At 41.1% G+C, this 288358-nt stretch overlaps 1 protein-coding gene and 1 long non-coding RNA gene across 12 annotated transcripts; one reads left to right on the plus strand and one right to left on the minus strand.

Moving 5' to 3' along the window:
- The first annotated feature begins 13813 nt into the window (after positions 1-13813).
- Positions 13814-215448, plus strand: GLI3 (GLI family zinc finger 3). 3 transcript variants are annotated; one of them, XM_077179092.1, is made up of 16 exons: positions 13814-13910; positions 14115-14239; positions 28654-28816; positions 80408-80650; positions 125779-125884; positions 148491-148696; positions 153579-153725; positions 161418-161619; positions 176564-176780; positions 178227-178343; positions 179601-179741; positions 204323-204472; positions 205062-205226; positions 208015-208305; positions 211524-211851; positions 213023-215448. In XM_077179092.1, exons 3-16 carry the CDS (start codon positions 28693-28695, stop codon positions 215311-215313), a joined length of 4728 nt encoding a protein of 1575 aa, XP_077035207.1. In that variant the 5' UTR covers positions 13814-13910; positions 14115-14239; positions 28654-28692; the 3' UTR covers positions 215314-215448. The 3 variants fall into 3 exon arrangements, with proteins under 3 accessions (XP_077035207.1, XP_054499967.2, XP_077035213.1); XM_054643992.2 differs by having other exon boundaries at positions 178230-178343; XM_077179098.1 differs by lacking the exons at positions 13814-13910; positions 14115-14239; positions 28654-28816 and adding an exon at positions 76247-76353.
- LOC143694166 (uncharacterized) lies at positions 88471-223805 on the minus strand. Of its 9 annotated transcripts, none has more exons than XR_013182496.1 (7): positions 223679-223805; positions 223427-223507; positions 221970-222013; positions 213166-214191; positions 125790-125912; positions 121502-121661; positions 110369-115791 (listed from the first exon to the last, which is right to left on the minus strand). It is a non-coding gene; the product is annotated as an uncharacterized LOC143694166 (long non-coding RNA). The 9 variants fall into 9 exon arrangements; XR_013182474.1 differs by lacking the exons at positions 221970-222013; positions 223679-223805 and adding exons at positions 128320-128381; positions 161415-161603 and having other exon boundaries at positions 213166-213936; positions 223427-223580; XR_013182479.1 differs by lacking the exons at positions 221970-222013; positions 223679-223805 and adding an exon at positions 88471-100223 and having other exon boundaries at positions 112912-115791; positions 213166-213936; positions 223427-223577.
- Positions 223806-288358: the final 64553 nt, after the last annotated feature.

The raw sequence follows: 288358 nt of genomic DNA on the forward strand, positions 1-288358 counted from the left end.
TATACAGTGAACTTGTTTATGGTGAGGACTGACAAAGATCAGTTGCCTAATGGAAGTGGGTTCCCTGTAAACACTGAATAAATTTCTACTCAGTTTCCTGTGTATTTTTGGCAGAATTACATTCTAGCTATTAAAACATTCATAGATAAGCAAAATTAATTTCAAGATACATCTTTTAAAGATGTAGAAAAAGTGACTTCAACAATCCAAGGAACTCCCTGACTCCTGTGGGATTTGCAGATACACAGCATTGAGGATCATTAGACGAAAAATATTAGGTGTGTGGTAGCGAAGAAGCAGAAATGCAAATAGAATTTCCTGGACCTGAAAAAATAATAATATGATAAGTTGCTCTCAAGAATGCTAGCCAGAGTTTTTAAAGTTTTTATTTGTATTTATTATTGTGCAGTCTAAGGGGGGAATTAAACATCTGGGTAATGATGTGTTTACAGTTTAAAAAACATCCTAATGGTCATACTCCTTCCTCTGTAGAAACACTTGCACACTTCTAAACAAGATACTTGTTTGTCTGTGTTGTTTATTGATCTACTGTCTGGCTAATACACCACTTGAGAAGATTCTGATTAAAACATATCTCTAATGTAAGCAAATGCAATGACTTTGACATTGGTTCCAAGTCTTGCCCTCTGAGTTTTCTCATGAAAGACATTAACTTGGCAATGACTGGTCAAAAATACCTATTTGTTTTAGTTCAAGCCTGCTTCATTGAAACCAGATTTACACTGAGATAAGTTCAGTGAGATGAGCAGAATTGCTCTGAATGTGCTCTAGGATGATGAAAAATAAGCATACTTGTTTTTAAAGAATACTTCCCAGTGTCAACTCTTAAGAGAATTAAAAATGTTGTTCTTTCAATATGTCACTCACATTGGAAAGCTAAATGAGAGCAACCTATTTACATGAGAAGAACCAGGTTCTCATGGATTTTATGCAATAACACTTATAACAAGGAGAAGTTTTGAGCACTATGAAGGAAATTTTAGCCTTTTTCAGTTGGAAGAGAAAAGAAATCTAGAAACTTATTCACTAAGAGATTAAGACTGGCATTCCCAAAGCCAGCTTGGGAATTTAGATAAACTTTTAGATAAACCTTGCACTAAAATTAACAAGATTTTTTGTCTAAAACTCTTTAAGTACTTCCCCCCCCCCCCATCAGATTTGGACTCTGCAAATGTATATGGAACCTTCCCAGGATTAGCCTAGAAATACTGTTACTGTCTGTGCACATATGTGAGTCCATACACAGTTGCACATTTGAATCTTCTGTAAAAGATGTAACATTTCTGTATGATAAGAAAAACTTAGCAAATGATGTAGGAAGGTGGGTGTCAATTTGGTGATTTACTCTACCTGTGTTTCAGAGGCAATCCATTTGAGATATGATGAAAGGTGGACCATGTCCAGCCTGACATTGTTTGGAAAACTTGTCTATAGGACATCTTTATATAGCATGAGGGAGATGACACTTTCAAAGCAATCCCTGTCTCACAGGTCATGGTGGGGAAGGATAACACTGTTTCAGAAAAAGAAGTATTTATTTTACTTTTCTTGGCAGCCCATTAGTTGTCATCAGGGTTGCCTCAACGGAATTTTTTTTTTTTTTAAGTTATGAGAAATATTGTGAAGTCTTCAGCTTTTTGAAAAGTAAGGCAAAGTAAGATTGGCATTGAAATAGGGTAAATGGTAAATGGCTTAATGAGTATTGTGACTAACACAGTGGTACTTTGGTCTCAGTTGAAAACTAAAGAAAAAAGAAGTAACAGCGTTCGAGATTTTGTATGAAAACCACAATTCTATATTCTTTATCAGGAAAACAATGCTGTTTAATATATTTTATTCAGAATTATGAAAATCCCTCTGGTTCTCTTGTATAAGCCCAGATTTGGTCAGGCACCTTGATGTTTGGAAAGGGGAGGGGAAAGGGGAGGGGAAGGGAAAGGGAAAAAAGAAGAAAAAATAAAGGCCTTATCCTCTTTAGAAAGGAGAGGTTTATCAGCTCATGAAGTGGAGTCTAAGTAGTAGCTGCTTCACAACAGACCTGGGAATAAGTGCAAGAGAAACTTGGGACCCTGAGGTTCTCTATGTCTGACCCTAAATTCAAGAGGGGCAGGTAGTGAGAATACAGACATGTGGGTGTCTGTGTGTTGTTGGTTTTCCAGATAAAGTGCAGTGCTAGTTTTGTCTTTACTGGTTTGTTTGGAAGAGTTGGTTGTGTCCCCTGACACACATGGCTGGGACACTGGGATGGGCCAGCTGATGGCCGTGCCATTCAGATTAGACTGTGTTGCTGTTGATAATGTGGGGAAAACAATCAGGAGCTATGGTAGGGATAATATCTGCCCCCTTGGGAGAGTGTGTACCTGCTACGTATTACTCGTTCCCAGTTCTGGTTAGCTTTCTGCATAACTGGAATCCAAGACTAATTGAGAAGGACATTTTTCTTCACATTCATCTCTGGTTACCTTTTCTCTAAAGCAAACCTCGTTCCTGTGATTTATGCCTTTATCACGTACAGACTCACCACTGCCTCACTGATCCCCACCAAGGCCCCATCTCAGGCATACCTGGAGATGCTTCCAGCTGGGCTGCCTTGCTCTGAGCACACCTTGCTGGCATTGGTTTGATTTCTTAAGCTTCATGCCATCCTGAAGCCGGCCTACCTGCAAGGATGGCTCTTGCCCTCTGCCAAGTGTCTTCACATCAGCAGCCTCCCTCTGCCTCCAGCACAGCCCTGGGGAGAAAGGCATCTCAGTAAGTCCCTAAGCTTCTTCCAGCCTTAGGGCATCATGTTTGCTGCTAACAGGCCCTGTAGCAGAGTTCATCTCTTTTTCGTGCTTGGGAAGAGGCAAGGAGTTCTCGTCCTTCTCTGCAGAATAGGCTTGTTTTGGTTTTTTTGCTATTCAGTGTCTTGAGAAGCTACAGCCTTATTTTGTTACCACAAGTCTCAACAGATTTTTCAAAAGATAGCAGACCAAACAGGACTAGTTTTTGAAGTTTTTATTCAGCTGTTCTCGCTGATGTCAGCCAGACTCAGGCAGTAAAAAACAACGAAGAAGCAACTGGATAAGGACTGCAGAGTATGACCCACTGACCTGCACCCAGGTCAAAAGAGCAGAGCACACAAATCAATCACCAGGTTTGATACCTGGGCTTATACTACTGGAAGAGTATGTGTAAGTGTATAATACATCTGTGACTCTGAAGCCAACACATTGTCTCCCTGCTCCATAAAAATTGCCTGATTTAGACCATAAAGTTATGCTGCTCTTTGTGTGGTGAATATGAAAAAATTTATGTGTGATCCAAGAGTTTTTTAATAAAGTCCATGTTCTTTGGACCTTGCTATTCTTTCTGGACAGATATAGAGAGTGATATAATTCCACTGAAGATCATAGAGCACAGCAAATTGCTGACTGTCTGTAGCCTCCTCAAGTAGGCAGGGCTCTGGATAAAGGAACTTTTAATGGTTTGATACAGTCTGTGATATTAGACTGCTCATATATTAGCACTCAGCACATCCTCTTACACAACCCAATGTGGTAGAACAAATTAATCACACTTTGGCCTGCTAAATGGGATTTGGAGGGCATAGCTATAAATTAAGTTTTCCTCAACTCCACCTCAGAATATTCTGTCCTCCATATTGCTCATGAGTCATACCTTCTCCAATCTCTGCAGAGCTGAGTAAACCCTGTTCATTGTCTTCCTGCACACAAATGTTGAAGGTCTGCCTTGACAGTTGGAGGTTTTCTGTTTGTTTTTAGTTGTTTGTACTTCTCTTCCCTGTATGGAGATGGCAGGTAGAAGCTCGCAGCTTTGTGGTTGGAACAGAAGACAGTAAAGATTTTTCCTCACTGTTGCCTTAGCCCAGTTTCTTATACAAACAAGATTCTCTCTGGTAGGCTCCAGTGTGTCTGAGGAATGATGTTATTATGTGGTTATCACCTCAAAGCATTAGGCATATTTTTTAGATACAGTAACATGAGGAATCTCATCTTCTTTGGGATTCTTTGGGAAACCAGTATAGAAGACAAAGGACAGGCTTGATTTGCTTGATGGTCTGTGCTACTGAGGAAGCTTCACGTGTAGGGTTTTTTTTTTTTTCATGTTTTAATAGCAGAAGTATTGTATGGGATACTTCTATCAGGCAAAGGTGAAGAAGGCAAAGGCAGAAGTCAGAGTTGAAGTCACTGGCTGCCAGGAGGAAACCACAGATGGAAGGAAGCACTGCTGAGGGAGCTGGCAGGTCAGAGTCCAGGTGGGATTTGTCTCACCAGACAGTGCTGGGGCAGCCAGATGCTTACCTCCTCCCATGATTTCCTCACAGTCAGCAAGATTAATTGGCCCTGGATTTCCAAAGACTGATTCATCCTGTCTTAGTCACCTGTTTTAGAAGAGATGAATTGCAACACACGGGCTGTCAAGGGCATCCAGATGAGAAGTTCAACTGGACAATGAGCTTTTAGGGCATTAAAGTACAGTTGATATGATGTCTGCTCACAGCTATGAGTGAAGATTAGTCTTTTTTGAACAGTGGAATGCACTGCCCAAATGCTTTTATATGCTTTTATCTATTTAGGTGGACACAGTATCACAGCTACAAGTTCTCCTTAAAGCTCTTATTGCTCACCAACATAATTTTTATCTTGCTACTTTGCTTTTTTGTTTTCCACCCATTAGCTGATTTTAATCTATATCTGGGTCATAGTATGAGTAGTCACAAAGTTGTAAATGGTGAAGGATAAGTAGAGCTCTCTGTCATCTTTTGATCATATTACCATCTTCTGCTTATGAGTTTCCTTTGGTTTACCTATTTGGGAAAATAAAAAGCCTTCCTTCTTTTTCTTTCAGCCTTATAAAACTTCTCCTTGTGCAGTGTCCTCAGATTTCCAATTCTTAACTCAGGTATTGCATGATGTCATGGGGGGCTTTGCAAGTGCTTATTTCTCTTCGTTTAAACTCCAGATTCCAGAATCCTGTGAGCATCAGCTATCATAGTGCTTTATACTGTGTATTCCCTGCCTTCACGGGTGCAAAGCAAAATTCTGTGTAGTGCAGTTTCAATTTCTACAGCATTCTTTTCACGATCTGAGTAACCAGAAGGATCTGAGAACTTTCAGTGGCATTTTAGTTGAATTTTCATCTTTTTAAAACACATCTCATGATGTATGAGAGTCAAATTCATAGGTTTAGAACACTTTGATGTCTCTATTTTTTATTATGTACTGTGTGGTATCATGTTCATCATTCACCAAATACATTCAGAAAGCTACATAAAAATAGAAGTGGTTTGGTCCTGTTTGTGTTCCTAGTAACTAATATTTTGAAAGGTAGGAAGAATCTGATTTCTAAGTCTACTTTAATAGTTCAATAAAGTAAACAAATAAACACAAGGGCCAAATAAAATGGAGAGCGTAAAATAATAGATCAAGCAAAAGGGTAAGAACTCATCCATCTACCATAGATACACTTTTTGAAAGGGAAAAATTGAAAACTTACAATGAACATAGGATAGATGCACATTTATGGTATTTGGTAGTCTTCTTTTGGATTGTGTTTCCCCTAAATGCATGTAAAATTTTTGTCTCACTTTTAATAGCATAATTTTTGACTTTGAGATATTCTGCAAGCTTGCTTTTTCTTATACTGTTTGTGGGGGTTACTTGAACGGATGATGCTAATCATAAAACCATGGTTGGTCTGCATTGCAAAATATTCTACTGCCTTTGATGGAGCACGGTCTTACTGTGCTGGGTACAGACTGTGAAGAGATATTTCCTGCCTAAAAACTGTGGTGATTTTTTTCTAAACTTGTGTTTGGCTTTGTCTTACTGGATCAAAACTCAGGACTATATATTATAGCATGTGTCACATTGTTTTCCTTGTCTGCTGTTTTCTTAGTTGGCCAATTACTGGTCTGTTTCAGCACCAATGACAAGTTAGCACTGGCCTGCAATGTTTATTCAAGTAAAATTCACAGACTTTTTGTTTGCCTGAGCACTACAGGAGAGAAACCTTTTAGGTTCAAGCAAAATAGCATATAGCTCTTCAAATTTGTCTCATATACTTTAGATATTCTTGCCAACTGTTGACAAATTTGAGGCATGTTGACAAAGTATCTTAATTTCCTAAGGAAAATGCTTTTCTATCCCTTATTTTCCAAATAGTTTACTTAGGATGAGATCCTGTAAACATACAGAAGATTACCATTTACTTTCAGCATGTGGATAACTCTAGCAAAATTCAGAATTTACTGTTGAAATTACATCCCTCATGCCCACTAAAGCCTATGGCAAAAATTGCATCCACCTCAATGAAACCTGGGAGCCTTGATACTGGATTGGAAGGCACGATTAATATTTGACATGATCGATGAAAATGTGACATCTGCTTTCACTTAAGGCTTGCATATCCTTGGATGCCCTGGCTTGCTAAAGAGCCCTGAAAAGAGCCAGAAAGTTCAGTTACTGTTAGCTACCACTCCAGATCACTGGTGGTGAGCATTACAGCCAGACCAGTGCCAAGGATGGCTGGTTTTGATCCATAGGGCTGCTCTCCAAACTTCCAATTTGTATAACTAGCACAGTGTACTTTTGAGATCTACTTAGTCTTTCAGTCCAAAACCTCAAATCTGGACAGAAAGAGCTCAAGTTTACTGTATGTTATCTTTTTCATTTTTGTGACTGAGAAATTGAAAAAGTAGTATCAAAGAACTAAATATGATAATAGTTTCAAGAAAGGGGGGCATATTTTAGGATGTGTTGTTATCCTGGGATCCTATGTTTGGTTGACTTGTCTTGCTAAATGTGTATAGGCAAGGGCGTCTCATTAAGCCCTGGTAAAAGGGAAATGTTTTATGGCATATCAGTGTAGGTATTTTTTTCTGCTTCCAAAGTAGCAGGGCCTTGCTTCCCTTTGAACAAGACTGTGTGACCCTAAGCTCAGATTCCTTCTTGTCTCCAACTGAGGTGTTACCCAGACATCCAGTTTGGGGTACAGGGAGGAGGTATAATTTGTATTACTCTCTTGTGAAATAGTGCAAATGTCCCGTTAATCGGTTCTTCCCAGGCTTTTGTGTATGTTCTTCATTACAGAAGTGGGAACGAGAGAACTCAAATAGTCTGACATAAATGAGATGCAAGGAAAAATAACTGCAGGGAAAATGAAAGGCTCTGACAACATTTTTGTATGTGTATGTGCACATAGAACTGATGTCCTCTGCCATTAATGAGAGCTGTGCATGCTGCTGGGTCACACCAGCAATAACTTTATCTTCTGTAAGTTCCTGATCACCTTTCTGCCAAATTAACCAGAGCTTGTGTGTTTTTTTAATGCTGACTGCAGAGGAATAGAAAATATCTCTGGTATAAATCCTGACTGTACTTCTTGATGTCCTGACTTTCTGTCTACAGAACAGCTTTATATTGAATTGGCATGGCATTTTTTATCCAGTACTAGAGGTTTAGTGTCTATCTGAACTGTAGCCTGGCATGGAGCATGATGACAGGAGTAAGGGTGGGAACACAGTCACCAACAGTCCCTTCAAAATATTGTCGGATGCAGTGTATGCATTTTATTTGATCCATTTGGTGGGTGCACAGTTTAATGTCCCAGTCAGAATGAGACTAAGTCAGCAACTGGTATAGACAGATAGATGTGAAACAGATTGAGAGAGGCAGATATAGATAGATACATAATATGATGTCTTGATGGATGAGAAATGCATGCTTTAGATTCGTTAATCTCAGATGTCTCCTGTCTAGATATCATCAAATACGTTGCAGTGTATCTTTCTGTTGGGACAAATGCCCACTGAGGACAGATTAAGGCCAGCACATTGGCTGGATTCCTGACTAGATTGGAATCTGCACCCAGGTGGTGAAGAGGATAAACTAGCAGTTCTCAGGGGCCCCTTAATGCCCATGGGATGATGCTTGATTTACAAACGCTATTGTCACACCTTACCTGGGACAGCTCTAACTGGGGACAATCTGCTAGAAGTGTAGTAGTAGTGCATTAACATATCATGAAAAAGACATTTGTAAATGCCCACTAAGCAGTGTATCTATAGATATACAAGGCCAGGATGAAATAGAAGCAATTAATCTATTTTTTTCTATTGCCATTAAAAAGAAGGCAAACAAAGACACTGTATGTGCATTTGGACTAGAACAATGAGCATCCACCAGCTACTGAAATAATTATTTAAGAGGCTCACAAAAAGTCTGAAGAGTACAAGCCTTCCATGGTATTTGAGCATGCTTTAAAATGTTGGCTAGTAGATTTAAGACTTAGGGGAAAACCTAGTCATTTCCTAGGGGAGTGTCTGAATTCAACTCAGAATGTGTCTGTCCAATTCACTGCATCAACAGCCAACAAAAAAAGGCATTTTGATGGATCCTTTATAAATCTGTGATACCCTTCCCATCCCCCATCCCAACTGACACAACTATATTAGGAAATGTTAACATAGGGTTGGATATGCTAGAAAAAACTGTCTTTTTTTTTTTCTGATAAAGGTATTTCATTCAAGGAATTGCTTTAAATTCTGCCAGGACAGTCTATATAAACCACATCTCCCAGAGAATGGCTTCTGACTATACCCTACAAAATGCTGCTAAATCCTTTCACGTGTAGCTCAATGACTCAGTTGGGAGAAAAGCTGAGACAACTCCCTAGAGAGAGGTTGAAAGTATCCCAGATCATTTAAAGGGGATGTTAATGATGATCTAGCTAATTATATCACCACCATTAGCAAATTCATTTCTTAAGATAGCATGGAAGAAAGGAGATAAACAGATTATTTATTTATTTATTTATTTATTTATGCCAATTCTGTGTGAAATGTTATGATTTTTGTGTCTTTATTGGATGTAATGTGTTAGAGACACTCTGCTCTTCTCCCATATGCTACCTGCCTGATAATTAACATGTACAGGGTGCTTTTAAAAGCAAACAAAGGAAACTCCCTTTGCTAGTTTGTTTGGTGTGTTTATGGTCATATATCAAAATATCTCAGGCAGAACAACATCATTTTAATTTCCTGTAAGAAGAAAATATTCTTCTGAAGATTGGTCATAGTAATGAAGAGTTTTAATGCAAACATACATCTAAAGTCAAGGAGGATAAAAGTATTTTTAAAAAATAATTTTAATAAGTTAGTATTTAAGAGATGGAGAGCTCAGACTTCGTGTAGACAGCCCAAAAGTACAGAATTTTCTGCATAAAATTCTCCTTTTTGTCTGTGCGTAAAATTCAGCTCTTAGCTTTAATTTTCCTTCAGTAATCAAAACAGAATTTGAAAAAGAAATATGCAATTTTACATATTTACAAGATTGAAGAGGCTAAAAAATTACTGCTTTGTGATCTGTTTTATTTTATTATATGGCATTCAAAAAAACTAGTGATGAATATGTGCTATAAATAGCTAGGTTAGTTAGATTAGACATTCAGAGAAATAGGATGTTCTACAAAAGATGATCTGTTAGAGTAGAAAAATAAATTTGATCACTAGGGTTCAGTCCTTTTTCCACTGAAATCTAGCAATATCCCCAGTGCTAGCAGAAGAAGGAGAAAGATATAGAGGTTCCTTGCTATGGACTGCCAGAAGGAATGACGTATATCAAGTCTGTGAAAGGCTGCAATAAGCATCTTTAGAAAACTCAGACTCCTGAATGAGGGTTGCTACTTTAAGACATCTGGATATTTGCTGATAAATTTCCTTTTTTTTTTTCAATGGCAATAATTAAAATAAAATATCCAAATAATGAAAGAATCCAAAGTTACTAATTTACACTAGTGTGTAGTGGTACATCAGTTTATAATTTCTTTCAAAACCAAGTGATTACAAACAATTAGTTCTTTCCCTACTCAGATCCCACATAATTTGCCTTTTCTAGACCAATTCCCTGATAGTAACTGCAGACAAGGTTTTTGCCCTGACCTTTATATCCTTCCCAAATGTGGTTGCCTCCACACACCAGTTCTACGTTCCACCTTGGGCCATGAACCTTTCCTTGTGCCCCCAGCAGCAACTTCTGCAGACTTTGAGGATTCTAACATGGTACCAGCTCATACTCCTCTTTTCCTTCCACTAGGTACCTCTTGAGACCTCATTGCTGTAAGAGGCAACCATGCAACAAGGGAGATGCATTGGTGGGGGAAAGATGCACTGGTCAAGTCCTCTTGTGATTGATATTGCATAAATGACCAGAAATCAGTGCCACTGCTCCATATTCCAGTGCTTTACCTGAGGTTGCCCCTGTGAAAGCACAGCAGACCTGTCTATTTCATAGAATGCATTGTAAGGTATTTGCCCACTGGCAAGAAAGGGATTGTTTTAAAAGCTTTGTCTTCTAGTGGATGTCATCTGGATAAACAGCAACAGTTAAGGTCCTTGAATGTGTCCTGTAGAGCATTCACTGGGATTGGAGAGAAAGTGGAGGGTGGTGCAACTGGGAGTGGTGAGGAGACTGGCTCTTGGTGTCACTGAATATCAGGTCTTTTGCATACAGCTTATGTGAGCAGTCTCTACTCCTTCTGATTGTGCTTTCCTGTAACAACAGGTGCAGCAAAAAGGGAAGACAAGCACACATCCTGGAGGCCTGAAATTTTCAAGCCAGAGGCTGAGAAGAAGTGGGGAGACAAGGTAGGCTGAAGAAATGCAAACATATTATGCATGATAAAACTTACAGCAGAAATGCCCTGTGGTTGTGGCATATGGAGTCAGAGAAATGAGTTTTGGCACGGGTCAACAGGTCTTCTGCAGGAGCCAATTCCTACTTGCAGGGAAACATCACAGACAAATCTTAGAGGTCAGTTTCTCTTGGAGGGGCAATCCAGACATGTGGAAAAATCATTATATTTTATTAATGTGTAGTTTTTGTCTTCCCATTGCATCTTTCAAGTATGATTCCTCTGAATCATACATGAAAGATTATAAGAAAGGCACCTCCCTGAACAGAGCTGCCCATTTTCATTTTGTTAAGCTGAAGGGTCTTCGATGTTCTAAGCTTCTTTTGCACTCTTCATTGTCAAGGTGTTGAAACATTTACAACACATTTCAAATGGCAGATGTCACCCACTCACCATCAGTTTTTATTTTCTGCTTGGCCTGAGCAGACAGAGGCACAGGCAGAAACTTCAGTTATTGTTTCTGTGTTTCCCTTCTCTCAAGACTTTCACTGCTCAGAAATGCATCAGAAAGCTATTTTTCATAAGCAAATCTTAAAGCATTCTATCACCTCTTTATAATTTTTTGTGTCATAATGTGAGTTGAGTGTAGAGAAATGTTTCGGGTTATTTATCTCAAATTAGAAATATGTGTCTTGAGCAGAGTTGGTGTGAATAATATTAAAAACAAACAAACAAAAAACCCCAAAAACTCAAAAAATGAGTTGTTTTATGATGTAACAAGATGTCCAAACTCTGAGGAAATAACTTCTTAATTAAAAATTCTAAGATGAATACTGATTTGAAGGCCTAGTCTCAACTTAAAACCATGCCCCAGTTTGAATGTCTTTTAAGCTATTATTAAAAGCAGTATCTTAACATCAGCAACACTGAATTATAAATGGTTAGTCAAACAGGATTTTCCACATTAATTTGTTTCTTTTACAAAGTATCATTTTGGATGCTGGTTAATTTCCCCAGTTACTTTTAAGTGTTTCCATTATACAAAGAGAAAAAAAAAAGAGTTTAAGAAAATTGATTGCATAAAATAGAAAGGAATATGCAATAGGCAGAAAATGAGAGAAGAGTACAATGGGCTGAAGGAATCATATCGCTCTTAAACAGATCTGTAAAGGGACCTGAGGTTTGCCTAATCATTCTGTGCTCCAGCACTCCCCCAGCACATATATATGTATCGGGGTGGTACGCATGTTACATAAAGCACATACATATGGAGGTGTATATAGTACATGTAGCTAAAACAAAACATCCGCGGTACTACACCACTATTATCACAGATCATGAAACAGCTAACATTTTCCTGGGAACATGAGACTGGAAAAGGAAGTCATATAAGATAAAAAAGTTGGAAGAATATCAGCTCTTCATATTGGTATTCAGATCCTGGTGTTGCACATGCCTCTTCCCTGTGCAGCACTATGCATGTCAGCAGTATCACTTGGGCAACCCAGGGCTGCTCCTTCTGAGCAGGGGCAGATTTGTCTCTGGGTGCACTGTGAAATCCCTGCCTACGGAGGCATGGCACCAGAGCACAGGCTCTCATCCAGTCCCCAATGCCCACCTCCAACAGTGCATGTGTGTGCATGGCAGCTTGAACAATGTGCATCTCTCAGTCAGTGTGAAAGCATCAGACTACCGTGTCTATCTTGAAAGTCAGGGTGTGCTGACCTGGTGCTGTAAAACCTGCACAAAAAAGGCATCCCTGGGACTGCCAGAGCAATTAGTCTGACTGTAGCAGAGACATCCATGCATTATAGGCATCTTGCTAAAGCTACTTCTTGCACCCAGAAAAGATTTCCAGGTGAAAAACAACTCCAAGCCAATTAGCCTGAGGAAATTAGGGTTGAAGTGGCCCTTTGAGTCAGGTAAGATTGCTTTCTCTTTGTTTCTAAAAAACTCGTGGACCAAGTCACCTCAAACCACAAATACCTGCAGCTTTGTTTTGTAATAAAATCAACATTTTCAATAGTGAGACTAAGAGAAGCTTTATGAAATGCTCAGCATCAAAAGCCAGTCTTTCATTTCCATCAGTAAACATACCTTTTTTGTCAAGAACCACTAATTTTTTGGGGACTTTCCAAATGCAGCCTGAGCTCGGGTACCTTGCTAAATCGCAGGTATCAGTAAGAAATTTTTACTTGGCTGTGTGTTGTGAGCCAGGTTATGAACAAAAGTGCATATGAAGTATCTGACATTGTGATGGCAACAATACATACACACACACACACACACACACACACACACATATACTTTTTCTGAGAGCCAGTCCCACCTTGTGACTTGATGGAAAATGATTGTGGTAATGTTAACTTACAGTTTCTCAGATTTTTTTGATATCAGGGAAGCAATCTGTAGAACTTTAAAAAGGCAAGGTGTCTTGTCAGGACACATCATTTCCTGAAGGATGGAGATACTGGAACCAATGGCACCCTAGTTCCTGCTATTTCTGAACCGCAGCATGCTGCTGTGGGAAACCTGCTCGCAAGGAGCCCGGGGGAAGAACGGAGATGAGGGCCAAAGAGGGAGGCAGTGGAGAGCCCTCCCTGTTTCATAGGGTGAAGGCCAGGGGAGCCTGGCAGGGTGCTGGGGAGGCAGGCAGGTGGGCTGGGTAAGAAGGAGCAGGCGCAGGCATCACCGCCACTCTTCCCCTCGCCCAAGCATTTGTATTTTTTCACCAAAAGAGCTATTTTTCGGTGTCACATGGCTTAGGTGAAACTTTCCTTAAGTCCTTCAGTCAAGTCAGCCTGCGGCGCCAGAGCAAACGCGAGCCCAGAGCCGCAGCATACAGAGAAAACCCAGGCGAAGGGCACATTTTCCCCCGCAAAAGCCCTGAATTTTTGGCGGGCGGGAAAAAGGGGTGTCCGAGGCATCGGTGCGCGGGAAACGGGGCTGCAGATGCAGACTGAGCTGAAGGATGGAGCGGGAGAGGAGGGAGAGGGAGGAAGCGCGACCCGAGGCGGAGGGGCCGCTCCGGGGGGGCCCGCCGTCGCCCCGCGCTGCCTCCTGGCTGTGGGCGGGGTGTCGCCGCCCTTGGGCCGCCGCCGGGGCGGGCCGGGCCGGGCCGGGGGGATGGCGGGGGAGGAGGAGGAGGAGGAGGAAGGGGGGAGCGGGGGTGTCATGCCGAGAGCTCGCGTCGCAGCCCGGCAGGCCGCGGCCCGACCCGCACCCCGGGGCGCAGCCCGCCGCCGCTCCCCCAGGCAAGCGGCCCCGCTCCCCGCCGGGCCCGAGGCACCCGCGCCCCGGCAGCAGCCAGCCGCGTCCCGAACGGGCGGAGGGAAGGGGGGAACGAGAGAGGAGCCCTCTCCGCCGCTCAGAGGAAGGGGAGGGAATGGGGAAAGTTTAGTGGAGGGTGTTTGAATCGGGAGTTATCCCTAAAGAGCCTTTCCCCTGATCTGATCCAGAGGGCAGCGCTGGGAGGAGGGGGCGGCGACGACGAGCAGCCCTGCAACATCTGTAAAACTTGAAGGAGGCAGCGGAGAGGAGCGCGCGAGCCGGAGAAAAGCGAGAGGGACAACTTTTCCGACACGTGAGTACCTCGGCGCGATGTGTTTGTTCCCCTCCTTCGCTGGCTGCGCCGAGCCAAAACAATGCGGGGCGGTGGCGGGGCTGGAGGGGACGGGCAGCACGGGACGGGACGGAGGGGTTCCCCCTTCCCTACAAAAACTGTTTGGAACCAGGCGGTGGATTTGGGGATACTTTTTGGTTTTTTTTTCCTTTTGCTCCCTCTCTTCTTTTTCTTCTTTTTCTCCTCCCCCCCGTTCTTTTTGTTGAACCAAATCAGAAATGTCAGTCAGTGCGAGTGAGTCAGAAGGGATCAGATTACAAGATCACTGAAACTGATGTCGGACCCGCGCACACACACCCCCACACGGAGGCAGAGGCGCGGGCTGCTCCCCGCGGGAGGCGGGCAGGGATAAAATAACCACCACCAACACCCGCCGGCCCTCCTCTGCCGCCCCCGTCCCGCCTGTGTCCCGTCCCGTCCCCCTGCCCCGCGGGATGCCCGCCGGCCGCGGCGGGGGCCGGCCCCGCTAGCCGCGGCGGCGGGGGAGCGGCGCGGGGACGAGCCGGCGGCCCCGGCCCTCGCCCATGGGCAGCGCGGGGGCTCGGCGGCAGCGGCGGCAGGTACGTACCCACTTGGGCGAGAAGTTCTTTGTTCCCCGGCTCTACTCCGGGCCACTTTCTTGGCGTCTGCCAGCGCTCCGGCCCCGCTCCCGGCCCCCTTCCCGCTTCCCTAACTTGGAGGCGGGGGTCAGGGGGGACCGAGGTGTCTAACCCCCAAAATGGCTGTCACGGAGCGCGGGAGCCGAGGGCGCGGGGTGCGGGGCGAGGCGGGGGCAGTCCCCGCTCCGGGCCGGGCTCGGCCGGGCACGTCCCGCGGCAGAGCTGCCGATGTGCGGGCGACAGCTGCTGTTTTATTTCCACCCCCTTCTTTCTCCTCGCCCCTACTCCCCGAGCGACTCCCGGGGCTTTTCACGCCCGTGCGGCGGGAGGCCGGCACAAACTTCGCAGGGCGAAAGGCGAGAGGAGCGGGGGAGAATCCGCTGTCACATCTGGCGGGGCGGAGGGGCGCCCGGGGGTCATCGTTCGCTGCCGGCTGCTCCCGGCGAGGAAGGGGACGGTCGGGTCGCGGGAGGGGGGCGCGGGGGTGCCGGCCGTGTCTGCTCCGAGCAGAGCGGCGCTGGGCCCGCTCCGCGCCGCCGCTGGCACGGCGTCAGGCGGGGGAGCGGGGCGGCGGGACGGGCCCGGGCGGGCGGAGCGGGGCGGCTGCCCCGCGGGAGCTCCTCGGAGCCGCCCCGGGCCGGCACCGCGGCCCGGCCGTGCACCGCCCAACTTTGGAGGGTGGGAGCAGAGCGTGCCCGCCGCGGTTCCGATTGTCCCGTGAAGCCGGTGGGGTGTTGGCACAATTCCCGCGCCTTCGGACGGGCCCGCCGGCTCGCAGCTGCTAGCGCCCGCTCCCCAACCCGCGCACCACGTGAAGAGAAAAGGTAAAAGGAAACACACGCCCCTCGCTCCCCATCTCACTCCCCAATTTTGTTTTTAACCCTCTGGTGCGTAGTTTTTATCCGGTCCTGCGGGTACGGTGTCCGTGGCCTTCTGCCAGTTTGTATGTAGATATATTTATGTAAAACATTTTCTCCCAGCTCCTTGCCAGCTGTTCCACATTTTCCAGCTGCCACTTCAGTTTGAAATGATGGACTGTACGGATCTCAAAGAGCCTTTTAGTCAGAGGTACGGATAGCTGTCTGTTTGATACACAGTGTCACGTTTTAGAGGCTACTTCACTAAAGGAGCATTAAGTAGCAACCCACGGCAAAACGCTCCTCTTCGTCGCGCCCCTGCTACTTCCCGCTTCATTTCCAAGCCTCAATAAACATGATTTTTTAAGCTTCGGCGTGCAGACTTCGTTTCTTTTGTGTGCGTGCTACAGAAAAACTTGGAAGCTAAATTTTCCAGAGGCCTTGAGACATGTGGCTGATTAAACCAACAAACATTTTTAGGAGGGCACGGTTGCCTCTCTGTCTCTCTGTGCTATAGGTATCTGTTTTGAAATCGTTTAAATCACTGGAATAGTGAGAAATCACTATGTTTTGCTGTGTTCCAAAATTGTTTTTGGTGTGGTGTTCAACGAGATTATGGATTGAAATGTACCAGAACTGGCCTTAAGTAGTTTGAATATTTGTGCAATTGCATTGTAATTTGGGAGGGTGCCTCACTGATTGATTCCTATAATTATTTCATTTAGGTCCTTTATTAAAAATTGATAATGATCTGACAGTTTCTTAATTATATATGTCATGATTATTTTGAAGGAAGACAAATGCAGCGTTTTAAAAGTATTGTAACATTAAAATGTAAAAATTGCCATCTTCACAGCACTGTATTTCAGTTCGTGGAAATATATATTAAAAGTAATGGTGAATGAGTTTAGCAATGTAAACTGTAGGCAGCCTCTTGAGAGTTTGTTTATATAAGGAAGGTTTGGGTATAACTAGCTAGTATGTAAATACTTTCAGTTTTGTGTATAGCCCAATTCTAAAAGCATAAATAATAGTAACTATGAGAGCAGGCTATTTTAAGGACGGGGGAATTATTTCTTTAAAAGCAGGATTATTTAATTTGAATGAGTAGGAAGAATGAGTAAGAAAAGGACTCTCTCAGTGTATGTGTATTCTTTTAAGCAGCAGTGGAAGCAAAACCGTGGCTTAAGGTGCCAAAATGAATGCACTCTTGCATTCTGGTAACAGCATATGGTTTTCAGCAGGATATGATGTTTTCCAAAGCTTTTCTGTAGAAGTACTGCAAAACAAAGACATCACCTGCATTTTCCTGCGTAAGTGGAGTAACATTTTTTGGCTTGAGAAGGTGTGCAGTGGCCAAGAAAGAGTCATTACTGCTATACGTAATCATCAGTTGTGAAAGATTGTTCGTTTTCAAACACAAAAACAGTTTGTAGCTAAGAAATTAAAGTATCAATGGCTAGAAATGATTTTTTTTTTTTCTGAATAGTGTTGGAAAAACCAAAATACTCAAGTTTGGAGACGTCATTATAATTTGTTCATCTTGCAGATTACTCGAATTTTTAACAAGATTAATGTATGCACTGATATTGACCCATGAAAGTTTCAGTTACACTTCCTGCCTCGTTTTGGGGAAAGCTATTCAATTACCTGCACTCCTGTAGTGTGTTTGAATTCTAGTCTGCATATTAGAGGAAGGAATGGCATATTTTTTTGTTGCAGAGTGTTAGTGAAAAGTTAGTCATCTTTGCCTGATAAATAAGGAATTTGAGGGCTATTAAAGCAGGGTTTATTTCAAGTTATGGAAGGAGGCATTTAAATGATCAGTGTTGCATGTGTTCCACTATATGGAGACAGAAATGTACAAAGAAAAAGCAAACTTGAAGGAAAAGTGAATCAACGAGTCATGAAATCCTCAGGAAAACCTTAGTAATGGAATGTTAATGCTTTTAGTCTATAGTAGATTACCTTAAAAGTCAGGCTTTTCTTCTTTATGCAATTGTTGTAAATCCCTAGTTAAAGAATACTTTGAAGAAAGCTTTAGTTTTTCTGGCACTCATATTCTGTAGTAATTCTGGTTGTTTTGGAATATTCAAGATATTTTCTGCCAACTTGCTGTTAGGCAATTAAAATGCTAAAATGGCTACAGAGGAAGCTTTTTATTCAACAAAAGGTTCAGCTGTAATAATGATTTCAAGTTGTCTTTTAACCACAGGTTTTATAGACATCCTCCCTTTAGACTCTGTCATTTTTATAAGGGAATTGATTTGTTATACTTTAAAATCAAATAAAATGAGACAGAATAAACAAAAATAGGCCATGGGTGCTGCTGCAAACTTTTCAAGTTCTTTCAGTGCATTTTTCATCTTCACTTTTATTTGATAGGTCTGTGAAATAGAGCTGTAGACTGGCAGACTTTAAATGAAATTTCACACTTTGATGATTTTTTTTAAACTTTGATATATTGACAGCAAAAGGAGCTGCAAAGCTTTTATATAACTTGAGCAGTAACGCCAAGCAGCAGTCAAACGTCTCTATGCATTTGTGTTTAACTGCAGAAGAAAAACATGTCCATGGGCAGTAGAGGGTTCTTATCAACTCCCTAATCCCAGATCCCAGCAAACCTTGAGGGCATGCCTCAGATCTTGCTGAAATCATTGTAGACTCTCACAGTTTGCAGATTAAATATGCTATGTGTTCCTGGCTCCAACAACAGTTTTATGAGCTCACTAAGCTTCCTGTTTTAAGATCCTTTTCTGAAGTTTTTAGGAGCTGCTAAGGGCGATGCTGTCTATGGCAAGTGGTAGTTGTTAATTTAGGGACACTTTAGGTATTTCATTCTGTCTGTAAAAAGAGCCAAAATTGCTATTTTCAAATTAGAAGTCGAGTTGCGCCGAAAAAAAGGAACTCCTTTAAAAAGGGATTCTGTTGTTTTAATGTGTTTGTCAGTACACAAGGTGACAAAGTTTATAAGAGGCTTGATTTGGTTTATGGGGCTCTTTAAAACGAGACTTTTTCAGTTGTAATTCTAAGCACAATGCAGCTTTTAGTACATAATTTCTGAGCCTCTTTTAACCAATTGTGCTTGTAGCAGCTCATTAAACATACCTTTGAAGTTCTTGTTCTCCTTTACGTCTCAAAGAAGGGAAAATATATTCTGCCAAGAATGAATTTCAGTGAATCAGGTGGTTAACCCTAGGATTTGTTGACCCTTCTGATCGTATGGTTTCCCCCTCACATTCAGAGTCTGGTCTTTTCTAGGTGCCAAATAGTTAAAACTCTTATATTTTATTCACTGTAATCATGTTTATGTATTCGGTGTAATAGTTTTAATTAAAAAGGAAAATACTTATTGTCCAACAACATGTGTCATATTATTCCCGAGAGAACTTGAGCCAATTTTGTGCTTAAAGGTTATTCAGTGAATGAAATTTTGAAAGCCCATTTGTCAAGGTACGGCACGGTTTCTGTTAGTTTTCAACCCCCAAATTCATTGTCCGCATGGCCCAGTCATTAGTCAGCAGTGTATTAGTGCTGCCTTCAGGCAATGCTGCCCAGCACTTCTTCACACCATTATAGCTCTAAAAGTGTACTCTGCCGACTGCTAGAATTACTGCTCTGATTTCCGCTTGGCTGGGTTTGAGGTAAGTCCCCTCCCTACCTTCCAGCTCACTCTAATCCCTGCTTTCTTTTAAGGCTGCTTTCTTCAGAGATTTAGGGGAAAACTTTCTTAAAGATTGTGCTGGCATCATACTGTGGTTTTGTTGTGGTATACTCTGTAGATGTAAATTGTACCTGCCTTACCTTGAAAGTGTATTAAATTGGCTGCTGATCTGAAGAGTTGGTTTCTCTCTCTTTAGGAACAAAATAAGAAACGAGACAATACACTGATGTTAAAAACCCCTGCAAGGTTATTTAGATTACAACAAGGGACAAAGAAACTGGGATAGAATGTGTTTGTCTCTAAATAGTTGCTGGCTGTCAGAACTGATAATATCAGAATCCACTACAAGGAGATCTGATTGAATAATTTTCCTAGCTGAAGTTGCCACTCAAATGTCAAGTTATTTTTTACACTGATCATCAAGATGATTAGGCCTTAAAATATTTTTTTTAATTTTTATTGATACTCAGAACGTTGTTGTATTTTTTTGGTATCTGATATTTAGTTCAGGGTAAAGTACCCAATAGACCTTTTTTTTGGTGGTTTAGAGCTGAACTTTCCCCAGTAGTGTTTGCTGCTTTATATGAGACATTGTTTTCTTTGCATACAAATCTGTTAGTGTCAAGAAAATCAACTGCGTGTAAAGAATACATCATCCAGCTGCCCAGAGAATGAAGACTTCATTAGATAAGATATATGAATACCTGAAACTGAAGAGTCAGAAACACAGATCAAGTTAGTGTCAGTTCAGTACGCTGTTCTGAGCCGTGTATATTAAAATGAAATCCTAGCACTACTGATTCTTTACTGTCAGGATGTAGTTGGTGGGGTTTTGCTTGGCTCTTCAATTTACTATTTCTAGGAAAATAATACAACTATATAATTCTGTGATTACACTGTTTTAACAAGGATAGTGAATTGTGAAGTGGATTGTGCATTTGTAATGCAGCAATTCAGAGTGGTGCCGTTGCGTTTTGTCAAGTTACAAAAACATGAAATCATGGTGCAGTTTTCCTGCTGTTATGAGACAGGTGTAAAACCTAAAGTAAACTTTAAAAGCTGAAGATAAAGTTTTATAAAGTACCTTTCACACTTGAAGTTCTTCCTGGATATATGGAGATTTCCTCACTCTTTTACATGTTAAAACATCTGTGTTGGGTTAGAACATGAAATCCTGGATGAAGGCATCTCTTAACCTGAGAGTGTGCTGAGGACATAAACAGGATTCCAGGAATGGGACTGGGATCAAAACATGGCACTTTCAAAAAACATTCTACTTGATTCCTTTGATCTTGTTTTAAAATGCTAATTGTAAAATATGGAATACAGTCTTTTCTACTTTCATTTGCATATCATAAGTTGGGAACAGAAGGCACATCTTTGCAATAGATGTACATTAAATACATTCTTCCTTGAGCTCAGTTCCTGTATAGATTGACATTGATATATAGATCTAGTTTTGTTTCTAAGGAATCTTTCATCTGTTGGAATTGATGAGATAAAACAAAAAGTGTGAAGAAAGTGGTCATTTCACTGGAATGTTGAGTTCCAGTACTTGAAATTAGAGTATTTCTGCATTTTTCTGTTGAAGTTGTAGTGACTACTTACTTGACTGTGGTGCAAAGCACATCCATTACAGATGTTTGTAATTTGCTTTACCAAACTAAAACTTTACCAAGGCAAAGACAAGAAGGCAAAGGAAAAAAACAGCCTGTATTGTCACCATAAGTATCCTAGGAACAGTCTCAGCAGAGAAAGTCATAGAGTTATGTTATCCACACAGCAAATCTTGCTGTTGTCTCCCTCCCTGTTCTCTAAGAATATGCCTGGCCTTTCAGATCTTGAGCATATGAATGAAGCAAAATTCCAGGTTGCATAAAACAAATGTGTTTCCAAAGGAAGTCACTGCACTGTTACTTAAGTTTGTTTTGGATTTAGTGCTGCTGAATTCCTGAGGAAAGACGGGCAAAAACAGAGTGTGGGCTTGGTAGGGAAGTTTGAAGTGTCGCCCCTCATTGTAACCTATTGCTACAAACAGTACAGTCCACAGGAGATTTTTTTTCCTTCTCCCTGTGCTAATTCTTTTGCAGCTAATCTTTCTTTGACATAATTATTAGAGTTTTTTCTGCTGCAGAATTTGAAGCACAAGAATAAGTGGGATTGCAAAACAAGCAGTACCACAGCTTATTCTGAATTTCTGAGGAATATTAGGTAGTTTAATTAGAAGGAGTTCTGATCCTCCATGGTAAGTGCATTACTAGTTTTAGACACACCCCACTCCCCAAATATATTGAAATATTTGGAGATTTGAAAGATATGTAGCACTTTCTATTTTGCAAGAAATAAACTTTGTTCTTTCCATTGTATTTAGACAATTTGTAAGAGAATCAAAAAAGGAATAAAGGAAACCCAAGACCATATGATTAAAATAACAAATGCTTAAATGCAGAGTTAATGACCTGATTTGTTTTGTTTTTGTTGTGGGGTTTGTTAGTTTATTTTTCTTAAAGTTTAGTTCCTTATTGTAAAGACTCTCAGACAGTGAATTGATTATAAAATTTTACCTCAGAGGATATATCATATCTGAATTGTAAAACCACTAAGTCAGGGCTCTGTCTCCCTCAGCTTTGTGTTGCATGTTCCCGATCAGCAGCTTCTGTGAGAGATAGACTAGTTGGAGATGGACAGTTCGACCTGAATTCTTCAGTTGTTATCCAAGTTAAGTTCTGTTTGCTGAGTGTGAAAATGAATCATCTCTTTCCTGGCAGAAATCTGTTTTCTTTAGATACAGAGTTTAATCTGTTGAAGTAATAGTTTTAATTGGGGTTATACTTATCAGCTTTTTAAATCCAAGAAACAAAAGTAGATGTAATCTACTTGTAAGGCTGTGTGGTTGATGTGTATTTAAAGCAACTGAGCTGGTGCCTCAGTAGAAAGTGCCACTTATTGATACTATTGTATGTGTATGTTAAATAATTTCAGAACTTTTAGGTAGCTGAGTTTATCTGTAGCTGAAATACATAAGCAAATATAATACCCCTGGAGCTGAGAGACTCTTGCAATCAATCAGTAGTTCAGTGTACAGCATAGAATATTTTCTCACTTAGGATCTTAATCACAGGGATGCTAATAGCACTGGTTTGCCTAGCTGATTGTCTATGTGTTTGTGATCCTCCGTTATTGATGCCACAAGCTATTTAACCTATCAGGAGCAGATCAGATCGTCATTAACCAGCCTTTAGGTCTAGTTGTTTTTCATTCTTTATGGGGGGAAAAAAATCAAAGGGAAGGAACAAGGAAAAGACAGCAGAGAGTAATGAATTTGGAAAGACTGTATTCATAAATGTTGTATCTCTTAACTTAGGATATTTTTCATTCTGTCAAGCAATTATTTTCCTTTCTTTCTTTCTTTCTTTCTTTCTTTCTTTCTTTCTTTCTTTCTTTCTTTCTTTCTTTCTTTCTTTCTTTCTTTCTTTCTTTCTTTCTTTCTTTCTTTCTTTTCTTTCATTAATGCGTTTATAGATCATGCATGTAACTGAAATGGAGATAGGTATTGTGAAATAGAACATACCTCCCCCCCCAGCTGATTGTTTGTTGTAGTTTTATAATATGGATATAAGACTCTTTGTGCTGTTTATATTAGTCTTACTGTGAGTAGTTGTCTCAACAGGGAGGAACCTAAATAAAGTTTACCCTGGAGTAGTTAATGAAGGTTGCAGAATTCTGGTTTAGCTTACAAGGAATTAGGAAAGGATAAACTATACTAAAAATATACAGGTTAGTTTCTATAGCTATTACAAAAGTGGTGAGATATAGCAAGAGGTTAATGTTACATTTGGGAGATATTTCTTAAAATGTCTGAGTGCTTGAACATTTTTCATCAGGTTCTGTCAGTGGTAACATTGTCAGTGCAGCTTTGCCAGCAGGTTTGATGGAAAGCAATACTGAAATCTAGGTGGGTTTTGGAAGTTAAATGTACCTGAATCAAGCCTGTATAAATCAGTGTGAAATAGCTCCCGTATAACAGCTTAAGATTGTCTCATATAAATTTTGCATTTGAATGTAGCTGAACAAGATGCATTTTTTTATCCTTAAATAATCCCAAGGAACGGTGCAACCCTTGTTGATAAAATTGATAAGGGGTCCTTTATGGTTGAGAGAGACTGTAATTTCCTGATTGTTCTTCATGCCTCCCCTTGTGTTTTTCACTTTCATACAGTTGTGCTGTTCAAGATGTATTGTATCCCCAAAGACTGCTTCCAGTAGTGTGGATCAAAGTAGTACCTATGAACACCCTAACTACCCAGAGTCATTTCTGAAAAATTAAACATGCTATGTTTGCTTGCACGCTGATTGGGGCACTCTGGTTGCTGATAGCAATCAGTATGAACTTCCCTACTGCTGATGTAATGATGATGAATGCTGTGACACTGCTATTTCAGACAGCTCTTCTCAGCGGATGCAAACCACTTGTTAATGAATTGAATACAACTATAGCAGCATCAAGTAAAACAGGGAAAGGTTTTATTTGTTTCTTTTTTATTTTTTTAATTCAACGTGTTAAAAGATACCCCTCAAAAAATTAAAATAAAGCAAAGAAAGGCAGAAGGTTTAAGTTCGCAAGAAACATAAACCAGTCTTAACATGAAAATTGAGAATTTTAAATGCTTACACTTCAGCACTTTGACCAAAGCAAGCAATCTTGTTGAAGTCAGTGAGCCTATTACTAGCAATAAATATCTGCATGGTCTGGTCTTTAAAATTAATGTATGCAGTATAAATAAAATGATTTGAAAAGTAGTTCAGAGAAGAGAAGTGATACAGAATGAAGATTTCTTGGAAAATTGAAATGTCTGTTCAGAAAGAATCAAGTTTCTTGTTCTTCCAAGCACAGGGCTGCTCCACCGGTTTTGGTTAGTTTGGACTGTGAGTAAATGAACAAAGAGATGTGAGTTTTTTTTCTCCCCAGTATATGAATATGATCATTTTTACTACTATAAAGGACGGTTTTATAACCAACATACATAAGAACCAGAAATTACATAATATTAAGTTACTTGAAAGAATTTTTTTGTTCGAAATAAGTTTCCAACATATTGTGATTTATTGACACTCCTTTTAAAAGAGACAGTTTTCCTCATTTAACTAGTTCATTCCAGCAGCATGTTCCTAAAGTTCCTCCAGTATAATATGCAATTGGGGAAGGTTTGCATTTATATTTTAAAAAGAGGAGACACACCTGCAGGCAGGTTACTGTTTTGAGAGGGATTAGGTTTAAAATGGGGATCTGGAATTAATTGCGGAGTGGGTTCAGGCTTCAGGGAAATGACAAAAGGTTCAAGCATGGTTGAATGGGAAAAAGCCACAAATGTTTGCTTTTGGGAAGGAATGTTTATCCCTCTATTTACCTAAGGAAGTTCAGGTTTTTGCCCATATACTGTTATAGCATTTTCTTGCCTTTCATATGCACATGGAAATGCTGGATAGCCAATGAAACTCACTCTCAGGTTTTTTGAAAGTAGGACTCCTTGCTGCATATAGATACAGATTGTCTCAGGCCTGGAGGCTGGAACAGGAAAGTCACTGACCCACACGCTGGAGAGAGACACACACATACACCCTAATATAAACCACTTTGTGTTTTAGTGTGGAGACGATGTCAGGCTGTCTGATTTTTAGAATGCTTTTTGAAAGGGGTTAACAAACAGTGGAAAGAAATCTTTACATAACCTTGGACTTCTTTTTTGGTGAACTGCAGCTGCCATATTTTGGAATAGTTTCTCAGAGAAAATAAAAATTAGCCAAATTTAAGGAGAATGATTTTAGAAGATGTGTGTCTGGCTTGTATTTTCATCTTAGTCTTAAGGAAGTCTTCAGGAAAAAAAAAAGATTTTTGGGGCACCACATTGATCTCCCGATGCCTGCTTCCCTGAGGGGTATGCTTGGCAAAACATAACAAGCCACATCCCTCTAATTATTAGTCCTGCCATCTCTTCTGGCCTTCCATGCCTTCCCAACCATGGGCACCACCGTTGATGCACCACTGGGGCTTTGCTGGAGAGGCAGGAATTCTTGCAGGTGTCTGTGCCTGCACATGTGTGTGCGTGTGCAGGTTGGGAGCAGAGGAAAGAAGGCACAGGAGGAAAGGCCTGCAGCACTGGGGCCATTGGCTCGTGGTACAGGGTGCAGCGCTGAGTAAGAAAGTTTACTCTTGTGGTGTTCCCTCTTTCATTCTGACATGAATAAAAGCAGCCTTCTGAATGTAAACTGAGTGAACATGAACCAGAACAGATGAACCAAGAGCAGATGTTCATATTAGTTCTTGGCCAGTTCTGCAATTTTCTGTCCAAAAATTTAAGTGCTGCTTTAGGCCTCTGTTCTGTACTGCAGTCCACACCAGGTAGCATAAAACAGAGAAGTGATAGAGACTGATGAGGAATGTGGAATTCTGTCTGCTATTCTTTCTTCCAGTAAAGAAGATGACCCCAAAGCGCCAGAAAAATCTCATTGGCAGGCTGTTGGGGAAAGAAATAAAGTAGCCAAGAGAATGGATGATGTCAGTCTGACCAGCCACATTTTGCTCTTGAATTGCAGATTCTCCAAAGATGCTTTTTATGAGATTAAGGACATGGTAACTCCTTAAAGTACCTGCATTACCTTCCTTTTCTGTGAAGTGGTAGGATCGGTTTGTAATGGAGGTATTGCTGTGATGGAGAGGGGAAGGAGGTGGAGATAAGCGAAGGCTCCTTGCACATACCTGCATAGACATCTGTGTGGCAGGAGGCAGTGGAACCACTTTAGATACCTGTCATAATTTTTGTGATCTCTTCCCAAATGTTTCATGCCACTCTGCTGGCCTTGTGGAGTCAGAGTATGTGGCTTCTTCCTTTCTAGTTGAATAGGGAGTATAATTGCTTCCTTTCATGATTTTAAGTCAAAATCAACATGCTTGTGAACCAAGAACCAAACAAGAAGAGGGATGAGTTCTGCAGCTTTATCTTGTAAGTTTTCAAAGTCATACTCATTGGTGTAAGTGAAGATGCTGCCTCAATAGCAGTCTTGGCCCTTAGAAGGCAATGGAAGAAAAATAACCACAACTGAAGATGTATAGCATTTTAGTTTCTTCAGAGATGCATAGAAGATAATTAGTTTGAGAGAATGTTAAATTACTCAAAGGTGGTTAGTCAGAAGATAGGAGGGTACATTGAGGGACTCACTCATGCAGTAGTTGGAAGCTGTGTAGAGGCAGATTTTGGTATTTATGTGGCCAGGGCTGTATAGAGAAAACAAACATCTTTTTCTCAGTATGGGGTGAGCAATTTGGCAGCAGTGTCAGCCTTCCCTCTCTCTACTAATGCAAGAGACTAAAAAGCTAGATATTTTAGCTAAATGACTAAACTGGGGATGCCCTTGCATGAGGTGTGCAAAGGGAAAGAGGAAGAAGTCATATGAAAAGTTTGGAAAGGTGCTGTTTACAAAGCTCATGTGAGATCTCTCTTCAAGGTGCCTTGTGCATTGCTGGGTAGAAGTCAGGGCTGTTGAAAGTTGAGTATTGCTAGATCTCTCCTACTCTCTGCTTGAAGACACCTGACATTCCCCTTAGTGTTTTGGTAGGAAGTTGTTTCACAGATCACAATAATATTTATAGCACTTTCACAGATAGATCTTGAGAGTAGTCTTACAAATCCTCTTCTGTGGCAGGCAGAGCTTTGTTATTCCTCTTTTTAGCAAGCAAGAAACTGAAGGGAAGAAAAATGCCTTGTGAAAGCTTAGACAGTAGGTCAGTGGCAGAGAGACTGCGGTATCTAGCACAGTTCCTTGGCTGTGCTGCCTGGCTAAATAATGATTCATTTAGTGATTGGGCTCTGCTTTGATCCCTACTGTATAACAATGAGGCTTTGGAGTGTTTTATTGTACTATTAAAAAGAACTCCTACTAGGAAGGTGGGAAGGGGAAGGTTTATTAGACAGCTGTGTTTGTGATGAATTGGCTTTGTAGCCTTTTTTTTTTTTGATTTGGTGTTGTTTCTTCTTTTTTTTTTTTTTTGACTGTCAGAATTTGGGAAACAGGTTGCTAATATATTTACACTTCATTATACTTTGTGGCTTTTTGAAGCCTTTTGAAAATTTTATTTAAATTATGTCCTAGAAGAGTGTGACTTCCTTCCATTTTAGACCCATTTGACTACCAAGCAGTGTTGCCCAGAGCAGAAAACTAATTATTATTTTTGTTGTTGCATAGATTCATATTCAAACTACAAAAGTACCAAGCTATTTGGTTCTAAGCATGGTGTGTGCTGAATATTGATGATTTGCATAAAGCTAACTTGGACAGACAGGTGTGCATCAAGTTAAGCTGCAGACTGGTTCTTAATGTTTGCATCCTTCACAGCCTAAGATCCCTGCAGTCTTGGGGCCTGGTGTGCCTGCACTGCTGCACAAGCAGAGATACCCTTTTGCAAGTTTTTGGGCTTCTCGTATTTCCATCAGGAATGTAAAATATCTGAGAAGAGAGAGAAATTATTTGCGGGGTATTAAATGAATGTATCACTGGAGATGACACTGAGAACATCCAGGAAAGGCAAAATAACCAGATACACACCTCTACAGAGCTTTCTATTTCCAGCGTTTTCATGCAAAAGAAAGTGATCTTATTATCTGCCACCAGCAATAATGTTTGTCTTCCCCTGTGGTTTTCGGGGTGTTTTGCCAATACAATTTTGTTTGAGTTAGATTTCTGAACAAACAAAGTGAGAGATGTTTACATGAGTAACAAGGTGTAGAGATAGACAGGATAATTCCTGAGGCAGTGTGTTCCAACACTCTGGATGTTGAAATTTAAATATTTGGCTTCTAGAGTCAACATGAAGGTCTGTCTTGATTTTCTTGATTTTTTTTTTCTTTTTTGCCTTCTTCCAAAATGCTCTGGGCACAAGAGAAAAATACTGTCCTTTTTTCCCTTTGGATCCATTAAAACCCCACAAAATTGAAAAAAATGGACCTACCTATGCTGTTTGAACAGCATAGTGGTTAGTGATGCTGATTCTCTTTAAAGGCAAACATGCCTAAGTTTTGGTGTTAGTATTTCTTTAAATTCCTTAGGAATTCATGCATGCAAACATGATTTGATGAGCTTACAGAACTGTGAACTGCTAATTCAGTTGTGCTCCAGGCTCTTCTTCAGGTGAGAGGGGTGAGAAGACTTGGGCTAAGCTTTCAAACAGTCTTTAGAGTTTATGACTCTTGTTTCATTCAGGTATTAGTGCAAGGAGAGCTGAAGTAATGAGAAGTCATCATGGAGGCGCAGTCCCATAGCTCTGCCACAACTGAGAAGAAAAAAGTGGAGAATTCCATCGTGAAATGCTCCAGTCGAACAGATGTCAGTGAGAAAGCTGTTGCCTCCAGCACAACTTCCAATGGTGAGTAACAGCAGGGATTTACTAGCAGCCAAACCTACAGTAATTTTATGTTCTCTGCATTCCTTGTGAATTGAGCATTTGCACCTGGATCAGTGTTTGTTCTACAGAAAGGCTAAAGAAAATGAACAGAGGAGGGGTGGTGGTGGTGTGGAAAGTGGTAGGATACAATAAGGCCTGTTTTGGCATCAGGCATAGTCTCTTTCTTCCAGATGTTCTAATTTGAGATGTAAATGTGCTAAGTTATTTATTATAGGAAGTTCCTGGTTTTGGCGTTTTGGAAATTGTCTTGATTAGCCTGGCAGGGCCTGCAAGTGCTTTGCATTTGGCCATTGAAATCTCTTAACACTAGTTAGGTAATTAGTTATTACTATAGAGACAGAAGTAGGTCTGTCAAAATTAATGGCAAAGAGTTTTTTTTTTCTTTCTTTTACAAATAAACTTCCTTCTCAGAAAGGGCTGTCCCACCCAACCAAAGCCCCTTAATGCCCAGAACAAAACATCAAGCTAAGTATGTATTCTCTGGTGGATTAATTTCAAAGTTGTGAATGTACAGCTTGTAGATTTGCAAAACTGGAGTAGTTTGCTCAATTCTCCCCAGAGAATATATCTCAGTTGACAATTTTACATATTCCCTGCCTCTCAGAAGAGTGAGCCAACCCAGCCCTAGACATTTTCATTGTTTGGTGTAAGAGGGCTGAGCATATTGGTTCCTACTAATGCAAAATTCCTGTTGCATTAGAAAAGAAAATTGCTTGAAATGGTGTGGGCAGACCTATGGATTTTGGATAGTTGTGGAGTAACTGCTAAAACTGCTATTTTTTTACAAATCGGTCTAGTTATGGTGAGAAGTAGAAAATGCCTTTCTATATATTTTGTGGTCCTGGTGTATTTCTGGCAAAACATTTTCAGTTCACACTTTCTGTTTCCATCATGATCACTTATCTGGGCTTGTGGTCCTCCAGGTCAGGTTCTCACTTTGATATCTTGAGTAGAGGGTTTCTGCTTTCTCAAAGAAACAGGTTATGTCCCACTAGACTACAGGAGAAAATACATGAATCCTACAGCCATACTAAAGGAGAATGTCCATAGGTCATTAAAAATTAGATGGCACATGTCCCAGTATCCTCCTGTGTGACTGGACTTCAGATTCAAAGCAGACTCAACACCTGCTGACCTACTAGATGGAGTTGATCCCCATGAGAGTATAAAAACCCTTGAGTTGCAATGGGGAAGGTTGCATCAGTTTTCTAAGGCATATGAAATTAGATCCTCAGCTGGTGTAAGTCAGCACAGATCCGTTGCTGTCAATAGAATTACAGTGGTTCACATTAACTGAAGAGGCCTCCATTGTATTTTTTTTAATCGATAATAGGATTTTCCACATTTGCCCAACTTTTCAAGCAGATGCACAGTTAAACACATATGCATATTCTTTGATGTGTCAGGGGTTTGTACTCAAACATTCATCTCTGACTGTTTGGGCTAGCTTGAATGTTTTTGGTAAACATTTAGATTTAGAGGGCTAAAATGGAGGCCTTCAAGATGTTTTTGCCTAATTCTGACACTAATATACCGTTGTCAAGTACTTTTCTTGCTTTAATGGTAGTTTTAGTTCTTAACTACATGCTTCACCTATGGGGAGTGTTACTGCATAGCAGGGTCATCAAACTCCTAAGAGTTGGAAAGACTTCAAGTCTAATGAATGACTGTGTCACTGAATTATCTCCTACTAATGGAAGGAGATGCTAATGTAGTACACATCCTGGGGCCCGAGGCTTCCTTTTCTTAAGTCAATGACAGTTAACTTTGTTTTCAGTGGGTAAGTGTTGGCATTGTTAGTCTTTGTATTTAAGGAAGTCACCAGGATCTCCAAGGTTTGGGTTTCTAATCTACCTGCATGCATAACAGAGACACAACGGCTTTCCAGAGATGCAGAGCTGGCCTTCAAAGGGATAAAATATTCGATTCTTTCTTTGATATGAAAAATTTCCTCTTAGTCTAAGGACTTCGTGGAGCATGTACCAAAACAAATACTAATACTAAAACTTTAGGGACTTAAATGTAAGTTTTACTCTTGCAGTGTTTTAAAAGTTTTGCTTCTTGCAGATGTGATTGTCATGATAATGAATTTTGGTTACAGGGACAATTTGCATGAAAGCTGGAGCTTTCATCGCATTTGCATCTTTTGTTCTTTAATGCTGGAATGAGTATTACTACAGGAACATCATCAGTTGCTATAAGACACCACTCCTACAAAACATGCAGCTTTTATTGATTCAGTGCCTCTTTTTTTTTTGCAAAGGGCTGTGGTAATGTTAAATGTTGTGATTTGCATTTGAATGCTCTGTTAAACAAGGTAAGGTACCCTTAAAAATAACAAAAGGACAGAATGATCCCTGCTATTCTTCTCAGAAGACTGATGTCATTGCAGAGCAACATCTGCCTATCATACCAATGTCACCTCATAATCATGTCTAATATCAGTGCTTCTATACTTCTGGACAACTCATGAATTGACAAAGTTTGCACGGTAAAGTTTTATTGATACCGGTCTGAGGAGTGATGTACAGACAAGTGTTTTCTCAGTATCTCTGCTCTCTTCTGAAGGTCTCAGAACTTGGATCATAAACAGATGGAAAGCTGCTAGTTATAGCTTTTATGCAAAGTATACAGTCGTGAAGAAACAAAGAAAATGCCATTATTTCAGCAGCTCCCAGAAATAAGTGACACACCCAGGAACAGGATCTATGTTAATATGGCTATTGAGTGTGGAAAAACTTAAATCATATGTTGTGCAGACTGTGTTGAAGAGCCTGGTGTAAATCTAGATGCAAGGGAAAGATAGTGGGAAAGGTGACCTGGAAGGGGAGCTCATTGTTCAGTGGTAACCTGAACAATGCAGTAGAAGTTCTGAGGGCCACACTAAGGGTGTCCTTTGGAAGGTACCAGCTGCTCTGTAGTCTCAAGCACGGAGCAGGCATGGGCCACAGTTTACAAGTTAGCCACTTCTGCTGAGTTCCTGTCATTACTTAATGCCATAAAGATTTCTGCTGCACTCACCTGACTACAAGCACTGTATTGCCAAGATGCTTGCAATGTGTTAGATATGGACCTGCCAGCATTTCCATTATAAACTTCTAAATTTCAGGATTTATAGCTAAGCCATTAAAATTTGCTCCAGGACAAATTTGCTCCAGGACAAATACATGTACTGGAGCAAATTAAAACTTCTTTTAAAATACATGTGATCAAAAATTTAAAAAAAATCATAATTTGTAATGACTACAATGTAAAAGGAAATGTAATAAGAAAAATCTTTGGTGCACATTAATTCCCAGTGGAACCACTCTTACTTTGTTTTAAATTCATTTCTGCAAGCTTTTGGTTTTTTACTTGTGTTTCATTTTGTGTGTCTCAAACAAACTGTGTGCAGTTTTACTAGGATTGTTCCTTTTCATACTTTGTTTGACTGCTATATTTACTGCTAGACTAATATCCATGGGTACAAAAACTGCTAAAGAAATCTGCTAATGGAGATGTTAATTCACAAAAGGCTGTATGAATGAAAAAGTTTATGCTAGTGCATAAAGTAAGCTTAGTTTTGTGTTTGGTGGGATTTGATAACCTCAGGCTAATCTGCTTTGGCAAGGTAATAACAACAACAAATAAATCATGTTTATGTCATGGCTGTGCCACTCATATTACACTGGAGTAGAGGCCAGTGCCCTGGACCACCTGGCTAACGGGGCTGTGTTGTCGGGTCTTGTCTTATTTGTGGCACATTTGTGCCACTTCTCTGGGAACAAAGCACTCTTCTCCTTACCAAGTCATAGCATGGATCTAGGTCGTTCTGAAGGTTTCTGCATGCACACTCAGGTTTCTATCAAGTTATGCAAAGAATGGCTTTCTTAAGGGTGGTATCCATTGATAAACTCATTGCCATTAGTTCTGTGCTCCCATTGGAGAGCCTTTGTCTGGTGTTGCAGTTCACAAAACCTGCCTTGCTAGACCCTGGTGGATCATCCTGTAATTTCAAGTAATTCCAGGGTTAGAAAGAAATCATCAGGTGAATGCTGGAAATGTTGCAGGAGTCTGCCCAGTGCCTTGTCTTGCTGCATTGTGATGAATGCCTGTGTGAAGGCTCGTTCTCGACTGCTCCTCCCCCATGCTGCTCTTGGCCCCTGTGCCTCGCAGCCTGACGGACGAGCTGTCTGAGACCATGGCACACCAAGTCCATATGTCAGGCTGAGTGCTGCAGTGCTGGAGCAGAAAACTGCCTGCTGCCATGCCCTGCCTGTGCAGCTGTGCTGCTTGCACTGGTGCAGTGCCCTCCTGCTGCCCCGGCACCAGGAGTTGCCAGCCTTCCCGAGCATTGCAGTAAAGTCATGAACTCCAGTCTGGTGAACTTAAGCAAATGACTTGCTTTAGCCATGGGACTAGTTCTGTTTGCCCTAATAATGTGGGTATTTGCATGCTTACAATTAGGCAGTGGCTTTAGTGCAGGCTGGCTGCTTTGACTCTGCCTTCTGTTTTGCAGGTGAATTGGATTTTTTCTTAGGGTGCTTCCTTAAAGGCATTGTTTAAAAAAACCCATACTAACTTCACATAGCCCACAGCTCAATGCCGCTTGTTTTTTTCACTTAATCTGTACCATAGATATAATTAATTTTTTTGCCTTAATTTCAGAAAAGTAGAGGGAATTTCTGTAAGGACTGAACTGATACTTGTACAAGGCAAGACTGCACTTCACAGTATTGCTTGGAGAACATTAGGAAATTGTGATGCTGTATTCAAACCTGATTTATTTACTGTTTGGCTTGTGAATTTTGTTGGTGACTTGAATGCTTTCCTCTTTTGGACATTTTGGCTCAAAACTGATGTTTTTAATGTTTCATTAAAACAATGCAGTTATTGTATAGGAGCTCTTTCAGTGTCTGACAACCAAGCACTTATTTTCAGTTTGATATGTTTTGTCTAGTTTTTGACCCATGAGCTTGTTCCAGTGTAATCTGATATTTCTTATTAACCTATTACTCTGCCTTAAAAAAAAAGCTAATTATAAACATATGTAGGTTGTGGACTTGACTACCTTTATCAGAATCAGATAGCTATTGAGAACATACTTTAAAGTGATAGAAAGCAGAAATTATTATCTTAATGATGATGTAACTTAAAACCAAGCTTGATAGATGAATAAATGAGAGGAAGTTCATGTGTCCACTTTGATTCTTTCAGAAGAAGAGCCAGCTTCATCTAGGTCTCTTTTTTTTTCCTTCTTCATAGTACTTTGAGGGTTGATTGAAGGAAGTATTCAGCAGTCTGCAACCCCATAAGAATCACATTTCCTGTTTAAACTTTCAGTTGGTGCTTGTCCTGCTGCTTGCTTTCAAGCCTCACCATAAAATAGGTGTTAATCATAATACCCATTCTTGGCCCCCTTGTTGGACTCATGTGCTCAGGGTCCTGTTGAGAGGTCAGGGTTCAAAAGAGGTTGTTAGGTATCAAGAAACATTGCCTGTACTATTTTAGTGACTTGTAAATTGAGCCCTGAATTGATTATATGAGACCTGATTCTACAAAGTCATTAGGAGATGCCATCCTCTTCCCCTGAAATCAAAGGGGATGGAGGGGCCCCCTTCACTTTCATTTTCAGGTCAAGGAGGAAGCAACATCCTATAGTTTTAGATGCTGGAAATGATAACTTCTGTGTACATATTTTTCTGACAAATTTCTTTTTCAGCAAGACAAATACTGCACGTAATCCCTATCTACAAGTGGTGTAGAGCAGCATGAAAGTTAAGGGTAGACTGGCCACATGTGGTAGCCCAGAAAAATAAGGGCTAAGACCTGAACTTGTAAGATTTTTTTGCACTCTTCTGTTCTAATATTTGTGGCCAGGTCGTAAGAGGATAAACTTAAAAGAAGGTACTTTTCCTAGGGGAGAATAGGCTACCCTGATGCTTGGAAGTATTGGAAATGAAAGTACTGGAGGTTGTAATTAAATGGGGACTGCATGTCTTGGTGTATTGTAATCTGGTGTGAGTAGCTGATTAAATACACGTTCTTTTGGAGTAATGTACCCATGGTCCTTTATGCTTACTAATAAAATTTCAGTCATCAAGTTATGGCTTATTGTAGACTGTAATAACTCATTCTGCCTGATACTATTTTCTAGTGTTGTTCCTCAGTGAGCCAGCTGTACACGTACCCCACTCTAAACCCAGTGATCTGCAAGTGCAATACAGTATTGCTTCATTAATTCTGCTGAGATTTCCCTCGTTTTTTCCCCCCCTTCTCTCCCCTCCCTGCAGTGGTTAATAGCATAAGGGATATTAAATGTCAATCCTCCTGTATCCCTTTGCAAGTTCCAGAAAGAGATGATTGAGTGGCTTATCCCTGCAATCACTGTAATCAGTAAGTAATGACTTAACATCCTGCTGGATAACATGAGGTGGAATCAGGAGAAAACATTAGTTAGCAGCAGAAGCTTGCCACCTGTTCAGGGTGGAGGTCAAATTTAGGAAATTTTACACTGGGGATTTTTTTTCCTGAAAAACAACAACAAAAAAAGACTCAACCCTAAAACACCCAAGCAGCCATATTAAAATTGTACCTGGGTTTTGACACAGAAGTAATAATAATAAAAAGGGTTTAAACTTTGTCTCTGCAGTATGGTGGTGGTACCATGCTCTGTATCTTGTGCTTTGCAGGAGTCTAGTGTCAGTCAGAATTCAAAAAATTCAGCCATTACAGCCCACAGTACTGGTGAGGAGGAAGCAACCAAGAGGTTTGATTTTTTAAAAAAAAAGGCTGCTGGCAGCTGAAACTTCAGTGATTCTGTTAGCCTTCCAAAAAAGGCTAACTTGCTGCCATGAAGTGCTGGTTTCAGAAGATACCCTAAAAGTAAAGACGTTGCAGTTCTGTGCCAGCCTGTGTCACCAAAGTGGGGAGGCTGTGTGGCAACAGCACTGCTGCTCCAAGTGATGGCATCTTCCTCCCAGCTGCTGGAAATTGGTGTCAACACAAATGGGTGCCAGACTGCTTGGAAGGACTGAAAGGGGCACTTTAAGGCAAAAAGCTTGTGGATCCTGGGTCCCAAAAAAGAGAAGTGAAGGAGCTATGCAGAGCAGATGATCTTCTTAAAGTAAATAAAAAAGAATTTTTTAAAATCCTTCTAATTGACTTAAAGCTAGGCAACCCTTCTGGCAGGCGCTGTGTTCGGCTTTATGATCTGAACTGTGTAAATTAAGGCAATTGAAGTGATTAAATTACTTAACAGGTTTTCAAATGGCATTCATCTTTTCTAGTTGTTTTCTATTTCATATCTGTCTTCAGTTAAAAGGAAATAATCAGGAATCAGTGTTGCATTTGATTATATCCCTGCTCTGTATGTTTCTATTTACTTCCCCCCCTTTCTTTTTTTTTTCTTCTTTTGTAGAAGAATCAAAACTTCGGTTTCTGCTTACATAGAAATTATTACTAAATAATATGCCAATAAGTGGGAGAAATGAGCTAAGGGTATAGTCTGTGATTATGTAAAGAAGGTGCCATATTAAAACTACATTTTCTGTATTCTTTCCAAGCCATATCTCATTATTTTGGGGTGAGAGTGGAAGGGGAGGGAGAAGCATTCTTTTGACATCCCAACTAAAAGGGAATGAGATGGATTTTTAGTGCTGTATTATTATCTTATTTCCCATTAAAAGTGTTTGCCTTTGATGTATACTGCAAATGGTCACAATTTAATTTGTAGATTCTATTTTTGCTCATAAGGCTGGCAAGTCAGAAAAAAGATTTGCTTGTAAATGTGATCTGGACCTACTGATGAATGCATACTTCAAGTTTGCAGAGGCACTTTGAAAAAGAGAAGCATACAGGAAATACTGGGTTTTCTGCAGATAATTTGAAAATTTGGCTTATAAGACATTATAAGTGTCAGATTATCAAAAAGCAGGTCCTCATCTTGTGCCTTCAGTCAACTGGAGTCTTGCTATACAGGAGCACATTCTTTGCACATGCCAGCCACTTAAAATATGCTGTTTTCCATTCATTTAGTATGACTTCTCATGCATGTTCCACATGCAGCCAAGTGGAAACTTGAGTCCCACAAATGCAATAGCTTGAAAATGCACACAGATGTCCCAAACTAGGGGGATTATTTTGTTCTGTTAAATAGAACAGGTTTATACTGATGCAGTTTTTCCTAAGATGGGATGATAAATTGCTGAAACTGAAGTTAGTATTGTAGACCATGCGTTCTCTCTGTGCCCCATCCTGTACTTGTTTTTCTCATCTTTTCCAGTGTAGGGGTTCATACATAACAACAAAGGGTTTTATGTGTGGAAAAGTTCCTTCTGGGCCTGACCAGCAGTGTTTTCCCCTCCTCCTGGTCTCTCACTTTTCTGTCCTTCTTTCTCTCCTTTTTCTTCTCTCTCCTTTTTCTTCTCTCTCTTTTCTTTTCTTTCCTTTCCTTTTTTTTTCCCCCTTTCTTTTAGTTTTCAGAAAGTTGAGTTCCATCCCAATTATTAAATCTTCGGAGACCATTCCCACATGGTTCTGTAAATGGTAGCTTCATCCTGAGTTCTTTCATCTCTTTTCCTGCTCTCCTGGCTTGACAGTTGAAAAGGTCTGACTGTGCCACACAATGGTTTGATTGGTTTCTCTAGGGGAGGCTTTACCCTGCCTCATCATTCGCCAGGCAGGTGGACCAGAAAGTCTCTTGATTCTTTTGTTGCCTCTCAAAGTCCGAGGTCTTTGACTGAATAAATCCTCCGTCATGGGATAATTTGCTAAAAGGAGACTGAAAGATGTGAGAGAAAAGCCTCACTACTTGGGTGCTGAATTAATGAAATAACTGGGCCTTGGAGTTTGCAATTGAAAAATCACCAGGAATGCAATGGGTGGAGACAGGCTTCAGAATGCAAGCCCGTTAGTTCCCTGTAATAAACTATGAGAGCTTTAAATGATATTACTAAATACGTCGGCTCGCCTGGCTGCCTCCGGTTATTTGCATTTGCAGCCCTGTTCATTTGGCGGGGGAAGCCCGAGCAGAATAAAAGCCGTTTTGGTACAGCGCCTGGTTAGTCATTAGATTATTACGAGGGGCTGGAAAGAATTCCATATGACAGAACTAGGGTTGAGTTAACACAGGACGAAAAGTAATTTACAGATAGGCTGTCCTCAGCCATCTTCGTAGGCCCTGATAAGGTTTCATTTCAGAATGGATAGGCGACATTTCCACTTACGGGCCCATTCTGCGACACCTGTGATAACAGCTTCTGGATCCTAATTGAAATTGGTTTCAAAATGGATTTTCACTTTTCTCTGTCTGTGGAAAATATTGAATGGACTCAGAGCTGCCACAGAGTATCCCAGACCTTGGAAAATGGAGCAAGAAGCCAGGATCATCTTTCATAACTGTGTCGATGATATGACAGTTTTGTTATCTGTCTTATTAATGAAATCATTGATCACCTGATGAGGGAGATAATAAACTACATTTTTGCTGCAGTTCAGGAAGCTCAATTAGATTTTTAAAAATACAGATGGGGAAAAAAACAAACAAAAACAATGAAGTGAGTGTTTGCAGGTCTATTTTCAACTTTGCTTTTCTTGAAGAATTTTTACATGGAAGAAATCTCTGAGACTGTAAAATGTTGACTGCACCTTGAGGTTATTGAAAGTAAAACAAATATGATGCTCATGTTAAGATGTACGTTTTTTGTTGTTGTTGTTTTTAACAAACTGCACTAAGTAAATAACACTTAAGTCCTAGTAAGTGCCATGGAAACTCAGATGAAAGGAGAAACAATGGAGCTCAATTTTAGCTGAAGTGGGATTAGTGATACAAACTCTCTGAATGCCCTGATGTGGACAAAGGCTGGTGCTAAATTTATTGAATGCTTGCGGTGATGCTGGTTCTCCTGAAAGTTATTTCTTCTTTAAAAATGGATGTCAGCCTTTATTTCTTAATATCTGCTCAGATATTCTGGGAAAATAAGGTTGTTTTTTTTTTCCTTTCCTTTTTTATTTTTTCTTTTACTTTTTTTTTTTTTAATCAATGGACTTGAGGAGATTTTAAAATGCAAGCAAATGTAATAAACTGCCTGCTCAGGAGAAAATGTATGTGCAGGCTTCAAAAATAAAATCTGAAAGGATTTTGTGATGTGTTGTTTCTGTGGCTGTTTTCTAATTATTGGGGAAAGAGATAAATCTGTTGTTTGTGCTTGGTTGCTCTGGAATGTACGCTGTATTCCTTGAGGAAGGTGGGAAGGGATAGTTTTTCTGAAGAGGGATGCCAGTGACTTCTCATATTTCACTGTGAATTGTATCCTAGGTGTTTCTTCAGTCCCTCCACTGGTGTGGGTCAACCTATATCCCTTTTTAAGCTTGAAAGGGGAGCTCTGATCAAAGGCTTGAATGATGTCACTGATCTCTGGTGATTGATTAGGAACAGAAGTTCTGGAGCATTTTGCATGTCTGCCTTTACCTTATCGCTTCAAATCCATTAGTGCCTACCCATTAGGGTAGTTTTCAGTCAGGAGAAAAAGAACCTGTGCATGTATGTATATACACACATATATGTGTCTCACAGGTAAATGCGTATATAGAGAAAAGGAAGAGGAAAATATACAAGCTCTGTAGTCAGAGATATATTTTCCTTTAATATAAAAGGAAACAGTTTTTATTGGTCTGCATTGACACAGGGACTATTTATTAATTGCTAAACTCCTGGGTGTAATTCTTGTCTGTTCTTCTGCCGCTTCTCTCACAGATTTAAATCCATATCGGTCTCTCTCATATTGGGTTTTTGGCTGCTTTACTTTCATTTGCTGTAGTTTACCCAGAGAGGAATCATGGCCCTGCTTGTTACTTGTTTTCTGTGCCTGGGGTGCACATTAAGATCCACTGTGCATGTCAATGCCTTAGAGATATTTTTTAATTAAAGATTGAAAAATAAATATTTTAAGTCCTCAGTTTTTGGGTTTTTTTTTCAGAAGGTCAGAGCTAGCTGAAATGTATGTTAAGCTGCTGAGAGAAAAGATCTTTCATTTGTAAAAGAGTAGCAGTCCTCTGACTCTCAGTGGTGTGGGAGGCTGGACAATGGGGTTTACTTGTCTGCAGAAGAGGGGTGTGCATGAGCAAGCAGTACAGGACTTGAATCTGACTTCACTGTGGTATAGATGAGGAGGATGGGGTGGTGCGAAGCTGGAGTCCTTTCCTAAATATCCTGCTTCTAATGGTGTATTGTGATTTGAATGAGGACTTAAAAACTCCACACAGACTTTAAGAAGTTGGAGTTAATTCATTATTCTGTTAAATGCAAGTTTTCAGTATGTAGAGTTATTAAAAAATGTTAGTGTTATTTCTCTGTATCTCTTTTCCCCTTTCTTTTTAGTAGGCTGGCGTTCCCTCTCTCTCTCTCGCTCTCTCTCTCTCTCTCAAATCTCCTTCGCTCTCTCTTTTGCTGTTGTGCATTTCACACCAGGAGATGACAAGTCTTGTGATTGCAGCAGAGGCAATTGAAAGAAAATAAAAAGAGAGTTCTTTTTCTCTGGTGCTGGCCCATGAACATACCGTAAAAATTGGATTAGACACACCTAGACTTGGGATTGATTGCATCTTGAATGGGAAATTAGAACATCTGAAAAATTCCTTTTTGGATAGAACAGAAGCACAAGAAGGAAAAGTTGGATGGAAACCAGAGAAGAACTGTAAATCACTATTGAAGTTACTTCCTATGGTTTACCATTGGCTGTCAAAGAAAATTGCCTCAGGCTTGTTTATAGCTAATTCCCTCTACAGAAAACTTCAATTTGTGGACTGGCCTCTGAACGGGATTGATAACTCTGTTTATAGACCAGGATGGGTATCTAAAGATAACAGATAATGCAAATGAGCCTTTTTTTGATAAGCCAGGGAAGCAATTATGGATACAACTTGGTTGATGGATTTCAGAGTGCATTTTCACAGATTATAGATTTTATTTCTTTTTTTGCATTATAGTTTTCTTAGCAGTGTTAGAAAAACAAAATCAAAGTCATTCGAATAGAGCTAAAAAGATGGAGTGGCTGATATAACCAGCTTTCCTACCACTTGTAAACATAGTGAATCAGATTAAAAAAAATCACCAGGCAGTCCTCAGCCTTCTCTGGGAGAAATATGATTTGATAAAAATGTGTGTTTAATATTCAATTTATGGTTTCATCTGAAGTGTGTAAACCTAGATGTCCCATGGGAATTTACAGCCCGTTCCAACTTCAACTCAGATAAAATGCTCCTCATAAACTGCTTTCCTGCTTTTGTTTTTGGATTTGTATTTCTGCTGGAGAGGAGGAGGGTGGAGGCGAGACCCTGCCAGTTGCTGGAGGCTGGGTCCCTGGGGTGCTCAGCATCTGTGATGAGCCCTTAAGCCTGGGTTGGTTTCAGCGCTGACTGCACGGCATAGTGATGCAGAGTGGGCTCACTCAGTGGATGGCTGCACTGCGTGTTGGGTTTCTCTCTCAGCTCCATGGATTTTCCCTTTGGAAGTGTCTGGGAATCCTCAGCTTCTCACAGCCAGGATCTCTCTGTGCCCGGGGATTGCATCTGCTGGAAGTCAGAGGGAGGTTTGGTATTCTCTCCCCACCTCAGGTTTTTTGCTTATCTTGATGGTAGTTCAAGTGTCTGAGAGTCACAGGTTTCCTTACCCCTTCTTGGGGTTCTTGGGCTGCTCCAAGCTGCCTGCACCATGAAGGTCAGGGAAATCTGTCCCTTTCTGGGGTCAGGGCTCAAAAGAGGCAGTATGACTTGCAGGATTCACAGTGAGACAGGGATGAGACAAAATTAACCCCATAAAAAGTATCTGTAAGGTGTGCTTGTAGTTGTAATTTCGTATTGTTCTTTAGTGGTAAGATGGAGTTTTATTTAATTTTAGGCTGAAGTTCACAACTCACTAAAATACTGAAAAGATTTTTAGCAACTTTAACTAGTAGGCTTTAAATATTCAGTCTTAGGTATTTCTTTCTAGTCCTTACTCTAGCCATAATCTTTTAGTTGGTTCTCTTCAGTAAGATGTCTGGGCTCCCAGCACCCTTGATCACTGAATTATCACATCTCTGAAACTTGAGATATCTTCTCATGAAGCCATCTCAGGACCTCATCCTGGAAATATGTTTCCTTTTACAAACTTTCTATTTGAAGGCTCTTCTGTATGATCAGAAAGAAGGGAAAGAATAATGATATCTTAGTTCCCATGCAGTTGTAATAGAATCAATCCTTGTAGTTTGAGCTACTCCAGGTTTCAGAGATTTGATAAGATCAGGACTTGACCTCTGTCTTGAAGTCAACTGCCATTGACTTCCATGGGAACAGCATAGGAATCCTTTATTTGAATCTATATTTAAAAATTCAGTCACAAAGTGCTATAAAACCTGCTGGTTTTTACAGGCATTTTCAGGGCCTTCATAAAGAACCACACCTCTCACATTTTTTTCAGCAAAATTGAAAACAGCACAATTTTGCTTAGAGAAATGCCAGACTTGGAAGCTGCTTTCTGAACATTATTGTAAACCTCTTTTCTGAAGGTGTATATGATGAATTATTCTTCAGAGACATTTGGCTGAAGAGTTTGAGTGAATGGACATTAGTACTTTTCAAACACCGGGATGGGCACAGGATCACAGTATCCTTGCCAAAAAAGCATGGATCTGGAATCACTCAGGGGATTTCTACCAATTTAATTTCCAACATTCATTTCAGTCTAACCCAGTGCCAAGTTTTCTAAAGTATTGGTCAAGGAAAAATAGAAATAGTAGGTTCTATTTTGTATTTTCAATTTAAGATGCATCGGCATCTTCTGACAGCCACCCTGAGCTTACAGTATCTGTTCCAAGACACCATTTTGTTTGCTGCTTTGGGAGAGAATAATGTTGCACATAAAAGAGTGGAAATAATTTTAAAAGTCCTGTTCTCAGCTTTGAACACTTTCTTTTGATTGTTCAGAGAACAGGGGGAGGTAGACTTGTTTTGCTGTTTAAATTCCCAAAGACCTTTTTCTTCAGCCATCAAACTTAAATCAGAATTTAAGGCTTGCATACATTTTCTCTGGCACCAAGAAATTATTTTTTTCTTCTGAGAAATAACTTTAGTATGAATGATACCAAAATATCTCAAGTAATAAAATATTTCAAGGGACTGTAATTATTGCTACATTTATCTTCAAGGCTCAAGGAGATGCTAAAAATAAGCCTACTCCTAAAAAAAATAATAATTATGTCTATAAGTGAATAAGAACCTTGAGCAAAGATATTAAACGTTTCACCAGGTATTTAAAGAGTAAAAGAAGGAAAGAAGAGGGGAAAAAAAAAGAGGAAGGAAGGAAGGAAGGAAGGAAGGAAGGAAGGAAGGAAGGAAGGAAGGAAGGAAGGAAGGAAGGAAGGAAGGAAGGAAGGAAGGAAGGAAGGAAAATTTTTGGTTGTCATGTTGGACTTAGGACCTGTCAAAAATCAGTATTTGAGCAGTGTTAGGCAGAAGTCATAGCTGTTCATAGGACCAGTACTTTAACTGCAGGAATGTAAGATCTTACAGGTCGGTAACAGAATAATTGATATAGAAAACATAATTTTACTAATGGGTGAATGTGAAAAAAAATGTTGTATTTCAGGCTTCTTAATTATGGGGCAAAATGTTACCTTTAGACACAAATCTTAGACACGAAGAAAGAGCAACAGAGTTTTTTGTTTGCGTGGGTGAGCTCAATTCAGGCTGCTGTTTTTGTGCTTGCATTTGTACAGACATACTGTGCTAGATTTCTCTTGCTCTCTGAGAAGTGTAACCTCGTCACTTCTTTGGGAAGTGAAGACAACCTCTACCCAAAAAAAAGAACAGTTCAGGTGGGCACAGCATTTTCTGCTGGCTTTTTGACATCCCAGGGAAGTCAGACTTACTGTCCAGGGCTCTGTGCAAGTGGACCTGCCCTAAGCATGTGCTCCATGGGGATGTCATGGGCATCCCTTATATCTGCAAAGTGTCAAGCGTGGTCTGACTGCACTCATTATTGCCTTGTACAGATGCTTCTGGACTTCAGGAGTCTTGGCTGCTGTGGAAACCCAATCCTTGGCAGTCTGGTAGTGAAAGTCCCCTGTGTTGCAGGGTTGAACTTATTTTAATGTGGAACATACCTAAACAATGAGAAAATTAGAGTAGTCTAAGTAAAACCCTTTATTATGTTGGGCTTACATTTTGTTTAGCAATAAAGAGAGCAGTGAAATTGCTTTTCCTAGGTTCTGCTGGAGGAGTTGCAGAGGGCAGTGTGTGCATGTTGCAGGCTATCAAGGTGTAGTTGAAAGGGAAAGCATTCAGAATTTAGCAACAGTCAATTCTTCAAAATGTAGAGAGTCCTTGAAGTTAGGTGGATGTTAACTAAAGTAAACATAAGCTATGAAGAGGTATGGAATGATCTCACTGAAAATCTGTTTCCCTGCTTTGTGTCCCTTCAGGTTATAAACTTTTCTTTTCCTTCTTTTGAAGTTCAGACAGAATCAGTCTCCAATCTGAAAAATGAGACATAAGAATAAAAATATGTAATAAAAATAAATATGTTGCAAACTGTAGCCTGTCTCCTTCAACTGTTCCCTTCTAGATAGGTCTGTCTAGTCTAAATTTTCTCCCAAGACATCAACAAAGACTGAAATTGGCTCATGTGACTCCCATCATGTGATCCCAGTTGACTTCATGTTCAAGAAATGGAATAGAAAGAGAGAGGTAGAGGGTAATAGAAAGGGACAGGAATATTCCACTTAAAAATTTACAGTGCTTCTTTCATAAATTTTTTTTCCTTTTTTTTTTTTTTTTGAATTTGGAATATGGTACAATATTTCTGTGTTTTTAAAAAACACTTAGCTTCTATCCATAAACATGTATTTCTTCTTGTTCAGTGCTGGAAATGCTTTTGAGTGTCTTAACTTAAAAGAGACCATGAATGCAGGTGAAGGGAGGAAGATGTTTTACCTTTCAGTGTTTTAGGAAATAGAAATTAGCAAACATAAATAGGTGTCTGTTCTTTTATATTCTTTATTTAAATGCATGGGATGTGGATCAAATGACTTTATTCAGCAGTTAGCTTTTCCAGCTACCTTGAAATGGGAGACTGCAGGCAGCTGGATAAATTTTCTGGAAAGTTGCCCAGTTTCACTGCTGGTTATATAAGCTTGCCTGTATCCTCTGGGGAGGACTATTTTGTAACTCATTATATCAGGATAAGTATCCCTATGTTCCCTTTGGCTCTGGGATGACAGAAGTAGATGAGTGGTAGTGGTGGTGGTGATGATGATGGCTGTTTCTCTCTCTCCTTTCTGGGGTGAGTGAAAGACAGTCTCTAGAAACCTTTGCCAAATCAGCGTGCCACCCCTCTCTAATTTGCTATCATCTGAAAATAGCATGCAATGTACATTACTCACGATAAGCAGTTATGGTTGAGTTATACTTTATGTTGCAATTGCCATGTTTTTGGAATTGCCTAAACGATAGTTAAACTTGTTTTGGAGCCAGCATAATTAAGGATGTGTGACTGCCTTATTAGACTGTCTTGTTGGATTTCAAGAAACAAGCCATCACAGCTTGTTTATATGCTGGTATTTTATCTCTGTAGATGTATGTTCAGCTCTTGGCTCTGCAGCAGTTCAGATGGGATTTGAAGCCTTGTCGTACTCCATTGGATAGCTGTTGACATCAAACAGAAATTAGTGAGTTTTGCATTTGGGACCAGTATTGTTAAGTCACCATTAGGACAGATGAGACAGTTTGAATCTTTAAGCACTGCAGACTGTATCTTCTTGTCTTTGCCATGCTGGTAGCACTGGGAAGTATCTGTTTGTGGAGGCAGACCCCTTCTTTTATGAATGCACATTTCTTACTGGAACCTGTAAATGAGCACATGTTGGGTGCTGCTATACATGTTCCAATTTACTAATTAATTCTTTTGTTTGGGTTATTTTAATGCAGAAGCATGAAATCTCAAAATTTTGTGCCAGTAGGGAGCAATCTAGCTTCATTATCTACTGGCCTAATTTTATATCAAGAACTGCCCTCAGCTTGGCAATAAAGCTTTGCTATTGGGTACTAAGTCTGATGATGCTAGTTATTGCCATTTTACAGTGCTTGTTGAGGGTTAGAATGCCCTGAGGACTCTTGAGAAACTTTAGGTGACAAGGACAATAATCCTAAGACACATTTCAGAATAAAAATAAACCTGTTAGCAAGACCTACAGTGGAGCAGATCTGTTGAGGGCAATGTGAGGCTGGGAAGTGGATTGGATAATGCCAGTGGTCACTGAGCTGAGGTGATACACCTCATACACCTCATGGTGGTGAGCTGAGGTCACCTCATGGGGTTGTATAGTAAACATACCATTTATTTTACCTTAATTCCTTCTGTCTGCCTAACTGGTAGGCTCTATTCTTATTGTTGGAGAAGTCCTGTTTGTTCCTTGCCTGAAATCCATTAAGCTGAGTGGCAGAAACTCAATTTTGTAGGGCTTTCCAAACTGTCCTACTCCAACCTTTTACTGTAAAATTATTTTGAAACAGTGATTGCTTAAAGATAAGAACCTCACCTAAAAAGCCCAGAACCACATACTGGCAAATGGTCTCAGGATGCCCATGGATGTTGCACAGGCTGCTCCCTTGGTGGAGTAATTTATATTTATGTATGTTGGCAGGACTGGGATGTTGCATGTAAAATGCCCATCTAAGAATAGAGTTATGGGCTGGATGAAATTGGAAGAAAGTCTCTTGGCTTCTTTTCATTGCAGTTGTAAGCGGAGGTTTCTCTCCCATGATTTACATGCTTCAGTGATTCAGAATAAAGTGGCAGGTGTGATTCTGAACATGTGAGTCTGCACTGGCAGAAGCAATCATTCATATGCCTTTTGCATATGCTCTGGTAGATGCTGTTATATCAATATTTACTTCTCAGGGAGTAAATGCCAGAGTTGTTTCTGAGAGCTGCTACTGCTGCATCAATGGAAGAGTTATTTGCTATGTCATCAAGTATCCTACAGTGCAGATTCCTGGAGTTTTAGAAGCACTGTGATTATGAGCTTGTGGACAGTAGCTGGAAACACAAACCATGTTTTTCAGCAGCTCTGTACTAACAAATCACCTGTTTAGAAAATGTGACTTTCTAATGTTTCACAAGCATTACAAACAGCTTGTCAAGTGTTTCTCCTTTAGGGTCTTCAACATCATAAGGAATGTGTATTCCAGTTGGCATTACTGAACTTTTAGTCAGAAGTTTTATTTTGTTGGGTGAGGATGATGGGAGAGAGTTTGGCTAAGGACTGCAGGAGCTCTTTTAATTAGAAGGCTTTATAAAGGGACTGCATTTGTTCTGCATGAGAGACCCTCCCAGCAGAAAAGCAGTGGGCTTCACTGAGGATAACAAAGGTCTGATAGGAGGTAGGACATGTAAAATGATTCTTTTGTCTGAATGCTGAAGAACGCTTTAAAAATGCTTTTTTGGTGTTAGATCACCATTTCCTTTGGAGGACCCACCTGTGCACATCTGTGCAGCCAGGTTCTCTGTAAAGGGTGGGAGGAGACAATCTTCAGGTGCAAATGTGTACTGCAGTGCTGCATCGATGCTGGGCACACCTGGCATTCCTTTGAGTTTCTGCATAACTGCATTACTCCTGCCTCCTGTAATCTCTGCAGAAGGTGCCCTCCTCTTTGCAAGTCTCTGGAGGTAAGTGGGTTGTGTGGGGGTGCTATGCACTATTTGACCTCTGACTGCATCTCATGGGATGCTTAAAAATCTTCTGGGAAAGAGACTGTAGCATAAAGCTTCTCAAGTCTTCTCCCTCTGCCTTTAAAGCCAGGGGGAGCATAACCTTTTTGGAATCTAGAGACTTTTGTGGCGTTCAGGGACTGATCCACAGCAGATTGAGGTCAGTACCCTCCTAATGGGCTTTGGCTGAGTCCCTCTGAGAACAGGAGCAATTGGCCCACAGAAAGGCTGCTAACCCATTTTTCATGCTTGCCTCCTCTCTGCTGAAGGAATCAAGGGGGAAAAGCATGACTCTTAATGACTGCTGATTATAAATAATTAGAAGTCATTCAACATTTACACTAACATATTTAGGTTGTGATGTGTTCTGCATTTATTAGAGTATTGGCTTCTCTCCTGTGGCTCGGTGCCTTTGCTTAGTATCTCTCACCAGTTCCCTGTGTAAACACTGGGGGAAGATGGGAAGATGGGCCCCCAGTTTGGCATCCCATGGAGGCTGGCTGCCATGCAAGTCCCTTCTGTGCTGTGATTCACTATTGAACAACTGATTAGCAAGTGTTGAGTTTTATCTTTAGTGCTTGTCCTTAGCTTAGTTGGATTTTGCATGGAGTGAGAATTATTAATCTATAGGCGATGCACAACAGAGTCCTTACATAATTCAAACAGCATTGCTTGTGCAAGCACTTAACACACTGAAATATGGTAAAGCCACATTTGTGGTGTAGGGTCCAGTACAGTCCATATTGTACCAGTCATGGTGCACCAATCCTGCTGGTTTGGTATAACCATAAGTATGTTTTTTCTTCTTTGCAGATCATGTAACAAAACGATAACAGATGAATCTAATAAATATTCCAGCAATGCTTTCATGTGCTGTTTTCTGTAAAATAAAATAAAAACCTGTAGCATATGTTAGTTTTTTGGGGAAATAAGTGAAAAAAAAAGAGTAAAAGAGTAACACCTCAAAGGCTAGATGTTAGCATTTATATGTACCAAAAGGAATTTTTAACAGACAAATAATAAAAAATAAAAACGTCTGAAGTTGCACATCATAAATGGTATTGTCTTCATCCAGTTCATAAATGTAAAGCTGAGGTGAAACTACACAGTTAAACTGTGATGTGACAAAGACAGCGTATAATCTCTTTAAAGTCTATATAAATCAAACCTTTAACCTACTGCTTTTAAAAGGGAATGTCTAGAGAATGCTTTTGAATAACATTTTTTTTTTGTATTCCATTTAAATGTAGATTTTTAAGGCCGTTAGTATAGTGGTGCATCTTTTGCAATGAAATGTTAATCAGGACTCTTTTGTAGCAATTTGGTTCGAAGATAAAATATTTAGTGCTGTTGTATATTGAGCCCACATTCCTTCTATACACACACAGGCCTTCTCCTCCTCCCCCTTTCCCTCTCCTCTTTCCTTTTAATATTTTTTTTTATTCTTCACACCATCAGAGTTGTAAGGAAATATTTTATTTAATATTTGAAGGCCTGGTCTGTGCATTCCATACTGACAAAACCTGACTTGGTTATGGTTCTAGCAGACTGCTAGCAAGGAACTGTAATACTTGGATGACTGAATAGAGGATGTCCAGGATCAGTCTCTTTCCCATTTATCCTGTGTTACTGAGTAGAAAACAATTTTAGCTGTCTCTAGTCAACTTTGCTGAGCAAATTTGTGATATTAGAGGAAATCTGTGTTTCTATTTCCACTGATTACAGTAATTCTCAACTTGTAGATACAGCTGCATTGTACAGTCATGTGGCTCCCTTGGGTTTGGTTTGTACTGCTATAAGCAAAATACTCTAACATTCAAGGTAATGTGTGTGTCCTGAAACACACACACTACTAGGAATTGGGTTACTTAAGTCTGTAAATCTAAGTATATGCATAGACTGCTCACAGGTTGAGGGCTTACATAATCAGTTTATTTAGTTATTAAATCTCTGTTTCAAAGTTTGTAACTTCTGAATAAAGAGGCACGGAAAGTAAATTTTGTTCTTAATAACATTCCATCATAATGAGCCTAAGCTGATTTCCTCTGGTGTGATGGGTGAGAGTTTGTTCCAAGAAAAATACTTGTTTCACAGAAGTAATATTTCATTTAAAGTCTGATTGCTATTTTTTTTTTTTGGTCTTTTTTTTTATTGATATCTTGATCTTTCTGGATTATCTTTTTGACTAATTTGACCATGTGCATTTTGATATAAACCAAAAGGACAGGGATATTGTAACATTTGACTGATTTAAATGGAGTTCCACAAAACCTTAGACTTCACAATACAGGAATGTTCTTCCTTGATATAAGGATTTCCCTCAGGCGTATCTCTTGTATCTCTTGTGCATCATTTTCATTTTTTAAAGGAACATGGTTGTTAAAGAAGTCAGGAGTAAGTCTGTCACAGAATGGAAATGTGGGATTAAGGGCATAGGGTCTGCTTTCAGTGAAGTGTGGAGCATGCATTTGGACTTTGAGGATGAGAGGAGTAAGGAAGGTTGTCAAGTATTTATGCATTGGCAGGAATTTAGTGTGGGATTATAGTTTGTCTTATATAAGCTCTGCTTTCAGAGAAATTGGTGAGTTTTCTGCAGCACAACCCGTGTCAGGGCAGCCAGCCTGTTGATCCTTCTCTTCAAACTTCATAATGGTCACTGCACTGAAAATACTCAGCATGCAGTTTTTTTGTCTTCTGTTTAACACAGGGGGAAAAACCTTACCAAAACTCAAGAGGACTTGATGATGAACACTTTGACACCTTCTCAGACTCTATTGGGCTCTTCTGAACAAAATGATGTCTTCTCACCTGCACCAACCTGTTTGCTGCAAGGTGGATGGTATTGTGAAGACAAATGCAAACCAAGTTTAACATCTGAACTCAAAATCATTGCATGATTTACTTGGTGTGCAACACCCCAAAACTCTCAATGGTACCTCTAGTGGGGATGGTGGTTTGAAAGTATTCCATTTGGGAAAACCTTGCCAGCCATGTTCACTTGAGCTCATGGTATCACTATAGTTACACTGGCAAAGTTAATACCAAAATAATGCCAGGTGTTTCAGTTTTGTATTTATCGAGAAAATATTATAAACATTTTCTGATATTTTTTTACCAGTCTCTTCCAGTTCTGCAGGAGTCACCAGAGCACCAGGAAAAAGAATTCTTTGACTATTGTATATGTGGATTCTAAGTCTCTGAAAGACCATTTTGGTATGGAATGAAGAGGCTAACAGCTCATTGCTGTGTAGGTTCTAGATTTTATTTGGTCCTGGTAAGGTCTGAAATTTAGGAACAATATATGCTCCACTGGTCTTTGAGGAGTTCCTTGTTCCATTTCACTGACATTTTTACTGGAATCATGAACTAAATTTCCATCTGGTTTCTTACAGCACAGCTACAGCTCCATTTGTCAATGACAAAACATTTTTAATGATATTTTCTTAGTTTTAAAATAAGGAATCTTGGTCTTCAGACATGAAAACAAACCAGTAAGCAGTAACCTGTGGGAGCTGAAATCAAGCATGCAATGCTATTATATCAAGGTATGGTAAGAGCCATTGTGCTGTAACATAGGAAAGGTCAGCTTGGGTGCTAGTAGGGAGCTACTGGTGTTTGCAGACTAGCTAAGATGGGCTTAGCAACTAAATCAGTGATAGTGTGCCCTAGGAAGGCTTTATTAAACAGCAGATAATTTCTACTCATGAAACTTCATGAGATAAGAGTCACTGAAGTCACAAGTCAGCAGTGAGATCAATGACACTCATTGATTATAGGCTAGCCAAGGCAAGAGGGAAACTCATCTCCCCAGTGCAGTGCTCCTTCAGAGGCTTGGATCAGTTTTATCTTGGTGTTGCTTCTCTGAATGGCGCCTCTTGGTTTACATTGGCTTTAAGTGAGAATGTAAACAAGTTTGCAGTGTTTAGTTCATAGCACTTTCTGTCATGTACCCTTCAGAAATGCTTTCTGAGGTCTTCCTCAGGACTATTTGAGTGAGAGGTGGGATCCTTAAATTTTTAAATAGCAATTGTGATTTGTCTTGGCTGAATCACCCCCACCCTGCCTTTTATTCACTGAGGACAGCTTTACAGAGCCTGTAAATGGCGTTCCTTAATTGCTTATGAGCAATAAAAAGAACTCTTACACTCTCCAGATTTTCTTTAAAATATGAGTGTTAAATACTAAGCTGTCTCTTACAGTTAAAACGAGGCAGTCTTGTTTTGTAGGGAGTGAGAGCTGGGGATGAAACCATTTGCAATCTGAGTCTGATCAACTTGCTGTGTGGCTTGGGTCTTTATTCTTTCAGAGCATGTTAAAGGGAGGATTATATATCTTACACTTAATTATCTATTGTTTAGGAAGAATTCTGTGTACATAGGGCTGTTGGATGCAGATGTTTAAGCTGGTACCTTGATGAGCTCGAGGCCTGTTGTCCTGCTTCCTGGAGGACTTCACTGTTAATCTGAAGCCATGTATCATGCAGCTTCAGTTCACCAGAAAAATGAGATCTTTTTCCTTTCCTTACCCACCCTTGCAAAAGGAGGAGGAGGAGAGGAGTCAGGACAATAGAACAGTTTGCAGTGGTTTCCAACTAGCTGCCTACAGGAGGGAGGATCTCTTCAGGCTCTCACTCCCTGCTGCCTGGGAGCGGAGGAGTGGGAAGCAGAGGGTGGTGTGCTGACTGCATCCCCATGAAAGACCGCTCTGAGCTCCTGCTGCTCTCTCCTCCCAGGCCTTTTGCCTCCATGGTGTGTTGTCTCTGTGGTAACAGGCAGCAGATATTAGAGCTGGAGGTGTTGCTAGAGGCATCAGCCTAGATCAAACTGGTCTTGCTCAGAGCAGGGCTAATGCTGTAGATGCTCCTTCTGCCAAGGCTATGGAGGAGAAATGGGGAGGCACTTATGGTGCCATAGGAGTGGTGTGGGAGGCAGGCCCTGTGCTCTCCTAAGACAGCAAAGGAACAAGGGCTCACAAGCTTGGCTGCCATTGCAGTCAGGCAGCTGCTCCTCGTTTCCAGAAAAGGGAGGGGACTCCCACCAGCTGGTGGGGGCATCAGTCCAGATTTGACCATGGGAATTAAGGTCAAGGCTGTATTTATTTTCTTCCTGCTTTGGTTCATCTTTCCTTGCCTATGCTTTGCACTGTGCTGGAGGCATGGTTCAGTCCTGGGCTGGGAAGACTGGGCTATGGGATGTTGGAAAATAAAATGGGAATGGTGAAAGATGGTAGATTAAAAACAAGGAGACTTTCCCATCAGGGTAAGGGAAATGACATCTGGATTAAAAAAAAAAAAGAAAAGAGAAATACACTTTAAAAATTGTGATAGATAGAAGTAAGATGGCCAAAACAAAGCTAAAATAATTGTTAAATAACTTGGAAAAAGATACAGTGGGTGGAGGAAGACAGACATAAGCTTAAAATGAAAAGAAAGAAAAATGAACGTGTGAGCATTTTTTTTGGGAAAGGACATCTATGGCAAATGAAAAGCTAGATGGAAAAGACAGTAGGGTAGCAGAACTGGGATAGAGAGAAACAAACAGAAAACCACCAAGTAGAGAAAAACATACAACAGAGATCCATGTCTGAAAAAAAAGGACTTTTAAACGATGAACCAACATACTGTTACTTTAACAAACTGAACCCCAGTTTCTAGCCCTGCTTCTCAAACTCAGAGTTTCCTTCTGATTAATGAAGTAATTCAATACTGTGTGTGGAAAAGAGAGATGGCATTTTTACACCTATAGAAAGAGTGATGTCACATGTTTTGGTTAGGATGGTGAGAGTTAGAAAAACAGTCTGTATGAGTGTTTTTAAGTTGGAGGAGATGGTGAGATCACAGCTTGAGCTGAAATCCAGACATTCTGCTGAAACAACCTCATGCATAAGAAGTGGCCTGTAGAATTTTTTTCCTTAAGAAAGCCAAACAAACCTGAAACAAAAATAACTTCTCCCACAGTTTGGTGGCAATCTTCAGTCAGGCCCCAGCTGATGACTCTCACAACAGGAAACCTCAGTTTGCAAGCATTTTGAGAGTCACCATGGTTCTCATTATTTTAACAAGTGATGAGTGGTGTAGTATGTAGTGGTAAACATGGAAGTAGAGTTCCGGGCAGAGTTGCCCAGGGGAGGATGACAGGAATTGTTACTGGTGCAGGATTATGCCCTTCTTCAGGAAAAGGCAATAAGGCTGCACAAGTGGGAGAGAAGGAAAAACAGCACAAGAGGTTGCTGGATTTGCCAAAATTTGGAACTGGAATTCTGTTTGTGTACACTGTGGCAAGAGTGGCCATTTCCATTTCTTCTCCTGCCTTTACCCCCTTTTCAGTTTTCTTCCCTTCCTCACTTAGTTTTCTCAAGTTACCCTGTTGTCCTGATCTTCTGATCTCCTTGCTAAGTATTTCTCTTTGCCGGGTTCCTGTTGTTTACACCTTGTTGTGTTATCATATGCCCATTTCCATTTTTTTTCCATGCTCTCTCTTTTTTCTGCCCATTTCTTAAACTGACTTCATTTAAAACTGCCATGCACTTCTGAGGCCAGCATCTGCTTTGTCAGATCTCCCTGTCTTCACTGCAATCCTCCCCTCAGTTCCCTTTGTTGTGAGGTTGTTGTGCATGATTTTCCTTACGTCTTTCAGCCTGGTTGCCTAAATTGGGTTGCTGCTTTGGCAGCACAACCTTACTTGATTTCAGCACTACCTGTCTCTGATGCTTTACTTACTGCTTGATGTAATTGGAGTGGAATTTACTACCTTCTATATTCCTATAGCTTTCTAGACCTGCTCTTCAGCTGTGCTTATTTATGTAAATAGCAATACTAATTTTCTTCAGGTTGGTTGGAGATCTGTTAAAGTTTCCCTTTTTTATATTTTAGTTTTATTGAGAATCTCAAGCACTGAGTTAGTGAAGTGACTCTGGACACTGCAGGATGGAGAGAATGAGACAGCATTGCATACATTTAAATAAAAAGTAGGAAGTATGTAATTAGATTTAATTTGTATTCATTCACCATCCCTAAATCCTTTATGCAGTTGGCAAAATGAGAATGTTTTTATTACGTATCTCTTCAAAAACTCTTTGGGACAAGATAAGGTGATGAATGGATGCCTCAGGGCTCTGATGAAAACCTATATTTATTGTCTCAAAAGGTCTTCCCATTTAATGGAAAACAGGCAACACACTAGACTGAGCATGCCCCCAAGATATGCCAACATATACAAAACAGAGAAAAATCTGTGAATCACGTCATGTAAGTGGTTGTGCATACTGGCACTGTAGTTCTCCATAGACACATGATGGTGATGTTTGCAAGCTGTAGGCATTTAAACTTGGTTTAGAAAAGAGTGTGAGACAGATTTTACTATTGCAAAGTTTGCAGTAAGCAAACAGGATCTGTTGGTGTTTTGTGTTCGCTTATTGACAGTGTGTATGCCCAAAGAAAACTGTTTGTCTTCTTATAAATGTTTGCTTCAATGCCAAATGTTGATCTAAAGAAAAGTGAATTTCTTAAATAAAGTTCTGCCAAGGTTTGTTAGTCTTTGATTAGTCTTGTGTATACTGGTCAGCAATGGTGATGTATTGCTCTCATGACTGTAAAGGGGCTATGGTCTGACAGGTGATATGGATGCCACAAAGTTCAGCACAAAGTTTGACAGAATGTGTTTGAAAGTGCAAAGAGAAATTTTTTCATAATTGTCGTTTCCCTCAACTATACTCTGCCTGCTGCTATGATTTTCATTGTCATTTATTTTGATGTACTAATTGGTTGCTATTTTCCAGATAAAACAGAGGGAAGTTGTTAATTCCTGTCCCAAAAGCGTCTTGCTTGTAAGAATTGGGAAAAACTAAAAAATATGCCCAACATAGAATAAGTGTTTCCTTGAAGCCCAAGTCCAGGTGTTGAGCAGCTTTTCTCTTTCATTCTGCGGCCATCCTGGAGGTTGGATTGAGCTAAGTCATCAGAAAAGTTGTTAGTTCTGAGAATCTCAGGTAGGAATGTGACCTATTGAACAGGTCATCTTATTGATGCATCAGTATGGCAGGCGTTGTCTGCAGATGGCAACCAGCACTACAAAGAGCTCTGTGAAAGCTGAAGTGACACTGAACTGAACACTACTGAGCAGGGCTGGTGCTGCTGAGTGTCTTCTGTAGAACTGGAAGCAGGGATGTGTTCTGTGTGGTTTATAAACAGAAATGATGTAGAACAAATGTGTTACACTTAATCAGCTGTTACCACTAGACTCCTTGAATGGGATGATGTGCACAATATAATTAACTAAAATGTGCATCTCTCTAAATGTGTTGTATTCTGTGGTATAAAGCTGCAAAAGAATATCCTGTCTGATTTCTGTGTTACCACCTTTCTAGGAATGATACAACCTCCCAGTAAAAGGTCAGCACTTAATCTGATACTCAGAACAAAACATGAAAACAGTTTTTTCAGACTGAAATTTGAGTATTTTTGGAGAAGTTATGTTGTAGTGTTTGGGATAGTTTCAGAGACAGGACAGTGCTTCCCCTTTCAGCTTGCTGACAGTGGTCAAAATCCAGGAAATGAAGGAAAATCCCATTCTCTTTATTTTTATGTTTTAAGTTTTTCCCACAGCTATGATGTGCAGCCTGGATGATATGGGAGTGGGGAAGAAGAATCATTGGTTTTTGTTGCAAAAAGGGGAATAATGACATGTGTGGAACACTATGAGTTACTAGCAAGGATTTGATACTTGTCTGCTTGTGCTTGTTAGCATACCTTTGGGAGGCCAGTAAGGTGAAGACTTCTGTGGAATCCATTGGAATCCTTTAACATATTTAATCATATTTCACTAACTTGCAGTTACACAGAATCACATTTATCGTTTGCATTGTGTGTGCTGCATATCTGTACTCATAACATTGTAATACAGATTCTAATGGTTTCTCCATGCTGAAGTCTGTAAAAGATTTGGGGTATTCACTCTCCCCTGTGAACCTCTAATGGTCTGGAGAAAGTTATACCTGTGTGTATGTGGCAACTTGAGTGTGACTTGTTGTCTGTGTTTAAATGCATGGGTCCATAAGTATTTTGTTAGTCCATACTGGATTATTTCCAGGAAATTCTGATGCACCACTGCTGACCTGCTGAGCAGCTCTGTCTGTGCTGCTGCTCTGCTGACTGGTCACATAACAGTGGCTCCTTGCTTGCTTGAAGCTGCTGAAATCCATTAGGCACAGCTAGGAGGTGCATGTAGCTGCTCTTTTTGGACAGGTAATTTCTGTAGTTGCTGTCAGAATATGTGATCTAAATATTAAAAATGTTAGATTCTAAGCCAATCTAATGACTAAGTTCTGAGCAACCTCATAAGAAGTTTGAGGCAGCCTGCTGTATTTTCTTTTTACTTGAATGATTTCTGGGGATGTGAGTACTTTGGGGATTTTTTAATACTCTGAGGCAACTCTCTGGCCTGGATAAATCAAATGTATATTCTTTGGCTGTCACCTAGATGGTGCTTACTGTGTTAAACACAAGACTTGCTGAAAACTTTCTCTTCTAAAGGAGCAGGCTGCACATTTTGTCTTCACCCAAGAAGGTGGGAAAGTTCTGTTAGTGGAAGAATAACAGCACAGATGTTAAATTAAGAGGAATAATATTGAACAAAAAGATATGTCTTTTTTTTTGTGTTTTTCAATGTTTAAGATGTTTTTTCAAATGGAGGTATTACTGGATGATGCTGTTTTATCTTGGCATATGTTAATAGCTGCCCTGAACCCACTTATGCTCTTCTGCAAGAAGAGATGTAATGGTGCATAATCAACTTTTGCCAGATGCTTAACAATGCAAAGCCTTTAACAATTTGTACAAGAAAGGTATAAAAGAAAGCATTTGGATTTTGGATATAACAGCTCCATCTGACTTGATAAAAATTGATGCAAGAGTGGTTGACACGTAATGTAGGCTGCTCTGAGCTAATATTGACCTGGTATATCAGGCTAGTATGTGTCAGAGAAACACACAGGGTCACACAGAGTAAATGTGACCTTAGATGGAGTAAACACCGAGTAAACAGCATCACACTGAGTAAACACTGATCATTTGGACTGAGGTTTGTTTTTTTTTTTTTTTGGTTACTAGCTTGCTAAAAGGTGTGGGACTTAATTCAACAACAGTTTTGATTGCCATGACTGAGTGGAAGATTTTTTGACCACATGGACTCTTGCAGTTTGAAGACTGTGAATGTTTTGGGTGTGGTTGTGACTAACTGTAGCTGCTGGAGTGTACTTCCAGCTCTGTCACTGATAACATAATCTCTCTGCCATGGTGTGCACTGTTCCAAATCCTGGAACCATGAGCTCTGGGAACTGGTTGGTGTTGCTAATATCCTTCAAGGGTGTCACTGGAGCTGGGTGTCACTGTCTTACTGGGAAATTCTGGAGGCCTTGCAGAATGAGGTGCTGTTGTTTGACGGATCCTCAGTACTGACAGATCCTCAGACCTTGCTGTAGAAAGGATGGATCTTTTATCTCTCAGCATTAAAGTGAACTTTAATAATATGTGAACTTTCTGTATCCATAGCCAGGTGATTTATTATCCTGGAAAGCTGGTCCTGGCGGGTGATATGATGGACTGAAATCATATTCTCTAGTTTGCTGTTTTGTTTTTCTGTTCATGCTGGGAATTGAAAGGACACAGAGGAGAAGGAAGGGGAAGTTTATGGCATAGTATCAGTTAAAACTCTTCCTCAGTATGTCTTGTGTTGGTTGAAGTATTGCAGCATCATGAGTGGGAGTATATGTAGCCTAGCCTAGCTGCTGTTTCTTGCTTATTGGCATGCTTCAGGAATGCTAGGAGTATTTTGACTTTTTTCCTTGTTGCTTAATTTCATTCACAAGAATCTTATATTTCTGACATTACTCCTCATACTTCAAAGAAGAAACACTTCAAAGTCATGTCCTTCTGGATGCCGTGACACCAAACTTGCTCTTCCTTTAGCCTCAGATTTTGTCTTTTTGATTCCAAGAAATGTTTGTCTTTACTAATGAGGGATAACTGTCAGGGGCTTTAAAGAAATCCTGTCTTAAACCCTGCCTACCCCCTCTCTTGCTGTCTAAGTTACAACTTCTTACTGAGGAGAGTTTATAAGCAATTATATGATTGGATCCTGAGAGCTAATGAGGGCCAGCAGCATAAGACCTGCTGTTTTCTGTTACTGGCCAGTCATGCCTTTATTTCAGTGGGCCGCTGTAACCATCCTTCTATGTCTGATTTGGGCTGTTTCTTGCAGTGAGACATTCCAATGCCTGTTGTCCCTGGTCTGCTTGCACTCTGCCTCATGTTAGAGACTTTGGGGGTAGATGGCCAGATACTTCTAGAAATGAATTCAAGAAAAGCACAAGCACAAGCAGTTTAGCCAGGGCCCTTCCAAATGGTGTGCAGACACAGCTCAGCTGCTCTTCTTGCCACTACATACTTGTGAGTGGTCATCTAGATTGAAAGAAATGCTTATTATATGGACAAGACCCCTGACTTAAAATGTCAACATCTATGATATACAGCTGCAATCAAACCTGCTTAGATAGTAGCTGTGTTTATGTTATGAATTCTGAGAGGGAAGAAACCTTGGGTTTTTTTTGTATTTCTGTCAAGAGATGCATGCTACCCATGAACAAAAAGGATACTATCATGATGCTTTTGTGTGCAGCGATGTCTGAGCAGTTTGACCATGGGAAGAAAAGATATGGACAAAGGTTGGAACAATGCACTTCATGCTCTTAATTTGGTGGGATGGATGGATGGACGGATGAAAAAGGCTGTTAATGAGAGAGCTTCTGGCTTGTCATTATTTAGTATGTGCCTTTTGCTGGGAAGGTTGCATGCTTCAGAGAAAGTCATGTGATTGGCATGGTAGCAACTGTGGGAATACGAGACTGAGAGGCTTTCAGGGACCAGTACCTTCCAGAGTACAGTATTGATGCCAAGCTGTGATAACGAAGATCTGTTAAAATGTTAAGATTAGATAAATGACTGCTGTCTGTAGCCCCACAGTACAGCCTCTTCTTGCCATGCTGTTAGCAGAGCCCAATTAGTATCCAATAACTAGTCTGTCAGAGTTGGGTGGATACATCAGATCTTTTTTTCAGAATTACTGGCTTGTAGTTGTTTTGGCCATTTCCAAGCTCATTGCACTGTACAGTGGTTACCAAGATAATGCTGGATGCCATCATGGTGGCATATTTTTCTGTTGTGTCGATAGTTTTTGAAGTTCATTTATAGAGCATTTAAACATCGCTTTTATAGACTTGTCTTCCCCAGTATCCTTCTTGTCCTCCCCTGCAGACTTGTACTGCTGCTGGAAATCAGTGCCACATCCAGAGCTGAGTAGCCCATGGGATTAAGCAAGGATTTCTCTTTGCTGTGCATCACCCCACCCCCAGTGCTCTGTTTTCATACAGCAGAGAGGTTTTTTTTTTGCCTATATTTGCATAAGCTGCCCCCAGATCCTGTTATCTCTCTACATCTCAGTTATGCTCTCATTTGCTATTTGGCTTCTGCCAGCTGGGTTTATCATTAATATTAGCAAGATGTAGCTGCTGAATCAGTTTTTACATGTTTTTCTATGCAGATTCCTTGCTTTTTTTCACCACCCTCTGGGTGCAAAATGGTCAAATAGCATTACTAGCAATCTAGACTAGCAATCCACTTATACATGTATGGTCAAATTCTCTCCTGTGTTTGATACCAAACTGAGAAAGTTGGGAGGGAAATTAAATACATCGGAGCCAGTTGCTGGAGTGGGTGGACAATGCTGTGTTATGTTGGAAGCGTGAAGCATGAAAACCTGTGATATTTCAGTTGTTAGCTTTCCTTAAAATTACTATCAACTTTTCTTTCTGAGTAAGTATATTGCCTTCAGGATGGCAGAGAAAGGGGTGATAGGGCAGTGGGAAGGAATTATCTGTTCCCGTGCTAGCGTTTCATATTTTACTCAGCAGTGACTTTTGTTAAAGAAAAAAGGAAAGTATGAAAGGGGTGGCGTATAAAAGAAAAAAGTGGAATAAGGAGAAAGGTGGGAAAGTAAGCTTGCAGGGGAAGAGGTAATGCAGGTATTCTTGTCAAGTTAAATTCAGTTTTGTTTAAGTACTTTTGTGCTAGACACACAGCTCCTCAAATACAAGTTGTATAAAAATGAATGAATTTTTATGTAAGGCAGTATTTTTACCTGTTAACTCTTACAAAGCCATTCAGTTTATGCATATGGTCAGAGAAATTATTTCCTCTTTAGAATACCCATGTTCACTCTATATTAAAAGCAAGAAAAGTTTTGCTGTTGTTAGTTCTCCTAAAAGCCTTGATATGTTTACTAACAGGAAGAAATGTAGCTCTGTTTTAAAGAAAAAATAGATGCAAGCCATATGTACTGTGCACGGAAGGAAGCATCTAAAATCTGGTTTGAGTAAAGAACTGTTCTCTGATCTCTTTGTAGAGCTGAAGGGAGAAGTATTTTTTTGTTAGCAATTCCCTTGCTCCAGTTTTGTTCTGTGGTTGATTTTCTCTCCAGTTTGGTTAGCTGTTAAGCAATGGTAATAGTGTTTTAAAACTCATTATGCCTCAGTGGTAAATATGGCCTCTCCCAAATTGGAAATCAAACATTTTGCCAAAGCAAGTTAAAATTCAAAAGATAAAATCTAAATGTATACCAGCTAAGCACAAATACTTGCGAATTTTTCTTGAACTTCTAAGGCTACCTTTAGCCTTATTTACAAACACTCAGACTTTAAACAATTCTTGCATGATTTTGTAATTCCAGCAAGGGCTGCTTCAAAGTTGTCTTAGGCTCTGTAAGTAAAGCAATCTATAGCTTTCCCCTCTTATTTCTACCTTCGTTTCTCCAACATGGAGATTATCCAGGCTGTGTAAGAAGAAAGACGAGATGTGATTTAATTACTCCACAGCTTTAATAACTCATGTGGGAACAGTGACAATTAACTGTCCTGTACACTTCATCAATCTTCACTGGATCTGGGTTGCTTTTTTTTTTAACAGGTCTTCTCAGCAAGTTGGGTACATATGCTTTTTCTTTTCCATTTGATCAGACCAATGATATCAGACAGCTCCCCCTGACTCAAGTGATATTTCCCAATTGGTATTGGAAGTAACAGTGACAGAGGTAGGGGGAAATACTTGAAACTTCCCAGGTTTTTTTTGTCCAGGCAAACTACTCCTGCAGTGGTAAGAAAGACACATTCAAATGAAAATTGGAAAGGAAGGGTGAGTGTTGCACTCAAGAGATTACTTTGTAAAATGTCAGTGATGCCATTTAGACATGGGAAAATGTCTTGTACTTCCTTTGTACTTCCAACATGACTGAGACCTCACCCTGTTTTACATTGAATGAACAGGATACTTTTTTTGCAATAGTAAAAAACCATAAATTATTTGGATAACTGATTCTTAAATACAGGGTCTCTGGTAGTTTTCTGAGAAAATCAAATTGTGTAGCCTGAAAAAGAACATTTTTGTGGTACTTTTGAAGCACCCTTCTGAGAGGCCTCACTTTGCTCATTTGTGGATATATGTCTGATAACAGACAGTTCCTGCTGTGGAGAGTTTATAGTCTAAAGAGCCAAAACAGATACAGACAGAGAGACAAAAGTCCCAGAAATACCAGCTGCACAACATTTGTGGAGATCCTGGTCCCTTGCATCTCCAGACTTCTATGTAGGCACAGACTAATACCAGTTGTTCACTAGGACATATATGTTTCAGAAATTCAGTTACTAAACACATTACAGGTCAGTAAATCATGACTGCAATGGCTTAGTGATGATAAAGTCCATAAACTGAAAATTTCCAAATGATTCACTGATGTAAATGGTCTTACCAACATTCAGTACCTTTGTAGCTCAGGCAGTCAGATGTCTATAGCAAGGTATCTCTGAAATGTGATACCTGACCCAGGGAACTGAGTTTGGAATGGGTCCATCTACCTATCTCATAAAACACCTATTGTAGTCTTACAGATTATAAAGCTGCAAATGCTTGGTGTTCTCCTCTAGGCTTTGGTAGTACATGGCTCTATTGATTTGGCTGTGTTATCTTACCTTCACTACAAAATGGTAGACTGTATATCTGATTAAAACAACCAATCAAGATGAGTCATATTGTTCGGTTGCTGTTTCAGTGCTGATGTTCAGTTTTGGCAATTTTTGGCCTGGCTTCCTTATCTAAGCAGTGAGAGAAGGTGATCAGGTCTATCCTAAGATGCATGTATCACTGGGACTTAAATTTTTCCAGTAAAGATTAGATGAATCACCTGAAAGTGAGAATTATTCACTGCTCTTCAAGCTCCTCTGCAGTATTTGGTTGTTGTAATGAAACAGAGAATGACATTTATTAGCTTCAGTTTGGCTACTTATGTTACTTAAAGATTAAATCAGATCAAACAGTTGCAGAAGTAAATCGAAGATTGAAGGCAGATATTATTATTACTACTGAACGGCAAAATAGTACCTTCTATATAAAACTGTGGAAAAACAGTTTGCATTTCCCATATTTCTAAAAGCTGGATAGTAGATCAATCTTATCTACCCTTATCTTTCTGAAAGGTAAATGTCTAACTGTGTGATCTGTAGTCAGTGCTGTACATTCAAAGGATGAGTCTTTCCATTCTGATATAGGCTGAGTCCCAGTCTGGAGGCATCATTTCTCGGCCAACAATAGAAGGAGCCTAGACAACAAGAGTACGTTAGAGTTAGGTAAGATAGTTCCTACTGTATGAATCTCATTGTATGAAATGGCATTTCTCATCTTCCATACATTTGACTGCAGCTGTGAGAGTTGCAGAGATAATTGTTCCTCAGGTATTATCTTTCTTCTTCCTGCAAAGCATGCAAGTGGACCTTAGTGCTTCCAGTCTATCACTATTATAAGCCAGCTGCATCAAAGAAAAGGCAATGATAACATTGTAAAGGGAATACCTTATAGGGTATCTTACAGGGTTCACTGTTCTGAATACCATATGAAGGATGCCTCCACCAGTTTTCCTTAGCTAGTCCAGGGTTTGATGCTGACAATGATTGGGGAAGAATTCTGCTTAGTTGAGTGTGGGTTGGAGAGTGGGAACCCTGTCAGAAGGGAGAAAAAGGGTAAGAGAGAAAAGATCTTATAAAAAGAAGGTGAAGAAAGGAGCCCAAGCTCAGTGTGCTGAGACTGGACAGAGAACCTAGAGAGAGAGGCAGGGAGTCATCAGAAATCGAGCACAATGACTGGCATGCATGACTGAAGATTAAGAAAAAGACATATTGAGAGAGAAGATGGAAACAACTGAGCAAAGAGATTCTTCCACAAGGAATAGGACAAAGAGCTTAGATTTCATGGCTAACAGATACTGGTTAAAGAAGATGGGTCTGAAATGAGAGGATTGTGGAATGGGTGTTAGAATAGCAAATAGGTCCGGGAGGAGGAGATAGGTTGGGATGATGAAGCATTTTCAAAGTTACAAGGGGGAAGATGGAACAGAAAACACACATATTAGTGGAAAAAGCAGCAAGTTTGTTCTCACTAAAAGAATTTTCCTCTTTGAAGCCTAGGGTGGGGTTCAACATGCAAAATTTCCTCTTATCAGCAACTGTCTGTGAACCCTTGATATGCTGTCATCTTCTGCTCCGAATGTCTTGGGAAATGATAATTTACTGAGGTTACAAGGTGTTTTGTTGGCTTTCTAAGGGTCAATGGGTTGAATTAAATCACCCATTTCTTATGCCTGCCGTATTTGTCTTCCCATTTTGCTTTTTCCTTTGCTGCTTTTTTAATACTATGAAGCTATATATGAGTCATTTAATAAAGAAATATTATTTATATCACAAAATCAGGAATGCCAACATAGAATTCTCTGTGCCTGTCCATTATAGTGCAGTCTTTAATGAAATGATCACATGCATTCATCCATTCTTTGTGTGGTGACCTGAAGAAACTGATAAGCAGCTGTAATACTTCTCTCTCTCCCCCACTTTCTTCTTTTATAACAGTCTGCCATCCCCTTGGCCAACTTTTGCTTCATTGACAGTGAGGTGGAGGTCTTGGTGATAAAAATTTCTGTATTTCATTAAAATACATAATGAAGAAGATAAAATATCTCTCTGCTACCATAGAAGGAGATTTTACAGGCTGAACTCATATTTAGATAATAAAATACCTGCTAAGAGAGCAGCTTTTTATAAATGGCCCCAGGAATGAGGAATTCTTCAGTCACAACTCCCACCTTTTTATACACTTAAACCACAAAAGTGCAAAAATATAGGAATTTTTGCAGTACCATTAATTACATCAAACCTAGACCTCTTACTACTTGGAGCAACTCAACATCACCAATATAGAAGGTTTTTCTTTTTGCTTGTTGGTATGTTACTTGCATCTGGTTTTCAGAAAGGCAGGCATGTGGGCATGCTAAGAAATGTCAGTTATAGATATTGCTTGAAAATACAAACTGTGTAAAGTAGATTTGATGCTAAATACTCTGAAAATGGGTTCTCTGAAAATGAGTTCTCAGGCTCTCTAGACTATGCATGTACAGCTAGGGACACTTAAGTAGGTAGTCTCTGTTGGTAGTGGACAAGATCATCTCTTCATGTTGTGAGAACTATTGTAAAAACCATTTTCATACTACTAATGAAGCACTTGGATACTGTAATGAGTGCCAGAGAAAGTCCAGGAAGAAAGTAATAATCTCTCTGCAGAGCTGGGCTTCAATGAAGCCAGTACATGGAGCAGAGGGGCCATATGTTGAACTCCAAGATGAGAACCAGGTAGTGACAGACTGTTTATGAAACACACACTGTCCACCTTGTGGATGGTGCTGGATGAAGCTGGGGTCTTGCAGAGAAAAATGGTGTGTCACTTCGGTGCCTTGAAGCAGTAGTTACACATGTGATGCTGCACAGGCAACCATTACTTTGTCATGCCTTTCTCTTGTGGGCTTCATGTTACTTTCAAACTATCCTTTTTGTTATTGTCTTATTCATGTTCCAACAGTTCTGTGGGTGCATAGATGTGTAATGCTTCATAAACAGTGCATGATAATTTTGTTTTACACTTGTGGCAAAAATGCATACCCACTCTCAAGTCCTTGCAGGTAAAACATTACAATTTGATATGATGGAGAGTAAATTAATGACCTACTGCTACAGAGCAGGTAGTTGCAGTGGTATAAGGGACTTCTGTGCTCCTCAGATGAATAGCTGCAAGACAGAGTCCTATGTGATTAAGCAGTGGTGGTTGATTTTTCTCTATCCCTCTGTTCAGTGAAATTGTTGACACTGTGTTCTGTTGCCTAATGATTTAGAAGCCTGCTTGCATGCCATTAAAATTTTAATTACTGACCTCTCAGTAATGAGACAACTTGATGGACCATGGGTATTTTATTGGTTTAAGGTGCAATTTGTTCCCAGCTTCCTTTGGGCCCACTCCTCCATTTTTTCCTGCTTCCACTGAAGTGAAGCGAGGTCTTGTTGAGAAGTTGAGAAGAAAGCCCTTTTGTCAGTGAACCTAGCTTCTGATATACAAGTCTGGTATTTCTTCAGCCATGCTCCTGGTCTATGACGATGTCAATGGTCATTCTTGGGCCACACTTTTATTTGCTGTTCTTCATCAAGGCTGTTCATGCATAGTTTTCAAGTTTGTGATGAAATTTATGGTCAGTCTGGCAAAACAGACTCTATAGTCGGTCTCCATCTTCATGCCTGTATATAACTTCATGAGTGGTTGATAAAACTTCTGGGTAAATGAAAGTATTCCTGTGCATTCTATTCCTCAGTGGTTGAGGGGGATTGTGGAAGACAAATGCTTAGTCCTCAAGAGAATACTTAGTAACTTGCAAGCACTGTGGATGTTTGAATCATCCTGTGCTGCTGAAGCCCACAGACCCTCACGTGATTCTGTTGCACCCTGGTGCTGATTTTTTGTAAGATTTGTCCTGGAAACTTGCTCCAGATCACATCCCTAATCAGCAGCTCTGCTCAAAATGCAAAGCTGCTTGGAGTAGAAATGGACCTTCCTGGGAATTGCCTCCAGGGCATGGCTTTCTGTCTTGATTCTCTAGTGTCCAGTTAAGATGCTGGCTCTGATCAGAGTTTTTTTTTTCTGGTGGGATGTTTATCACACCTTGTTCCTTAATACTTTCTGTATGATGTAGAGAAATTACTCTGCAACCCCAATGTGAGAGGGTTGGTAGTACAGCATCTCTTCCACCTAGCTGCTGCCTTTTTCTCGGTAGAAATCTGGTATAGAAAGTCTTGCCTCGGACAAAAAGGGCTTAATCCAATCAATGAGTTTCAAAGATATGTAGAATAGATACCAAACTACTTTCTGCCTTAACTTGATATTATTCAGTCTTGTTTCCTTCAGAAATGAGGCAAAAGAGTGTTGTATTATGGGAGGAGAGCCATCCCTCTGAGTACAGTTATACATTTACAGTGCTACATTTTGTGGCATCACAGCATGCATCCTGGTATCCTGGGCTTTTTCCTGTTAACATAAAATATTAATAGGGTACCAAAAATGCTAGGAATCTAAACTTGAGCTTTTTCTTTCCTGTCTTCTTTCCATTCATCCTGAAGTTTATATTTGTAACTGGAGATGTGTATGCTATGGTTCAAACCATGATGTGTTGCTCTGGCTAAAGTTTTATGACATATTATGAGTTAAAAAGTTCTGAGTCTTGTGTAGACTTAAGTATGGACTAAATTGGTGAGTTAAAGCACAAGGGAAAGTTAAAATTCAAAGTGTTGTCCAGCTGTATAACTGCATTTTTTTTGCACTGCCTTTTCTGTAGGACACCTGCTTAGCTGAGTATCTTCACTCACCTTTCATAAGGTCCTGCCTGTAAGTTCTGGTGCAGACTTATTTGAATGCAAGTTATGGAGATGGCATTGGAATGTCTTCAACAAGGGGGAGTGTGTGTGACTCTTGATGAAAACCCAGATTTTTGTGGGAAATAGCAAAGGTTAGGAGATCATAAACATCTTTTTTTTTACTTAACTTCTTTGATGAGAGAATTTGAAGCTCTGTTGGGATCTGCAGACCATAAGAGTGATATATATGATAATAGATGGGTGGGGGGGAAAGATGGGGGAATACAAGTGAAATAATGCACAGATATTAATCTATTATTGATGTATTTTTATGTAATTCCTTTATGCGCTTGTATATTCTTTTTTTTATCAGCTGAATTGTTATATACAGTAATTTTTATGTACAACAAAGGGCAGGGATCTTATACAGGCCATGATTTGTTCCAATGCACAGAAATTGCTCTGGATGGAGATGTTGAAAGTTTTTAAAGGTTTAAAATTTTTTAAAGGAGAAGAAAGAAATAGAAAACTTCACGTGTTAAGAAATGTGGACAGATAAATGGTGAAAATGTCAAGAAGTGAATTTGGATTCCTGCTGCTTTCTTGATTGGCAGGCAGTTGTGAAAACATACAGGGATAGTGTGCTTTGAAAAGTCAGTGAGCAAATGCAGGCCATGGCACAGAGCTCAGTTCAGCTGTTTCTGAAATTACAGACACCCCTGATTTGTGCCAGTTAGATTGCTGGTTCAAGGCTTTGGTTAATATCAAAAGTAGTGCATATACTTTGATGTTAACACTCTTTAATGTCCAAGTTTACATCTTTGTTTCCGTGATTTTTGAAGATAAGACCCGAAAGAGAGGGAAGTATGTAGTTCAGTGCAGCTGACAGTGGTAACCTTACTGCTCTGGAAAAGTTTTTTTTTCTAGTCTTTAGAAAGGAGTTGCAACAAGCAAGCCCAATATGTATTCTGCTGTGAGAAGGCTGTGGACTGTCAGTCTTTTTGCCATGAAAATACTGTGATTTCTAATGGGAATTTCTTCTTTAAAGCTAGCTGGTTTTGATGTTACAACTCTGGTGCATCTGAAATGGCTAATTGAATTTTATAGGATAAATGTGTTAAATCTCATATCCTCTGCAAGGAGGATGTGTTAATACAACAAATGATTGTGGCACAGTTGACAACATAGTCATGAATAACTGTAGAAGTACCTGGAGGTATCTAGACTACAAGTTGTCCTCTAGTTTTCATGCTTACAAGTCTTATGGTAAAACTGGTATGAACAATGAGGTTAGCATAAAAATATTATTCTTAATTTGATGAATTTGACAGTATGATATGGGAGGTATCTCTATTGTAGTTCAAAAAGGCTATGGTTTATAGAGGAAAAAAATGAATTCTTATTGGTGCCAGCGAGATGGAACTTCTCTTCTGCGCCGGGGAAGAAAGAACATGGCTACTACTTGGAGAAGAATCTTCTTTGACTATTTAGGTGACATGCTGGTAAATCAGGCCACTTATTCAATAATTCAGGATGTTTATTAAAAGCCATGACTCAGCACTTAAGGTAGTTGTTATGAAGAGGGTGAAGCAGAGTGTTTTGGATGAGATTTCTCTGCTGCTGAAGAATAGCAGGGGTCTGGATGGGGTAGGCTGCCTGAATTCAGGACAATAGCACCTTAAAGGTTGATATATTAGTTTTCTTCTGGTTTTATGTTTTGGGTTTTTTTTCCCTTTGCTTTCAGAGGGATATGGTAAATAGTTATTAGTCAACAGTTATGTATTTGTGGACAAGTTGTGCAAGTTGTGGGTGAGCATTTGACGTAATAGAAATGGGAGGCACACTCTGTTTTTTCAGAATTAGAACATTTAATATGCAGGGTGATTTGTAGGGCAGCTTTGGGCTGACTCTTCAACACATTTTGCCTTCAAATCTAAGTAGATGTTTCTGTATAGAAATCAAATGGACCTTAAATCCTTCAATCACACTGTGCTTACTTGCTGTATAAAAATATTTTTTCTCTTACGAAATCAGTTATCAGTATTTTATGCATTTGGTGAGTGAAGAAGACCAAGTTGTTCTGGCTACAGTTTTGCATTCCTCTGCAGCACACAGAAGTTACAGAATTGATTATACTGCTGGGTATTGCACCGGGATTTTTTTTTCTTTTGCTTTGTATACAGACAAATGAACTTTGCAGGTGATTCCCTTTCCCTTCCCCAGCCTTCCTTCCATAGAAATCATGCTTATTTTATGTTTTTGGGATATGAAACTTAGTTTATTTTTCTTTGAAATGGATGATGCCTGAGAATGTAGGTAGCCAAGAATATAAATGAAAAAAATAATAAGGAAACATTGAAATCTCCTTCTGCCAGATTGTGGATAGATGAAGCCAGCAAAACCTGATTAACAATTTAAGAATGCCCTTTTTGAGCTCACATGGCTACTGTAGTAGGAGGAGAGTGCTGTTTTAAATTGTTCTGCCATTTTTTTCGTGAACATAAGATTGTTTTTCTAAGTTGGCTGTTATGATCTCAGGTGCCCATTTGCATTTTGATAAATGGAAATATACAATATTGCTTAAGGCAGTTATAAGCACCTAAGTACATGTATGCAGTTAGTCAGTAAAAGCTTGAGGCCAATATTCCACTGTCTTTTAAAATCTGTTATCCAGCATTAAGGTTAAAAAGACAAATGCATAAGTATTAAAAAAAGCGAAGTCTCAAAACCAGTTTTGCTCATCCCTGAAACTCAACAGAAAGCATTAATCATCAACTTGTTTTCATCTATATAGTGATCTGGTTGGCATTCAGTTCCTTCCCCTGTGGGGTTGTGTTGAGAAGCTGGAAAAAGCTGGGGTGTCTCAGCTTTCTTGCCTTTTCTCAAATGTAGCAGGCAGGGCTGGCAGACCCTGCCACAGGGTGGAAAGCCTGGCCAGAAGTGTGGAAGTGGAAGGGAGGAAGAGCAGTGGAAGTGACGAAGGGAGGAGACAGGCACTGACAAGTAAGCCAGTGACTGGTTGTCTTAATTCTTAAGTTGTCTTAATTCTCCAACTCCACACATCCAAAGATCCAAAGCTTTTGAGAAGATTCCATCCCCTAGGTGAGGGAAATCATGATATGAAGAAATTGCTCTGTCCTTTCCTTCCAGGCTTTCCAATTTCCATCCCTCCCTGCCTACTCACATGCACCCATTCTGGGACCCAGGCTGCTTGCTGTGGCTGTGAGCAGTGTTTTTGATGACTGGAATGTGAAGGCAGGAGCGATGAGAGTATGGCAGCATGCACCCCTGCCAGAGCTTGTACGTCCTCTTTAGTGGAGAAAACTGAGCAGAAAATGAGCAGAGGGGAGAAAAAACAGATTGGTCTTTGGGATGGTTAAAATCTTCGTAAGGCTTAAGGAGAGTTATTTTCTTTCGTAAGCAGTGTCTCTAGTCAGAGAAGAAAGCTCCTGAGCTTTAGCTTTAGAGGTAAACAAGCCAGGTTTGGGGCATTCAGAATATATTCCTGGTAGAGAAGCAGTGTTGATAAAAGGAATATTTCGCAATATCTGTGGATTAGTAGCTCTGCTGTTCTAAACTAGTACACTAATGTCAAAGCATCAGGTTCCTTGGGGTACAGGGCTTGAGAGTTTTTCTTTGTTTGAAAACATCCTTTGCTGTAAACCTTATGATGTTTTGCAGCATTCTTCTGAATTATTTAGACTACTGATGAGGACTGTGAAAAGTCTCATTTCTACATTCAGGTGTCCAGCCTGCCTGTGTGGACACTTATTTGCAGACATCATGTATCATCTGCAATTAGTTGGATTTTATGGAATGTAAGGTGGAGCTGAATTTGTGGGTGTGATTTGTGTAGCCTGTGACTAGACTTTTTTATGTAGAAGTACATACATATCTGCACCAAGAAATTTATATGGCATTCAAATTTTACCCTTAGAAAACTTTGGTGAAATCATTGTCCAGAGATTGCAGCCACTGTGAATCAGGGCAGAGTAACCCATAACATATTTTTAAACAACTGGTATTTCTCAGAGACCAGAAGTAAAGGGATATAATGGAAACAAAAGTCTTACTGCAGCTGTGCAAAAGGATGCAGCAATAAGTAAATTTCGCAACTGAATAGGTGATATCTGCCATCTAAACTGAAGGGTTGCCTGGGTTGTTGCAAACCACTTGGTGATTTGCTAATGATTCCATTTAGGAGTTTGAACCCACCCAAGGAAAAAGGGAAGAAATATAATACTATTCATATGCAACACTATAAATAACTGGGTTTTTTTTATTCTCTCAAGGCTAAGGTGTTTGTAGATGGTGCAAAAGGATGGTGCACCAAAGGGTTTATAACTCCTTTTTCACTCTTTTGTGGCTTTTAAGCGTGGCTAATCACATTTATATCAGGCTTCAAACAGCTTTAAGGCCTGGTCTTGCTGCTGGCTTGGTAGAAAGTGACAGCACAGAATATGTCCCCCAGTGTCTGAGTGAAATGAGGCAGTTACCCACAGATAGGCATAAATGTGCTATTAGATGGTTGAGAAATATATCCCCCCACCAAAACCCTCCTGGGAATTTATTGTAGTGCCTTTGATGTAACTAATTAGCCTGCTCAAAGTAAGCAATGACTAACAGTCTAATAACTGGCTAATGGAAGGAACTTCATAATGTTTTTAAATCAGGATCATTTGAGAGTTTTACAATAGGCTGAGGAGCTTTTTCTTTCTGAGAAATAGTTGCCAAAGGTCAGATCCTGATGTCTGTTGTTGTCTTTTAGTTATATTTGACTCTCTTGGCTCTTTGAACAGTCCAGATGTTGGAGAAGGGCGGCAACGATCCTGGAGATATTCTGAAAGTGCAAAGGTTGAGTTTTAGCCCTGATCAGCAGACCTTGAGCAAATGTTCTAGTTTGCTGAGGTTGTCGCATGGTAATTTTCAATCTTTGCAAAATTTTGTAAGGTAGAACAGTTTTTTGGAAGGGGAAATGAAAAAGTAAGTTTGTTCTTCAAAGAAATATTTTTTTTTCATTTGTGTTTCCCAGTCCTCAAGTAGCAAAATCAAAACATAAAATTTATTATACCAAGAAGGAAAGTGCTTTTGACTGCCTTCTAGTACTGCAAATTTAAAAGGAGAAATTACAGGCTACATGTTAATTTTGCCAATTAATTCTACCTCCAAATGTCTTCTACTTCTGCATTACGCCTTTCTTTTTCTTTTTTTGTTCACTGGAGCTACAAAGCACTGGTACTACTAAGAGCTCCTTTCTCATCAAGATAATGATACAGCATTTCCACGTGTCAACCAACATCTTCGGTGCATTTTCCAGACAGACTATTCATGCCCAGTGGTTGGAGTATTTCTGATGCTGGACATGAATCCCTCTTGCTCTACTTGCAGAAGTAGTTTCACTGAATCCCCAGAATTTCAGTGTGAGTAAAGCAAGCAAAATTTGGGCCTTGCAGGCCCCATTAAGGTAAATTTAAAATCTTGCCACCTGCTTGGTACCTAGATGTAGGATTTAGTGTTTCTCCTGCTGCAGTCAATGTCGTCACTAACACCTAAACCAGAGTGCTGGGGGCTGCGCTTGCCAGCGGTGTTAAGTATCACCACAATAATCCACTGTCTGCCATGGGAGAAACATGTAGCCCTGAACTTGGGAAGGGAGAAAATGGTTTTCAGCTGTTTTGATTTAAATTGTTTGTTTTTGTTATTTTAAAGCCCGTGTGGAAATGGGCTGGGAGAGGGCTTGTTCAGATGTGAGGCTCTCACTTCTTTGGAGGCTGACCTTGCAAGTTGCTGAGAATTAGTCCCTCCATTAGCTTCCCAGAGACTCTCAGCCCTGCAGGTCTGGGCTGTGGCTGGGCAGCAGGGTTCAAGCTCCACATCTTGGCTAATTGGTGGTTCAGCTGGGCAGCTGGAGGGGAACTTGGCCAACAGGATACTGCAGGAATCTGGCTCACAGCAAGCAACTTCAGTAGCTTGTTTCGAAAAAAAGAAGAGACTGGGATGGCTCAAGTGTCAGGTCAGTAACTTCAGGCACATGCCCAAATGTTACTCCTTTTTTTTTCCACATGTCCTGCATGATCAGTGATATGCAGGATCATGTGTAAGGCAGCCCAGCCCTGCCTCCTGCCCTCTTTGTCTGTCCTCTGAGGCTGAGTCCTGGGACTGACAAGGAAGTTTCCACAGCACTCTGCCTTTGTGTGTAGGTAGCTGTGTCTACATCTGCCTCTTGTGTTTCCTCAGTAGGATTTTTTCAGCTTATATGAGATTTTTAGCATTTCCCTATCGATCTCATGCAGGGATTTGTAGATACAGACTCTCAGTAAAATAAATACTGTAGGTCTTTGCTTGTATGAAATTTTAAAGGTGGCTTTATTTTACATAATTTCCTATATGTTTGTTTAGCTTCAGCTGGTTGGTTTTAGTTGGGAGTGGCTGGGGAGGTAATGAGGACTGTAAATTCATCTGGATTGAGATAAATTGAGATAAAGATATTGCTGCTTAGAAGGCTCTCTCTGATTTAGGGGTCTGGAAAAGTTTACCTGAGTTTTTTAAGCTCCTTTGTGCCATTCTCAGGTTACCCATCAGTCTTGGGGAAGAGTTACTCACACATTTGGAAAAGGCTGTGAGTGATGTTCTCCTGATAACAGTGCATTGCTGGTTTAGTGTTGGAGTGGTGTGAACTCCGTACAGGCCCAGTTTTGTCTTGCCCAGGTCAGTGGGAGCTCTGCCATTGACTCAGGAATGCATGATCAGGCTCTGTTTCTAAAGTCATAGGCACTGTATTGATGCACTGTGTTCTGTCCTCTGTACTGTCAAAAAAGGAACTGAACCAAGCTGTGCAGCAGATGCAGCAAAAATGAATGCATGTGTCATTTGAGGAAAATAAGGGAGTGTTAGTGGAGTATTAGGTAGATTTGTAGGGATTGTGTCCCCTCTCTCCTTCATTGATAAATACTTTTTCTTCCAGTGAAATCTAAAATTGACAACAAAAGAATATAACATGTTTTTCAAAACAAACAAAATTACAAAAAAGCTGTGTATTCATGTTCCAAAGATCACAAATCAGTTCTTGGAAATTACTATACATAGGAAAAAGAAAAAATAACTAAGCTAAAAATACATTGCAAGTAGGAATAGAAAACTATAAATTTTCAGTGGTAAGCTCAGATAATGTATGTTATTTATAAGCACAAAAGTTTTGTATAAGGTATGCTTAAGCATTGCAAATAAAGTGAGTACAGTGTTGTTATCTAGCAGATTTTGTAGCCTCTTGTGTAAATGGAGTCTATTTTTAAAACCAATTATGAGCATCATCCTTCATATCTGTGTTAGTGTTTCCAGAGTGCTTCTTGTGCAGTTGCTCCAAATGCAGGAAAACAACAAACTTGGGACCAAGGGTGTCCAATTTAAGCTACTGTACTCACCCAAAACAAAATTTTGCTTACAACACATGCTGTTTTTAAAGGCAGGCACAATCCTACAGATCTATTTCCTCCAATGTTGCTCTTAAGGTGGTCAGAGAGAAGTGAAAAGTGTGTGTATGCAAGAAGGTGCAAGTACAGGTGTCCTAATGAGCCTGCCAATTGCTCTATTGCATCATTTCAAGGAAGAAAATATCAGGTGTCAAAAACTTAGCCTTTCTTAAATGGGAAGGAAATGGCTTTCTTACTTAGGTATCTGTTCTGTTAAGAATCTAAGTAGTCAATCTTTTTTGCATTCCACCTTCCCCCTTCCTTCTGGCTCACAGCATCTAAAATGCTACTTTTCTGGGAAAGACTGATATTCTGATTTCAGTTTTGTAATTTAATGATGGAGAGTTTCCTTAGTAAACCAAATTTAGAGTACTAGAATGCTTATCTTATATCCAGACCTTGAACATAAAAGGCATTTTATACCAGCAATTGTTCATTTAATGAGCAATTGCAGAGTGCAGGACGGTTAAGGGATTGAGCTATATGCACCATTATTGCAAGAAGTATTCTGAAATACCAGAAATAGGACGTAAGCTCTGATCAGGGGGACTGTGAGCACAATTACCTTCTTTTCAAATCCTTCTGTGACACTGCGGGAGGAAAAAGGACTTTGAAACTTGAAAGGAAAGAGCTTGCTTTCAACCTCAAAAGCTAGGAGGAAAGGGCTCTGAAATTTGCTCAGTATTCCCAATTCACCATTAGCCTGTTTCTTCCTTTAGCCTCAAGGCATTCTCCGCTTTTTGAAAAGATGTTAAGAAATTCAGTCACAATAGAGAGCCTAGTTTTGAACATGTTTCACTCGGTCCATTGAGGTCTGGTCTTCAGCCTTTGTGTGGGGTGAATTGAGCTGAGCAGCAATCTGGTTGGGGAGAGGTGAATGAGCAGTCTCTGTGCAGTCACAAATTCTGGCAAAGAAAAGATTACCCTTTCCTTTATTTTACAATATGCATTCCTGTACAATCCTGCTAGTGGCAATATGCAGAGCCGAGCTTGTGCTTAGGTCAATATGGAGCACTTGGTTTATAGCAACTCTTGTTAAGTTTGTCTTGTAATTGAAGCTGCTGTTGACCTTGCTTGGAGACCATTTGTAAAACCGTTTATTTAGCATAAACTGAAATAATAAACCGTCCTTCTCTTAGGCTGATTGTGATAGGGTGACATTAGTTTGATTTAATGATTAGCCGCCTGACCCCTCAGCTAGAGAGAGCTGCTTGAATAGGGAGAGTTCACTAGGAAGCACACAGGAAGAATACTAATGAGCTTGTTAAATTTAGCATGGCACCAACCACTTTTAATTCCTCTAATGGGAGAAGCACTGCCTTTGAGAGAGAGGGAGGGAGATGGGGGCGGGGGGGTGGTGGGGGGGGAGAAGGGAGAGGGAGAAAAAGAGGGAGGAATGCCCATGTCCTGGTAGCCAGAGAATTTTGGTCAAGAGAAGAGAAGAGCTTAGAGGGAACATCAGGCAGGGTCTCTTGGACTGAGTTGTAAGTACCTTGTTCTTTCTCTTACTCAGCTGAAGTGCTGTCAGATCTTTCATGAGATAGCAGTGCTCTCTGGAAGTTGCAAGCAGAAATATGGTGATGAAACTTAACATATTAAGAGATTTAACTAGGCTGGTGTTGTCTTGTTTAATCAGGGGCGTTTCTGCAGTGTCTTGGGATTGACTTTTAGTGTGCTCTATCAATAGATTTCAACTTTTTTTTCAGTTGCTGACTTTAGGTGCTTTAAAGTAAAATAGCTTCTACTTTTTCTTGGTCTATGGTAAAAAAAGGCAAAGAAGTTCAACAGGTAAAGAAAGTTTAAAGGATTTTTGCCTTAGGTTTTGGCTTGTGCTGATTTTTTTAAAAACTTTCTGAGTAAATTAGTTGTGCAATTAAAAGTGTGTTTACTCAGGCATGCTGTCCAGTGTGAGTTTTTTGAGAAAGCTTTTTGATTAAGTGAGAGGTGCTCCATTAAGTGAGGTGCTCAGCACTTCTAATAAAATTGGCTTCTGATCAAAATGGCAGGACTAAATCAGGCATTTCTCAGTGGATGTGAGAATCCTGGATTAAAGTGATCATTCAAGACTGGGCACTTCTAACATGTGTCTCTGGCTATTGGCTTGTTAAGTCAGAGAAAGGGTGTATGTGAAGAAAGAGAAGCTTATGTAGATTGCTCTTGGGCATGATTGCTTTTTTCTTTTCTTATTTAACCCTTCACTCTTACACTGGCAAAAGCTGGGAGGAATTGTACTGGAGTTGATGGGCTGCCACCAGCTTCATCTTTCACTTTGGGATTTGTCTCTCTGCAACATTTTAATAAATCAGATGGATCTTTTGACCCTAAAGCTGGTCACTTCTAAAACGTGAGCAGAGCAGTAACAGAACAGTTCTCACTTATTTGGCTGTAAAACCCCTTTGGCAGATGCTGCTGGAGAAGTGGGCTGTTTGCTTACATTTTTGCTTTAGAATCCCACTTGTTGCCATGGTGGACAGTGTGTTTCTGTCAATAATTTGGCCTGGCGCGCCTTGCCCGCACTTACTCTTGAAACTTTATTGAACGCTTCAGTTGAACCAGAACAAGATTAGACAGCTTTCCCCTTTTGGCACGCTGGAGTGGCTCGCCTGCCGTGAGAGCCGGCAGCGTTACTGCAAGAGGAGTTTCCCGCTCGGCGCCGGGGGAGCTCCTGCAAACTGCTTGGCTCTTAGTGTCCTGGAGCGTGGGTGCTGTCAAATTTCTCATCTGCCCCCATCACCAGCATCCCAGTGGTGTGAAGTCAGTGCTTAGCGAGCTGTTTGGCTGATGAATAAGCCTTATTATTATTGCAAAAATGCCATCGTGTTTAGTTAAATACTTCTGGGGCAATTTTTGTGTGGCAGAAAACATCCAGAAACTTTTGACTTGTAATGGCACATGGCAATAACTTTATAATGGGAGAGAGATCATTGATACAGAAGGAAAAATAGTTTTGTTTTCTTTTTTTTCTCAAGTAACCAAAAAAGGGAAAACTTTATTAAAACAAACCATATTTTTCCTTTTGTTTCTAAATTACTGAAAGTAGGTTTTGAATTTAATTCAGCAATTTGAAAAATCAGCCTTTTCCATAACAGTCACTAGTACCTTGATTCATGACGTGTGCATGTTTTGAGACGAAAAGTATAAAAGTGGAGCCTACACATAAATGTCAGCTTCTTGTTGTATCCCAGGACGGCAGTTTTAACAAATATTATCTTTATATGGAAGAGTAAAAGAACTGAAATCCTATCTGATCATCTGAGTGATTATACAGCCCCACAAATCACTCTAGCTTTCTTCTTTCTGAACTGTTGTAGCACTGGTTAGCTTGCTCTACTTAAGAGTCTGTCAGAATTTCAAATGAAGTGTAATACCCTGTTTTTATAGGAGTTTACGTCTCATCAGTGAAAGTTCACTCTAGGTTGAAATTTAACATAAAAGACTCTGGCTAAAGAGAAACCTGATGGAAAATATATCTTTGAGCTGATTTTTTTTTTTTTTTTTGTTATACAAGCGGGTTTCTAAAAACCTCATATAAGTTTTAAAGTTTTGGTCCCTGATTTGCAGTTCTCTAACTAAAACCAGCTTCAGTGTAAAAAGTTGAAACCTTAAACCCTGCTAATCCAGAGCAGGGACAAATGCCTGTGCATATTAATAAAAAATAGGAAAGGGCAAAGGGTTTAAACTCTGTAATGTTGTTGTCTATTTCCATTAACTCTTTCTTCTCAGACCCAACCCTGGAAAAGCTCTGTATGTAGAATTACTGGCTGCAAAAAGAATTCTGTCCCTGGAAAATGCTGATAAGTCAGCAACCCTGGTTGCTGTAATACTTGGAGATAGAAAAATAATTAAGTGCTTAATAGGCTATGCTGCTGAGTTTTTGTGTTGTTGCTACTTGGGGGGAGAGGAGGCAGAGAAAAAATTGGTTAGCATTTCATTCAAAGCAATGGTGTGGCTAATTTACACATCTAATGGCAGGTATCTGTACGTCCAGACCTTGTTTCTGATCTAATCCGTATAAATGCACAGAGGTTGAGTCATGCTGGTCAGCCTTGCTGAGTGTAGTCACCCAGTGAGTTGCTGGCTGCTGCTTTTGCTGTGTGAACAAGTACACCAGGGAAAGGTACAAGTGAAAACTTTGCCCTGACCTCAAATCTCTGACAACTGAAGAGCAATCTTGGCACTGGTGTCAATCATTCTTCCTTGCATGTGGATTGTAGTGTAAGGGCACTTTAGTTTTATTTCCTAAGGGTGTTTTCATTTCCTTTTCTAGTTACCATTTTTGTACCCAGCATTTAATAATTTGAGATTCCTTGTGGACTTCTAGAACTGCAGAGCAACTTCGAAATGAAGAATCTTTATCAGTATTCCTTGAAGATGTATTGGTGTATGCTTGCACGTGCAGTGTGGTTGATGGAACAAGGCTGTACCTGGAGCATTGGTATTGGCCAAGGATTACAGGCAGCAAGCAATCATGCTTGTTTAGAGAAACATCTGTATCTTAAACCAATAATGCAACTGAAGGAGAGCATTTACATTAGAGACTTATGTACCTAGCAAAGCCCCTTTGCCACATGGCATGTGAGAAATGTACCTAGGAGCACACATCTTGATTTTGAGGAACAGAACCATTTTGTCTGCTTTTTGAAGGGTGTATGTAGTCCCTAGGGGTTAAAATTCTTGCGGGAGCAGTGGGTTGTTTTTAGCACCTAGTCCTGGAGCTGTCTGCAAGGAAGACTGGTAGAGCCATGGTCAGGAGGCTCTTCTCCCCTTACAAGTGGTACCACAGGCCTAGAGGCTTACTCCAAACTAGGACTTGGGTTCGATGCTCTTAGTTATGATTATTTTACCCCCAGCTTTCTTCCCCCTTGTTCATTAAGAGTTTGTGGCTTTGTTTTTGTGGATATGGGAAAAAGAGGTAGGGGGAGTATATGCAACCATCCTGCACATGGTGACACTGTCAGAGCAGGTGGCCTTGCTTGTGCCTACCTGATGCTGTTGGTCCTGTATCTTGAGCAGTTGTACCCATTTTATTGCTGCCCACCTTGGTTCTGATCACTGCCAACCTCCTTGCAAGGCTTCAGCCCCTCACACAGGCAAACCCCAGGGACCTGGAGCTGGGCTGCAGAGCTGTGGTGGGTGGCTGGGCATGATTTAGGCCTGGCTGGTGGGGTTCATCTTCTTCTCTGGGTGACAAATCATTTCTTGACTCCCCATCAGGGAGCTCCCAGTCTCCTTGTCCCAGAGGCAGGGAAACAGCAAGCCTCTGTCTGTTCCTGCACAATTGATAGCCCTGCTGGAGGAGCATCAGTGCATGGGTGACGGTGATCTACTGCTCGGCTGCTGCCGGCTCTGAACGGGCAAGCATCCCCAGGCCATCCCTCACAGCCACACAGGCACCTCCTGTCACAAACTTACACCGGGAGGAGGAGGAGGGCAGCGGGGGGAGAACTTTTCTTTATTGTATTTGCTATAAATGGGCTAAAAGTGTGTGTCTCTCTTTTTTCTTCCCTTCTCTCTTTCTTCTCCCTCATTTTTCTGCAGAGGATGAAAGTCCTGGGCAGACCTATCACAGAGAGAGAAGGAACGCGATCACAATGCAGCCGCAGGGTGGGCAAGGCCTCGGCAAGATCAGTGAAGAGCCTTCCACGTCGAGTGAGGAAAGGGCCTCATTAATCAAGAAGGAGATCCATGGATCTATATCGCACCTTCCCGAACCTTCCGTACCGTACCGCGGGACGCTCTTTACCATGGACCCCCGAAACGGCTACATGGACCCTCATTACCGTGAGTATTGATCGCTGCCTTATTTGGGGATGCAGAGTTGGAAGGCTGTCAAATTTAATGTGATTTTGTCACTTTGCATTGTCCCTGGGGAGAACTGCTTTATCTGGAGGGAGTGATGTTTGTGGTAAATGCAATCTCTTTTTTTTCCTGAAGTTAAAAACCAGGGTGCAGTTGCACTGCAGGTAGAAATTACTGCAGGCCTCTGCAAAGTGACTTCCACAGGACATCTCATCTGTTGCTAATCCTCCTCAGCCATCCGGGGTTGTGTTCTGCTCCACCTCCTTAAAACATGAAGAAAAACGGGCCTCATTATAGCTAGCAGAGAAGGAAAATGAAACAGGCCTTAAAAATCCCTCTTTTAAAACAATGTTAAAGTATGTTATTGAGAGGAAGAAGGACTGTGCCCTGTACACTGAGAATTTGGGGAATTGGAAGGCTTAGTTTTGTGCTTTGGGACTCTTTGTTTTGTTTTGGAGGGTTTTTTTGGACATTCACAAGTGTGTTTGAGAATGCAGGCTTGATGGAGTGTTTTTGCAATTTTCTTTCCCAGCTATAGTTCCCTGAAGTTGTAAGGGGAAGGAAAAAAGGCAAATGGTTTCAACTTCTGAATTCTCACTCAGGCATTAATAAAAAAGTAAGAAATTAACTGACACTTGAACACAGATGTGGAGTGGATTTCTCCACAGGCGCAAAGTATGAAGGAGTTAAGCAATTTTTTTTTTCATCTGTTTCTAGTTTACAAAAAAAAGAGAAAAAAGATCATTTAGTTGTGTCGTAATGAAGTACATCTTGAGGTGTCAAGGCTTGTGCCTTTTGATTATAGATTTATCACCCAGTCAGGATACAGATTTGCCATTTAACCTTTCAGTCTCCAATTCCAGATGATAGGCTTAAGACCCACAAAGAGAGAGCAGTCTGCATTGGTTTTCCTTTTTTTTAACATCATTCAGAAATTTTAGTGTTTTAAGGCAAAAGGTCATTAGCCAGACGACTGATTAGTGAGGACAGCTGATTAGTGCATGTTTTTTTGCTAAAGAAAGTGCCAGGGATAAAAGCTAATTTTATCCCTTCATTAGTTGGGCTAGCAGCAAAGGGGAATGTTCACTCATCAGGGTGCAGATCAAAGTATGTCTTGCACAACCTTAAGTCTCACCAACCTCCTTTAAAAAAAAAAAAGAGCCTGATTGTTAATAAGGATGGAGGTATTATGAGAAAATGAACACTTGTTGTCTGTATAGTTTAGATCAGTATTTAGGAAAAAAGTTTGCAGTTAAGCTTTTGAGCTCTTTTTCAGTGTAGTCAGTTGGTTTTTGTACACCTTCCTCTCCTGCTCTCGTACAGACCTGCTCAAACCCTCTGGGGGAGTTACTCATCTCTCTGTAGAGGAGCACACAGTTGCTGCAGCACACCAGTGGCAGACTCCTGCCAGAGAGGCATGAATGTGCAGTGCAAGCGTTCACTCGTGAGCAGCAGAGCAGACAAGTATTACCTCGGGGGTTGGCGGCACCATTCCTAGCTTCTGGTTACCAAATGCCCAAATCTAGCTTAAAAGAAACCCAACAAAACAAGCAAGTATTATTGGGGAAGCAAAACAGCTTCTCTGTTTGTAGGCAGTACAGCTGGGGAAAAATGAAATGTGTGACAAAAACAACCCTCAAAAACAATAAACCTTATGCTGCATTTAGTGGGGAAGATTGCCGTTTTGACCATCTGACCAGCTGCCAGCTCACCCATTAAATCTTGTTCAAAGTGTTACTGAAATTACTGAAGGTTCTGACAGAAGAAAAAGATCTGGTCAGTCAGGATGTGTCTGAGTGGTTTGTAATGAGTTTACTTTGGTTTATTTTCCCAAATTCACCTTTTGACAAGAGTTGTCAAGATTTAATGAAGCTACTGTGTCTGTATTGTGACCATTAATGCTAGCTAGTTAGGCTGTGTGGACTACTAGCAAAACATTGATGTCAGAAGTTGAGAGAGCACCAGAAGTTCCCCACCATACAACAGCAGAGAAACAGGAGATGAGTTAATTTTAAATGAGCAACAAGATCTTAAAACAGAAATTTAAGTCAGAAAGCATCAGATGGACAGACCTGCTTCCCTCTCCTGTAATGAGTAGTGCATTTGTATTCACTGATTTATAAGGTCCCTCAAGCTATTAATGTCATAAAAAGAGCCATCATGCTTTTATTTACCTTTAATAGCTATGATACAGAGAGACAACTAAAAAGACAAATGTCTACTTAGATTTATTGGAAAGCAGACAATCTTACTGAAATTTTCATAGTGGTTGTATCATTTATATATGTAAGATATGCTTTCATCAGAGTGGTGACTGCATTAAGACTGACACTTTTAGTGGTCCATATGAAGAAGGCTGAATAATGTACACTGTAGCAACAGGTAAAGAACCAGAGAGGCTATTGTTTACCTCTCTTAATTTCTTGCTAGTTTTGCTAGGCACATGTATAGAAAATGTTTTAATTCAACATAGTCAGATGTGTAAACACTTACAGTAATTTCTTAGTTTCCCTGTGGCTGGAAAATACAGACCTCTCAAGATGCCTAATTCGTGCTTCTATTTATACCCACTTTGTATTTAAAAGTGTGGGCAGGCTTCCTGTAACACAGGAAAAGGGAAAATAATTTTTTTGAAGAAAGACATCTGTATGTTTTTATGACAAAAAAAAGAAAAGGGTGTTTAAGTCAGTTGTGTGTAGAATGCATGTTCCTTCCATGAGCTGCAGTTATTAGAAACAACTTGAGTGCTTTGCATTTTTACATATAAACACGTGTGTATCTGTTTGTGCATTGCAGGATTTTTTTGTTTTAATTTTTTTCTAATTAAAATGACTGATGTTGTAAATGTTGGTAGTAATAGTTACCATAAATGTGGAAGAAATCCCTCATTGAGGGGGAGTTTGCTCTCCTGCAGAGTGTGGGTGGGGATAATGGTTATGTTTCAAGTGAACCAGCTTTTCAAACAGCTGGGATGAAACATGCTATGGAGCTGGCAGCCCTTCTGCACCGACAGAGAGCCCCTCAACCATTTAGCAACTGAGAATGTGAATGTAGTCCCATGCTCAGCTCACAGCCTTCTATTCTCCAACAGATAAAAGGGAAAACACAGGCCTAACCCAGAAATTTTTATTTTCTGTCTTTTTTGTTACGGATTTCTTAACCACTATTTAAACACAGCTCACAAAGGAAGAGTGAGATGCTGTTTTTGTTTGTTTAACTTCTAAAAACTTTTTTTTCTTTAAAAAGGCTTCAGGACAGATGACAGAAGAGCTGGAGTTAGCTCCTTTTCTTTGTTGAGGAGAGCAGAGTTACTGACCTTAATCACAGTGTTTCTTAAAAGGATTTAAAATCCTGAGTTTCTCAAACACTAATTCCAGTGGTAGCTGGAGCCCCTTGTTAATGTAAATTCCATCTCTAGAGTTGGGGCTGAGGCAGGGAAGATGGGGATAGCAACTTGCCTTTGTTATTTTCTTCCACAATTTTAATTTTCATGTAGATTTATGGCAGTGCTAAGACTGCCTGTCACACAAGTCATTCCTCATGGAAAAAATGAATCATTCCTGATGTAAACACTTTGATTTAAAACATACTCTTGATATTCTTCCCTGGGTTACACAGTTCGTCTGAAAGAATTGTTAGTGCCTAATTAGCAAAACCTGAAGAATTATCTTAAGCAAAAAGCAGTGACAGATCATTTGGCTCTGATCCAAATATTTATATATACAGGAATGTATGGCCCTTGCAGGATTCTCTTTGTGGTAAATCACTTCATTTCAGTGAGGTTACACTAGCTGAAAGCAGGAACTCGTTCCTTTCTTTTTTTTTCCTTTTCCTTTCCTTTTTTTTGCCTCTTCTTACCAAGGATTTATTTTGCTGGTGTTGAAGCTTCTGTATCTGTCTGGGGAAGTGGGAACTGCTTATTGCACATTTCATAGGATTAGCCCTCCAAAGGTATTGATTGCCCTCAGTTCCCACTGACTGTTCTTGGGCTTAGCTTTGTAAGGACTGGGCCTTGCATAACTGCCCGAGTTAGATTACCCAGTGTTAGTGTCACCTCAAAATCAATTTGCAGCATGAACGGAAGACCCCAGCAAGGAAAATACAATGCTGGTTCACTAGGTGCACTTGTTCATTTACTAGCTTTAATTTCTGTTGACAAGAATTCCCCTTCCTTCATGTCCCCATTGGAAAGGAAAAGGGAGTGCAGAAAAAAAAAAGGGGAATCGGATTCTGTTTCTAAAAATGCAAACTGGAAACTGGAAACACTGTTTTAAACTGCAGTAACTGGGAAGCAATGACTTTTCATGGCAGTGACTCTTGAACCACAGTGGCCAGCTATGTGTGGCACCTTTGACAGTGAGAGCAGTCCAGGTCATCATCAGCAGATGGGCTCATGGAAAGGGCCTGTAGAGGGGTAGGTGGTGGCCTCCTTTGTCATCTACCTGGCATAATTTGGGACTCAAGAGAGACAACCAAGGCACTTCTGGATAGCTCCAAAGCAGGCACTTTTCTTATTTCACCTCTAGTTTCCCAGTGTCTTTTGGTGACAGGAGACCAGGACAGCTTTTTGTAGAGAGCTTCTACCTGGGCTGGTTGGACAGTGGTAGGAAAATGTCACCGGAGAATCTTTCTAGGGCCAGAGTCTTTAAATACATTTAGTTGCTCTTCAGTTTCAAACTGAGTTTAGCCTCTGAGAATGTGGATCCTACTTCAACTCGGCAGCATTTTGCAGGGGAGAGGCTTGAGCACTCTAGTAACAAAACTCTCTACTGACAGTGATTTATGGGGTGGTTTCCAAATGTTGTCAAGTAGGAGTAGTTGAAAAAAGTAAAATCTAAAGCTTTTAATAGAACTCACAAGGAAAAAAGCCTCTGTTATAAAAGTGAATGTCAGACTGCTCATGTCAGCCGAGCAGCTGAAGTGTGGGTCTTTAAAAAATTAGTGTGTTTGCAAAACCATTTTTGGGATTAAAAGTCTAAAATATAATAGTACCTTTCAATAGCCTCCAACAAAAAACATTACTGTTCTCAAATACAAACTTATGGTCAGAGGCAGCTTCAGTGTGAAATTTAGGAAGGTGCTGCAGACCTTGTAAGCTTAGCAGCTTCTAAGTTGAAACAGCTTCTCCAAGATGCCTTCCAACCCTCCTGTGTTGTTTTTCAAACTGCTCATTACAAGTACTCCTGCCCATTTCTCCTGAGGCCTGTGAAATCAGCAGTGTCTCCTGTGTGATGGTCTCATATGGAAGTAACAAATGCACCTATAGGTTTACAGTATGTAGATATGTTCTTCCTTCTTATGCATTTTTTTCTCTCCTCAGCATGAGACAGACTCCAGAACTGCCAGTATCTGGAAAGCTTTGGAGTGTAATGTGATTGAGCAATTGAAAGGTGAACTTGTAGGTTTGGGTGATTTTTTTGTTAGTTTGGTTTTGGTTTTGCTATTTGTTTGGGGTTTTTTTTTCTTTTTTTTTTTTTCTTTTTGTTTTTGTTTTCTTTTTTGTTTGGTTAGGTTTGATTTGGTAGAACAGAATGTTGGAGATTTCTTATTTCTAAATAAGAAATAAGAAATTATATAAATTATTTGTAGCTCTATAATTCTGTTGTACTTCAAAACTCTAAAAATATTTTGAAAATGTTATTTTAATGTCTCCTTGTTTCTTGTTTTGCTGTTCAAGTGCATCTAAGAAAGCTGTGGGATGAGGTTTTATATGTGTTTTTTTTTTTGTTGTTTGTTTTTTTAAAGAATGGGGAAGATGAAGACAGGACAAATACAAAACCACTAATGGATTTGATTTATTTTTTCCAGCTAAAACTTTTTTATCTGCTTTACAGTATGCATTTGTTGTATACTGCCTTCATAGAAAGAGACAGAATTCATTGCTCAGAGCCACAGAATCATGGTTAAGAACTGTGAAAAAAAAGCCAAGAAATAATGTAATCCATCTCTTGAGCATCAAGGCAGATCCACTGTCCCTAAATCAGGAGAGAGTGAAAAGCTTCTTCAAAGTTGTTGTATCCCTTGATACACGGACATTTGTCATAATGCTTTTAAAACAGAATGTCTGTAGTGGATTTGGGCTGATCTTGTGTGCCTACAGTGTAAGTGGCATCAGCAGCTGGAAGGTGGGGAGAAATATGAGATGGTTCTCTTGCATTGGTGTTCTCTCTGGGCAATGTTACTAGAGTGAATTTAATTGCCTAAGTTGAGATTGGCATTGAGTGCTGTTTTCATGCCTGTGAAAGTGGTGTGACTGCCAGCCTGGTCAACCCCTGTATCCTGGGTCAACCCCTGTATCTGTTAACAGATCTCATTCATACTCTGTATGAAGGTCCTGATATATCAGGGATTTAAGATGGCCCTATCTGTCTGTATTTAGCCACCAGAATTCTAAACTGTTGTGTCTAAATGTAGAAAACAAACATTTAAATTCAGATTTTTTTGCTCCATCTCTGCTATCATTGTCCAGCTTTTGTTAAGAAAACTGTAGCAATAAATCGGTTGCAGAGTAGCTAATGTGTACAGGATGCTCCTCTGTTGTGATTCTCTTGTGTCAATTCTCTTTCATTCTGGGTGCTTGAGATCTGGGTGTGCCCTATTTTTCATTGCTCTTGTCCCCTGGCCCTTGTGTGGGCACAGAAGGAGGGCATTGTGTCATAGAGGATGCCTCAGCTGGGCACTGGAGTAATGGGAGCGTGTGGACACCATGGACCTGCCCTCTGCATGGCATTGACCATGGACTTGTCAAGGGGAGATTTGAAAGGCAACATGGTCCCTGTTGTCAAAGTGCAGCTTCAAGCTTGTCCCATGGAAGTCTCTCAGTACTAGCCTCCTGTTGGAACCCAGGGTTGAACAGGCCTTTACTTTTATGACGGTTTAAATGCTTTGGTTGCTGAACCATTTTCAGGATTGCTGGCAGATACAGCTTTATTCCTGTTAATTGAGCTCAGTACTTAGGAGGAGAGCCACTTAGCCATAGCCTCTACTTCCTTTTATTCACACCTACCAGCACAATTGGCTTCCTCTTAGCCTGGCTCTTTACCTCTTAGTCTTGGTAGTTTACACAGCACTCTATAAACTCTTATTAAAACACTGCTCAACTGGGGCTCTTGAGCTTGCTGAGTGGATCACATCTGAGTCTGGAGATCATGTTAGGAATGCTTACCCCTTCAGTCAGACTTATACTGGCTACATTTATTGATTTCTGATAATATAGCTTGCAGCCAAGGTAGAAACCACCAGTGCAGAGAAGCAGTATTATCCTCAATGTATTGAGTATTCATAGCTATGTTTTAAAGAGTACAGCTGCTGTGTTGCCATGTGGTCATTGGCATGTGTGGTGCTGGGTACACAGCAGCAGGAAAGGCAATATGTGTGTGGGAATGTATGTATGTACAAGTTTGTACATCTTCATACTTCCTTTTAAAAGTAAGAGTTACCACTTACAAAACAATCTTTCAATATTGCTTTCTTTACTGGTTTTTTTTTTTTATTGTCTTGCAGTTTTTTGGAGTTCAAAACAGATAGCTCACCAGATAACAGAATTGCTTTCTAATCTCAATTATGCTTCTTTCATGTTTCATTCTGAATAAGGTAGTATAGAGGGTCCCCCATTGTTTATTCTAGCTTCTCTTTCACATTTCAGTGCTGCCCCGAGCCATCATTTTTCTGAAACAGCTGAATGATGCTGATCCAGAACCCAGTGAATTCAATGAATCAACAGCTGCTGGCTTCAATAAACTTTGAAATAATCCCCAGTTGCCTTAGATTCTACCCTTTTATCTTACCTGTTCTTCATGTAAAATCATAATTCCCAAGAATCCATGTTACCATTTTTCAGATGAAGAGCTGAACATTGTTATCCCTCCATTTACAGTCCCCAATGAAATAGCCAGTGGTAACAGGCCAAAAGTTATGGCACATGAAATACTTCAAAATAAATGGCTGATTATGGTAATGGCTGAGCGTAACACCATACCAAGTGTTGAAGCAAATAACTAATGAGTTAGAATGTGTTGAACTGAATTTCATTCCAGCATGTCAGACTCCCTAGTGGGAAAAGGTACTGAATTTGATTTGTATGGGTTTTTTTTTTTTCCACCAGCCTATATACAGATACAACTTAAGAAAGCTTCAAGCTTTGGCCTTGAGTTCTGTTAGACATTGTTGTTGAAATGGAATTGGGTTACTTGGATGAATGAAATTTGGATCAAGGCCTATATTATGTATAAACATTGGTTGCTCACTTTACCGGGATGGACCAGCATGGTACAGTGATAGGAAACTGTTGGCACCAAAGCTGTTCTTCATGCTGGACAATATTTGCCTTGGCATTAACACCACTGATCTAACAGTGCTGTTAACAATAAAATTGGTGCCAGACATCAAAAACATTAATTACTGCTGTGATAGGAGCGGAATTTCTTTTTTGCTTTTAACTAAGAGGGAAAAGAGGAGCACTAATCATGCATTACTAACTAATTATTGAGCTGCCCAGTATTTGGGATGTTTGATTTGGAAAGTCTGACGTATGTCCTGCTCATCTAAGTCCTTATATTGCATGAGACTGGCAATGGCTATGGTCTATGCTTTTTTTCACTCTTACAAGTTTTTGGTTAATTTTTTTTTATTTTTAATTTAAACACATAAAGCAAACTGGAAGAAACCCCTTTAAATAAAGGCTAAAGGCCTGATTTGATTTCATCTGATCCCACAGAACAAATTAAAAATCTGAGTGCTGGCCTGTGAAAATGTTTCCGCTTCTTTTGGGGAAATAGTACATTTCTTCAAAGCCAGTAGTTACTTATCAGATTAACACACATCCGACATTTAGTAGTGCCATTCATCCTTTGTGCATTGAAAACCAGGATCGGGGAGGACAAGGCCTGGCATAGTGTTTCTTCCCATAGATGTGTTTTTTTATGTATTCTGCTCTGAAAAGGTGGTCTGTACTGATGGGTTAAAGCATGCTGTGTGTCTGTGTTGTGACCAGCCTCCCTGTCTGGAAGTTTTTGGTAAATAGCCTGTGGGATTGTTGCCTGTGTTGCATTTACACGTGGGGGTTGCCTGGGCATGCAGGTCCTGCTGAACCAGAGGTATGTTGGGCCTGGTGCTGCTGGGGCTGTGCCTGGAGGCTGGCAAAACACAAGGTTGTTGTGCCTTCCCATGAGGGGGTGGCCTCTAGGCTGCATTTAAGAAGTGATGTGGGCATGGATACTGTTTGTTAAGGTTACACAAGGTATTGGCACAGCTCTCTGGGGAGACAATCATCTGAAATGGTGTGTTCTTCTGTTGGTTGAGAAATGATATTTGTATTTTCCCTATGGGAGCCTGGTGCTTAGACTGGCATTGCTCTGTGTTCTTGAAGCACAATACCCTGTTGTGGGAATTGCTTCATAGATGGGAAGAAGCCATCTTCAAATTCCTTCTGAGGTTGCCTCTAGGCTACATTTATTTGGCAACACGTGCCAGTAGGTCTTGGCTCCAGAAAATGCCAGGGTCTGCTCGGTGTTTTCCGTGTGATGCCTTTTTTAATCTTATTATTCATACTCTATATCTGTTCATTGTTTGCTGCAGTCTTCCGCAGAGTCTAGCTCAGCTGGTTGATTCAGAATTTTATTCTTCCAGCTGTGATTTCCTAGGGAACTTCAAAAGCACTCAAGAAGGGTGCTTTCTCTTCCTGCTCCCATCCTGCTGCATAGAGCTTCCATGAGTCCCACCTAATTGCAACTAATGACACCATTTTATTTTATCAGATTGGGGAACTGAGAGATGCTGCTGGCAGGCAGCCATCCTCTTCAGCCTAGCTATATTTTGCTTCTTGTTCTTCTGACAGTGCCATGTACTTAGAAGAAAAGGACTTATAAAATTGTTCAGAATTAATTGAGTGCAAAAGTGGGAAACCAGAGGTAGGAGTTGTAGCAGTATTCCTCCTCAGCCCAGCCTCTTTAGAACCATGGTGACTTGTAGCCATGAGATAAAAATCTGATGCTATTCCCCTGAATTTATCTCTGCTCTGTAACTGGCTGATCCTACTGCAAGTACATGTCACCAAGTCAGCGTGAGTGTGGCTGCCAGCACATCCCTGGTTACAAACCAGCCCTGATGTGCAGCATTCCTGGTGCAGCCACATCCCTTCGTGGGGGCTGGGTGCAATACTTTATGTCAGTGTAGGCATGTGTCTCAAGTGGAAGACCTGCTGTTTTATTTGTAGTGACCAGTTATTTTTATTTTAATCTAGGCTGATTTTGGCACTGTATGGTGGACACTGGTATTACAGGCTATTGGTGCACAACATGGGATGCATATATATACTACAATAATTTGGTGTTTTCTCTGAGGCTTGGTGCTTCCTGGTTATTTTCCTGCTCATTTTTGTAATGTGATTTTTCGTATACTTCTGTATTATGAACCTTTTTGTTTTTTTAAGCTATCTCTGATATGCAGCTTTCATATCTTGGCTCCCAGCAATGTTGAACCTCATTTTAAAGTCCCTTCGTGTAAAAGCCATCTAGTTATAACTCTCAAAAATAAGAGGCTTGTCTCCTGAGGACAGCTCCATATTGCGGGTGAAGTATAATCCTTAACATTGTTTTTTTGCTTTCAAATAGCTGGGGACAGTAAGTCAAGGAGTGAGAACTCCCTTTGTTTCATGTAGTGTGCGTTACAGGGAAAGAATGTAACAGAGCAGAAAATGAAGAAAGACATAAAAGAATCTCAGCTCAAGGAGGTCAGATCCATCACAGGCTTAGCATTGCCTTCAAAGATGTCTGGGACAGGTGGCAGTTCAAGACAATCAGAGGAGAAGCATCCGCTAGCGCTGAGATAAGGGATTCTTGCAGAATCCTGCTATCTGGTCCCAGTTTGCTTTGATGTAACTCTGCTAGAGAAGACTTCTGGGAGCAGGCTACTGCTTCCCTCCGTGATAGGCTGCTGTTGTTCAGCCTTTTAAGGTCTCATTACAGTGGTCCTTGAGGATTAATCCTCTTTAAGGTTTACATGGGAATGGTTTTGTCTGGAGGCCCAGCCAGGGACCTCACTACCACCTGTACAAAGCATTATTGGATTCTTTCATTCTATTTTTTTAAGTGGCTCATATTTAACAGTATTTGACAGAAAGTAAAGCCAAACATCTTGCCTTTTTTTACTTCCCTCTTTGGCTATTACTGAGTTTTTGTTGAGCACAGCTTGAGCAGTCCTTTGCAGACACTGAACCATTAGCAGTAAATTGTATGCTTCCGGTTACTCTACTTAGCCTGCTGGTTTTGGCTGTCTTTCTTTTTCTTTTCTTTTCTTGTCCTCGCCCCCCTTTCTGCTTCTAAAAGGAGGGGAGTGATGATGTTTGGCTTCAGAATCAGAAATCACCCTTTTGCTGGTTTATTCCCATGTCTGCACTGGTGGATGTTGCATTCATGCTATTCTGGTCAGTGTTCAAGGTATGGGAATGTTGTCAATTATCAGCATTAATTTATTCAAAGAAGATATTGGCACTTTATTAAGATTTTTTTATGAGAATACATTTACCACTTTGAAATGCAAAGCTTGCTTTTGCTGAAATTTCCACTCATGTGGGAATCACACCTGGTTTTGGAGATGAAATAGCAGGCAAGTGCCTTCAGCTCCCCAGTATATTCTGTTTTTGGTATTTTTCTGTGTAACTCTGTTACAGATCTGCCTCTTGAAGATGGAAAAAAGGCTTTCATCCTTGATGCCAAAGAAAGGAATGTTACTCAGACCTGGAGTCTCTTTTCCTAGAGGCACTCATTATTTCCCTAATTGAACTAAGTGTTACAAAGTAATTTTGATACTATAACTTCAAGATGGTGGCTGAAGTAAAAGACTGACAAAGTTTCTGCTGAAAACAGTATTCATGATCCTGAGAGGTGAAAGTAAAGTTACTGTTCTGAGGGTAATAAACAGTTTATGGGACTCTTGTCTATGTTGCAGTGGAAGTCCATAAGTTTAGTGCTTCTGAACCCATATTGAACATCTTGATGGTTCTAATTCAATTTATTATGACAAGTGATAGTGTATTTTAGTTTAAAAAAATAGGCAACATACAATTTCTACCTAGAAAACTCAGCAATGCCTATAAGTTGAATTCTTTAGGTTTAACATAATGAGTTGTGCATTGTTGCCTACAGAATAACCTGTCATTATTTACATAGTGGTTCAACTTTATGAATAAAAGGCAAGGGAAACAGCACCTTCATAAACCTTCTGGGTTTTGTTTTGAGCATTTTGTTTGGAAGTTATCTGGTATCTTAAAGAGTGCTTGTAATGTATGTACAGCAGATTAGTTTTCTTTATATATAAAAATATTGTAGGAAACTCTATAGCTAATGCTGGCTACATAAAACTGTATGGTGCCATTATAACCATAAATATGCCTGTTACCTTCATACACTGCACATAAATTAAAATTAGTGCACATGTTTAATTTTTACTGTGTTTGTGAAGATTGTTAAATTTTGCCCATACAATTTTTTCCCCTGTTAGCTAATTCTGAGAGGGTGGAAGAATGAGAGAAGCAGAAACTAAGGAAAAAAATACTAGCTCAAATAAAGGTAATGAATAGTCATGATGTGAGGTGCTGTGGATCCCTTCAAGAAAACCTGTTGTTTGAAGAAATACAGACATATTCTTGGCAGCCTAACTTTATATAAATTAAAAAGGTGTGCCATTTTATGCACATCCAATCAAGTGCTGTAGCTGTAGTCTTGATGAACATATTGAATATGTTTATAAATAAAATATTCTATACTTACTGTCTCTAAGCTCCAAATACTTTGAATGACATGATGTTCAATTTCTATTTACCTTCTTCAATTTCATGTTAGAGCTAGTTGTCAGCAGTTTGGACTTCTATGGAACTAATCTGGAGGTTGCTGTTTCGTTTTTGAATTCATGAAACACAGCGAACGTGAAGGGTTTTTTTTATTCCACCTGATGATAAATACATGAAAATTGGCAGTGCTAGGTTTAACTGAATTTAATGGCTATTCATGTAATTTCAGTGTAAAGGTGTCATTATGAAGCATCTTTTCAAACTGAATGTCAACTGCAGTGCAGTTTAACAACATTTCGTCACATAGTTAAGTGTTTTCCAGGTAAAAAAAATTGCTTGACAGCACCAACCCAAGTTGTGACCTCTTCTCCAAAGAGCCCTGGCTCCTTTTTCACCCAAACACAAGTGGGCTGGACAGGAAAAAGGGGAGGATTGATTTCAGACTGCTTGTCAGGAATGTGATGCTGTGGTCAATTGCACAGTCTGAAGCGAGGCAAGAAATGGATAGAGCTTCCTTCTGGGCCCTGGGCTGACTCCTGGGCTTGTCTTTATCCAGGTTGTAAGAAATAATGTTTCTTGGAGACAAGGAAATGAAATTGCTGGCTGTTCCACTGTTAGTACATACACCATGGGAACATTTACTAATTGTCGTGTTAGTGTTTTCTAAATAACAAATATAACTAGAAATCAGCAGGAATTAGCCATTTTGGTGTAAGTGTAAGGTTCAGCCATTTTTTCATTGTGAGAGTAAATCCATCTATGAAATGAAAACCTGGATGTTTGTTTTCAGGTTTTTTTCCTGTTGTGACATAAAGCAAAAGTATAACATTTGATTCTGCTCATTCAAACAATCATGGAAAATTCTTGAAAAATAAGTTTTCAGAAAGTTATAATGGGCTAAAAATAGGGTTTTGGAAGATATTATATAAATCCACTGCAGCAGGTGCTACCAAAACCTCTCTATATATGTGTAAAAATACATATATGCATGTGTATATGTATTTGTATTACATATGTTAAAATTCCTTTGCAGCTTTGAGGTGTTATGCATCTCATGAGTCCAAAATTTTTCAATAGTAGTAAGTTCTGCATTCTATATTATTAGCAGTAGAATCTTACTTTTCTTTTTTTTTTTCCTACAAAAGAACAAAATTGTAATCAAAACTGATCTCATGCTAACAAATGTAGAGTGGATTTGGAGTTGTTCAAAGTCCAGTGGTTATACCACAGTGTCTTTATTTGTATTTAGAAAATACTTAACAACTTGAAAATTCAAAAAGCAATGCAGCAGATGTGTATGTATCAAGTATTATATTTATTTATTTACATACACACATGCCATAAGCTGCTGAATGCTGCTGTTAGCACATACAAAGTACTTTCAGAAGTGGCTGTAGCAATTGTAGTTGCTAGCCCTCTAAGAAGAGACATAAACTCAAAAAATCTGTTGTAAACAATGTGATCTGGGAACTGGAGGAATTCACCTCAGTTAAGTTGCTTCAGTGAATTGTAGCTGCCAAATGTTGTGTTAAACACTAAGTAAATATTCGAACATATTAATGAAGAGTTTGATTAGGAACAAAAAACTGGATGCATTTTCAAATTGTCTTCTTTCAGAGCCTTTTAGAGTCTCCTTGTGCATTATTCTCTCTTTGGTTTTTCTGTCAAGGTAATCCAAAGTTTTCTCCTTATTTTCTGTGAAGTCTTATGCACTCTCCCTTATCTTCCGATATAAGTCTCCTCATCATGCTTAAATATGCACAGGATCATTCATTTTCCTAACTGCTCTGTATACTTTTTTCCTGGCCCATCTCCCAGAGCTAGAGCTGCTTTGGATTTATTGATCTGTCTTCCATTCATGCTAAGAGAAAAATCCTCAAAACTTAGGTTATTTCTGTGGACTCTGCTCTGTTAGATCCTGTCCTGAGCTTGCATGTGCTGCAGAGCTTTCCATCTTGGAAAAGGCAGCATAACTGTGGCCTATAAGGTCTAGCAAGGACCTGAATACTGGGTGTCAGATCAGAATCAAAATGGTACTCAAGCAGCTCTGACAGGGTGGTTTTGACATTCAGTAGGTCATTTCCCTCTTTTCTAAACACCCAGCAGCTTTAGAGGAACATACAAGTCTTGGATATCAGGTGGCCAGCAGGGGTTTTCTGTGGTGGGTGCTGCAGTGTGAAACACTGGCCTTGGCTCTGCAGGTAGGCAAAGCTCATTCAGTAAAGCTGTGGTTGTTCTGTAGAGCAAAGAAATTGATTTTGGACTCATTAGGGATGAAATCCCACCACACCCAAAACAGCTGAAGGCTTTCTGTATGTTCAGGATTAGGTGTTAGAATCTTAAAACTAGAACACAGATGAAGTACTTCTGAAAACAGCATGATTAGAAGTGATTCCTTTTTGGAATTTTGATCTACTGTCTATTTTGCTGGTTTGTGCTACATATTTTTTTAAGGTGCAACTTTGGTGAGGAAAAAAGAAAGTAATTTTTTCCATCTGCTCATGCAAGCAGTTTTCTAAGATAGTAAAGGAATTGTAAAACATGATTTTTCATAAAGTCAATATAGAACAGTGATTAATTGAGAATGTTTTTTCATCACTGACCCACATTTCTTTTTCCAAAAAAATGAACAAAACTCAAGGATTGATTAACAAAGGCCCCATGTCGTGTTCTGTATGAAGTGCTATTTTTCTCTCAAAGCAGGCATGCACAGATCCATTTTCTGTTCGTAGCAGCTGACAGGCAGACAGTTTGAGATTTGCTGGAGATCTCTAAGTAAGTTTGTGGCAAAGACACAAATAAAAATCTTTGTCTAATGTGCTGTGATCATGCCTTACTAATTAACTAGAAAAGCTTTCAAAATGGATTCAAATCTCTCTTCCTCGGCTGGGTTTCAAGTTGGGTAATTTTTTTTAGCCCTTTTTTTTTTGAGATGCCCTTTCAAAGTGTTGTTTGTCACAATTTTTTCACCTGAAGCTTAAAAACTGAGATTGGGATGGTAATTTGAGGGTTGATTATTGTTTAGGCTGTAAACATTTCTTCAAGAACTGGAGTCAAGCTACAGCTTGATGCAGCAATGTAAGTAAATGGCTGAATTTTCAGAAGTGCTGAGTATTGAGAAGTTTTTCTGGAAGCTCTTTAGGGCTTGGTAATTTGAAAATGAAGAGTGTTTTCTCTAATTCACTCTTAAAGTCTAACTTAAAGTTCTGATTCCTAAAAATCTTGGTCCTAGTTTCTAGTCTTGAAGTTGGATATCTTTGTGTGTATTTTGCCAGTAACCAAGGTGAATATGGACTGTGCTGTGGTTAATTTTGCTTCACAGTGAAAGTGCAGATGATGTCAAGTGTGCAGTGAGTGCGTCAGGTCTCAGAGGAGCAATTATCAGCCTGGCCAGCTCTACTCACACCTAGATTTTTACATGATGGGTTCCTTTTTTTCCCCATGTCGTGAAAGAAGTTTCTGTGGGGGGTTTTTGTTGGTTATTTTTTATTTTTTCTTTTTTTTTTTTTAATTAAAAAAAGAAATCAAGTACTCTTAAGCTTATTGCCATATTGCAGTGTACTCTTGTCCTTGTAACCTACAAACTGCAGATTGTTTCAAAAGGTCTCTTTTAGTTGAGTATTGGCCTAATTGTCCCTGAGATAGGATTTTCATGCAGTAAAGCTGAAACTCTGCATATCCCAACAGAAGAAAAAAAACCAAAGGAACTTGAACACAAAAGGTAGTGTAGGGACCTCATGGGGAAACTCCCTAAAGAAAACACTCATTGTAATAGCCAATTACAGTTACTAAATGACAACAGTGGAAATAACCTGTCTCATAGTTTATACAATCCATGCACTTATAAATGTGAAAATTAATAGTTAAGGCTGTCATAAATCTTATACTACCCTCATAGTAAATAAAGACAGTATTTTTATCAACTTTAAACTACATTAACTCAACCCCAAGTAATTACTAGTTGAAAATTTGATTTTGTAGTAGAAGGAGACAGACTAAATTTGGACTCTTGATTGAGAAACCCCAAGTCCTGCTCTTGTAACTGTAGTGTCCAATACTAAGAACTACACAAAAATCTTGTATGAAAGATTACTAAAACTGATCTATTTTGCTAAGTACTTATTAATGATCTATTACTTAAGACCCCAAATACTTGTCACTAGCTGTTAGATTTTTACCAAAGTCTGTGTTATAAAAATATCCTTCAGAACTTTGTACAGAACTGTACAGGAAATTTTTTTCTGACATTTTAAAGTGCTCAACAGAAATGTTTGCTTTCAAATTAAACTTAACAAAACAGAGAATTTGTTCTCTTAAAACAAAACAGTTTGATAAGGTGATATAATACAATTGTAATATCTCATCAGTATAGGCCATGACATTGTAAGTTCAGATAGGTGGATGAGTTACTCGCAAGGATCATCAACTCCAACCTTTCCGTGAATGGCCCAGACAGGGATTGAACCTACAGCCTTGGTATTCTAGCACCACTCCAACCAGCTGAGCTAATCCCAGGGCCCCCTGATCTGATGAGGATACAGGGACAGAGTCAAAATTTTGTCCACAGCTACTTTTTTCTTGACTTTTAAATTGGTAGGGTTTGAAAGTGGTGTGTGAGCTAGGTGGGCTTCTGTCACCCAGCAATTCCAAACAGACTTTTGAAATTCTGTATTTGGAGTAGGCACTTTTGAATGGATGTCATCGAATGGAACAAAGCTGGGTATCCCTGGCACTCTCCAAAAGCAGATATTGCTACAATTTCTCCAGATGTTCCTTTTGTTGGGAAACTTGTGGAAAGCAAGTGCCTTTCAAACTGCCCTGAACTTTAACAAGATTTTTAGATAAGAAGTCACCATGAAGCAAGATCCTAATCTTCCTGATCTTCATATTTCTGCACACTGAGTAATCTCCAAAGCAACTTGTGCTCCAGCCCAGTAAGACTTAACCTATTGCTTACTGAACCAGTACCTCAGCAAAAATTAAAGTTACCATTGTTTCAAAGCATGAACCCGCAGAGTGTATAGGTGCTAATAAAATAAATGGGTATTTTCTATATGTAGCGAAAACCACCAAAGATAGCTAATAGTAAGGTTGAGTATCCAGATTTTTTGTTTTTTATAATAGAATTGATGGGAGTACTGTTCATTGGCAGAAATTACAGTATTATTTAATTACAGAGATAGGATTTGTGTGCATTATAGCATACATAAATAGCAGCCATCATTCAGTAATCCTGATTTTCTTGCCCTCTTTCCCTAGTCCTCTTGCCCTGAAAGAATAAAGGAAAAGAAGCAAAACAAACCTTCAATACAACCTTGCAATAAGAGACTAGGAAGTACTGTGAGCAGTACTATGCTGATATGTATTAATAAATATTAGTTTACTGCATACCACAACAGAGAGTAAATACATGCAATTACTTGCAAATTTCTTCAGTGTTTGTACTTATAAATCTCTGCCTAAATCTTCCCAGCTGGGAGTTAGTTTGGTCTTTCGGCTGTGGAAGCAAGGCTTTGTTCTCATGTTCAGCTTCGGCTCAGTCTGGAATAATTCAGAAACGTATTAGATAGATTGCTGCTCCCAAAAGGCATAATGAAATAACCTTCACTCCCAGCCTTAGGGAAATAAGCACACAATCAGGGTTTGGGCAGATTTCTCGATTAAACAAAGAACTAACTGTGCACAAATTGCTCCCTAACAATTTGTAAAGAGTCCACTTTATAAATTTCTTGCAGATGTAAAGCTGATATTTTTAATCAGAATGGCAGGGCTATTAAAGTTGAAATGTCTTCAACGTTCTCCTTTTGCTCTATAATTAGTATCAGAAATATTTAGATTTAAAATGGAATTGGTAACACATCCTAGGTTATTTTTGATTTGTTTTGGGGAGTCAGTGAAATGCAATGTCAAACTTAAGCTAAAACCTCCACTTAATACATACAGTGAACTTAATCCATCTGGAATAGATTCAGGATAACTTGGTGCTGTCAATTTTTATTTTGTTTAATTTCATATGGTGTTCAGCAAAGGAATGAAAAGTTATTGCATTTAATGTTGTTGTGACTTAAGGTGTTCTCCAGTCAAATTATTCAATAAATCAAAATCAGGCTGTGGTTGTAGCTGCAAAGTGTTGTTTAGAATAGAATATTTAGGAGATTTTTTGCAGCTTTTCATTGATTGAACAAGACTCATGTGTCATGCAAAAAGCATGCAGTATTTTGATGAATAGCTGTATTAGATGGCAAGTCTAGGGACCCAGTGAACACAACTTCTTATTTTACTAGCCTTTGTTTTTAGCTTGAAGGCTTCAATGTAAAAGAAAATGCCACTTGAGTATTATTCTGATTCCTTACTGTTTATGTACAACCCACGCTCTTATCATTTGAAACATCCCCATACATTTAAAAATATGCACTTATTTTCTGTACATTAGCTTGCCTCTGATTAGCTCATTCTTCAGCTAGTTAGATGGTTCGAAGTCTTGCTCTCACCCAAATGTGCAAGGATATTACTAATGTTCATGGAGAATGGTAGAGATTTTTAGGCAGTCTCTTCTGTGAAGCAGTGTTCCTGATCCTTATGCTGGTGTCTGTCTGCATCTCTGGCTGAATTCGATAGTCCTGCAGTCACAGAACGGAGAGCAGAATCCATTCCCCAGCTTCCTATGTCACGCTGAAGAGGAGCTGTGCTTGTATCAGCACAGCTGTCAGCAGATGCTGTTAGGTCCTGTTTCTACAAGCACAATGTTCAATTTCAGTTTAAACAGACCTGATTAAAAAAAAAGAAAAAAAGATAAAAAAGTGAACTTTGATCAAAATGCATGCAGCTCCTTGACATGAAGTTGTGCCGCTCAGCTGCAGGAGTGCACATCCAGCTGCTGCCTGTAGCAGTCCTGGGACACCAAAGGTGCCAGTGTAGCCTGGGGAGCTGCTCCTGCCAGTCTGGGGGTTGTCTGTCCATTGCTCTGCTCTGAGGGTAAGTTACCAGCTGGGGAGGTTTTGACTTGGAGGTTCTCTGCAATGTTTTACTCTTTGCAGCTAATGTGTAATTTCTCATGCAGATCCAGCTGGCCTGACATCACCTATTGCTTTCAGAAAAAGTATGTGAGACATAAGCAGGAAGCCTGCTTGTGTGCTTTATTACATCAATGACAGAATTGGAGTTCTAGAGTTGTGTAAGTTTAGGTGTGGTTTGGGCATGTGTTTATGGGGAGACAAACAAAAACATCGAAATGCATGCTCACTGAAGAATGGACTTGCCATATTTCTACATAAATACATAGCACCCATGTTGTCTTCTTTATGTGTAAAAACAGAAAAAAAAAAAACCTAAAATGGTTTTAGGAGAGAAAGTGAGAAAAATACATAGGAATAGAAGCTGCTCTCTGTTCAGTCTGCTCACTGTGAAACAAAACAGCTAAATGCTAACCAGCATCTTGAGCTAAAGAGAAATAAGACACAACTAAATTTACCAGGAAATTAATCTTTTACTCTGTTTCATGTTTGACAGGACCTTCTGACAGTTTTTACCCATCAAGCAGATATGAAACAGTGTTCAAACTACATGTATTCTGATAGCTGAACTCAGGGTTAGGAAATGAACCTTACAGTTCTAGTGGACATTTAATTAAATACAGTGTCGTTCTGCCAATAGAGACTAACAATTGCTTGAGGTGCTCTGCTTTTAGGCTGGAGAATCTGCAGTGGCATGTTAAACAGGAAGGCCCCAGCTTGGTTTTCATTTAAAATTGTGCTTAAATGTATACTAGATACACATTCATCACTTTAATCTAAACTCTACTGTAAATTAACATATATAGCCTCTGAGATCATACACTTTCACAGAAGTACTCTAATGAAACTTGGCAGCTTTCACCCTGTAACATCATTTGTTCCATTCACTAGCAAACACAGACCTTAAACAAGTCAAAACTGTGCTCAGTAATGAGTTCCATTATTTTTCTTCATGTTTTTGGAGTCTCAAAAGCCTCCTGTCCCATGTCTTCTATTTTACACGAAGTCAAAAAAGCGTGACAAGCCTGCAGATGTATCAAAGGAAAGCTTTCTCATGTAAGATCCCGAGATATTTGTCATTTACTGTACCCTAGCGTGGGACTTCAATTAGCATGAGTGACTTGTTGTCAGTAAGGAAGCTTTCTTCTCAGAACTGGTACATGAGAAGCTTGCTGTACATGGATGCTGTTACACATACAGTTGCCTGGATGATTCTGTCATACTTTTACATCCCTATTAATACTCATACAATGCTGATGTGAAAACCAGATGCCAAAGCATGCTCATAAATATAAAAGTTTTATTTGAATTAACTATTTCTTCCGACCTTGTGGAAAAATGCATGCTATTTATCACAGATGCACCACTGGTGCTGGGCTGAGGTGTGACTTGGTGAGAATCAGACATTGTCTGATAGGAAGTTAGGTGAATTGCTCAGTTTTAACTTGGAATGTTGAATTTGAGAATTTGAATTTGAGAAATTGAGAATTTGACTTGACATGCTGTATTGCTCCTCCATGAGGGGAAATCAGAGTAGCTCAGTTTTGGCCCTCTTAACCTATAGCAGTGAGAGGGGAAAAAAAGCTGTAGGAAGAACCTTTTATCTTGAAAACACTTTGTATCAGGGAGAAAGTAAAGGAGCACCTTCATGTGATTGGTCCCTTGTGTGAGCTGTGATGTCTGACTTGTTTCTGCTCTGAGCCCTGACTTGAGCTCACGACAGGTGAGTTGGAGAGAGAATGGGCCTGCACCTTGGATTGATTTATGCAGTCTTAGGGTTTCTGCTAAAGAAGGCAGATAAACTTTGAGTTTATCCTGTGTCTAACTGCTCCGCCTGATTGTGTAGGCGCCACTAATATGTAAAAGACATAAAAAAGCTGTGGGCTTTCATGTTTTCAAATTTATTTTTCTTATGCTCTCGTAGGTAAATCTAATAAATCTAATGACATTCATATTCAAGATAAAAAAAAAATCATGGCAGCAGTCACTTCTGCATAGAAAACAATTACTGGAATGCAGTCAGTACAGATTTTTCATCTTCACTAAGCAAGTGGTTTTGTAGTCATTCAGTAGTTAATATTTGGTTTTATTGCACTGAATTAACAACCTATTATGGCAGCTAAAAATAACCACAAAGTCTTTTTGAGATCTTACCCATATTTTTTTTCTAGGTAAACATGTATAAATTTAATTTTAACTGTTAATATATGTAAATGCAGCTTCTTCATGAGTTCTGTTGGTTATTTTAATGTTGAAATTAGCATTAAGTGTTAGTAAACTGAAATAGAATTCTAGTTGCGAGGAAAGGAAAATCAGTTCTAAATAAATACCTCCCCCTTAAAAAATATGCCTGATTCAACATATGGGCTGATGGCCCACTGAAGTCTTCTACTGATGTCAGTGTTGGTCTACAAACCAGCCTATTGATAATAGGTCAGTTAGTGGCTTTTAGCTTATCTGTATGGATTAAGCTTCTCACTGTGTCTTTGGGGCTATTCTGATGAGCTCTCTAAATACATAATTTTGGAAGCAGGATGAGGTGCCGAAGAAGTTAGAGGAATTTGTCTTAGAGGTGTTTTGCTTCAATTGTAAATATGTATTGCTTCCATTCCCATTTTTTTTTCCTGGATTCTGCTCATCTTGTACTTTATTTCAGGCAGATATTTTTCCTTCTCTTTTCATACAGTGTCTCTGCAGCATGTTTAGATACTGATTAATGGGTACCCTGACTCAGAACACCTGGCCACTGTGAGTTTTTCATTTAACGGAGGATAAGGAAGCAAAATTTAGGGCATAGAGCTCTCTCATACTTTATGCTGCTGATCACATTTAAACTGCAATCTCATACATTCACACTCCACCGTGTAGGGGAAAACTGTATATGCATCTGATAATATATACGTGCAGTTGTTGTTAGTTGTTTTCCCTTGGGTCTCTCTAGTACCTCACTAGATTTCAGTTGTCTTTGTTTTGTCTTTACTCTCCAGAATCCATAGCTATCTCCCTCTTTTTGTGAAAGAAACTGATGATAATGCTCTATATATTTTTCTCTGGCCCTGCCTGTGGTTAATTATTTTCACATGGAAGTCATAACCAACTTTCTGGTGCGAGAATAGTTTTGCTCTCTATTTCTCTTGCTCTGTAGATGTATGTATGTGTCTTGTATTGCAGAGCATTTATTTATAGCCTATGCTCTGGTTGTTCCCTTCTTCCTTTGGTTGATACTTATTAAGAAAGTAATGGTTGAAAGATGAAGGCTAAGAATTAAGATGAACATAAATAAGGGGAGATTATTTTGATGACTGGTGTAAAGCTTGTGTAGTCAGTGGTGGGAGATGGAAGCATGTAGGGCAGCCTTCATTAAGGTGGACTAAATTTGCCCTGCAGGTATTTGGATCCTTGATTTTTCTGGAAGTGTAGGAAAAAGCCCTTGGACTGAGCACTAAACTTTTGGATGGGCCAGTTTTCTCATTCACTCAGATGCCTGGTGTAGGACACATGTAAAAGTGGGTGCAAAGAGCATTCCAGAAACCAGATGACCATCCTAGGGATGAAAACATGTGCAGATATCAGTCTTGTCACTGGACTCTCAGGTGCTCACGGTATATAAGTGATTCTTCCACTTTGTGGTTCACATCTTACGTGACCAAAATTGTCCTGAGGAGATTTTTGTTTCTAGTCTACCCGTTATTAAAAAGGGATCTGTGTTCAGGGCTTTTTAGAAGAACCTCATTGTTTCTGTCCACTTCCTGTGTCTGTGTTTGCTAGTCTCTAGAACATGCCTGAAGTAACAGGTTTTTCTGAAGTCTCAGCTACCTCATAGATGTTTTTCATAATAAAACTTCCACTTAACTTTAGAAGCATGGATTCTTCTCAGGCTATCTGATGGTACCTAATAGGTGAAAGGATATATTTGACACACGTATTCAGCATGAAAGGTCAATCCTGGTGTTCGAGTGAACTTGTGCTGGACTGAGAAACACAATATCGATCAAATGGTGGACAACACATATGGTATACTGTAATTAAGTGTACACAACTTACCAGATCCATGTATAATCATGGTACTGAATATATAGAAAAACCACAAACAAACACAAACAAAAAACCAAAACAAAATATATGCTGTTCCAGGAACCATGTAGCCTTCAGGGGCTGAATATATATTTCTTTTTAAATAATCTTTTTTCCTTTTTTAATAAATCTTGCCAGAAGGAGTTTCTTCTCTTTTCCTTTTTATGTCTGTACTTGAATAAAATTTGTATTCATGCAATGTGGCTGGACAGCAACAAAATACATAACCTTTCCGAGGGTAAGAAATTGGAAAAAAAAATAAAAAGTTTGTAAGAAATTCTAACCCTGAGAGAGAGAGATTGAAGAGATTCAAGGAGAACTTTGTTTGCTTTGCATGGCTGTTCTTCTCTTCTGTCAGCTGAGCCCAAGGTGACAAGTTGTTGACTCAGAAGGCTCTGCAGGAATGTTAAATGGTTATCATTATTTAATACTTGCACTCTATTAAGTGACAGCCCCTACTTTGCATCTTCGAAATGCTTTTCAGGCATGCACTAGTTTTCAGGGCTGGAGGCAGTGCTTTTTTACAGGTGGGCCCTGAGGTCTTACTTTAATCCTGCAGTGAAGCTGAGCTGGGGAGGAGTTATAAACAGAGTTTCTACTTTTGCTGGTCCCTAACTACTCTTTGTGGTACAGAAGCAGACTCAGATAGGTCGGCTCACTCTGGGGCTTGTGGCTGGTGGGCTGAACTCCCCCTTTTACCTATTTTAGATTCCTAAAGCTGTTCACTTAGAAGCTCTTTGATGAACCTGTTGGTATGCAAACTATACTAATGGCTTCTGAACTTCTCATGGGGCAGTCCTGCAACTTTTCTGCTGGTTAGGAGAAACCTAAACTTTAGCCTTCATTTTTGGGGTGGCAGGGCTAAGTTATATTTAATTTTTGGTATCCCTCCTGAATTAAATACCATTCTCTTATTCCAGTATCGTACTGTGAGCTTTACAGTTCTCACCAAGCACTGAAAGCACTAAATAGGTTGCTGAAAACCTGAATTAGAACGTTCAGAAAACTAACAGTCAATAATGCTGAAGTTTGGGTTTGATTTGACTTTAGGGAACTATAACTTTAGGGAATCTACAAGTTTTGCATTTCAAGTTTTGTATTTCATTACAAAAGCCAGTAGGGCTTCTGGGGAGCCCTACTCTTTTAGTCTTGGCTTTAATTATTGTATACTCCTTCCTCTTAGGTCTGGTCTCTCCTGTGAGCTTTGTGACATATTTTGGACAGTTTTGCTTGCTTTGTTTTGCATCTGACTTTTAAATCACTGTAATCTTGTCAATGCTACCTGATTATTTCAGAATGTCTCTAGTGCACAATTGACATGCTTTATAATTACTCTACATTTGTACTTAAAAACTAAATCCAAACAATAGAAGATTTGATCATACAGCTACGGAAAAAGCAGCAACACTTCAAACTTCACCACATTAGACCTCTAATTTAATTTGTGTGTTTCAGACAGTCTTTCCTTTTTTTGTCTTACCAGTATTGCAGTACAATAGTTATGCTTTAAATATACTTAAGAGAAATTGTAATTTTCACAGGTGTTTTGCAACACCTGTGAAATTGTCTCTTAGACCTCTCGCAACACTGCTGCTGACCCTTTATGTTGGGAGCAAATGTTAGCTCAGCAGAAATCAGAATGAGAATTTAAGACAGTTAAGGTACATTAAAGTCTTTATACTCATAAATTCAGAATTTTTCACTTAAAGGGCCTGCATTTTTTATGAATAGACATTTAGTGTGTAAAAGTCGAGTACATTCAGCACACAATGAAAAATATCTTTGTTAAGAAAGAAGTTGTGCTGCAAGAAAATAGCCATAATACTAGGAACATATCAAATTATGTGACAGTAGTTGCACATTTTTGAAGCATGACCAAATAACATATAATTTGAAGCATTTCCCTACATCCTTGTTGTTTTTTCCCCCCTGGAACTGGGAGGAAATGGATACTACACACCCACCCATTCACAAAAATCCTGGCAGGAGGCCAGTTTCCCTCTCTCTTCATCCATAAGCCAAGCTCCGGTCTCTTTTCTCCTTCTCCTTTCTTACTCCTCTTTGCAGTCACTGCCTGCCAGATTTGTACCTATTTCAGAAACAAATGAGCTCCATGAGGCCTTCTCACAGAGGTTTTCTAGTATTGCTCATTTTCCACACAGATCCTAAAACATGCATTTATGCTGGAGCTGGGCTTGTAGGGGATTTTTTATTTTAGTTTGTACTATATTTCCTGATTCTCCTTCAACTTTCTCTCTGTTCTTTTCTGTTGTTTCAAAGTGTCTGTATTGGCACAGGCTTCTGCCAGCAAGTGGTGGAGGGAAAGAAGTTTAGAAGCCCTTGCACACATCCGTATGCCAGATCTTTGCCAATACCTCTTCCCCAGCTGGTTTGGCAGCAAAAGTAATACCTGTTACAGCAGCAGAGGCTGCTGCAGCCACTCCAGATGCTGTGGCTGGAGCAGTGTGGCAGGATTTAAATGCACAGTCCCCCATGCCAGCGCCTGGGGGTTTGAGTCTGAAGCTGTCAAATGAAAAACAGTGTGTACTGAGTTGTCCCCATGGTGATTCTCAGCCGCTTTGGGAATGTGGGTTTTGGACCGTGTCCAAAGTCTGATTTTTATCCACCCCCCCAACCCCTCTTTATTTTTTCTTGTTGCCATGATGGGGTTAACACCATATGAAGAGGCACTAGGATATTAAATAGAGAACTTTGGCTTGTAAAGCTCTTCCCAGCAGACGCCTCTTTTATTTGACAGGCTGGAAACTCCCTGGCCTGCTTTAGCCCTCATTCAGCTGAAGAGCTGGTAAGGTATGATGGTCTACAGGAGAGAGAATGTGTCCGTATATGTCAAAGAGTGCCTAGCACAGCTGAGCCCCACTCGAGCTGCTGGCTCTGATCACTGCTGCCTTGGGAGCAGAATTGGAGCATTGCTTTACATCCTGCTGGCTACAGCTGGGCTTGTGCCCACATTCCTTGGGCTGGGGGGTTAGCACGGAGCCTGCAAGTCTGTTGCAGTCAGAGGTGTGTCTGCTGCTGGTGCTTATGCCCAGTGGCATCCCCTCAGCTCAGGTGCTGGTGCCCAGTGTGGTGGGCACCATGCAGGCTACCCCAGCTCTGGGCTCACTGCCTGAACAAACAGGCCAGGATGGTAGCTGCAGTGCCAGTGTTTTTACTATCATGGTTTATGTTACCACAGCTCTGCTCTTGTGGGGATCTTGTGAACCAGACTGCACAAATACAGTGCAGGCATGGCTTTGAGCATGTGGGGCAGCAGCTCCAGGCTTTTCATCCCACTCCACTGTCCCTGCTGTATGAGCAATGGCAGGGGGCTGTGATGAGGGATGAGGAGAAGAGTCTTGCCAAAGCAAAGGAGGGAGATTATGGCCTCTTTGTGTGGCTGCAGGAGAGAGTCCCTGTGATAGCTTAGCTGTATGTGGCATTTTGGGGCTGAAGGAGCATACCAGATCATTGTGTGGCTCATGCATGGGAGACTGCTCCCAGTCCTCAGTACAGCTTTGCTATTGTCTGATGTCTGCACATGCTGGTCAGATCCCCTGCATGCAGGCAAAGCCTCAGTGGGCTGCTCTATGCATGTACCAAATGTGCCTATTCCTAGTAGACTTGTGCTTTCCGTAAAGAATGGAATAGACATTGCAGCACTTAACAAGACTGCTGGTTGGTTAAATTTCTTCTGCCAAGCCTCTTTCTGGCTCCCAAAAAGTCATTACAATCCAGGTCTGCTGTGTAGTTTGCTGGGTTTGTGTAATTGAGGTGAGTAAACTGGGTTTTCAGTCTTATTGAGCAGCATACTGATGCAAATCTGGTTCTGTGCTAGTCCCCTTAATTTGACTCTGGTTTCAGCAGGGTTTTCACAGTCCTTTGTGAGCGCCAGCTCAGTGCCAGAGAAGAAGGAGTTTCCCTCTGTTCAAGGCATACAGTTTCGAGCTGGGGATTTCTGTCTGCTGAGCTCACGTGCACATGAGAAACGCCATCTGCCCGTGAGCCAAGTGCTTCAGTTAAGAATGAACTTAATTGGGGATTACTTACAGAGGGTTTGCTGCACCCCCTGACCTCTACCCCCTTATGTGCAGCTTGGGAGAGGAGGGAATGTGAGTCTGTTGTTTTCTCTCTAAGCCTGTGTCTGAAAAGGAAACTCCCCTGATTTTTTTTTTTTTTTTTTCAAAAGGCCAATTCTATGCCAAACCCACAATCAGATACAAATAGGAATGAATGCCAGAAGCAAAAGCAGCCAAAGGGAGCTTTTCATCTTGAAAACAGCTTTCCCACCTGGCCAAGAACTCCCTGCATGTGCCTGGCACGATGGGGCAGCCCTTGCTGAGGGCCTGCTTGGTGCTCAGATGCTGATTGTCTTCTCCATTTTAACCTGGTTGTTGCTGCCCCACTTTGACTGTCCCAAAATCTTTCAGGTGAGAGCGGAGGAAAGGCATGCATCTCTTGTCCTGAGGATTTACATGCTGCCTGAAATGGAATTTACAGCCTGGGTGCTTTAGGAAGTAGCTCCTTAGATTTCTGCCAGAACAGGCCAGAGACCAGCCTTTTGTGTGAAATAGAAGGTGGTAGATACTGGTCCTTTTGAAACAGCTTCTGTTAGTTTCAGCTTCTGCCATACCTCATCATAGGGTCATTCACTACATCCCAGTAAAAATTTGGTGGTGGTGATTACCTTGTTGTTGGTTTTCCCTGGGTTCTACCCATGGTATACTAATGAGTCCTATGAAAAATAGCTTTCCACCTACTAACCTGCTGCCTGCTTTAACCATTTGGAAGTGTTCAGCAAGTTCTGGAGATCCATTTTGGTGAACTGAAGAAAATGCCAAGTGTACTTGTTGCTGCTTTATAGCCCTGATGGTGTTTGTGTATGAGAAAAGGACAAGCCCCTCTTACGTGCTCTTCATCTGCACTGAAAGGCAGCTTGTGCCACCATTATTGTAAACATCAGTGAAGGGCTGCCATCTCATTTTGACTAATGAGAGTATGTCATCAAGAGGAATCTAGGAGCACTGGCTATTGTTGATCCAACTTATTCACATTCTTCTATCAAGAAGGCTGCTGAACTCAAGCATGATTGAGAGCCTCTCAAGGATGACCCTGGGCTTGGGCATCAAGTGAGAGGTCATTTTTTGCAAAGAAATGTCACCCCAAGTTAAACACTTGGAAAAGACAAGCCATGATGATATCTCATGGAGCTAAAATAAAGATCTGGATTTCTTCATTGAATGCTTGTTATGTATTTCACTCCTAAAAGTGCACTCATAAGATGCCTACGTGAGTTGTTCTCTTTAGCTCATTTGAGGTTTTTATTGCTGCAGTTTGGGTAGAAGAAATGGAACTAATTGCAGATTGCTCAAGTAAACAGAGGAGCAGAAATGATACTTCTTGAGAAAGATGGGATAATGCTTTTCCTGTGTTTCTAGGATTCTTCTTTGTGTTTGCGTGTCAGAGGATGTGTGATTTCCTTTTTCCGAGCTGACTCTTCCATGCAAGCTGGACATTTGTGGCAAGAGGGTTTAATGGATTTGGACAGAAAGCTGTGGTCTGTTGGCTGGTGTGTGAGATAGAGCTTAGATAAATTCTGGTGCCTTCAACCAGCAGCCCCACAAAACCATGTGTTGTTTGGGTAGGCATAACTTTTTCAGCTACTAGCTGAACATGCTAGGGAATAAAACACTGCAACAGAGGACTCACTGGAATGCTGTAAAAAACTGCAGAAGTGGTCTGGTTTAACTTGAAGATTGGGGGAATGGCATAATAAAAATAAATTGTTTCTCCCTTTTTTGTATTAGAAGAGCCTCAGGCCATAAACATCTTGAAAGAAATGGATTTTTATTTTTCTTTCACCCTTCTGAATGGATCAGAGTTACTTGAAGAAAATCTTACTGTACATAAACCACAAGAGCAGCAGGGTTTGGAGTCCTATTTTTAGTGTCAGTAAGTCAACCAGCTTGGTACGCTGGGAAATTCCCAAGTCTCCTGGCACCTAAAGGTTAGTATTATCAGCTCTCCAAGAACTGGTTTAAAACGTGTGTTAGTTGCATTAGGTCAGCTTGTGCTAATAATAATACTAAATGCATTGCTTGTATTATTGTAGCCCCTAAAAGAGCTGGCTATGATTTTAATTTTCTCTAGTTCGTGCTGAAACTTAGTCTTTTTATTTCCATTTTAAACCTAGATTCAGCCTTTCCACTAAAATTCTCAGAAATGCTCTTTCTACCTCATGTCTTTTAGCAAGCAGTCTTTTAAGACTCTTATCTGGGTATATAAGGAGAATTTAGAAGAATTCTCAACTCTAGATAGGACAAAAATTACTCTGTGTACAGGAAGAATCTACTTAGTCAAATAAAGAGATCATTGAAATATGAAGAGCAATCCTGGTATGGACCAAAATCTCTGCAAACAACTTAAAATGCATAGATTTTAATGCTAGCAGATACCATTTGTAACACAGATGTTCTGTCCTGCTATCATCTAGTATCTAGGTGCTCAAAATAATAAGTTTGTGTATGTGATCATGCAAAGCCCACACAGACCAACCTCAAGATCCTGTCTGTACCTACATACCTGCTCATGTATGGGGTTTTTGGAGCTTTTTATTTGCTTACCTGTTATGAAACCTGGGGGTTTCTCATTTTCCAGCTTTTCTCTGTGACCATAACAGCTGGAAACATACATGTGATTTTTGGTTAGTTTTTGGGGGTTTTTTCCCTTTAAATGAAAGATGAAATTCTTGCTTACTGACATGACTGAAAATACTGCAGCTTTAAAAAAACCAAAACACTGAAAAGAAAAATAGGACTTATGATAAAATCACAAGAGCTGGCTATGCTGACTCTGCTGAAATGAATGATAAAACAGTTCTGACCTAGTGGGACCTAATTTTACCCTGAGAATGGAAATAACTGAAAAGTATGTTTTGCATCACTGCAGGGTTGAAGTTACAGTTGCTGAGGTGTCCTAACCTTCATGTCCATATTTGTTAAGACTTGATTTCCTCTAATAAAAATGTTATCTGTTCCTCTCCTCTTTATATGATAGTTGGAATAACTTCAGTACTTTCACAGCCTGTGAGCCCTCACTGTACAGGTGTGGTGTGTCCTTGTTTACAAACTTTCTGAAGGATATTTAGATTTTTGGTTGTTTCTTTTTTTTGCCTGAAATTGTTTTGAGAGCATATGGATAGTTGATAATTTATTTCTGAAGGTTATGTGAATGCTCTGGGCTTACTGAGGGTCTGTGCTTTATGACTGATGCAGAGATGCCATCCCTGTATCTTGCTGTCATCACTCTGGTGATGACAGTAGTGATGAACACAGTGAAAGCGCCCTTAACTTGTAACGAGCTGCCCCGAGTTCTTCCCCTCAAATGTGCAAATGACAGTATTTTGATTAAAATTCTTGAGCTGGCATAAAGCAGTTCTAAGCTGCATATCTCTCTTGAAGGTGCATTCCCAGCTCAGCAATGAGCGTTCCCAGGAATCACATGGGTGTGAGAAGGGGAGAGCGGGGGAGAGGAGCCTCCTAGCACTGGCTGCCTTCCACTGCCTCTCCTGTCTGTGTCCAGTTGTCTTTTTTCTCCCTTCACCTTCTGTACTTGTTTCTGGGATATAAGAGTACTTTGTGTGCTCCCGAGGCGTTTGAATTGCCGTGTGTGTTTTGTCCAGAAGGAATAAGCTTAGTGCTTTATCTGGTGATTTGTTGGCCATGCAGCTTTCTCACTCTTTTGTACAGCTCTCTGATGTTTGCCAGTTTAACAACTCAGTTAAAAAACGATGGAGGTGCAATAAGGTTTTCATTGCTAAGGCTAAAACTTGCAGCCCTTTGTGGAGCCAAATACACCAAAGCAGGCTACCAAAGCAGCTCTACTTTTCCAGTTTAACAGGTTTAGCTGATGTTACTGGTTTGCCACCGAGTTTATTATAGTTTCATATCTCACCCCGGGCTGGCAGCAAGTGTTTTGGCTTTTCTTTCTCTGCCTGTGCAGTGGTAGTGATAGTCATCAGGGCTCTCAGCCCTGCAGATAATCTCTTTGGGTTATCATTTACTTGCAAACAGTCGTGTGAAGTATTTGTGAAAAGGCTTTTGAAGTGGCATTGCGGGCGGATGCTGCTCGGAGCTGCAGAGCAGGCGGTGTTTACACAGGGGCAGAGGATTTCTCTGCCCGGTGTGGTTCTCCTCAAGTGCTCGTATTCTGTGGCTGCGTTGTTTGCCTTTCTAATGAAGTGAACTGTTTGTTTGAAATATGTGGTAGAAGGTGTTTACACAGAGACTAAAGTAAACTTTAGGGCCGTTCACATAAGCCGTACATATCTGGTTTGTGAAATGAAGGAAAACAATTTGGCTGCAGCTTACCTCTGGGAAGGGCAGTTAGGAACTGTTTAAACAATGAACTGGGCTGCAGCGGATGTTGCTGCAGCCTCTTACAGCCCTTCAGTGATGACTGCTGCTCATGTAGGCATTCCTCAGGATGCTGCCTCGATGGAGATTTCAAAATTGCTGTCGTTATTTAAAAGGGGGATTTATTCATTAGCTGAGAAAACTTGGGTACATTCATATTTGATTAAAACCATCCCAATTAGACAATGGACTGTTGAGAGCCAACATATGCTATTGCCTTTATAACGTCATTAGTAACCCAGAGTCCCCACTTTGAAATAAGATCGTGCCCGAGTGCGCAGACATCTGTTTCTGCCTAGCCAGATGGAGGTCAGCAACATAACTTAAACTGCTAATCCTTATTGTGGAGAGGGGAACAGGAATCTGAGGAAGGTAGGAACAAATGAACTCGGATCCCGCTCCTGGCAAGGCATGAGGTATTGATGGCAATACAATGCCTGGAACATGCTCTGCAGAGCCCTGGTAGTAAGTTTCTGCCTAACCACAAGCAGAAAGAAGTTCAGAGAGCAAAGGAGGAGGGCTGGGTGAAGTGAAACTCTCTGTGGTGAAGGCATTTCAATTCCTCTCAGAGAACCTCACTGCTGCTCCTGGCTCTGCCACAGTTGTGCCTAATGGGAGCGTTAGTCGGCTGCAGCACAGCGTTTCTCAACAATGACTGGCAAAACAGACCTTGGTGGTGGGGAGTGCTTTTCACCCCCTGTCATAGCACAGAACAATTAAAACCGGGCATGTAGGGACTTCAGGAGCGGAGATTTCCAGCCCTGTCCAATAGAGACCATATGTTTCCATCCATCATTTATATTTTTTGGCGGGGAAGAAAGCACCAAGTTGGTTGGGACTACAATGCCACATCCTTGGCATTGTTTCTCTGCTCATTCTCCTTGGGAGCAGGGGGAGTCACAACACTTCAGACTCCTTGGGTTCGGCATAGAGATTAAAACAAACAAAAAGTCCTTATGCTCCCGGAGTGCAATAAATATGCTAGAATTTCAATAGGATCCAAACAAGCGACAATAGTAGCATTAAGAGCTGGCAAATCCTTTGATGTTATTGACCAGAAAAGGACTGTTGTGGTCTCTGTCATGAACATTTAAACTTTTGACCTCCAACCTTTGTGTCAAATGGCTTTTCCATATGGAGGGTTACTATACCTCGCTCACTGCCACTGCATTTAGTAGAGCATCAAACACTTCACTGGCGGGAAACTGATGCTTAATGCATTGGAAAAGGTCCAAGATTGCCAGAGGGTGGGACTGAAGAAAACTTGTCTTCCCTTCTTCTGCTGAAGTGTAAATTAAGTCCCCTATTTTCTTATAGCTTGATTGCATCTCAAGTCCATACAAATGTGGAAGAGAGGATTGTGTCTTGGTGGACAGGAGGCATACATCCTTACTTTTACCACCACCTCTTTTATGCAGTGTAACATGCAAACATACAACTGAAAGATGGGCTTTTACAGGCTGGGAGTGTCTTCGTGATTATGCCACATAGCTGAAATCCTGCAGTGCTGGCTGGCACTGCCCTTGGTGATGTGCTGGCTGAGTGTCAGAGAAAGGGGTTTGCCTTGGGGAACATGCCAGAAGTGCGCAGAGCATGAGGGACTACATTGGAATGCCTGGTGTCCTTTCCAAACAATGACCAAAAGCAGATGCCAGGGGGTTAATGTAAGAACTTTACAGATGACTCTCCTCTGCTTTTACTCCTCTGTCAGTTTCACAGAATTTTTAGTTGAGGAATTCCTTGGTCCTATGGTTTCAACACTTTCAGATTTTTACTACACTTTGTTTCTGTGACTTTCCCCTTGAGGCCATTCAAACCTCCTGTGTCCATAGCCTCCTGTGTCACTTGGCTGTGTGGCAGGGAATGATGTGTCTCATCGTCATTTGGCCATCTTTCCTCTCTTCTGGCTCCTTTTGTCTCCTTTTAGCATCCCTGGTTTCTCCTCTAGGATGTAGAGAGGAATGAAAAGCAGCCTCCCCTTTAGTGTTCTCTTACCGGTTTGGGTGGGCAGAAGAACAGTTCTTTCCCTCTTCTCTCTTCTTGTGGATTTGTGTTCCACCTAATTCTACATTTTCTCCTGTCTTGTCCCTCAATCACCAAGCTGAAGAACGTGGCTGTGCACAGGCAGATTGTGTAACTTTCCTTCCTGGTCTGCCTGGACTGGAGGCTGGAGAAGGCTGTACTGTCATACTCATCTATGGTGGTGCCAGAAAGCTTAGTCAGAGATTGGGGCCTGTTGTGGTAGGCGCTGTGTCTACAATTGATGTACAGGTGATGTAAAGAGAGAACCCCCCTGAAGACTTTGATTTTATTGCTATGCAGAAAAATCTTTGCTAGTGCCATGGGCTGCTTTGCCCGCTACTACATTTTAATCCTTCTGCTTGTTTGGGTCTCTGTTGTTCCATTTTTCTGTTTATCTCATTAGTGGGAGGAGTGTTTTTCCTCACTGGTGAAGCTGAACCTACCCACGAGTCCTGGCAATGATGCTGGTGTCAGTAGGACACAGTGCAGGCAGAAGACCTCAGGAGATGGTGCAGCTGGTTCTGCAGCCAGGTGCCCTCTGCAGCTGTGTGCCCCTGCTCTGCACCTCTGCTGTGGACTCTACTGACTCAGGGCTGTCCTCACAGGGCGTGAGGACCTTAGGTATTAATTAGGCTGAGGTTGTCCATTTTTGATTTGTGCTTTTAAATGTGTGCTCAGACACATATGCCCTTCTTCCTGTTTTTCAGCAGCGGTGCCAGCTTTAAGTGGTTGATGTAAAGGGTTGGTCACTTTGGGTAAGCAGCACTTAGTTTCCAAAGCAAGAGAAGTGTACATCAGATCCTGGCACTACATCTGCAGAGAACAAGAGAGAGGATGAAAGTGTTGTTACGGCTTTAGGAGGAACTTCCTTACTTTCCCATAGAGAGAATGCCCTTTGGTGAGGAATTGGGGAATCCTAAATCCTAACCAAAGTCCTAAAAATAAAAAAAAAGTGTAGTTATAGCTAAAGCTGGTACTGTCATCCTGTGTTTGGGTAGTGGGAAACAGAGAAGTTGTCTGTAAAGAAAAATGAATTTAATAAAAGAACAAAAACCAGGGAGCTTAGTAAAAGAACAAGCAGTTTCAGGCAATTGAGGTACAATTTTTAGAAGAAATAATGAGGAGTTATCACCGAATGGGTATTGGGGACAGCCAAAGATGATACAGAGACTCCATCATGAGAAGGCATGAAAAAGCACTTTTTTATTAGAAATACACAGTTGTTATAGAAACAATGGTGGACCTAAGACCTAATTGGCCTTTGGGAATCTTCTCTCACCTTAATCATTCACCTTCTCTCATTGATCAAGAAGGGATACCTCTCTTGTTTGACAAACAGAGATTGCCTGCCAGGTGTAGAGATTGAGATAATAATTGTTTTAATTCTTTCTCTGAGCTTTCTCACAGCCTTCCCCAGGAAAATCCTGGGAGAGCTGTGTCTCTCTCTGTTCATAGGATATGTGATTATCACAGGGAGTTAATAAAATACTGTCATTTTAGCTCTTTATTGGGACTTTTCACTGAAGAGGTTTTGATTGTCTCAGAAAGGGTTTCTCTCTGTTAACAGCAACCAGGTTGAGGCCCAGGGAAGTGACATAATTTAACTTATGACCCTTTTTGTTAAAAAATTTTCCTCAAATTTTGGCATGTAAAAATAACTGAGATTGATTGGAATATTGACCATATGACATCTCAAAAACAGGCTGAGCGAGCACTTAGAATAAATGTCAATAGGGCAAATTAAGGGAACTCACTGTGCTTTCCATCTTCAGTAATGATCTGAAACAAAAAGTAACCAGCATAAAAATGAAATACAGAGGAAGAAGTCTCTAAGAAGCTCAGGGAAGGTGAGAGAACATAGAGGAAGAAAACAGCTTAAAGTCAAGTATTTGGAAATGTCAAGAAGTAGCAACCAAGAATTGATTTGTGTTGACTTTATTTGACTTGAGCAGTGCCTGTTTCACCAGCAGTCCCCTAGAAATGGGAGGTAAGGTCACTGCCACATAATGAATACACTGTCTCGATGTGGAAAAATGAAAGATAATAGTTTTTGAGACTGTGTGTAAGAAATACATATCCCTGCTAAAAAGGGAAATTTTCAGAAACAGGTTATTTCTATTATAAATTTCTAAGGCTGCCTCCTCCTAAACAGTGTCATGAAACATGAAAATCTGATGCCCAAGAGTGCAGGGATGACAACCCAACCTGCAGGAAACACAGAAAGAAGAAACAAATCACTGTGATTAATTTAGAATATGGACAGAGAGCTTAAAGGTTGCAATAAATGTGTATTATCAAGTAGCCTGACAGCACATGTAATAACTATCTGCTCATCTGCAAGAGCTTGAAGAATGTGAACACCTCAGAAGGAGAGTAATTGCTCAGGGTGATACAGACAGAAGTTAAATAGTTATGAATATTTGGATGAAATTTTTAAAACTCAGATTGAACAACAGGGAAAAGAAATCTCTCAGAGTGTTCATCTCATTGTGCATCCCATAGAATCTGAGGAGTTTTAATATCTAAAAATAGACATAATTGATGTAATTATACATTTTCCTCTCTAATTCCTATCATGTCATAAAATACTCATCAAAGCTTCTAAGTATAACCTGGTTCCAACTCTTTCACACTGTGGTTCAGACCTTCAGCTGTTGAAAATCTGTTTAGCTACAGTGATTTTCCCTGCACTATACTGATACCCAACTGTTTGAGGTTTGGCCTTTCAAATAGGTTTTAAACTTGATTCTGCTACACAGAAAAGCACACAAGTCTCCAAACCCTTGTTTAAACAAATAATGTTTGCAGACTGACTCATTGCTGCTTACAAACTTCTAAGAATGTCACCAAAGCTTGTTGAATTACCTAACTTGTCTTCATTGGTTCCCACATCAAATCAGCAATACATGGGTATTTGTAGTCCCCCACCACTGCCAGGTTCTACATTTCTGTTGCCTTTCCTTTTACACAGCCACATTTACCTTTGCATATTACAGATATTTGTAATTGCTAAGTTAATGTGTCTAGCTGATATGAGGACATTCAGATGCATTCTTTGAGCTGTGTTGAGCCTTAGGGAATAACCAAGCTGATCTGTGGCAGCACCTCCTTCCTACTGTTCAGGAAGTCCACATTAAACTTCTGCTTAGAAGTTCTTTGGAGCTGAAAGCCTTGCTGTGAGATTTCTTCTTTAGTTCTTACCAGTGTGGATCAGGATTTGTTTTGTTTGTAATCTTTCAATTTCCTCACTTTCCACTTTGTAGCTCACCTTCAACCCCTGGAATTCATAGTGTGCTACAGAAATGAAGAGATAGATAGGTACAAATGATTTTTGTATTTATTGTGGTTATGGATCTAATTACTCGCTGCTTGCAGAGGAGGAGATGCTGAGGATGTGATCCTTCATACACATGTGTGATAAAAGGTGGGAAGCATTCCAGAGCAGCTGGGTAAAGCCACTTTGTGATTCTTGAGAGTTGAACATGGCTGCTCATTTTGGTTTTCATAATTTTTAGGGATGCATTTTGAAGTGGTGAAGGCTGCACTGACACATGGTGGCATGAGAAGTTAGGGGCAGGAACAGCAAGGCAGCAACTGTTGCAAAGCAGAAGCTGAATTATTTTATTACTGCAAGTCCTTTGGAAGTAGAAGAGGGAGGGATCTCTTTTGTCAGCTTCCTGGCAGCGGAGAATTTGTCATTTTCCTGCAGAAACCACATTATTAAGTTTTTAAGAAATGGTGCATGTGATCCAGAGGTTATGCAAAACATGAGCTGTGCTGTACCAAGAACCAGCTGTGTTAGATGAAACAATTATACCTCTAAGTAATGGGATGGTGAGCTTTCTCATCCTCTTCTCCTGAGACCATGGGCCAATGTACAGGTGCTGGGTGTATGCAGTTGTTCTCCTCTTCATGCAAGTTTTTTAAGGGTGCTTATAGGATGAAGCAGCCTGTGTTTCTTGGGTGGAAGGCAGGATATTCTGGATGCTTTTCCACAAATCTGCTGTTTGTTCTTGGGCAGATTGGGCTGATGGAGTGACTGGGCTTTCCTCCTCTAAAAAGTACATCCCCAGAGGGTTGTGGGACAGCAGTGCTTTTCCCATCCCACTCACCAGGCAAGTTCATGGCTTTTTGATCAGGAGTTATTTCTTCGCTTACCTGTGCATCCATCCCAGTGGAAACAGTCATTTGCAAATCACTGGGCTGTGATGAATCATAGATTGTGTTCTGAAAGAATTGGAGGCTTTTCTGTTCAAAGTGTTTTGTACATGCAATATATTTACTACCCTGGGAGTCTGTCTTACTACATTTTTTTCCTTTTTCCTTTTTTTTTTTTTTTTTTATTTCCAGATGGGCAAATGGCAGTAAGCACTGGAGTCTGCTGAATGGACTTGAGAAAGTTTAGTTAGTATTCCAGAAGGCAGTCCTGCTCCTTAGACAGCAGAGTTGCATTGACTGGAAAGAATAATAAAGTGTTCAAACTGAAATCAATCCAGCAGTTATTTAGCCAATACCTGCAGCAAATCTGGCATATTAAAACACCTCTCAGTGCCAGCTGATGAAACCAGTTCCAGCAACTTTTATTCCAGCACAAGAACTGCTCCTCCCTCAAGTGTTTGGCATAATAGCTGTTGTGGAACTGCTAACAATAAAACGTGTTCCCACAAGGTGTTTAGATTTACAAACTGAAAGTATTAAAATGGATGACAGGAACCTAAGATGTGCCAAAGTCTTAATTTTTGTTTTTGCAAAGATAGAAATTATTTTTCAGCCATAACAAGAGCTGGAGCTCTGCTCTGGTTTGTGAGGCTTGGCCTGGAACTCCTGTGGTTTAGTTTTAAGATCAGTACATAGGCTCTGTGAGCACCAGCAGAGGGTAGAAAGGGGAAGTTTGATCATCATTAATACACACAGACACAAGGAAGGGAAGTGAGCCAATGGGAAATTGTCTATTCTCTGAATGTGTTACATCTACTATATGTAATCACAATTAACATTTAGTGCTACTGGAATGCAGAGGACTTGCCCCTTAAAAGTTATTTTCCTCAATTTCTGTTTCTTGGCTTTATACGCTTACTTGACTTTTTTCCCAGCTTTTCCATGGCATTTCCTTTTCCCTATTTAGAATCCCCTTCTCGGTGAAGTCAGGTGGTGAGTTAGCTACATCCATGTCAGTGTGGCTGTTGCCACCTTGGCAGCGTGTGTGTGCATGCACACACAGAGCCACAGGAAGGAATCCTGAGGTAACTGGCTGTAGCACGGCAGTGGATCAGCCTGCAAACCAGCAGTGCTTCAGATGGCAACCAGCCACGCCTGAAGCAGCAGCCCCAGTCACCATAGGGAAACTCTTCAAAGAGCACAGAGTTAAGTGCATGCATTAACGTGTAGCTGTGGCTCAGTCATTTCTTCTTCCTGATTAAAGCCTCTGTATAAGCAGACGTAGAAAATATAAATCACCCCTTATTGAGAGAGAACTAAAAAAACCCTCAGAGACAACATGCGCTCTTATTGAGCCCTAATGCAAGATGTAAACAGAAATCCAAAATAAGATCTTTGCTTGGCAACTAAGAACCTAGTTCTTGCCATAAAACCTGGCAATACCATTAAGTTCAGATCAGTTGAAGGAAATGTATGTGAAGAAACAGTGGTGCCCTTAGGGACTCTGCAAAGCTGAATATTAGAAAATTCTCATCTGGTGATCGGCTTGTGAACCAAAGGAAGTGTAGAAATTTGCTGGCAAACTCTTCAAAACTGTTCTGCATATTGAAAAGACATTAACAGAGAGGCTATATTTTGCATCATACTGTATCTGTTACATCTGGTGTGAAAGCTTGGTATTGTCGTTCGGCATCAAGGCTGTAATGGATTTAAACAGGAAGGAGATTTCACCTCAAGTGAGGTTATATCTGAGATAGAAGTTTGCACCTGGCTCAGCTCTGACATGTAATTTGGTGAGCTGATTGTCCTAAGGACAAATGTGCTGAAGCATAATGAGGGCTTCCTGTGTTGGGCTTGGGATCTCTGTTTTCTTGGCCCTGACCTCGTGATACAGGTGCAGACATTGGGGCCACACTGGGTGAGTTCAAGCCAGTGCAGGCATCTTCTACGGTTATCACATTAGGGTTCACCACACACGGTAACTAAAGTTTTCTTGATGTGCTGAAAAAGGCAGCCTGTCATTTCAGCAGCCATCTCCCTCAAGCATTTGGCAGGAATCACAAGGTGCTTCAGCAAATCAGCTAGCTGAGGGCAGAGTGTTTTACTCATATCACCATCACAGCCGACCTTTCCAAATGTAGTGATCACCTAAGTAAGGCATATTTGAGAGACTAAAGTGTACAGAAGTTATCACAAACTTCAGCGAGCTTTGTAGCAGCCTAACCCTTCTGCCATCCTCTCAGGGTGTTGCAGAGCACCTTTGAGCCAGCTGGCATCATCCCCCTTTCCAACAAGTCTTGCTGTGAATTGCATCTCATCAGACTTCAATTCAGGTTTGCTGTTCAGCATCAAGGATCATACATACCTGTCCTTTCTCCCAGTTTCTTTCTCTTGATGCTGCAGCAGAGACTTAGGTTGTCGACTTTCAGAGAACAAGAGTAGGTCTCTTCTTTTTTCCTGTATGGCAATGATTGTAATTGGAGAGAGATGATCCTATTCACTTCTTTTAGAAGGTAAGAATGATTCTTGAAGGAGAAATAAGAAGGCAGGTTTTACACAACAGAAAGTCAGCATAAATTGACATATTTTCCAGAAAAATCTCACAGTATAAAATTGATGAGTTTGTAGCATTGCAGGCAGTTGTGTCTCACACTTTGTTTTAAGAAGACCCTGCTAGTGGTGCAGGGCACAGGAGAACATCTGAAGGAAGCTTTCAGCAGTAGGCAGCAGAAAATTCCAAAGGCAGCAATAGCTACCAAACTCAGCAATGTGTGAGCAATGTCTTCAAATATATTGCCAGTGCTTTGGCATGTCCTTACAAGTTCTTGAAAACAGTGGAATTTATGCACAGAATCAAGTACTTCTACTGAGTTGAAGCTGAGGGCTGCAAATACACAGCCAGCATCTGTCCATGTACTGTACACTTACATCAGTCTCTGCAAGGATGTCATTGGCCTAGGAATTCACAGTTGCATTTGGATGTCTGTAAGAAAACTGCCTGGCATACTCTCTGTAAGTTTGCATCTTAGCCAGAATTTTTAAGAAGGTAATAAGTAATTTCCTTAGCAGAATAGGAAGTTAGATTTTGTCGATTTGTTTTGGTGAGAGGAGTTCCTCCTTGCTGAGGGTAAGAGTTTTTTTCCTCACAGTTTAAATGAATTAATGAAAACATAGTCAGAGCAGCTATCCTGTCTCTGACACTGAGTTTTTCCCCTGGTTTTCTAGATAGGTAAAGCATCTTGCACAAACAACTGTGAGTCAGATAGGTTCAGATTCAATTCTAGCCTGACTAGTCTCACTTAATTTTTTACTTACCTACAGTTTCAATAATTGTGGCAGAACGTGCCATTAATATTCTGATGGTGCCTTTAATGAAATAGTTACTGGGTGGGATATGAAAAGTCAATGTGAAACTGGCTACAGCCGCAGTTACTGCTTTGTAAACTTATTATCTATTTCCATATAAATACATGTCAACCAATTACATTTTATGCCGTTTCAAGTGAATTCCAAGTGAAGCCCTGGATGATGGGTGCTTTGGCAGCTCTCTGATCTTAGAGTCTTTCTATATAAATATTCAGTGCTTTTCAAAGTGGAGTGGTCTTGGGCCCCCAAGCACGTAGAATTTGCCAGCTACTTTTATGCTGAGGGCTTACCCAACATGGCAGGATTTGATTTCCATCTGTAAAATTGACTCCACCAGTTCTGTAGTTCTGTACATTATTCTCCCTGTCTCCCATTTAGCATGTTAGTCTGCTGACAGTAGAGTACACAGCACTTAGCAGCTGGTTTGTGGAACCATCAGTCAGGAAATTGTATGATAAATAGGAGGTAGCCAGGTTTAGTGGCACTTTATTCTGCTTCAGCAGTTTTAGCCTGACTTGGAAAAGTCATCATGTAGTTTTTCTTAAGGGTTGCAACAAGAGATGGCTACAGTGTAGTAACTTATTACACGTACACTTGAGTTACGATGTTCACCAGCTGTATTGCTCATGTGTAAATAATAAACTGTGAGATGGGTAATTATGTTGAGGTTTGATATGCAGCTCTGCTCTGGACGGCTCAGGGCTGACAGAGACAGCTCCCTGTTCCATGATGGAGTACGGCTGTTTCCCAGATGGAAACTACAAACAAGATGCAACCAAGATATACAAAGGCGCTTAATGTGAGAGGACTCAAAAAAATGTTCTTGGAGATTTATAGCCCATGCATAAATAAAACTTGTTGATGATCTGCACTGCATAAGCCCCACAGAGAAAAATACCTTTTTTTTTGGGTTGTTTAATACTAAGTTTCCATTTCTCAGTGGAAAGTAAATTAGGCATTGAGGACGGTCAAATGGTGTTTCACTGCATAATTACTAGGACTGCTTTTAATGGGTAGGTGCTCAGGCTGGGCATAGTGGGACAGTGAAGAGGCTTGGCATGAGTGGGATTTCATGTTTTGGCCAGGTGAATCACATCCTGTCTGACATGAATATGAGTAGCAAAATCTCTGTGGTCTTACCTGTGCTCTCCAGACTCACTCTTTGAAGGAGACACATAGGGCAGAGAAGGATTTGCCTGTGCATTTATGACGGTGTAAGTGACTTCCTTTTTTGCTGAAAAAATGGTGGCAGACTTTATACTGTAAAATACTAAGACATCTGCTTTCAAACCTACTCCCTTTGGCTTCTGCTGCTGTAGTCAAATACTAGTTTAGCAGGTAGGCAGGGAGATGTGCTAAAACACACTTCCCATGGTGTCGCCTTGGTGTCTGCTGGGGAATGTGTTCAGAGGTGGCTGCAAGCATCAATGACACTCAATGACAGTGTGTTCCAGATCATCTGTGACCCATTTTTTACCCACATTGGAGACCATGAGTGATTGGCATGGGGAGTGAAGCTCATAACAGATTGCATGCCAAGGTCCAGTTGGTGCAACAGAGTCAGAATTAACAATATTGTGAGTTTGAGCTCCCAGCTTACATCATAAACCACAATTATTTTTCATTTATGGTTCCTAAGTCAGTAAATGGCTGAAATGTACTGTGGCTAGTCACATGCTGATGCCCTTTCACAAAATCAAGCTGTGTAACTGGACAGTCTGTGTCAGATGTTTCCAGGCTTTCTTGAAATACTGGGAATAGTTCCTCAGAAATTATTTCCCCTTCATCCCCTGTGTGAATTCCCTCAGGGCAATGAGGTTTGTTCCTCTCATTCTTCCCGCACTTCAAAAAGCAATAATAAAGCAACCCAACTTTTTAAATCATGATGAGGAAAAATCCTTTTTTTTTTTTTTTAAACATCTCTAGTTGAGACCAGGGAACTGCTTTCACAAATAATATAATCTAAGAGGAGATTTAAATTTTGATGAATAGGAAAGGTAGGAAATATAAAGAAAAGATACTTTCAAGAGCTGGTGGGCAAAATTGGAGTAGAACTAGTTTTACTGCAAGTACACGATTGATGTTTCCTTTTTTTCTAGAAGCATTTTAGTAAATCCATGACATGACCTAATGTCTGTACTTCTCAGCCTTTGGTGTCAGATAAACACATGACATCACCCAAAGTGGCAATTGGGTAATGGTTGTGTGCAGGATAAGTTTGTTTCATGCCACTGGAGGTGTTTAGCATTTTGTTGGAATTGTGAGTGTTTGGGAGGCAGTGGTGAGCAGCGTGTAACATTTTGAGGCGCGCAGATTGCAGCGGTGTGCTGGTGAGGAGAGCTGTGGTCTCTGTGAGCTGTGCCCCTTGAAGCTGGGGACAATCTGGCTGCAGAAGCTGTGGGGAGGGTGGGCCAGTGCCTGACTCCTCTGGGCAGAGCCCATGGGGTGTCAGGGGTGCATTCCCCCTTTTGTCAGCCTATCTCCCAGGTTCTCCAGAAGCAGCGGGAACCAGGAGTTCTGACAGCTGCAAAATCCCCCGTCCTGTGAAAGCCGTGGAGGACATAGAGCAGGGGAGCTTACTGCAGCCATGAATGCCTGGGTCTCCAGTCATGGGGACAAAGAAAGTACCCTTCCTTTTTAAGAACTGGGCATGAAATTAGTCCCTCTGTCCTCACACACATTCCTCCAGGTTGAGCCATTGGTGTGGTGCAGTTAAACATCTCCAACATGGCCTTTCCCAGTCACATTTCCTTTGCACATCATTGTCTGATTAACGCCAGTTTTACTTACATTTCTCAGAATGTCACTTCAGTTTGGCTTTCTGTTGTAGGAGTGTGTGTACATCTCTGAGGATATATGTTATGTTTTTATTGCATTGTATTCTCTGCTTAGACTTTTTTTCCTGGGATGATTTTTTTTCTTGTTTTAATACAAAATAAATAAATCAGGAATGCTTATGAAAGCCGTGATGGTCCTTTTGATCTGGTGCTTCACATATGGGCACATAATTATTTATTAAAGACTTTTTTAATGCCCTTTTCCATTTAAGCTATAAAAAGAGAATATTAAAATTAGTAAATACATATTCATGCAAACAGTGTGGGCCAAATTGTCCTCTCAGACAGACCTGATTGATAGCAGCATGGAAGGAGATTGTGACCTAAGTCATAGCACTCTTTAACGCATGCTTTTCAGTATCTGTTCTGTCTTTATGAATGTTGTTTTTAAAGAATCATTGGAAATACTCAGATCTGGGAACCTCGCTTGTTTTTTCAGATCCTCCTCACCTTTTTCCAGCATTCCACCCTCCTGTACCAATTGATGCAAGACATCATGAGGGACGCTACCATTACGAACCATCTCCCATTCCTCCTCTGCATGTGTGAGTATTCAGTGTTCCCCCTTGCTTCCTGAAAGAATGGACAAATACATGAACCTTTGCAATGCTTGAAACCACGTACCTGAAGCACTTTTCCAGTCTTTCCAAAGTGGGAGATTTACTTTTGGAAAGCATTGAGGTTATCTGTTCATAAAGCAAAGCCCATGCTGGTGCTTGAGGAATTCCTATTATAATAGGAAGTAGCTGGCAAAGGTTACCTGTGTCTTTTGCTGACATTTTTTCTGTATTGTGTCATTCTATAAAGGCTAAATTAAAAAGTGCTGAGCCCTGTGAAATACAGCCAGATAAATATGTATCTAATCTGTATTAAGCTTGGTTTTCTTCTTGGCTAAAATTTCCTTTCATGCCAAAGGTTTGTTTACAAAACAACCATTAGGTTGGTTTTCTTCCCTAGTGACTGCTATGAAGTATAATGAAATTTTTGGTAAATTTTCTTAGTCCCTGTAGTGTGCACATATAGGCAATCGGTTGATTGATGGGAATGTCACCCAAACAAAATGGCAAATGTGATAGAGCACATGGTTTACACAAAGATAAAAGAAATGAATACCAGTGATAACATGCATAGAAAAGGGTGGTAGTGGTGAAATCCTGTAGAAATAAAATTTATCTTATTCCAAATGGGGAGACAGGTATCAGCATTGCAGAATAAACCAGTGGATGTGTCCAGAAAACTGCTAAATACCATTTAAAATGAAGCTGAAAAGCAGGGCTTGGTGCTTCACTAAAAGGCTTGATGTATACATTTAATCATATCTACTAATCACCTCTCACACTGAGGAAATACAAGAAGAAAAGCACAAGTAATACTTTGAAGAATAATGCTAGTTGTTTAGATGGCAGATTGCTTTTCTATGGCTATTAGTTACAGCTGTGTAATTACATATATGCAGAAGAAAAATGAAGTTGTTTTAAAACAAGTCCTCCTCTGTGAGCAGAATTAATTGATATTAACAATCCTAACTACATGCCCAAGTACACACACAATATTTTACTAACAGTTTTTTTTTTGGGTCAGTCTTCTATTACTGAATTGTAATTTCAGAGCAAATTTGCCTGGAGGTAAGTAATAAATCTGTGTTGCAGTCTTCTTGGGCATTAGAGGAAAAGTGGGTATTTATAGAAAGAGAGAGCACAGAAATTTGTGATTTATTCCTCAGGGTTCCTCAGATGCTTCACCATTTACACCACAATCTACCACATAATAAAGTACACTCAAATTCATGCTTAAATTTGCTGCTAAATACTGTTGTAAGCTGAAGGTGTCAGGCTCAGATAGTCATTAGAGGGTAATCCTAGATTTTGCATTGCAGTCAATATTCTACATGGATGGACGCTTTTGGGAGCTGGGGGAGCTGATCCTGCTCATTCTGAAGCTAGTGGGGAATTTGCCTTTCTCTCTGTATTGGGCAGGTAGGGTAGGGAGTTCTAACCTGCATCAGCAGAGGACCATCATCCAAGACCCAAGTACTGCCTACCAGCTTGGAAGAAGCTTCTGCAAGTCTGTGCCATGTGGGACCCTTCCTGCATTTGCTGAACTGAGCCCTCCCTGGAGCCTCAGTCCCATGAACCCAGTCCACAGCACCCCAAGCCCACAGCAGGGCTTTTGGCTGGGTAGACCAGCGTTAGCTGCTTTGAGTGACAGTGGGAAATCAGGACTAGCAGTCTACACTGCTCTCAGTGCCAAGACTTCTGTAAGAGCCCCAAAAGATGTTGAAAATGCCTCTTTCATACTTTGTTTGTAGAGGTAGTCCCCTCTGACCCCAAAATCATGCTCCTTCTGTGGAAAGGTGCCCTGCTGCGTTCTGTGCACCCCTGCTCCCTGATTAAGTGGTGATTCAGCTGGGCCCTGCAGAGGCAAGGGGGTCTTAGCCAGATGTGATGACTGCAGGCAGCTGCTTTTGAAATATATTCTGATATCAGCCCAAAGTTTTAACTCAAAATTGCCTTTATATTGGCCATTTTCCCTTATTAACTTCTGATAATCCTTTTGCTCATTTGGTTTATGTCACTATTGGAATGATGAGCTGTAGTGGACACTTGGGGCTGTCGTGGTTGATGTAATTAAATATAAAAAAGGTAATTAAATATAAAAAGGTAATTAAGCAACTTCAAAAAAGTCATTTAGACTTCAACATTTTGGAGATGTTACGATTTGTCATGCTTTTGCAGTTTTCAGGAAAATATATTAATGTATTTACATGTGAGGTAGGCACCCAGTGGTTTTCTTGCAAGTTTTACAGAGCCAGGTGTTAGTAGCACTTAGGATTACCTGGGATCATTTGGAGCCATTACTTGAACTGCTGTCCTAATACCCATTTAAAAAAAATAAAGAAGAAAGAACTGAATTGAGAAGATATTTGAGAATTCTGAGAGAAAATGGCAAGAAACCAGTCAGGAAGCAAATGTTTACTTACAGCTTCAACAATGACTTCATTGTATGAGTGGTTTTCTCCTCAGCTTTGTAGTACTCTCAAATCTGTGTATGTAATATAAATTAAAAATAAAATTTAAAAAAGGCATAATTTTAGTTATCCAAGCTCCTTGAAATATGTTCCAGAACCTGCCAAGCCTTAGTGGAATTAGTTTAGGTATAATACAAGTGCAGGAAAAAATGTGAGGAGGGCCTTGTCTGCATGGTACCTACAGTGTCTGCACATAATTTTGAACACCGGCCAAGTGAAAAAGAAAAAAGAAAGCAGGAATTTTAAAGATGTTTACAGGGCTCTTACATACTTGCAGCTCTAAAAAGGTATATGTATATATATATATATATATATATATATATATATATATATATATATATATATATGATTCTTATAGTTTAATTGCTGATGGTCAGAACTGTTGCATCCCAAATTTTAGCCTGGAGCTGAATTTTATAATTTGAGTTATAAAACCTTAAAATAAGGGTTTATGTTTATGATGGAATTGGTGACAGATGCTTATGTATAGTAGGACTAGCAGGCATTGCTGTAATTATGCTATCGTATCCTATCATTAAAGATTTCAATTGAAAGAGGTTTATAAATTGCTCTTCCTCTTAGATAAACCACCCTACATTAAGGCATCAACGATATGGTGCAGAATTAAATTAAAATCTCATAAAATGAAATATGTTCTGTATTAGCTGTTTGACACTTAATTTGCCTCTGAATGAGTAGAGGAAATCACAAATTAACCTGCCTTTGTTTTTCCAGCCATGGCTTATTACGTGTTGGAACAACTGCAATTACAGCCCAATAATAACCCCCAACCCTTATGAATATGTACTGAAATGTGTCACTTTGTGTTACCAAAACCTGTTAGTACTGTGTAGTTATCTTGGAATTTCTACAGTACATCTTTGGTTTATACTTCAGGAAGATGTATGCAGCTTGAGTTGTTCTTCAGCAGCAATGGATGAATGGCAGAATTGAGGCTGGGGCTTGTGTTTTCCTTTTATTATTGTGTTTTCTCAAATTCAGTTTAAAAAAATCCAGTACACTGTAATTCAGTTTTGCTGCTTTACATTGAACAAGGAGGTTAAATTGTATGATAAACACCATATGATTAAAACAAACCAAAAGAAGCATGGCTTTAGTAATCGCATTCCTTGCTTTGTTTTTCTTTGTTGTTTTTGTCCAGCTTTTTCCTAATTTTCCTAATTTCCAAAACTGATTTACAAAGTATGGTATTAAAGGAGGAGCTGAAGCTTATCTCTGTTTTGGTCCTTGACATCTGCTAGGTCATCAATTAGAGTGTGATGGCTTCGCTGGTTGGTGTGCAGTGATTCAAAATCATGCTGCTAATGAGGGTGTTTATTTGAAATTAATACCATGAGTATGCTATTTTTCTTCAAGATCCAAATCACAAATTTATTATTGGCTAACTCTTCCAGTTGCTTGATGTCTTTGTTTGGAATGAGAGTTATTAGCAGTGAACAGAAGAAGAAGAAGGATGTCTACTTTTATGACAGTGCAAGTGTAAATAACTTCATAGTCCCACAAGTTTTAAAATCTGTCTTAGCTAGGATGAGAGTTTTTATTTGTTAATTAAAAAAAAAACCTCCTAAGGCAGAGGCAAAATTCTCCTGATGGATTGAAATTCAGCAATTTAGGAAGCTATTGTTCTTGGCCATTCATTCATTCCCACACTCAACCAAGTTGCATCAGTAGGTTTTTCCCAGTATGCTTCATTTCAAGGTTGAGTTGGACAGCCTTTAAAGGTGACCTATCCTGGTACCTTCAGGCACTGTTACTGTGGCTGTGGAGGGAACACATTCCTTCAGAGATGAGGCAGGAGACAACAGTCAGCTAGTTGGCAATATCAGGAATGACTCTGGGGCAGTGGCTTGTGTACATCCCGGAGTGGTAAATGCATGTGTTACAGGAGGCTAGTGGAAAGCTAAAGTTTCGGGGCTGAATGCTTTACAAGATGCATCATGCATGTTTGAAAATATTCATCCCTTTAGTCTCCATCTCTTTCTGCCATCCCTTTTTGCCTTAGCTCTGGACTACACATGAGGAAGAGTGAGCAGGTAAATCATATGCTTACAGTCGGGGGAGAACGCCTTTGCCGGGAGAAAATTGCATGGTACAGCTGGTATATTTTAGCTCCCTAGAATCAACAATATTCCAAGCTCCTTTTTTTTTTTTCCTAACTGCTGATTGAGACTAGCAAGTTTGGCACTCTTATGCCCTGAAATGATACATGTGCGGATAACCATGCATGTGCCTTACATGAGTGCTTTGAACAGACATTTTGAACTTTCTCAATGCTCTGGTACTAAACCAAAGCATGTGTTTTGCTTGCAGTCAGCTCCAAGTTGATAAAAAGGGAGACTGATTCTTAGATATATTATTTTATACGTAGTTTATACACACATCAATTACACCAGGGTGGAAAGAAAAGCAAAGTCAGGCCCAGACACTCAGCTTTCATCATAGTTTGATTTTGGACCATGCAGCAAAATCGGGGATACCAAATGTGAGAAGATTAAAGCATATCCATGATTATGGGAGAAACTGCTAGTCACACATTTGATAGGATGTTTATGTTTTCCCAGCCTTGTCCCTGACATTATGAGTTTTCTTTTAATTTTCATTTCTAAGCTCTAATTTATTTTTTAAAATCTGAGTGTTTAAACCTCTTAAATCTTTTACCTGCTGCTTTACCTCAGTGTACCTCTAAGCTGTAGACTTGGCAAGGAGTTTGTCAGCTTGTCAGAGCATTCATTGAGCCTTTCACAGTGGGAAGGAGAACCCCACCCAGCATGAAAAACATCACTCATTGAATTGGCTTTAATTACTTTAAGACTTGGAATGGGTTTTATGGTTTAGCCAGGAGCCATCAAAGAAGAAAGGCTGGGAAGCTCTTGGGACATGAAAAGATGACTGTAGTTACAGCTTCCCAAAATTATCCGTGAAAGTATTTTCTTTAAACAGGAAGAAATCTTGTACTAAATGTGAAACACCCCAAGAAACCTGTCTCTGTAAGTGAAGTGCAGCATGCAGAATAAGCAGCTGCTCATAGCCTGGAGGATTTTTATAGCAAGTCTCTGAGAAGGGATCAGCATGGTCTGGTGACTCGTTAAGGTTATACAGAATTTGTTATGTGCCACAGATATGCATGTTGTAGGCTCTGCAAGCAGCGTGTATCCCTCTTTCCTTAGTGATTATTCAGGGAAGTAAAATACCAGTGCCAGATGCCCACACATAAACTTCAGCAGATAGTTTTCTTTCAGTGCCAGACCTTTTACAAAGCTTGGAAATAGGAAGCTTCTGTCTAGGTTAAAACTGTGGTATCTCACTCAGTGTATAGTTTTGCATCATTTAAAATAGTGAATCAGTGTTTTGATCATTCTTATGAAGTGTTATTTACCTCAAGCTTTGCAGAACGTAAATTCTCCTTCGTTAGCTTTGTAATGCTTGCAGAAACAGAGTGTTTTTAAAAACTATCTCAAAGTGCAAAAAGTTTGGAAAGCAAATTAGTAATGTCATATATTGAATTGCAGAAAAAAAGGTTAAGTGTTTCTCTTAAATTTTTGATTCTGAACTACCTTTTAAAATAAAAGAAAGTAGGTTAATATGTGGATAAAAATAGTTAAATATTTTTGATATAGCTGTTTTATTTAAGTTGTTACATTCATTTGTTTAGGTAAACTGCAGTCTGAAGTTACTGCACAGTCATTTCAACTCTTCTGTATTTCTCACTGATTTTCTCTCTTCTAGGAAAACGCAGTATTTAGGAAAAACGATCTTACTTAATTTCTGCTGAAAAATAAATTTTAGATCAAATAAGGATTCACTGCTAAAATCCATCCCTGTTTTAAGCCAGCACATTTACATGAAAGTCAACAGAATTGCCTCTAAGCGCACCAGATTACATTTGGTTCACATCATTCATCTGTTTCTGTGGTGGATAATACTTTGTGACATAATCATTTTCTCTGGAGTAGCTAATTGTAATGCCAAGGAACTACAGATTTATAAAGGAGAAACAATAGCAGCAGATAAATATTGAGTTAACAGAGGCTCTTTGTTCTTTTTATACAGCCAGCTTGATTTCAGGCTGTCTGGGGAAGTTGCAGCAATTGAAATTAGGGGAAAATTATGGTGAAATTTTTAATGTAGAGGGAAGAGCTTTTAAAATGTAATGGTTTGTTTTGTTGAAAACTCTTGGTAGAAAGTTCCCCCAAATCTTTGGTTCATGGGGTTTTTTTTTAATATTGAGAAAAGCACTCGAGTGGCAGCAGCCCCCAGCCCTAATGAGCAAGACGTGCCGCCAGTGGCTGGCAGCTGGCTGACCACCTCTCTGCAGCACTCTGCAGTAGCAACAATGCACAGGGCATCCTGCCCTGTGATGCAGGGGGAGGAAAAATTGGGACAAGCCCTTGGGAGCACTCCCCCGATGGTCTAAAGGGGATCAGTTGCCTCCTCTCCACCTGATCCATAGAGAGGCACAGGTTTGGCTGGTGGAACCCAGTGCAGCGAAAGGGATTCTTTAGGAGGTTTTTATAAATTATGCTGTTGCAGAGGAGCAGTTCCAAGGTTTATGGGCAGTGAGGTGTCTATCAGCACTGGCACTTAGCTGATTTACCCTGTCTGGGCAGTTAACAGTCCTTAGATGAATTCTCGGCTGCCAGTGAGAAGTGGTTCCCTAAGGCGGGCTTTCAAACCAGCGTGAATTAAGGGATGACGGAAGCAAAAAGAATGGCCAGGAAAAGCTATGCCTCAGGTCACTGTTCTATGTAACATTTTTCTGTAAACTGGGGAATAACTAGACATGATTACAAGTTGTTTAGGTGCTTGCTGTGAGCAGATGTGTATACAAGTGGGCGAATTTTTGTACGTGTGTGTGCATACATCCTCTTTACATAATAGGGTGAATATCTTGCTTACATTTGTCATGGACTGAGTAATTTTAAATCTCTGCAGTTAAAACTAATGCAAGGAACTACTCAGAGCCTGAGAAAGATGGAAGATTACAGGTAAAATGTTAACAAAATGCTTAGAAAAAAAATGTTCAATGGCAAAACCTTTGAGAACATGTAGATCATTACCTTAATTTAACATTTAAACAAAAATATATAGAATAGCTGCAATGCTTGAGTTCTGCTGCTTGAAATTTCTATTATCTCATTCTGTTATCAGCTGCAAAGAATGCAAGCTCTAAATATAGTGCACATTCAAAGGCTCTGAGCCTGTGGTTTCTTGGACAAAATTCCTGTGTTCTTTGTGCTGTAGTCAGCAGTATTAGTTGAGTGAGCAGATATTGACTGTGGTATTCACGTGCAGTGAACCAGAAGCAAGCCAACTCTATAGAGGCTGCTGTCAAACTTGTTGCAGTAGCCTGTGAGGTACTGGACTGTGACAGACTCCTTTTTTTTCAGCACAATTCTTCCACTCATGTTAAATCTTGCTTCAAAGAGAGCTGAAATGTTACAGTCTTAGTGGGGATTTTTTTTTTCTTTCTCTTTTTTTAAAGTGTACCTGTGAGATTCCTGTGTTGTGAATTGGAAGTTCCCTAAAGTTAGAGTAGGTATAAACTCCAAGAAATGTGAGTGATGAGTAGCATGAATTTTAGGAACACAGAGCATCTTCATCACACTCTCACACTATCTTTCCCTGACTTTGACTCCATCCTCCCCCAACAAAGACATCAAGTCCTAGAATCTTGGAGTATGGATTGAATGTAGTTGGCACTTTTTCTTTCCCAAAGGATGAAAAAACAGAAGTTAAGTTTACACCTTGCTTTTGGCACCACCTACTCATCCTACTGTATTTCTTATATATATGTGTGTGTGTGTGTGTGTGTGTGTGTGTGTGTGTATAAGTCTATATTTGTTTACATATCTGTAACAAAACATAGGCTGTTGTAGCTGTGCTTCTGAGGTGTAGGAGACTAACTAGCTGTTCCTTGCATATTCTGTGTTGTGTGATGCTAGATAAAAACTCCAACAATACTTTAATTTCACTGAAAGTGTTGTGTTTTGTGTTCAATGGGTTTTTCATCACTGTGCCTCAGGTCAGGCTGAGCTATCATTGATGACTGATGTTATTGATTGATAGAGGAAACAATCTAAAGAAAAATGTTAGTTCGTTTGATTGTTACTTTTAGGATGCATGACGAAGAAATGGCTTGGGACTTTATTTCAGAGCAATGTTTACATTGAAGCTGGGCCCCATGAAGTTGCCACTGAAGAGCAGGTGGTTTATCCCTTCCAGCACCAAATGTGTAGGTCTGAATTTATAATAGATTATGCTGCATTTATGGTCAGCTTTATAGGTGCATTGGCAATTTTCTGGAGGCTCTGCAGAGGTTAGACACAGAGGCAAACATCCTACAGCCCGTGAGTCAGGAGTACAAAGTTCCTGAAGGAATTAACTAACCTATCATCTTCTTGAAAGCATTATTTATGAGGTGTTGTGACCATCGGTGTTAAGGATCAACAGAAAATTAGGGAGTATTTCACGTAAGGGAGAATTTCTAAACATATCAGATTTAAGTGGCTATCTCTTTAAAGATACACATCTTTCAGTCCTGTATCTCCTGTTGAAATTCAGCCTAGATTTATCATGCCTTTTCCACTGGCCCGTGGAAGAAAAGATTGATAGTCTAGTCCAGTTTATAGAGGCCACCAACGCAAATAGCCCCATTTAACAACACTGTAGACAGATTTGGCAGAGAGATCAGTAGCTGAATGACCAGGGGCAATCAGGTGTTCTCTGCTTTACCCTGGAAGATCACTATCAGTGTATATCATCAAGACAGTACCAAGAAAGCTTGTGTAGCCTGCCTCTGTCTTCCTTTGCCTTGCTTGTTCCTTGGACATCAGGCTTCCATCCTGATTCCTTTTCTGGGAGCCTGGGAGCTGTGTTTCTACTCCTGTGATTAGATTGAATTGCAGAGATGCTGAGGGAGCAAATGTGTGTAGCTTGTGCAGGTGTGTTCCAAGCTGGCCAGGTTGTTCCCCTTAGGGTTTTCATTTACACACCCAGCTACCTACTCTGTTTAGGGAACTAATAATGATTCCAGCATATAATGCATTTACCTTGAAGATTTTAAAACTGAATTTACTACTTTTAAAAAAAGTATGCAGCCAGAATATTAATTTCCTTTATGCTTGTTGTTCAAAGTTACAGCTTTGCCTGGGAAATGCTTTTAACTCCAGGTTTTCACACAAATAGAACAAGAATAGCAGTGTGAGGAATTTCTCTCTTGTTTCTTTCGATGGCTGTAGTTTTCCAGCCATTATATATTTACCATTTGTTAGGACTAACTTGTACTGTGGACTATGTAGCAGCAAAATGTCTTTTAGTGCTTGAAAGATCAAAAAGGTGGCCTGACAGAGACAAGACTTCTCAGCCTGGCATGAGAACTGAGTGTTTTCCTGATCTTCTCTGGTTGCACTTCAGCCAGCTCCCATACCTGGACCTTTGTTACTGGCAGAGAAAATACAAGAAGGGGGCTGTAAGCAGAATATCTTTCTTCCCCCCTTTTACCTTAGCAGAATTCACCTTTGATATAAGTGGTGCTTCATATACCTGTGAATCCTACTGCTCTCATGATTGTTGGTGCTGATGTGTGACTTGCACACCTGCTGTTTGAGGTGGTGTTTGGAGGATGGGAGAGGCTTGGAAGTTGTGCTTTCATAAGGTCACCCCTTGACTCCAGTCCTGGGTACAGCATAAATATGTACTGTACAGCTGATATTGTCACTCAGGTGCACTCTCAAAATGGCTTTTCTTTCCCACATCATGTATTTGTCTAGGGGAAAGGGGGAGAAGATGCGTATCAGAAAATAATCTGTGCGTTTTATATAGAAATGTATATATGTAGAATTTTATTCAGGAGTTTCTGTAGATTTGTATAATCTTTTTTTTTTCTGCTGCATGTAGTTATAGATGAGAAATTCTAGCTGATACTCTATTCAGTAACAGTCACTAATCCCTGTGAATATCAATTTTGGGCTGTCTGTTGATGATAGTACAGAGGTTTGAAGCAAATCCAACCATACCTCAACAGAAATGATTAATGCTGAACCTTCATATCGCTGTTTTGTCAGGACTGTAGTCCTGTAAAGTAAGAATTTTAGTCAAATGTTCCCTTCACAACCAAATATGCATAGCAAGTGCAATAGGAGAAATATTCAGTTCCTGAATTTCTCTTTTGTTATTGCCGACTTGGTTTTGTTTAAACAGTGAAGTTATTATTTTATTATATTAAAAAATTAAGAAAATATTTTTTTTCTTCCCCAAATTGCAGTTTTGTAATATTGTGAACATGTCTTACAGTAGGCACTGGAAATGAAAGGATTTGTTTTGGCTTGGTTTTGAATTTTGGAAAAGAGTGTTTCTTAGCATCCCAGAACCGATGTTGAGGACAATGTTCACTTGAGGTAATGTGAGAAACTTTCAGGGGCTTTTCCAGAAGAAGGAACACCTGCCTTAATGGGAGGAAGGAATTAAGGAAAGAAGAGAATCTAAAATTTCCTGGAACAGTAGTGAGCATAGCATTCTTGAGTTTGAGGTACGGAGGGTTTAGACAAATCATAAGTGAATGAATGAGATGAGGAGAAAGGCTCCAAAGTACTAAAAGTGATAAAAGCTTCATTCTCTAAAAATAAAAACCCCACTAAATTATGAGAGCAATAACACATTAATTAAAAATACTGTTTTTCAAGAGAAAAAAATGTTTGTTCTCTTGAAAAACAGTATTTTTGAGATTCATATATCAGTTAATTTCAAAATTTAATTTTACTGTCATGGGTCATACCTGTCATGAGAAAAACTTCCCATGAATTGCACATGAGTTTTTTTGAGATTTAGGACAAGCCTCAAGCTCTTCCTTCTGGTCAGATAATCCCCCTGGTGGATGCAGTAATCTGGTCCTCATGCTGTGGGAGTGGATCCTAATTAGCAATGCTGTTTTTTCACAGAGAGTATTCTCATCTGTGAGTGGTAGAGAGAGAAATGAGGAGTAATTGTAGAAATCATTTAAACTCTCTTAGTTTTGTACCATTTGATTGTTTTTCTTCTTCTCCCAGTCATGCATGCATGTATGTATGTACTTTCTCTGTCCTGCCGAGGTTATCTTTAAAGATCTACAGGCATTTTCTGAGTGTTTTTGAACCAGTTCACTATTTACCGGTATATTGCTTTTATAGAGGTCGTCTTTGATGACTTTTTTGTCATATGCACCCACTGAAGTTTCAGTGTACTCAAGCATTAGAAAAGCCACTATTTGAGTGTCTTTGTTTTCTTTGTTGAGCTGTTTATTTTGCTTTCTTCCCACACAGTTCCCTGGCCTCGCTCTGACAACTGCTTTTCTGCATGAATTACATTCCTCGGGGCCGCAAGTCTCCTAATTCTTCCAGTCGATTTGATTCCTGCCTGTGTGATTAGTCCTCTGCTCCAACACAGTTGGTCTTTGCCAAGCAGGCTGCTTGCTAAGTGCCTTTAACATGAAGACCTAACTACATTTTTTAACCTCATTAGAGTGTAGGGCACTGCTTCATTCTGGCTTAATAACGTGGCCACTGTTGAATCATCACTTGCTCTAAAACAGGTTAGAAAAAGGTTACCAAGTTGTCTGTTTTTCTTTTTGTATGACTGTGCTTTTGCTGGGTAAGTTTCTTTCAGCTCATGTCCATTATTTAGCATGTAAGTTGCTTTTTTGAAAGGAGACCCACAGATGCTACTGAGGTAGATTTATGATGTTAAGAAATTTTATGTTTGTATGTTCAAAAAGAAACTCAGCACCTATTTGGAAATAGCAAAACTAAATTATAAAACTAGTAAGAAAATGTGGGTTTGGAAGAAAATGGGAAGAAGGCTTGGGGGAAAAATTTCCTACTTGTTTCAGCTTTAGAATTATAAAGACTTCATCCTCACCAGTTTAAACACAGGCTTTTTACTATAATGCTGGATTTACAGCAATGCAGCCACAGTTTGCATGGCTTCACTTTGTCTTGTGGGTTCAATTTTTAGCTGAATGTGTTGCCACTAAAATTTATTTCAGTTGCAGTTATGTATAAACTTGAAAGGAAAAGACATTCCCGGGCTTCCAAATGTTGTAAAGGCAGCAGAAAAGTTTCCTAAGAAGATGGTTTCACCGGGGAGCTGGGGGAAGAAAGGAGGCAGTGGGTCACATGCCACTTGTGATGGTGCATTTGTGCAGTTGCATAGCACAGCCACTCAGAGGGTGAGACTTCATGATTAATGGTGTTTATTCTTGACAGAAGCCTCCTTTATTTATCTGCAATACAGTTTAGTGATTTTATCAGTCACCTGAATGAAAAATATTCAGTCATACCAATATTGCAGTGTAAATTGAGTAGAGTCACTTTTTATTATATCTTTCAGCCTTATCATCTGCACAGTAATTTTCTAGCAGGGGTTTGATATAGAATGGCTGGATTTAGCTGTACTTGACACAAAGCCTCTTCAATTTCCTCTAAAAGTTCAGGCTACTCTTAGAAATGTGTATAAATATATATATATATATATAAATATATATTAAAAAAATATATAACTCTCTTATCCAAGCAATTTCAGTATTTGAAAGAATAAAGATAAAATGCGCAAACCTGGATGTAAGAAATGTTGTTCATATGAAAACATCTAATAGCTCTGAAGGCACTGGTGAAATGCTCTTTAGTGTTTAAGCTTGTGGCTTAGTGCAGTTCTTTTTGCATGGCTACGTAGTCTGACTTTCTTCTAATCAATCATCATCCAACTCCAATCAGCATACAGGCAGAGCCTATCGTTCATCCTGGCTGTAATTTCAGAGTTGAGGACTATAATGGCCACATACAGCACATTAGTCACTGCGATAACAGCTAGTGGCACTCCTGACGAAGGGGGAGGATGGGGAAGAAGGGGAATAAAATTCTTCTCATTCTCACAGTGCATTAGCGAAATAGGAGCAAATGTTAAACAAATGTTTATTCAATTAGCTGACTTAACAGCATTAAGTGTGAGAAAGCTTCTGACACTCCTTTGACCCACTTTTTCTGAGAGAGGAGAGGAGCAGCAAGGGAGGCAAGAAAGGGATACATTAATGCAGCCCAGATTTATATATGTCTACATACTGATATGATGGTGTCTCTGGTTAAAGACTGGAAGGGATGTCAGGCTCTGCCTGTAGCCTAGAGGAAGCTAAAATTTGAATAGCAAATGGGACCACCTCTAGAGCATCAGAAGAGAATTGCAGAGCAGAGAAGTTTGCTATAGGAGTGCAGTTGGTAATTTCACTGCCCACTCTGTTATTACTAACAACAGATAATGAGTTGGCTGTAGAGCTTTTAGATTTTCCTGCTGCACTTTGTAGTACAGCATAGTTTGAAGGAGAAATAGTGTGTGGAGGTCCATGGTAATCTTATTCAAATAACACTTTATTGTCTTGTGCATCTGTTTTATGTGCATGATGATGATTTCTGCATCAAATGCAACATTGCTACATTATCCTCCGTCTTTTAATGTACAAGTCAATACATTACATTTACAAGTCTGTAAACTTGGAACCAGCTGAAGACAGGAGAGGAAAAATTTACCAGCACTGGGGTTGGGCTGTCCTGTGAAGGTATAAGGTCTTACTTTATTTATGGTTCAGTGCAAGCTGAGCAAAGTAAGGCAGTGTCTGGATAAGGCTCTTGCAGAAGCAAGAGATGGAAATCACATGTTAGCATTACTTTTATTTACTGTTTACATTACTGCAGTGACCAACAGCTCTGTGCAGGATGGGAGCCTCTGCTGAGTGTTGTGCAAATATAAGGAGCTCTGCCAGGAAGAGCTCGCAGTCTTTGGCAAATGAACTCTGGTGAGTCAGCTCTGATGGCCTCAGGGTTTACCAGCCCCAGCTGTTTCTTCACCCTGGGGATTATCCCTTCTCCCTCAGCAGGGTAGTGTGCCTTTGCCCCATTTACAGTCTCACAGCTTTGCTCTGGCTTCCTGAATCTGGGCAATGAAGTGACCAGAGGCAGAAATGTTCTGCCTGGGAGGAGCACCAAGCTGGGTACTCAAGGCTTACACAGCTGCCACAAAATTTGCCAGATAACCTCTGGTAGAAGCCTAGAATGGGCAAGTGGCATTTGCAGGGAGTAGTTATTGTTGGTTACTTTTCTCTATGTTTGCCTTCTTTGTACAAGCAAAGAATTGCCAGGTAAATGCATAGTCCTCTCCCAGTCACTGATTTCTTGCAGCATCCTGAGAAGGATTTGGAGAAAGGAGAGGAAAGCTGGGATGCTCTGTACTGCAAAGGCCAAGTGGACAGTGTTTCAGAGCAGTGCCAGGAGGCAGCAACAGAGGTGGGTGGATGGAAGAGGAAAAGGAGAGGCAGGTGCTTGTGAGGAAGAGAACAAAAGAAGAGTGGACTTGAGAAATACTGGGAGCCCAGTAGATAGTTTTATTTACATTTTTCATAATGAAGGAAATTAAACAGTCAAAACTGTGTCAGCATACACATTTAAGCAATGCATGTCAAGACTCCCAAGTCAAGACTGTATCATCTGAAGCAGCAGTTGCTTGCTGTAGTCACTACAGGTGTTACTGTGGACTGAAGGTCACCAGTGTTACAGCTGACCTTATGTAAACAGCATTCTGTTAAATAACAGAATGAATATTCATTCCTTTTCATGGCATAAACGATTCTTGAGGAAATCCACAAGCTGATAGTTGGGTTATTTATGAAGTCTTATAAGTAGCAGTATATGTAAAAAACCTGGGTCCATGTTCAGGCAGTCCATCAGCTGAAAAATAGGAATGCAGTCACTGACTGAGGATTTAGTGCTTGATTAATGTAGTCAATTTTTAACTGTAACTACATAATGTTAACACTTCCCAAAGAAGGAAAGGGGAACCAGAGTAATATTCTTTTGCTGTCGGTCAATGCCTAATTGTCGTGCAGATTTCCTGAACCATGAACCTCTCTTGTACAGTCATTTGTGTCCTTTTTTTTTTTTTTTTTTCTGCAATGATGCCCTTTAACTTTATGTGGGAGAAACTTTTTATTCTAACCACATGTGAGGTTATTTGTATATTTTAGGAATTTACATACCAGAACTGCGCACATTTTGTAAGGCATTGTCCTTGCCTCAGTGAGAAAATATTTGTAACATGGGATCTCTTGATGTGACCTTCCCACTGAACTGATACTGAACATTTTCCAAGTGCTTTACCACAGTTTTAAAGATGGGGAAAGAGTGGATCAGGAAGACAACAAACTTTTACAAGGTGGACAGCAGATAAATAATGGAAACCAAACCAGAGCCTGTCTACCTTAAACCCTGATCTAGCTTCTTTGTGAACTACATAGGCAGGGACCCACTCATGATTTATTTGAACATGTATCTACTGAATGAAAGTTTGCTACCAAATCAGATTCTGTGACCTACTTCCCTATGCTGACTTCAGTTCCAGTGTGAATTTTGGAGGAAAAGTGAGTAAATATTCACTAGGTATTGAAACATGGAAAATGATACAGGAAATCAAAAGGTTTTTTTGTTTTAGGACTTAAAAAACATACTCATGTTCTCCTTTTTCTACATTTCCACCATTAAGAAAATATAGCTAACAGTGCTTAATCTTTTGCAGCACTTGAGCTGTTTTATATGAAGTGTGCTCTGACATTTCAAGAATTATTCAAATAATTCTTAAAATGTTCATAATTACTTGCTTAGTTTTCCTGAGTCCAAGAATGTGATATAGCAGCTTTGAGGCAGTGAGTGATTCTAGGGGAATGGAGTGCCTGTTTGAAGCTGGAATTTCTGAAAAAAAAAAAAAAAATTAGGTATTAAAAATTATATTATTGATTTCCCATAGTATGTATCTATAGGTTTGATTGTTTACCAATTCAATGAGAAGTGAAAAAAGAACTGTGGGTTGCATTTGAAAAATGCTCAGTGCTGGCCTCAATCTCCTTACATTGAAATCTCAGAGCTCAACTTTATTAACACAAAAAACTTTTATTAGCCAGTTGTTGGCTGCTGGTGCTGAAGGGTCAGTCTGTACAAGAAACTATGGTATTAAATAAACAATAGGAATTTAACATGGGAGATATTGCCTGAGGAATTGAGCCACATGCTTTAGAATAGGAGTCACCACATACCAAGAAAGTCCTTGTTTGTTCATCTTCCAGGTTCTACTAGAAATAAGTGTTAATTTTTTGTGGGCAGACATCAGATGATTATTGCAGGGGGAAAAAAAAAGAAAAGAAAAAGATAAAAGAGAAGTATCATAGGCAGTTTAATGAGTTTTATATTTTTCAGTTCTCCAGGCAGGACTGAATTGAACAGGTATCAGAGAAACAGTGTGGATATCATTGGTATGAGAGTTATGCCATCAATGCTTGCTCCAGCATTGAATAACATACTGTTAAATGATTAAATATCGAGGTTTGAACTTTGACACATTCATAATATAACAAGATGGATGAAAAGGCAATAATAAATTAGGTTATGTTACAATATTTCATCCCACTTCGTTGACAAGCTTTGTTCTGTGAGATAGATTATTGTTCCATCTGTAACCTCAGCTCAGTGTCATATTTACAATGTTATAGTTAAGGATCACTTGCTGTTTTCAATATAAATGTATTTTTCAACAGATTCATAAAAGAGCCATTTAAAATTTTATCAGGACAAAACTTGGCATTAAGATTTCCAGTCCTGGAGTTATAGTTTCCTTTAAAATCAGAAAGAGCTTAAATCACCTTCCTTTTTTTTTTATTAAGATAGGTTGTGCTTAGAAGAGGTTTATGTCCAAGCACAGCTTAAAGTTATTTGGAAACAGTTTATGGCAGATCTCTAACACCAAACCAACCTCAAAAATAGTAGTCCAGATTTTCCTGTGGCACAGACCTTTGTGGCTGTTCTGAGTGGCTTTACATTTGCTTCCAGAAAACATTGCTATTGAAGAATGCCTGTGAGGAGTGGGGGGTTGTACTATGCCCTGGGGCCTCCTGTAGTTTTCACACTTGCAAGAGCTACAAGAACAGGGACAATTTTCACTGTATAGATATTTTGGCATGTATTAAAGCAGTTCAAGCACTGCAAAGCAAGTACCCTGAGGCCACTAATTGGCAGTAATTGTCTTGAGTGGCCTCACTGGAGACCTCTACCAGCACCTCATGCATCCAGGAATTCCTTTTTAGCTGAGCTGCCTGACCTGTGTTGGGTGTAGTGCCAGTTTGTGGTCCTGCTTCCTGGCTGAGCTCAGGATCTGCACTGCAGGGAACTGTTCTGGATAGAGCCCTCAGAACCATGGTGTAGCTTGTCTCCTGACCTGTCTTTGTCTTGGCTGGCCCAACCCAGACCTGGTTTGTCACTTTGCCTTGTCTCAGGCCCATGATTGACTGTGTTAGTAGCATCTGGCTCTGGTCACTCAGCTCTGGTGGCATGGAGTGCATTGCCCATGCGTGGCTCCTGGCTTGCCTTTTCTTAGGGAGCAGCTGGACTTTGCTGCTCCCCAGCGCCCTGAACTGGGTGTCTTTTCTTTCTATCCCCCCTCCTCCATTCCTAACTCAGTTACATGCATGAATCCACATAAGATAGTTTCATGGACTTTGGGATGATCCTCTAATGCCATCAGTAGAGCACTGAGAGGGTGGTTAAAAGGATCCACAGTCAGCAAGCTCTGTGCTGGCTTACCTACCCAGGGACTTTCACCTCTAGTCATAGCCACACAGCAACATTTCACCTCAAGTTAGCTGTTCCATTAGTACCAAAGAAAGGGATAAGATTTGAATTTGGGCAATCCAGTCTTCTTCTTTGTAAAACTGACAAATGCTTAAGTACAAAAAACAGACTGAAGTATGTAATAGGAGTCCCCATATCTCAGATTTTTTTCCTGGTGGAAAGAATGTGTGATCCTTTCAAGATAATACTAGGTAATGATCTGTGCATGCAGATCATTTTGAAATATGTATAACTTGCTCATGCTTGCCTCATGAACTCTCAGATTCCCATGATCTTCCTTCACCAGTTAAAAAAGGGCTGTATGGGCTGAAAAGGGAATTGCTTTTGATTCAGTTTTTGTGGTGGTTAAAATCTAAACCTACTGCTAGTCAGTCTTCTTGTACAGAGTTCATCTATTGAAGCTGTAAGTAACAAAACAAAATGACACTGTTTTCATGAGTAGTAACTGAAATCCTACAGATAGCTCACCTGTGGTTCAGCAGTGGTCAGAAAAGAGCCCCATTTTTTAAAAAAAGCAGCTTCACACATACTGTGATTTGCCCTACAACCGATGCAGTTCACAGCTGCTGAACCAGTGTAACTATGTAAGTTTTTAAGAGTGTGCAGACACCTCTGCAACAATTCATCAAGGAAGTGTCATGACTAATAGGCAAAAATACACCTGTTTGCCCTTACACTGATCTCCCTGTCTCAACATGTGTGTGCCATTCACAAGCTGAGCAGTTGAGATTCCCCAGAGCATCGGAGTTGGGACAGGAAGAAACTGGCAGGCTGGGTGTGGGTGGGGAGTGGGAAGTCCTGTGTTAGATATGGAAGCTGTGTGGCACTCATGATATTTCAGCACCTTAGCAGTGAACAGGAAGGCTTTCTAGAAAGGAAGGAGGAGATGCCTTCACAGCTAGCCCTGTTCTCTGTTCCTTCTCATTTATATCAGGGTTGTAGATATAACCAAGGTTACTGAGAAAATAATAAAATCATCCTAATGTGCCAGGATAAAAATTAGTGGTGAAACATAGCCACAGGATCTTTTTTACCTGCAAACCTGGGGACCTTCAGCTATGTCTTGAAAGTGTGATCAGCTTTGTATGAAATTTGAATTGAGTTTGCAGGGTCTCTAGAAGTAGACACAGAAGTCCTGATTCAGAAAAGAGCATACATCTGCTTTGCTCCCTCCCTTAAGTGGTCTGAATATGTTGTATAACAGAAGAACCCCTGCACTGGAGAAGATGCAGGGCAAGTTCTGCCTTCCCGTGGTTTACAGGTGAGGCATAAATTGTCAAGCAGTATCACTGAAAATCTCCTTGCCTCTTCTCATGCTGAAGCCTCATTGCCTCCCATGAAGTAGCCTCAGACCCAAGACAGAACACCATTCAACAGGATGCATGGCTAGGTTGCAGGATACTGGGCTGAAGGGTCCTGAGTTTGAAGAAGGGTCTCCAGCTTCTTTCCCTGCTCATGAGAGCATGGACTAGATGACCTGTAAAGGTACCTTCCAATCCAAACCATTCTATTATTCTATACATGTGAAATAAATATTATGGGGATGGACTGCCACCCACATCTGGAGATTTGATTTGTCACTGAATGAGAATCTGCAGAGCCACCCCTGGGCTGTACTTTTTGCTGCTTACAGGATGGAGGTTATTCCAACAATGAGATTGCAAAGCAACAGTAAGGGTGTTTGACCTTTCTAAAAGCTGCATTTTAGTTTGAAGGATGGAGTTAATACTTGTGAAAGATGTTCACAGTTAAATTTAATCACAGAGGGAAAGAAAAGGTATGTGATGTTTATTAGAATAAATCAGGATGACTCAAATTGTAGGCCTGAGAGCAGATGAAGAAGGCATGAGGGAAAATAGGTCTGTAGGGAAAGGGGAGTCTGGGAATACACAGGAAGGAGAGAAGTCCAGTCTGACTGAAAGTGACCCCATGTTAGCAGCATGTTAAAATCAGATGCTTGAGAGAAATTAGGTAACATCAGAGTCCAGAGCTGGGAATTATTTGTGGAATCTGATGACTCCTTATTTCTGCCTGAGATAATACTGTTTATATGCCTGCTGTTGATTGATGTTACCCAGGTCAGTGTCCTTTCCCTAGCATCCTAGGAAAACTGAGGAGCTCAGAAGAAGAGAGAGAGAAAGAGGCAGGGCTGAGGAGGAGAAGAGCAGCTGAGTCCTGGTGTCCTTGAATGGCTCTTGCAGGATCTGGAGGGAGAAGCTGACAGCCTGGCTCTTAATCTTGCTCCTGCGGCAGCATCTGGCTGTTGGCCAGCTGGAGAGTGAATCACTGAGGCCGATACAGACTTTCAGCCTTCTTGCATATGCATTTAAAGAGTTTTCTGTTCAATATGCACCAGATAAGGCCAGGGTCCCAGTCAGTCTGCATGCTCTTCGTGTTTCTAAATATGAGTTGGGATCACATTTAAAAAGAATCTCTCGTAAAATGACATCAAGACTTAGTTTCTTTGTTACTCTTGTATTAAATTTGCTGTACTACTCTATTTTTCTCACTGCCAGGATAGGAAATTCACTCTGTAATGTGATACCCAGCTGTAGTACTTTTGCTTCCTACATCACCATGATTTTTAAAGCTCTTGCCAACCAATCTTGGCCTCATAGGGGATCAGGAGACAACAAATATTTCACATCTGGTGTGGTTTCATAGTACCAAGGTGAAAGATGCACTTCCACTGTAAAACAAAGTTTTACTTTAGAACCATGCAGACAAAAAGTTCTCTGAGTAAAGGAGATGCCTGTTTTGCACAGTGGTGGAAAGTAGCTTCTGGTTTCAGGTTCTCAGTGCATTTCAAATATGCTAAAAGCATGATAGTGAGTGGTTTAGCTTTATGTGGGTCATTTGCTCCGGTGCCAGACTGCACTGTTGGTACCTGCTGCTAGCACAAAATGCAGCTCCCTAACAAACTTTGGAGCTAGGAGATATTTTCATACAGGAAGGCTAAACAGGCTTACCTTGCAGAAAGCTGTTGGAGGGCAAGAAACACAAAAAAGGTCAGATAGGAAAGGGAAAAGAGGGAGAAAAACACATCAGGAGAAATCTTCATTCCTCAGATTTTACAAGCCCTCATGGATTTAGTGGCAGGGAAGCTGGCGTCATGTTAGGAATTCATGACTTTGATCACTGTCCCACTCATATGCTTGCATTTCTGAGCTGATGGCAGAGCAGAATTGGCTCCTGTGTAAGATTATGTTCTGTTGGCCTTTTAGGTGATGACAACTACTTCCATTGATCATGATATGTGTATGTTAAAGGGAAAAAAATACATTTCTTGTTTGATTACTCTTTGTAAGCCAACAGCATCAAAGGAGCAGGCTGCCCTCACTGCTCTCACAGCTGCTGCCTGTGTCTGTGCTGTATATATGCTAAATTAATTGGAAAAACAGGGACAAAAAGGTGTTTAGTTCGGGTTGGCCAGTTGGACTACAGCAAATGCATGACAGGCGTAATCATTGTCTTTTGCCAAAGAGCAGGTTGGCAAGGGCAAGCACTCCAGCCCTTTGTGATGAAATTTGAACTTTTTCCAGTGCCTTTGGAGATGGGATGCTGTGAGAGAAAAGTCTCCAAGCAGAGCCCAGACACTGTCCTATCAACAGGATGGGATGATGGGGAGGTTATGGTGGGTTATTTGTCTTTTGTCAGCTTTAAACCTTGGTTCATCGCACCAAGGCTTGAGAGGGCATGAGAGGGCACCAAGCTTTCCCTTCACAAAAATGATGCAGTTAATTAATGGGGTCTTGATAAAAAACATTGGTCACTGGAGCCATGCTAAAAACACACATATGCAGCAGTCTTTCTTACTCTGCTGCCAAGTTCTGTGCATTTTTCATGGGAAGGGACAGCAACAACAAAATTAAAATGCTCCAAAGAACCCATCTGTCTTAATGGCTTGCAAAGTTTGGGACTCTTGAAGTGATTTCTGTATAAACATGCCATCTCGCACTTTAAGAAAGAGTAAGCTGGCAAATGAAGGGCATGGTTGCAGGTGTGGCTCTCAAAGCTCCTTTTTCAATAGGCACATGGTTTTGAAGATGTAAATGATTCTGAATCTCTGTATGTATTTCATATTGCAGTAAGAATTACTGTGTGATACAGTGTGCATATTTTGCACTAATTGAAATTATTTTCTCCTTAACTGCTTGGGGAAAGGTATTGAGGTGTGTAAACATTAAGCCAAATATAAAGTCATGGTAAAATTGGTCAGATAAATGTTGCTAATAATGGGGACAGAGAAGAATTAATTTCCCAACCTTTTTCTTTGCAGGCAGTTGACTTCAGTACATGTGCAACCCAGTTGCTATTCTTCAAGAAACAAGTGTTTTACCTTTATAGTATTTTTCTTTATTGTATAGATAACCTGGCTGGTTTTGTTTTTCTTCCTTTTGTTTCTTCCAGGCCTTCTGCCTTATCTAGTAGCCCAACATACTCAGAGCTTCCATTCCTTAGAATTTCCCCGCACCGAAATCCTGCTGCAACATCAGAGTCTCCCTTCAGCACCCCTCACCCATACATTAACCCCTACATGGACTACATCAGGTCCCTGCACAGCAGCCCATCCCTCTCCATGATCTCGGCAGCCCGCGGACTCAGCCCAACAGACGGTGGGTTAAGACAGGCTTCCTGTTTTCTGTCATTGTAGCAACTTAAGTTATATTAATCTTGTCAACATTTTTCCCCCCTGTTCAAAGCAGCTTCACCAGGTTTGTCAGACATATTCATTATGTCATAAATGTTTCAATACTTCATCAGCCGATGATGGCTCATTTGTACATCTCACAAATGTTGAAACTTCAGGGAGAAGAAAAAAAAAAAGCTGCCTCATTCAAAATTTATGCTGGAAGGGTGGTGTATGTCTTGTGATATCTTTTGTTTGTGGGGCTGACATGGGGTATAATTCTGATCTCCCAAAAATCCATTGTACCTGTTCTGAACTGAGTCAGATTCTTTATGAGTGCACGCCAGTGTATAACCATGGAGTTCTTCAGGCATAAAAGGTTTGTTAATTGAAATAGTATTTTTCAATCATATAAAGCATGCACTGACTAGTTCCATTTAGTCAATAGTTCTGTTAAAGTTTTGTAGAATTACTTCAGTTTATCCTAGCCAACAATATGGACAAATGAAATGATGCTTATGTAGAAGTGGCTGATGATCAAGATTGTCCCTTTTAATCTAAATGGTGGACAGTATTCTTGAAATTCAGTGCTTTAGGTCTTGGTATAACCATGGCTTTTACTTTTCAGGCTACTTGGGCTGAAGTGAACTCCTGTGATCATTCTTGTCATTATTCTAGCACATGTCCTATTCATTTGAGTGGGAATTTTGCCAAAGTGAGCCATCAACAGAGTTGCAAAAAAAAGCTGTCTTGTTAATAGTAGGTTTTTCAATAGTGGGTAAGCATAAACAGTTTGACATTTCAAAATTGTAGCATTTACTGAAGAGAACTAAAATATAACATACTCAGAATCAGCTATGTAGAGAAAGGTAATTAAACTGGTACTTTAACTATGGGAAAGATCTTCCCAGTGAATTCAGAAACTTACCAGAGTTAAACTGCCTTTAGCTGAATTTGAAAAATGAGCAGTGCACCCTATCCAAACGGATAACTAATTAATCCTCGTTTATAAGAATATATACCTATACAGTTAATCCATTAGTTATGGGCACATATTCTTATGAGAATAAATTTTAATGACCTATTGTCAGTCAAGGTATATGGCATGCACGTAGGGCTTTCTTAGCAGCACTTTGGATGTTGCATGAATTCTTCCTGATTCTACCCTTTTTGTTTTAGCAGAAGTATTTTTTTGAAAAAAACACACTTAAGAAAAAAATTTGAATTGTCAGAAAGGCAAGTTTTAACTTTAGGAGCTTTGGAGCTTTAGATACAGGACAAAAATGATAGAGCTATAAAGTAATGGCATATATTGGGAAAACTCTTGTAGTGTACATCTGGGCTTTTTCACAGGAGCTAATGTGCAGAATACCTTGCTATCTTCAATACTCTTCAGGTTCCATTCCTGCAGAATTTCATTTATGCTTAAGGTATGTTCCAGTGGCACATAAAGGAAGGTGTGAATGACCTATCACCACCTATGACATAAAGCTGTATACAGTCTTGGTCTCAGGTGTACCACACTGGATTCACTTGCAAAGATGTAGGCACATAGTGTTCTCTGACCCAGCACCCCACTGATGCTCCAGAAACATCCAGAGATGTCACAGGTTAGAATTTGGTTGCAGATTCTGGCACCTAAATGTAGATGTGTACAGTATAGAAATGTGTGATCTTTCTGTATTGTTCTGCCATTGTAGTCCAGTGAGTTGTAGGTAGTGAAGCCCCAAGGAACTATTCAGTTCCCCAGCAAATGGACACTTGGTATGTTAGCAGTTAAGTCTGGAGCTCTGTCATAATTATGATGGCGCTAAGGTTCATCTGCCTACAGTGCAGGTGTTTGGTGTCAGTTCAGGTCTGTGAAATACCCTACCTCAACTCCACCTGCCACCTCAGAATGACAGATTTCTCCCACCTGCCTATGTAGCTTGGATTCCCAGGCTTTCAGAGGGCATGAGACACTCAGGTGTGGACAGTACAGCTGAGTACACTCTCTCTTAATGATCATCCCCTGAGTTTTTCTTGCTGACTGTATACACAGCCTTAATCTGTCATAAGTACATGCTAAATTGACTAGCTTAAGCATCTCTCTTCAGGTTTTAAACAAATACATGTTACTAAACTTCCTGTAGGCTCACAGCTCATCTTTGATCGGTTGCCACAGCCCTGGTGTTGGCAGCATCCAATGAGAATACAGTAACTTGATTGAGGCATTGAAGATATCTCAATCAAACAGCATGCTGTTGAAAAGCTGCAGGTTTGTTCCCTGGAATCCATAGTCTGTTGTATGATCAATCAAGTATACAATAAAATGCCTTTTTTCAGATGTGGGTTCCTGGGATCAGAGAATCTAAATCATGGCCTGAGCACTTCTAGAGTGCAAATGAAACACTCCTGTGGTTTAAAGGGGTACATGCACATAATGTGGTAATAACATAAAGGACACCGTGGCTTAAGAGATATAGCATTTGAACTATGAAACCTTGGAAGTTGTTATTGCTCTTCTGAAAGCCATAGTGAGATTTCTGTTGCTGCCTAATTGCTTTAGGGCAGTTAGATAATTAGATCAATGTACTATTGGGCTCAGTCTGTCAACTCACACATCTGAGGATGGCCAGGAGCCAGAACAATCTGGAACATAACTCTTTTCACTTCTCCTTAGCCAGCAGATTTCGTGGGTCAGGGGTAGCTGAGGACTTCTCAGAGGAATTGGAGCAAGGGTAAGGATGGAGTTGTTGGTGTGTGTAGAGGAAAGTGCTCAAATGGAGCTCAGCTGTGCCTTCTGTGCAGGAGCAAATGCCTCCACTTATAGAAAAACGGGAACAAAGCTGAAGCTACCGCGGAATAAACAGGAAAAAGTTCAGGGCTATGGGTCTTCCCATTTACCCTTCATTTGCCCTTGATGCAATACATCATTTACTAGGCTAATTTTTTATGTCTGAGGGAGGTAGTAAAGAATAATCTTTTAAGAGCACCAGAACATTTCTTGGCATATGGAACATTTAGTAATTATGTGTTCACTACGTTTTTTGCAGCAGTTAATTTTAAAGTTTGCAGCCAATGTTACTGTTAGTTAACCCAGACACTTATGTCAGAAAGCTCAGGAAGTATTTTCAGTCTGTCTGGAAATATACCATGGTTGCCTACTACTGTAAAACTTTAAAATCAGTGATTCAGTGTGAGTTACACATCTCTTAAAATTTGGTCTGAATAATTTCTTTACCATTTCACAGAAAGTGGAAAGATTGCAATTAATTGTGAAATCAATTTGTAATTCGGAAAAAATAACAACAACTTTTGTAATTTGGAAAAAATACCAACAACTTTTATTCTACCTCATCTCATTTTTATGCCATGCCTAGATGTATGTTTGACATACATCTATTTTTCATCACCCTTTCTTATATGTTATATTTAACATTTTAACATCAAAAGCACATTCTTTCATTTTATTTGATAGTAATAAGGCAGACTATACACTTCAGCAATCTGTTGCTGAATTAACTTTTCTCCAAATTCCAATGCCTTGTTTATGTTTAAAAGAACATTAAAAGTGTAAATCTTGATTCTTTGTTTATAAGGTTTGCATTTAGGATCTGATTTTTCTAATGAAAATATAAATTATCTTTAGCTTTGTGTAGGTGACAATATTCAGAGATTTTCAGCCCAACACTTTGTTTTCATTCAAGATTCAGCTGCTGAGATTAAAGAAAATCTCATTGAATGATATGAAAGAGTATAAAAATAATCTGGTGTACCAGCTTGGGGTGCAGCCCATTAACCTAAGGAACCCTAAGTGTTTTAGGCAAGCTTGCATACCATCTTGTGGTGACCAGAGTGTAAACTGTTTTGCAAGTGGGACAGGGAGAGACCAGAGAGAAGGGCTCTGGTTAACCTCAAGTTTCATGGCAGGTCAGTGTCAGGGTCAAGGAGAGGGAGCCCAGCTTATTTTATGAGTACATCTTACACAAACTCATGAAATGACCCTCTACCTTCAGTAGCATCTGAAGCCTGCTGAGAGGAGATGATAGAGTGCTGTCAACTTTTTGTATTTGTCCAGGGTTTCCCATTAGTTGACAACCTGCTTGAAAATGGGAGGGGAACAGGAAGCTCTCATGTTATTTTTATAAGAGAACAGCTAATACAAGTCATTATCAGAGGACTGCATCACGATAACCTCACTGATGGGATGTAGAGTCTATTCAGTCTGTGGTTTTGACTCTGCAAATAGACTTGTGTGTCAAGTACATTTATACATGAACTTTGAAGGCTGGGATGGTCACATTTATTGACTTCAGTCTGTCCTCCTAAAAAACTGACCGTGTGTTGTTAATGGACAGCTATTATTTGTCCTGGAATCATGCTTTATCCCTGTTTGCTCCTAAACATAGACACAGAGGGACATGGTGAGGGAGAATCTTCTAGTCCCCTAAGTAGAGAATCCAGATACCTGAATGCTTATGGAAGTTCAGCAGCCCTGTTACCTTAGAGATGGATTCCTTTGAACCAGGGATGAGGTAAATGTGAATAAAATGCTAGGAAGGCTCTCCTGCTTTTTTATGTCACTAAATAAATCATACTAGTTTCCATTGCTGTCAGCCTGTCACTATTTGAGTCACTTAATAATAAATACAAAAATATGAGATCACCAAGCTCATTAATACTTTAGGTCTTGCTGGTTTTTTGAATGGTGTCTTTATAGTACCATTGCTTGAAATATATTGACCAGTGGTGTCATAGTGCAGACGTTGCATTACATTAAAAAATAAACAAGCGTTTTTAATGGCCAGAGAAACTGGCAATGTGATAAAACTTTCCTTCTTGTTTATCTTACGTCATTAACGGTACTTTTATGTTGTTTTTTTTAGCTCCACACGCTGGCGTCAGTCCAGCTGAATATTATCATCAGATGGCTCTGTTGGCAGGCCAGCGCAGCCCGTACGCAGACATCATTCCTTCAGCTGCCACTGCGGGAGCCGGGGCTCTGCATATGGAATATCTTCATGCCATGGATAGTGAGTGGTATTTTCTAGAAATATAGATAGTCCTACAAAGGGAGCCACGTGGGCTGTTCGTAGCCTGACCCAAAAGGCCTCCGTGCTGATAGAGAAGTGGGAGTCAACATAAGCCTGCTCATGAGGCTGGAGGGCCAGAGAATTGATTGCCGAAGGCACAAGGGTTATGTCAAGCCTAAAAGTAAACTTTGAAAGAAGGTAGGGAGAGGAGCAGGACTGCTCCTGAAAACAGGTTATAAATTTTATTTCTAGCAGGGCTTGAGTGCTTTTGAAAATGTCCTTTTCTATTTGCAATCAGTAACTCACTTTCATAGTTGGGCTGAGTATTTCCCTGATGAGCTCTCTGTTAACAGAAGGTTTACATCTGTTTTTCTGTTAGGAGAGCATGCCCTGCACCTTTCAGAGAGTGCTAGCTGCACTTAAAAGTTGCGTATCACAGACCAATAGACCAGCGACCACTTGTAAAGTGAAGCAGTTTGCTGAATTCTTAAGGATCCCAACTTAGTTTTCCATAACATTTCCATAATATTAAGAGCTTTCTTTATCCACTCAGTATCTTTCAGTCCTCTAATCTGTCTCTGTTTCTCTGTTGAAGGAGGAAAAGAGAGGACCCCATTGCAAACTACTTGCTACTGCTTCTTTTATCAACCAGAAGGGATTACGCAGAGCATTCCCCTCAAGTCATAGATGCTTACATGCTTTTCAGGATGTACTCTGTTCCTTCTGATGAGGGCAATAAAAAATGATGGCAAGAAAAGGTGGTGATGTTGACTTTTGCTTGGTAGTACAGACCAATACAATAGTGTTAGGCAACCTTATTTTCCTGTAGAATTTTAAACTTTTTGTTAACATGCGATTTCTTCTTCATGCTGTTGGCTGCACACCATAGTTGGTGATCTCAAGGAGCATGGGTGTTGGCAGGTTTACCTCTGGAAGGCATAGGAATATAGGAATATATATATTTCTAGCCCTGCAGAATACATGCTTTGGAGTGTGAAGTACTTGACTGACCAATAATTTTTATAAGAGTCAGGCAAGACAGATAGTTGTGAAACTGTGCAGGAAAGATTTTTTTCATTCTGTTTCCTTGCTAATGAAGGATTTTTAAAATTAATTTTCTATTATCAGTCTCACTGCACCAGTAACATGCATAAAGAATTTACAGTAACATACCTTGAGCACACTGCAGAAACATAATAAAGTCACAAAAGTAGTCTGGACTTAAACCAGAAATTACTGTGCAGACTTGGTACTTGAAAACTCAAGAATATGGTACTTCCTGATTTGGATTCTGAGAGCTAGGGAGAGATGAGGCACACTGCTAAAGTGCAGAATGCCTATTGATAATACCTTGCAGAATGGAAATGCTGTTACACGTGGTTCAGGTGATGTAAATTTGCTGCTGTGTTCCAGCTGCAAGGACAAATCCCCAGCTTGCATGAATGGGCACATCTTCCTTGAAAAGGATCATAGAATCCTAGAATAGTTTGGGTTGTAAGGGAACTTTAAAGGTCATCTACTCAAACTTCACTTGCAATGAGCAGGGATATTTTAAATTTTCAAGGGGTTTGGTTCCTACTGTGAGAGAGTGTCTGAATGCACATAAGTAGCAGTACCAGACCACATTCTTGGATGCAGATTTGATCTAATGGGTTTATTCAGCCTTTAGAAAGGTAGATACCCATATATACACCAGAAAACTTGAGAAAACCAGAAGATTTTGCAGTACTCATACAAATAATGGCATTTGCAGAAGGATCTTCATGTGTTAGTAGAGATTGTGTATGTTGTGATCTACACAGAATTCCATATTTTGCATCCCAAGAATGTTTCCACTTCTTACTTAACAGGAAATGTTTTGACCTTTGCCCATAATTTCATCCCATTCATAAAAGGTGCCTAAACACCATCTTTAATAAGGATGTTTGCGTTCACCAGCTTTGACTAAGATACATTTGAAATGCACACTTTAATTTGTTTTGTGTTTGTTTTGAAAAATTAAGATCACACATTTGAGAGTAATTATACCAGCAACTTTTCAATTAGGCATTTTTTCAGAGTTAGAGACAAAACCTGCACTATTATGCAAATGGGTTATTTTTAAACAGTAAATAGAGAATTAAAATAAGAGTGAATCCTAGTAAGGTCACTCAGCTCACCTTCTGTATTTGATGAGAATGTGTTTAGTCAGGCAATAGCTGCTTTTATCTAAATAGAGTATGAAGTTACCCTTTTACTTTGTAAAAACTAATTAAAACTATCTTAACTTGCATGGGTATACAGTAAATTAATTGTCATTAAGTAGGAATCTGAATGTCCTATCATTCATCATGCTAAAGAAAACCCCTTTCTTCTTTGTCAGATTTTTAGATTAGAAACAAGAACAAAACAATTAGCAGGAAGCTGATATTAAGACTTCATACAAATCCCCAATAAGAATGCCCGTGTATGCGTTTAATAACAAAGTACAGCGATCAATGGGAAGCAGTGCCATTTGTTTGGATCTTTCTTCTTAAAGATTTGTGTGGTGATCTTAAAAGTAGTCTTTTGCCTTTGCCCAGTCTTGTCAAAGGAAGCAGAAGACACATGAGTAGTTTCCCTCATTATCTGCTATCAAATTCTGAGCAAGTTGACTCAACTGACTGAAAGGCTGCTGCTCATTTATCCCACACAGCAACCAAATAGATACAAGCAAGACATTGTTCTTCTTTTGTGAAGCAAGTCTGTCTCCTAATTGTGGGCTTATACAGCATCTAGCACAGAAATTTGGAATCTCTACCCCCTCCTATAGTGCAGATAACAATTCCAACACCAGCATACGCTGACTTCCAAAGTGTGTTACATACAGTATATGCAGTTTGGGGTCTTCTGTTTTGCTCTGTGATGCTGAAACACTGATTTCAAATGGGGATTATAAGACTGGGAGAATTGTTAATCAGAGGTTAAATCTTACCCAAGGAGCAGTAGACTTGAAGCTCTGAACTTCACTGTCCATGAACCGTCTAATACATTGAAGAAGAATAAAACCAAGATTATGCTTGCTTAGTTGTAATTCTTCTTCCTCCTGTCCTGAGTGGCATGAAAACTGGACCAAAATTTTCTCTGCTGCTAAAACTTTCCTTCAGTTTTGGTGGCCAGAGACCTGAGCAAGCCTTACCATCTTCTTACCTGTTCTAGGAAAGTCAGAATTATCTGTTACCTTTAAGTGTAGCATCTAAAAAGGGGCATAGTAGATGTGGAAGTTATTGACATCACCACAGTAGCAACAGCTGAAATTGTGGCTGTAAAGATGTTGAATTCCAAAACTGTCTTTAAGCACTATAACAATTTTAATTTGGGTCGATAGGTGCATTTTTCACTTGGGGAGTATGTTCTACTCCCCTAAATGAAGTTCAGTGGAACACAAGCATGTTCCCTGAGGTTTCAAGATTCCAAATTAATAATATCCTCACTCAGATTTACTTTTGTCTATCCTCACTCAGAATAGGAGGTTTCTCTTTTAAAAGGTATTTGATAATGACCTACTCCTTTTGGCATTAGAGACTCTGACCCAGCTGACCTAAAGAGCTGTGGTGCATTGACCTTGGTTGGATGACAGATGCCCCCCAAACTGCTTCATCAGTCCCTCTTCTCAGCTGGATGTGGGAGAGAAAAATAGATGGAAAATGACACGTAGGTTGAGATAAGGCAGTTTACTCAGGCAAAAGCAAAAGATTGCATGTGCAGAAACAAAGAGAAAACGAAAATTTTTATTCTCTACTTCCCACCAGCAAGCAATGTCCATCCACTTCCTGGGAAGCAGGGCTCCAGCACATGGAGGGGTTGCTCTGGAAGGCAAACATTGTAATTAATGAATGCTCCCTCACCCCCTCCTTTTCTCAGCCTTTATGTCTGAGCTGACATCATATGGTGTGGAATATCCCTTTGGCCAGTTTGGGTCAGCAGGCCTGCTTGTGTCCCCTCCCAGGATCTTGCCCACTTCCAGCCTGCTAACGGGGAGAGTGTTGGCAGACAGTGATGTGCCAGCACTGCTCAGCAGCAGCCAAAACTTCTTTCCAGCTACCAGTGCAAAGTACAGCACTGTGAGGGCTGCAGTGGGAAAAAATGAACATCATCTCAGCCAGACCAAAACACCAGCCCGGAGAGTTAAGCCAGAGTGAGAAGCTTTGGACTGGATTTGGTTTCTGTTTGTCAAAGCACAGTTGGAGAATGAGGGTGTAGTATCAAAGTCATTCCTTCTTCTCTCATCCTGATGACAGATTTATCATTTTGAAAACTAAGACAAAATTTATTATAAACTTTATTAAAGTGAAAACAAAGTTTTTACACGTCTGTAAACAGAAGGCAGAAGGAAAAGAAAGAAAGAAAAAAGGTTTGACTTTAAACCCACTCCCCCTAAACGTCCCATGTTCACAGCCTTCAATAAAAACTAGTGCCTGAGACATGTTCAAAGAAGTTTGATTTAAAGGAAGGGAATAAAAAAGGTTTGACGAAGTTTGATTTAAAGGGATGGAATAAATGATACATGTCTGAAGATTGCCTTATAAATGATTAAGCAATGCTAAAAACTTCAACTCAGAAATCAAATTCATGGGCAAATTTGCTGGATGGCATATTCCATTTTTGAAATTTATGATGAAGATAGATATCTGTTATTTTAGAATTGATCTCCACCTCAGAATAAGATCTTTTCTTCTGACACCTGCTGGATTTTTTGTTGGCACACTCGAGTCTTTACTGTCTACAACTGACTTTTTATTTCTATAATGTCTACTCCAAAAGGGTGACATTTTTAAGCAAATCTTCACTGTCAGCTTCCATTTGCGTGCTTTGCCAAAGCTGATGTTTTTCTATCAGCATTTCCACAGAGGTAAATGGATTTTCAGTGAATCAGTGCTTCTTCATTTTCTGATTTTAAAGCATTATTGAATAGGGAATGTAATACTTTGATGGGAGAGCACTGTGAACAGATGAACATTTCAAATTGCTATATAAATATTGAAGTGTTTGTTTTTAAAATAAAAGCTGGGCTAGGCTGGAAAATTTGTTTTAGTATTCAGAGACACTGACAAATTGTGACCTATTCCTTTTTATAGTAGCATACTAACAAATTCATGTTATACTAAATGAATTGTTCAGCAAATGTCCTGTAATGAGTGGCCAGCTCATGCTTAAGACTTTTTAGGCACGTGAGACCTAATTAAACCACAAAGACAGGGCAAACCAGTAATTCCATTCAATTGTATTTTCAGTTTTAGAAGTCGTGGCCCCCCCTTGAATTGAATCTCTGTCTCCTGTGGTCAGACCCGGTAGAACTCTTGTCTGGCTGAAGCAGAAATGTTCCCTTTTTGCAGGATCCTGCAAAATCTCCCTCAGGAGATAGTTCCTGTCCCAGGTAGATGGAGGGGGCTGCTGAATTCCCAGAGCTAGATGGGGCCTGAAAGAGGTGCTGCCTGGAGGAGCAGAGGAAGCCTGAGACTACTGTATGTGTGGCTCGAGCCCTGGTGCTGCCCCTGGCAGCTGTAAGGAGTGTCCTTCTCCATCCCTGGCCACAGATCTGGTGCATCCAGAGTGGACACAGGGTTGCCCTGGCAGCAGCTGACAGGCAAGGTGAAGGTGTAGCAAGCAGTGGGTAGACATGCAAGAGCCATAGCATGACTCAGACAAGGGGGAAAGGAGACTGGTTCAGTCTAGAAAGGGTGAGGAGGAGGGAAGTCACAGCAGTTTTTGAGAATGTGCAGGGCACTGCAGGGAGTATAATGTCTGTACTTAGCTATGCCCTTGTAAAACCATGATAAAGCACTTGAATTGTATCCTCATCTGGGGTAAATTACATTACAAGCACTAACTTCAGAGGCATTGTTTTAATTCATTCCAGCTGAACAGTCAGCAGCGAAAAATTGTGGATTAAAGATGCAAGTGCAAATTACTACTATTTTTGTTTTACCATGATATGTATGTTGTATTTCCTTGTTAGATATATTGTAGTTTCTTATAGCTGCTGATTATTGTTGTTTCTTACTTTAGCACAAGTAAAAGATCTCTGCCTTTGAAAGATATGATGCACAGTACTAATAAAATATCAGACACAGTACAATAGCAAGCTCCTAAAAAGGAGATAAAACAGATTTCAAAAAAATAGCATATGATAGGTTTTACAAATAAGTAAATGGCTATACCTAAATTTTAAATGATGAATCAAGAGCTTGAATATTCATTGAGAGACTGGAGCTGTATGGGCTAAGGCTTTTTCTGGAGACAGAGCAGGAAGGAACAAAACTCTGTACTACCCAGATGCCAAAGCGGATGAGGATTATAAATGGAGATCTGATCACACAGAAACAACAGTAATAACATGGCAGCCCCAATACTGTATTAAAATCTTGGCTAGCATGCACAAAAAAAGGGAAACTCACTCAGGTGTGTGAGAAAGCTTACTAATAGATTCTATCTAGCTCTGATCTTGAGATGAGTCTAATTAGAGTCATTTGGGCTCTTCTCCTGGTTATTTTTAGACATGTAAACTTAAATACCCTGCAAAAAAAAGATCCTGGACACAAAGATGTTAAGAATGTCAGACCTATACTGGATGCTTGTGGCCAGCTGTGAGTTATTAGTAAGTTACAGAGAATGTCAGGGACTCTAGGAGAAGTAGCTGTAAAGTAGGCATCAAACCCAAGACCTGCATGACCCTGGCTGTCATGATCATTAGGATTCAGTCCTTTACTACAGGTTAAAGGGATTAAAAAGCTAGAAGCAGCAGTACTGTTAAAGGAAATTGTTCAGTGTGCAGTGGGGAAGCTAATTCTCTCCTTACTTTCAAACAAGATAGAAAATAATTAAATAAAGGGAATAAATTTAAGGTGATATATCTTCTGTTAGGACTGCAGAGAGTTGGGATGATATGGTAAAATAGATCAGAAGAGGCAGAGATTTTCAGAATAGGATATAAAATTTAGAAATGTAATGTGTATTTATTTAAGTGGTATCTGTATGTTTGCCTTCACTTTGCTGCTTTGAAAAGTCTAGTCTCCAGTTTTAAAGAAATTTAGCAATTGTAGGCCCCTATACACCCCGACAAAAGAATATCATGGGATCTTGGACAAATTCAAATAAAGCCTACTGTTTCTCATTTTAATGCTCTGAATGTCAATCTGAATTCTGCTGATAGAGCTGGCCCTTTTAGTGTTTGTTTTAGTCCTGATTTTCAGTTTTGCATCCAATATTCACCTGGCAGAATTACAGTCAACAAAGAGAAAGCTGCCTATTCATTTCTGTACTCTATTTGACATGTGTAGGTTTGGCTGTATGTATTAAAGGGTTGTGGGTTTGGGCTTGCTGGTATCCCAGATTTGAACCACTGTCTCATTGCTCATGGTTGAATTAATGATGTGAATGTCTAAGAAGCCATCAGATTCATAAATCACCAGAAATGAGAGGGATAACTCATAAAAGTCTTTTCCTTTTGTTTAGCCATTTATCATTTTGCTTGCACATTAATAAACAGAGCTCCCCTGAGGTAAGCCATAGGAAGAAAGATTTTTCTTCCTAATTTTCCTCAATCGTGGCCAGTAGATCACGAATGAAGAGAGCAGGCTTGTCACAGTGTGCTGTTGTCTCCCTCTACCCATCACTGATAACAAATAAATCCAATGAAGTCCTTGTGGATAATTATTTGTGTTTCCATACCAGGTGCCAGGTTCCCGAGTCCGAGGCTGTCGGCCAGACCGAGCCGGAAGCGCACATTGTCCATATCCCCCCTGTCTGACCACAGCTTTGACCTTCAGACCATGATACGGACCTCTCCAAATTCCTTGGTCACAATTCTCAATAATTCACGTAGCAGTTCGTCAGCCAGTGGTTCTTATGGCCACTTATCTGCAAGTGCAATAAGGTAAGAATTGCATTTGCTACCTGAATTGTATATTCTCATTTATGTGTCACACACATACAAATGTGAACATATACTCACATCTTTAAGTTACTTGTGGGTTTTTTTTTTTTTTGTGAATATGTGCATTTTGCAGTTTCTATAATGTATGTTAATCAGAGCTTAATTTAAAGTATAAAATATTTTTTTCTTACTCAGAAAGGTAACCACAAGGAACTTTTTGGCCTCTTATTTTCCAGTGCAGGTAATGGTTTGTCTGACCAGCAGGAACAGTGTGTGTTTGTGTGTCCAGTAATCCGTTTTCAGAGAAGAAACTCTAGGATAGGTTTGTGACTTAAGTCACTTGGGTTCTGTTACCCATAGATATCATGGACAGTGAAATATTCCTACATTACAATCATCAGAAAGTAAGAAAGAGAAATATGGTACTGTTCAATCCAAATGTTTGGCTGTAACTTTTGGGTGTTCATTTTTTTTTTTTTTCATGTTTTCATGTCTTGAAAGATTTGATATTCTCTGGCCAAATTTTTTTTTTTTTTTGATACCAAGGAAGTACTGTCATCAGAAATGCTGTGATTTTCACTTGGCTGCTTCACTTGTGTGTACAAGAAAACAGTCAGGAATGGTTGTTCTGGATGCAGAATAGCAGAGTAGCAAATGAAGAGATGGACAGAAGTTGTGCAGAAGAGGGAAGCAAATAGGGCACAAAGAAGAGGGAACTAAAGGAATAAAGTAAAAATAAAAAAGGGAGTGGAAGAAAATTAGGAACTGCACAAGGAAAAATGGAGATGCAACTGCAGAACATTTTTGTAATTGTGACATGGCTATATGTTAACTGAAAAAAGCTCCTTTTGTACTCTAAAAAATATCCCCCACCTCTCCAAAGTGTCAGAAAATGTTGGGCTTGCGTTTATAACTCTCAAAGAGTGCTTCTTGGCCCTGGCTTAGCAGCAGCTTCCACCTTCAATTTGCAATGAAGCAAAGGAGCAAGTCCCTTCAGCAGTTTCTTGAGATGGGATGCCCATTTTAGGCAAGGTTCAAAACATTACCAAGGTCATGGTTTGACCCCCTGTATGGGCCATTCACTTAAAAAGTCAGATTTGATGAGCCTTGTGGGTCCCATCCAACTCAGAATATTCTGTGAAATCTGTGAAACACCTCTGTGGCAAAAATGACACATCTACAGCTTCGAAAATGGGCTATGGGGGTTTTCACTCCTGTAGAAGATGGGGCACACAACTGGTGTTTTAGAAACCATGAGCCTGACAAACTTGGAGAGTGACAGCACTGCAAATATTGGCATTAGTGTAAGTGCTGTGTTTTCCTTTTTAAGCACTTTTAAATAGTCGTGCTTCATAGCTCTGATGTCCTTGAGTAGCTGTGTGGTATTTCACAGGTACAGGTATTGCTCTCAATACTGCTTGGCAGCCAGTGGAGCCATGGTCCCAGTTATGAAGCTCCTTAATGAGGAATGTTTATGTCAGTGGCTGGCAGCAGTTGGACCAAATATGTCAGATACATGGAACTGTGTGGAGCTGTGCTATCTGCACTGTCATTGAGATGGGATGGCACTTAATAACTAAACTCCTTTCCCATAACTTGTAGCTTTGGTAAAGCAAATAGTGCATGAAAGTTGGCATAGTCTCTACAGTGGAGTGAGTCTTCTCTCCTTTCACTCTTCCAAAGCAAAGCTGGAGTCAGATGAATAATTTTGTTGAAAACAGTTGTGGAACTGGAGGGAGTTATGGGCAAAGACTGAGTAAGGATGGTAGGGAGTGTTCAAAGTGAGTCTTGTGAACTGGTGTCACTGAAGAAAGCAATGCCTGTGTGACTCAACCTGTGGCTGAGCAAAGCTTTCAGCCCTTCCTGGTCATACTTCCCAGGAATGCATAATAAAAAATTTCACATGATTTTGAATTAAGATTTTTTTTTCATTTTGATAAGAGTATATCCATTCAGCATGCAAAGTTGGAAATGTACACTTCCATTCTTCTCAGTTGAAAGGAAGGAAAGGGAGAACTCTTTTTCCTGCTTTGCAACCTACCTCTGTTGGTGCCCTTTAACTTCTCGTGTGTGAACCTGTCTATATAAACCAAAATAACCAGTGATGTAAGGTATTAAACCCAAACCACATTTCATTGCCTTAATAAATTCCAACACTAAATGCCAACAGGACTGTCAGCAAAACCTAATTTAATATTCACTGTCTTGCAAATAATGCATTCAGCACAAGAACTGTTGTATTGGATAAAACCATAGGTTCATCCCATTTAAAATCCTGTCAGCAACCATGACCAAAGTCTAGAAAAAAAAAATTCCTGGTTGAAAATGCCAGCTTCTGGAAACTTGCGGGTTAATGTCATCAGAGTAGCTGCAAGAAAATGGTACAATTCAGCAAGGCACTAGATGGAATTGCAAGACAGGAAGGATTTCTATTTTCAATAGTATCAGTAGCATTAACTGTACTTAACATTACATAGTCCTTCTACTTCTTGATGTTGTTTCCTACCTTTTTTAACTTAGTCCAAATAGTTTACATCATTTTTCATGGTAAACACCTATCTAATGCTGAATATTTCCAGAAAACATCAGCAAGGTTATTAATTTATCCAAATGAAGTTAGGTAAGAAGAGATTTTTCTGTTTAAGCTAGAAGAACTATTGCCTTTTTACTGGGAAGCTGAACTTTGCCAGGAAAGTTGCCTAGATGATATAGATGTGATCTCTGCTGTTTTTGAGAAATTGTCCCATTTAGACAAGTGATAAGCCCTTAAGAGGTTTCTATTAGCTTGTGTTAAATAAACTAAGCACTCAGCGTGTTCCAGTCCAGGGCCCACAGATAGGAAGGAGGACCTTTCCCTGCAGCTGCAGCTCTGGTGCTTCCTTGGGAAGCCTGTGGAGGCTCAGCTGTCTGTCCAGCCATAACAGTTTTGTGAAACAGAAAGCAGTCTTTAGAGGAGACAGGAGTCAGCCCAGAAACTGTACAGGCTAAGGAAGTTGGCACAAAATGCCTTTCTATAACACAGCATAGCCTTGCAGCAGGAGAGAGGAAAGGCTGCAAAATAAAGCAGGCAGAAGCCGGTCATTCAGAGAATGAAGGTACTGCCCCCTTGTGATTGTGCTCTGATACCATCTTTAACTTCAGGTTTGCACAGTATTTATAGGGCCCCTGTCTTCTTCAGTGCACAGCCTGAGCAGCTGAGCATCCTCTATGGATCAGTGAGAGCCACAGGACACTGCCTCACCTGTCCCAGGCAGCCTAAAAGAGGAGGGAGCCTCGTACCTGGTTGTTTGCTGCCTGGAGGGCAGACTGTGCTCTTGCAACACAATTCCAGACTGATGCTGGGCCAACTAAACTAGTGAGGAGTGACCATCAGGCTCAGTTTGTCTTCTGGAGTCCCAGCCTACCACTCTTAATTTTGCAGAGGAGTCAAATTGCTCACAGCCATGACTTGAAGATGCTGAGAGCTGTTTTGAGCATCTTGTATACTGTGTCATGTTAACTAGCCCAGATCTTCTTGACTGAAATTGGGCAACCCCAATGAGTGACACTTTTTGCCTCCATCTTTCTTTGATTCATGTTCCTGTTCAAAATGAATCCTTCCCCTTCACCTCAGAGGGAGGTTGAAAGCATTAATGTTTTGTGAAGCAATTAGATTGTACAGTGATGAGCGCAGTGGAGAAGCTCAGGAGGGTGTCAGTAATTATTTATTCACTGATGGTTTAAATACAAGGGAAGGAAGACCTATGGGCATTACTCTGGGCACAGAGAAGAAAAGTACCAGAGGGCCTCTTGCTGAAGGCTACTGTGTGTCTTGTGGACTGAATGAGTTAAGAATTGTGCAAAGAGGAAAAGGGGTGTGCTGTCACATAACTAAAAGCTGACGAGTCAGCACATGAAGATTTGGGCAGGTTTACTTCTGGTATGTTTAATTTTGTGAGCTCAATGCTCTTTCACACCTATTTTTGTAAAGGTACTACTTGTGTTTAGAAAGTGTTCCCAGGGCTTCAGTGGTCTTTGCATTGGCTAAAAAAAGAGGCTGAAAGATTACATCCTGTGCTTCACACAGCTTTTCAGCATTGGATCCTCTATATGAGCACTGTGGGATGCTGAGGGTGAAATCAGGTGAAAAGAGCCACATTTTGGTCTCTGTTTGTACAAAGCCAAGCACAGGATGGCTCTGGTCTTTGACATGGGTAGATTGAATAATAAATACTAGTAGTAGTTCAGCACAATCCAGAGAGCTGGGCCTGGCGGGTGCTTTGCCATTGTCAGCTGGCAGTGCAGTGCTGTGCCCTGACTACTGGCTGAGTACTTGAAAAGGAGATGACACCTCCTGCTGACAGCTAATAGTGGATCTCCTTTGCACACCAGGTAGAGCTTCTACTTTGTGCATTTGAAAACACCTGGTTTAGGTCTCAGCTGGGAGAGATTATGCAGAAAGGAGATGTGTGAAGTAGCATCAAATGAGGATAATCCTTCATTTGACATTTACTCATTTGGTTACCTGCCTCAGTCCTGCAGTGCAGCACCCCTGCTATTAATCCTTTGTCAAGACGTACTTAATATTATATCTGCTACCTGTGACAATTATTAGACTTTGCACTTCAGTAGCACTTCTTTTTGAGAGACAGCATGGTTTAGAGTGAGTATAGAGGGGGTAATCACTTCCCATGATATTAAGAGTACTGATTCAAAACCTTTACAAAAGATTAACTGGTCTTTAATAAACACAGGAGGCTGGGACTTCATGTTCTATAAGATTTGAAATTTAGAACCTCTAGTCCCTCGGCAATGCTGTGATACCAAAATTACAAAGTCAGTTTTCAGAAAGTGATCTGAATTCCCTGTCAGATTCAAGGTGTTTAAGTCAGTAATTCCACCTACTACAAAAGACTTTCTTTGGGTCTAGGCAGATATAACTGTGAATGTAACTTAGCCACTTCATAAGCTGTGAAAATTCAGTTTCATGTGAGCACAAGAGCCCTTTGGGATCTCCTTGAAAGAAACTAAAAAAACACAGTAGCACTTTCTTTTTTCCCCCCATGTGCTGCCCTGTTTCCCTGATAGCATCAGAACACTTAACACAATGTGGTTAATTACAGCCAGACCCTGGCTGCTCTGGCTCCTGTCCCTTTGCTCTGGGTTGATCTGAAGTGTCAGGGAATGGTGGCAAGGATACTTTCACAAAGAGCACTAGAAAGGGATAGCCAGGTTTGTAGAGTGAGCTTAGACAGCAATGGATTAACATCAGTGAGGAAGACAAGAGTTGTGTTTCTGCAAGCAGGTATTGGATTCTCAATTATTTCCTCATCTCATATAAGCTCCTTGTATAGAATGATTGTTGTATATTGAGTCAGTGCATTGCAGCTAGAGATGAGTGACTAGGTAATAATTTTTCCAGTTTCCCTTTGCAAATACAAAGAGAAAATAAAGAGAAAAATAAAAATAGAGTTAAGATATCCAAGTGAAGTATAAAGTTATCAACAAAGTGTAAGTATCTTTAGCAGAGAGCCCAACAGTATAATTATACACTCCATTAAAAAAAAGGAAAGAGTATCCTTTTATCAGGTTTAAATTATCCAGTTTTTGAATTGAACAGAATGTCTCAGTTATAAGACTGGAAGCACTCATGTTCTCAATCTTCCTTCTTTATTCAATATTTTATATATTCTTATTATACTCAGCTCCTTTCTGATGTTGTTTTCAGTCTGCTCCTTAGAGTTCTTGCATTGTTTTTTCTGCTGATACTGTCTGAAAGTCTCCTTCTACTACATGCAATAGTATTCCAGGGGAGGAGCAGAAATTTATATGCACCTTGATTTTTTCAGGTTTTTCTCCAGCAAATTTTTTTAACGTATTTTTGCCATAGCTTCATGTTGATCAAATTTTCATTCCTTCATTGAATTCTGCATTGAGACAAGCAAGTGCTTCTTGTCATTTGTCTCAGTTAATTTAGAACCAGTGTATGAGTAGCTCTGACTCCATTTCAGTATCGATATGCATCTTGCTATCAGTATTGCTCATTCATCTAGCACACTGGGCTCTAAAGATAACCACTTAGCTTTCACCATGCTGCTCAAAATAATTTTGTCACATATGCAGATATAATTTTTTTCATTTCTCAACTCCATGCCCAGATTGCTGACAATTGCACAATGAAACAGAAGACCCCATCTGAGAATTTGAATCTAACCTTTACTTATATCCAACTACCTAATTCTTGCCTTTGATTTGTGTTTTAGACTGTAAGTTGTAAGTTTGTATATTTCTGTAATTATATCTGTGTAAAAGGACACGCTCAAATGCTTGTTAATGAAATTAAAAAGGACATGTTTAGCATAGCACAGGTAGAACAAAATACATTAAAAATAATGTTTTGCAAGAAGCTCGTTATGATAGGATGTGTAGGATAAAGAGTTTGTTTATTATGTCAGCAATATAGGTGTTTTGTTGTTTTATTATCACTCCTTGGGATCTGCCTAAGTTAGATGCAGCGCTGACTTTGATTGAAAGCCTTTCTTAGAATAAAAGCTTTCTAATTAATTGCTTGCAATATGTTGTAAATGAAGGCTTTGTTTCAGTTCAGACTGAGTCAAATTCAGTCCAAGTGTAACCCCACTGAAACAGGTCCTACTATTGTAGGACCTATTACACATATGGACACTATTACACATATGTGCAACATAGGGCTTTATTCTCCATGGTCAGGTACTGTGGGTAGTCTAGAGAAGGGAATATAATGCTCTATCCTGCAATAATAGCTTCATTTCATACCTTCTTTCAAGAAGTGTGAATGGCAGAGAAGTGGCACAAAGTGAATAAAAGTGAAATTCACCAATATTACAGAAAGTTGCATCTGTATCAGGCTCAGTGAAAATATAACCATGCAGCTAGCCTCCTGCACAAAGCCCATGTAGATTATGGGAGGGTGACATTCAGGGAGATTGTTTCAGAGGTCACTTACATCTTGCATTAGAAAGTGGTGGATGTTTCTCACCAGAAATATGAATGGCAAGAATTCTGCCTTTGGAAAGTGTAAAATCTAAGGAGCTGAGCAACATAAAGAATGCAGACTACACAGACACGTATTGCATGCACATTTACAGGTACAGGTGCACCTATATACCAATGAGATTATGTCTACATGCCTGTAAATCTGTATGTCACAGATCTTATAATTAAAAGTCCATTTGAAGCAACTTGCTCCAGACTGGTTCAGTGTTACTCAAAGAGTTCAAACTCATTCAATGAACACAGAGCAATATTAGTTCCAGGAAAGTCCTCAAGCCAATACAAGTGTGCTGGAGTTTAGCACTTCATTACTTCATTTCAGACCCTAAAAGCAAGTATTAATTAGCACTTTGAATGTAATAAATTATACCAGTTTTAGAAGCCTGAAAGTGCTTAGCCATGAATTTAATTCAAAATTATGTTTGCTAGAAGTGGCATGAACTTCCATGGAGGGAGCACAGATAAATTATGCAAGGTACCATTAATACAAAGTCCAGTTAGGATACTAAGGATTCCTTCACAGGAATAATCCAGTGAGAAGGACAAAGCTGACAGTGCTGTCTGAGCACATAAGGTTAATCAGTGTGGCCCCGATGCTCTCAGTGAAACGATGCCATTTTACTCTGGATATGGCAATGTATTCATGAAGAAAAATTTCACCTAGCCTAGCAGATAAAACAGAATAGATAATAAGACAAGCTGAAGAGAAAGTACAAACCACAGACTCTGTTAATTTTAAACTGGTAATAGAAAAGTAAAAGAAAAAAAAGGGGGCAGTGATGTATGTGAATTAAATACAATTGTACAATGATGGTTATTATTTGATGAAAACTGGAACACCTAGTAAAATACATGGTCTCCTTTATTAGATGCAGGATATGTCTTTTTACCAATTCATTTAGATGACTTTTCTCTAAGTTAGTGATTTTTAATGCAATGTGTCAACATTACGAATGCTGAGGGATGTTTGAAAACTAGTCATTTTTGAAATATTTTTTCAAACTATTTCAAGTCTCATACCTGCATTCAAGATCACACTATGTCTGGTTTCATAGTCAAAGTTTGGTATTGTTTTCCCCTGTACTTAAATAGCAAGCCATAAAAACTAATGAAGCCCTTCCTGCACTTTGCCTACTCAAAGTGCAGTGTTGTCAGTTAAAAAAATCAGGGAGAGGAACTGAATTTAAAGCACAATTTTTTCTTAGAAAAGTATTAGATCTATTATGGGTAAATTGCTCTGAACAGAAGTGCATTTTAAAGTCTCTCTCCCTGTAATCCTCTTTGGTTTTTGGTTTGTGTCTAAGATACTTGAAACACTGAGAGTTTCACAAATCTCTTCAGGGCTGCAAGGTTGCCAAGAGATTTTTCACTCGTGTGTCCTGAGCAATTGTCAATATTCACTCTTGCTGGCTGCTGCCTTGAGGACAAGTAGAGGACAGAGTTGGAAACTTCTTTTCACTCCCTCCTGTGTGTTTACAAGGAACATACATAATTCTTGTTTCTGCCAACTCAAACAACAGGGGATGGTTTTCTTACATGTTGTTACTGGTTGCTTCTTATCTTCTGCATCCTTGTCGAAGGACAACTCTCCGGCTTGTGTTCTTCTACACCTCTGCTGAGGTCTGACCATGATTCTGTCCTGCTGACTGTCCACGGCTTTTCACATCTGAGTATGCAGTGTTCCTGGCTGCATCTTATACATATACATTGCTCCATCAAAAGATCTAGATCAACTTCTATGCATGAAGTTAGCTTATGCAGATCCCCTCAGCACCCATGGCTCAGCTCCCAGCCATGCTTACAGATGTCTTGTGTTTTGAACAGTGGACAGTTTGGCAGTTTATCATGGGATGAATGAAGCTATTTCTTATATTAGGTTTTATTTTTTAAAAAAGCATCTAAACATGTGAAAAGCAGTATTTGATTGACTGTTAACTTATTGTATTGTATAACTTGTATTGTGACCTACCTCAGTTGAAATTACTGTGTCTGTAAGACCCAGGCTTTAGGACAGCACTTAAGGACTTGCTGAAGTCAGTCCCTCTTCAGAAGTATTTAGGAGTTATTAGGGTGTTTTCCTGAACAGTAGTTGGGTCCATTTGTAAAACAGTAAAGGTAAAGGTCCTTGTTTGACTCTTAACAACTTTCTTAAGCAATTTATAAGGACTTCAAAAATAAAATTAAAAACTAAAGGTGAAATCCTGGCCTGGTCTAAGTAAAGGATAAAAACATCATTGAATTCAGTGAGTCCGGTAGGTAAATTGCTCCAATCAGAAGTGCATTTTAAAGTTAATCAGGTGTTATCGTAGTTTGTGATGATCAGCTTTATTGAACATGAAGGCAGTCTACCTACAAATTACTTAGCCCTTTCTTGAACTGGGGTTTTGTATTATTTGGTCTATTTAGTGTAGGTCCCTGATGGCAAGAACGAGTGATGGAGGCTGTAGGGCAAACAGGGAGTGCCAAGGCTTTTCCACAAGTCAGGAAGGGCCTGCATGTCCCCTTGCAGTGCTGGTTGCACCCTCCCTCATGAAGCAATGTTAGGATTGTGAATGCACCACCCACACATCAAAGGCCCTTCAAAGGCCAAAAGGCCTGAAGCCCTCTCCTGCCCCTTGATCTGGGGGACACAGTGTGTCTCACTATGCCCCACGTTCCTGTCCAGTGACCTGTTCTGCATTGTTTTATTTCAAAAGCTGTTGGGCAGTTGGGGTACAACAAGGACAAGCAAAGAAAAAGATCAGAGGCCTGAAAAATTATATGGATGAGTTGAAATAGAGTTTATCTCTTTTTCCAGACTGGACAGGAGGAAGGTATAGAAATAATTTCAACTATTTAAAAAAGAAAAGAGAGGAAGGGGAAGGCAGATAATGAGTGCTGTGTAGAATAACAAAGTTTTGGATCTTCAGTTGACACAGGAAATATTTAAGATAGAGGATACGAAACAAACTTTTAATATGGTAAACATAATATGGTTCTTTATGAATAAATAAAGATACCCCAAAGAAACAAATTTATCTTTCTGAAGTTTAAAAATGAAGAAAAAAAAAATTAAAAACATCAGGAATATCCCACTGGGTCAAACTGGAGGTGTTACTCTAGTTAATGTGTCTGTCATGGTGCAAACGGGATTCTATTCAAGAAGCACATGAACCCCCCTGCTTGTTCACTTTTGTTCTCTTTGTGCTCTCCCAGCATCAATGTTCTTTAGGTTAGCAACCCCAAAGTATACACTCTTGCTTGTTCTCTTCAGTATTTCTTTATGGACCTGCTGTCTTTGGATTTGTCTAGTCACATATGAACCTGCTGGCTATGCCTGCAGCTATTCTAAAAGTCCACAAATGCTTTTTTTTTACTCTCTTTCAAGTTGTTCCCCTATGTCTTTCATTAAATGCTCCCTCATTAACATGCTTGGGAAGCTCTCGTCCTAAAACCTTGCAAAGGCAGAACCAGAAAGGGGAAAGCACTCAGATACTTGTGCAAGATTCCCATGCATCAGATCTTGCAGAAATTTGCATTTTGTAATCCAAAGAAGGTGCCTTCAGAGTTTTTGGGAAGAAAATTACTGTGATACAATGAGACAATCCTTGTAGTATCCACAAAATTGGAATCTCCTCAGCATTTTTGCCTCCTTAGGCACACTTATGCAATGTAGAGGAAAGAAGGATTTTTTTCTGACTTTAATTCACAGATGTTTTGTGCTAAATTCCACAGCTGTGACCAGAAACTGGACAACCTTGTTAGCAGGACAGCCACAAAGTAGCCACAAAGTTTGGTTTTGATTATAACATCTGTTTTTCTTCTTGAAGCCTGTTCTTTAAAATTTGATGTGCTCATGTAATTGCAATGTAGTCCACTGCCCTGCATTACCTCCAGTGAAGGGGGTTTGAGACTTTGCAGATGAGGAGAAGAGAGACAGACAGACTGACAGAGAGACACAGAAGCCCACAGTATGATAAATGATATCACTGATGGACTTTTCTGTCAGTGTATATGAGTTATTGAATGCTTAAGCAGAAATATTACATGTTTCTTCTAACCCTTATTTCTCATAAAACTCAACAACTAAAAAGATAACTGGCATGTAATTTTTAGTGGCCATATATGCTTTCATCTTCTTTTCTATTTTGTTTAAAAATCTGTAACAGAAATACAAATGAAATTCCCTCCAGTGGTGTAAATTTTCATATCTCAATAGGTAGATGGAAGGAAAAGATTCATAGTTCATTTACATTTCTGTGAATCCAATATTTTTTGGAAGTGGCTGGTGTTTGGAAAATATGAACAATTGGGGCAGGAGTCTCGTGTTCTTCTGGCATCTGGATTTTGGAAGTCTTGAGCTCTCCTTTTCTGAACTGCAGCCTCTTAAAACTGTCTTAAAATAAACATGACTCAAAATGAGGGCCCTGGAACTACTCATTGCTTTTGAAAAACTGGTGGTTGGTTTTAGTAGTCTCAAAATTACTACTTTCAGGTCTTGTTTACTGCTTTTGGGCATGAATTTTAGGTGTTTCCTGAGTGACACTGCTGCACATTTATAAGCAGGCATTGTTGGAACAACTGGACAAGGGCACCTCGTGCCGCTGTCCACCATTCCTGCTGATGCTGGCTGCCTCCTGGGAAGCAGTGTGAGCTTGGTAGGGCCAGGAAGAGGAGATAGGGCTGCTGGTCAAGGCAGAGGGATCACAGAGATTCTCCATCCATCCTGTATTCAGGAGTTGCTGAAGAAAGTGCAGTGAAAAACTTTGGGAAGGAGGGCAGGAATCCAGGCCTTCCCTTCCCAGTAGAGCACACCATGCCAGCAATGTTGAGGGCTTTGATTTATTTTTCTTCTTTTTGGCCCTCAGCATTAACTTTATTGTATGGTTTCTGAAAGGCAGAGAAAGACCTACCACCTTCTGTTCTCTTCAGAACCCTCTGATCTGTTCAAATCAGAAAAATCCTCCAGGCTGCCCAGTGACAACATCTTACATGCAAGTGACATTAAACCCAGCCAGGTCAACTTGCCGTATGAGGAGCTCTCCAGAAACAGCTGGAGAGAATTGTTATTTGAAGGCAGATACCTGAGCTATTTAAGAAGTCACCCTGATGGCTGAACCATTGTCTCCATTTCTGAGTTACTCCCCTTGGCTGTGCTGGCTATTCCTCTGTTCCCTCACAATCACCTTTTCATTTCATTCCAAGATGTTTGAAGTTTGGAGGTAGAGGGAATGAAGTGCAGGTTTTCAGGCTCCATAGGAAAATCCTAATACCTTAGACTCAACCATTGCTGATGAGCACAGGGTAAAGGAAAGATACTAAAGAAAAGAGGATTCCTCCTTTGCCTAGCACATCTGTCCAGCTGTGTGTTAATGCATCTGCTGCTGGTGTCACTGTTTTCCAGTAGGAACCTCTTGCTAAGATGACATCTGTCTCCTCTGTTGTACTTTACAATTTTGTCAATGCCTGGCTTAGCATCCTCTTTCTGGATACTGCTTGTACAGTGTGAAGACAGATGTAGACAATGAGGAGATCTCTAGGAGGTAAAATCTCTCCTTTTGGTGGAGGCCATTTTAATTTATGTAGGGAGGGGAATAGCAAGTTACGTACTTAATGTTTAAGCACTGCCCTGCTTGAGTCATACAATTGTCTTTTTACCATGTAGGCTCAGAAGGACGTTACAAAAGTTTTGAACCTGGAGTTTTGCAAAGATAGGTGTTGTTGTGCATGGTGAAATGGAAAAAAAGTCCAAAAAACCCCAAAATTCAACCTTTATTTCCAAAGGCTGCTGTGTGCTTGGAACTGCCAATGAAATCAGTCCACTTATTTTTTTCTTCTAAACTGACTCATCTGAAGGGTGAAAGTGTCCTAGGATTTAACCACTCACAGAGAAATAAAATAACTCATCTAAACTGTTTGCGTGTTGTGTTTGTTGATCTTGGTGAATTTGACAGCATCTTCAGGATGGTGCCGTCTAGTGTTTGAGTGTATGAGGTGAACTCACAGGGTATGTGTGGAAGCAAAAAACACCAGGGTGTAGTAAAGAGGCTTTGTTTTCCACCTCATCTGTGGCAGTGTAATTGTGTGGTTTTTAATGAACAGACCAGAGTAGTTACACTTAGCAATGTTTGTTCACTAAAAAGGAAAAGGGGTGTTAAATCATTATGTTCTTTGATGAATGGCTTGTACACTGAAGAATAAATTGAACAAACTGGCATAGAGCTCAGTGAACATGAAATCAGCTATTAGAAGAAAGCTTGTGAACAAATTCTAAGCCTGATATGCATCTTTTGATTAATGTCCTATTAATCATCCATAGTGGCTACCTTAGCTAAGTCGTGCTGTAATCATTCATGGTTGCTTACAGGAACACTAGCAGGGACTATAGAGCTTCAATAACTGAATATTATTACTGATTTCTCCCTAACTCTTGCTGTGAACAATTACTGTTTTCACTACGTTTCTGCCTCCCTTTATTAGAAAGAATACAATGCAGAATGAAAAGAGAGTTCCTCAAAGACCAGTAAAATTCTCCCAGGGTATTCTTAATGATATTCCATCCTAAATGGGCAAACTCTTGTAATGCAGAGTTCTCACCAGGAATAATAGTAATGTAATCACATTGAAGCTGTCTTTTTATGGATTATAGTCAAACAGACAAAATGTATAGTCATATTAATGTACACAGAATTTCTGAAGAATTATTACTTAAAATGGTTGAAATTATTTTGGCTTTTTGTATCACAGTATTTTCAGTTAATGCACTTAACAGCAACAGCAATTAAGACTCCAGACTGTTAATTTGGACAAATTGACATTGGAAGAAGCCTTGATTTTTGGAAGGTATAATGCCCACACCCCTCTCTTCTGATACAAAATGTTTTATATTCCTGTGGCTCTTTTGAACTTGAACTCTGGTAGTTCAGTGTATTTTTTTTAAAATCAATGAATATTCTTTTTCTTTTTTTATTTTCCTTTATGATTGGAAGCTATTGGCAAATATTTTCAGGAGGATCTCTTACTCCTGTGTGTGAAGATTTAGTTCCACACCATTTATTTCTCAAGTGTGACACAAAGCATGCTTTTGCACTACCCACAAAATAGGTCCTTAGATGGCAGTGTAATTTCCCCCTAAGTCACTGTGGTCTGGGAAATACGGTGAAGTAATGAAGTGATGACAGGTATTAACATACATAATGGGCTTTAATAGACATTTAATGTTGTTTAACTGGAAGAAGGAGAAGTGCTTTCCCATTGGAATATTTCTACATTGGAAGTCATTGATCACCGATTTCAGAGGGGAAAGGTTAATCCATCAGTTTCTGTAACCAAACGGCACTGATGGAAATTCTTTAGGTGACATTCTGGATGAACTGAGCTTTCCATCTTTGCAAACAAATGAGTGATATGACAAGCATGGTGTTCAGAACACATTTAACCAATTGATTTTCTCTCCTCTTATAATAAGATCTAGAGACTTATGAAAAAGCGTAGCATGAGCCAAGATTAAAGGAACTGCTTCATACACACGAACATAGGGGAACTGCATTATCAATAAAAGTACTATAAAGCATGTAGGCACCCATTCTTTTTCTTTATATAAAGTTTGTTATTGCAATAAATAGCTGTTATTGAACTACCTGCCTTTTATTTCACTTTTTCTGAATTTTATTTTAGTCTGCTTTCTGTGGTTTCCTGGTAGAGGTTATGAAAAAATGTTATGTTTTGTTATGATACCATTTTTATACTCACTAGTAAATCCAGGGTAACTCTGGATTTAAAATCAGTATTTATCATTCTTTGGGGCATGAAGGATATGAGGGGGAGGGGGAAATCTGGCTTCAAGTAGTTTAAAGGTATCAAATATATTTTAAGGTTTTAATCTGTAAAGTTCCTTACCGTAATGATCCTCATCTTTTTCCTCCCTCTTCCCTCCTTTTTCTCCCAAATTCAGCCCTGCTCTGAGTTTCACATACCCTCCTACACCAGTATCCCTCCAGCAAATGCATCAGCAAATTATAAGTCGTCAGCAAACCCTAGGTTCAGCCTTTGGACACAGCCCTCCACTCATCCATCCTGCTCCAACTTTTCCTACCCAGAGACCTATCCCTGGCATCCCCAGTGTCCTGAACCCTGTCCAGGTCAGCTCTGGACCTTCTGAGTCCACACAGGTGAGAGACAACAAAAGAAACCTTTACTTCCCATTAATTTAAAAATTAAATAAATGGCATTGTCTCGCTGGCAATTAATCACCACTGTCACTGAGACCCTTTGATAACAGCTTTCTTGTAGCTCCAGTGTTTGCAGTCACTTTATTATGAATCACAGGAGTGCAGTTGGTGCAGTTTCTGATTGGAAGTGTGCTTTTTAGTCCTCATAAACATTCCAGTCTAGTGCAGCAGCTTCTTGTTCCATACTGCCTCTCCTTGATCTTATACAGGAAGCTATTAGAGGTGGGGAGTAAGAAAAGGGGCAAAACACATCAAAACAGCAATGTCTTAAAGGTTAGCAGCTTCACCTTCAAATCAGGCTGACCCTGGGATATACAGGGTCATATTCTGCCCTCCTTGTACAGCTGTGAGTAACCTGAAGCAAGTAATTCTGTGAGCAAGAAAGTAACTCAAAGACAGAGAAGAGGATTGAAGTTTTTTTCTCTGATTTGTGCCAAACTGGACTTACTGAGTTTGAATTAATCATTTCAGTAAGGTGTATTTCTCAAAAGCTGGGAATGAGCAGCAGTGAATCAAGCCTCTAATGTGGAGTTTATCACAGTTTGTGATTTGCCTGTTATTAACTAGTGCTGTTTGTTTCTAGATGACCTGGGATAGGTTATTTATCAGTCTGGAAGCTGTTTATCTCCTGGCTAGCTTTTACAAATATAGAGGAAGAACATACTGCTGTAGAAGACATATTGATTTTTTTGTGGGGTCCCTGCAAGTTCAGATATCTCTAAAAGATCTCTGGATTCCTACAAGATCCATTTGCAGGTGTAGATAATGGTGTTCAGTCGAGCAGAACAAGAGAAAAACAAGATTCTGGCCTGTTTATGTCAACTATTTTGCTATTAACTTGTGAGAATCCAGGACTTCATCTAGGATTTTTTGGCTGAGTCTCATGCTAGCATTCAGTTCTTCTTCCTATTCACCTATTATAATGGGAAACATAGTGAAGAAGCTGAGATCTTGTGTGAAGATATTAAATGCAAAACCTTTCCTTCGAGTGTGAAGAAATAAATGTTTCTCTTGTGTTTCTTTGAGCATGAAGGGATTTTCCTTTTCAAAATTGCCTTTCCAAAGTTGTCATTATGTGGAAAATCACCTACCTCTCACTGCTGTGACAAAACTAGCACTGGTTTGTAGCAAAGAATTGCATCAAATGCTCCCCTTCCCACTCCCTCCCTGCTCTGCTACCAGGCTGAGCAATGCAGCTCTTCCATGAGTTAATGCTATGTAATTGAAGAACAATGTTATTGCATATCCAATATAATTAACAGTGCAGCTTCTCCATACAAAGTTGCTGAGCAAATGCTCAGCAGTTATTTTTGTTTGGAGCCGCATATTTATCACAGTCTAATTTTGTCTTCTTCTGGGGGAAAAAATATCCCCCCCTGCCTGCAGCAGAATAAACCCACAAGTGAATCTGCAGTGAGCAGCACAGGAGACCCCATGCACAACAAGCGCTCCAAGATAAAGCCCGACGAGGACCTCCCCAGCCCAGGAGCGGGAAGCATGCAGGTATGGCAGCCAGATTCCAGTCATGAGCCTTCCCTCTTGCTGCTGGAGTGAAAATGCACCTTTCCTGTGGCACACAGGTTTTCAGGCTCCTTGCACTTTGTGTGCTGCACACACGGGCAGCCTCTGCTCACAGTAGCCAGGGTTCAATGGGAGCAGCTCCTGGGGTGCAGGGTCTGTGGCAGGATGAGGGCAGAGAGGATGGAGAGGCACCTCTGAGCAGTCAGAGCATGCTCAATGCTCTGTTTGCCACGGAAAAGTGAACAAGAGACATTCAGGTCTTTATTAAGGACATGTTTTCTGTTCAGCAAAAATACTTAAGGCCACCTTGACTTTTCCTGGGTCTTAGTGCTGTACTGCACTGAGGCCCCTGTGTCAGGCTCCAGTCTCGTTTGCAGTACTTTCTATACCAGTTAATGCCTCTGGTTTTAGTAGAGTGACTCTTGATTTACAGTGACTCAGGGGAGATGAGAATCAGAGCCTCAGTCTTGTGAGTGAATCCATGAAAACAAAGCAGAGGTCTGCCTAAATCCTTCAGCAGGTTTGAAATGGAAAAATAGCAGGAGTGCATAATCTGAACCAAATGTTTACACTAACATCTGACTCTTACCTCAGCAAATAACAAGCTGGGGAGAATGATGCGCCCTGATGAACTGGAGGTGGGAAATCTAACCCCAAAATTAGATACTTTTGCTCACCCCTTTTATGCACATGTAAAGGGCAAGAACAGACTAACAGGTAACTCAGAAATTACCAGTCTGCTCTTGAAAAGGTTGTAGCATGCAAACCTGTTACTGTTCTAACAATGGAAACACACTGGATTACTGGTGATCCAGTTTCTGTCCAACCCTAGTACTAAAATTAAATTCCAATTAATTCAACTATATTGAATAGTGCCTTTCACATTAGTGGTGCCACTCAATCATGAAAGCCAGGTGCACAAATAACAAGCTGCTTAAATAAAGCCAGGCCATTATGATTTATTTTTAATTGAAATGTAAAGGGTACGAAGAATTTATTTTACATGTATAGTTTGCAAATGGCTTCTGGCTTATCAGGCCTGTTTTGGGCTTCTGTATTTTGTAGAATGGAGTAGCATAGTGGAGTGAGAGTAAAATAATCCTCCCTCCCCTGCCTCCTCCACACACACACACACCCCCATCATCTTTCTTTTAATGCTGAAGTAATTCACTTTTCTTCCTCCTCAGTTTCAGAATTTCCTCTCTCTTCTTCTCACCCCTGATTTTTTCCTCTCTCCAGGAACAGCCAGAAGGAATGACCTTGGTAAAAGAGGAAGGGGACAAAGATGAAAGCAAACAGGAGCCTGAAGTGGTCTATGAGACAAACTGCCACTGGGAAGGCTGTTCCCGGGAGTTTGACACGCAGGAACAGCTAGTGCATGTAAGTTAATGGTATTCAGGAACTGGGTTTTAAAACTACCTGACCTTTTTCATGGGGGTCAGCTTCTCTGACCCTATGCTGAGTCAAGTTTCTTAGCTAACAGAGCTGCAAACTGGAGAGGGGTTTATGAGTTTCTGAGAATAAAGAAAACTCGAAGCCACAGTGCTTGACCTGTTCAGTCAGCTAAAGCTTAGTGTAAAATTCAATAAAGTCTTCCACAGAGATTGTAATGGCTCTGATCCTGTAAGCCAGCAAACGCTATTTTGAGTTAGAGACTTTGATAGTTATTGAGTAATAGTAAGCTGGACATGAATGATTATTAACCTTTAGCCAAGTTTGATTTTTTTCTCCCCAAAGGGGCTGTAACAGTAGAAATGGGTGAGGGGAATTTTTTCCCTTCCCTAAGAGAGGTTTTGCTATCAATTTACTGTTGTGTGTAAACTGAAAGGGATTATTTGGCTAAATACATGAGGACTGAATTACTTCCGTCATTTTAGCAAAAGCAAACTGCAGAATCTTTTCTGTACTACATCAAATATTAATTCTATCTCCCTTGTTTTTTATTCCTCTCTGCCACCTCTCCCAAATAAACAATTTGTACTGTTTGGTAGTATTGTAAGATAGAAAGTGAGCAATCAAAATTCAGACGAGAACCTGACAAGTACAATCCTTTGCAGTTCTAACCTTCTTAACTAGCAGCACCTCTCCTATTTACTGGCATCATAGAACACATTGAATACTCCGAAAAAAAAATGGAATTCCTAGTACAGAATGGAGAGGAACATTCTGAGCAAATGAGCAGAGTGACAGAATTGTATTTAGTTTAGAAAACTGTTTAATACTTACTGGAGATCATGCAAAATCTATTAGAGAATGTGGCTAGTACTTCTGAAATAACTAGTTAAAAAATCCACTTTTTCACCCAAAATAAATAAAAACAAACCCACCATATATTTCCAAGCACTATGCCAAATGGTAAGCTTATCCTGCAAAGCTGACTTTAGTAAAGCAATGTCAGCTTTCACTTGCTGGAGTGTGAGAACCTCTTGGTGTTGCCGTTACTCATCAGGATGTATTTTCAGGTTCTTGTTATTATTAAGTAGTAGCAGCAGCAGTAACAACAATAATGATAAATAAAAGACTACCAACAACTAAAATAATATGAAAAATGTGACATTTTTCCAAGAATTCTTTGAGACATTTTGCACACATAATGCCCTAGCATTTGAATAGGGCAAGTTGAAATGTGAGGAGAAACTGTTTTGGTGTCACCGTACCTTTTGGGGAAGAAATGCTATACAAATGGCTTCTGCAGGTGGTTTGACACATTTTAATTAAAAGATCAAATGTTGGTTTTTGAATTGAATCTGTGCAAACAGACCAAGTGACATCATAGGGTGCTCTGCATAGGCACAGTGTTTATATCTGCTAGCAATTGTAAGGCTGAAGCTTTATGAAGCCTGGGAAACCTTTCAGTATTCAGAAATTATGCCAGTGATGATGATAAATAATATACACAGAAATATATGAAATAAAAGAGAAATTCAGAATAAGGATACCCTTGGCAATAAAAAAAGAAAAAGGATTTTTTGATGTTCCAGGTCTAAAATTTAATGGAAGTCCTCTAAGCATGTTAGCTAATAGCTTGTGTTTTGTATTTTAAAGTGAATTAAATTGACAGGGTGGTAGTTGAGTTCTTCTGGAGTGTAATTTTAAAGTTAATTTGTTGGTTTTGGTGGGATTTTTATAGCAAATCTGCCTTCATTGTAATGGTCAACAGCAAGACTGAAAAAAGTATATTTCTTTATGCTTCTGACAAATGGCAACATCTGAAACAAATTTCTCTAGACAAAGAAAAGGAGTATAAAAAGTTTTTCTATGACACAGAACTCTTTTTGGCAGGGCTCAGGATTCAGGTGTGTTACGATGGTGTTTAGGTTACAAGGTGCAAGACTTGACTCTATACCCTGAAGACAATAAATTCATCATGGCAACCATCACATTTAAGTAGCACAAATCATGCTGTAGGAGTCAGCGGGATTCAGTGATGGGGCCATGGTTTGTGATTTCTTTTGCTGCTCAGGCAGAGCCCCGCTGGGGGGACTTGAGCGAGTTATTTCTCTTCCCAGAATTGCAAAGGGCTTTAGACATCTAACTCTGTTTGAAAGCCTGGCCACTCACCCCAGTCTGCCTTTTGCACATTTTGTCTGCCCTTGATTGCCACAGCCCTCTGATGTACATCTGCAGCAGCTAGGGATGTGAAGTCTGGTCTCAGCAGGGCTTCACGGAAGGGCAGTCCTGGTTTTGCTTAGGTGTGTCACTCTGGCAGAAAGTGTTCTGTCCCGGAGCATTAGGTCCTTGAAAATCTGAGTTGAAAAAGTGGTGTGGCTCATGTATGCCTCCTATCCAAATACTGTAGGTAAATCCAAGTAGATGTAAATTGCTGTAGCTGTGCTTAAATCAGTGTCAGCACAGTTCTGAGTGCTGTGTGTGTGCCATGTGCACGTGTGTGCCCAAGCCAGGCACCGTGTGTGTCTCGGAGCCCGTGCACATGCTTGGCTCCACAGCCCTGACACACTGGTAGCAGCTGATGGCCTCATCAAGCCCAAAGCCTCTCAATGTCAGACACTGCTCAAGCATGGTAGGAGGAGTGCACCTGACACAGGCCTGAGGTCTTTCACCCTGGAGCTCTGGGGCCACGTTCATCAGGCTGTTTGTGCTGTCAGGGGCTACCTGATCTGGCAGCAGAGTTCTGCCACCATGCCTCTCCTGGCTGCACGTGCTGCTGCTCTCCTGGTGATCTCCAGCCCACTGTCAGACTCAGCAGGGCCTGAGCTGCTCCAGCTGAGTTTGAAAAGCTTGAAGGCTTGGAAGTAAGATGCTGGATGTCAAAAGTGTAGATAACCATCTGGGTTTGTTGATTCTACTGTGGGGTAGTAATGACCAAGACAGGGGCAACTGGCGTAGATAAAGGTAATAAAGGCTTAAATTGCCCTAGCAAGACTCATCCAGATAACATCTGCCATCTTTCTGTACAGTTGTAACCATGCATAATAGCAAGAGATCAGACCCAGGATGTCCAATGGCACAGGACAGTCTGTTATCCAAGCCTTGCTTCCCAATGCACTGAAATTTTGGAGGAACTGTGGTGTTAAGGGAAGAGATGCTGCACACAATTCATGGTATAGATGGCATTACTCCCACTATGTATAAGATGTATACACAAGCACATATGCATTTGTTTTGAAAAAGATAAATATGAGTTCGTATATATTCTGGTCTTTCTGTCGTATATGGATAGCTTTGTTATTTCTTGGGGAACTTTGAGACATAATTTACTTTGCAATCAACTGTGGTTGAATCAGCATTACAAAGTGATGTGTGACTTAGCATGTATGAAATGGTAAAGGCAAACAAAATCTGTATCTAAATATGCGGTATAGCTTTAGAGCAGAAACTGCAGTGTTGTGCAATTTCAGTAGTCAGCATTTGATATCATTTTCTGCATTTCTGTAGCAAAGTCCTGCAGTTATTAGTGTAAAATGTAGGTGCCACTGAAAGTGTTCTTCGGTCCCAATGTTTTCTGGCTGAATTTATAAACAGAACCTGAGCTGCTATGAATAAATAACTGAAAAGCTAATACCTAAAAGAATCGTTATTGACCCACCCAGAAGGGTCTGACAGTGACATTTTGGCACGGGTGCTCTTATTTTCAAGTGATATGAGCCACTTAGAATTCAGCATGGTTAAATTTTCATGATGCATGCACCAAAAGGCAAGGTGTTAAACCATCAGATGCTCTGCCTTATTTATAACACCTATCCATCCTTCCTCTCCCCCCTCCTTCTCTTACAGTTAATAGAAAGATTCATGATTCTTCATGGTTGTCTATCTAGCGTCTGACAGTACCGACTGCACTGCTAAAGCAAGTCACTATCTATAATTGATATCCTTCTATGGAATAGGGTACCGGCTGCAATTGAAGGGTTTTGCTGAAAGCTTTTAAATCCTGACAAGTTCTGCCCTTGTTCTGGTTGTTGCTGAGCTGCACTGCTGAGATCCCAGGGTTATTTGAAGTTGATGCAAAGGGGCGCATGTGTTGCACATTAGCAAAGCACAAAGTTGGCGAGCCACGTTAGAGCTGCCACTGCATTCTCCTGCCAGGTAGTCTTATTTACAGTGCACTGCACTCCTGAAAAGGCTGCTTACATTAATGTTTGAAATGTCTATTAGAGGTTCCTTTCTTGCCTTTTTTCTTTTCTGCAAAAAATTAAAAGAACGATCTTATTTATTTTAAAGCCTCAGTTTGCTGCTGGGGTCTTTATCATTCAGCTGTTTAATTAATTTCTCTGCCCAGCGAGATATTATAATTGGGCTTAGCTGAGCTCAAGTTTGTTTTAAATATGTGAGCGCCTAGAAGCTAATAAGATATTGTATATATTTATAAATCTGCTTTTTGTTGCAGTTTGTCCCTTTTTTCCCCCCAGAAATCAGTTAAGAATAAAATATTGCAAAAGGGTTAGATGCTAAAGATAAAAGTTTACTTAAGAAAATTATCCTTCAAGGAAATGACTGAATTTATTGTTAAATATTAATACAATGGCAATCAGAAAAACGCAGTGCTGCCTATTTCTCATCCCCCTTGCTGCGTAGCCTTGATGATAATTATTTTTTATTCAAAAACATGCTTGAAGAACTGTAGAGCTATTTTTTTGTTAGTATTTTCTCCTGAATTTTGCAGCAATAAAATTCTTTCATTGTTGCTACATCTGATTAGATGAGATCAAAAAGCCCTAAACTATCAGCAGTGGCTTATATTCAGGATTCCATTTGCTGAGGTCTTCCTGCCTGTTTGCAAAGCCTAGTTGACTGGAGCACTCCCCTGGCAATCCCCTGGGATTGTACTTCTCCACATGGTTCCCTTATTGCACCAGAGGGCAGCTTCTTGTGTTTTTCAGGTACCCCACATGTTCCCAAGGCATCACAGTGCACTGAGGGTACCCAAAAGAACCATTACATGCAATTCTGAGACTGGAGTTTCTTAATGTTCTTGGTCTCTGTTCCTACAGAAAACAGTGGGTTCAACCCTAACCAACAGAATTTGGCCAGCAATCCATGGCAACCTACATAAACCCCAAACTGTGCCCACATCCAATCTCTGCTTAGGTTTTACAGCATCTGTGAGGTGCCTTAATCAATCCTGTGCACCTCAAAACACTTAAGAACATCAGGAGGTAGGGAGCACACCACTCTGAAGGACTAGCCCGCTTTACAGTGGGTGATTTTGGATGCCCAGAAATAAGGAACACTGAAAGTCAATAGATTTGAAAGTCTCACTTTCTCTGTTACTGTGCTTTGGCCTGTGGCTTCTTCCTCAGCTCGTCTCCTGTAGAAGAGCTGTAGGTAAGGACTGGGGAGAGCTTCACCACTCTTCTCTAAACAAAGATCCAGCTGCAATAGGAGGATAAACCAGATTAAAGCAGTTCCCCTGAGTATCAGCTACAGTGCACCAGACCTGTAAGTGACCCTGAGAGTTGCACATTGCCCACCATTGCAGGGGGAGAAACTGCCCTATAAGCAAAGGACCCCAAAGCTGCCAAGCCAAGCAGGTGTTGGTTGCAGCTGTCTGAGTAGACATCTGCACCTAAAGGGAGGCAGTTGCACACATCTGGCCCAACAAACAGATTATCCTTCATGAATTAGTGGTCTCTTTTCTCTGGGTCCTGGAGGTATGCTTGCAAACTGGTTGTGGGGCAGGTGAAGTCCCAGCTTTGTGAAGCAAGTCCCTTACAATCCCAAACGGGTGTAATTACACATCCCAGTTTGCATACTTCTCAAAATACATCCAGGGATTTCCTTAATATTTAATTCTTCTTTGCAGAGGCAGTTTTTGGTACTTTTTCATTGCAGTTTTGTTTGGCTCTAGTTTCTCAGTAACACAGAGAAGCCTCAGCCCATTCACAGGCTCATTGTGCGTGGCAGTGACAGCTACTGCCCTGACAGGTTCAGGAATGTTTCCTTTAAATTGAAAAGAGTAAAGACTAGATAAGAACGTGAAATCCATTATAGTAATCATTTTTTCCTGACGAAAGGAGAATGTTTTACGTACAACAGCAAAGGGGGTTCTGTTGGTGGTTTTATTCTATTTCATCTTGTTTTATTTTTTACTCACTGGGGTCTGGACCCTAACCCATACTTGGGGAAGGAGTGCTGTGGACAAAAGAAATGCATTCTTCAAGTGAGACACGCCCAAAGCTTGGGCTGAAAGTTGGGACAGCTTGAAGAAGGCAGGGAGTTATTTCAGTGGCAAGCAAGTGCCATGGGAAGGCTTTTTTCAGTTTGCCCCTAAATATATTTGATCTTTGTAGCTGTAAGGGTACAAAGGAATAGAAGAAGAGATTATAGCGAATAATCATAAGAGACATCTGTACAGAAGTTTTTAGATTTTGAAATCTCTTCCTCATTACCTGTTTAAAGGCTGATTTCTAATTAGGACACCACCTTACTGTGTTGGATTATAAGCTGCTGAGCCCATTCTTTTACACTGTGCCAAAATTGTTGAATTGTTTATAGGCCAGCAATTTATTAGATGGCATAGCAAAGCTGGTAAGCAGCTCTGTGCCTTTGAGAGCATGTTCATTCTCTCTTGGTTTCTGTCTGGGTATCTAACACAGTCTTGTTTAAATTAAGCAAGTGTTTAACCCCCCATCAGAGGTGTGCATGTAAGTGCTGTTGGGTTTTAAGGTTAAGTAACCACAGACAGACCTCACTGCTGTTCTGGAGCCTCAGTAGCCCCCAGGCTCTGGCACGGCCCCTGCTTGTGCTTCTCAGCACATCCTTGTTCTGCGTCAGTCACCACCCTGCCCTTTGCCTCCCAGCAGTGTTAAAAGTCATCCGTGCTGCCTTGTGAAGAGATCTTACTCACTGTGGGCTTGACCCAAAGGCCAGCTGTGCTTTGGCTCAGGTCCTCTTAAGCACTCCACTACACAAGTGCATCAGCAGTCTCCCTGCCTGGAGTCTGGCTTTTGATGAATCACAGAGAAGAAGGGGGAAAAAAATAACATGGGGATTTCTTTTTTGATAGAGAAAGGTTTACAACAAAATAAATCCACCCTAATCTGTGAAGTATTAAGAGGGGATTTAGAGAGAGAAATGTAATCATTTTTTAATTTTAATTCCTCTGTAATTAGCATTTCTTTCACAGCATTAAGAAAACTTGTTGTTAGTCTGCTGCTGCTATGGCTTTATGAGTTGCCAAAGTCATTGTCTTTCAATTGGTATCCCTGAAAGAGGTTGTTAAACTATGATATGTCCTTTAAATAACACTTCTTTTTCACTGTTGTTAAGTAGGGACAAACAGTGCTCTCCCTGTGCCCTGGGGAATTACTCTACCCACTCTACCCATAGTGAGTGGGCACTTGGGTGGAAAGGGCTGTGCAGGGCTTGACTTTGGTCCATGCTTTTAATCACACAGCATTATTTAGGTGGTTTGTGGATATACATACTTGAAGTGTTTGCCTGAGAGTTCAGCTGGTGAGCACTTCCGAGTTACTGATATTTCACAGGTGACCTCCAGTTTTGGGGAGAAATGTAGGATAAGAAGCTGCCAGCCAAGTCCCAGGGGAGCCCATGCTAACTGAGTGACAAACTCATAGGCAAGAGTAAAGCAGCAAACTGAATTGACTCTTCACCTCCTGACTCTTGTTGGCATATCATGGAGAAGAGAGAAAAGGAAAATCCCTCCCTGCCTTAATTTTGCTGCCTCAGAGCTGCAGGGAGGGCTGGGCTTATGCATGGACTTAGGTACATTTCAGTCCTGACAAAATGGCCTGGACATAGATGTTCTTTCTAGTCAGCTTTTTCATGCCTTGCTTCTGTTAAGTGATTTGATGTTACATAGCCCGTGTTATTAGGATGAACCAGTGGGAGATCTACCTTGATGTGCTTGGTGTTTCATGTCTCTGCACTGCTTTTCTCACCCATATTCTACCAAAAAATCTACCTATAGTAAACCAATCCTGGGAAGAATAGAAATCTGTGAGTGCTGACTCATCTGCATGTGGAAGTGCTTTTTCTGAGACAGAAGTGGCAGATCAGCATGTACAAAAAGAGGCAGGGACAGGCAACTGAAACACAGACATGAGTGAAGTTTCTGCATTTGGTTTTGAAAGGGCTGGGCTGTATGGATGCATTTTTGCAGTCTCTATTGTTTGTGTAGCCTCTTTATAGAAAGAAAAAGAAAAATGAAAAGCAGATGAGCCTTTTATCGTGATGAAACAAATCCAGTGTTATCCTGTGCTTAAACTTTAGTGTAAGCATGACTTTTCTTCAAGATGTTGAGTACCTAATCTGTAAAATGAATGGGTGGTGGTTTTGTCAGGAGTGGGTCCTCTGGTGGCTTACACTGTAGGTATGAGGTCTGCATATCCCATTCTTATGTGTATCACAGGGCTGAGATGCTGCAGTTCTCTCTGAGATAAAGTAGTCAAGCTGAAAATGAAACAAAGCTCCAACTGTATCCCTCCTTGTGTTTAGCAGAGATAAACTACAGTGGAGTCTCAGTGCTGCTCCGTTTGGCTTCTGGCAGCAGCTTTAATTGGTAAAATGCAGATTTTTTTTTTGATCAAGAGAGGATTATTCTTGTTATCAGTCTGGAGCATCTTATTTCAAGATGAAAAGGCTTTGCTGAATTACAGATGCCAACATTTTTACAAAGCACTTTGGCGATTGACATCTCAAAGAGAAAGTATGATTTATTAGCCTATAATGGCTAACACTCAGCACTGGGCTAGGTCCCACTGATTTGTGAAATTGCTTAATATGAATTGCCTTTTTGTGCAATTCAAGCCCCAGGTTTTTCAAATAAACTTAAAATATAAAGTGTATGAAACATTGCATACCTGAAAAGGGAGAAGGGTAATGGGACTGTGTAGGTAAAAAGAAAAGAAAAGCAAAAGGAAGAGAGGGATAAAGAAAGAGAGAGAGAGAAAGAGAAAAAGAGAAAGAAAAGAGACAGAAAAAAAAAGACAGACCTATTTCTAAATCCATCTTGGTGGTGCTTTTTTACAGTAGTTTGGTTGAAATGTTGGCAGGGTAAAGATTAATAACAAGCCTTGTCGCTATCAGTACTTGCTTGTCGATTCTTTGTAACAGGGCTGTCTGTTCAGCATGGAAATTATTGATTAAATAAAAATTGCTATTAGATTGTGATGTGATCCATAATCACAAACAATGGTGGACATTCTTCTTTCAGATCCAAAGCCATGCATCAAGTTTTTCCTTGCAGCAATTTATATTGTGCTGACACTCGCACCCATTAGGCTTTTATCCTCTCCCACATGTGCCAAGAAAGCACGAAAAGAAAGAACAGCAGCAGCACAGCACTGGGTAGGCACTCACTAAATTTTCAGAGAGAAGCACAGTACAGATAAGTCTGTCCTTTGCTTCTGGTTAGCACCTTACCTCAGAAGTGATTCCTGCCAGATAAGCACAACACACCTTGTATGCATCCAGGGAGGTCCAGTATGGTTTGCAGGAGGGGACTGTAGGAGTGTATTATTTTGGGATTCTGTAGCATGAAGGACAAGTCTCTTTCCCATATTTATTTAGTTCTGATGCTTCCTAATTTGAGGAATTCAGGATTGGAGCAGATTACTTAAAACTGCATTACTTTAGGCTGAGTTAATTAAAAAGATAATATCTTACTCTTCACAGCACATGTGAGCATGGTACCAACTTTCTCCTGTGAAAGCCTTTGTCCAAAACTAAAGGAAACTTAGTGAAAAAAAATTTTTGAGAGTTTAGCTACTTATAGGAGCTTCTGTCATTTTGTTTCTGTATACCTTAAACAATATATGTATGTCAGAACTGATCAAGCCCACCTGGCCTGGCTGTTAGGCAGAAGCATTCCTGTAGGTCTGCTCTTTTCATTGTACAGTGTTTTGCCAGTTACTAGCATCAGGCAGGATTGCCACAAGAGTTCTGTACCTCTGTACAGGAGCTGAGAATAGAGAATCTCAATACACTGTGGATATGCTGTGATTTTGTTGTTGTTGTTGTTAGTGTAAGTTTTCTTAAAGTGAAGGCCGTATCCTTTAAACCATTATCAGTGCTAATTATTGAATAATATATTGCACAATTCCTCTCTCTCTCTCTACCATTGGGGTAGTGTTTACATTTCTTTATTGAGCCTGAATTATGTGTAATATTGCCTCAGATAACCAAGAAAACCCTGCCTGCAGTATTTGACCATTTGCCATATTATGGCTTTAACACTCAACTTTAAAGAGTGTTTAACAGTGAGCTTAGCTTACTCTATTATGCAGGGCAAGTACAACATTTTCAGGCTTGGCCACTGTCATTTAAATCAAGAGACCACTTCATTTTGCAAAGTCAGAGCATGTGCCTTGCACGCCTCCCTCCAGTGCAGCCACTCTCTCTGCATGGATCAGAGCCAAGGGATTACAAGCCAGGAAATTAATTGCCAAGGGGATTCCAACACTTATGGTTAGTAAAAAAAGCCTGAACAAAGAAGTGTGTTTTATATGACATTCTGAAAGTGCCAGGCTCCAGTTCTGAATAGTTTTTGGGTGAGGAAGAGTTACAGAGATACAGGACTGTTCTTTGGTTTGCTGCTGCAGATTCCTGTGGTTGACTGCCAGCACAAGTCTGTCCCATTCAGATGGTGCCACAGTGGTGTATAGGAGAAGATAAAAATCTTTGAGATAAACCAGACTATTTAGGATTGATTTTTAGTTACCAAAGGCCCTTATAAGTTCACTGGAAGTCAATTAAAGTTAATGTGTGGAATGCAGGGGCAGAAAAAAATAGGCCTTGGCTCTTTTTAAAGTGTTTTAGGTGATACTCCATGTTCTGCTATGAAATCCTGCACAGTTTTCATTGCAACAACTTAAACATATATCTTCAGATGCAGCACTGTTTATGGCACATATGAGAGGATGGAAAAATGTTATTCCATGGCAAAAAAGATAAAAGAAGGTAACTCTGCTGCTGCTGCCTGAAACATCAAGTGTGACTAACTTTTAAAATGGGAGAAAGACCTTTGCTAGCCCTGAATTTGCTAGGATGCGACAGGGATGATTAAGCATAGTATGGATGCAAAAGGGAAATTCTAAGTGGATGTCCAGTGAAAAAAACAAAGGGAGGTCTTAGAGCAGCAATAAACTGCTGCATGTGCTGAAGCTTGTTAGACATGTTTCTTGGAGGTGTTAGGAGGAAGAGCTCCAGTTACTTCCTCCAGTCCAGTTGTGATGTTGTGGCTTTAAGACACTGCTGATGCTGTCAGCTGCTGAAGCTGGATTAATTCTACCAGGATCCTCTGTGATTAAATATATGTTAAAGCATATTTTGCCTGTAAAGATTTTGGCATTGCTTATCACTGCCAGCATTTTTTATTTTAGTTTCTGTGAAAAGTCACAGAAGTCACTATATTTTCAGATTTTGCAGAGGTTTTTATTGCCATTCATTGCTAAACGTGGATTAGGCATTATCTCTAATCTGAACTGCAGCTTTCATAGTTTATGTATAAGGAGACACTAAGTGCATTTATTGAAAAACAATGCTGTTATTCAATAGTCTCTTTCTGCAGATAAAGCATTGGTATTTTAATCATATGAACAATTTGTATGTGTCCATGTGGTAAGCACAAGGGCTCTCTTTACAAAAAATTAGAAAGAATTACTGATTGATTTACACAGGAAGATCCTGATGAGGAGTATATTTTCTTTCATTTTAAGTGGGTCAGTATTAGCTGTGCTGTAATTACTAATAAAGTACTAAAAGTAGAAGAAAGTGCATGATTTTATAAAATCTGGTCCAAGGTTAAACCAAAGGAGGTGCATGTTTCTCAGCAAGTCCTATATACATGCTTAGTGCTACTGCCCATATGCTTAGTGGACCTTGAAAAGCAGATCCATTTAAATATCTGGCATTTATCTTGCTATTTATCCCCTTTAGGAAGAAAGGATTTTCAGTTGAAGAGGCAGTGATTTAACTTTTTCATAAAGTATCAAATATTTTGCTAATCTTTTTGCATAGATAGATGACCCCATTGTATCACTCCTGGAGTTTGGAAGAATTCAAAATCTCGTTAAAATGGTACTTTTTAGCTTTTCCTTATTTTCCTCTTGCTATCGCCTTTCATAGGTTTCTAAGTTGGTTCATGGAATTAAGCAGTTTTTCTCTGCTAATATAAAATTGTATAAAGCTGCTGTAATATATAGTTACATTTTAATTCAAAGGGCCTGTTGATTCTAAACTAGCTCCAGTATATTTCCAAACACATGCACTGAAAGGCAGTGTAAATTTTAACAGATTTTTGTCATTAAAGGTTTACAATTTTTATAAAACAGCTCTGTCTTTATACGTTCATTTGGTGCACCAGTTGGGATATTTTGCTGGGTATTTTCTTTCTTCCATTTTTTTTTCTTCTCTTGGCATCTTTACTCTTAAGCTTTTATTTCTTGGCTCCACTACTCTGATCTGTGCTGTGGAATGTAAAGATTAGGAACCTCTTCCAATTTTATTTTCTTGTGAACATGGCCTGTGTTAAAGGAGAATATTATTACTTTTAGCATGGTTTGAACCCACAGCTCAATAACTAACTATAGGAGTTGCTAAAGCCCCACTCCTGCAGAGAGCTCAGTGTGTTGGACCCAGTTGAATTTAATGGCCTCCAGGCTGCCATAAGAGCTCATGTCAGCAGAGCAGCTCATTGAACCAGGATCTGTGCAGCTTGGCCAGGAGCAATGGCTGGAATTTATCAAAGCCAAACAATATGGGGGGAGAATAGTTAATTTCAGGTTTAATATATACAGCAGGTCTGATTTCCATTGAAGTCAGATGAGTTATGGTGGGAGGAAGGAGGCCTATAGTTTTTTGTCTTCTGCAGAAATGTGGGAAAACATCCAAAGTATTTAGTTCTGCTTCGTGTGTGCTGGTGCGCTTCTGTCAAAAGCAGGAATGGTATTTTCATTCTTCATACCATTTGCAAATAAGATGAAATACCTTATTGTAATGCCTCTTTATGATTACTTCCTTCTCATGTGTGCTGGCAGGAGTCTTCTGTGGTCTGTCTTTGCCAGAGAGAAAAAATCCAGAAATAGAATATATGTGTGTGTGATACTAACATCTGTAGCGGTGCTAAGTGTCGAGCTGTTCAAGTTTTTCAGTTTTGTTTTTTTTTTTAAGGTAAGTCCTGTATGTTTTTGTTAAAGATTGTACACAGCTGTACATGACTTCAGATTTGTAAAGAAGAGTAAGCCATTGCTCACCTTGGGTACTGCCTGTGAGGGAGATTTTTAACATGGTTTTCCTGAAATTCTCCAGCAGTTGCATGTCAAATCAATTTTTATCCTTAAATGCAAAGATCATGAAGCAGAAAATTTTGAAGTTGAGCCTCAGGTGGTTTTCTCTCCTTCCATATTCAGCCACTCCTAGAAGATATCATTTTCCAGGCAGCATTCACTGGCAGTCTTAGAACCAGTGAAGCAGATGTTTGGCCAGTCTTTACCCTCCTCCCCATCCAACTGTAGGAAAACTTCTCCCTTGTTTGTGCACTACTGCTTTGGCTAATTGAGAGAGGAATGTCTAATGGATCTGAGGGGAATACGGAGCTTTGCAATGTGAATTTCCTCTCTTGTGAGCTTATGACTTGAACAGACATTGCACCTCCTTGAAATCATGCTGTAGAGCTATTTCCTGAAGGCAAATGCCCTTCCTGCAGCTCAAGCTGTAGAATTCCTGCCTGTAGCCACCTCTCAGAAAACCTTTGGAGAGAGCTTGGATGCATGTGTGATGGAGAAGAATGAGAGGAAAGCAGGCAGAACAGGCTGAAGATCATCAGTGCAGGGTTAGGGTATTAGATTTGGGAGAAGACCACCTTCATTTGCTCTTACACCGTTAACATCACAGTTTTATCATGTAGTCAACAGTGGGTCTTAAACCCTTCAGCACATGGCCTTTGTCAAATTTATTCTTCCATCCTGGTCTTTCAAACCAAGTTTTAATTCTCTGTCACTGGTACACACTTCACCTGTCTTTTTTCTCCCTGTGCTTTTCTCCTTGGTAGTCTGTTTTGGGGCTCTTGTTACGCTGCAGGTGCCAAATTACCCTATATTTTTATCATATGACCTTTACATAGAAGGTGTAATACATAGGTGTAATTGGGAGACCTAAATGTGAAGAGCATTAAAAAAAACAAGGTAGAAGTGAGACAAACACACACACACACATATATATATATATGTATGTATATATATATACATATAAGCTAATTTTTGTAAAAGTGAATTCTGTGCATTGCTGAAGTCTTGGTGAAACTTAAAGTTATATTGGACTTTTTTCTGTGATGTTGCCTTTTAAAAAGGAAAAACCATACAGCAAAAGGCTTTTGTGCAGTTAGCACAGCAGTTCAGATGCTCAGAGCAGCTCTCAGCCTGTGTGTTCCAACACACACAATCTACACCAGGAAAGATTCTGAAGCAAGTGGAAGTTGGAAAGGAGTTTGCCAGCACCTTTGCAGTGGTGTGGAGCATGTAAGACCACCTGCAGGAGCTGTGCAGGGAGGGCAGCCAGGAGAGCTGGGAAGCACTGCAAACAGCAGGCAGGTAGGAGAAGGTGCTGGGAGAAACACCAGGAGTGCTCAGCTTGCAGTTGGCCCTGTTTACTCTTCCAGGAGCACTGCAGGGGCACTTCTGCCCTACAGGCTCCTTCATCTCAGTGCTCCAAGAATTTGTCATCCTCATGTAACCCTTTTGCATCTTTTCCTGCTTCAGTAGTTCTCAGGAGAGCAGAGGTTTAACCAAAACATCCCTGTTCGAGAACAATTGACTTGAGCATTTGGCTTGTGGTTTCCACTGTCAGTTCCTTCTGCAGCCTCCTCATGGAAATGCAATTAGCCTGTCCTGGGGCAAGTGGTTAAAGAGAGAAGTAGAGACTTTTTGTAAAAAAAAAAAATTAAATCAGGAAGCTGTAATACCTTGCTTGAACTAAGGCAAATGTGATACCAAGCATCAGTGCTGGAGGAGATGGTAAAACCCAGTTATCATGACAGCATGCATTGAAAAATTACTTCTCTACAGCTGGGGGAAAAAAAAAAGGAGTAAAGAAAGCTGGAATTCCCGTACCATACCAGCTTCACATATTAGTGCCCCAGCTAGAAATACAAGAGTGCAAGTTCCAAGGAAAACAAGGCACTTGATTTTTGACTGAGTTATGGAAGAGAAGATCAGAGAAGAAACAAACCTGAGTCATTGAAACACCTTTCCTACCACTGCAGCTGGAATGATTAATGTCCACACATCAATGTTGATGTCCTGGCAGAATTTCATTTCTTAAATGTTCCGGTTTAGCAAATAAAGATGTGATTTCTGCCCATGCTTTATAGCTGCATGCTCTGACACAGGAAATCAAGGGAGAGCTGTAAAACATTGACCTTGATAGGAGTGCATTTTGCTGCTAACAGACTTAACTGTACTGCATATGTGAATATATGTATATTAAATGAAACAAGAACAAGATGTGATCTTATTGGGAAAGAATCCCTGCAATATCCCAGAAGTTCCATTCACTCCACAGAATATACCAGAGTCTACCAAAAAGCTGTCCAAAACCTGGAAACAGATACAGGCTGAGGGGGTTGGTTCCCAGCCTGACAAGAAAGCTGTGTTTGCCCTGTTGGTATTCTATCACATCCATACTGGATAACTGCTATATCAGAGATTAAAAGAAGGTCATGCTGTATTATGAACCACTGTCTTTATTTTTAGGATTAGATAACTTTTCTCTTTTTTCCCCCCACTGATTCCCTTTATATCCTAAGGGCAGATCCTTTCTCTTGGGTCAGGAATGTAATAAGGCAGGTTTTCCTCTCTCCAGGATATTGTGTCTGTCTCACTGTGTTTAAATTGCCACAGAAAGCTCTTCTGAGCAAAATACAGTATTTTCTTTGTACAAGAGCCAATGATTGACGTATCCATGGGGACTTCTCTGTCTTTAGCATTTAAACATACAAGTTGGATATGTTTAACCTATTGATAGGCAACGAAGACAACTACAGGATTTACTGCAAGAGAACAAAAGGAGAAGCAGAAAGAAAATATCTTTTTCTTTCTTTAACTGGGGGATTTAGAAATTTTATTGCTGTTTTTAAGACAAAGAGATAAAAAAAATAATCAGACCTATATTTTCAGCTGAAGGAGGGAGGTGAAAAACAAACAGTCCTGGTGAGCTGTGTCCTTTGAATTAGCATATTACTGTTTATTAGTAATACAGTTTCACATTTAGAGAACAAGACTTATCCAATCCCATATGTAAAAAGTCATTTGATTCACCATGGCTTGCTTAGACATCATTTGAGGCAAAAGGATGATTCCTGCTCAGGAGTACAGTGAACTCCACAAAATGCAGAAGTTCATTATTAGTTTGATTGCTCTTGGCCTTTGTGCATTCCTTGCTTCTGAACTTGTATGCCCCATGAAACAGGGACAGTCTCTTCCCATGTGTTACACTGAACCCCAGATCTTTACTGAATTTTTACATATGACTGTAAACCCAGTCTTCTCGAAGTGGCAGCTGTGCTGGTCCAAGAAAGCTGTTGACCCCAGTTGTTTGTTGCAACATCTCTGAGGTTCCCTTCAGTCTGCCATTTATTTGGGAATGCTCCTTCAGACACTGGAGCCCTCCTTTCTTACTGTTTCCATCCTCTCTTCCAGCCATTGGTTTCCATGCTGCCCTTCTCCTGTGCCTGTCATCCCTGTCCTTCTACATACATGGGTTATCTCAAGCTATAAATCATCATAATTTTTCAGTTGACTTAGGGCTTCTAATTTTGATTCCTCCCTTTATTCATTGACTGCTGTTGCCAGTTCTCAAGGGACAAAAATGGGTATCCAGAACAGCACAGTAATAAATGAGCTTCAAGCATGAATTCAGATGGAGTGCTGACTGGGGTCTCTTTTTTGTTCTTATAATTAAGTATTAACAATCATGGACACGGAGTTCAAATGTTAAGTTTGTAAAATAGGTAAGTTACATTTCCCATTTTCCACATGCTTCACTCCTTTTTGAACTAGCCAATTTTTTAACTGAAACTAACTTCATGTAGTAAATTTTTTTTTCTTAATGTGTAGAACATTTTTAGTCACACTGGAGTTACAAATATTTGCAGTATATATATTTAATTTTGCAATACTTTTATCTTGGTCTTGGCTGGGATAGAGTTAATTTTCTCCCTAATAGCTTGTACATTCTATATTTTGGATTCAGTATGAGAGTAAGATTGATAACATACAGATGTTTTAGTTGTTGCTGAGCAAAGTCAAGGACTTTTCAGTTTCCCATGCTCTGCCAGGGAACAGGTGCACAAGAAGCTGAGAGCGTACACAGCTGGGAACAGCTGACCCAGACTGACCAAAGGGATATTCCTTAACACAGGACATTATAGGATAGGATATAAACCAGGGGAAGTTGGCTGGGATGACCAATTGCTGCTCAGGGTGTGCTGGGCATCAGTGAGCAGGTGGTGACCCAGGGTATTGTGCATTGCTTTTTTCTGTTGGCTGTTATTCATGTCCCTGTTCATATCTCCCTTTTTATCATTGTCGTTATTAGTGCTATTATAGTTTTTATTCTGGATTTTAAGCTATTCTTATCTGAACCCATGGATTTTACCTTTTTCCAGTTCACCCCATCCTTGCTGGCAGGGGCTGGTGGGAGTGAACCTGGTAGGTAGTTGTTGGCTAGTGTTAAACCCCTACAACCATTAAAAAAGCCACAGTCCTCTCACATGTAACCCAAAAATATCTGATTATGAAATGTGGCATGCCACTACTCTTCATTTAAGTTTGCAATCATGACCATATCTATGGGGAGCAAGGGGCTTCATTTGTTAATAGTGGAAAATGTTGAAAATCAAGTACAGAGATTGAGTGACAAGATCAAACACTGAGGTGAGGAGTGCAGTGCACAGGCTATTTACTGTATTCATTATACACTGAGGAAATTACACACTACACAGCTGTGCAGTGTTTTTAAGATCCAGATGATCTTAACTGTGCATATTCCATTTTAGTAAAGGTGTCAAGACTGTGGAGGCACTGACCTGCTTTGGGCTAGATCAGCAAATTGTATAAATTGTCATGTTGCTAATCAGCATTAGCAGAGATCTGTCACAACAGCATTTCTTAAATCTTCCATAAAGTATGAAAGACAGCATCAAGAACTCTAATAGAATAACAGTAAGTGCATCCAAAGGAAAGGAAGCAGGGTTGGAGATAGTTGACTGAGCTTCTCCACAGCATGTGCCTATTTGGAAGTGCAGAATTCTTCATCTACAGCTACAGCTTCCACTTGGCTTTAGGAACTACAAACAGCTTAAGTGTTTATGCCACCATAAGGGCTTAAAGCAGCTTAAGTACTTCTTCCATCTCTGGAACTAAAAATGGCTTAAGTACTTTTGCCACCCTAAGGACATGGGGTCAAAAGTATATTCTCAACTTGAGCAGCAAGGAGCAGACATTGGTCTCTTGAAGCTGTTTGGCCTGGTTGTGCCTGCAAAATCTTTAGTAGGGAAAGGGCAGACAGGATCTATACCTGTTATCCATCAGATAAGAGGAAATTAAAATGTATGCATTGTTTTAACAGACAGTCACAGAGTGTGACAGTGATTGGAATGTGTCTGAGAAGTCTGCTGAGGATTTCACTCCATGGAGATGCATTTTTTCCCTCCTCACAATGAGATTTCTATTGTCACAGGAGATTTCCTGGCTCACCAGGACCTCCTTTATATCCTGACTTTTTTACAATGCTTTTGTCTGTTCATCTTGCTGTGGATCATGGAGGCAACCTTTATCAAGATGTTAATGAGATGGTAGGGAGGCCAGTCTGACGTCATCTCTCAGTTGCCTGACTACCTAAAATGGTAACAAGGAGCAGCGATGAGTTGCATATTGCATCCCTGGGGGCAGGCAAGCTTGGGGACTTGCTTAAGTGGTGCTCTGTCACTGTTCTGAACACTGATATTCTTTTTTGCAGTCACTTGGATATCTCAGGAAACTCTGTAGGTCAAGAACCTCAGAAGTATGCACACCACTCATGAACAAGTGACTACTTTTAGTGGGAATCAGAGATCTAAAATCTTCTATGAATGTGGCCTTTAGCTTTCCTGGGCCTTAAGTCTCTGCCTCACCTGTGGCCATAGTAGAAGATATTTTTGCTGAGGTTTGTTGTTAGGAGAGGTACATTCACAAGCTATGAGGTACTCAGAGGCTTTGGTAATAGTCTCGAGTCTAAAGTGAATGTGAGGTCTGTACTTGCACTTAAGTGGTGACAGGGAAGTTTGAATTCAGTTATACCACATCTGGTGAGCCCTGGGGTACTTTACACTATTCTGGTCAAGAAGGTGGAAGTTGTACTAGAGCAGGTGAAGAGGCTGAGAGAGCAACTGATGGACTAATACAGTCCTCAAAGTGGCAATGCGGAATCTGGGAACAAACTGACAAATGGGACTCGGAATTCCCCGCCTCAAGCCAAAGCAGGTTAAGGGGGGAATGAGGACTTGGTCATTGAAGAGAAGACCGGAAGGAACTAGTTTATCTAATCCAGCAAATGAAGACAGAGAGGGGAGTGCTGTCTGCCAGCTAGTTAAGGTGGGGAAGGGAGAGAACTAAACACGGCAGGGAAGCAGAGCTGTTTAAGCTAAAGAATAGTGTTGGCACGAGAACAAATGAATATAAATTGGCTGTGAATAAATCGAAGCTACAAATTAGTTGCTAACCAGCAGAAGAGTGACTTCCTAGAAGCGCCTTCCACTGGGACCAGAGGGGGCTGATCACCAAGGTACTTAGAAGCTGAAGCTCTGTTTGTGACCAGGATTATGTGCAGTGGGACTTGCCATAGCGAGGGGATGGGCCTGATGACCAGGAACCTGTTTCCAACTGTATGTGGGCTTAAGGACAAATCTACATTCCCTGTGCAAAACACAGAAATAAAAGTGTTCCCTGCAGGCCTTGCAGGTCAGGGACAGCTAATCCCCTTCCAAACCAGCTTCAGAGCTTTCCAGTCTGGTACTGCCAGACACAGCCTCTGCCACATGTCCTCTGTGGGCTCCACAGCCCTCTTGTGCAGCTACAGGACAAGCTGTGTTTAGCACTGTGATGCCTCTTCACCTTTCACACTTTGTCCCCTATGCATCAAATGCAGCAGCTCTGCTGGTTTGAGGGACTTTTTGTGGCAGTACAGTACAGGGGGATATTTGTGCTAGAAGATGGGTTAAATGCTGCCTCTGCTTAATGTCAGTGGTGAGATCTAGTGAGAAGTTACTTAGAACCTCCTTTTTAGTTTTTTAAAATTCAGAGAAAGAACTGTGAGAAGATAAAAGTCTGAAATTGGTGTTGTATAACTGAAATTAAACCCAATTTTGGCAATGGGGTTATGCCTTTCACTCAGCCACTAACTTACCACATTATACCAATACAGCATGGTCTCTTCCCAGTTTCCTCCTACACTCTAGAGTAGCAAGTCTAGGTTAGAAAACAGAAATATGAGATTCTCAGAATATTCTGCTCTTGCCACCAAATAGAACTTTGCTTTCAGATGCAATCTCAGTTGCAGCGACATTCTTTTTCTGATGCTCCTAAGTTTTTCCACTGGTATGGAGAGGCTTTTCCTCCTGCTGTTTGACTGCTGTGAGAGCACATTTGGCCTTTGTTTATGTATTGAAAAGCTAACGGGTACCATGCAGTCAGCTAGGATGTGCGCAGATTCTCCTTTCTTCTAAAAACCCTCTTGGAGGAGGGAAATGAAACACCAAGGTTGTTGCACCTACCTGCAGTGCCACTTCATCTGCTACAATATTGAGTAACAGGTACAGTTGGTATGGATTATATGAGAACATGCAGGATTTAAGGTGTTCCCTTTTCAGTAGTATTTCTTACCATGTAAGCATTTATGCTTCCAGGATACTGTGGATTTAATTTCCCATTACCTCTGGTTTCTCAGATTGCCCGGTAGAGATGACAGGCAAACTTCAGCCTTGATTTCAATTAATCTGGTGGGGTTTTATGCTCTGGAATTGAAATCCATCTCAGAGCTTCCTCCTTCAAAGGCAGGTCATTCTGAGACCAAAATCAGTATTTAGCTCAGCTCCCTCTGTTCGTTTTAGGGTGTTTTGGAATTGGATGATAGTAACAACATTTTTTAAAGAATAGAAAATGAGCCAGGACAAACAGAGGTTTGGTAATAAGCATTGAAGTAGCATGAAAGTGACTGGTATTCTGCAAATGACCCCTGTTCAGCAGCTTTTTGGAGCTGTGTGCAACGGGAGATAGCTTGTAGAATTCCAGCTTTTAATGGGGGCTTTTTTTTTCAGGTCAGAAATTCTTAATAATACAGAGCTGACGCTTCAGAGCCTTATGCAAGCAAACCTGACACTAGGGAGTAATATCATTGGCTTTCATGCGCCTATTTACTGTAATAAGGATTACGGACATAAGTAAAACTTGCAGGTTTGGGCCCACAAAATTAAAAGAAAAGCCTTTTCACACCCTGAAACTGCATCAAAATTCAATTTCACCAGGAAAAAAAATCCTTCTGATCTAGTCCCTGGAATGTGACATTTCATGGGTGTAATAAGGTTACAAACAGATTATAAATTGAAACCCTATAATTCCTTATTGTACTGTACCAAAGCTTCTGCTTTGCATAATACTCTTATTCCTGACTGTTCTTTGTTTTACAAGCTCAAAACTGCTCATTTCCTCTCATAATAGAGACCAGGGAGCCAAAAACACCGTGTAAAATCCAAAGGTAATTATCTGAGTCAAAGAAACTGAATGCCAGAGTTCACAAACTTCTGAACTTTTCTAAATGATGTTGTTTGCACAGTGAGACCTCCCTCCTCTTTAAACATGTCACAAAAATTACACATTCTTTCTGCCAAATGATAATGGTAAAAAAATCCCAGTGTAGATTTAGTTCATGGTTTGCATTTGTGTAGTTCTGCCTATATGTCCACAGCAGATGACTGATGAGTTTTCTCATCATAACTTGAGCAAGTGAGGATGTTTGAATCTCAGGATGACAAACACTGTGAATCTCCTTACCTGAGAGCACTGCTGGTGCTGGTTTTCTAGCAAGTGTCTTTCTCCAGACCAGCCTTTTGAGTATTTGAACATATTTGTAGGTCTGCTAAAATATGATCCCTCTGCAAAAAGCAATTAAGCAGCTGTGAACCAAATAAATTACTCAGATTAGCAGATCACAGGCTCATTTATTCCAGGCTTTCCCTAAAGGTGAGGATCCTCAGAGGTATTGAATGAGAATGAGCTGGATTTGCAGGTGAGCTCTCAGGGGCCACTTGCAGCATCAGAGCAATGAGGGAAAACAGCACAAAGAGGGGTTTGATTGTAGGAAGATCAGAGAGTCTGGGAAAGGATTGATAGAATAAGAGAGCAGGGCAAATGTGTATGGAGGGCCACAGTTGTGAGAGACCAGAGGATGATCACAAGATATTTGACAGGTAAGCCAGTGATGGAGAGAGGCAAATGATCATCACCACTCTGGGCAAGCTTTGTCAGCTGCTGCACTGAGCCTGGGCTGGGGACGGAGTGAGGAAAGGAGTTTTAGGCCCATGAGAAAGGTCAGTTTTAGAGGATTCTCATGCTGCTAAAGGTTAGAGGTCTAAGTAAGCTGGTTTTCAGGGACAAAGAGAAAAAAATTGTCCTATGGAGACATTCTCTGAAAGAGCCTCCATGGTGCCTGAGTGTCCACACAGCAGGAGGTAAAAGGAGGTGCTGTGGTGAAGTGATTGATCCAGCCTTGAGGTTTTTGTATCAAATGGAAAGCCTGTGTCACACACTCAAGTCTCATCCCCCTCGTGGCTGTGTAGGTTTAACCACATATCTCACAGTCTGTAATGTTTACAGAGAGATTTGGCCATGAATTACTTGAATGCATTTAATTTTGTCCCTTTACTTCTTTCTCTTTCAAGAAATAGCACACATTGCCTTCATTGAACTCTTTTGATGCCATTTCACAGTTCAGGGCATGTGTATGCTTCTGGCACAGGTGTGTGTACTGTGAATACAGATCTGCACTAGGAACTTTAACTCCTGCAGATTACAAGTTGTATGTTGCCCAGCACCTCTGCTCTGTTCATGCATCCTGAGCCCCATAACAATTTTTAAGAAATGGCAATAAAGTTTCAGAAAAAAAAGCTGTCATCTTTTGCAGGTAATGGATGTCTGTTTTCCATGGCAATGGTGCATAATTTTGAACATACGTGATTTTATGTGGCTTTCTGACTGATTTCAAGACTTCAGAAAAGATTGGGATTATCTTCTTTGTGTTCCAGGATGAGCTACTGAGTTTCTATATGGCTGGCATTTTATTTAGGCCCATTATGGAACAGATACAGATTTCATCCCTGTGCTGTGATCAAATAAAAACTGGAAAGATTTTTTGGTGGTACCTTAGTGGGAATAATGTCATTCGCTGAGTAATGCAGCCATCTAGTGGCACAATGACAGAAGTTCAGCAGTGTGGAATGATTTTTCCAAGAGAGTCTGGGAGGATGAGTCGGGTAGCTCCTAGTGGAAAAAAGACTCTGAAAGTCCAGGTGTAGTTATCTCTTCTTTTGTTTTCTAAAGCTGTGCAAAAAAATTCAAACAGTTAAACTTTTAAAAAAAATCAAACCAATTTTGAGGTTGTCCCTGTTTCACCTGCCTGCTTCCACTCAAACACAGAGAGAATTAAATCCATTTTTAAATGCTTTTCTGGACTAGATCTTAGTGAAAGAAACAGAGCAAGCTAATTTTGGGAAAGAGTACAAGGTACACAGCTCTGTCCTGCTTCTGGGTACATTCATGTGGGTGACACTGACCACAGAAAGACATGCCTGCGAGTCAGCAGGGCTGGGGCAGCTGTCACTCCCACACACATTCAGACAGAGCCAGACTAAGCAATGGCAAAAACTGGCTTGATGTATGCTTCTGTACTCAGAGTTCATATTCACAGTGTACAGGGGTTTATTTCTGCCACCATGACCTGTACATTTACTGAACCAAATACATTTACTGAGGAAAATATGGGTAACAGGGAGTGAGTTAAAATTTGAGGTGGAAACTTGGTTTAGCAGTTCTGTTGATTTTTCAGGTTGGAGGATATGTTTCTAAAGGCCTGATTTTGTAAAACCTTGTTTATGTTGAGCAGCACTTAAGTAACATTCCCCTGGTCTTTAAAAGCAGTACCCAATGTGAATCACACAAGTGGAGCTGTGCATGAGATTATCCAGGATCCATTTATCAGCTTGTATCCCTGAGGCCTGATCCAAAGCCTTTTGATCACAGTAGAAAAAAAAAAATCATTGGCCTTAGTGGACTTCCAGTAGAATCTATAATCTGAACCCTGTGGTCACTTGGAAGTGCATATGATCTTATTCTTTTGGTACTGCAAGGACCTTGTTCACACCTGAATCTCTGGTGTTCTTCCAATGTGAAATTACAGTAAGGCAGCAGCTGATGTTGTATTTCTGTTAAGCTGTGACCTCTATTCTGCCTGAACAGCATATCAACAATGACCACATACATGGTGAGAAGAAAGAGTTTGTGTGCCGATGGCTGGACTGTTCCCGGGAACAGAAACCTTTCAAAGCCCAATATATGCTGGTGGTCCACATGAGGAGACATACAGGGGAAAAGCCACACAAATGCACTGTAAGTAAAGGGGCCTGAGCTCCAGGTTTGTACAGGGAAGCAGGGGCTGTGCAGAGAACTAACAGAGCAGGACAAGTGCTGCATTCCCTGAGCTCGTCTATCAGACTCTTGTGGAGAAGAGACTGCCTTGTCTGCGTTGTTATCCAGCACAACCAGATGACAAAAGCTTTAGGAGAGGGGGTTCCCTGGATGATTTGGCCCACTTCCTCAAGTTTAAAGTACAAAGAAGCCCCAAAAGGCATTATTAAACATGGCTCAGTTTGCTAAATTATTTAAGGGCACTTTCTCTTACAGAGCTTGGTATTACTGCTGGCCACCATCTCCTGATGGCTTTGCAATGGATTTCAGTCTTAGTCGAGGTACATGAATACTGTGCTCTCCTGTAAGAGAAGATTTACAAAATGCTGAAAGCATTTTTACTTGAGCTGTGTCAGAGTTTGCTTGGATAAAATTAAAATCCTCCAAATCAAAACTACATTGGACAAAGTTATGAAGGCCTGGAAAATTTCTGAACTTTTATAAGTCCACTTTTGCTGTTTCCTGTAAGTCCAAAGATTAAAGCTAAACCAGATTTATGTCTTGTCTGCAGTTTGAAGGTTGTACAAAGGCCTACTCCAGACTAGAAAACTTGAAAACGCACTTGAGATCTCACACTGGAGAGAAACCGTATGTGTGCGAACATGAAGGCTGCAACAAAGCTTTCTCCAATGCATCTGACAGGGCCAAGCACCAAAACAGGACTCATTCCAATGAGGTAAGTAAGCACAGCTTCAAAAGACTAATACAATTCATTGTTGAACAGATTTACAGTGTGGTCATAGCAATATATTACAGAGGACAGGCACAGCAACCCTCAGCAACCTGAAAGGAATGTAAGTTCTGGATGCCTCTTAGCAGCACAGTATGTCATACAGACCTGGCATTTTATTACATGTAGGAGAGTTTTGAATGAGGGAGTTTAATGAAAACACATGCATTAACCAGGGAGAGATCCTGTTTTCCCTGTAAAGCTGGGATCATTTTTCCCTCTGGAGCTGTAAGGGCTCATTGGGTGCCTGGACCCATCCCCATGTCTGTGTTGGCACCAGGCATCTGCTGGGATGCAGCTTCCCCAGCGTACTTTGGGGTGCTGCAGACAGCTACAGTGTCCACATTTGAAATCATGGATTGCTGTTTGTTCTGAGTTATGCCTTTTCCTTCTTCTCTGGCCTCTTTCACTCTTTCTTTCCATCCTGAACAGACCTCATGGACTAGGGATGCAGCAGAGAAAATGCAACCTTTCTCAAGGAAACCAGCTGTGGCAGTCACAGCTGTTTCCAAACTCTCAGTGTAACATCTCATTATTACTGTTTACTGTTACTGCTGCCTCCTTTTTCAGGAATCACACCATCTTCTTGCATTGTCCATGTTTTATTGCCCCATTTCAAGTTGCACAGAGAGTCACATCATCTCAATCTCAGAGTCCACTGTCTTCTCCTTGACATGTCCCTATACTCCTTTATCTCTAGCCTAAACCTGGGAGTACTGGAAGGGCAGGACATACCATAGCAGCTATATTTATTTCCACACAGCTTGTATCTTTGTCTAGCTGGCTGTCAGGTCTGTCAGGTCTGCACATAGGCAGATCTCCAGGGAGCACTCATCCTCTTCCAGTGCCTGCCCTGCAGCATCTCTTCAGTCACAAAGGAAGCAGAGGGCATTGCACATCTCTTGAGTTTCCTCATCCCTGCCGTGTGTGTTTTCAGCAGCCCAACTAATAATGGCACTGAAGCCCTGCAGCAGTTTCATGAATGGTCACCAAGGTAGAAGGAAGTTCACCAAGTCTTGCCAATAACTGCCTGAGTTTTCTTTTTTCATTCACTGTCTGAACCAACCTGTGGGCTGCTTTGAGGAGTTAGACCTTCTCACACTTAGTGGTGTGACCTGTCCCTGTGTTAATTTTTTGTCTAACAGTAAATCAACCAAATTTTATGCTGCACATGATTTCTGATAGGTGCAGCCACAGGGGCAAATGGAACATTTCCTTCACCATTACTTGACACCAAAACAGGCTAATCTTTTAAGGCAACATATACTGGTGGAGTGATGTGAATACAATGAAAAGCACAGACCAAATTCAGCATTTGCTTGCTGTGCCATTTTAGCTTCAAGTAGGTAACCTACACAGAGCTTTAAAAGCAGCTGACATATCTTGATGATGATATGACTTACTCATGCAGGGGAGAGCTAAGTGACTTGTACTTCTATAGCAACCTGAGAAAACCTGCCTCAGTAGCTCAACATCATCTCTAAATTGCTCATTTTTTCTCCTATTCAAGTAAGTGGGAGGGATTTTTCCACTGATGTCAGTGGAAGCAGTCTCAGGCCTTAGACAGCTATGACGAAGCTATATTTGTCAAAAGCTCCACAGTGCTGTGTGTAAGCAGAGTGAGAATCCCTCTGAGAAACTCTACATGAGGGTCTCTTTCTATTTTTTGAAGGTTAGTATAAAAAAACCCTTTAAAATAGTAGTTTCTTGGAAACAATTCAGTAATGAAAGTGAGTGAACAATACTTTGCTTCCCGAGGCAATTAAAGGACTTAGGAAGTGCTCAGCTCTTCTTTCTAATCCCCTCATAATACAAGAAAAAAGGCTTTGTTAATTTATAAGACAGTAAATTTACTTTATTCTACATTGCTTAGTGAACTATAGAAATCCACAGATAAAGAAAGTTGTTTGTAAAAAATGAGTGATGAGTTACACTAGTAGCAGTAATAATAGTACTAGTGCATTTATTGCTGCAACGTGAAAATGTTCATGCCACTGTATCTTATGCTTTGACATTGTACTGGTGATCTGAAAGAGCCAGAAAAAAAATGCTTCCTCACTTAATTCTGCCTGAACAAATGGCCCAGCATCCTTTGAAGGGGGTTGTTTCTCTCAGTAGTAGGTACTAGGCATACTGGGAATGCTATCAAACTGCTGAGGGCAAGGGACAGGGCTGAAAATCGAAGCAGTCTTCATAAATTGGCATAGCTGAGTTAGCTTCTCCTAAGGTAAGTGAAAGCTGTGCCAGTTAGTACCCATGAGGGACTCTGCCCTCAATCATCTGTGCAGCACTAATTGCTACCTTCTGAGTCAAGGGGAACTAATGGTTCTAACTAGGTGCAGTCACAATTTGATAGGACAAGGGGTGATGGCTTTAAGCTGGAAGAGGGCCGATTTAGATTAGTTATAAGGAAGAAACTGGTTAGTGTGAGGGTAATGATGAGGTTTCCCAGAGAAGCTGTGGATGCCCCATCCCTGGAAATGTTCAAGGCCAGGTTTGAATGTGGCTTTGACCAAGGGTTCCCTGCCCACATTGGGAGGGGATTGGATAATTAGATAATCTTTAAGGTCCCTTCCAACCCAAACCATTCTATGATTCATTTGTAGAGACCATAAATTAGGTAACAAATTCACTGTGAAAGCATATAACTGTGACACCAGCTGTGCTCCAAGGAGTTCTTCAGGAGTCCCACATGGAATAAAATCTGATATGGGTGGGTTTTGTGTCTTGTCAGAAACCATATGTGTGCAAGATCCCGGGCTGCACGAAGCGCTACACAGACCCCAGCTCCCTCCGGAAGCACGTGAAGACCGTGCACGGCCCGGAGGCACACGTCACCAAGAAGCAGCGGGGAGACATCCACCCAAGGCCTCCGCCACCAAGGGACCCAGGCAGCCACTCTCAGACCCGGTCACCAGGCCATCAGACTCAGGGTGCAATTGGTGAGCAGAAGGACCTCAGCAACACTACCTCAAAGCGGGAAGAATGCCTCCAAGTGAAAGCGGTCAAGTCAGAAAAACCAATGGTATGCAATACACCGTGCCACTCCCTTTGTCCTCTTCTTCCTGCAACCAATTAATAACCCCTTTATGAAATGCTCAAGTCTGTAAACTCTAGCTCACAAGGTTTGTTTTTTTGAGGTCTTCTTCTGTGTTTACATTGTAAAATGTTTTTAAAGCCTAAGAAGCAACAAATAAAAAGATTACAGATAGTCTTTGCAATATAGAATAAGTGCAGTGCTGGCAACTGCCACAATAATTGTTTCTCTTAAAAAGCTCCATCTTCTGGAATAAGCATAGTATGAGAAAATCATAGTTTTCATTTAAAAAGTAAAAAAGAAGAGTTCTTTCCACTCTTCTGTTTCCAGAAGAAAGACGGATCTGGATCTCACAGACTGAAAGCCAAAATAAGAAAAAAACCAAACCAAACCACAAGTCCAAATGACTAAAATGATGATATTGATGATGATCATTTTTGGAGAACCTGGGAAAGCAATCAAATTTTAGGGGCTTGAGGCTTTTGGGTCATGGATCAAACTGAAGCAGGATGAATTGACTTTCTTAAACAGCAGATGGGCATCTTTTAATAACATCTCTGTTGTGATGTGACCTCTTATGTTTATCTGATACTTACTCAAGTTAACCTAGTCCAAGCTTAACTAAATCAAGTTGAATTGACAGTCTGCAGGTCTTTGCTGTGGTTTACCTTAATGTATTGCATTAAACTGTTGAAAGGACTGTATTCCATTTTTTGAGACACTATCTTTAATACACAAGTTCTTTTATTTGCCTGAATTTCATATGCCATCTGCCCTCTTCACAAGGGTTAATTCAAAGGCAGCCACTCCATCCTCTTCCCCATCTGGGTCTATGATTCATCTGTATTCAGCCCTTGGGGATTACAAATATGAGCCCTCCAAATTCTGCTCATACTGTTAATCATGCTGCAATTCGAAGTGATTACTCACTGAAATATGAGTTACTGCTATGTTGTGCCTAAGGCTTATGCTCAAACTGCTCAGTATTAATACTCAATTCAAAACCTTTGAAGGACTCAGAGTAAACTCTTACTAGAGTCTAAAAGAAGGTCCTCTGCTATCTTTGATGATAACTACCGTATTTACAAAGGAGAAAAATCTCTTTTGCTTTGCTAGGTAAACGTGTAGCATTATCGAGGCATGTTGAACACAGTTTTAACAGGAAAATTTGTGGAAGAGGTACTAATGCCTATAGCTTACACAGTATTAAATATTTCTCACTGAAAATTATATTTTAAAAATATTTCTGTGTTTCTTGCTTTTCATTGCATATATAACTTAAGGTATATTTTCTGGTTTTCAACTAATCCAATGTCTTTTCTGTCTAATGCTCTTAAATGTCTTATTCTAACTTCCTAAGGACAGTGGGTAATAAGGTGAGGGCATTTTAACTTTTCTGCTATTTTTCTTATTGCAACATTATATATGTTTTTATTTTGGTCTTCTGCCTGTTGTTCAGTCATTCCTTTATTTAGTAATGTGCAATCCATCAAGCACATTCCCAGTTGTAATGTGTTGTGAACATTTTGCAACAGTTGACATGTGAAAAATCTGGCTTATATTGGTGAAATATCTTCAGAAATGTCTTTGTACTTTCCCCTCTAGATGAGACATCCATTTTTTTCTGTATTCCACATCTAGAAATATATGTCCTGCATAATACAGTTCTTATTTCTGTACCCTACCTCACTGTGATCTTGACATGTGCTACAAGAACAGGCTTCTGATCACTATTACACTTTTCCATATGGCATGGAGCTGTTGTCCAGAAGTACAGACTTTCTTCTGTATAATAACTGTTGTTTCTATTCTTGTCACCAAATCTGCTACGGCCAGGATTTGGAAATGAGCTTGCTCAGTGTGGCCTCATAAATTCTAAGTATCATCATTCAAGTTAGAAGTAATAAAATAGTTATTGAATCTCAAATGGACTCCTTAGGGGCATAGGAAACTACAGTAGTGCCATGAATCTGTGTCTTCATTCACTGATGTTTAAAGTGAGAGTCGTCTCTGGCACTTCAGAAATTCTAGACAGCATTTTTCAGTAAAATGTACATAAAGATCACAGAGTGGCAGAAAAAAAAAAAACCCAAAAACAAAACCACATCAGAAACCCTTAAAGTTAAATACTTACATGAAACTGTTCTTGTGAGCAAAATGATACTGCATGCCCCACTGATTTGTGATCACACTGATAGAACCTTACAGTGAGATATTAAGTCCAGAGACTTCTGTCTGTCGTCCTCTGTTTTGTCTGTCAGTTTGTTCATTTTCCCATTCTTTTGAAAGAACTTTATAAAAAGTCTGAAAAGTAAATCAAGCCTGTGTTTCCACACAGCAAGAGTTCTGCTAGAGCAGCAGGGAACACTCTCTGTTAAGAAAGAAGATGTTATTGTGGCATGTTTATATCCCTGCAGATTAGCAGTCTGTATTTTCTACTCCAATTCTTGCACTTAAAATCTTAAATTCTAATGAAACAAAGGATTTGATTTAGTAGATCATCACCTTCTTGATTCAGGGCAGAGGTGGTGTAAGTTAGGTATAAGAGGAGGTATAAGTTAGACCTGAGTGCTCCCAAGGTCACAGGATGCTGATAATATGATACAGTATTTTTTGCACTGATGCTTTGTCCTTGTTTTATTACATGCCAACATTTCAGGCCAACCACTGCTTGTAACAATGAGCCTTAAGCCTGGAAAATGCTTACATTCTTTAGCCACAAGTCTAATTAAAAAAACCCAAATTCCAATGTTGTTGGAGTCTTGTTTGTTTGTTTGTTTGTTTGTTTGCAAGCCTAGCAGTGTAAACTAATACTTTGTAACATGGCTGAATTCTGGTTTGGTTTCTCTGAGCTGCAGCTTCAGTTGGGAATAGTACATAAGCAATGTAGGGTATCCATCCATATGTGCTCACAAATGGCTTGAAGTGATAGAAGTAACTCTGGGAATAACTCAGATAAGTGTCTTATGGAGATACATTGTATACCATCAGCAACATGTGAAAGGCAATTTTAGTCCTGTGTTTTACAATGCCCTTCACTGCAGTTGAAGCCAATATCTAGAAAGCCTCCTTAAGAACAATCACTGTTATCATTTAAGGCTGAACTTTTCTATACCTGTATCTTTGGCTCCACTTAGCACAAATGCTCTGGTTAACATTGTTTGCTTAATTCTCACACTGTTTTGTCTCTGACTTCCCTCCAACAGACATCTCAGCCAAGCCCTGGTGGTCAGTCTACATGCAGCAGCGAACAGTCCCCCATCAGCAACTATTCCAACAATGGGATCGAGCTTACTCTGACCGGTGGTGGTAGTGTAGGAGACCTCAGTGTCATCGATGAAACCCCAATCATGGACTCTACCATTTCCACAGCCACCACAGCACTTGGCTTACAGGCCAGGAGGAACATGACAGGGACCAAATGGATGGAGCAAGTGAAATTAGAAAGGTTGAAACAAGTTAATGGAATGCTTCCAAGACTGAACCCCGTTCCACCTTCCAAAGCCCCAACCTTGCCGCCTCTCATAGGAAATGGTGAGATACACATAAGAGGAGTGATAAGGCTTTTTGTCCTTAATCTTGTTGTTTGCTAGCTCAATCTTGCAACTCTTGCAGGAGTTGCACAGCTCAGGAAACTCAGCAGCTGTGAAACACTCTCTGTTTATTCCCTCATTGCAAGTTCTTCTACCCACACCCTCTGAGATGTCTGATAGCCCTGTGTCATACAGAACAGGAGCCCGTGAGGGAACCATGAATCACATTTTAAATATTCCCTACAGTTAGAGGTTTTGACCCAAGATCACCATAATTCTGTCTTGTTTTGAGACAAGGTAGAAGAAATAAATACCTGTGAGTTTACTGTATGGAAGTCTTTCTGTTGAGGTCTTTGCAAGGCAGCCTTTGCAGAGATGTGGTGGGCTTCCCTTTAAATAACTTGTTCCTACACATAGAAGAAATCATATGTACAGATGCTACTGCCGCAGAGGGCAGATATCCATGAATGGGAGCAAGGTGAGGTTGAACGCTGAAGATCCCTGGTTGTTTTCCTCCAAAGAGCTGCTCATCACCAAAATAGATGTTGCTGCTGCCCCTACTTTGCCTACAGCATGCCTGTAGGTTTCTGGCCTCCACCCAGCAGTGACAGCCCAGGTTTTCTGAGACCCATTCAATCAAAAGAAACTATGTAAAATTAAGAAATATATCCTGTTTACTTAAAACCAAACCAAAACAAAACAAGGAAACCAGCAAAGATGTTTTGCAGTTGTTAGGAGTTATTTCAAGAATATTTCAAGAAGTATTAGAAATGACCTTGAATAGCCTCCAATTTGTATATTTTGCCATTCCATGCAAATGCCTGTTCAATTATATTTTGCCTATAAAAAGCTCCTTTACGAATGTGTCCTCCTGGCACATCAGCCAGCATAGCTGCACTGCAGGCTGGAGTACTGCACCAGCTGATGACAGTTTGTGGCTATGGGCTATAAATTTTCTGCTGGGATTCACACTGAAATGTTACCCTTGAGTCTCCGAATTAGCTTTTAACCTAAGGGCACAGTTTTTATCCCTACTTCTTGCAAGAAAGAGCCCTGCTGTAATTGTCTGTGATGATGTTCTTCCTCTATACTCCACTTAAGTCTTTACTGTGTGTTTTCCTCACAAGTTTCTGGATAATACCTCTTTGTTTAACTGTGAATTTTACCCACAGGTACCCAGTCGAACAGCAGCTGCAGTGTCGGAGGATCCATGACTATTCTGCCAAACAGGAATGAACTCTCAAGTACGGACATCACTGTGTTGAACATGCTGAACAGGAGGGACAGCAATACTAGCACAATCAGTTCAGCCTACCTGAGCAGCCGCAGGTCCTCTGGAATCTCACCTTGCTTCTCCAGCCGGAGGTCCAGCGATGCCTCCCAGGCAGAGGGAAGACCGCAGAACGTGAGCGTTGCAGACTCCTACGACCCCATCTCAACGGATGCCTCCCGGCGCTCCAGTGAAGCGAGCCAGTGTGATGACCTGCCAAGTCTTCTCAGCCTCACCCCAGCCCAGCAATACAGGCTGAAAGCTAAATATGCAGCAGCTACTGGTGGACCCCCACCGACTCCACTGCCTAACATGGAGAGGATGAGCCTCAAGACAAGGATGGCACTCTTGGGTGACTGCAGGGAGTCTGGAGTATCTCCACTGCCTCCAGTGAATGTCCCTCGAAGATGTAGTGATGGTGGGGCAAATGGTTACAGCAGGAGGCACTTTCTGTCTCACGAAGCTTTAGGAAATGGGACAAGGAGAGCCAGTGATCCAGTCAGAATGGCCTCTGACAATGTCTCTGTCCCGAGAGTTCAGCGTTTCAACAGTCTTAATAGCTTTAACACTCCTGCTTTGCCTCCATCCATGGAAAAGCGCAACCTTGTTCTTCAGAACTACACCCGTTCTGAGGGTGGCGTCTTCCGCGGCTTCAGCTCCCCCTGTCCTCCAAGCATCAGTGAGAATGTCACCCTGGAGGCTGCTACAATGGAAGCAGGTAGCAGTCTGAATGATGAGGATCTCCTGCCAGATGACGTGGTCCAGTATCTGAACTCCCAGAACCAGGGCGTGTACGACCATTTGTTGAACAATGTCCTAGATAGCAACAAAATGCATCACAGCTCAGTTTCAGGAAACAACAATTCCAGCAACTTTGACCAAGCCCCTCCACCGAGCAGTCAGCAAGCGGGTCCCGAGGCAAATAAAAGCGATTTGCCCATCCAGTGGAATGAAGTAAGCTCAGGAAGTTCTGACTTGTCTCCTTCAAAGCTGAAATGTGGTCAGCGGTCAGCAGTGCAGCAGGCTCGGGCCTTCAGACTGCATAACAACATGATGGTTCAGCAGCAGAATCTGGAGAGAAGCAACATGGCCCAGCAGAATGGCTATGGGAACCTGATGGAGAACAACACTTCCTACAGTGTACAGCAAAATATGACTCTTGGCAGCGGAGCTGGGAATTCTTTCAGCATGCAGTCCAACAAGCCTTACAGTGAAAGCATGGGCAGGCAAGCAATGATGTCTGGGGTGACAGACAATTCCTGTGGCATGGCAGTGCAAGGGCAGAAGCTGAGAATCAGCAACATGCCAGTGAATGGGAACCAGCAAAATTTCAGCCATCCCCTGGCATCCAGCGATCAAACCACCAGTATGGCAAACGGGATGCAGGACAGGAATATGATGGAACCGGAATATTTGCAAAGCCAGCCAGTCGGAGATGGCGTTCGTTACCAGGGAGTCAATCAATCTGGTCAAATGATGCTAGGGCAGGTTAGTCCTACCTCACAAGGCAGCCTGTATCAAGGGCCACAGAGCTGTCCACTGGTGTCTCACACCATTGGTAGCCAGCCTTCAGGTTTGTCAGTGGCCAAAAGTTACCAGTCATGCTCTAATTACAGCAGCAACAGACGGCAAAACATGTTGAGAAACAACCTGTCCCAACAGCAAAGACATGTAGGTGATGGCAGCCAGACGTACAGGGTAAACACCATCAAGATGGAAATGCAAGGTCAATCACAGCAGTTCTGCTCCAACATGCAGAATTACTCTGGTCAGTTATATGACCAAACCATGGGCTTTAGCCACCAAGCTATGAAAACAGGTTCTTTCTTTGGTTCAGAAGCCAGCTGCCTGCTGCAGGGGACTGCAACTGAAAACTCATCTGAGCTTCTTTCCCCAGGGGCTAACCAAGTGTCAAGCACAGTTGACAGCATTGACAACAACAGTCTAGAGGGTGTGCAGATAGATTTTGATGCTATCATAGATGATGGGGACCATGTCAGCTTAATTTCGGGAGCCCTGAGCCCAAGTATCATTCAAAATGTCTCCCGCAATTCCTCACGCCTCACCACTCCCCAAACATCTCTTACATTCCCAGCTATGCCTGTAAGCACAACCAACATGGCTATTGGGGACATGAGCTCTTTGTTGACCTCACTTGCAGAAGAAAGCAAGTTTCTTGCTGTTATGCAATAGACATCAAAAACAAAAAACACTTAGGAGATAACAGATGGAAAAAAAAAAGACTCATATTTTTTAGTTGTGTATGTATTTTAGCAATCTCATCTCACCTAAATGGGATGTGTTTCAAGTATATTCCTTTTATGGAATAAGGACTCTGAAAACCCTAAAGTGTTCTAGGGAGAAACTGTCTTCCATTTCAGTTTTGAATCAGTATTGCTACGCCCATTCCCTCCCTTTCTCTCTTTTCTCTCTTGCACCCTTTTTAAATGTCTGTATGCTTCTTTTATTTTTCTTTTGTTTTTTACCTGTAAACCAATGTAAACGTGTGAAGTGCATGTTGTGGGGTTTTTTTTTGTTTTGTTTTGTTTTGGGGTTTTTTGTAAAGAAAGGCCTGATGAAATGACATTTTTCTGTTACTCAAATGAAGCTAGACCTTGTAAAACTGTTGCAACTTTTCCTCTTGAACCTATAACCAGGCACAATGTGAAGTGAGCATACAGTGATGAAATCCTCTCTGGATGCACTGGACACATCACACTGGGGTGGAAAACCAGCTTAGAAATGCACTGCCATGCTACCCCTGGGCTGCAGTTTCAGACACACGGAGCAAAAAAATTTGGGAGGTTCAAGCAAATAAGAAATGTAAAAATCATCAGTCCTTTGATCTCTAGCAAAAGCTTAAGGTTTTTGTAAACACACACAGAGATAGCTGTCACTGCCTTGAATAACAAGGCTGAGATTGTGTCATGTTCAACTATTTCAGAGGAAGGAGTGGACCAGAAAGCTGTTTGTTGTCCAGCTCTCATCTTTTGCAGTATTTGGTGTTCTGGTTTTCAGCCTTCTTTTTTAAATGACTGAACAGCAAAATTATGGATATGTATAGTGACTTGGGTATTCTACAGTCTTCTCATTGCATACCACATTTGTGGAGGTACAGTCAGGGTGTTATGAAGTATTTCATACAATGAAATAACAAAATTGCAGTATTTCACACTGGGGAATTCTTTTTTTTTTAATGCAAATTGTTGAGGTGTAACTTGCTGAGCCACTGGTTCTTATTTGCTGGAAGAACTGCGTGTATATCCCCTTTAGCCCAGACAGCTCCATGGATACATAGAGCTTCTAAAATATCATGAGCAAGTCATGTAAAAGAAGTAGAAAATGAATGGCTGGCCCAGGTCTCAGACTAGCCAAATAAATCAAAGCAGTTGCAAGCAATCTGATAATCTTAAATGTTTTTCCACTGTGTCCAGGCTTTGCAAAATTAAATTAAAACTGCCATTAAAAATAGCAAAGAAACAAGGGGAACAGCAAGTATTCACAGATCACAGACTATTCTGATCTGGAATTATTATCAGGTCCAACTCTTCAGTGAATGGCTGTATGAGGATCAAACCCACAACTTTGATGCTATTAGCACCATGCTCTAACCAACTGAGTTGTCTGGCAACTAATCAAAGCTCTGAAAGACCAACCCAGCTTCTTTCTCTCTCTCTTGGTGACACCATGTGCATTTAATTTCCAAGCAAACCAGCGGGTCAATGCCCAGGGTCAGTCACACTGGCAAAAAATTGAAAGCAATGCACTGTGATCATTAAGCTACTCACTGGTAGAGGTGAATGGCATTTTCTCTGTGAGCACTGGCTTGTTTTTGGCTCTGCTGGGCTCCATGTCTGCACCCATGAGTAAACAGTGCTCCTGAGTGAACAGGCTGCTGTGGGGAAAAATCACCAGACCATGGTTTAAATTCACCCACTCCTAGAAGCTGTATGGAGTTCCAACCCTCAAAGACTTTTCAGTTAAATCCCAATAGTGAAGTCCTACTATGGGATGTAGATTGTGCAGGCACCTACAGTCATGGATTTGATGTCTGTGAGGAGCTGATGTTATAGTAGACACACAGCAAGATGAGGGAGCGTAGTCAGTTTTGAAATACAGATAAACTTTAGCCCAGTCAAAATTTTCTAGCCTACAGAAGGTGACTTCTGTAGGCTAGAAAACCAACTGTAAAAGAAAAGGTGAAATACCAGGTGATTCAGGACATGGCATTTGAGAAAATGTAGAGGAATTTAATCTCAGTGAAGCTGTCCGATGACATTTATCTGTTAACAGCTGTTAGAATCAGAGTATGAATGTATAAATCAGTAGGAAAACATCATAGGAATTTGGTGCAAGGGTCATATTTGAGTTTATCACAGCACGTACCAAGAGATTTGCACTGTGAGCTGGAATGTCAGAAATCAAGACAAATGTCCATGTCCTACACCTTTTATCATTACCTAGTTCCTGTCTTTCTTGTTATGTTTAGCCAGCATTTCTTTCTTACCCTGTCCCATGCACACATATTCACTCATCCTGCACTCTTCCCTTTGACACTTCCCCTCCCAGTTTCCCTGCCCCTGGCCAGCTATCACAGCCCGCCTGCAGTGGTCCTTGGGTTGCACGGGCAGCTGGGCACAGCTCACCATGGCAAATGACTGCATTGCTGTGGCAGTGGGAGGAAGCTGCTCCCTGTTGCCCTCTTGTTGCCCAAAGGGCCTGCAGAAACCTGCTGCCTGTACACAGCCATTGTCCCTGCTCTGCTGCAGGGACAAGAAGGGATGCATCCCTCTGGGCAGGTCCCCAGGGGAAGGGATGTTCCAAGGACCATGCTGTGCATTGCAGTGCTGGGATACAGTCCACAGCCCTGCAGAGAAGCAGCACTATAGGCATGAGGAAAGGCTGTGCTGGATGTGTTTCACATAGTTCTCAGTAACCAATCCTGGCTGTTTATTAGAGCTATCAATTACATGTTTATAAACAATTTCAACAGGGAGACTTATGACCAGCCTGGGAGTAGGTGGCTTGGGAGACAAGTCTTTTATTGTAATGGAACCAATACATTAAAAAACCCCAAACATCCCCAACTATTTTTTAAACTCAATTTTCCAGTTCATAATTGTATCTGCTGGTGCAATTGATGCTGGGAAGCTATTAACAGATGTGATCCATCAGAGCTTAGAAGGAGCCATTCATATTGCTCCAGGCTAAAAGGCACTGTTTGAGTAGCCAGTTTGCCTTCCTGGATTTGACAAACCTTTGTCACTCACTTAGCCTTGTCTTGGGCCAACAGTGTGTCTTGGCAGAAACCACATGCTCAAGAAAGGCATCCCATTTGAGTTGGCAAAGCTGAAGAATCAGTGACTCCACTGTGTCCTTGGGGAGTTTGTGCAAAGGATTTATCATTTTCACCATTAAGTGTATGTGCCACTTCTGTTCATGTATCACTTTTCAGTTTTTAGTGTTTTCTCACTCTTTTCTGTTTTATACTAAAGAGCCTGGTTGTGGTACCTGTGAGGGTAGCAATACATCATAGCCCAGCTATCTTGGGTTTTGGTTCTGTTTTGATAAGGTAGACTGGTCTCCCTGAGCATGGCACCGTTACACTGGACACCAGCTTTCACTTGTCAACCTCCTTCTCAACATGTGGCAGTCTGGGGAAAGTCCCATCAACATTGGTGGGATGAGTTTACTAGCACCCCTCTACTCTTCCAGTTACAGAGTTGGTTTCGTGTATGTGGCACATCAGTTGATTTTTGCATAGCTGTTGGAAACCCACTGCTCACCCAAGAGTACAGGAAAATGCACAAAATATCATGAATGTTCTATTGTTAGAGCATTGCAGCATAGGTCTAAATCACCATTAATGGTAATGGCTCTGTGAGGGTCTTCCATATGCGTCACTGTCGGCCTTGGGCACACCAGTAACACTCAGCCTGCCTGAAGTGTGTGTGTTTCTCCAGACAGTTTCACTTTCCACAAAGTGGAAGTTGCCAGTGAAGAGTTTATCTGTCAGCCACGTGCAGGTGAAGGAAAGGTGTGTGGGCTTTGCAGGAAAGTCAGTGGGCTTCCACGTGGGAGTGCAATGGTCCCACACATCCACACGTGGCAGATGGTGTTATTCTCTCCTTGGGGAATGGCCCCACATGGTACGTGCATTAAGACGCTGGCTGGCTGCTGACTTCCCATCACTGATTCCCCCCTCCTCAGTGGGATGGCTGGTCAGCTCACCCAGGCCTGTCCCTCCATGGCTTGTCCTCCTGGACAGCAGTGTTTATATTCCCACAATGTATGTGCCTTATTTTGCGTTGACCCTGTGAAAGAGAGGGACCAGGATGTGTTGCCAAATTTTCCTGATGAGGCTGTACTTGCCATTGAGCTAATAGTACATACCACTGTTAATAGTGTCCAAAACATCTTTTAAACCTCTGGTATTCATGTGTTATTGTCCTTGGATTGGTGGAATGTCTCCTATGGAACAGTTACTGTTGTCAGTCCTGCAGATGTGTAAGATAAAAAAAGTGTTGCTTTTTTTAAAAATTTTTTAATTTTTTTTTATAAAGCTTGTAATCCTTAAAAAAAAAAAAAAGAGAATGTGTAAATACATTTATGTACGGTAGGAATAGTGTTCAGTTGTAACAGACCTTAGTGGTCTTCATTTGATAAACCTGCAGTTATGATCTGATGTTTCTCAAGCCTTAGGTTGATCTGAAGGGTCTGTAGCACTGTGTACATATGAACTGTACTTCTGCTTTCAGAACCACTTAGCTTTTTTGTAACAAAGAAAAAAATGTTTCTTACAATGTCAATAAAAACAAAAGCCTTTGTACTTAAGTTCTTAGCTTTCAGCTTCTGAAATATCTCCTTGGGGGAGGGAGTTATTTTTTCGTACATCTGAAAAGCCTGGTTGCAATCAGTGCTTGTATCGCTTCCACTCAGAGCTGCTTCCCAGCCTGTTGCCTCACTCCATTCACAGTTTAAATACAGATGGGAAAACAAAACAGGGTGTTTACCTCCTTGCTAAAGAAAGATGGCTGATGAGTGTTGGGTGGAAAAACAAATGAAAATGCAGTGTCACACCGATGAAGTGTTTGAAGGGAGGAGAGAGACTGACTGACCTGGTTAACTCTGCTGCTGGAGCAGTCAGCAGTTCAGAGGCCAAAGCCAAGCTGTGCTGAACTTTGGGCTGTTCTGTGGGGGCTGTGTTTCCATCCCTTGCCAAGGGTGTCTCACAATAGCTTGCCCACCCATGAAGAAGCATGGGAGGGAGGGAGGGAGGGAGGAAGAAAAGTTCCCCTGGTTGGGTTAATCTGTAGATGTCCACTCAGGTGGGTTACAGTGAGATCTGCAAAGACACAGTTATCTTCAAAGCTGGACATGTTTAATGAATGCTCCTGTTGAGTACAGTTGCTATGGATGATGTCAAGTTAGTGGTGGCAAACAGTATAGAAAATGTTGTAGCACTGCTTGGTCTTAAGGTGTCTGATCTGTTCTCATTTCAAAGCCTTTTGTTTCCATTGCTGGCACCTTGACAAGACCCAGAGCACTCTGTTAGCTGTCAGTGTTCAGGTTCTGCCTTAGTCCTTCCTCAGCCAAAATAAGTGAGCCATTTCCCAGGTGGTGGGAGATAAATTTGCATTGTTATTTGCTCATTTAAAGTTTTTTGGTTTTTGTTTTGTTTTGTTTTTATGTGTGGGTGTGCCCTGTTTTGTTGCGTTTTGTTGTTCACCATTATTTTTTGTCATTTGGCACAGGACTTAAGGTTTAGGAGGGACAAAGGGTAGAATGGAGAGCTGAAGCTTAAAACATGCCCAGCTGAGAAGCCAGTGAGGCAGGAGAGCCTGGGAGTGGCGTGGTAGGGGTGAGGGAGACCCTGCAGTTTGAAAGGAAGGTTGATGGTGGCCATGGTGCCTTAGCTTATACGCTGCAATCCAAAATTCTCCCAGAGACTGGCAGTGCTTCAGCATCAGTTCACTTTGGGGAGGGGTGTGTGTGACAGTGGCTTCCCCACAACTTGGACCAATGGAAGGTCAGCAGCAGGGATGGAACAAGCCTCAAAGACATGATGGGGCAGCAGAGAAACAAGCAGGCCTGTGGAGACTGGGGAGTCAGTAGCAGGATCCATGCTGACAACAGATGATGGCTGCTGTCAGGGGCTCAGAACCAACAGAGGCATTTCTGAGCCTTACCAGCTGCCTGCAGGTAGTGGGAGGTGAGGAACCCCCACTTCTTACATGCTAGTGCAGTGAAGTCCTGCACACATGCACGCGTGTAAGAGCATTGTGCCCAACAATGTGGTCAGCATTGCACACCTGCTGCCATAAGGGAGCCCACACACCTGGACTGACAGCCCCTCTCTCTCATGAAACTTGCACCACTACCTTCACCTTTAACCAACCCCTGCATGCTCATCTTCCAGCTGGATCTCCTCCACCAGCTGGATCGACTTCAGAATGAATGTCAAGAGGGCAGGAGATTCCAATGGGCCCCCTGCCCTGTTCAGCACATTGGTTATTTGCTGTGTGCTGCCACGCAGTGCAAGGTCAAGGTTATAGCATTTCCAGAGCTGAGCAGTGGAGGGCGGGGGCTCCAGGTCACATTCCTCTCCTGCAGCCTGACCTGGGATTGGGCTGATGAAAATCTGCGCGTTCAAAGCTGCAGCTGGAGACAGGAGGACCTGTGTTGCCGTGTGGTAAAGCTCAATATGATGCCAAGTTTTCAGGAAAACAAAAAATAGCAGGGCAGTCGTGGCTTGTACCATCCAAAAGCAGATGCTCTTGACCTTTAGTCTGTGCTTTAGAGCCAAGGCTGTAAATTAATCAATTCAATTCATTAAATTAGTTTCTTACTTCAGAAGGGCATGTACCCAAGAGAGAACTGCAGTTTGCAAAGCCTGAAAAAAATATAACAGAGATATACAGCATCAATCAGCAAGGGAGTAGAAAACTCCCTACAGCCCCCCAGTACCCTAAACAGGTGGCATGACATTACTACACTCAAATCCAAAGATGGGCAACCCAAAAATCACCAGTCATGTTAAGACCTGGCCTGCCTTGATCGGGGATGAAGCAGGGCAAGAGCAGACAGTGTACAGGGGCCCACAGTGCTGATGGAGTTACTGGGCTGGCTGGGTGTAAGCAATGGCACTGTAGGGCAGCCCAGTGTAATATTTTTCCTTTCCCAGCTTTTGTGGGCTTGACTGTGTAATCTTCAAGCTGCTTTTCAAAGAGAGGGTAATGGGAAAGAGAAGACTTGTTCTCTTCAGGCTGAAATACAAGCTATTTGTGTTAGGAACACGGCTTTGTTACATGATTAGTGCAATGGGAGCCCCTAGGCACCACTTCCCAGTACAAACAACTAGTATTAATAACTCATGTTAAAATTGCCTGCTATTTAATAACCTGGGCCTCTTTCCACCCCGAGAAGCACATAAATGCTTTGTGTTCCCACCATCTCTGCCCGTCTTCCCTCACTGGCTTTGGACTCTCCCTGCTGATTTCCCAGGAAAAAAAGGAGCAGGTTTGGGTAAGGAAGAAGGAAGAACTGACAGTGTTTAACAGGAATCCCCACAGTCCATGTCTGTGTACCTCCTTGCCTGCCCTCCCCATTATGGCGTACTGCTCCTGCCTCTGATGTGAGGCTGCTCATTGCTGCCGTGCCTCGCAATCGCAGTCCCTGCTTTCCCCCGTGTTCTGGGGACGGACTGACCTATTTCATGCCTTGCCAAGGAAGCAGCCGCCCTCCCTCCGGGCTGCCCCAGCTGGCTGAGACGTGATAGACCAACAACACTGTTACTCATGGGTGGGAGGCCCGAGTGAGTCATGCTTCCCCTCGCCCCACAGGCGGGGTGGCTGCGGCAGGAGAGCGGGGAGCAGACAGCGGGACTGCGGACACACAGCCATGCACAGTTGGGCCCAGGTGGGAGCAAGAGGCAGTGGGGAGATCAGATGGTGATGAACCATAAACAGGATCGTTTCCCATCGGCTGGCTGAGCTGCTCCAGCTTTTGCCCGCAGCACTAGGATGGCTGTCAGGCCTGCAAGGCGGTCTCTAAGCACCCTGCTCTGCAGAAAAACATTACTAATGTTCCCACGACCGGAGCAAGAGAGAAGAGACAAATAACTTGGACGGCAACATGAAACAGTGGCAAAAATCTGGAAGACAGAGGAGGAGAGAGGAAAAAAACAAGAGGGTGGAAAGCTCTATAATGACTGAAAGAGCCCCAGATGGATACAAACCGAGAAAAGGCCAGAGACAGAAATAGTAGCACTAATTAGCTGAGCTGAACGACCCCACTCCTGCTGTACCTGAGCATCCTCCGCTGTCCTCAGAGTCCCGGCGCTGTCAGCCCTGGGAGAGGAGGAGTGGGAGCAGGGAGCTGCTCAGACCTGGATGAACAGAAGCAATTAAGTTCCTATAGCAACGCTTAGTGAAAAATCCCAAAGCAGAAGCGCCTATAGAGCTGGGTAGAAAAAGGGTTGTGGCTCTAGGCAGCATTCCCTGAGGGAGAGCCATGAGAAATATGTGCTTCCCCATCCTGAGCATGGATCCTGCTGTACCTTTGCTGCTTGAAGACTTCCCATTTCCATTATATGAGCAGCCAGCCCTCCCAAGACATAGGAAAAGTTCCCTTTGCCTATTTTGCCTTGAGGCAGTTTTGTTTTGAAGTCCTACAGCACATCCCACAGTGCCAAGGAATTGTGGCAATGTTTTCACTGGCCGATTTATTTATATGGAAGGCTTTTTCCTGGGAAAGGGCAGACATATCTCATCCCTGTCATTGCTGACCACCTCAGCCTCCTGTCAGCTGTTTTCAGTAAACTCCTTCAACTTTGTCTGTGGGACCCCATGGCATGGCATTGCTTAAATATGGCTTTTTGGAGGGAGCTTCAAAGAAGGAAAAATGGTCTGCATCATCCTGCTTCAGAAGCTGAACTAGAGCTCTCATCAGAAGTTTGCAGATGTAAAAGAGGGCTAAAAATCCCCAAGTCATACCTTTTGTGAAAGCAGTCATCAGGCACTGACTACTGACTCCTCAGAGCTGTGTAGTTCAGTGGCCAAGGCCCCAGCGCCCATGGCTGCCCCCAGAGGCTCGGGGCTGGAGCAGCAGAAGTGAAGGGCTGCAGGGCTGCCCTAAGTGGCAAAGTCTGCTGCAGCACGTGTGGGCACCGGCCTTTGTTCCCTTCCAGCAGGAGTAAATAAAGCTGCCCTTTGCAGCCATCCAGGGAGGAGCAGCATAGTTTGTCCCCCAGGGCTGCTGTCTCCTCTTCACATCACCTTTGGAGTAGGAAAGCTCCTGCAGCTGATCCAGCTAGCAAGAGCTCTCCTTTGGACACCATAGGACACACCATGACATGCTTGTTTTGGGATTTTTTGGGTTTTTTAAAAATTTTTTTTGGTTGTTTTTTTTTGGTTGTTGTTGTTGTTGTTGTTGTTGTTGTTGTTGTTGTTATAGGGAGTTAAAGGAATTCATGTCACTTTGAAGTTTGTGGTGCAGTGTCCCAGTCCAGGCCCACCATGTGACCTCACTGCAGGCTGGCACAGCATGAGCAATCCCAGTGGCACCTTGCCCATCAGCTCCTACACCTGCCCTGTGTCCAGTCCTTCTCTTGCTATGGATGTGTCTCCCTGCCTTTTCCTCCTCTTCTCAAGGCTGGGCTGTAGCATAGGGGAAAACCAAAAATACTGCATGCTATTTTTTTTCTCTTCTTGGCTGGTCTCTTGGAGATTGCTGCTGTTTTCTCCCAATTACAGAAAATGCTTGAAGCTGTGTAGAGGCTTAGCCACACAGTCAGGGAGGCAGCAATGCCTTTCTTAGCTCTGTGGAGTGCAGTCTTGAACCACTGTAGCACTTCTTGCTTACCCTTGTACCCTGAGACATCTTAGGTTTCAGTCTTGGGTTTCAATTGCTCTTCACCTGAGCTCTGCTTGGCACGGGCAGCCGGAAAGTGCCGGGCTCCAGTTTAGCCGGAGCATTAGGAGAGAAAAGGAAAGCTGCAGCATCAGCCAGCAAAATGTAATAGGGAATCCTCTTGCCCCCATCTCTGCTGATGCCAAAACCAGGGCCTGGCTTTCCTGTTTGAAACAGGACTGGGGACTGAGGATGCCTGCTGCAGGGTCAGCTCTGCCTTTAGCAGCTCCCATAGTTTCAGAGGCTTGTGTGCCAAGCTTTGCTTAGAAGCTCTGGTGCAAAGAACCCCATTCAGCAGAAAGCCCAGGAGAATACAAAATCCCCTTGGACTTTTTATTGTGGAAGAGGAGCTGGTCAAAACCAAAATCAACAGTCCTGAAGCAAATAGTGCAGGCTTTGATCTACCCAGTTAAATATGAGCCTGGTGAACTGGATCCTCCTCTCTTTGTGCATGTTCTCAAACAAACTATTTTCCTTCAAGAGAACAGGCTGCAGACTGTCAGGCTTTCTCTTCTCCTATCCTACACCAAATGATGAGTTTTATGACAACGTTGTCCTAACTTAAGCCATCCCATGCTTGGCTGGCCTTGTGCTAAACTTAAGAATGGAGAGCCTCAAAACCCCAAATGTTGTTCCCAGTGTGCCCTAGACAGTGGCATTGCTTAGATTTGCTGGTGCAAATCAGCACTGTGTATGCTGAGCATAAGTATTTGGTTAGTCTTTGAGCTGATATGTGCTGGTCCACTGCAATGAAAACATCAGATTTACAGGAAGAAAAACAAAGGAAACAGACAGAATTTAGTAATTTTAGAGACACCACTTTGCAAAAATGGAGCCAGCTCAGTTTCAAACTTGGGGTGTCCTTGAAACTGTAGCCACATATGACCATCTCAGGGCTGGCTCCAGGGACAGCTGCCTCTGCCCAGGGACCATACCATGTTTTTTGCTATACAGGAGGTCTTCAAAAAGCATGTCTGAAGCCCTCAGGCATTGAGCACCACCACTGCTTCACCACCCCTGGTACAAATAAAGCTGAACCTTGGTGCCTGGCTTTCAGGTCCTTCACCAGGTAGCACAGATGGGACAGATGAGAGCTGACCTGAACCACCCTAACCCTGGGTCTGGAAAACCCCAACTCCAGCTTAGGTCAGGGGAGGAATAAAAGCAAAACCTTCCTGAAAGGCTAGCAAATGACAAAAGTGAAACAATGAGCCAATTGCTTACCAGGAAAATCCCCCAGCTGCTGTGTGGGTGGTGTGGGAGCATAGCCCCATGACTGCTGGGAAGCTGGGGCCCTTCTGGACAGCTGTGGGAGCCAGGGGCATGGCAGTGATGGTGTCCAAGGAGCAATGTCCTCATAGCCTGGCTGCCCAGCCAGCTGCCAGTTCTGAAGTTCTGGGGTACCTATGCAGGATCCCTGTGTGGGAAGCAGCGACAGGGTTTGTGAGCAGGAGGGGAGGGGTTTGTTTTGCCCCTGTCCTTCCACCCAGGAGTGGGGCTGGGTGCCTGGTTTGTGCAGGAGTACTGCTCACTGTGCTGAGTGAGCAGTACTTGTTTAGTCTCACACACCTCCTTGGCTCCATCACATTTTGGCTTTCTAGTTTGTAATAATCCCCTTCCAGCATTTGAGCTCACCTCTGAGGATTCAGCAGCGACCCTGTCTGCCCTGGATGTGCATTGTTCCCACAGCTTGGCCACAGCTCACAGGGGTGGAAGCAGCGGGGCAAGAACCATCGTTGTGCCCGAGGTCCCAAGGCTGCATCAGCAGCCTAGTGCTGCCATGCTGTGGGAATCATGATGCTGACCTGCTCTGTAGCCAGCCTGCAGCGCCAGCCTGGCTGCAAAGACATCCCACTGTGGGCATGCTGCTCCCATCCATGGGCTCTGCTGGGACCACTGTCCCCTGTGAAGGGAGATCCTTAATTGACTGACTGGGACTGTAATTCAGGGTAGCCATGACCTTCTTGCCCCCACCCTGCACTGGCTTCTGGTCTGCAGCCAAGACAGAGAGCCATCACCTGTCAAGGCTTCAGCCTCATGTTCCTTGGACTCAGACCTCTCCTGCCTCCACCACCACTTTCCTGCCTTCGTTTTGAAATGGTCAAACACCGTGCAGAGTAAATCCTCATGGAGCATGGAAAAAGGTGATGCAGAAGTCTGTCTGGGGGACATGTCTGTCATTTTGCCGTGTCATCACCCTTCCTTCCTGGAAGCGTCCAAACAAGTGAATGAGGCATCCCAATCAAAGCCCCTGCTGCCTTTCAGTAGCAGGAACAGCAGTGACTCTGCCGCCAAGATGAATTTGGCAGCCATGAGGCAGATTTTTGCATATGCTCTGAACAGCATTTGGATGGCAAGTAAGGACAAACACAGCTTTGCCCTTGAAAGCAAACTACCTAAGCTGGCTTCTGGTGCAGGTAATTAATAGCAACTGCTTTATATAAAGCAGCAGGAGGAGCAGTCCATTTTCCACAGCTCCTGAGCTGGCCCGGTGGTGGCACTGGCATTGGGACAGAGGGCCCAGGGCTGGAGGACCAGCACTGCTCACAGCACTGCCCACAGCACAATTTGCAGCCTCTTGCTGAGCTGCACAGTGCTGCCCTCAAAGACTAAACCACCAGCCGTGGCCAGCTCAGCTTGGGAAGGCCGATGGGCTGGCAGCCCAAGGCAGTGTGGAGTTTTCCATGGTCAGTTATTGTGCTGGCATGGCCAGAAGCTGCTATTATTAGATGGCATATGAATCACCCACACGGCTGGAATTAGCAGCCTCAGCCTGAGCCGAGCTGGACACTTATTGGAAAAGCCTCATTTAAGCCCAGCCAAGAGACAAAAGTGGACAGGGCTCTGAGAAATGGCTTGCCCAATGCCCACTTCAGCCCTGGCTGCTGCCTCTTCCAGCTGAGAGGGAAGTACCAGCTCTAGAGATTTCCCATGGCCCTGATGGTGTGACAGAGGAAAGGAAGGATCAGAAAACCTACATCCCTGTTCATGCACTGCCAACCCCATGCAAAATATAGCAAGAGAAGAAAAACCTTGGGGGATACAATCTTAAACCATAATCTGATGGGGTTGGTTGAAAGGTCACAACCTGACAAAAGGTACAGGTGAAGGGTTTACAGCTGCAATGCCTGTGCCTCGGCCTGGTCTGCTGCAAAGCAACATCAGCAGGCAACACCAGCAGCTGCTGATCAGGGTAAAAGGGCTCTGTGGCTCTGGGGCCCAAACTGGCAGATTACTGGGAACTCACTGGGTGCAGAGCAAAAGAGAGAAAAGAGGGAGCTGGAAACACATTTGCTTTTCTGGATGGGAAAACACTGAAGCCCTTTGATTCCTGTTTTGACTCATTTAACCCTGGAACTGCAATAAGACAGCCCAGTAAGTAACACAACTTGTAGGAATTGCAGCTGCTAAAGTTTTCCTTCAGTCTTGTCACTAGTCAGTTTTGCATGTTGTTCCTCATTTACCCTTTTGCAAATGAGATAAAGTCCGGTCTCCCTGTTCTCTTGCATGGTTGTGAATCAAATGCATCAGCAATAAAGTTCAATCACCAGAGCTATGCTGTGATATTTGCTTCACCCTGAGCTTTTCCTACCAAAATTAAAATTACACACTATATCATCTTTTCACAGGATGTGAAAGAGAATTTCATATGCATTGCAAAATCACACCAAGGCACATTGTCAAGAGTGGCGGAGTACACACCACTTCTTATAGCCTAACAAAGGACCTTTTATTTAATAATGAACTATTACAGCACAGTACAAAGATTTGCTTTGTTCAGTGACTAGAAATTGTTTGCAGATTTTTCCAGCCACCGGGACTTGACAGTTCACTTAAGAAATCAATTCTTAAAGCTAGAGTGCCTATATGCCTGTTTGGCTCTTGCAACACTGCAAGCTCAGAGCTGCACGGGGTCCAGTCCAGCTCTCTTTTTCCATGGACTGAAACAGTGAAAAATTTTTGGATCTATTTCTTGGTGGAGGAGGCAAACCCATGTTTTCAGCTTTTTCTCCCTCATCACCTTCAGGAAAGCTTAAAGCTTCTTATTCATACTGCTGAAAGCAAGGGATAAGAAGGGGAAAATTGTAGGAGCTTCAGTGTGAGGCAAAGAGATTGTATGGGTGCTACAGAGGGCTCAGCTGTGTGGGGTGGACTCTTAGCCCTCTAAAGCAAAAAAAAAAAATTTGCATATCCTAGTAGAGATGATAGAAAACATGGTGCACAAGGATTGGGGTGATGCACTGCAGAAAGGTTTCCACCCAAGCAGAGCTAGGCACTGCCAGGAAAGAAATGGGATCTTCTCCTCTTCCAATCTCTTCCTCTACTTCTATTAATAGGCAATGGAACCATGGGTGCAGGCACACAGGATCCCTGGGAAACCCATACCATTAGCATCTCTGGTGAGGAAGGTGATCTGGGACAGCTTGTTTCAATCCTACAGAGCAGGTCAGGCCTCTTGGCTCAAGCACACAAATCACCCAGGCAGTGTGTTAATGAATGAGAAGCAAAGATGGCTCTTTGTCCCAGAGAGGGATTGTGGTCGGTGGGAGGGAACAGGAACCGGCATTCACCCAGGGCTGTGCAGGCAGCCGCTCCACCATGGGGTAATGCAATTACCAGGCTATTTTCTCAGCATGCACCTTTAACCATTTTATTTATCCCCAGTGAACTTCTTGTAGAAGGGTGAAGGAGGAGGAGCAGAAGCGTGCTTGGCCCTTTAACTCCAAGTGAGGGCACTTAATGAACATACCTTTCCTTACTTACCAGCCAGATTTCCCAGAAATATCAGAGCACGGAGCAAGGAGCTGCCTTGATACTAAATCCTTTGGCAGGTTTAAAGGCACCAGAATCACAGTTCTGCCTGTCAGCTAAAGAAAGGCAATCTCTGAAAAGTCCCAGCACAAATTGTCCTTGAGCATCTTGCTGAGACTGAGAAGCCTAAGTCCTGAGTTCAGGAGAGGTACTAAATTCTCTAATATCAGCTTCTGAAGGCTTCCTCTCTCTAGGTCTTTCCAAAATACATCATGTGCAGGTGCAAATATATACATATACACACATGTTCATTTGTTTGTCTGTTTTTAGGCAAATTAACTCACTTTTCTGATTTTTTTTCTGGGAGGGAAACTAAAATCCTCTAGAGCACCAGCCCCCCTCTGTCAGCCAACAACCTACAGCAGGGAGTTGGAAACTTGGCATTTGGCCCATGCATGAGCTGCAGGTTAGGGCTGAGCAAAACCCCTCACAGAAGATCTGAAAAGCCTCATGTCTCCTCTGCACTCTGCTTTGTTCTGCCAGGCACTGCCATAATTCTTGCATGTCACCTCTGGTGAATGAAAAAAAGAGTATTAGTAAAGAGGCTTGCTGCATATTGGGATACAGCAGCAAAGAACTTCACAAATGCTTTACCCCATGACATCACTTAAGCTTTTGTTTGTCTTTCAATGGTGAGAAAAGAAAAGAAAAGAAAAGAAAAGAAAAGAAAAGAAAAGAAAAGAAAAGAAAAGAAAAGAAAAGAAAAGAAAAGAAAAGAAAAGAAAAGAAAAGAAAAGAAAAGAAAAGAAAAGAAAGAGTGTGAGGGGAAATGGACTTGAAGCAGCTCTGTCTAACTATTTCTTTACCTTCTGTGTGTGCCTCACACCCTTATTCATAGGTTACAGTCATGGATGCTCATAAGGTCTTGAGGGTCCTCAGCACAAGACCCTCAAGAGAGGAGCTGGTTCATGACATGCTCAAAAGCATTATTGTTTCATCACTTTTCTCATCAGATAATACCATAGCTTCACTGCTGCTTCTGGCAACCTCTGCATTTCCTTTCCCTACATGTCCCTGAAGCACACATTGCATGGGAAATGCTCCTCTCTTTTGACACACAGCTCAGCATGAAACCAGGCATCTGGGAAAAGGACACAGCACCCCCTGATGCTCCACAGGATCTGAAGATGGGCCTGCTGTCCTGATGTCTAGAAAGGAGAAGTGGGAAGGAAAGAGGGGCTGGGAGGGGGGAAGTGACTGGTCACACACCAAGTTGCAGTGGTGTCAGGAGTGCAGTAACTTTTGCCTGCAAACAGAAAAGCAGAGGTACCTGATCTGGTTCAAAATAAACATAGTCTTGGCACTAGGGTGACATCCCACAGTGACTTTTATAGGCATTTTTCTTAGGCCATTTCCTCTCCAGCACTGCACTCCTTGCATCCTCTCCCACAGTGAAATAAGCTGCGGGTGAGACAATTTACCCCACTCTGCTGTGGTTACTCAGCATTTGCTGGCAATGCCCTCATCACAGCTTGGCCCTTTGGTCCCTGATCAAATCATTTGGTTTGGACACCACATAAAGGATGAGTTTTGTCTAACTTTACAGACCTACACTCAGCCCCTTCATTGCAGCTCCTTTTAAAAGCAAAGAAGAGAAATGGGCATGATTTGCCTGACCTGTTCTAGACATTGAAACGAGGAGGGGTGACTCATAGATGTGCCTATGCTTCCCCATATTCTCCTCCATAAAGGGAGCCTAATGTGACTAACTCAGATGGAGGCCTCTGTGTTTAGTCAGATGAATCCCACCCAAAGTGACTGCAGCTGCTGGAGGAATGTGAGCTTTCCCATAATCACTTCCCTTCCTTCCCCATAGTTTTGGGGCAGAGAGAATTATTTGAGCTGATGAGTCCTTGAAGGATTCCTTGAAATTTATGCAAAATCTGCTCAGAAGAAAGTGTGTCTTCTCAGATCAGGCCCGAGCACAGTTCTGTGGAAGTTCCAGGCAATAGGGCATTCAGAGGGCAATGAAGCACTGGGCACGCACTCTGCTATCAGGCAGCCTTAAAATGGAAACAGCAAAGTTAAAGGAGGAGCATCCAAGACATCTCTTGGGTTTGGACAGCTACTAAGTTGGCCACATCCCAAGAGAAACAACTTCCGCTTTGTCCCTTGGCTTCTACCCTTACCTCTGCCTTCCTCTTTTCTTTCTGCTTTCTTCAGTCATCTCCCTCCTGAATAGAAACTTTTGGGAGGCTTATTTCCTTGCACCTGTTTCTGCTGTGATGTAACTGTGGTAATAACCACTGTTGGACATATTTCTCGGGGTTTTTTGGGGTGGTTTTTTTTTTTGCATTTTATTGCATTAGGGTTATATTTAGAGATGGGCTCAGACCAGAGCTGCGCAAGAGGCACACTCCCATGGTTTGGGAAGATCTGGAGCAAGAGTCAGATCCCTTCATTTCAGCTGGTCTTCCTCTTACTAAACTGCAGATCCAAAACCCAAGGTCAAGCTGGAGAAGTTAAAATACATGCTGCAGTGCAAACTGTAGGTGAGGCCAGTCTGTGGTTGTGGTGGGACGAAGCCATGTGCAAAGACTTAAATTCTGCCTTAGCATGTGCTTTCTGCACTCCTCGATGGAAAGAAAGTTATTAAGGAAGGCTGGGAAAGCCAACTGCTGCCTTGCCTTCCAGAAGCAGAAAATGAGACAACAGAGAGATCAAAGATAATGTCAATAATAGTAATAATAATGGTGATGATGATAATGAAGATTATGATAAAAATATAGGACTCCTGTCCCTAGGTGGCCTTGATCTCTCTCCATGTATTTTAAGATCTCACAACCTTTATTTGCAGAGGAAACTGTGTACTTGGACCTGTTATTTGATATGACCTGATGCTTTCTACAAAATCATGTTTTGACTCTCAGCTCTCATAGTTCAAATTGAGCTTGTTGTGAGCAACTGGCAAGAGTTCCTGTGCTGCTCAGGGCACTCAGCAGCACCAGCACTCAGCCTGAAGTCTTCAGACAGACCAAGACACCACAGTTCTCTGAAAGCAAAGCTGCTTGGAGCCACATATGAAGACTAGAAAAGACCAAAGGGGGAACTGGCTCATGCAATGCTACCAAGTGATTTTAGCAGGTTATTCTGAGGCAGGGCAATGCTCAGCAAATCCTCACAGAAGTGGCAGCCACAGGCAGGGCCATAGGCAGGTTCCAAGGGGAGAGATGTACAGCATCATCTCACAGCTCCAAAGCATTTGCCCCATCTATGTCCAGTGCTTTCAGTGATACCCAGCAACCCACTGCCTGTGGTCCAAACCCTTAAAGCTGAAGGTTGGGCACCATCACTGTCTCAGTGCAGAGCTGCATCAATAACCTAATTGAGGGAAATGTAGATTTTTTTTTTCACCACCCTGAGAGAAAGGAATTGGAATAAAAACTGAAAGATGGTAATTCCAGTCAAATTTTACACAGTCATGCTGGAGAGTTTCTGAGTTTCTGTCCTGTGGTGGACTCAGACATGTCTGTAAAGGCAACCTCCTTTACAGGTGATTTTACCATCTATAAAGGCAACCCCCTGAGGTGATTTTACCATGTCCCGCCTGTCCAGCGGTACCCACCATTAGGAAGGGGGGTTTCATGACAAAACTGAACTAGAGTCCCTTTGGTGGCCTCTCACTGCACTGCTGTGATCCAGCATTACAAAGACATAACAACATAGAAAAGTTGACTGGATGGCACACTTTAACCCTTGTATAGGCTTTTATACTCCCAGCCTCTTCCCACAACATTCCAGTGTAGGAATTCCCAGCCACCATATCAGTGGTCCTCCACAGTGTTTCCTCTTTCTCAGTGAGGTGTGGACATGGTGAGACCACCACCTCATGCTGCAGCCCAGGGATACTCCTGACAATGCTTCTGCCATCCCCAAGTTCTGTTATTTGCTTCTAGGTTCCCAGAGTCAGCTGAGCTCTCTTAACCCCACTGAACCAGCAGCTATTGTGGAGGCAGTTACCACAATGACCCCATAATCCTGTTTTCCAAGGCAGAATCTCCTGTCCTGTAGGTACAGCTTGAACTCTTTTTTCCCAGATGTATTACTTTTCATTTAGCTAAATTAAAACACATTTTCTTGGATTGTGACCATTCAGCCAGCAGTTCTGATCCCTCTGTAACTGTAAACTATCCTTGCCATTATTTACTGGGCTGCAGGTGGACAGACTGAAACACTAGCTCTGCACAGGCTGCCCCCATTCAGTTCAGCTGGCTGTTGATGCTGTACAATAGTGACAACTATTCTGGTGTCCAGGGAGAAGATTATTTCATGACTGACTCTTTCAGCTGAAATATTCAGCTCTTCTGAGATTTGGGAGCACATTTGGGATTGCTGAAGGAGTAGCATCTTTTTCTCCACAACCTGTCTCATCATTGAATGATAACCTCTCACTGACTCCCCCTCCCTTTCCTTTGTATATGGAAAATCACAGATAAGAAAGAGAGAGAGAGAAAGAAAGTAGATTTACTTCAATAATTTATGCTCTGAGTCATGCAATGACAGAGCCACTGAACTGACATCAACCACTTTCCTGTTCACCCCACCACAGCTGAATCCTACCCCAAGCCATGTAATGTGGCCAAATTAAGACACTGGAGGCACAGGAAAGATGAAAAATCAAATTGTCACCCTCCATGCTGATGCACACAAACTGCTGCAATGAGGTTTCCTTTACAGTAGAACAGTTCCTGATACAATGTACAAAAGTAGAGGTCTGGAAGACCTCTCCATAGCAATTCTAATGCTCTAAAGAAATTACAGAGAAATTACATACATTTATTGGATTTTTTTTTCTTTTTAGTGCTCTCTATGTCCACAGCATATCTCACAACAGGATAAGTATTCTTTCCATGCAACTCCAGTAAGGTCAGTAAACTTATCCTAGGAATGAGTTTAATGACATTTGGGTCAGAAATACCATTTGAATTTCTGCAAAACCACTGCTGCTAACAGCTCTGGGTCAGTGTGCAGGCACACCAGCTCCTTCACTACCACAGTGCTGCGTAGCCTGAACATCAGACACCTGAAGAGATGACATGGCCTTTCAGCTCTTCTCCTGGGCTGTGGCACAGAGGAGCCGTACAGATCAGGACAATTGAACGGTACTAAATGATCTATGAGAGGTCAGATCCTGTTCCTGTAGGATGAGCCACCAGGTCAGGGAACTTGCCCTCTGTTTGTGAAAGAGCGTTAAGCAATTTCCCAGGAAAATCACTCTCCTATTACCACAGTGCTAGTAGGAAGCGTGCAGCCTTACAGAGCAGCCTTCAAACAGCCCACACTGCATTTGCTCGGCCACGGAGATGCAGCTCAGCCGTGGTGTGTGTGGCTCACCAGCTAGGCTCTCATCCCTCCATTCACTGAATCAGAGGCTGGTGTCGTCACAGAGCACGCTGCAGAGGCCACCGGGCCACACACATACACCTTTCGTGTGCACGTTGCCTAAATCCCACTGATCAATGACTTCCTGCATGGTCACTGGAATGCGGTGGGAAGAGGCACATAAAATTCCCTGCTCTCATTTAGCCCTCCTGTCAAAGCTAGAGAAGTCCTGGCCCAGCTTCAGCTACAAAAACATATGAAATATATCAGCTGAGGCTGAACAGAATAGAAAGTGATGGCCAGCCCGGATATTGCCGCTGTTTCACTGGGAAGGTTTGCTTCACTTCCGAAGCCAGGGCAGATGATTCATCCAAGAGCCCAGGTGCTCCGGCCCTCGCCAGGTACTGTGCTAAAGGCAGCCAAAGCCAGGTTTAAGGGAAATCACCATAAACCCACTACCACAGGCTTTACTTTCCAGTGGTTAAAGCACCACAAGAACAATGAGAAGCACAATTCATTTTGTAGCATTTGTACTTCTGTCTTCTTGTCATGGCTCCATCTTGGGCACTCGTGATGAGGTAACCAGAGAATTGCATGAAAGGGGAAGCCCTGTCTTGGCAAAGGACTTCCAGATTTTGATATCTGGCTTGCTTTTAAAAAAGAATGGGAAAACAAAAACATTCTCATGCTTCTAATGGGAGCCTGATTACAAACAACAACAATGGACACAAAACACATTACTTACAAAAAAATTCAATCCCTGACTAGAAACATACAATTTGGAGAGATGGCCGGTGAAACTTTCACAAACACAGCCTCCACAAGAAACATACAATTTCTTGTTCCCCTTTCTAGACAGTTTTTAAGTTGGGTTTTCCTATTCACATCAAGCACATGGAAGCAACTGCAGGGAACTGCTTACTAGTAAAAGAAAAGAACAACAGTAATTTCTGTTGTGACTTTACAGTACAAATAATGAGAGCAATGCCCATGTAGGTCTACAAATCAGTAAAATACTTTATGCTATTCTTAAACAAAGCACATACTTGGTTTTTTTCACTTAAAAGCTTATGCAATTAAGTAACAGTTTTATTTGACTAAAAATATTTGTTAAAAGATAAATGCAAGACAAACTCTTATTCTCAGCTGTATTAATTTAGTTGTATAAATCTCAAATTGGGCATAACAAAAATGAACCAAGCAGATCTGATAATTAACTCAAAGAATGAACAATATCTTTCAAATGCCTACATACAAATTCTGAAAGTTGGTATAGCTGGTAAGGGGAAATGAGATAAAAAATGACATTAGGTTGTCTGAAAAACCTCCAACACTAGGATGTTGTAATCTCATCAGGAATGGAAGAAGCAATAAGACAAATATGTTCTGGGTGCCACCACCCTCTAGGGACTCAGACCAAAAAATCTTGAACTTGGATGACCACATAGAGAAAACCCAAGAAGAAATAATGGGTGCTCTCAGCATCACTTGGTCAAGGAAAATTAAAAGTTGATTTACTCCTTCAGCAGTTGGTTTTTTTTATGCAGGAAAGAAAAAAAAATTGGTTGTTACAGGTGATTTGAGTTTGAAATATTTTTTGAGGTTACATTGATACCACTGAGAAAGAGTCTAGAGTTTCTAAAACTAGCAGATAATACTTTCACAGCAATTACCCACAAAAGATGACTTTACTATGGACCTCATTTAGGATGGAAGTCTCTGGTTGTGTCAGGACCATTCATTGTGATGTGATTACAGCCTCTGTGGGCAAAGAGAAATTTCCCAGTAGTGATTAATATACCCAACTGTTGTACCAAAAAGATTTCCCAAAGCTCCTGTAAACTGCATTCAAAATTAGTTAGGATGAAAAATCTAAATAGAAAAAAATATGAATGAAAATTGTTCAGGCATAATAAAACTAAAAGAGAAATAATTAATCTGCCTCCCTCCACAATCACGCTTAAGCTAAAAACTCATTCAAATCCATCAGCAACTGGAAACTACTAACTATGCCAGTAACAAAAAAGGAGGAAAAAGTAAAGAATATCGATGACATTGTGAAATGCAGAAATGCACTAAGGGAAGCTATAGGCCTTGATGAAAATGGTGCTTCAATATTCAGACTTTCTATATTTAGGTAGAATAAAAAGTTTAAAAATATGTTAAGAACAAAAATAATCCTGGTAAAGTTGATGCAAAAAAACTTGAAATAGTTACCTATTACTTCAGTACTTTCCAATGAGTAGCAAGGAAATTATTTTTTATGCAAAGGCAAATTATCTACCAGTCCATTAAGAAATAAACAACTATTACAATTCAGCAGCATCTTCTTCCTGAGAGCTGTGCCACAGGGGTCTCAAGAGGCATCCTGCAGAATGCTCTGCTTCAGAAACATCATCTAATACCTGCTTGGGCTGTAGGCAAGTGGAAAGGTCAATATGCCTCTCCTCTGGGCTTGGAGTGGGAGGTGGAATGGAGTAGAAGGTGGGGGCAGGGGACAAACAGGGCACTGCAGCCTTGCTCTCTGGCTCTGGAGTGCTGGCTGTAGCTGCAAGTCACAACTGCCAAAGGAGCGTTAAAAACCTGCCAAGAGCCACACAATAAATGGCAAAACTGCATCTAAGTGAGACTCTTTGGGAGGGGGGTTTATTTATGCAATCACAAAGAAGATTCAGAGGCATCTCAATTTCTGCATGAAGGACAGAAACAGTCCCTGCTAAATCTTTCTCCATCAAGCAGAGAAAGCCATCACAACAGTTCAAGCAGGAGAACTCAAACCTGATCAAATGAGAGAGCTGGCACCAAGTGTTAAGAATAAGGGCGAATGAATTACTTAAAGAGGTTGTGGATGGCTCTGTTTCTTGATGTTTTCATTGGCTTCAGCAAGGAGAGATTTCACACCACCAGCTGCAGTCAGCCAAGTCAGTCAGCCAGTCTCTCAGGCCTCTCCCTGGCCAATGGAGAAAAACTTCTTCAGAGGATGATTCAGTGTGCCTAAATTCAGCATCTGATTTGAAATGCATTCTGGAGGAAAACACCTCCCCCCTGACCTGCTTCCTACCCCCTGGTTATCAAAGGGTCTTAGGGAGACCAGGTATATGCCAGGTAAGCAATTAGGTAGCACCAAACTTCTTTCTACTTTTGAGGAAAGTCCTCTATAGAAGAATCAGTGCAACAGGCTCTTCTTAAAGATCAGAATTCAGGCACTGGCAGTAATGATGCATGTGGCTGTTCCTGAAGATCCAGCAAATGACCTATAAAATTTAGACCCTGACTAAACCATTGACCCAAACAGGACACAGACTTCCTGCCCCCCCGCCCCGTCCCCCACCTGACTCTATAAAGTATTTGTTCAGTGTTTCAGAATAGCAACTAACTGGCTTTCACAGGTTACTTCCAGTTCACAAATGCCTCATATCACAGAGAAAGTGAAAAGTTATAAAATAATCAGTACCTTCAGTAAACAGGCAAACCCACTCTGCAAGCACTGAGGCAGGAAGAACTTTAGCAATAAAAAGCTTGAGTTAGACAGAGACAGGTCAAATTGCATTCTTTATATCCAACTGATATAACCCCACTTGGCAGGGAGGCTGGACTAGATGATCTCCAGAGGTCCCTTCCAACTCCAAAAATTCTCTGATTCAGTGAGAAAAATCTGGACCATCGATTTGTCTGTGTTTTGCTTTGCTTTTAGGAGGGACATGAAGACACTTTGTTTTCCTCTCTTATTTTCTCTCTGTGAGTAGTGATCATTTTTCTCCATCCCTGTGAACATCTATTTCTTCCTTTACAGCAGGTTTGCCAGATGCCTTTTAATTTATTACCTCTGTCACCTGCTAAAGTGCCATTTATCAGCTGACATCTTCAAAACTGCATGGGAGGGGATGGGCTGTCATCCATCACTGAATCTGGCAAAGAAGTCACAACTGTGCAGCTTCCCAGCTACTGGCTGCCCAATTAAAACCTTAACACCTCAGTGGAGCCACATGCAGCATGAGCCACACTGAGGAGCTTGTGGGGGCAGTGTGGGAGTGCAGTGGGGCTCACAGTGCATGAAGTGAGCCCAGACACACTCATAGATGGTCTCTAATGAACACTGCACATGACAGGCAGGATGTGCCCATTTTACGTGTGATGCTTGGAAAGGTGGCCTGCACTCTTACTTTTCTTCCAGTCTACACTCACTGCTTGCAAATCTCTTCTTCTTGAGGTGCAGTTTAGTAGTATGAAGCTAGTCAGGGCTAAGGGCTTTGTCTCCACACTCAAAATCTCAGTGATTTCACTTCTATCCATTTCTAAACTGATGCAATTAAACCACTGAAACTCCAGTGGGAGCACTCTGACTGATGTTGGGTTAGCCCATCCAGATTCTCAGCCAATAAAGATACACTATATTAAGCATCGTGCAAAACTGTGCTAAGAGAATGCACTTGCTCTTCTTCAACTAAATTGAACTGAACTAACTCTAGACTAGAGTTGTTCATTCATGGGGAAAAAATTGCTACATATTCCTAAGTACATTCGCAGTGGAGAGCTGCAAAAATATTTTGTCTCTCATTCTTAGTTTCTCATTAAGGGCCGCACATTGATTATTTATTTATTTCTAATTTAGCAACAGCAGTAGCACAAATTGCCTCCTTGACCCGAGGTAGTTGCCAAATGTTCAGTTCAGAACCAATTTCAGTGCTACTGTAATCCCCTGAACTGGAGAGCTGGAGCAGAAGTAAAGCTGAGCCAACCTGAAACTGTAGCTGCACGAATGGCGCCAATCTAATTATGTTATGAAAAACTGTCCCTCTGGAGATGACTCTCCTGCAGCTCACAAGCAAAAGGTGGAGAACATGTGAATCTGGCCACAAGCCCCAAACTGTTGACAACCCAACTTACAAAGCATCTGTACACATGCCCTTCGGGAAGAAAGATAAGTGGTACTCTGGGGAACCACATATTTGTTTAACTCTTTGTTCTGTACTTGTCCAGGCAAAGAGAAAATGTTTCATATTATGCTGAATACCATCTCAGATTCTGGCAGGATTAGTTGTCAATATTATTACAGCCTCTTCAGTTACAGTGCTTCAGCAATAAAGTAGTTAGACTGGCTTTGAAATACAGAAATTCAGGCAATACAATCGCACTGTGAAAGAGTGCTCATTAGCCTTTGGCTGACCTTGAAAAATTGCGTTTCTCTCCAATTCTTCCACAAATTGCCTTTAAGGAGACCTCCTTATTTCTACCAAGTCACAAGGTTTGACTGTGTGACTCATATTTTTTAGCCACTCTCTCACGATCAGAAGGCATGCTTGCCTTTTACATGCAGCCACAATTGCTACAAGGAGGATACATAAAAATGCTCCGACAGTCTTTTAATAAGGACATGTTCTTATTTGTTTGGGATTTTTTTTTTTCCAACCTCAAAAGTTTCATAATGAAACAGTTGGTCTTATAAAAAAGTGTCACTCATCAACTGAAATTTTATGTCTAGGTCACTGTAAGGACTTTGTCAGATTGTGACCAGGCATGGTCCTAGCTGAGGAAGCTGAATTAAGTGTAATCAGATATGTCTGGGGGCATGAACAGGTTCTCAGAGGGATGTGTTCTCTTGTTTGAGACAAGTAGCATTGCCACAAGAGCTGACTGTTGCTGGACATAGGTCACCAAAAATGAACCATTAGGTTGACCCATATCCTATATCTATGCCTCTGCTAACAGCTCAATGAGAGATTCTCCAGCAAAACACTTGGACAGAGGAGGGGGAGCTCTGTTCAAGGTGCACCTTGCCCCAACAGAACAGGTTTTGATGCCTCCACAGTGAAGGTCTCAGACAAAGTGTTTTCAGCAGAACTTGGCACTGGCATGCAACACCTGACATAATTACCTGCCTGCAGCAAGGCTGGAGACAAATCTGCTCAGCCTCTCTTCTGTTCCTGTTGCACAGCAGATGATGGAGCAAAACAGTGCCAGAGGTGGGAAAAAGCACCTGAAGGAACTGCAGCTTGGATGTCATGATTCACCCAAGGAACTGGAGCCTGTCAGAGGAGCTGGATCAGAGCATGGTTACAGGCTGATGGGCTACACCTGTAATGCCATGGCCACGCTGCTCTCGGACAGCATCCTCGCTGAGCAGAGCTTTTGTGCATCAGCATCCTGCTGCTCAGCTCTCCTCACGGGAGCATCGCTGTCAGCATTGCCGCAGGAGTGGTCCCTCTTCCTTGCGCCCGGGCGATGTAGCAGCCTGTGCTGGCGGATGAAACAGCGGCACAGATCTAATTCCACCCAAAAGAGGGCAGTAGTGCTTACAGACGCACAGTCCAGGCAGTAGTTTACACTGCCTGCTCGACTTTCCCAACCAAGCTGACAGAAACTTCCCAGTTCTTGGCACAGGCAGAGCAGTCCACAGAGCTCTGTCTTTCGCACACTTAGTTAGCCTCTGCTCTCATTTCCTCCCTTTGACTCATTAGTTGTTTTACCATCATTTCTCTGGAAATACAATGAAAAATAATCACATGGATTCATCCATGCCAGTGCTGAGCACCAGGTGCCTCTGTGTTACCCCCATCTATCAGTTATTCAGCTGCCAGCCAGCACATGCCTTCTGCAGACGCAGCTTCTCAGACAAACTGTGGCTTGGGTGTAGTCAGGAATGGAAAATTGGATACACCACAGTTTATGGCAATCAAGCAATGCTCAGAAGCTTGATGTCACAGGAAACCACTGATATTGTGAATAATTCAGAGCCATTAAAAAAATTCCCCAATATAACCAACTGGTTTTCTCCCATTGTAGCTGCTATGTTTTCAAGTATCCTGTTTGTCCAGTGCTTTCACTCTCACCTTTGACAGGTGTAGTTTACAAAACAATATAATTAAGCCCAAGCACCTGCCATTAACTTTTGTTCTTACCACTCTCATCACTCAGCCATGGGGCTGTGTGGGTTCCCGTGGTCTTAAGCGAGCACAGGAAACAGACTTGAAGTGGGGAGACACACTCGCTTTGTTTCCCAGCATCAGAGGGTTTCTCAACCTGGCAACCTCTGCTGTATTGAGGTTGTTCAGTTAATGCTGTTTTCTTGGCTCCAATGCTAAAAACACCAGACATACTAGCAGCAGCCAAGGTATTAACAACAAAAACAGCAGCAAAGACAATAGCTACACAAGTATAGCTCATGAGCTTAGCTTTGTTTAATGGTACAGGATCTGCACAGCCTCTGGGAGCTGGACCCAGAGCAAAAACCACAGCCAACTTTCCCTCCTCTATTGCTCCTGACAGTTGGGAATGACCCTGCTCCACATCAGCACAGCCCTTTACTCCTGGGTGAAATGAAACACGGCCCCAGCATGCTGTGGTGAACACAGGCCTGGAGGTGTGATTTCTTCCACAAAATATGTTTGGACAGAATGTGGCACAGTAGCTGCAATGTAGCCTTCACACAGCTGGGCTGATAGCATCACACAGCAGTCCTGCTGATGATGCACCTCCACATGGCACTGTGTCCCCTCACCAGGGCTCCAAACAAGCCAGTGAGTCTGCCACTGCCTGCTGTGACAGGTCACTGTGCAGGGTCTCTGTGCTGAGAAGAAAATTCTCCTTCAGGTTAAATCCTAACACTGTCTATCCTGGGTGTGAGAGGCCTGGTTAGAGGATGGGGCAAGCTGGAACGTAGGAGGATGGGTAATACCTGAGCAGCTTCATGTTTAGTGAGACAGCCCTTTCAGAAGAGGTAGCAATGTCACCCTTTCACTCATAACCATCACATGGTGGCCTTTAAGATTCTTTCTTAAACACTGACAGAAACCAATAGAGCAGGGTCAGGTTCCTGAAATCACAGATGTACCTGCTCTGAAATGATCTGATTGTACCACATGCACAGATCTAGCACAGGCATGAAGCACTTCTGGGGCATCTGGCATGACCTCAGGCTTCAGGGACTGGGACATAGCCTCTACTGGCACGCAGAAGGGCATTTAGGTGACTAGGCTGTTCAAACTGGGTCTGTATTCTTGCATTTGAGCTAGACTCTGCAAGTCTAGCAGAACAGAGGAAAGTCTATGACTTTTCCTGGACATAATCTCCTTTCCTGAGGCTGCCTGGACGTACAATACTCTAAGTAAAACCCAAAAAGCTTATTATGTCTCTTAAAGGAGAAAGCCCTACTTGCACCATCAGAGCAAGACCTACCACTTTTAATGGTGCATGGTGCAGATAACTGAGCTAGTTCAACTGCTCACTACTCCATGGGAAAAGATTGGTGTGACTCTTGAAAGAAGAGTCAGGTTATGAGCACTGCACCTGAGACAAGAAGAACTGGTCCCCAATGGCTCTGTAGTACTCCCAGATTTGGAGCTGGTGTTGGAGCCAGAAACTGACACAAGCATTGCATGATGTTGATCTGCTCTCCAGTGACTGTATCAGTTTTTGGCACTTACCAGATATCTGCAGATAGAACTTCAGCCTGCTCTGCAGTTTTAAAAGTGGCATAGGTAAAAACCTGTGTTTGCTTCTGTTTCTGATTTTAAGCATGCATGCTTAGATGTGCAAACGTTTCACTTCACTGCAGAGGTGATCCAATCAGGACAAGGACCCTTATAGGCAGTATGATGCAATATGGAAAATCTGTGCCTTTTTCTCCAGAGACAGAGACAAAAATTATTGCTATTGAGTGTTAGGAGAAGATGAGCAATGTCAGTATTACCGCACTTGAAAAAATGCAAATATGAAATTCTTTCCCAGTGAATAGTGACAGTACCGTGCTATGCAGAAATGCAGGGAATTAGGCAGTGTCATCCCATGTGATTTGTACATACTTAAGTGGGAATTAAATCCTTGTGAACCTATCCAGTTTTACAGATGTTGAGGCCTGACTTTGCTTGTTGATGTGCCAGTTTTACATGGAGGCAACTCCCCTGAGACCTGTGGAGTCATTAAACACTGAGAGAAGAAAGCAGAGACCCAGATGCTGCCACCCTACTTGCCATGCCAAGAAACAGCAGGCATTTCCCAAACACTTCATCCATTGAGCAATAGCAACAGCACTAGCAAAGTCTTCTGTGATTGGCTTTGCCCTTTGCCTTAACCCTTGAGTTCATGGGGGACCACCTCCAGGAGTAAGAGGTCAGGAGTTTATTTAGACCTGTTCTGGTTTGGACCTCCTTGCAGTAACACAAGGAGATCAACATCTGCCTTCTGCCACTTGCATATATCCCAGCTTGCAGGCTTTGTAAGGGTCCTTTGCTGTACCATTTGGTGCCCAGATTTCTCTTCCCTCTTAAATTACTGTCATATACTGCAACCACTTTAATGCTGGAGCTAATGCAGCACCTTCTCTGCTGAAAGGCTCTGTTTCCGGTATTCTAATTGCAATTTATCCCATCGTAATCATTATCACCCCCAATGAGCGATTGCCTTTTCACCAGTAGTGGGCCATATGTTCTGGTTTACAGTGATGCTAAACCCCTGACCTTCCTCCTCATTCTTGCTGTCAAGAGAAAAGTCAAAGTCAAAGCAATGTTCTTTACATAGGCCCTTCTGAATGTGCAGGGACAGGAGACATGAGGGCTACAAGCATCCCTCCTGTGTGTGTGCAAGAATTGCTGCTGCACCATGCACAAGAAGTCAGGCATTTTGCTGGGTGCAAACCACGTTCAATGTCAAGAGCAGCCTATGAGCAAATGGAAGTCCGAGCATCTACTTTGTGCCCCATGCATAGAGGAAGGGTGGAGCAGGCTACAGGGGGGTGGGAGAGAGGTCTGTGTTGGATGCTGTGGGGTTTAATTGCTGACTGCTATTAGTTAGGCAATTGCATTAGGTCTCCCTATGTCCTTGCATTTGATCAACTTCTAGAAAAACAGTAGGTGTAGGGATGCATGGAAAGATAAGTGTGTGCACACTGTGAGGAGGATCCAGGCTTCACTCACGATTTATGCTGTTCCCAAAGAGCAATTTGTCAGCCTTGCCACCATGCAGCCTGGTGTTGATGCTAGCCCTTGTGAATGCAGCCTTGCAGTCTTTTCTTTGCTTGGCCTTGGAATCAAGCCGTGGGAGCTGGGAGAAAAGATTGGGTTTCCCCTTTGTTGTTTTGATATTTTCCTATGAACCCACCCAACTTTGCAACATTGCAAAATGAAGGCATTGCTGATTTTTTTTTTTTGTGTCCTGCTGAGGGGAGGGATGGAAAGAGCTGGGTGAGATTAAACAATGGAAATTAGAGTGGAATGGAGGAGTGTGTAAAACAAGATGGTTGAGTTTATGAAAAGCAGGACCAGGCTTGGGAGAGAAAGGCCCTTATAAGTGGTTAGATATGATCTTATAGCTGTGCTATGAATTCACCAAGTACCGACTGAGTAGATAGAGAAAGAGCAGACAGGTATAGAGCTGCTAATAGGGCTTCTGTAAGTTGCTATTCAGCCTCAGGCACAAACTGGGTGACTTCACCTTTAGCTAGAAGCACTAAATACACATGGGCATATGTGTAAATTAAATTGCCCCCTCCAAAAAAAAAGAGGAAAACAACCCTTGGATTAAAAATGACAGCATAATCACACCAGGTAGTCCTAGGGAGTCTGGCAAGCTCTGCAACTGCTTTGAGTTACTCTTGTCCCCGGCAGTTCTCTATTCATTGTGTTGTCCTTGGCTGGGGTGGCTGTGCCACTGATCTCAGTGCTGCCAGGCCTCCAGCTCACTTGCCTGTTCTCCCCTGTTGTGCTCTATTTCATTATGGAGTAATGGAGTAGTGGGTGAAGTTTAGCTAGAAGGAAAATCAGAGGTGTTGATGTTTGACAGCCCTGCCCGGCATGGACCAGCAGGGCCTGATTTTTGGGAGATGATCAGTACCTTGTCTTTACAAATATGAAGGGCTTCTGGGAATCCCATAAGATGGCTATGTCCTTTTTCACCACCAAAATCCATTTTAAAACACAGCACTCATTTTCATGTTTTCATAATGCCTCATTTGCAGGCATGTGATTAGACTTAATTAATGCTTGTAATCAATGAATGCTTAATTGCTTCAGGTGAAAAATGCTGAAGAAATGCAGAGCACTGCTTGATTGAACGCTCTTTCATTGGCTAATGGATCACTCTGTTACTCTTTTAGATTCTGCTTAAGCAGGCAAAACATCAGTGTTGGTGTAAAACAATCCTGCATTGATCTCTCCAGCCAAGAGGGGTCTTTCTAGTAATCAGAAGGGTGGTGACAGGAACAAACTTGGCTGTCTGGAGGACAAGGGGGTCTGGAAAGAGTTTGGGGTTTTTTGTTGTTGTTTTTGTTTTCTTGGGTTTGGTTGGTTTTTTTGTTTGTTTGTTTGTTTTGTTTGTGGGATTTGTTTTGGGGTTTTTTTGTGGTTTTTTGGAGGGTTTTTTTTGTATTTTTTTTTATTTGAAAGCTATGCAGCAAATAGTAAGGAGAAGACTGGTAAGATCTTTTGACTTTCAGCTGTAAAAAATCATTTAACATTCTCTGATAAGCCTCTTGATTTAAGCAGGCAATTTCTGCTCCCTGGGAGTTCCATCTGAGTGAGTCTGGCCCCAAAACTTCAGAGGCTCAAATCTCAGGAACCAAATTCCAGGAAACATTCATATGTGGATGATGCATCTGTAACAGATACAAAGGGGAGAGTGGAAACATTTGGCAACTAGGAGCTGGAATAATTTATAACTCCAGCTGGTATTTCTCTTTTTTCAGGTGAAATGTCTTAAGGGGAGGAGGAGAACCTGTCAACGGCATGTTTTGCACTATGTCTTGCCTTTTCTACATAGCTAGGTTTTCCCCCATGAACTATTCAAATGAGGCCAGTGTCATGAGTGCACAGAACCAGCACTAGCTTGGTCTGCTCTCCAACACCCTGCACAAAGGCTTCCAAGGATCATTCTCATTGTGTTTTTCTGGATTCACACTAGTGTGCATGTGACAACAAACTGCAAGTAAGTCTCTCTTTGAGCTCTAGAAGCCACGCACAAAGTGTGGGTCCTCATGCCTGACCTGATTGTGTCTTTCTGGATACTGCCAGAGCAGAACCATTTATCCAATGCTAAGCATCCAGAGGGCATAGATCACAGCAGATTTTGGGAGGGAGCAGAGGACCACAGGGGTCCCCCTGCATCCTGCAAGCTCATTTCTACTGCGATGATATTGCTGACCTTCCATGTAGATAAGTAGTGAAACTTTTGCATGGAAAGAAAAAGGGCATTTAAAAAAGCAACAGATGTGAAAGCTCTGAGAAACTGATTTCCAGTAGTCTTACACTTCCAAATGATCTTTGTGGCACATCAGAGCTCATCCAGCACTTATTTGCAAGGCTGAGTACCTAGAGGAGCAGCAGCATCAGCACATAAAAATTTTGGATTGCAAGTAAGGTTTCCGCTATATAACCCATTGTCTCTTTAACTTTATGGTCTGTTCTAATGCTCAGGCTTGTGCTCCAACATAAATATATTGCCTGAGTTTCCCTCCCCCTACATTACTCCTCTTGAGCTGTAGAAGATTATAGGAAATAGATAAAAAACTGCTTGTTTCTTTGACAAATGCAAGGCTTAAAGACCACCCTCTGCTCTTGAACAAAATTAGCTTATCTTTACCCCAAAAAATGTTTTACTAAATATGAGCAATCATGTGTGTGTGGCCTGCATGAGACGCTCAATTCATCTTATTAGAGGTTATCCTTTGAGAAGCTTTAAAAGGAAGTGCATTGTTCTTAATTATTCTTATCTCAACAGCTGTATAATTCCTGGGTTTGATTAAAAAAAAAAAAAAAAAGAATATGCAAAGAAAGATTATACTGAAAGCTGGAGATGGGTATGAACCCAGATTGCAGAGTTGAGCCTCAGCTCTTAGTCTGTGCTAAACTGTCTTCCTCTTTTCCTGCAAGAAGGTGTGTGTCCTTTTTCCTCTTTCAAAATTAAAAAACGAAACTATGCAGAAAACAACAGAAAATCTCAGAAGAATAGGCTTCATCTCTCTTTCTGTTTTAAAACTTGTGCTAATGATGTTTTTTTGTTGTATCAGAAAATGATAAACAAGATTGGTGAGGAAACACTCCTATGTCATTCTTGCACCCCAAGCTACCCTAAAAATTTTGTAAATATTTCCATCAGAAATGCCCAAACTCAGTGATTCATTTCCGTTCAGTGAAAATTAAAAAAAATTTAAAAATCAAAGCAAATTGAGATTTGTGTGAAATTTACTACCATGCTAAAAAGCCGCTTTATGTTGGTTAAATGTTTGCACAAAAAGTGACATTTGCTGTGATGCTGTACGGTTGTCACAAGCTGCTAAGCACTTTGAAGTGGAGCAGCACATAATGGATCGAATTCTCTGCAGAGTCCAGTGCCAGAGTTTCAAGTGCCTGGCATCTCACATTTGGTCCAGATTCTCTGAAGTGGTCAGCATCCAGCAGCTTCTATTGTGACAGTAAGTGAAAGATGTTTTGCAAAAGGGCTTAGCTACCAAGCTGCTGAATTCTTCTGAAAAATCTGGTCCAGGATGGTATTGAAGGCAGTTTAATCTGGTTTGATTGAACCAGCTGTTGAATCAGAGTGGATTCCTTGAACTTCTTACTATGACATACCTCCTCTGTAAAATGCTGCCCCATCCCCAGCAACCAGGTAGTTGGTGCATCCTGCTTCCAACTGGTACCATTTTATTATCTCAAAAATACTTCTTTTTCTTCCATCCAATCTCCTCAGGTTCAGCCCCAGTCCCTATGCTTATATACAGAAAGGTTTCTTTTCCATGCTTCAAGACTGAACCCAGTAATATTGAGAGAACAATATGTCTCTTTTTTGGTCTTTTACTAACAGATATGCTGAAAAATGAGCAGGGGTTCAATCTGTGAGAGTTGGACTGTGCTAGAAGCATTAGTCCTCACACACACTGCATATTGAGGTTTACATGCAGTAAATGTGTGGTGTGGAAAGTCTATGGGAAGCTCTGGGATGACAAACAAGAACTTCACAGGTACTGAGGGAAGCTTTTTTTTGCTATCTTGCATAAACAGTCTGATGGAGAGGTCTCCATTTCCAGTGTCAACTGGGCTATTTAGTCCTCATCACACTTGAAAACTAGGCTGTTTTGGTGCCACAATATGGAAGTAGGCTCTGACTTTCAGAGGCATAAGAAATCAAAAGGAATTAAACAACACTAACAGCATTAGCTGTAGAAGACTTATTTTATCCAACTTCATAAACTTTTGCCTCACTTTCCCTACACTCCAAATTACCAAATTTAAAGGTAATTCAGGTAATTTAAAGGTAATGGTATTTACACTCCTATACCAATTTAAAGGTGTAAAATAAGTTAAGCAACTGACATGACTGCTAACCACACTGCTTTTTTTCTTAGTCATGAAGTAGGAAGTTGGAGGATAAGCTCCCATTTTTGACTCACTTCCCAAGTCTATCCAGGTTCCTCTGCATTGCATCCTATCTCTCAAGCAATGGTACAACTCAGCTTGGTGTCATCTGCAAACTTGCTAAGGGTGCACTCCATCCCTTTGTTTGTAGTTGATGAAGTTAATAAACAGCACTGGCTCCCAGTAGTCCCCTGAGGGACACCGCTTGTCACTGATCTCCATCCAGAAGATTCTACTACTCTGTGGATGTGACTGTCCAACCATCTTCTTTATCCACCATATCATCCATTCATTAAATGTGTTTCTCTCCAGTTTGGAGAGAAGGATGCTCTGGGGCACAATGTCAAAGGCATTACAGAAGTCCAGGTAAATGACATCTGCAGTTCTTCTCTTGTCCACTGATGTGGTCCCACCGTCACAGAGGGGTTGGTCTGTGTTTCCTACAGCACTCTGAGGAGTTCACAGATGTGCTGAGGAAGGCATGTGCAAAAGGCACCTTCTGAAGAGGGACTGTCAAGAGGTCACATAGGACAGCTGGAGCCCTATCAATGTCACATAACATGTGACACAGTCCAGGATCTAGAACGTTCCTTAACTAGTCTCCCCTGAGGACTTCAGAGTGAAAAAGCTGCCCAGTCTTCATGGTACATCACCACCGCACATCCAAGAGGCTTGTTAGCCCTCCAAGGCACTCAGTTTCCTCCCAGAAAGCACATGGTAAATCACTAGAATATCCTGACTGCTTGTTGCCTTTTTAAAAAAAATATTTTTGGTGACATTTCTAGAAGAGGTAATCTTGAACATGCTACGAAGAACTTCAGTAGATGTCCCTGCAGGCATATTGCCAGCTTAATCTTTAGAGAACTACTATCCAAATGTTGGTAGTTCAGGACAGCACAGTACATTGTTCATGTTTCTCCTATATTTTTGGGTTTGGAAGATATGTTTTTCTTTACAGTAATTCTTAAAATTTCAAGCAAGAATAAAACATGCTGGTTTTAAATATCTAAATCCATATGGTTTTTTCATTGCAATCATTCCTTAGTGTACTAGCTGCATGGTGATAATGCATAATGAAGCAGTTTGTGATGGGAGCTCCCTACTGGCATTCACACAGTTGTGAAGAGGTTCTAGCTGTTGGTAAGCTCAGCAAGGACTGGTGCACTTTTTGTACAGCCTGCCACCAGTTATTATGAACCTGCATGTAAAGGTTGCCTCCTGCCCACACAGCAACTACTGAAAGCACCTAGACAGTATCTCACTGCAAGAAACACTCCTAGTTAAGCAGTGTTAACTCAGAAGTCCAAGCTGCATCTGCAAAAATGCCCAGCTACTATCATTAGTGGGTTTGGGTCTTCCCTCCTGAACAGTACAGTCTCTATTCTAACCCCCACACAGTGATGGTCTTGCTCTTATTTCTCATTAGTGAAAGGCTACAGGAGTAACACAAGATTAATGACTGCAGCACAGCCTCACTCAATACCTACAGCAACAGCAGCTGTTACCTTATACAAAACAATATTTTTCTCTGGGGTACTCATTCTACCCCCACCAGCAGTAGAGATAAGAACATTTACAGTTTCCTAAATTTCTTATCTTTATCTCTGGACTCATTCTTAGTGAATGTATAAGGCAGCACTGCTAGGCACAAAACAGAGAGAAAAAAAAAAACCTCCACAAAGCTTAAAGATGCACTACAGCCAGATTTAAAAGAAACAGCAAGGGGGTATGGCAACAGGCCATCTCTTCCAAAACAAGCCCTGACTCCTGTCCAGACATATGCTTCCCAAAGGGTGAAACTGCCAAGCAGGTATCATTAACAGAGGAATTGTTTTTAAATGCTTATTTTTATATAAAATATTAACATCTGCCACCGAAGAGAACCTGACTGTTAACGGGAGCTTTAATGCACCGTCCATGCAGAAATAACTATTCACCAACACCACAGAGATCCGACAGGACAAAAAATAGCTTGACTCATCCAGACAGTAATTCAAAGCAGCAAAATATATCCAATCCTACCCAAAACCCCATCATGCATTTTCCACGTGGAAAGTAGACGGCTCCCACAGAGAATATCTTGTTGTCCTAAGCACTTCTGAAGTTGCACTAGAAAAATCTCTCTCCCAACAAGTCACGCAATATTAATGGACACATTGCTACTTATCACACATGTACATAATTTTTCACAGCTTTGCACACTTGCATTCTTGCTAGTGATACAATTTAGTTAGTACTTGACCAGAGGAATGATTGAACAGTCTCTACATGCAATGATCCCAGCAAAGGGCTGGAGGTATCCAATATCCAGAATCACTCATGAAAAAGCCTGTGTTGTACCAGTTGTCCTACATCCTGCAAAACATTTAGCTGGTTATAGCAACAGCTTGAGCACAAACTGATTTGAGTAAGGCTTGTTCTCTTGGTGGAGTCCTAGAAGTGCCTATCTTGTTCAGATTTTGCTGAAGATGTAAACCTGCTCCAGTATAATTGGTCTCATTTTATGATCTTGGCAGGCTGCATCCGGCTGATTATGAATGTGTGCACGTAACTATGACTGTCCTCCATCACACAGCATCCAGAAGAGATGAGAACAAGTCACCCACTCTTCATTGGCCCAATTTTTCTAGCAGCTAATGGACTCTCTGTTAAGTGGAAAGGAAGGACTGCACATTTCTGAACCAAGAGGATTTCTCACATCATAAACAAGAAGAATGAATGTCATTTTAGCAGAGGATACAGTTCCCTTTTATTTTAATTTAGAAATGGGTGACACAGATAGGACAACATAAAGTTTGATTTCCTCTAGAGCCTTGAGGTGGCCTTAGCAGAGAATTAGATGTAATAGACATATTAAAATAACTAGATCCCATTTAAAAACATCAAAGAAACAGAAACACCACAGGCCACATTTTTAAAAACTGGCTGCCTGAACAGTGAAAGGAAAACTGTGTAAGCACCACCTCATATACCAAATATGCACTGATGTGTGCGAAAAAGGATACTCACATACCCCACCACCATTTCTCCTCAGGCTGTTGTCCATTCCCTTACAAAAACTCGGTCTTGTACAGACAGAAAATAATCAAAGCCATTTGTAAGAACATTTGGGTTATCTAATTTTGAAAACATACCCCTAAACGATACACTCTGCCTGATGAGAAGTGGTATGCTCTACCAACATGCAGAGCTGTTGCCAATATTAGTATTCGGGCTGGTTCAAATTTCCGTACAAAGCTTGATTTTAAGTACATTCATTCTTGAGCACTGAAATGGAAACACTGACTTTTGGAGGGCAGATTTTCAGTACTCTTGTTTTCAAATGAGCCTTGCAGGATGTCTCCTGCTAGACCTCTCAGAGTCTGTAGGCAATTTTAGAAAGGTAAGCTCAACCAAATACTTTACCATGTTCCATTTTACAATGCTTCCTGGGAAGAGTAGTGTCATGGTGTAGTTTCCAGGTGCTGAAGAGAATGGGAAAAAATCAGTTTGACAACATCAGACTCTAAGCTATGCTGTTAAACTTCAAGAAGAAGTGAGAAAAGCAAAAATTATTACCTTTATAGTGTATCTTGCCACTGTCTTCAGGTGCCTCAGCATGAGCATTATTTTCTAGGGAGCCTGAGGTGAGCTGGCTGATGCTTTCAGCCCAGTCACTTCAGCCCACAGCTCTTGCAGGGCCCCTGGGGAGCTACTGCCTGCCCTGGGCTTGCATCAAGGGAAATGGATCGGGAGGATGGGTGTGAAGCCGGCTGAGCAGCCCAGAGGCTCCGGCCCAAGACTTTGCCAGTCAGTTTTATTACAAACATTTGTGGGCCCCAATGAGAAACACTTCAAAACACTAGAGCTCACACTGCAGGCAACAACTGCAGAGCACATGGCTTATTTATTTATTTATTGTTATTTATTGACTGAAAATGAATTTGTTTCTACACTTTTTAAATGGACCTGGGGCTGGAAGCATGGAGTGGGGAGGGTGTGTGGTGTAAAAACTATTACTTGCCCCATGCAGTGGAAGGAGCTATTTTTCCATCAGGGAAAGAAAGAAACATCCTGAACTGTTGCACTGCAAAGCCACAGCAGCAGCTCCTGCAGGCTGGGTCCATCACAAGCTGACCCATTTTAAAAATCAGGAGTCAGGTTTAGTGCTCAAAAAGCGAGGAGCAAGTAGCACAGATATATTGTTCAAGCTTCCCTGCACAGGTCTGCCTGCACATCTAGGCCATGTCCTGCAATACCTTGTTCTCCCAGGCTCTGGGAAGAGACTTCTGTAATTTTCTCATAATTTGATTTCTTGCACAGATTTTTCTATAGCCTGCCTCACCAAACCACAGTCAGGGTCTCTAATAATGGAGCCTTTATATCTCTCCATGGTGTCTGCCGGATTGAGCAGTGGTATTATTCCATTTATTTCTGTTTTTCAGATGCAGAGATGCTCTGCTCCAGGGCCAGCCTAGGAGCCTGGGAAAAACTGGGGAGAGGTGGGCTCTGGGTGAAGGCAGGGGTGGAGGTGAGAGGACCACAGCCCTGTGTCCGAGTCCAGGAAAGTTGACTGGGAGCTGCCATTGCCACAACTTCGTAAAAGCCATGTGGCTGCAAGCTAGCACATCCCAAACCCTGACATGTAGAAGCAGCTCCCTTGATTGGTCCATTTATAAACACTGTGGACTTGAAAGGTCTGAAAGGTCAGTGGTCTGTAGAGGGAATATCTGGCAACATCAGCTTTCAGCTGCCATGACACCTGTGTGAATAATGATCTCCCAAAAGTACTAAACAACTGCAAAATTCTGAGGTTCTCATACACATTTACAAATTTCTCTTTGAATTATTGCAATTTCTAAATGCAGCAGCATCATCTATGAATATTCAGAGGAAAAGCTAAAAAAAATTTAAGAAATAACCAAACTACTGGGGGCGTGTGTGTGCCTCTGAAAACTAAGGCTCCAACCCTGATGTAAACCAGACTGTTTCTTTCCTTCCCCCCATCTGCCTCAGAGAACTGGAAGGGAAAAGACTCCATCAGTCTTGGAGTCTGTAAACCTTTCCCCTCCCTAATATCCGAGACAAGACTTAAAGAAGAACCAGTCTGGAACAGGACATGAAAAACCTTCTGAAAAATGACTAGAGGCCTAATGCTGTCACTGTCCCATGTTTATTTTTCTTTCTTTGATGTCTGATGTCAAAGAAGAAATAATGTCATCTGCTGGAAATTCAAACATGTTTGCATTTTGAGGTAATTAGAATTAATGTCGGAGGGCAAAACTAACACTGGGCCACTCCAGTCTTTCCCATGTGAGGAAAACATTCCGTAATGACTTACATTTAATCTGGGAGCTGGCAGACAGTCAGGAGCTGTACGGATTCAGGCAACAGGGTAATATTTCAAAAGAATTTTCCTAAAAAAAACAAAAAGTAAAATAAAATAAAATAAAATAAAATAAAATAAAATAAAATAAAATAAAATAAAATAAAATAAAATAAAATAAAATAAAATAAAATAAATATTGATATGTGCACTAATTTATAAATTATGGCAGTCTGACTGTGTTGCTCCAATTCCAGAAGGGTGTAACTCTGTTGAAAATCAATGGCTGACAAGGGTGTAAATCAGTAATGGCAGCCCTGGTTCAAGACCACCACTGCTTCCTAAGTACTCAGCACCCACAATTGCTGCCAGATTTTCAAAAGAGCTCAAGCCCCCATTCACATTCAAACAAGGGCCAGATTTCTGTAAGTGCTTAGCACGCAGTTTCTCCCCATTGTGGCACTAAGGGCAACATGCAGAGCACTTTTGGAAAATTGATCATACATGCTTGTTTTGGACCAGACCTTGCCACCCTTGTATATGTCAAGTAGAATCTTACTCAGTGAGGAACCCTACTAAGCAGTACCTCTCTGTGTGAGTATTGCTGCAAAGGGACTCTCTCTCAAAAGGAAATTGCAAGACATGTTGCTCAATGCCACACTGGATGAGTATCAGAGACTCTGGTTATTACCAATCTATGAAAACCCAGCCTGAATATAATCAAACTGAACTGAACAGCTATGGGTTAAACCTTGGCTCATGAGAAACAATTTGATCCTCATAGGGCAAAAAGAAAAAGAAGGTTATTTCTGGACTGAGGACTTTCAGTTGAATTACTCAGCTGTCTTCAGGGGTTAAAAATAGAAAAGCAACCTTTTCCAGTTCAAAGAAAATAAATGGCTACACTTATCTGTGTGGGTAATTAAAACCAGCTGAGCTCCAAGAGCTGAAATCCTCCACACAACTAGTCCTTACTGAGGAGTAGCTTCCTAGCAGCATTTGACATATTAGAAAAAAATTACATTAATAAAGATAGCTCTGGATTAAGTATAATGCAGATTGTGCCAACATTCAAAGGCAGGTTATCAGTGACAGAAGTATGGAACAGATTAAAACATTCAAACACCAAAAGAGAAAAGCTTTTCTTTTCACATGAGTTGATTATGACATCAGCTGAGTTAAAAGCAGAACAAATGCTGTATTTTCCCTTCTACAACTTTGCAGAAGTGCATGCCCTGGCTCTTGGCATTGCACAGCTGTTGTGGCAACTCAAATGAGTGCAAGGATGGCTAATGCACACACGTGGTGTGTCTTGTGCGGCAGTTCCACCTCATCACTTCCCCAAGATTCATGGGAACATCAACAGTTATTTTCCCCTTTTCAAGCACTGTGAATGAGTTTCTCTTTGTCTGCTTTTTCTAACAGGTCATGTGGTCCAACAGATAAATATGACAGAAATGATGCAGGGCCATTTCTGCCGGCTGGCCCAACTCTCACTCAGCGAGCTTGCACAAAATAACTGTGTGTGAAAAGAAGAGACAGAGTGATAAAGGAGCTGCTTTCATGGTGCATCTTGCTCAGCTGTCTGTGGTTACATCATGACTCTCCTGTAACTCCCCGTGTGTGCAGCTGAAGCCCCAGTCTTACACAAGTGTAGTTCAATGGGGTTACCCTTGCTCTGTATCCTGGCATGGACAGTTGTAGAGGAGGTACGTGGGTATCACATGCTGTCAGCCTGTGGGATGCCTTTCCAGTCCCTCCACCATGCTGTTGCAGCACATTTTTCAATAGAATGACTTCTACTTGACAGCCAGATAGCAATTGCAAAGGCAACAGATCAGCTGGAACAATCGGCAATGTCTTTCTGCACAGAGAACATTTTAAAAGCCAATTTTTCTTCATGCTTCATCAAAGCAGCCTATAGGAAAATGAAATCCCAAACTTTGATTATGATCCAGATCATCAGTCTTTTTAAGCCTGCAAAGTTGAAAGTAGATACCTCTTATATTTACAACATATTTTCTTTATTTAGTTGTGGCCAAAAAAAGTAAAGCAATAGCATACTGTCCTGTTCAAATTTACATTGGCCCATACAAACAACTCCAAAGACAATTTCCCTAATCTGCAACTGCCTCCCAGGCCTGGCCTGGACTTAACCAGGCTGTTTTCCATGTTGAGAAGAGAAAAGCATCTCTAACAACTGTAGAAGCCTATTCCTGTGAATGTCAAGGCCATACAAATTCCTGGGCCCTGAGTGCTGCCTACACATCAGATGTTCTCCAGCCACAGCCAAGCAGGAGGCTAGAAGAGGAGGAAGAGGGTCATGGAATTAATTTCTTGCTGTTTTCTTCATCCGTGACCTCTGTTGCTTCCCATCTTCCCTACCCTGTTAACCTTCCCTCATTTTTCTCCCTGTCCTTCCAAATGCAGGATTGCAATTAATGCAGCTATTTGCATATACATGCTAAACCAAGCTGGAAGCTCTTCTTTTCAAAGACCATTTGCCCCTTGTCTCCAGCCACCTATTTTCAGGAAAGGCTGATGAGTAGTGATGCAAAATGAATTGTCAGGAAGCAAGTTCTGACAGAGAGAAAAGGCAGCACAGCTCCAAATCTCTAGTTCTTTTTTATCTGCAAAAAATATTTCTCTCTGTGTGCTTCTTTTCCAAGAACAGCACTACTATCACAGCCTGCCTTCTGCTCAATGCTCTCTCCCTATCTTGTTACCTCCTCATGTTCTTCACTGCTTTTCTCCTTTGTTTTCTCTCTTTTAGTCCTTGTGCTTTTGCTTCCTCCAGCTCCATTTAATTTAGAGCAGCCGAGGCTTGCGCAGCATGGGTACAGTGAGATTAACCAGGTTTGGAAAGTTTGCCTTTGCTGTGCACACATGCTCTGTTTTCTTCCCTCCACTCCCAATGTAGAAAAATATGTCCAAAACTGCTGTGAAGTTGCTCAGTGAAGAGCTGGCACAAAGCTTCCTAGCCAGAGCAGTGCCATGCCTTTGTCTTGCACAGAAACCCACACAGAGCTTACAACAAACAGAATGCCAACTGTTAATAAGAATAAAAAATGCCTCCCCACACAACATGCTAGCACTTTAGTTAAAAAAAAAGAAAGAAATTAAAAAAGATATCACAAAAATCACCAGTCTTTCATTGCTTAATGTAGATGTATTGTACCCAAAACTCATTTCACTTCATTTGGTGTGAAGCTGTGGTAAATCCATTAAAGCTGAAGGAGTTGCATCTGCCTAGAACTGGTGCAAGCCAGATCACAATCCGATCCGTTGCATCTATTGCTATAATATCGTCACCTTCCATATGGAGCCGCAACTACTCCGTATGCTGAACTGAATGCTGCCTAAAATCTGTTCATCCCAAAAGCTGCATCCATCTTAGGCTGTCTTATATCAAGAGAAGCATTTCTCTGCATGCCACAAAGACATGGATACTGTCATAAGGCTTCTGAAGAGTTACAGTGTGATAACAGAGGATTCGCCACCCATCTCCATCTACTTCTGAACTTAGACACTCAGACCAGGCTCACTGGAAAAGACTAGAGCTGAATTTCCTCAGTAGAGTTTTGTGGCCTTGGTCCTTTATAAGCTGTGCACTGTAAATGTGGTCCTTCACTTTTGCTAACTCACTTCTCACTTTCTCAAGGATGCATGTGAAGCTTAACCCTTTGAAGTAAAAGGTTTCCAGCTTCTTCCTCTCATCTATTACAAAAAGTCAGTGTGTGGACATTTAACCCTGGAAAACAACAGCTATATCTAATTACTTGGAATATATACCTGTGCTAATATCCAACCTATTTTTTCATACTTCACTTCCTTTGGATAAGTACTCTGGTGTCCCAGTCCTTTACAGAACACAAGTTTCTTCCAAGTTCCTCCAATCCGAGAGTCTTCAACCCTGATCATAAGCTTACATCCCTGAAAGGAGAGTGTTGGGAACAGGAATTTTTTACTGACCAACATTCAAATGTATTTATTTTCCCAATAAGATTGTCATACCCGACCTTCAGTTTAAATGTATGATCTAATGAGCAGAGGGATTTGCTACTGTTTTTCCTGCACTTTTTGCCTCACTGAAATGTTCTCCTATGTATTGTAATCAAGTTCCCCACTTTTAAAATATCAAATCTAAATTGCCAGTGATCAATACCATCCAGAGGAGCACAAACACTCACTGTGTGCATTAACTCCTGCTTTTTCCTTAGGGGTAAACTGAACCTCCCCCAAACTATGCATCAAAATGAATGGCTTTAAATAGCAGTCATCTGTGGTATTAATCAAGTTTCTTCTTAAAACCATCCCAGATGTGCCACTCAACCAGCTTATACTGGTTTCTGTAAGAACACCCACTGTTATTATTGTACCAACAGATTTTGCAACTTCCTTAATTTCTTTTAACGCATGAAGGTCTCAAGCTGAGATCTTTTGCAGCAATGAGGGTGTGCTAACAGCAGAGGGTTGCACAAATCTGTGCAGTCTTTCCAGCAGACCATGAAGGCTGTAGGTACAGTGTGGATGAGGGCAGGGTTACTCGAAATAGCTTGCAAGCCCTGTAATGTAGCTGACCATTTTCTTTAGCCTTGTATCTACTGCAAAGCAGGACATGTAAACTTGGCCTTACATAGTTGCATAGGCACATGAACACAGATTGTATGAGCCCAACTTCACTTGCCCAAGTCCTTTTATCCATAGTTAAAGAGACAGGGAGTGTGTCAGGAAACCTGTTAGAAAAGGCGAGCGGATGGGCAGGGATCCACAGCCACTCTGCACCAAAGCAGTGAGGAAAAATGGTGTTTGGCAGAAGATGAGGATCCCATAACAGAGCTCTCCATCTGGGATGCCTGGGACATTCTGAAAACTTTTCTTTCCACCACCCTCAGGCAGTGGGAAATTACTAACTCTTGTGTGAGTGGAGAGGAAAAGAACTAGGCATTGTCTGTTTCAGCAGGCAGGTAGGTGGGTCCTGCTGCCAGGTATGTCTGTCCTGGCATTCTTTGGGCGTGTGCTGTGTATGTATGGTCCAAGGAGCATTATGGCAGTACTCCCCTCTGTTGCAAGCCCCCACAGCTGTCTTCTGGATTCTTTGATCAAAGCAATCCCCAAAGTGCTCTCTATAAGATGACCCAATGCTCTCTGGATGCAAAAGTTCATTGATGTATTATCCATCATATGTTCTTGATCTGGTCTTTTTTTGGCTTTGTCACACTTTAAAATTTGACATTAAAATTGAAATGGTAAAAGCAAAGTCTACGGAAGGTCCTGTGAAATGACACTCTAGATAGCTGAAAGTCTTTGTACTGCTGGTGTTTTTCAGTCATATCCCTAATACATATATCAAACAGCTGTATGACTTTGCAGAAATCCAAGAAGAGTTTTTTATGCAATGGAAACATTTTTGTAAAGACTTACATTTTATTTGGGAACTGGCTATCTGTTACAACTAGAAATTCAAGTCAAAGCAATGGAGTAATATTTCAAAAATGATGAGAGCAAAACAAATAATCACATGAATGGTATTATTTTGCAAAGCATGTGATCCTCAGTAATTTGTGGTTTTTGGTCTCTGGTGCTAAAACTGTGCTGTGTCTTTAATCAAGCTAATTATGCAAAACTCTCTGAAGGTCACAAAAGGTTCAGGCAGAGGCTTTTTGATGCTGAAATGCAGACCAAACAGCCATAGTACATTGTTCTGATTAGAAACGAAGCACTGCTTTCTTCAGACTATGACTGTGTTTGAAATTCCACTGTGAAATACTGACATTTATACCTTACATACCCTCAGATTGCTTTGCATAGTGCAAAAAATCAAATTACCCTCTCCCTCCCTTTAATGTGGATATGGAAACGAGCTTTCTCTTTCCATCACCGTGCTCTCTAAAAACATTACATTATACTTACAACATTTATTTATTTTTGGCAGCCAGCCAGAGGAAAAAAAAATAATCCTCTTTTAAAAATACCCCTCCCTGTGAATTGGATTATGTTGTAATCCGTTCTGGATCTACCCCAGGCCTGCTTGCCTTCTGGGATAAAATGACAAGGTTTTGGATGGTCTGCAGGCTGGGTGTAGGGAGTGGACCACCAGGAGACTATGATACAGCCCAGGTTTCCCTCCCACCCCTTAATTTTATGGTCACAAGGAAAAAACCTGTGCACAGAGTCGGCTTTGTCCATCTGTGGAACACGCGCTCACCTGGGTCCTGCTGCTCATGAGGTCATGGCACAGGGCAGTGTGGGGTGGTTTGCAATGCTGGCAGTGGTGACGCCAGCCCTGCCCGTCACAACTGGCCTGGGGTGGGCATGGAGTGATGTGGGGGCATTTCTACCCCACCAGCACTCCTCAGGGCTGCCAGCCAGGGTGTAAGCTATTGGTGCCATGCCTCACTACAATGGTGCAGCCCCCAGGACTCCTGCAGAGCTTTCCTGTGGCCGCTTTCCCTGCAGGACAACTGCTTGTGCTGTTTGGTTGCCATTTTGCTTTGCTCTTTCCCTGCAAACTGCTAGTCTCCTTTATTTTCATCTTCCTGAGTGGTCTCTGTGGCCACTCCATCTGACTTTGTGGTGAGCTGGGGATCGCTGGTGTTCTGGAAACCTGATCGCCACATCTCTGGCTGCAGTGGAGGGACCAGAGCTCTCTTCCACTTAAATTGAGGGCAGCTTGATGACAAACTGAAGGGACTTCAGAGCGGGGGAAAAAATGAGCCAGGGCTTAGATGTGGGTTGAAGGAAAATGAAGGGAATGGGCCTTGCACATATCTTGGCTGAATGATATCTAATTGGGCTATGATAATTCCCCATAAGTCTTAGGAGGATATAAACACTTAAGAGGCAAAGGGATTGATTAGGACCAGAGAAGGGAGTATAAGTGGAATTAATGAGATGAAATGGAGAGCAGGAAGATTTATGCTTTAGAGTAACATTTCCTATTAATGAGATCTACTACAGTGTGGGGTAGGATTCCAAGGAGAAGCTATGAAAACCCTGTTGCTTAAGTTATTTCAGAGGAGACTGGACAAAACACTCAAGAGCACTGTAGGGAGCAATTCCACAGTGACAGGGAATGGAAAAGAGGATCTAATAGTACCTCTTTCCATTTTAATTTATATCATGACCTTATACTAGAGAGCTTTTTTTTGACCTGCCAACCAATCATCAGTAAAAGAAACTGCTAGAAGTCCTTCTGGCATTCCACAACAGTCCCACTTTCCCCTACTTCCCAAGTCCTGTCTATTGCACATATCCACTACAGACTTGATGATTTATAGAAGAAACGTCATCCTCCAGTCATCCCATTTTGCTGAGTTACTGCAGGGTCTCTGAACAGTGGTTATCTTGTGTGCTGTATGAGCTAAAACATGGCAGCACAGCACAGTCAGATGATTCAGTATTAGTTTCCTGGCTTTGAAAAACTGAAAAGTCAAATCTTCATAATCATTTTAAAACCATTTCTATTTTCCTATTACCTTTTCTTCACATACTCAGGCAACTGTGTAGAACAACATTTGGAAAATCTTTGCAAATGGAGTCTTACTAGGAGAAAGGCAGTACCAGGCACTATTCAGTAAAAAGAGGAGATGGGGTAAAGTTCTCTGTACTGCAAAATGTAGAATAAGAGAAAAGAAATCCTCACTGAGGACACTTCTGTACTGATGACTTTGTAATGCATACCATTCTATATTGAGTTCTATATTTTTTTGATTGCTTTACATCATATGTAAATGTCACACATAAGTGACACACTCATTTCAATAAGGGAGGTCAATAAATATTCCCTGAATGTTTAAGCTAATAATTTGAGTTGTGAAGTGACAGCACAGGTTGCCTGGAGAGGTAGAGGGTAGCAGTTGAGTCAGTTGCTAGAAGTAATGTAGACAAAACCCATCTTTGCTTTAGATGAGGAGAGATTAGATGCCTGCTCAAGCTCCTTTTCAGCCATATTTTCTTTTTTTTTTTTTTTTAACAGTATTTTCCATCAGCCTCTCTACAAAGTTTCCAGGCATCTATCTGCCAAAATACGTGCAGATGCATATAGGTCAGCTAAAACAAACATCGGTAGACTCTAAGGTCAAAAAAGATTGTTGAGTTTATCTTTTCCAGTATTTCTGAACATTTTCCAAACCATGATCTCATATGACTACAGTGCAGAATAACAGGCCCTTTCCCCTCTTGACTGTAAAGAAAGGGCAGTTGAACTGAGGATTGGAGCGAAGGCTGTGGTTCAGCTGCTGACCAGGACCATACACACCAGCTCCCAGGGTAGTCAGGAGCACAGCAGCATGGCTGGGGTGTGCAAACAGAGAAATGCACAGACAGGACACAAGGCATGCACAGAGAGGCACCCAAGGTCTGCTGTCTGCCACATACCCTATGAATTGCTGGTGGAAGGTGGCTGATTCTCACAGACTCATACGAATGTATACTAAAACTGTTCAGACACTCATGCTAGCACATACCGCAGCTAATGTTGACTTCATTAAAGCTCTCTGGTCAATAAAAGCAATTGTGTGTTGTCTAGTGGTTGGACTGGAAGACAGGAAAGGATTTGATTCAGTTCTAGCTGTGCTACTGACTCATGGTTTATCCTTCAAGTAAGTCACTTGACCTTTTCATAGTTCAGTCAATCTGGCTGAAAAATTGTGCAGGAAGAGGGAAAGGGACTGTTCTTACTGAAAACCACAGACAGAATGAGATGAGTTTTCTTAGGGGAAAAAAAAGTAAGACACAATATCAGAATGAGAGTCAGGATCAGAACCTCCCTGGCCTTTTCCACTCAGGACGTCTGGTAGTATCATCATTATCACAGCAGAAAATAATTTACTTCAAGTATTATTTCTAGCTCAGAAACCAAAAGGAAATATTCAGTGCCTGTGCCAGGTACACTCAGCTCCTGAATAGATTGAAGAACTATCTGAATGGATTTAATAACGTTTGACTTCTCTACATGGATCACATTAAAAGAGTATAAATAACCAGAGCAAAAACTGGAACAGAGAAGGATTTATATTACTAATATTTTTAAATTTTTTTTCTGGTGGGAAAATGGAAAAAAGTAGGGACTTAAAAATACCTTTTTTTTCTTGTGTTATGCTTTCTGTCATATTTTGTACTATAGAGACCTAAAGAACGTTTTTTGGCAAAATACCAAGCTAAATACAAAGTGGTGTAAGTTCCTAATAATGGAAAGAAAGTTGTGGTGGGAAAGTGTCTAGAGCAGATTTTGTAGACAGAAGGTCCCTGAATTGGCTGCAGAAACAATTCCTTTTTCAGAATGTCTTCCTCATTTTGAATATATAAATAGCTCTAATTAAAAGCCCCAACCTTTTTCTTTTAGCATGAGTAGGATGTGGAATTGTAAAAGATTGATTTTGGCCAGTATTGCTATAAAGTGGTGAAAACAATAATGACCTGTAAGGGAAACTGAAATTCAATGGAGGCTGAATTTGTGGTTCTGGGTATCTTGAAAATACCTCTGGTTTTGTGAGTAACCTCTACTAGACCTATGAAATCAGAGTCCTTCTGGATTTCAGGAACATTTGAACTAGAGTGAAAGGCCCTGACTGACAAACAACTCATGTTGAGAATAGCACTCCAAATATACAGCACCACGATGCACTTCTGTGCATGGGGTCTTAGGGGGATAATTGAATCAAAACCCACAAGTGCTCCATAATGAGGGAATCATATGCAAAATGCCAAAGGTGACTGGGGCCTGGTGACTGGATTCAGGCACTGTGAATTTTCAGTGGAAACTGAGTCTGCTTCAAGTTTGATATCCGGTGAAATATTGATACCTGATGGTAGAAATATCAGTAGAAATGTGACGTTAGTGTTGCGGTTTCCACATTGCTGACTTGTCAGTCATTATTCAAGTGGCCTAAAGGAGACCTGCCTTATGAAGAAATGGTTATATATTTTCAAATCCAAACTTTTTATGGAGGTCTTCTGAACTTCTTTTCAGAAATCTCAGGAAGTATCTTGCTCTTTCTTGTCTAGATACAAGGATTATCAGAGCTTTTACGTTAATAAGACCCAGTAACTATGACAGCATTACACAATAGGCATCATTAGTGGGGAGAAGCTGGAACGCAGGGATGGATTTTATCCGTCAGAAGTTTTATTGTTGTAAAATGTGATACAGATAGGAATATTTTTATGAGTCCCAGGGATACCACTTCTCCATCAGTATCATGAAAAGAAAAGAAGACTCTCAATTTTATTTTCAATTAGGTGGTAAAACATGACCAAGAAGCTCTTTGTGGGCTCCTGTGTATTAATCACCATCACTGAACTGCTATGTTAAAAGACACAGAGGACATAACGGACAATAGAGGTCTGGCAAGATTTCAGAGTAAACAAATCTGAACTGAAACCTTAGACTTCTTTGAACTCAGACCTGACCTTCTCCTAAGCTGCATTTACATCAAGAAATTTTTCTCTTGGCTTATACACAGAAGGTCAAACTGTACTTCTAGACATGGAACACTGTGAACTCTGATGCTCTGAAATAGTGACACACATCTGTATCACCTGGGAAGTTAAAATATTTTCTTGTAGAGTTTGGTAGGTGTCTTGTAGAGTTTGGTAGCATTGTAGGCATGTCTCATCTGTTAGAGCTCTGAATAGTTTCAGAAGTTTTGCTTTCAATCTGTGCAGTCACTTAACTTTTAAAATTCCCCTCTGTTATTTCTTGTGTGTAGGAGACAATAATTTCCCAAATGGCTATTTTTTTCTCAGATGAATGAATCTGGAGGGGAATATTGTCTCTTTCTCACATGCTTTTACTTCGTTAATAAATAATTTCATACATTCAAATCATAATGATATAGTAACTTCAAGGAAATAACAATTTGCTCATAAAGTACAAGTGAAACATGACCACAGTACAGGAAAAACATTCCTGAAGTAACCCCAAGATTTCTTGTTTCTTTCAAGCTCACTTTTACAGCAATATTGCATAAATTACCTTACATTGCAACAAACAAAAGCAACAGAGCCAAGTCCAAAGGAAAGATGCAACAAACAACTTTTTTCCATGTGTTGAGCTGGTCAAATGCGAGCCAGCTGCATGCTAGAAGCAATGGATGCATGGCAATTATATGTGACTAAGTATGCTCTGAATTCTTCAGGCCAAAACAGCTTTAGAATTTAGACATTTTTCTTCCTTCTTTCTATTCAGGCAGGCAAGGGTTTAATAAACAGTTGAAACTCTGACACAAAATAAGTTTATACCGTTGTCCCAAGCTTAGTAAAAACCCCTCTGCTTCACCTCAAATTTCACTGTCCTGGGCTACAAGTTATTACTCTGATTTCCGTAAAACCAGAGATTGGCATTTTGTCATAAATTGCATCAACAAAAAATTGCATCAACCCAGCATTTAAAATCGTGCCTCTTCTCTGCTTCTAAAAATTAAAATATCTTCTACCATCCCACCATTCTCGGTCTTTCCTCAAACTGGAGGTACAGTCCCAAAATATATCACCTTAACCAAAACAATCAGATTAAATCCTGATATTGGACAGAAGTAATTTTCTGCATGACCTTGCGTGCAAGGCGTGGCCTGAATAGAAAGGGGAGATTCCTAATTTTCTACACAACCCTGTAACTATACTTGGAAGGTCCCAAGAAATTAGACTGGGAAGTTGGGTTGCTTCTAGTCACAATAAAACTATAGCGGTATTTTTAGTGCCTTGTTTATTTCTCAAAAATCCCCTTAAAGAATAAGTACCAGAAAACACTACTGGACCTCCACAGGTAAACAGAGAAGAGAGAATTTCTAGTAAGGTTTAAGAAATTTTCCTGAAACAGCTGTTCAGCTGGCACATCCAGCTGGCAGAATGATACAGCATAAGCTGTTGGTACTGATGTGGGTTAGTCTCACTTATGAATAATCTCAGATCGGTGCCAGTAAAAGATTTATCACACCATGCTATGTCTTTTCCCCCTTTCCAATCTGACCAAACACAGTGAAATCAAATCTAATCAGTAAATAACTTTAACCTTGGTAGGGTTTCTCATTAATTTGTGGTTCCTCATTTCCCACAACTCCATCACTGCATAAAACTTCCCTTTTTACAGACGGTCCACTGTTTACATGATAAACATACTCCCTGCATTACCCTTCTGGACTTGAGTAGCTCAAGCGTGAGAGCTTCAGTACGTCCCACTTCCTTACCAGCCCCTTGAAAGCTCCTTGATGACAGTGCTTGGTGACCACAACAGGCAGTGTGTACTAATATTGCAGTACAGAGAATTTCCCCCCACCAATGAAGCATAGCATTCAGTTTCTCCAGCTGTTCTTCTCATTCCTGGAAACCTGCTGGAAAAAGCCACTGTGGAAGTAAATGACTATCTTGGCACAGAGGTATCACCCACATCTCAAAAGAACTGACAAAAGAGGATGCGTCTCTTGCCCTGAGACTGACATTGCTGGGATAGAAAAATGCTTTAAAGTGTCTGTGTGTTATCTGGAATCTCACCAAAGCGAAGAACATTGCTCTGAGGGTTTAACTGGGACAATTGACTCCCTTCGAGCTGCTGGCATGGAGGGTGTGCCTACAAAAAAAGGCTTCATGCCAATGCTCACCATTGCCCTGCAGTCTCTGATTTCCTGTGCCATTCTGGATACACAAGATGATGGTTTGCCTCTGATAGGCAGAACCCTTCTCTGAGTGGCAGCCTGCATCCCAAAGCACAGCAAGGTACCCCATCTACTCATTTTTCCTACTGGCACAGGGATGTCAGCCAGTGTCAACAGAGGGTGGACATTTATGTTTCTTTTTCTTTCCTTCTTAACCAGGTAAAACATTTCCGCAATAGTCTCAGAAATCAGACTTTAACATTTAGCTGCTGTAAGATACAACACTTAGGCGATTTTGTTAGCTGTGGAAAAATACACTCCACCAAATTGTTTTTTCCCTGATGACTGGCTAAAGATAAGTGCAACTGAGGTATGTATGAGCACCAGGAATGGCTCTATACCATCAGTACTGCCTATCCAATAAACCCCATCAGATCATAGGTCTTTAGTAACACCCTTCCAAATTTACTTCTGGGAATCAACTGACAAGAGCCAAGAGGAAAACATCAAAATGTACCAGCAACTTTGATTATACTTGTCATTTTACTCCAGTACAGGATTTGCTGTCTACAAAATCAGGGGGTTTATACTGTATACACAATTTACCAAGTTAATTTTTATGTTCCTCCCAATTAATTAACTAAATAGTAAGAGCCAGGACCCAGTCTCAGATCCAGGGACACCATCTGTCGCAACCTGGCTCAGTCCCATTGTGTAAGGTCACCAGTCTGCTGTGAGTGGGCTCAATCCATGGGGTCCCACCTGCTTCAAACCCAGACATTTCTGAGGCAAATGCCCTCCTCTTGCATTCCCTGGGGCCTCAGAGCTCCTACAACTCCTTTCCAGGGAGGTGAAATCCTGCAGGACAGCCAGTCCCACCCCATGCTGCCCCAGGCTCATGCACACTTCTTGGAAACTGATCTGGGGCTTCAGGGGAGCATTTCCACACTTCCAGTTTAACCTCCCCACCAGGACAACATGATGTGAAAGCAAGGATCAAAGTTAAAGTAGAAGAATGTCTGAACCACAGACATGGTACTCTCAAAAGGATTTAAAAATCATAGACTTCTGAGAAAGGGTAAAATGTTGGCTTAGTTGCCCTTTCTTGTGAGTGCAAGGGCTGGGATGAGCCCATCCTTGTTTTCCATACACTCTCACACAAGGCTTACCCGTGTTCAGCTGCTGGTGGCTGCAGTGTCCCTGCCAGGAGCCCTTGGCCTTTTTGTCTCCACTCTTCTGTGTTAAAAGGAAAAAGTCCCTTGCAAAGGCCAGTACCTAGAATATGATCAGCATACTCAGCCCCAGTTTCACATCATGATGGTTTCTTACAGCTGCTGCCAAGAAAGGCCACCAAGCATACTTCTGGGGCAGAGGCAGCCCAGCAAGCTGCTAACATGACGTTTAGATGTGTGTCCAGCAAGACACAAAATAAAGTCATTGTACCTGGCCCAAATGCACAGTGCTGTAGGAGAAGGATCACTGTGAGGCACTGCCAGGAGGAGCAGTGTCATAGAGGAAGGGGTCACTGAATATAAGGATCCCTCTTCCAAGCTGTACAACAATGTGCTTACAACCCAGGGATTAAAGATTGGCAGGGCAGAGCCCCAGCATTACAAAGCTGAAAGGAAGATCTCACTTTGATTTGTCTATATTTAAAGTTTCAGTCACAGGCTACAAATACTACCAGGGAGTATGTACAGATAAATGTATTTTCTGGATTGCACTCAGGGTACTTATTATTTTGTAAGATCAGCGTGCGGGTCTTCATGCTGGTTTTGACATCATCTGAATTTTTGTATTTATTTCTGAAACCAGTTAACTGCCTGGAAGTGTTGTAGGCAAAAAACAATGAAATTATCAAGAGACTTGAAAGAATGTTCTGTGATGAGAAATTAAAAGCAAGTGTCTCACCTACCTAGAGAAAAATAAATTCTTTAGAGAAAAGCAATTGCCTGCCTTTTAAGATGTGCTGAATTGAAACATACATCTGAAATGCACAAATTATATAAATGAGAATGATGGACATTATGAATACTGCACAATAAAAACTATAATTTAATGATCTTTTTACTATATCAAGAAAAATGCACAACCTTTATGTGTATTCACATAAACAGTAATTATGGATGTACTTATATGTGTACTGGCACACATGCACATGTGTATTTTTAGTAACAGTTTTGAAAAGTGATAATACTAAATATGAAAAGGGACATTTAAGATGGATCAAGGAATAGCCAGGAATAGTTGAGAAAAACCTTCCTCAAAGTTAAGAAAAAACCTATACTTTAAATGTGTGTTAAATTGACAGATTTCACAGAATATTCTGAGTTGGAATTGACTCACAATGTTCATCGAGTCCAACTCTTAAAGTGAGTGCCAAGTATGGGGATTGAACCAATGACCTTGGTGTTAATGTGAAATTAAAGATGGAAGATACAAATATACCTAAAGAAGCTGTATATTGTTCTGCCTGCCTTTAAATAAAACCAAACAAAGGTATAAAATAGATTAAAAGTAATTAGGGACTTTAGGTGCTTCCACTTTGGAATGCCAAGTTTTACTCACTGTAACAGTACCTAGAATGCTGAAAGTGACTTTCTTAGCATTAAAAATAGGCCCTTTTCAGTGTCTCAAGTTCAGCACCCCAAGGACACAGTTGGAAAAGTTAGACAAAAGACCAGATGTGTGAATTATCTAATTTCCATTGATATAAATGACAGTAGAGTGCCTAAAGAAGGAATGATGTGCCTCTTTGCTACAATCTAGTGTTTTAATGGATTCAACAGAGACTTCAAACTTGTGCCAAAGAGCTTACAGAAATTTTCAATCAAAATCTCCAACAGCCAATGAATAAATAAAAGCCTCTACTGTCATTCAGCATGACACTTATTTTTACATAACTATAACACTTTTACACTTTCCAAAGGTGGCTTAAGCTATACAACATTTCTCTCATCTGCTATTTAGGGAAGAGCTGTGTGTGCAGTGTCATGTTTTAATTTAGGCAAGGTTTGGGAGTATGCTGACAGTCACAGTACGGTGGGGGAAAGAGCTGAAGAGAAAATGTCCATGTGGATCATTGCTTGATTTAGACAGGATTTGCTTTCAAGGCCAGAATGAACTTGGATGAAAACATAGACTGTTCTTCAGCAGCCCACCATGGGTTTGTATACATGACTTGTTGGGAATTTTCCCCTCTGCTGTCAGTCCAAAGGGCACTTGGACCTCTTCTTTCTATACTCAAGAATACCAATTTATTGCATTGCCTTCAAAGATGTAAGGAAAAAAATCCCATGGATTTTGAACATTGAAATGAAGCAGAAACCAATTGCTGCTGGCTGCAATGCAAGTACATAGGGATGGCCCAAACAAAGCACAAGCCATACTTTTTTTTCCTTTGCGACCTTAGAATTTGAAAAACCTGGGCAGTCTTGCAGGTCATTAGTTTGGCAATCTCTCTATTTCAACAACAGAAGCAGAGGGAGATGTGACTCATTTCCCAACCACAACTACCTCTGACAGTTGAAGACAAATTACTGACCAATTTCTGGGCCGGCAAGATACTTGTCTATAAACTCTGATATGTCAGGCTTGTGGAGAAAAGATGAAACCTCAGTCCTTGCACCACTCGTGCTCTTTCCCTCAAGATTTTCCATCAGAAAGTAAGGTGGAACAAATATCCAATTCTAAATTTATCAGCAATCCATAATTTTCTAGCAGCTAGCAGGAAAAAGGGAATGCCTTTATGTATACAAACAGCCATTGCATTTGAATTTCCTCTTCTTTTTCTTTTTTTCAAGGCAGAAGCATGTTTCTTATTTATTAGAAAACATCCTGTTCAGATTTAAGATTTTCTGTGGTTAGTCGCTGTTCATTATTATCTGCTCTCAAACCAGTCAGGATGGGAACCATTTCTGATGGGCAACCAACAGGGAAAATAAAACAAATGAGGAGAGAAGAAGTATGGGGAATCCTTGCATGGTGTGGTTGATGTTATGATCTGTAGTTGAAATGGGATAGGATATGGAAGGTCAACCACCACTTTTGAGAAAGTCAGCTAAATAGCAGGACGTCTGCTGGGCAAATATATCCATGTGTCTTTTTCTGGACTGTTACTCATTACTGCACAGTTTAAAATGTGTGCATCATGAAATAATCTGGGTAACCTTATGGTCCAGCTGTTATAGATGATGTGCCTTGTGCCTTTCCTTGATTCAATCATACAGATTTTTAATCATACATACAACATAACAGCAATTATTTTACTCGTCCTTTGGAAAGTATTTCTACATACGCATTTCAAGTGATCTTCAACACTAGTTTAGCAAAATGTTCTTAATCCAACATCTAAAGTTTTCTTCTTAAAATTTGCAAAAATCTCTTTGTAAATACTATCTGGAAACCTTTCCTAAGTTAGTGGAACCAACAGGATATGCAGAATATTCTGGTTTCTGCTTCAGTAATGGTCACTTTTTGGTCTTCAGCATATGTAGAGCCTCTTTAGCTTGGCAAGGCTCACTGTGCATTGTACAGCATTACTGAAGAAGAACGCTGAAGGAGTTACATTGCATTGCCTTTTGGTTTTTGTACATATAAATCAACTCTAGATCATAAAACATAACCTGTAATAGCAATCACAAATATTTAATAAATTTCTAACTAGTTTTAAAACCTGTTCAAATACTTTGTACCACCCACAAAAACATTTGTAATAAATTGCAAAGCAATAAAAATCACATAACACATAATTACTGGCAATATTGTATATTCAACTTTTTCTTTTTAGGAGAAGGAGCTGGGTAAAGAGAGGAAGAGGCTGGGTTTAAGGAAAAAAGGAAACTTTTCAATTGTATTTCCTGAGGTAATCATAATATGAATTCTAAATAATAAATTTCAGGCAGTGCTAAATACAGACAAGGGCTTTTTCAAACAGCTCACCAGATCTGCTTCTGAATGAGTCATTACTGATCAGTTGTATTCTCTTAAAAGGGGATTTACAGTAAAAGAACCAAAACTTATTTCCATTGAAGTTAGTGGCAAACTCCCACTGACTTCAACAGAGGATTGACCTGGCAGACTTTCTAGAGCCAGGGATGGAAACATTAGGAAAAGTGGTAGGGTTTTTTCCTAATAAATCTGCAAGGATTCTTTCAATTCTATTTCCACAGCTTTCAGCACATTTTATCATTCTCCTAGTTTGCATACAGGAATAAGGCATAAATGTGTAAATGGCTTAAATACATGCAAACACTAAATGCATGATTACATTTGCTCTAATGAAAATTCCTGCTTTGTTATCTATTGTTTGTGGTGAATTTATAAGAGTTTTGTGTTAGTTTGTTTTAAAAGTTTATTTGCTACAGCAAAGCTATTCTGCTGTGATTCAGAAACAGAAGAGGAAGCAAGGAAGAGACCAGCAAGAGAGCACAACACCTGCTTTCAGGTGAAAATATCAACTTTTGTGCTTAAAGCAAGGACAGAGCTGATTGGAATGCAATGTTTGCAAAGCACCAGAAGTGACTTAGAAGCATGAGTCTTTGTTGGGTTTTCTTTGGGGTTTTTTTTTGATGAAAATCCAGCAAGCCTAATTCCCACTGAAAGTTACAGGAATTTAGGAACTTTTACATCTCTTGGAAAAAGACTCAAAGTCTTCTGAATATGTTAATGTGAACATTTATACATTTGAAGTAAATTACCTATTCATTAAAAAAAACCCAAACGGCTATAAACTTTACTTATGATTCTGGTTAATTCCTTGTCAAAATCAGATTTATTCTTTAATAAATTCCCTGATTATTATTAGTTACCAAACCTACTACAAAGTACTAATTTCTTTTCAAGGCTCTCAATTAATCCGATAAAAGGTACAATATAGGGGTGATGCAAAACACTGTAAGGATTTATGCACGCTCTGTTAGAGATGGTGCCTTTGGAACTGGATACAGTGGAATGGGAGCTGCAAGACAGGCCTCAGTGCTTCTGGAAATGTTCTCACTGTCTCTAACCTGGGTTCAGTTCTGCCCAGGGTTTTCTGGGATTTAAGCAAACCAGAGTGAATCATGCTTAATTTTGTAAGTATATATAAGGTGCTTTATGTATCCATATATATATAGATAGACATAAAAAAATTATCACAAAAAATTACTTTCACACACACACCCACTCCCACACCCATACCCACAAATTTAAGATGTTTCTAAAGTATTGTCTTGCAAGGTCTTTTTGCTAGACTGGTTCTCTTACAAATGGGATCTGAGAAGGAGCTCCTGGTACTGTGAGTAAAAAGGGTAAAAATGATTTGCAGGCCCAGTCCTGACTATGCTTCTTGGCTCTGAATTCACAAATGGCATTCAGTCCTTGGGGTGTGGTGATATTACCAAGTAGAAGAGAAAAAGGCACAAAGTAAGACCAGGTGCTAAACCTTGCCATGGATGTCCTTGTCCCTGGCAGATATCTGAGTATCTCTGTGGCTCTCAGAAAGACTTCCACTTGCTTTGGAGAGTAAACTGACTGCTCCTTTGAAGGGAAGCAAACTCTCTTTACTCCCTAAAAAAAGGATTAAAAAGAACTCAGAATGTGGAACTTTGCAGTTTCCTATCTCCTTCTTCTTCCCAACTTGGTTATTTTTGTCTTTAAACAAATGCTTTGAAAAACACAGTAAAAAAAAAAAAAAAAAGTAAAGCATACAATTAGAAAAACATTTATTTCAATACTGTTGAAATGCTTTTCCTGTCTCTAATTTAAAGTCCTGCAGGTGAAATATGCAAGAAAAACAATTTGGGGCATTTCCACAGGCAGTCACAAGATCAAGTAAGACAAATGGTGGATGAAGGGAGGAACTGCCTGTGCCAACTGCAGCAGCTGAGTTTGAAAGTTACATTCTTCCACCAAGTACTCTTCCCATTGTTAACATGTGTATCAAGGCATTTGGGGATGATATGCGTGCACTGCACACAGACAGTCACGGGATTAAGCAGAGCCACTCACATCATAAATTAGCCTCAGTGTTAATCACACAAACCTGGCATGCAAAGAAATTATAAGCATTGGCCTCAGCATAAGGGTTACATTCATCTTCTAACAATAAAAATTATATGCATACATGAGACATTACTTATAGATCATTCTGGGATTACCAATGAGCAAGCAGTGGGTTGACAGTGTGGTGAAACAAAGAAAAAACCCTTTGCTGAATGGTATTAATAAAAACATGGAACCAAATTTTTAACAGACTGAGACAGAGGAAGCAAACTGGAATTTAGTGTACACTTGAGATGCAAGATTAATGCTCCCAGAGCAAAAACATTGAGTCCAAATGTCTAAGCTAGTGAAGGCATATTTAGACACCTAAACCAAAATGGCCGGATCTGCTGTGTCACTGAGCACCTGTTCTTCCCAGTGAAATCTGTGGGTTTAACGATACAGCTCTAGTAGCACAGGTTTGAAATTGTGGATATGAAATGGAATAAAAAATGAGGAGAGCAAAACCTGTGTCAGCAGATGCACTAGTGTTTGCCATAATAGTGTCCTGCAGATGTTACAGAAACAAAAGCAATTTTCCAGGATAGATGATATATTCAATATATATACAATTTAAGTAATGGGAAACAAAATGAGAAATGGGGTCATGCTCATCTGCTCTTTTGAAGATGTTTTTTCCATAGAAAGAAGCAGCTGAATGCAACTGTCATTTAGTTACATCAAAACAACATAACATATGCGAGCGAGGGAATCCTGGCACATTAGTTGGCAGGGTAGCTGGTAATGTGCTGTGTGCTGGACACTGTTGCCTGTCTTTCTCTCCACCTCCCACCTTCCCCCCTCACTGCACTTTTCACTTCTTAATAGGAAAAGTGAACTCAAGAGAAGGCTTTGAACACAAATAAGAATGGTTCCCCGGAAGGTAGAGAGGTGGGATGTATACAACAGATTTTATACCGCTGGGTATGGGAAGATGAGCAAGTCACTGCAGAGTAAGCCAGTATGTTGTACTGACAGCACACAAGCTGCTCTGTAGTAATAATCCTTATGCACCCTGCAGGACGCTGCAATAAATGCAAAATGCTTCACCTCTCAAAGGACTTGGATACCTAAACACACTCTATCTTCAGGGGTCTAACCTACACCGAAATCCATGGGAATCTGGCACATGAGTGCTTTTGTAAACATTACTAGCTGTCCACCTGCAACTTTCTGTACGTGAATTCCTTTGAAAAACCTGACCTTGGAGCACAGGAAGGCAATGAACCATTTTCATACTTGTTTCATTTGATGCATGTAGCTCATGTAGACCATTAGGAGAAATATTAACTTGCTTGCCACCACGGGATTTTCTGGTCCTTATGGCCTCTGCTGCTGGGGGAAAAGCAGGCAGCTCCTGGGGCAGGTGAAAAGGATCAGCATCCTATTGCATTTGGCAATATGGCTCTTCTACATCCACCTGCATTAAGTCTTTCTGCCAAACTATGAGCCCTATTTTTCTCCTGGTCCAGTTACATCTCCCAAAGTGCAGGTGGACGGCTAATATAGTAGACTGGAATTTCCTCAAGTTCAGCCCTGAAATCAATATGCTCCAGTTGTACCTAAAGGGGCCAGATTTTCCAAGTTGAGCAACTCTGGCTGAGGTCAGGGACTGCAAGTCCGTCCAACAGAAACTTTGGGATGTGAATCTCTGAGAGAGATTCATGGGTTCAACCCTCCTCCTTTTGCAGTAGGACCACTGTTATGGGAACCAGGGATCCCTGATTCTCTATGGAATCTATCAGCTCTTTGCTGTTTCCTCTTGCTCTTTTTCCCATACAACAGCACTGGTGCTTGCCTTTAAGCCCTCTCTTTTGAGCAGTGGGGAGTACCTAGTGAGACTACGGACACACCAGCACAGATGGGATGACTGGCTCACACAGTTTTCAGGTAGTATCTAAGGGAACTCTCCTAAACAAAATTACAAACTTTTGGGTCCTTGCTGAGGAACAACAAATCAGGAGAGCAGTTGGCACAGGCAGATTCAGAAGTCTGAAATCAGTGTATTTCCTACTGCAAATAGAGTTTGCCATGACATTGTGCCTCACCCAGCTCTGACATTGCCCTCTCAGATTAACACCCTGTGCCATGTAATATTAATATAATAAAAATAGTGAAAGTTGCATCAATTAAAGGCTTCATAGGTATTAAAACAGCTAACACTTTTAATTTCCAGTCTGATACAGAACTGCAGGACATTGAAAGATGTGACCTTAAAATTTATTCATTACTTTATATTTTTGGAGCATTATTAAATTTGCATTGGCTCTTATGCATTTAAACTCCATTATTTACAACTGAAGTTTAAACCTTTAGATTAAACATGTAGAAACAACAAAAACTAGATGTTGAGAAGGTAGTAAACCCACTAAAATAATCAGCTTTACACTGAGGATCTTTTAATTTCTCTTTTAAAAATATGAAGGAAGCTTCTACTGTACTACATGCAGCAAAAAAGATGATACAAAGAAGTATTTGATAGATTATTTAAGCCTGAACCTTACTGTTAAATGCACCTGTGGTCACAAAATGCTTCATTTAATTTGATGGTTTCAGAAGCATAAGTACAAGGAGATAGTATCTGGTTAAGAGCATTTTAGCCTTTCTAGTTACCAGAGGAATTTTCTCTCTAAGCATTTTGGCACAGATAAGGAAAAAACACTCCTGTCTCCCATCTCTTAAGCCTGCACTTTAGCCACACATCCACTCCCTCCCTATCTATGTGAAAGCTGGAAGACCACAGTGTCTGGCAAAATATTTAATGATAATAATACTAAAACATTTCCCACTGACTGAGGGAACTACAGAAGTAACATATAGTGTGTGTAGGCCTCTGTCCAGGAATAATAAACTATAGGTTTCAGTCTGATGGTGAAAAAGAGCTCAGATAGCAGTGAAACAAATACATTTATCCTTATAAGACTGAAAGATAGCTGTGCTGGGCCAAATATTAAGTGATAATTACTAAGGATAAGCAAACCCTGTGGAGCCAGAGGTTTTGTAAGCAGCTCAGGCTTTTAATGTGTTTTGGAGTTAAAGTTTTATAAAATCCTAGGCTTAGGGGAAAATATGTGGAGAGGGTTGGAAAACTCATAACTTTCCTTTTTCTGTTCCTACTCCACTGCTTCTGTTGGAATAACAGTAATGGTCACGTAGGGCCAACAAGGAGAGTAAAATACTGGTGTTCACCCCCAGCCTTGAAATCCTGGGCACCTTGCAGGACACTGAGGCTGATACACTGCATCTTGAACACCCAAGCAGATCAGTAGAAGTGCTCTTCCCTCAACTGGAAGTGAAGAATAACCAGAAAACCTCAAGCCTCTGTTTTTTTGCATCCATTATGATAGCTGGTGATTCTTTCTCAAGGTCACTCTGACCTTCTGCAACTGGCTTATTACCTAGGAGTCTTTTTATTCTTTTAGAAAAAAGAAAGAAATGACAAAGAAATGAAACAAAAATCTAGATGTCATGTCTTCTGAAAGGATCTGTCCTGAGTTATGTCTTCTCCACTCAAGAGGTTTGCAATGATGTACCACAAATCTGCATAACATTATGATGCTACCTATAAGCACATCAGAAAAACAATCTCTGAGCCCTTGCTTGGCTTTCTGAGCCCCACACAGAAAAAGAAAAAAACAAGAGCAGAAGTGCAGAGGTTGTGCTGGCAGCAGCAGCAGCAGCTGGGAGCAGGAGTTACTGCTGTATGGAGATATCCAGCTGTCTGAGCAGACAGCTCCACCATGCCAGCTGCTTTGCCCTCATCCACTGTTACCCAGCTTCACCTCTCCTCCTCTGAGGCCACACCTGCAAAACTCACTGCTGTTACTGCAGCTTCCGTGCACAGTGGCAAGACCTTAACTGAGGGAGGAAATGGTCAGTAGAGCTATTACAAAAATGCACATTTTTAAGAGGTAATTTGGACAGCTGCAAAAAATAAGTCATGTAAATCATCACATGGGGAGATACACAGGCCTTTATCCTTCCAAAATCTCTTGTCTTCATTTGCTGCGGAAAAAAAAGCAGCCTAGTTCTGCAAGTGGATGCCTTTTTATTTGTCTGCTCAGAGAGAAATAAATAAAAGAAACCCAGGCTTGCTGTGCTACATAGGTGATTTTGCCACCCAGTCTTAAATTCAGCCACAGCAAAGGCACAAAGGCAAGGTGTTAGAAAATAGCAAAACTCAAGGTATATATATCACCATAAACAAATGCAGATTGGCTTTGCTCTGAAGCAACCAAGTCCCTATTTTTGAAGGAGATTGCTTTCTCAAAGAGTCTAACTGGAACGTCTCATACTATTGGCATGGCCAGAAACACTTTGCTCAGAGCTGCAGCTGAGTATTTTGGCATCTGTGCTCCTTTCAGCTGTAAACATCCTCCATTACACTGCATGCAGTTTATATTCCTGGGCAGCAGTGGCCACAGTGGCAGCAGCACAGCAGCCAGGACTTGGGCATAATACTTTTACTCCACTTCCCGTATTTTCAATGGCCTTGCTCTGCTTCACTACCCAAAAATGAAATGACTAGGAGTTAGTGACTCTGAAAACGAACCTCTCAAAGCAGATGAATGTAGCAACTTTCTTGTTATGGAGGGGACAAGCTGCCATTACTTCTTCCATTCAGAAATGAAGAAACATGAAGACTATGCTTTATGTCCACAGAAGAATTGGGTCCTGAGAGAATGAGAAGAATGGGAGAGCTTTGCAGAAGTTGTAGGGTGCAATTGTAAGAAGTGGGATCCACTGATAATATGGCATTTTATCCCTCTTCATAACTCAGCCAGAGAGAAGAGTGTTTGGCCACTGCTAGGAATTCATACATTGTTAATTCAGGACTTCCTTCTCTTCACAGCAGCCCAAATTGGCATTTTGCCTCCTTTAAAGGGAAAACAAATCTAATCCTTTTGGAGTTCTGTTCCTCATTTCAAAAGTGTGTGAGTGGGTTTGAAATGAAACAAAATATGTCCACCTCTTCTTAGTAATGCCACATTACTGGAGCTGATTGAAGGAAGGAGTGATTGGAGGGCACATTACATGAACTCTGCACAGACTGCATGAAACAAACTTCTCTCTTTAAAAAAATGCAGCTCAGGGACCAGTGAATTGAGCATAGTCCCCTGAAACACCAGGCCAAGTACCTCACTATAGTATTGCTGTTTTCTAAGGAACTAAAAGATGCATTTATCAGAGAGTTGGAGTCTGCCAGTCTGAATTTTACTTGAATTTTTACAAATTGGGTGTAGTGGTGTTTGAATCAATGATCTCATGTCAGCAGAAATGAAATACTAGTCAGAACTAGATTCTAGAAGTACACCCTCCACCACTCTTTTTTGTTTCCTTTTCCCCTTGCACTTCCCCACTGTCATGGGCTGAATCAGAGAACTCTGATAAATGGTATCTTGTCACTGAAAAAATTAGCTGAAAATAGCTTCTGCTGAGCTGGATTAGCCATGGGAAAATAGCCATGAAAACTAAATAGCAGTCAGGGAATTTGGAAGCAAAATTCTCTGATCTGAGGTCTCAACATAATCTGAAAAGGGTGAAAATCATACCAATAATTGTGCAAATTGCTTGAATCTCCCTTTAGTGATGCAGCAATGGAGTGTGAGCTAGAGAAGAAAGTCTGGAGGAGGCACCAGTCTGTTTGTATTATGTAGTCATAGCTGGAGTTGACTTGCAGCATCTGTGAACATGCTTCTCCTAATAAAGAGCTTCTCTAATACAAGGATAATGAAAACTTGCCATTTTATTAGCTAGGATAGAAGTGATGGGGGGGTGATGCTCACACTGGAGAAAGGTGCACGTTTTAGAAGAGAACAAGGCAGCACTTCTGAAGAGAAGCAATATGACTCACTCCACAGGAAAGCTGGACTTCTAGACAAATAGAATTGCATAATCATTAAAGCAGTACAAAGGAAAAATGGATCCAGCATACTGAAATGACTGTAAGGATTAATAAGGCAAAGATTTTTCTCTTTCTCATATCTCATGCTTTGGCTGGGAAATAGAGGAATAATAATTGTCATGATTTAAGCAGAAGGATACTGTGGATAGATATTGGGTTTGGGATAAAGGCTGGGAAAGTATTTTACCTGGAAATAAGAAGACTGTATGTGAGTTACACAATGGAGAGTTCTGGTATCCACATGTAACTCTGGAGATAAAAAAGATTCTTTGATCAGAAACAGCTTCATTGGTGAGACATATGATTTCAGTTTGCAGGAGAAAATATCAAGAGAATCATCTTCAACCCTGGGGAAATGCATGCACATGTCAATAGCACAGGAGCTGTCCAAGGGAAAAATCAGAGCAGTGACAGCCATTAGTGTGCAAAACAAGTAGATAGATCCAAGATAAAGAAGCCAATGACTCAGGACATAGCCAGACTGAAAATCATGGCTCGGCATACATACAGTGGGAAGAATATGAAAGGCAGAAATCACATTCTCAGCCACTGAATACAAGTGCAGGGTGTAGCAAATCTTTCCCAGCATACAGACAGCTGAGAAAGAAGAACAGTTTTCAGCAGATGAAGAGATTGTAAGGGCACTGGAAGTGGCGGGATTTAAGGAAAGGTCAGGAAAACCTGCATTAAGTTTGGTGACAGCATTAGGATTTGTAAGAGAGCTCAGTTTCACTGCCAGATCCTGCAAGACTCACAGAGCTAGTGGAAATCTTGGGAGATAATGGGTCGAAAAGCTACAGTACAGCTTCAGGAGAGTGTTAGAGATGTGAAAAGTAGAGATGCAAAAGAGTATCACTTTTGCTACATCCTTCAAGACTTGCAGGAACAGAACAAAGAAAAGATGAAGATTATTTCTGAGGGCCTTTAGTTTTGGCCACAACTACCGTATCAGCTTAAACTTCAAAATGACAGTGTCTGAGAAGCTGTGCTCAATCCTTTACTTCATGTCTTTCATTGAAAAGTGAATTGTAGTTAGTGTCCCAGGTTCAAGGGACATATTAAACTTGGGATTAGGATCTGGGACTGGCCAGTTTGATTTGTTCCTTGACTATGAGCTCAGCTTGGTAAGGAAATTGATTTGATACGACGAGTGAAAGAAAGCAGCTTGCAACTATGGATGGATCTTTGTCTGTTTCAGATCAGTGATCACAGTTGACAAAGATGTGTAGAGCTTGGACTTAGGAACATGAATTGTCCTTAGAAGATCAAACCAACATTCCTCATGGCTCTGCGAATGGTCATAGGGAGATGCCTAGAAACTAACACTGAGTAAGTCTAATAATATTCAGCCATTAATTTCATTTTCATCATCTCACCTCATCTTGAGCACATGTAAACAGTATCCACAGGTTGTGTGGATGTTATTGTGTTATTGCAGCCTCTAGGCACCCCTCATGACACCCTAAGACCAAAGGTACAGAGACAAAGAAAACTCTTGGCCATGACAACCTCTATTCTTGTGAACTTTGCAGATCTAAGTCTCAAAGCCAGACCTCCAGGGAGCTCCCAGTGAGTTTCCACACTTCCTGCTGCCAGGGGACAGGGAAAATAGAGGTGTGTTTGGGCACCTTATAGCAAAGGACAATAACAAGAATAAAATGGTGTAATCTAGACAAGGAATTAATTTGTTACTGCCTGAAAAAATGGTCTCCCATGACAACAGATCAAACTAGGACTAGCTAGGAAGGATATCTTTACTCCCTACTGTATGCTCAAGGAACAGCTGCAGCAGCCACTTACATGTTTCTCCCTATAAAATCAGCCCTGGCAGGAATTTCTACTTAGCCAGACATGTGCCTATGGGATGCTTTAGTATACTTTATTTCCTTCTCCTGGCTGCTCTCCTGCTGCTTTGCCCAAGCACTTGTGGGCTACGACACAGAGTAGCAGCATAGCCAGGGTGTTTCTGGCAGGGGTTGAGATTAGGAAGCAAGGATCTGCTTTCCTTCTTGAATCTTGGATTTTCAAAAAAAAAACAGATGAAGGATACAGCTTAAAAATGTGAGTTTGCCATGTAAAATACAATACACTTACATTGTAAACTGTGTTGGATTACTGCCTTCAGGCTAGGGTTTGGGTAAGCTCAAGGGTTGCAATTTAGTACAAGGAAAACTAGAATGAAACACAAGCCTCAATCTTGCAGGTGCTGGTAAAGAAAGATAAAGAAAGCAGTCATTACTGTGGAGAAAGGATGCGTGACTGAGTTTTTCTGCCTAGCCTCTGACTGAGCTCAGCATGACTAGTCTAGTTAGGAACACTCTTGAAGAAAAGAAAACCAATAGAAGCAGTTCTTCATATAAACCCTTGGATTTTCAAATAACTTCTTTTGAGTTAGAAGCATCTCTTTCAGGTGCTCAGGATTTGTAGGACAAGAAAACAAGAAATATAAATTGAGGTTCATTTCTCAGTTTTGCAAGTCTTGCTATGATAAAGATGGAGTGATGTAGTTAGCAGGAAGAATTAGTTCACAACTAACTAATTTTTTCTCTAATAGTTTGTGATTTCTGTTTCAGGACATATGGTTAGGTATACTGATATAATTTCTTTCAGAAAAGAAGGGAAAATATTACTCTAGAATCTTAGATGTTTTGCCAGAGTCATGTGTTCATTTGACAGAAATTGTGTAAATTTTCTTTCTGCAAGGAGGCAAACCCTTTCAAGGTTGAAGCTGAGGAAAACAAAATATCTAAATAGTTTTATGCTCCTGCCCTGAAAATCATAACAAGTAAGCTGAAGGACACAACTAGAAGGAAAAAAATATGTAATGAAAAAAATATGTAATGAGTAATTCCAGCACTTCAAGAACCTGTCTTTTGGAGCACAAGTAAGGTGGGGAAGAAGAAGTCTAGAATTTCAGGGACTTTCTTCTGGGAAGTAGCCAACAGGACCAACTTGAGGTAAGCAGCCTCCAGGTCAAAGAGTTTATGATTAACTTTATGGTTCAAATGAGTTGCAGATTGTTTGTTTTAATCTAGTCCCATCTGATGAGGCATAAAAAATTTGTCATAACTTCTTTCTTCCTGCTAACTTCATGCAACATCTTACTGACTTAGTGGCTGTAAGATTCATGAACAAATCTAGCTTCACAGTTTTCACTAAACCCCACCCTAAAGGAGAGGCCTGAAGTCCATGGCAAGAATCATACTCATCACAGAATCACAGAATCACAGGGTAAGGTTGTAAAGAACCATAGTGGGTCATCTTGTCTAAACTTCCTGCTCAAGTAGGGTGATCATCCTAGAGCACATTGCACGGAATTGTGTCCAGATGGTTCTTGAATATCTCCAGTGAGGAGGACTCCACAACCTCTCTGGACAATCTGTTCCTGTGCATGGTCACTGCACAGTAAAGAAGTTCTCCCTCATGTTTAGGTGGAATTTCCTGTGCATCACCTTCTACCCATTGCCTCTTGTCCTATTGCATGGCACTACCAAGAGGACCCTGAATCCATCCTCTTGACACCCCCACTTCAGGTACTGATAGACATTGACAAGGTTCCCTTTCAGTCATCTTGAGACTAAACAGGCCCAGCTCCCTCAGCCTTTCCTTGTAAGACAGATGCTCCAGTCCCTAATATTCTTACCCCTCTGCTGGACCCACTCCAGGAGCTTCATGTCATTCTTTTGCTGAGGAGCCCAGAACTGGACACAGCACTCCAGATGTGGCCTCAGCTGGGCTGAGTAGAGGGGCAGGATCACCTCCACCAACCTGCTGGCAATGCTCTTCCAAATGCACCTGAGGAGACCATTGGCTGCCTTGGCCACAGGGGCTCACTGCAGGCTCATGGGCAGCTTGTTGTTCACCAGGAGTCACAGGTCCTTCTCCACAGAGCTGCTTTCCCGTGGTTTGACTCCCAGGCTGTAGTGGTGCAGGGGGTTATTCTTCTCCAGGTGCAGGACCCTGCATTGTCCTTTGTTGAACTTCATTAGGTTTCCCTGCCATCTCTCCAGCCTGTCCAGGTCTTGATGAATGTCAGCACATGGAGCAGTGGCCGGTGAAAAGTGAAACGCCCAGGCTAGATAAGTGTCCAGCCAACCTCCAGCCAGTAAGGCACTTCCCCAACCCGGAGTCAGGGCTTTGTGCCTAAGGCGATGTCAGGCCTTGCGGACGTGTGGCCGCAGTAAAGAGCTCCGAAGTCGCAGGATGAAATGAAGAGGCGACCCTCAGTTTCTTCGGGGGGGTGGTTTTATTGGTAGGGAAACGTGCAGGTTCGGTGGAAGAAGCTGAGAGCCCCGAGGCAGGGAAAAAGCCTCGGTTTTACAGAGGGTGGGAGGGGTGAAAGATAGCAAATCAGAGAGGGATACATTAAGGATTGGCATGATCAGAGAACCCATCAAACACAGTTGCGGGAGGGACCCTGGCCCCTAACCCAATCACTCGACACCCTGGCCCGAACTCTCTAGAAAAAGAGGCAGGGGTGTCGAGTGACAGGCAGGCTGCCAGGGGTGGGGAACAAGAAAGATACATTTGGTATCCAAGACAACTGGGGAGGGGTTTGGGGATTGACACAAACTGGTAATAGGGCAGGACTTTCTGAGAGAACAATGGAGGGAAAACTGAACAAGCATAAAACACACCACAACATCTCCCCCTTTTTCGTTTAAAAATAAAAGAACTGTAAGGGCAAACACCGTTCAAGTAAACCTAAAAGGGTGGAAAGTATAGTCTTCAGGATGGACTCGGCCCAGCTTGACAGGCCCCATCTTTGAAAGAGGTCCCTCAGCCAGTCTGATGTCTGTTGTTTTATTTGGTGGACAAGGCCTTGCATTTTATCTACGGCCACCCTCGCGTCTTCAGCCCGAGATGACAAGTTGAGGCAGCAGAGGCCCTCAAACTCCTCGCAGTGGTGGTGATGCAGTAAAAGCAGGAAGTCAATTGCCGCGCGATTTTGGAGGGTCGCTTTCCTTGTAATTTCCTCGTCTGTGAGGAGGTCTGATAGCGTCGCTGACGTTAAATTGGCTTGCTTAGCTACCCAACACTCCAGGTGGGCCAATTCACCTAGAGACTTGGCCACAGACACCCAGGGCAAAAACAGGGTGAGGGCTACAGCTTTTGGTTTCGACCAATGTTCAATTTGGGAGTCACAATCCGGGTTGAGATCTTTGAGATCTCTTTTGGAGCGGGCCGAATTTGGTTGTGCTCTTTTCATTTTCCAATCGCGAATTTGGGTAATGTTGGGTGTAAGCAGCGACAGCCGCCCAAAAGTGCAGATACCTCCGGCTAGACGAGCGGGGATGCCAGCCCAAGCTCGGTCTCCGCAAATGAAAAAGATACCTCGGGGCAGGGACAGCGGTTGGCTACCCAGGGTGGAAGCAAGTGGCATCTGGATGGTCATTTGACACCACTGGGCAGCTTTGTACTCGGGCCTTGATGGTTTGATCCACGAGTACCTGCTGTCCCAAGGGTTAGGGGCGAACTGAAACCAAATACAGAGGGAAGCATTGGCTGAGCCGAGCAAATCAAGCTCTGGAGGTTCAGAGCTCAAAGGGACCAGCCCCTTGACTCCTTCTCCCCAGGCATTTTGTGCATTGATTTTTAGAGGAGGGGTCTTGGATAAGAGGGAGGTGAGGGAAGTATTGAAAGGGGAGGGAAATTCATTAAGGGAGAGAGGGATCCCCACAAGGCATGACGACATCGGGTCCTCTGCTGAGCCCATATCTAAACATATGTGTTCTTGGCCGAGGGCACTCGCGAGGGTGCGCCAAACGTTGGCCTTGGGCTGAGGGACGATCCATGGGCCCACTGATGGCATCAGGGTCCAGATGAGGACGGCTGTCAAGCGGGCTAAGATGTAGACACGTTCCATTGGGGGAAAACTAAAAACAAACAAGAGACAGACATAAGGAATGACTCTGAATCAGGTCCTGCCCGGGGCAGGGAGAGGGTTAAACTGGGAGTGGCTCCATCCCTGGGAGCTTCCGCCGCCGCCGCCAACATGCCTCCGTGACCTGTTCTACGTTTTCTGCTCTCAGAGTCTTCCCAGGGCGGAAGGGCTTGACCCACTTAGCGGGGATCCATCTCGGACCTGAGGGGGTGGACACGCAAGCGTATCCCCTTCCCCAAGTCACTAGATCGAAAGGCCCCTCCGTTTTCCAGGTCTCCGGATCCTTAATCAGGACAGGAGGCCTGGCCCTGGCCTGCAGCTGCTCATGTCTCCCGAAATGTCGCACGATAGGCGGATTGAGATTTTCGAAAGAACAGTTTAGGAAGTTAATGGTAAAAAGCGCCTTCGCGAGACGGATATGGGGGGACTCCACCTTCACAGCCACTCGCTGTTGTTCTAAAACTCTCTTTAGGCTCTGGTGGGTCCTCTCCACCACGGCTTGGCCTGTCGGGGAATAGGGGATGCCGGTCTTATGCTCTATACCCCATTGCTGCAGGAAGCTTCGCAGCTCCCTGGATTTATACGCCGGGCCATTGTCTGTTTTCAGGACCTTGGGGATGCCCAGGACAGCGAACGCTTGAACTAGGTGTTTTTCACAATCTGCTGCCTTTTCCCCTGTGTGGGCAGAGGCATAGACTGCGCCGGAGAAGGTATCCACTGAGACATGTACGAATTGCAGACGGCCAAAGGCAGGGATGTGGGTAACATCCATCTGCCACACCTCGCAACTAGATAGACCTCTGGGGTTAGCTTCCAAGGGTATTGTTGGGAGCTGGTGGGACTGGCATTGAGGACATGTAGCCACGATCGCCTTGGCCTGTTCGCGTGTAAGATGGAATTGTCGAACAAGGCCAGGGGCGTTCTGATGAAATTGCTGGTGGCTGATCTTGGCCTGACTGAACAGATCAGGGAGTGGGGCAGCTTGAACAGGAGCGGCAAGGGCATCAGCACGCCTATTGCCTTCCGCAATAAATCCAGGCAAATCGGTATGTGACCTGACATGCATCACATAAAAGGGTTGCTCTCGGTGGGAGACTAAGTTCACAAGCTTAGAGAGCAAGTTAAACAAAGGGATGTTTGATACCTCCTGTAAAATTGCATTTTCGGCTCTGGAAACTACACCCGCGACATAGGCTGAATCAGTGACCAAATTGAATGGTTCAGAGAACCTCTCAAAGGCTCTGACGACTGCGTCCAACTCAGCAACTTGAGGTGAACCTTCCACCTCTGTGACATCTGCCTCCCACCGCTGAGTCTGAGGATCCTTCCAAGTCATCACTGACTTGTGGGATGCTCCAGACGCGTCTGTAAAAACTGTCAAAGCCTTCAGAGGAGTTCTACTCTGAACTGATTTTAGAGACAATGTGAATTCCTGATTGAATAATTTGTGGGCCGGCCGATCTACTGCGATTTGGCCGGTGTAGCTGTCCAAAGCCAGTTGAAGCATCTCATTTGTTTCCAGAAGGTTATCAATCATCTTTCTTTTTAGATGGCCTGAATCGAATTTTAAAGGAATGTGGATGCAGTCAAAGTCACAACCTGCCAACTCTCTGATCCGGGATCTAGCCTTTCTGATCAATTCTGCCACCAGCTCGGCTGGCTGCGTCATCCTTTTGGACCTATGATGGCTGAGGAACACCCACTCTATGATTAAGAGGGGATCCCCCGAGCCCCGGTCCTTGCCCTTGATGGAATCATCCCACTGGAAAATCACCCCATGGAGGTGTGGCAGCTTACCTAGAACAATGAATTTAAATGGCAGGCCCGGGTGATATCTGTGGGCCTGCCTGGCCGAGATGGAGTTTTGGATCTTCTCCAGCGCTGTCTGGGCCTCTGGGGTAAGGGACCTTGGAGAACTAAGCTCTTCTCCCCCTTTCAATAAATTGAAAAGGGGGGCTAGGTCTTCTGTTGGAATGCCTAGCCAAGGCCTTACCCAATTCAAGGACCCACACAGCTGGTGGACATCCGCCAGGTTTTTGATGTTAGTTTTAATAGCCAATTTTTGCGGAACAATGGTCCGCTTCGTTATTTCCAGGCCCAGGTACTTCCAGGGTGGCATCTGTTGAATCTTATCTTGCTGGA

This window comes from Agelaius phoeniceus, chromosome 1, assembly GCF_051311805.1.
Source record: "Agelaius phoeniceus isolate bAgePho1 chromosome 1, bAgePho1.hap1, whole genome shotgun sequence".
Classification (NCBI taxonomy): domain Eukaryota; kingdom Metazoa; phylum Chordata; class Aves; order Passeriformes; family Icteridae; genus Agelaius; species Agelaius phoeniceus.

Coding starts and splice junctions, on each gene's coding strand:
- GLI3 (XM_077179092.1), top strand. CDS start 28,693: ATGGAGGCGCAGTCCCATAGCTCTGCCACAACTGAGAAGAAAAAAGTG. Junction 204,473..205,061: donor AAAAGCCACACAAATGCACT/GTAAGTAAAGGG, acceptor TCTTGTCTGCAG/TTTGAAGGTTGTACAAAGGC. Junction 205,227..208,014: donor ACAGGACTCATTCCAATGAG/GTAAGTAAGCAC, acceptor GTGTCTTGTCAG/AAACCATATGTGTGCAAGAT.